This window comes from Trachurus trachurus (genome assembly GCF_905171665.1).
Source record: "Trachurus trachurus genome assembly, chromosome: 17".
In the NCBI taxonomy this organism is placed as follows: domain Eukaryota; kingdom Metazoa; phylum Chordata; class Actinopteri; order Carangiformes; family Carangidae; genus Trachurus; species Trachurus trachurus.
In genome coordinates, this window is record NC_139900.1 from 11615973 (window position 1) to 11904330 (window position 288358).

General features: G+C 42.1%; 11 protein-coding genes across 15 annotated transcripts; 6 read left to right on the forward strand and 5 right to left on the reverse strand.

Annotated features, from left to right (window-relative positions):
* Positions 1-4437: 4437 nt before the first annotated feature.
* On the reverse strand, positions 4438-20927 carry acss2l (acyl-CoA synthetase short chain family member 2 like). The gene is made up of 18 exons (XM_083991435.1): positions 20625-20927; positions 20273-20468; positions 17435-17526; positions 16415-16518; positions 14432-14504; positions 14159-14234; positions 12984-13068; positions 11949-12086; positions 11144-11314; positions 10059-10192; positions 9158-9290; positions 7808-7864; positions 7286-7366; positions 6687-6795; positions 6401-6469; positions 6024-6200; positions 5081-5155; positions 4438-4991 (listed from the first exon to the last, which is right to left on the reverse strand). Exons 1-18 carry the CDS (start codon positions 20746-20748, stop codon positions 4864-4866), a joined length of 2022 nt encoding a protein of 673 aa, XP_083847561.1. The 5' UTR covers positions 20749-20927; the 3' UTR covers positions 4438-4863.
* A 1352-nt stretch (positions 20928-22279) lies between these two features.
* Positions 22280-30646, forward strand: ndufv2 (NADH:ubiquinone oxidoreductase core subunit V2). The gene is made up of 8 exons (XM_083991119.1): positions 22280-22437; positions 23360-23422; positions 26457-26519; positions 27975-28091; positions 28257-28425; positions 28813-28922; positions 30273-30349; positions 30448-30646. The coding sequence occupies exons 1-8, from the start codon at positions 22396-22398 to the stop codon at positions 30539-30541; spliced, it is 735 nt and encodes a 244-aa protein (XP_083847245.1). The 5' UTR covers positions 22280-22395; the 3' UTR covers positions 30542-30646.
* A 1989-nt stretch (positions 30647-32635) lies between these two features.
* Positions 32636-74111, forward strand: ankrd12 (ankyrin repeat domain 12). 4 transcript variants are annotated; one of them, XM_083991817.1, is made up of 12 exons: positions 32636-32804; positions 55289-55402; positions 58307-58457; positions 60495-60635; positions 63154-63357; positions 63716-63858; positions 64269-64416; positions 64951-69503; positions 71128-71226; positions 71410-71562; positions 71656-71751; positions 72736-74111. In XM_083991817.1, exons 2-12 carry the CDS (start codon positions 55343-55345, stop codon positions 72919-72921), a joined length of 5934 nt encoding a protein of 1977 aa, XP_083847943.1. In that variant the 5' UTR covers positions 32636-32804; positions 55289-55342; the 3' UTR covers positions 72922-74111. The 4 variants fall into 4 exon arrangements, with proteins under 4 accessions (XP_083847943.1, XP_083847946.1, XP_083847944.1 ...); XM_083991820.1 differs by having other exon boundaries at positions 71410-71553; XM_083991818.1 differs by lacking the exon at positions 32636-32804 and adding an exon at positions 32840-32859.
* A 2264-nt stretch (positions 74112-76375) lies between these two features.
* Positions 76376-92618, forward strand: twsg1a (twisted gastrulation BMP signaling modulator 1a). The gene is made up of 5 exons (XM_083990794.1): positions 76376-76506; positions 77494-77739; positions 86720-86819; positions 90414-90674; positions 92364-92618. The coding sequence occupies exons 2-5, from the start codon at positions 77527-77529 to the stop codon at positions 92543-92545; spliced, it is 756 nt and encodes a 251-aa protein (XP_083846920.1). The 5' UTR covers positions 76376-76506; positions 77494-77526; the 3' UTR covers positions 92546-92618.
* A 2712-nt stretch (positions 92619-95330) lies between these two features.
* Positions 95331-112041, forward strand: ralbp1 (ralA binding protein 1). Its single transcript, XM_083991032.1, has 10 exons — positions 95331-95376; positions 98214-98519; positions 103706-104137; positions 104569-104918; positions 105465-105626; positions 106728-106859; positions 108016-108126; positions 108246-108367; positions 108475-108595; positions 110101-112041. The coding sequence occupies exons 2-10, from the start codon at positions 98270-98272 to the stop codon at positions 110482-110484; spliced, it is 2064 nt and encodes a 687-aa protein (XP_083847158.1). The 5' UTR covers positions 95331-95376; positions 98214-98269; the 3' UTR covers positions 110485-112041.
* A 1352-nt stretch (positions 112042-113393) lies between these two features.
* rab31 (RAB31, member RAS oncogene family) lies at positions 113394-123985 on the forward strand. The gene is made up of 7 exons (XM_083990777.1): positions 113394-113555; positions 115739-115818; positions 117269-117350; positions 118423-118494; positions 119644-119750; positions 120767-120876; positions 121922-123985. The coding sequence occupies exons 1-7, from the start codon at positions 113520-113522 to the stop codon at positions 122017-122019; spliced, it is 585 nt and encodes a 194-aa protein (XP_083846903.1). The 5' UTR covers positions 113394-113519; the 3' UTR covers positions 122020-123985.
* A 2729-nt stretch (positions 123986-126714) lies between these two features.
* On the forward strand, positions 126715-143365 carry LOC311001162 (vesicle-associated membrane protein-associated protein A-like). The gene is made up of 6 exons (XM_083992167.1): positions 126715-126904; positions 133590-133742; positions 135298-135401; positions 137533-137613; positions 140341-140520; positions 142328-143365. The coding sequence occupies exons 1-6, from the start codon at positions 126847-126849 to the stop codon at positions 142484-142486; spliced, it is 735 nt and encodes a 244-aa protein (XP_083848293.1). The 5' UTR covers positions 126715-126846; the 3' UTR covers positions 142487-143365.
* Positions 143366-147211: 3846 nt separating this feature from the next.
* Positions 147212-167928, reverse strand: LOC311000143 (protein APCDD1; the record flags this gene model as incomplete). The annotated part of the gene is made up of 5 exons (XM_083990776.1): positions 147212-147678; positions 150281-150602; positions 159423-159948; positions 161377-161557; positions 167880-167928. 5 exons carry the CDS (start codon positions 167926-167928, stop codon positions 147212-147214), a joined length of 1545 nt encoding a protein of 514 aa, XP_083846902.1.
* Positions 167929-220202: 52274 nt separating this feature from the next.
* On the reverse strand, positions 220203-223100 carry LOC311000746 (zinc finger and BTB domain-containing protein 14-like). Its single transcript, XM_083991568.1, has 2 exons — positions 222996-223100; positions 220203-222258 (listed from the first exon to the last, which is right to left on the reverse strand). The coding sequence occupies exon 2, from the start codon at positions 222233-222235 to the stop codon at positions 221063-221065; it is 1173 nt and encodes a 390-aa protein (XP_083847694.1). The 5' UTR covers positions 222236-222258; positions 222996-223100; the 3' UTR covers positions 220203-221062.
* A 4114-nt stretch (positions 223101-227214) lies between these two features.
* Positions 227215-273717, reverse strand: LOC311001119 (protein 4.1-like). Of its 2 annotated transcripts, XM_083992095.1 has the most exons (26): positions 273543-273717; positions 264832-265019; positions 260380-260523; positions 253142-253246; positions 252834-252876; positions 252629-252704; positions 251694-251912; positions 250449-250536; positions 248540-248692; positions 247774-247871; positions 246478-246653; positions 245134-245345; positions 244026-244613; positions 242599-242652; positions 240213-240248; positions 239618-239683; positions 238740-238931; positions 237966-238028; positions 236183-236902; positions 235270-235302; positions 234969-235082; positions 233397-233480; positions 232276-232374; positions 231638-231718; positions 231143-231258; positions 227215-228503 (listed from the first exon to the last, which is right to left on the reverse strand). In XM_083992095.1, the coding sequence occupies exons 2-25, from the start codon at positions 265006-265008 to the stop codon at positions 231148-231150; spliced, it is 3732 nt and encodes a 1243-aa protein (XP_083848221.1). In that variant the 5' UTR covers positions 265009-265019; positions 273543-273717; the 3' UTR covers positions 227215-228503; positions 231143-231147. The 2 variants fall into 2 exon arrangements, with proteins under 2 accessions (XP_083848221.1, XP_083848220.1); XM_083992094.1 differs by lacking the exons at positions 240213-240248; positions 242599-242652; positions 244026-244613 and having other exon boundaries at positions 232276-232377.
* Positions 273718-286328: 12611 nt separating this feature from the next.
* Positions 286329-287891, reverse strand: tmem200cb (transmembrane protein 200C-b; the record flags this gene model as incomplete). Its single annotated transcript, XM_083991175.1, has 1 exon — positions 286329-287891. One exon carries the CDS (start codon positions 287889-287891, stop codon positions 286329-286331), a length of 1563 nt encoding a protein of 520 aa, XP_083847301.1.
* Positions 287892-288358: the final 467 nt, after the last annotated feature.

Sequence of the window (288358 nt, forward strand, 5' to 3'; positions counted from 1 at the left end):
AGAAATTATTGCATCCAACACTGCCGGCATGATTCTGCTAAATGTTGGCTGCGAAATGCCGCATATGTCTCCTATCTCACGTTGAAATGTTCCGGTGGCCAAAAATCCCAAGGTGGACAGGAGCTGGATGTGCACTGGAATGGCTTTGGTGTGGTTTGTCTCTCCCTCCAACAGGGGTTGTAAGTTGCGGCATAAATCCAATAAAATGTTTTTAGGGAAGCGGTACCTGCTAAGAAGCCATTCTGTGGTCTCACTGAACAGATCAGCACGGTCTTTGAAAACGCGCTCCCTGCGAAGCATACGGTTCTCCACGTCCTCCAACAGCGCAATATAAGCCATGCTTGTATTTGTAGCTAATTGTAAGACTTCTTTTGAGGTTGTCCTGTCATAGCTGTCTTTTATAGCTTGTCACACTGATTATTCAAAATGTCTGCTAATTGATACATTTTATTAATTAGAGGCAACGGGGAACATGTGTGAAGTTTGAGATTGCTGAACACTGTGACTCCTCTACTGGGTTTTATTTTTAGTTTCACTGTTCTACCACTAGATTTTGTATACGCATGGTCAGAGTTGTGCTTAAATTTACGCACGGCACGTTCCTAAGCACAAGTACAAGTTAATAAATTCCATACTTTGCGTGGGAATGTTCTTACGCACTCATTACGCACAGATCGGTGCGTACGTACGGTTGATAAATGAGGACCCAGGTCACAACTTGTCCACCAGAGCGTTTTGGAGTTGTTGGATTGTGTATTTGATGAGGGAAACCAAGAAATCCCATTAGCCTCCGTAGCGTAGCTGTGAGCAGCTAGCAGCTCTGCTCCGCCTTTATAAAAATAGCTTGCACCGACAATTAAAGGTAACGAACCTACTAAATGTTGAACTATCCCTTTAACAGACATTCAGACTTATCCATGTGTTGCTTCTACATACATGTTTTATTTGTACATTTGCATTTTCAATATTCTTTGCATGCTAAGTTCACATGCTAATCAGTTAAAGCAGAAGTAAGCGATATTTTTGTGTTAATATAAGTCTTAAATAGTTATATATTCCGACAGCAATCACTTACATAGAGTGTTTGGACCGAAACACGGGTCTGTCACTCTGCTCTGCTCTGAGCCGAGGAGAAAACTTTTCTCGTATCCTACAAGTTTTATCCAATGAGGAGAGAGAACGGCATGAAGGGCTGTGTGTGCAGCCAAGGGATGCGCCTGAATGTGGTGACGTAGGGACGAGGACCAATAGATCCATGACGAGGGCGGGGGCTGCTAACTCCATCGGCTGACAAGAAGTTATGGTGCGTTCAAGGCAGCCCGTAACTCGTGTTTTTCCGACCTGTGAAGTCGTACCAGTTCGATCTGGTACAAGTTCACGGGTCGGAAGTTACGAGTGGCCGTTATAGTGACTTTCACAGGTAAAACAGGTCAGAAAAACACGAGTGGGTTGCCTGGAACGCTACAAAGTCGTAAGTCGTGACTTGAAGCTGCCTGGAACGCAGCATTAGCGAAAACGACCGGATCGCTTACTTCTGCTTTAATGGGACAACGAGGAGTTTTGGAAAAGCGAAGCGTTTTCACACTACATTTATGAGCCTCCGCGCACCGTGAAATTCTTTGACCGGCGCAAGACGGACTCATGTTTTCATTCATCAAGAATTAAAGTCAGAGGTTCAAAGACGATCACATACCGTCGTAGTTCCGATCATAAACGGCAATTCGGCGGCGTTATTCTCATAACTCGCCGCGAAACCGAAAGTAAAGAAACGCTGGTCGGCTCGACCAGCATTTCCGCCACCACTAATAATAACAAAATAACGATAGAGACAAAACGATATATTTATCGAAAATGGGCCCATTAACAAGTGTGGGTAGCGTAGATTCATCCACATTAACGTGAGACTTTTTTATAACCAAATGGAAACTCCTCGTTGTCCCTTTAACTGTGGCCCAGTTGATCAGTCTCATCTGATACCAAGTCACAGTTTGTGTCTTGTTTGCTCTGAAGTAGTTTGGAAGTCGCTACTATTATGGTAACATATTATCATATTTTAGTCTCAGGGCAGATGAAGCCTGATATTGACAGAAAACACATTAATTATATAATCAAACAAATTCAAATACATCCTTAGCAACAAAAAAAACCGGGGGGGGGGGGGGGTAAATATCACAGTATCACAGAAAGCAATTTATTGATGTTTGGCTTTCAAATATTAGCCTCAGATATCAGTTTTACAGAGCTGGTGGTTTTGTGTTTGTAACTGAATCAGGGAGATTGAATTTCACAAACTCTGACTTTAAAATCGTTGGTGGCTGGAAGACGGAGCTGATCGCTGCTGACAGAGCAGCCTGACAAAGTGACAGTCAGCTGGATAGATATCGGCCGGCAGCTGATCAGACTCCAAACAACAAGACACTGAATTATTAATAAACTGCACCAGAAACATAAAGACAAACCAGAAAGAAAAAAAACTTTGAGAGTGCCTCAGGGGGCGCTGCTGCCTCAGGGGGCGATGTGATTTCTGTCAAAACGGGAATCAAACCTAAAGCCTTTATGTCAGGAGTAAATAGTAAAAATGGAGGAAATATGTCTTTTAACCATTGTTAGAAAAATAAATAAGTAAAAGAAAAGAAAGATGCACTTCTGAAATCATCTCAAAGTTTTGTATTGGAGTAAAAGGGCAGGACTGGCCTCACTCAGACAATTAGTTTCTCAAATACTTTTCACATCTGTTCATTATAATAAAGAAAGCTCTCCTTTTGAAAATGTTGTTGGCCAATGCAACAAGTAAAATATATGTGGGATTCAAACCCACAGCCTCCCAATTCAAAGCCACTGCTGGTATAACCCACTTAGATGTGTTGACCTCTCTTTTTGCTGTACCTTTTTATTATCTAACATTACACTTCCTGATTACACATGTTAATAATGTCTGTCACATAACGGAAACGTTGTGCTACCGATTACAGCAAATAGGCCGTGTCTAATGACCAAACTAGGAGTGTGAAGTGTGATATATGTTGGCAATTTCCCTGTAAGGGCTTTGTAGATAAACACCGAGACAAACCTTGAAATTACACTAATGACCAAAGCTTCCTTGGCTCTGAAGTAGTAAACCCACTGGCCTTATTCCTTCTCTCTTAGTTATATTTGTCCAGATGCATCACCCAGTTTCTGGTGAGCAGCCACACTGGCCTCCTTCTGGTTCCCTGCTTTTGCTAGTTTATTTTGTCTATTTTTTTTAAAAATATTATTATACCAGATCATATATATTTTATATCGATCTTAATTGTTATCTGTCTGTCCAGGGACTACAGGTGGAAATTAGCAAATGTTGCTACAACCTGGCTCAAGGCATCTTCTCTTGTCTCACAAGATTAACGTTTTTGTGCATTGTCCCTGTTTTAAATAAATAAATTCCTAATTCCTAATTCAAACCTTTATTTCTTACTTATTATTTTTTTTATTATTATTTCCTACTTATTTTTTACCTCGCTGAGCACCTGTGTCTCTTTATTTTAAGTTAAATTGAATTGAACCAGCTTTAAGTGAACTGGACTCCTCCAGGAAGCAGTTGTTGATGTCGACGTCATCAGTTGAAAAAACTTTAAAGGTCTTTAGATACAAATATATTTTATAGCTGAAACATTTTTATTTATTTCATGGTCGGCAACGTCTGATTACAAAACATCTGCAGACTGCTGTTGTGACCGGAGGAAGATGGAAGAGGAGGAGGAGGAGGAGGAGGAGATGGAGGGTAGGGGTGGTGGAGGGGTTGTCATGGTAACCACTCCTCTGCTGTTGGGGTTGATGATGTAACACGCTGCCCATTGCTGTGTTTCTGGGCTCTTTTCTCCTCCTCATCCTCCCCACCTACACACACACACACACACACACACACACACCGCTGCATGCATGTGGCGTGCAGTGTGTTGTGGTGGAGACCGAGAGGCAGGAACAAAGGAAGCCCACTGACTTTACATGACCCAGCATTAACAGTGTGATAAGAGTCACAGTCCCGCAACGTGCTGCTATAAGCTCTCTTTTAAAAAAAAAAAGAAAAAACAGATTATAACTGCCTTTGTTTCCCCTGTTCAAGATCATTGCCGTTTGTAATTTCAAAAGAATCCAGTGCACTTAAGATAAAACAACCCGCGTTTCTCTTGTCTGCGATAATTGCTGCTCCCTGCTGCACTGATCACATCATCAAAGCCGTGTGTGTTTGTGCTCCGTGCATCATTAGATGACAAAAGGCGGAAAGCCTCTGCAGGAGAGTTAGAGAAAAAAAGAAAAAAAAAAAAAAAGAGGCTTTTATACAGTAAACAGTGAAGGCATCAGATGGCAGCCGCAGAGCTCGATTCCTGCCACATGAGGGCGTCCAATGGCTGCTCTGCGTCAAGGTGCAAGGACACACATTTAAAAAAAGCAACAAAACAGATTAAACACTTTTTATTTTAAGGTCATAGAAATGTGTCACAGATTGAAAATATACATCAGTCGTCAGTCAAAAACAAAGCTGCATGTGCAAAGCTGACTCACTATTTCAAGAGAGATTTACAACCCGGTCCAATGATAAGAGACATAAAAAGATTTTTCTTAAGAAAATATAAAAGATAATTCTGTGTTTTATTTTTAGTTTTTTGGCCCAAACAGCCCCATACTGTATCACTACATCTACATGATGAAACCATTTACTATTTTATTTCTTAACAGTTTTAAAAGAGTCTTGTCAATCGTTTTTCTTTACCGATTCACTCTGATGCTGATCCAGGACCAGCAGTTTGTCTCCATCTGTACCGTTATTGCATTGTTAGAGGAAGAGGAAAAGAAGTGGTATGTTTTTTTGTTTTGTTTTTTTGTTCAGGCTGCAGCTTCACACCTCTGGCTGAACAGCACCTCCACCACCTTCGGGTCGGCCAGGGTGGAAAGGTCGCCGAGGTCCTTCTCGTTGCGGGCGATCTGCCGGAGGATTCGCCTCATGATCTTCCCTAGAGACGGAAGAAGAGGGGATGGATGAAGAGGATAAGGAGGAGGAGGAGGAGGAGATGTTGTTGTCCGGAGGTGTTGAACTACTTACCAGAACGAGTTTTTGGGAGAGCTGGAGCATTTTGAATGAAGTCTGGCGTGGCGATTGGACCGATTTTCTCTCGCACTGATAAAAAGAGAAAGAAGAACTCAGACTTCGGCCAGAAACTAAACTCCACTGTGGGTTTCTCTTCCCCAGGAGCTTTAACCTGGCTGCCTCCACTCAGAGGTGCCTGGATGAGCCAGTTTGTGAACAATGAAGCAGCTGCTGCATCATCTACTCAAACTGCACTGAAGCAACCACAACCTCCTCTACACAGGATTTATTTTTCTGTTTGTTGGTACAAGATGAGACGTCTAGAAAGAAGCTGTTTCTTTGACTAAAACCTGATTTATATTTGAGGGTTAAAATATGTATTTTTCTTTTTGTTTCTTCCCTTATTTTAAGATTTTCTGATGTTATTTCCCTTTTTTCTCACTGTATTTTCATTTTTTTCTTGCTGTTTGCTCTTTAATTTGTTAAGGACTGTATTATTTTCAACATCAGGCTCTGATCCTCTTCTGATTGGCTGATTATATTCTCATTCATCAAATAAAAATAAAGAAGATTTCAGGTTTCAACACATCCTGCAAGTGTTGGATGGTGGGTCCAGGTGGGCGGGGCTTAGTGACTGCTGTGCTGTGACATCACAAAATCACAGCAGCTCATTTTAAGGCTCAGTTTCTGAATACACGCTGTTTATTTCTCTGTGGTGTGAGCACTTTGATCCTTTCACAGTATAAAAATGTAACCTTGACCTGACCTACAATCACAAAAAAACACAGGAGAAACTCACTTTATATAAAATGGGACCTTTAAATTCAGACACAAACACATCTATAGAACCCGGATCTGATCTATAATAATCAAACGAGACATGTAAATCTCAAAATTGAACCTTTTAAATGCAAAAACTGAGCAGATTTTTCTTCAACTCTCGGAGTTTGAGTCTCACCCAGTCTCTTGAGCTCCTCCACCGTTGTGTGGTTGAACTCCTTGCTGTCTTTGAGGGTGACGAAGCAGTAGAGACACTCGCCCTTCACCGTGTGCGGCCGGCTGACCGCTGCAGCCTCCGCCACGGCCGGGTGCTCGGTCAGAGCCGCCTCCACCTCCGCTGTGCTCATCAGGTGTCCTGAAAACATACACACACACACACGTACGAGTCAGGGGTTTCATCGCTGTTAATTCATGGATGTATAAAAGATGAATTCAACAAAGGGGTTTTGAGGAAAGGCTGCCAGTTGTAATATTACATAACAGAGTAAAAATAACTCAGCCAAGTTATTTTTGAAGCAGCTGCATTATCAGACATTATTAGTGCAGCGCCAGTACCTGACACATTCAGCATGTCGTCCATTCTCCCTGTGATCCAGTAATAGCCGTCTTTATCCCGCCTGCAGCCTGACAGAAGAGAAGACAAGTTGCATAACCCCTACAAGAGTTGTTCTAGCTCATTTCTTCTCTCCCTCCCTGTGGTATTTCAGTGAGAGATCAAGAAGATGCACATTTTTGGTGCTCAGACTGTCGCTTAATCCAGAGTGACATACAATCTGCGTGATAACAGGGTGATCAAGTGTGTGTGTGTGTGTGTGTGTGTGTGTCTGTCTGTCTGTCTTACCATCACCGGTCACATAAAAGCCTGGGAATTTCTTGAAGTAGGTGTTTTCAAAGCGTTCGTGGTTTCGGTACAGAGTGCGCATTATTCCTGGCCAGGGTCTCCTGAATACCTGCAACAACAACAACACACAGAGTGTAAGAGAACTTCTGCTGCTGCTGCTGCTGCTCCGATATGAAACTTAATAATGAACTTTATTTACACAGCACCTTTCCACACAAAAGCTAGACGTGACAGTTATCATGATGAGATCCATTCAGAAACATAATTAATTTGACTTTTCATTGAGCTAAAGTAAATAAAAGTGCTGATAATGAAAGGAATCTAATAAAATAAACCACAAAATACAAAAAAAAAACAAGAAATGAAAACAAACAAGATAAACTAATGCCGATAAGACAAAAAGCAAATAACATTATATGTAGTTTAGAAAGCAAAAATGTGATGAAATTATTTAAACAAATATATTTATTACTTATTTCACACAGAGCTCTTTCAGATTATGGGTTCTGAATGTTTTCAGTTTCATAAATAAGTGTGATGTGTGATCTACTGTATTGTTGTATGAGCTGCTTCATACTTCAGACGATACTGAAACTTACCAGATACCCCTCAGCTTCACCCTCCAGCTCCTCTCCATGTTCGTTGAGGATGGTCGGCTCCACCCCGAAGAAAGGAAAGGTCTGAAATAAGACGAGACCATTTAATAACAACGTTTACTCCACATCGCAACCTGAATCCTCTCATGTTTCTCCGGTTTCTCACGTACGGTGGTGAAACTGGTCCTGACCAGCACGACTAGTCCAGTTATGTTTAAAAGCAACACATATTATGTTTTCACTTACAGCAGAGGCTTGGAATATGTGTTTTTCTTTTTGTTTCTTCCCTTATTTTAAGATTTTCTGATTTTATTTTCCTTTTTTTCTCACTGTATTTTCAGTTTTTTCTTGGTGTTTGTGCTTTAATCTGTTATGGGCTGTATTATTTTCAACATCAGGCTCTGATCCTCTTCTGATTGGCTGATTATATTCTCATTCATCAAATAAAAATAAAGAAGATTTCAGGTTTGAATCTTCAAAAGAATGAAGTCGACAGTGTTGAGGGAGATTTTTTTTTTCACTTACAGCAGAGCCGGGTTTCAGCGGCGTGGCGGCGGGCAGAGGCGTCAGAACGTGACCTCCCTATGGAGAGACAAAGACCGACATTATAGGAACTGATGAGCGTTTGACTGGGCAGTCATATGTAGACATGCTTTACTTTCTGTAACCACTGAGCGATCACAGGATTCATCCAGTTAATAGTTAATAATTTTTCTTGCAATGATCAACAAAACATGTAATATACTGTATAACATTGTTCTGTGGTAAACAGGTGTTCAAAAACCTGATGAGTGGTTTTAAACTTTAGACTCTAATGGGGTCAAACTGATCCTGAGTGGAGGAGTGTGAAACCAACGCTGAGTTAACAAACAGGTGGAGGGAGGAAACTACCCGAAGACTCTTCTCTATCATAAATGTTACATACTAAAGTAGACAATTAAATATGAACACAGTTTAATCAGTACATGTTTAATCAGATGTGAAAATTATTGGTTATATGTGTATATATTATACATTATTATATATATATTGCTATTTTATAACTAAGTAAGTATATATTGAATTAACATAGAGAGAATAGGTGGGATTTAATAAGCTTTGGCTTCTTCCCACTCTTTTTGAACATAAATAATTGTTAAAGCAGATATCAGCTTCACGGCCGTTTCGGCTAATGCTGCGTTCAAGGCAGGCTTTTGAAACCGTAAGTTACAGCTTCAAGTCACAACTACGACTTGGTAGCGTTCCAGGTAACCCGTAGCTCGTGTTTTTACCATCCTGTTGTCTGTGAAAGTTCCCTATAACGGCCACTCGTAACTTCCGACCCGTGAACTCGTACCAGATCGAACTGGTATGACTTCACAGGAAGGAAAAACACAAAGTACGAGTTTCTTTGAACGCACCATGAGTTAGCAGCCCCCGCCCTTGTCAGGCATCAATTGGTCCTCGTGCTACGTCACCACATTCACGCGCATCCCTTGGCTGCACACACAGCCCTTCATGCCGTTCTCTCTCCTCATTGGATAACACTTGTATCCCACAAGGAAAATTTTCTCCTCGGGTTACAGCAGAGCAGAGTGACGGAGAGACTCGTGTTTAGGCTGAAATACTTCATGTAAGTGATTGCTGACGGAAAATAGGACTATTTAGGACTTATATTAACAAAAACATTCCACTGATATCTGCTTTAAGTCTTGTTGTTTCATTTTGTGTTGTCTTTTTATTTTATTCTTCTTTTATTCTGTGCTCAAATAAACTTTCATTCATCATCATACATCGTACAAACCCTAAACTGCTAGAATTGGTTTCTGAGTCTCTGTAGAAGAAGTCAATCTGAGTAACAACAACAATACATTTATTATTGTGTGTGTTCTTTACCGTCTCTGTCTGCCAGAACGTGTCGACCACGGGACATCTGCCCTGACCGACCGCCTCGTGGTACCAGTGCCATGCCTCGGGGTTGATCGGCTCGCCCACCGTACCCAGAATCCTCAGGCAGGAGAGGTCGTACCTGAAGACGGAGATTCATCAGTGTTCCTGTGATGTTTTATAGCCCACTGTGGTTCACTTCCCTCACTGAGAGTTGGACTATCATGACTTTGCGATACAGGAATTATCTCAGTTTAGCATAAAGGTTTGGAGGAAAGGGAAATAAAATCGCCGGGCTCGCTCTGCCCACTGTTTCCAGTTTTATGTTCAGGTAACTTTTTGTTTTGTTTTGTTTTGTTTTTTGCCACAATGTTACACATTGACAGGCTGATGTAACTGCAGCCTCTCGGAAACTGTCAGTCAAGGGATAACGTCCTCTCTGTTTCCACTGTGAAGCTTACACGATGAGGTTCAAACGGTTTCTACCTCTGAGTTACAGGTGACACACTTTGTAGTCAGTGCTGACGTTTAAAAAAAAACAAAAAAAACCTGAAGTTCCTGCATCTGCTTTTGACAGATAACCCTATTCTGTAGCAGGAGAATTACTGCAAATTCACCATAAGAAATGCATATTCACACGGTTCCAGTCATATCATTACTCTTACAATTTGGTTTCTTTGCTGCTGAGCAGAAAACGTTACATAAGAGGCGAGTTCTTTGAAAATCTGAGGTGAAATTTCCATATGAAAGCTGGGAAACCCAGATGCAAAAAAATACACTAGAGACAGCTCTCAGGTGGAGCTGAGCTTTGAAAGTCAGACTCCTGACTCCTGTAGCTGTTGGAGAAACCTCTTTAAAGAATGAAGGACTTTTCTGTGCTGCTGTGATTCCAGCAGCTGCAGCTTCTTACTTCTGCAGCGGTTCTCGTCCGTACTTCATCAGGAGGCGGATGGCAGTCGGCGCCGTGTAGAACTTGGTCACTTTGTACTTCTCTATAATCTCCCAGAAGCGGCCCACATGAGGATGTACGGGAATACCTTCAAACTGTAAAAAAAAAAAAAACACTTGTGTCTCTAAGAGGAGTTGATATTGGGGCGTCTTTGTGGTGTTTTTTAAGGCGAGACACTACAGGCAAAAAATTTTTTTCATGCACTGATCAATTTGGGGATTTTGGGCTATTTTGCCTCCTTAGCATGTCTTCTTTAAGAATAGTGGAAATAAATGGTAGAAAATCCACATTAAGGTGGTTATTTTACTTCATTTTGTCTCTTTCGTCTGTAAATTTCTCCTAAATTCACCAAAAGTTAACATGCTACTGTGGCAAACGGTGCCCTGCATGTTGTCTGAACCATGTCATGGCAGGTATCATTGTAAAGCTCTCGCTCCCCTGCACAATAATGTAGGCTCCAAAAAACTGTAATTTCCTCCGTATCAGCGTATGTATGAATTACATTAACAATCTATGGAATTTTACAGTACAAGTCTTTAAAGGCCATTCTTCAAAATTAGCTTTTTCTCATACACCGAGCAATAATCTCCACTTCAGCAGCACTGACAGACACCAAACCTTCCAGTTTTATTCCTGTCTATATTCTGAAGGTTTTTACAGAGGGGTTTGTTGACATATCATTCACAGCCTGATTTATACAACATTTTATTCCTTAAAAACATGGTGAAATGTAATTTTTGGGGGGCTGGTGACAGTATTTTCTTATTTACAGAGTGATATAAAGAGATATTCAAAATATCCTCTGTAAAAACGTCTGGCTCAAGAATAAAATAAGAATTTTGAAAGTGGCTATATCCATTGTTCAGATTTCAGTTCTGGAAATGTATGCAAATTAGCGCATATTTCATTAGATATTGCCTCATATAAACATACAATTTGACAAAAAATTTGGGAAGTTTCATGGTGATATCTGTTAAATTTCACCTGTAGTGTCTCGCCTTAATCAGAATATAGGAAACTATAAGTTATTTTTTTCCCCCACTCACGAGAACTCCTGTGGCGCCGTTCGCAAGGGGCCCGTAGGTGATGTAGGAGTGGCCGGTGATCCAGCCGATGTCGGCCGTGCACCAGTACACGTCGTCGTGGTGATGGTCGAAAACATACTTGAAGGTCAGTGATGTGTAGAGCAGATACCCGCCAACAGTGTGGAGGACACCCTGTACCATACACGGAGACAGGAACATGAACAAGGAGATAATTGGTCAACACACAAAGACAGAAGACAGGCTCTAAATGCTGGAAAGTGTGTGTGTGTGTGTGTGTGTTAACACAGGCACATTGTGGGGACTGTGGGTAAAAAAAAAGAATAGAAAAAAGTCCCCATAAGTTAAAACATTACATTTTTGGGCTTAAAACCTATGTATGTGTATCTGTGTGAGGAAAAAAAGAAACTATTTCATATAATTTGATGTGCTCAGTGTTTTGTTTTTGTTAAATAATAACATATAATTCATAAAAATAGAGTAATATACAAAACACCAATGCAGATGTGGTGTTTTCAGAGAGCAGATAACTTTCTAAGGATTGTATTTATTTATGCCTCTTAGCATGAGAAAAAATACAAATTCTCTCTAAAGACAGCAGATTATGTCAAAGCCAGCATGGTTAACATCATTACAGGCTTATCAGAGTAGAAAATAGATGCTGTGATTTGTTTGTAAAAGACGTGGTTTCAGGGAGAATTTTGAAAGCATGAAAAAAACGAACAGCATGTAATTTTACTATAAGCCAGAAGAATTGTGTGTTTTTCTGCCATGAATCTGGTTTCTAACCTGCAGCCCGCAGTCTTACTTTGGGTTTGCCCGTGGAGCCGCTGGTGTAGAGGATAAACAGTGGGTCCTCAGCGTCCAGCCACTCGGGTTCACACTCTTCGGGGGAGTCTCTCATCGCCTCGTCCCACCACACATCGCACTCTGAGTCCCAGGGGGTCTGAAGGCACCAGAGCAACAGGGAACGAATCCAAACGCATGAAACCACTCGTTACATCTGCTCACATCGTGTGCCAGAAGCACAGGCAGCTACACGCCATGTCAGTGTCACTGACTGTAATCTACTGTGTCCCTTGAAGGCAAATTCTGTTTCCAAAATATGAAAGAACCCATGTTTTTTTGGGGTTATATTTGTTTTTGTTTTAGCCTCGCATGATGGATTATAATATGATCCTTTGTGGGCTGAGGACTTTTTATGTTCAATCTATGGTTGAGGGCTTAAGGACGCCTTCAACCTTCAACATCTTAAATACTAAAAAGCTCAAATGTAGGTTTGTTTGTTTCTTTTAGTCTGTGGAAAAGTGGGAGATACAAGGTGTCACATAACTATGACAAGGGATAAATCTCCCTTCAGCTGGTGTTTCCAGTTTCTCTTAAATATACAAATGCATACATAAATAAAATAATGCAGTTCTGCCCTGTGACACTGATCTCAAGCAGACAGTCTGGTGGGGTTTTAACTGCTATGTACTTTAAAAAGACGCAGAATTGGAAATGATTAAATAAGGAGTTATATGGTCTTCATGCGCACAGTGTGCATTTAAATTGTTGCATCTTTATTCTTATTTAACATTACATAGCATTATTTGTCAAATGTATGGATGATTTTAAAATACCTAAATTAAAACAAAACAAAGAGAAAAGTGAAATACCAGATTTCAGTCTTTTAATAATTTTGTTCTATTGGCAGGATGGAGATTCTTTATGTAGGACAGCATTGAAATGAAATTCACCTTTTACATTATATTATATTAATTTAGGCAGGACAACAGTTCTACATTAAACACAATACAGGTGTAAACAATAATTTTTGAGTTGCTAGTTTGGCAGTTCTTACCTGTAGTTTGTTGCATGCAGCTCCATTTTTTGTCCTCAGCGCATGATGCTTGACCACGAGGCATTTAGTGACACTAGATGACACTCTGTTAGGAAAAGAAAGACAAAAAAAACATGGTGAGCAGCGATGAAAGGCATAAAAACCTCATGTCATGGCTACAGAGCGGTTGTGTTGCCCCACTTTCGAAGATTTTGTGAAAAATCTGGATCATGTGAGCCCATGGGGCGTGTGCTGGTTCTCACATGGGATAAAATTATACTTTTATTTATTTTATTTATAGGATGCAGTATATGGTATGAGTATGCACCCTTCCTCTAATATCAAAAAAATATGTTGTGATGTCTCAGATAAGACTTGTAACTTAGATTTACAGGCAGAAAAAGAAACACTGAGCCACACGTTTGAATTTAAGTTAAAGGGATAGTTCAACATTTTGGCAAATTGGCCCATTGCCATAATCCCTATAGTTTTGGGAGTAGGTTCGTTACCTTTAATTGTCAGTGCAAGCTATTTTTAGAACGGCGGAGCAGAGCCGCGAGCTGCTCAGAGCTACGCTATGGAGGCTCATGGGATTTCTTGATTTCTTGGAGTTGTTTTCGAGGCAAATGCAGAGACTGGTGAATGTGCAGGTCACAACTTGTCCACCAGAGCGTTTTGGAGTTGTTGGATTGTGTATTTGATGAGTTTGATGAGGGAAACCAAGAAATCCCATCAGCCTCCGTAGCGTAGCTCTGAGCAGCTCATGGCTCTGCTCCGCCGTTCTAAAAATAGCTTATTTCACATAATGTAAAACATAGATAAACAGATAAGGTACGGTAAATGAAAACATACATGTATATTGTTTATGTTGAAATTATACCCCATAAACATGTCTACGTTCATACTTATTCCCAGCATGCTTTGTTTTCCAGCTCTCATCCCACCCAGGCTCATGTTGCCATGGGAGACAAGCAGCTTGGGCCTCCCTGGTGAATCTGAGTGTTGCCCAGCAACCTTGTACCGTGGAAACTGGTTTCCTCAATGTACCTGATAACAGCTGATAGCGCTTTGCTTTGCAGCGTGTGTGTGTGTGTCCAGTGACTCGTACGCTAGGGGTTGATCCCATTACCAGCAGCAACCAGAGTAAACAAGGGGAGATTTGCTGAGAAAAGGGAAACTGTACTTATAGGACCTACTTTTCCCTGCACTTCTCCAGAGCCTCGTCCGCAATCTGCTTCAGGTTGATCAGCTTCTCCCCTCTGTAAACACCATCTGTGTATTACAAAAGGAGAGAGGGGAGAGGGAGAGAGAGAGCGACAGACAGATGATAAATAGATGGTGAGGTGTGTCGACCAGCAGCGGGCAAAGAACTGGTGTTTAAACACTGAGTCACTTTTTACAACTCGGGCATCATCTTTACAGCCACTGAAGCTCGACTACGACACATCACATCCTGGTGCTGCACCTACCTGCTGTCACCAGGACGGTGCTCTGGGCATCCATGATCCTCTCGCACAGAGAGTCAGAGGAGAAACCAGCAAACTGTGAACGTAAGAGGGAGAGAGAGGCAGAGTAAGAGTTAAAGGAGGAGGATGTTGGAGCTTACGGCATAAAGAGTTTCTCACAGCCTCTGTCTTGTTTTCATGGCTTTAAATCACTTGTTTTGCGGCCACAAAGAGTTATAAAATTATGTAAAAGAAGAGCAAAAAGACACAAAATAACCACAAAGATCAACAAAATACTCAAAGTAGAAACAAGAGAAATGCAAAGAGACAAAAAATAACCAGAAACAGACACAAAACTCATAACAACATAACAAAATGCTCCACGACAACTCAGCAGTGCAGCCCCGTATTGGTAAAAACCAAAGGAGGAACATAGGCCTATTACAAACTATGTTTTTGTTATTGTTATTGTTAATGTTATTGATAATACCTCATGCACAGGAAAAGCTGTAAATGATCACTGATGTTCAAGTTTGAGTAATAATGTCTTCTTTTTTTTTATCTTCCAAATAATGTAAAGCTAACCAGGTTTAGCAGGCAACTAGCTCACCTAGAGGTTGTCTATCACTTTGCTAATCCACATTATTTATTCAGTTCGATATTAAGATTTATAGGTCAACATCTGTGTAGCTTAGTTCATATTTTTCTAAGTTTAAAATAACAAAATAAAAAGAGCTAATTTAGACTTGTTGATGTGGCAACAAAGTTAGCACCAGGGCTAACACTACCTTAAAACAATGCATGTATCAGCACAGGTTTCCTTTAAAGTTCAGACCCGGTGATAATTCAAGCGGCTCCCTCTCATCACCATGTGTGGAGAGGTCACTTTGCTCAATATTACATAATGAACCAGACATTTATAATTGCTCTTTTATGTGATTGTCATTCTGCATCTCCTGCCAGACAGGCTCTGGCCAAGGATAACAGTTCACAGAGTGTAAAGTTTCAGCCTTTATGAATCAGGTCACTGAGGACTCTGGACTCAGCAAAATGTCACTGCATTGGCACAGCGCTGTTTGGCTATCACTGTATGAACTCAACGCCAAGCTAATTTATGATTAATATAGTTGCACGAGAAACTAAAAAAAAAACACCCCAGCAATTGTTATGGTGCTAAGTGGTGTTCATAATGAATTAGCCTATTATTCTAAAAAAAAAAAGGGGGGAAAATACAGGGAAATATACAACAATGACCGAGCAGAGACAAGGTCATTTACCCTCAAGTCTGCCAAAAACTGGCCTCAGCGAGCTATAAAAGTGAACCCACCTTGGAGCAGCCTGGTGATATTTTTAACGAGGCTCTCAGCCTATGCATAGATGGGAAAGGCTCAATGGCTAATTTAGTGCTGGCTTTCATGCAAAACCGCACAGACTCTCATGGCAAGCTGGATACAGCCAGTAAATGTGTGACCCATATATTGAGTGCAGGTGTTGGTGTGTTCCCACCGACGACAGCTGATAACGTCTGGACTAAACAGAGGCAGGAGCTCAGGTTGAGCAGATGTTTTCCCAGAGAAAAAAAAGGGTCAGAGCAACAAAACGCAGCTAACAAACATGTTGATTGACTGAATTTAGACTGCTTACAAGACAAGACGCATGGGATGAAGCAAACTTGATTGATCTGCTGCTTCAAGTAGTTGAAAACAAACAAAACTAAACCAATACAGTTCTTTAGTTTGACTCATAAAGCCTTAATTCTGTATTGAGAAACTTTTACTTATTTGTTTCACAAGGATGCACCGGTTTTCATTCTGAATGCAGGTAAAAATGCACTTTTCTTCTAAGTTTGCCGCCAGGCCTTGAAAAACCAAAGAAAATTCTTTGCATATTGAAAACCTAATGAAGCAATAAACCTGATTCTGGTTCTGATTCTTCCAAATGAATGTAATAAATCTGATTCTGTGAAACGAGTGACATGCGTGCTGCTTCATCAGACCAGTGACTCACCACAATAGAGTGAACAGCACCGATCCTGGCGCAGGCTAGCATAGCGTAGACCAGCTCTGGGATCATGGGAAGGTAGATAGACACCCTGTCCCCCTTCTTCACACCTGGACCAAGGACAAAAGGACAGCTGCTTTAGGATGAGTTTCAACACGTTTAGTAAGTCCAGTATGTTCGATATACGCGACAGGTGCATTGGACACGACTGAATGGTGCCAGAACTCGTAGCGTGTGGCATGTTGGTTGGGATCCAGATAACAATGCCAGTGCTGTATCATGCCGTGTCAGGAAATTGGATCCATATACTCAAAATATAGACTGACGAGAATGAAACACTAATAATAATGCTATTTTAATAATCAAGGTCACGGAGGCGCTCTTCACTGTTGGCACTTCATCCCTTGTACAAGCTGCAAAAGACACATTAAAAGATTCCTCTAACTTTATTTTAACTTTAACTTTATTAAAGGTCCAGTGCGTAAAATGGGGGTTAAACCGTGATATCTAGTGTTCAGATTCTAGTTTGCAGCGCTCACTCGCTCGCTCGCACTCACCCCTCCCGTCGGCAAAGTGACGGTGGCCTTCAAGGACAAAAAACTTGTTTACCACGACTGGGACAACTGGGAACAGGAGCATGGAGCGATGAGGTGAAGATATAAACCATTTTACAATATGTCTGCCGTTTCTTCGTTGGTTTAATTATGAACACGTAACTCTTGAATCGTGCTCTCTGGTTGGCTGGATTTTCCATTCAGGCTGCCGTACAAACATGGCGGCGTAAGATGGAGACACTCTCTAAAACAAGACCCTTGCTCAAATAAAAGAAGAATTTTAAGGCTACAAAAACCAAACACATTTTATTTTATAGCAATTATACACTTATACTACTATATTCATCATGGGTAGTATATTCAGATTTTGCCGATAAACCTTGCCAATTATTATGCACTGGACCTTTAACGCTGTTTATCAACTCATCTCATCTCTTCAGGTGCTAAAGAAGAAGCCTCCGCAGGTTCTCACCCATTTGCTTGAGGACATTAGCACAGCGGCACACCTGGCTCAACAGCTGGCCGTAGGTGATGGTCATGTGGTGGTCGGGTGAGTTTCCCTCCCTAAAATAAAAGAGAAAAGAGAAAAAACAAAACAAAATCTGTCATTATTCATGTCAAAACATCTGTCAGGCTGCACGGGGCTCCCTCTGTATGTGTTGCTTTTTTTAATATGCACTGCTTCACCCGACAGACAGCACCTTTTTCAAATACCATGCAGTTCATTGCAGAGATAACCTGTTCCTGTGTCTATATTGGGTTTGGATGTCTGACAGGACTTATGTGTCACAATGTCTCACAGGGCAGCAGACAGCATTGTAGCAAGCTTCTAGTGTCAGACTGAAGCTGAAACACTGCAACAACCTGGCAACAACCTTATCACAAAGCAGGCATGGTGAAATAAATGATTGCTCTGATGAAACTAATTTCCTATCTAGATTTTGATTTTGGTCCCAGAGTACATCAGCAAGACTGCTCTTATCAGGTTTTGCTCTTGTTGACTGTCAAAATTAAAGTCCTCGTTTTATTATTGCTAAGTGATGTTGAGCAGTGTTTTGTACAGATTAAAAAAAAAAAACGACCTGAACCGATCTGACCTGGTTTGATCTGAACTGGGTTAAGGATTACCTCAGACAAACTAAAATTACCTGGGAAATTCCCCAACAGGTCAAGCCTTGCTTGGACTTCTTTTATTTAACTACAGCTACACGCTCCCAGTGTCTCTATGTTGCTGATGACGCTTACAAACAAATGTATGGCCCCATAAACTGCCTGAATAAATGCACTGTAAATTGATCTACATTTATATACGAAAAAAATGTTTGTTTTAATTATGGGGGCTAAAGTAAAAGACTGAAAGTAAATGATCATCATTATTCTCTCCTGCTGAAAACTGAAACTTAAGTCTTGGTTTAGCCATGAAATATAATCTACATATTAACAGTCATGTTGGAGAAATATCAAAGTAACCCTTTACTACCTTAAAATATAGCATGAATTAGTGAATTGACGTACAAACAAGCTTTAGTAAACCTAATCCAAGCCTTTTTCTCAAGTAGGCCGGACCTCTATAATAGGATTTCTTTAGGTCCGTCTAAAAAAAAAACCTTCTCTTTGACAGCTGCTGCTCATTCATAATGCTGCTGCTTAAGAACAAAGACCGGTGAGGCTGAGTATATTACATTTACGTGTTTTTGAGGTCATGTGCCATTACATCCAAACATGGTGAAGCTGCTTTTAACTACTGTGCTGCAGATGTTTGAACAAAGTCCAGAATACCTCAGACATAATATCAAACGTAATATCAAATCTGGAGATGTAATGTATTTGTCATTGCTTTAATACAACTTCATGTTCTTTCTTTCTTTGTCTTGCTTTACGATTAATGTTATCTCATTCATTCACTTTTAGTCCAGATGAATTATGTTTTATCTTCTGTATACACTGATTATTATTGCCCTAACTTTTCTTGCCTAAGAGAGAAAACTGAAGTTTGGACTGGTGATTGATGCATGATGTGTCTCTTTTTGCTGTACTTTCTCACCCACTGAAACAGAACAAATCTGGTTGAGCATATTTGACATTTAAACCATTTGTTGCTACTACTTTATAGCATTTGTAAACCAGATATAATCATCATCTCCAGGATTAAAAACAATGGATATCATTTAAAACAAAAGCAACAGTTGTTTAGAGAAGCTTTGTGAAAGGGATTGCTTTTTGATGTCTTTTAATTGGTGGTTTGATTTGCATAATCCCTTTGATTTGATGCTTTAGTCACAATACAAAGTGAAAACATTTTTTTTTAAGAAGCTCATGTCTAATTTCTATTTGTGGCGCTTTTAGAAATATATTGTTTTCATAGTATCAGCCTGTTTTATCAAGCTGCAAGTAACAACCACTGTCAGCTGCTGTTGTAGCCTAAAGTCAACTATTGAACTTTTATTTTCAGTCTGTGTGTGTATAATTTTTCACAGTGTTACATCATTTCAGATGCTATTTGTTTATAACAGTCATAAAAAAGTATTCAACAGGCCAAACCCAACCATCTGGTCCGTGACAATGGTTGTATAAATACAGAATCAACACAGCTGACACCCTCCTGTATATCCTCATCACATTGTGTGCTGCTGAAACAGATATGTTGAACACTTAAACAGATATATTGCATAAGTTCTTTGATGTAGTGCAAACAGTGTGAAGACACCGTGACATGTGGGCGATGGTGAGTCCTCCAGACTGTGCCCGGTTCCATTGAACCCCTATTACCGCTGAGTTTGCAGAACAACTACGTCCTGTTTGCTAAGATTCTTCATTTGACACGACAGATACACTTTGTACTCTAGAATAAAGTCAGAAAACATAAAGCAGAGTGTTTAAGGTGATCTGCTGAGGATGTGAGATTCCTTTGGTCATAAATAAACAAAAATCAAACATGCAACTGCAGAGTCTGTAAACAAGACAGGCTTTGCATTTAAACAAAACACCCAAACTTTGCTTTATGAGTCTTGCAGGAGTTTTACAATCTGCTGTATTCCCAGAATGAGAAACGGGTTCCACCCAAATCGTGAATTCTGGGAAAATTTCACAACAAGTCTAGTTAAACGCTGTCTTTTTTTTTCTTCTTTTTTACCTGGCAGCAGAAAGACCCAAACACTGACATTGTGTTGCACTGACTGTGGTTTGTTTTGGTGCACCGGAGTTGCAACTGGGGACACAGCAGTTGTTATTGACTGGAATACCTGGCATAACTCCAGGCAGAATTTCCCATCAAAGCCATCATTCACTCGGGACACGCGCTGTTGCTTACCAGTAATAGGCAACCTTTTCACCGAGGTTCCCCTCCCTCACATGCCTGTCCAGGACATTATAGCACATGTTGGTTTTGGCCCCTTCCATGCATTTGACATATATGTTCCCCTTTGTCACATCAAAGTTGTACTGCAGCACTGGCCCCGTTGGCGGCTTTTTCCAAAAGAACTCATCAGCAACCTCTTTCCAAAAAGCTGAAATTAAAGTGAGAGCAGTGTTAAGAAGCTGCAAGACAGGGCAGATAAACACTGCTGCTACTCCAGACAGACAGGCTCTGGGGTAGATGAAATGCAACACTGCGAGGAAACACTGCAAGTATTGCGCTAAAAATACAGATGTGTTTGACCTACCTTCTGGATTCTCAAGAGACTTCCTGTACAGAGCCAGATAAGAGTTAAAATCAGGCACATGAGCATCCCTCTGCAGGTCATCAGAAGGGTGGTACATTTTGTCCTGAGATTCAGGAACAACCATTGTGGAAGGACAAATGCAGACAGGCCTATAACATCTGAGGTCGAGTTAAAAAAAATGGGTTAATCTGGAGTCACTGCTGATCTGTCTGGATCCTCCTGGGTAAGGTAAGAGCAGTATAAGGCCTTCTGCAGAGAGGCAACACAATTCAGCATGCACATAAAGATCCACCTCTAATCCCTGCGCTGGAGGCTCTCCCCAGTCTGCTTAGTGCCAGGGCAGCCAATCGGCTTGCAGGTTGCGGCACTCCCACTTTTTCATTGGATCAGCCCTCCCTGGCCTGTTGATAGCATTATTTTTCCAAGCAAGGAGGTGGAGGAGGATTGGGGAGAGGAGGTGTGCAGTCTGATGAATGCTTGGGCTGCAGGCAGAAACAGAGTGGTTTGATTTGACAGAGGAGGGCGATGGGTGTTCTCAGAAAGAAGAGGTCACATCTAGCAAACAAAGTCCACCATACTCTTTTTTTTCTTTTTCTTTTTTTCTGCATAGACTGCAGTTTGTTCATCATATGACCATATTGCTTTATATTAAACAGGCCTTTAACCATTTATAACCATTGTTTAACTTTTACCGTCTGACTCTGCCAACATCTGGATTTTTTGTTTTGTCATACAACATTTCACTAGTTTACACATTAGGCTACATAATTTACATTACAAAAAACCAATAACTATTCAAAAAAGAAATAACAAACAAATATGTCACTGTCAAACATTTGTTATTAATTATTTTTACAAAGCTTTTTTCAGTGTCACTTTTTTGTTTTGTCTTATAATATTTCACTAGTTTACACATTACATAAATAAGACTGAAATGTATTGCTACTGGCAAAGATCCAATAACTATTTAAAAAAAAAAAACACACACAAATATATGATTGTCACAAATTTGTTATTAATTCTTTTTGCAAAGCTTTCTTCAGTGTCACATTTTAGTTTTGTCTCATTGTATTTCACTAGTTTACACATTACATAAATTAGACTGACATTTATTGTTACAACAATTGTTGCAACAATTCAATAGCTATTTTAAAAAAGAAATATAAGAAGGAAGTCATTATTTTATCTAATAATACCCAAACCTTTGAAGAAGAGGTTGTATTTTTACTCTGTACAATTCAATAACAACCTGTAGATAAAGGACTATCTTTGGATATTTTCATTGGTCAATCACATTCCTTTTTCTAAAACAATGCAATCTATTGTGATAATGTGAAGCACATCTAATTTTATCTCATTATTTGGACTCAATCCTATACCGATAAGCACTTTGTAGCTTTGATTTTAAATGCTAAACAAAAGTTCATATTTTTGAATTTCATTGTTGTGATATGTAAGAGAATATTATAAAAACAAATATTTGCTCTATTGAAACTATGGATCATCTGTCCCCAGCGGGTGAACATGCAACGTGAACTATGATTTAGGTTACGTAACATAGCGAGGAAACGTCCAAATGGCTGTTGGCATCATTTTTGTTTTCCAATCGATTCCAAGCCCTATCTGGGATCGATTGAGTGACGCAGCGACTGAGGCGACGTGACGTCAGACCAGACTAATCGAGCGCCGATCACGTTGATGTGTTGATGTCCGCTGCTGCTGCTGTCCCGTCCATTTCTTGACAAACCGGGACCAAACTTCGAGCCCCAAGATGTTTCTGTCTGCTGCTGTTCGCTCTGCAGTATCGCAGACGGTATGTTTGTGTTATTCCTTACTAATCTGGGTAAAAGTTTAAATGCTGTGTTTGGTTATTTGGAGAGAAATCGCTTTGACTTCTCACAAGGACAAGCAGCGGAGCAGGCCGCTAACTTACCATGCTAACAGGTTAGCTTCACGCTGCCAACCGCTCACAAGGTGATTAATGGACAAATGAACGATACTAAAGCGTCTCTCTGGGTTTAAACATTCATATATTGGAGGTAACTTCACTTCACTGACACTGACTTTGACTTTGATAAGAGATATGGCCGTTAAAAGTATAAATTATATGTTCAAACGTAGCTTACTTAATGCAGCTGTTGACATGACTGAAAAGTCACCTGCACTATTACATACCTGCGTTATACATACAGTATTTGTGCAAAATTTAGGGTTACCGTATTTCTCTATTGCAAACTGTGACAGTAGCAATTTCAATGCCAACTTTATTTTTATTGTACATTTCACATGAGTGACATAAACTCAATATGCTTCAGGATAAAAGCAAGATGGCAATACATGCAAAGTGCATATTAAAACAAAAGCCAATTATGTAAAAATAACTAAAAACTAAAATAAATAAACAAACAAAATACTATTTAAAAGCTTGCGAGAAAATATATGTATTAAGTTTGCATTTAAAGTAAGATATTGATGGAGATTAAAGGAGTTCAACAGGCAAACAGACAAACAGGTCCTGAGCTGATTTTGAATATGTGCGTGGTTGTATATAGGTGTCTGTCCAGTGTATACTATCATCTTTTATTCTTTCTAGTTAATTTATCTATCTATTTGCTCGTCCTTTCAGGTAGTTTCATGTCGTAAACACACTGCTAAAGTCTGCCTCTTACATAGTTCAGGTTATTATTATTCACACACTACCAGGTAACTCATGTCTTCTCTCTCTGTGTTTTCAGGCCAGGCAGATCAGGGGTCTGCATCGGTCAGCTGCACGCGCTGGAGCCGGTGGCATCTTTGTGGTGAGTTACAGTGTCTGTGTGCAAAGTGTGCACCAGAGATGTGTTACATTAGGCTTACTTGTTTAATGTCTGTTGAACAAACACCTCACACAGAGTTGAACTGGACATTGAAGGTTACAATGGATGAGCAGCTAATAAAATAGAATAGAAAAATACTTAATTCATCCCCCTAGAGGGAAATTCAAGTTGTCCAGCAGCTTACAAAAACACATGACAAAAAAGATAAGACTCTATCTGCACACACACAGAGCAATAAATAACCTATAATGATATAAATGCAATGAAAGCAAAAGTGCATGGCCTAACAAATGGCGTTGTGCATTACGATGGCAGCGGGAATAAAAGATTTCCTGAATCTTCCCGTTCTGCAGGTCAGGGAGATGAGCCTGTGTTACTATTAATGAGGAAAACTTTAAGCTGTTGAAGTTGTTGTATTCTTTATTGTCATTTGTCGATTTCAGCCAGCATTTGTTAAATATAAGTGGTCCTAAATTTTCTTTTTCAATTCTGTTTGACAGATTTCATTATGGTTCTGAAATCACAGGCTACTTTTGCATACAAGAGTAGTGAACCCACTGAACTACAAGGTAGAAATAAATTAGCGCCAAAAGTCTCCTGTGAATTTTTTTTAGCACGGCTTAATACATTCACAATAATAATATACAGTTGTCAACATCTGTATCACCGCTAATTGTCCTGACTATTGACTTGAGCAGTCTGTTAGACAGCTGGTGTAGATAAAATTACATTAATTTCTCCATATTTTGGGAACTGAGATGTTGATTGTTCATCTGACTTAGTTATTTGGTATGAAATAGGGCATTTTTACTCCAGTGTCAACACACAATACTGTCATAAACAACATAATACAAATATTTTACCAACACAATGTGAAAGTCATAACATAAAAAAAAAAAAAAAAAAAGTTTTCACCTCTTTTTCACCTGTGATCAAAACAAATTAGCCTGTAAATTTACAGGGTATCCGCGGGGTCTTAAAAAGTCTAAAAAAGTCTAAAATTTGAAAATCTAAATTTTAGGCCTTAAAATGTCTTAAATTTGTTGAATTATTGTGTTCAAGTCTTAAATAATTTTAGACAGGTCTTTTCTTTTGCCCACCATGGGCGAGCATGGGCGAGCATTTTTAAATAAAAAGATGTACCGTAATTTCCGGACTATACGCCGCTACTTTTTTCTCATGCTTTGAACCCTGCGGCCTGTACAACGATACGGCTAATTTATAGATTTTTACTGGCTAACGGCCTCCGGGAGGCGCTCTAGCAGGAAGCGCTAGTGAGACAGACATGTGGGGAAGGATTATGCGCCGAAGAAGACACTAATTTTGCGTTTTGGTGCAGTGTTTTATTTTCTAACCAGTCATGTTACTGTCTGTTGGTGCTGTGTTGATGCCGTGTTGGTGCCTCCGGAGTAATTGTGATGGTTTTGCGCTACATGACTTGTTACGAGTGAGAACGGAGGCTCTCTGTCTTCACCTGGCGTCTCACGGCTGAAAACCTGGTCGCTGGTGTCCCAGCTCTCGTCTCTGCTGCACCGCAACACAAACGCGCTCCGTAACCCATAATCTTTTGTTCATGACGGTACTACACAAACACACACGCGTATGTTATGTAACGTTATCCACCGCTCCATTTATTGATTTTTCGCCGGCTTCGTTGTCAACAAATGCACATGGCTAGGAGCGTAACCAAAACAGCGGAAAAGCGAGCGGACTTGTATAGTTCCACACATCTTCCGTGTACTGTCTTTCTGTGTCTCATGTTACAACATGAAAAACCTGCGGCTTATATTCAGGTGCGGCCTATATATGTACAAAATCTATTTACTTTTAAAATTTAGCTGGTGCGCTTAATAGTCCGGAATTTACGGTAGTTCACATTTATTCAAGCATTATTTAATACCATAATATATAGGGCTGACCAAAAGCCAATTTATTTAGGCTACTTCATGTGTCAAATATTGTGCTGGTCATAATACAGAACAGGTGGTGGCTCGTGTCTGTTGATCAAAGAAGTTGAAATATTTCCATGTTTGTCTATTCTGGGTCACATTTAGAAGTCATCACATTTCAGGCCAAAGGGGAAGTGTTGGTGTTTTTACTGTTCTCCAATGTAAAAAGGGGTCACGTGTGACCCTTAACATTATTCAAGGCTTAAAGCCATCTGCCTGCTGGTTGCCAGTGAATTAAATAAATAATGTGTTACATAAACATTTTTAATTTCACTCCCCAATTTCTTTTTGTGCCCCCAAATAGTTTACTTTAGATGCTCCTGCGACACTTCATTGTGCTTTATTGAATGTATTTTTTTCAACTACAAACAAGCCTAACACGCAACTTATATATTGCAATCAATTTCTAGTTTTGTGACTCCGCATTTCTTTTGTACGTTTTTTATTTGTCATGATAGGCCTTAAATTTCATCCATAATGGTCTTAAAAAGGTCTTAAAAAGTCTTAAATTTGAGCTGGTGAAACCTGCAGAGACCCTGATTTAACTATATTTCCATTCTTCCTTAAGTAATCCCAAAGGTATCCATTTTCCGAGCCGCCGTTACAGCCAGTTAGGTCCGTGCATTGCAACAAAAACATCACATGTGATATTGTCGTCTAACGGAAACGCACCATGGTTTCATACTCTCTGGGTAATAAAGATGTTTTTGATCTGTGCTTGGACAAAAAAATATTTGCTGTTCACAAGGGGGCAGTGTGTACAGAAATGTAATCTGTGTGTGTTTGAGTCTTCTCAGTGGTCTAAATGAAGCACCAGTTTCCCCTTTGGGCTCACATGATGAGTTATTCATATTTAAACAGATACTATTAGATGCTGCTCAGAAGCCGGTTACTCACACACGAAAGTGGTAATTGTGTAACAAATAGTCTCTAAAAGCATCGTCACATTTTTGATGAACTAATTGACTGATACATGTTATTCAAAGATAACTAAGAATAATTAAACATCTGGTGTAAATAATATGAACTAACCTCCTTTAACACCAAGATGTTTCTTTGTGTTTTAGCACAGAGATACTCCCGACAACAACCCTGATATTCCTTTTGAGTTCACCGAGGAGAACAAAAAGGTAAGACATCTCCCCTGAATGGTGAGGGGTGTGTTTTTATGCTCTCGTGCTATTGGGGTTTTTGTGTTATCCCTCTGCCTGTCAATGCAATAACACACATTGCTGCAGTGTACTGGCTATCTGCTGCAGCAAGGCTCTGTGGTGGAAAAACGATACCTGTCAACAGTGTGTTATTACTCGGGATCAGCAAAGGTTGTAAAGATATCCAAAGGAAACAATATGTTGGATTCTCTTTTAAGAGGCCTGGTTGTCTCGTTCGTGGTGTTTTAGTGCCGCAAACAAGCACGACTGAGTTGTGTCTGGAAAGACAAGTGGTATGTGTGACTATTTAAATGTGCCCTGCTGTCGTCTAATGAAGTCTAATAGTGTTGTAGTGTAACACCAGAGGCACGGTTTACTTCCATGTTTAGTCACAAAGTAGAATAACATGTAAAAACAGCGGGGCTGCACCGTACAGTTGTTTTCATTATAGATGAATTCCCCCCCAGCTGTGGTCAGGCCGGCGGCGGCGTGTTTACAAGTTTTCCAACTGTTAGTCCAATTCCTGTGAACATAATATCTCATTAACAGCTTGAGGCAATTTCTTAAAATTTGATTTAAACTTCCACTTGGAGTCGGTGATGAACTGATTGATTTTTGTGGTCAAAGGTCAAGATGACTGTGACCTCTCAAACCGTGTTTTGGGCCTTGTGACCTTATGAATGGGAGTGCCCTGAGGGAATCCCCACAAATCTGGCACAAACATGGCCCTGAAATTAAGAAAGAACTGATTAGTATTTGGATGTCAAAGATCAGTGTGACCCTGAAAAATAAGTTTTTTGACCCTGTGGATTCAGCGTCTCAGGAACCCCCATGAGGCGATCTCGACAAATTTGGCACAGACATTAAACTTGGACCTAGAGATGAACAGATTTGATTTTTGATAATCAAAGGTCAAGGTCACTGAGAGCACTCGAAACACGTTTTTGGCCATAACTCGAGGATTCACATGCTAATTAACTGCAACTGCACTGGTTGGCAGAGGCAAACAGCCTTCAGGCACTAATTCAAATTTATTTCCAGTAATTCCCTCTTGAATTTGCCGAGTCCAAATATGCATTTTTGTAGAGGTGCCTGATACAGATTTCAGATGCACCTTTTTTGTTTTCTCTAAATGGTACCAATAATAATAATAATAATAATAATAGTGTTTTTTTGTTTCGTTTTCAAGACAGTTTCACTACTACGAGCTAGATTTCATTCTTTTTTGTCTGACAAACATTATACTGGGGCTGAATATTAATATTTTGTTAACATGAGGCCCTCAACATTGTCACTAGTATGCAACAAGAATGATATTGTGTTCAAGTTCATGTTATTGTTGAAGCTGATTTATCTATAGTAAATATAGATGGTAAATAAATATAATAAAATGTATAGTAATTTATTTAAATCTCTTCTTTATTTCCCCTGTAGAGGATCGAGGCGATTATTTCGATGTACCCTGAAGGACACAAGCAGGCAGCCACCATCCCCGTGCTGGATTTAGCCCAGAGGCAACATGGATGGCTCCCCATCAACGTTATGAACAAGGTTCGCAGAGGATTCTTCTGGAATTTGTTTCACAGCTGTGTGATGAAAACTTTCCTTTAGAAAAACCAGTTACATAACAGATTTATGAAGGACCAATACAACATCAGGTCTTTTTGTGTCACACTAGAGGAACCTCACTGAACGTTTGTACTCGTTCTCTTTCAGGTCGCCGAGGTGCTGGAAGTCCCTCCGATGAGAGTGTATGAAGTAGCGACGTTCTATACGATGTTCCTGCGTCAGCCCGTGGGAAAATACTTCATTCAGATCTGCACAACAACACCCTGCATGCTCTGCAACTCCGACAGCATCCTGGAGGCCATCCAAAACAAACTGGGTGAGAGAGACATTTTCCATTTTTACAGCGGAACACCAATGAAGAGATGACAATGCAGTTTTTTTTTTTTTTTCATTTTTTAATTGTTTATATTTGAGATAAACAAAGATGGGAACAAACATGTAAATATACAGTTGACAGTGTTATCCAAACAACAGCAAGCTGTAGCAGACTGAGGCTACAAGCTGCAAGACTGAAACCGAGCCAGACATACGCTTCAATGTGTGTGGCATATTCTCATTTGTTAGTTCTTTCAACTCGTGAGGTTTTATACACATATAGTGTTACAGCTGTGTATTATCAGTGAGTAATGCTGGAGTTCAGTTTATTTGCTGTTTTATCAGGAGCTGAGCTACATACATAATGCCTTCATTTGTTTCTCTACAGGTATCAAGGTCGGAGAGACGACTCCTGACAAGATGTTCTCACTAATAGAAGTCGAATGCCTAGGTGCCTGTGTGAATGCTCCAATGGTCCAGATCAACGACAACTATTATGTGAGTGCAAATGGCGTTCTTACTGAACATTATAACTAAATTAGCAAAATTAGGTTAAAGCCTGAAATGAGTTTTTGCAAAGAATGTCCGCAAAGAATTTATCTTTCAGCGCCGTTTCTGGAATCCAAACTTTTTTTTTTCCCCCTTCCCTTAATGTGGAAGTTAATGTAGGTGTGGTACACTCAACAAATGCACAGGCTTAAAATAAATGAACAGCAGGAAATGGAAACCATGACCGAACAATAATCCATCTTAAATTAATAATAATATGGCTGGGATAACAATGTTGTCTCATCCATGACCTCGGTTTGAAAATGGATTAACTTTATGAGTCAGATGTGATCTTAAAAAGCTTGGTTTATAGATTTGTGGTTGAACATTATCTGAAACTAATTCTGCACTTAATAGCCATGGGAAATTCACTTATTGCAAGTTGAGCATAAGTGAATGACCCAATTAAAGTAAATGTGACTGAGAAGGGCAAAATTTTCTCTTAACTCTGCAAATTGCTGAGGTATTATCATTACAAGCAGAAAAGGTAAAAATGTCTTAACAGCAAAAAGTGAGGCATTACCGGGTTAAGCATTTTATATGAATAGTTCCCACTCAGAAGTATTTGCCATCTTCGATTATTAGATGAATATGGTTAATTTTATATAAGAAGACACAGCGCAGCAACAAGGTACTTGCAACATGTGTCAGATTGTTAATGTCTTCCACATATGTGTTGTTAGATAAGAATTCACATTAATAATTTAATAACTACATAGTATGAATTATGTTAAGTGAGAAATATTAATTCAGAATTATCCATAAGGAAGACATACTTTGGTTGTGTAGCTTAAAAACTAATTTGTCTGTTAATTTACTCATGAGATGAGCAAGCCTGTTTAATTATCTTTAGTACGGAGCACAGAGGTAACACGTAATTCACAAATAACTAATAAGAAGCTAACAATAAATATGAAAGTGAAAACAACTACCAATGCACCTATGTAAAGCAACAATAGTAAATGATCTATTTCAGCAAAAAAGAAAAAAAAGGATTGTGAAGCCTTTGGTGACCTATTATCCCTAAGGTTAAATTTAACTTCTGCTATTTTAAAAACACTGACAGTCAAAATGACCGTGGTTAAATAATAGGCTGGAAGCATCTTAAATGCCTTTTTAATTGTTGGAGAGGTGACATTTAAAATATAACCTTTCTAAATTACCCCCTCTGTCTATAGGATTTAATTTAATAGTAATAACAAGGCTTCAACTAAATCAGAGGATGTAAAATAAAGAATCTTAATACTAGTAACGAAAAGCTGCTTTTCTTCATGTATCCTGCTTTCCTCTTGTTTTCAGGAGGACCTTGCACCTAAGGACATCGAGCATATTATCGATGAACTCAAAGCAGGCAGAATCCCTCCACCAGGACCCAGGTACAGATAATTAATTAATATATTTTCTATCTCATCGACGCAGTTATATCGACACTGGCTGCACATTAAGACATATCTTCTTTTCCTTTTCTCTACAGGAACGGCCGCTTCTCCTGTGAGCCTGCAGGAGGCTTGACTTCTCTGACAGAGCCTCCTACAGGACCAGGCTTCGGTGTAAGAGCGGACCTGTAGACGTTTTTCGGCTATTATTTGCTTTTCTTCGAGGCAAATCGTCCCTGAAGCAGATATTATATTTGACGCAAACATATTGTGTAAATAAATTGTTCATGTACCTGTGCTCTAGGTGTCAGTGTGTCACTTAACAGGGATTATAACATGGAGAAGGTACTGTTGCTTCACACTGATGTAATGGTTTATTTATTAATATTTTGTTCTACGACATTAACTACAGGATCTATCAGGCAGGCTGGATAATAGAATTTATAATCTGGTATGTTTCAGAGGAAGTGTTATTCTTTTGTCTTTCCATTGTGAGTCTGTTTTTTATCTGGGACTAGTGTAGCTGACCAAACATAGTCTTCAAAATACTGCAACATAACGTGATTAAGGGAAACTATATTTTTATTTAGTTAAATATAATCAAGCTTTTACACATGGTGCTATAGAAAGGAAAAGGGTTATGTCACAGTTTCCATTGTCAATGCCACATTAGTAAGAGCCTTCCTTGGCAAGCAATGATGGCACCATGTGCCCAAATAGACATTTAAGAGTTATTTTTAACAATGCGATCAGTCAGAATTATTCAATATCAGCTCACACACAAAAAAGCAAGTAATAATTCAAGATTTGGCCAAATATATTTTTCTATTTCTTTCTGTCTTGTGCAACTCTGGCTCACGTGAAACCCATGAAATCTTGGTCAAACAAAGGGTATTCAGTTACATGTTCAGTTGTCAGAATTGCTACACATTACATCAAACCATTATACCATACAGGGCCACAGTAAAAGTTTTCTTTCTTTTTAAAAACCCACTGATTAATTGGTGAAAATAACATTTGTAATTGCTTGAAGCCTACGATGATAATGCAGAACACAAAAATATTCGGTATACACTCAGATATGACAAAGAAAGGCTGTAAATATTCTCATAAGTTTGTATAACAATGTTTATAATTTTTGCTCATGATCAATGAATAGTAATTCTTGCAGCTCTATCCATATATTAGCTAGACTCTGAGCTGAAATCATACACATTACTGTTACCAATGAATATCGTAGTTGTAGATTTCCATAACCAAAACATGCTCCCTGTTGTAAATTCCTCCTAATCAGAACTAAACTGGACAAATCTATAATGTGTGCTTCAGCCACTTTTGATTTAAATGAAGTTATTTACACCTCAACATTAAATTGTGGCTTTCATTAAACTGAGGCCACCACAACTTAATGTCAAAAGTATCTCCAATCTTTGTTAAATCAAAATCTATACATTGAATCAATGCATTGAGTGTTTCTTTAAGGGCTGCAGATACGTTTACAGTTAATCCGCTCAGGCCTTTATATGATAAACCCTCTTGCAGTGCATTCAACAACGCAGCTCCCTTCCTACAACAGCCTCTGTCATTTCCATCCCGCCCCGGTGGCGTTTTCGTGTCTCGCCGGTGCCCCTCCCCCACGCCGGTTTCCTCTTGCGACTTTCAAGCCTGCTCTGCAACATATAACATTATGCACCATGACGCATGCGCGTAGTAACCATCCACCATGATGCAAATGTCACTGCGCAACCGATTCAAAGCAGGGCCTACACAAGGAATTGGCGGGTTTAAAAAAGGATGAACCAAAACTAAAAAAAAATTTAAAGTGCAACTGTGGCCTCTCGGTATGACCTTAGAAATAAGGCAACCGCCATTTCACCCATAATCTCCAAGCCATTGATCTTCGAGAAAGTTCGCACTGACCGCAACAACACAGCAACGGAAAAGATGACGTCAAGTGCCCATTACTGCTCTCCCTCTCCTCTCCTGTCCCTTTCTTTCAGGCTAAAAAAAACCCCACACACACTAAAAACGCCATCTGCACGTTACACACGCCGCTAAGCTGACAAAAATATGACAGCACAGAGAATATCCTCAACATTAGAACCTCGAGTTTTACTCATAGCACTGCAAAAAAGAGAGTTAAATCGTTTAACACATACCCATCTACAAGTCTATCCAGCAGACGGAGACCTTATAAGCTCGGTGGGGCTCAGGCGGGTCACGTGACTCCTCTCGGCCAATCAGAGCGAAGCTTGCATGTTTTGCTGGGTTCTTCTCGGAGAGGACGGGCGAGCGACGAACGGCTGGGATGTTTTCAAACCAGCGATGAACGTCACACAGCCGTAGGCTACGGTTAACGTCCAATAATTTAGGAAATAACTGTTTATATTGCGCAATATTTTATATATAGCTTAACCCGAATGAGTCGGCGGGAACGTGTAGCCCCCGTTTAAAGGTAAGTGCAATTGCAAAGGTTTTGTTGTTGTTAAACTGCGTCGGATCATGAGGTGGTAAGAAAAAATTAACGTTAGCCATCTGGCTACAGCGCGAGCAGGCTAACGTTCGGCTAACTTGACGTAAACTGCGTTCGAAAATGGAATGTTATGTGTTTGCGTGGGTTCGGTATAGTTGCCCGCCACGTGCGTTGTTACACACATTGAGTAGTTTCTCTGCGCCAACTGATTTTTTTATTTCATTTTATTTGACCAATACTTGCTTTTATAAAATAAATAGCTGCCGTTTAGGAAACGAGAGTAGAGCGAGAGCCGATAGGAAAATGTCGGGGCGAAGCAGAGCGAGCTGTTTTAGCCTCAGTAGTCTGACTGCCAGCAGTGGTGTAGTCAATGTGATACTCGGGTACACTCAGTATACCCACTGAAAATGCATTAATATTTCAGTATGCCCACTACAACAAAACTATCCAACTATAGTCTATGTGATACAGGTATGAGCAGTGTAGCCACCTAAAAAGCAGCATACCCACTACAACACAGCCTGTCTGCCACCCAGCCAGCCAGCGAGGCTGTGTAGGGCTGGGAGCGAGCTAGCTAGCTATTAGGCGCTGGGGAGGGGGGACGATGTGAGGGCAGCGGAGGGGCTGCAGTGGGCTTTTGTCTCAGCCTGTATGGTGCTCTTGCGTTGAATATTGCCATTAAAACATAAAACGTGAACCTGGTTTGTTCCCACATTGTGGCACCAAATGTAATACCTACTCAGGGAACCCGGTCCAGAACATGAAATAAATGAAATCCTAATGTTTACTACCCGTAGCTAAGTTGGAAATTTTTAGCGCTCAACAACATATTGCTGCCTGTGTATTGAAGGCAAACACGAGCGACATTACCGTGAGGTGGGTGGTGTTGTCTGCAATGATCTAGCCAGCGCAGCACAGTTTATTTACACCTCGCACAGTTTTTTAGCCACAATAGCAAATCAAATTTAGTCGAAAATATATCGTTTTGATTGCGAATACATACAAGGAACTAGCATAGCTCGAATAACCAGGAGCTTTTGCGCCTCCCAGCCAGTGGCTGTGACATCTTGGGGGTGTGTTGCCTGATACAAAAGCTGCCTGTTTTTAGATGGCTGTCCGTGCAACGACCGATCTGAACCAACAAAACGTCAGCCTAAAATTTAATCAACCTCAGTTTAAAGTGCTGGTTTGTACAGACAACTTGCATTCACACTTATATGAAACTGGATACCATCATTACAGCACAAAAAAACGCACAATTGGTGTATTATTACCAGTATATTAAGAGCTATTCTGGCCTTAGGTACACATTTATGAATATGTTTGAATAGGAAAACAGTGCTGCACCGTGCAACTGATTGTACATGCATATGTCAGTGTATAGACACTTAATTCACCCAGCATAGGTTGTTAAATAAATGAAAGAGGCTCTCTAAGGAAAAGGCAAGAAGAGCCTAAAATGTACATGCTGGCATTTGCAGGAAGAGGAAGGAAGCACATTTTATATGTGTTCTTCTATTTACATTAAACAGTGCTGTGGATTTGTCAACATTTATTATTTTTCCTTTTGTGACTACAAGAAAACATTTCACCATTTTCAGTAATGATTACTGTTTGTGATTACAAAATAATTGTGCTAAAGATGATCAGTTTTGTGTTACTGTGTGGAAAAACATGCCATAATTTGTCAATTAGTATTTCATTAACTCAATATCAAGTAAACAAGCTTGTTATACTGACACCACAAATACAACAGATCGCCTAAATACGTTCAAAGGAAAACTGTGAATTGGCTTCTGAAAATTTACATTCACAAGCACAAACCAACATATGGCCATTTGCTGCTGCTTTTGAATGACAACCTGTACACTTGAGACGTAATGTTTTGATATTCAGGCACAGGACTTATCATATAGTACATTATGCGTTACGTGCAATTATTACAAACTGCTTAAGAATTTATTAACATATACTACTATCCCTTGCTGTGCAAGAAGGATATCTGATTTGTATCATCGTATGTCATGCTACACCTGCGGTAATGGATCTTCATTTTATAGTGGCGTATTAAAACGAAACCTATCTCCATCCAGACAAGTGTTTTAGCTACATGTCAGAAAGAATGACCATACTGTTTGCTTTACTCCGGAAAAGAGTCATGTGATAGGAGCGTGACGAATCAGGGAAGGATATGTCGTGACTGATAAGCCCCCCATTAGGAATAAAATATGGGTGTTTGTCATAATTTCTCAAAGTCTCATTTTCTACTCGTAAAGACTTAAACACAATCCCGGAGTCTTCAAAATAAAACAGACCGAGCAGCATTTGCTAAAGGTTTCCATTTTAGGGGTTAGAAGATGCTGGAGTAATATGGACGCCAACATAAATATAGCAAAAGTGATGGTTTCAAAACTAAAGTACATTAGTGTGGATATAGGCTTATCCTTTCCTATTAGCGTAATGGTGTTCAGGTGTAAGCATGGTGTGTGCTGCCAGGGTTGATTGTCTGCACCGCCAGTTTGTAGTTAATTGTATGAGGTGAGATTAGTGGGCTTTTCGTTGATGTGCCAGTGTAATCAGATTCACTCACTTTGTCGAACATGTTTTATGGGTCGCCTAAGGTGGGTGGTGTTTTATGTCCTGTGATAGGTTGTGCTTATATCTTAATATTGACAATAGCCAAATAAAGACAACTTGAAGATGGATGAAGGGCCTATTCGTGTAAGTAGCAACCAAGGCATCAGATCCCACAGGTCTACAAAGCTTCACACCAAACTAGGTAGAGGGCTGGGCCAGTACTATTGGGCAGTTTGGTGCAGATTCAGACAGTAATCCAGATCTAGTGACAGAAACTGGTGAATCTACATTACACATTCAATATATGAATTATTAACTGTCAGCAAGCTATACTTGAGAATAAGAGACGCATCGTATTGTCAGCCCGTTGGCAGAGTGTGTGCTCTGAATGACATTATAGTTGATAGTTGACAGTTGCATTATAACAGTAGACATTTTCTTGCAATTTGTTATGGATATCCTGGCATCGGTACCGCAGTTCATTTTCTGTTGTGTCACTGAGACGCTTTGCTCTCTGGTGTTAAAGCTCTTGTGCCAGTTTATGGATGTGTGACATTGAAATGACTGTGTTTGTGTTGCCTTGAGCGTAGAAAAGGTAACATTTCATCATGTGAGTCTCTGCTGAACTGAAAGATCTCAAAGTACAGTGTATAAATTATATGTTGTTTTTGCACTAATATACACATTATTGCAGTGTATTTATCAGTTAAGTTAAAAGAAAACCTGTTAATGAACTGTTATTGGACAATGAAGGCGCATTTATAGATTTAATTTCTACCAAGAGTCTATAACCCAAATAACCAAAAGTATTTGTATTGCATTTGTAGTAACAATGACCATAATTGTTTAGAGGAGCTTGTGTCAAATGTAGTCTAGCCGATTTTGTCACTTTTGGCACCGGAGCACTGTAATCATGAACATAAACATGTCACGTTGTCAGTATTTCCCGCCACCCCACTAAATAACGATGAACTTTTGATCTTGAAAAGAGTCTCAATTGGTGAAGGTTCATATAGTCTTCCATATTGTCGTTCTGATCTTGCATTGCTCTGTCTACAGCCGACCCAAAAGGCTCAACTCGGGAGGTGATGGATCTGATGATTTGAATTATTAGTGTTCAGGTGTCAGCCCTGCTTATTACCGTTTCTTAAATGTCATTCCTTTTTCAGACGAGGACTATATTTATCAAGGGATTGAATCGGTGGATTTTGGTAACCTATGCACATCCTATTTAATACTAGAGCACATTACCGCTGCAGCTAACAACTATTTTCATTGTTTATTTTCTAGAGTGAGTTGATCACAGCACATTACTAATAGTAAATATAATACTGATCACATTTAACTGAGGCCTACAGTCAAATTGCATGTTTTCATAGACCAACGCTCAGATCTAAAAATACAGTTTAATATTCAATAGGACAATGAACACCATTAAGAATTCACAACTGAGAAGCTGGAAATAGAAAACGTGCCACTTCTGCAAAAACTTATGAATGATTCTTTTGATCAAAATAGTTAGCAATTAGTTTCCTGTTGACTGACTAATAGGCTAATTGTTTCAGCTCTAGGATCCACAGCTCACACATAGCCAGATGGAAGCTGTTCCCAGACACGAGGCTTTATCCATTTAATCTGGGAGGCTAATACTATATGTCATAATAGATGATATTTATTCGGTCAAACTACAAAAGGTAACTCTCTCAAAACAGCAGCTATGGTCTGGCAGCCTTGATAGCTTCATCATATTGTATTTTAAAGTGATGTTATTCAAGGAAAATGACCAATGCCAGCTTAAAAACCTCACGTACACCACACATGAGTATAACAGCCTGTGTCTAAATTGATTGACGCTGACTGAAGACCGTCCCACAAGTGCAACCTTATGTGCAGTTGTATCTAAGTTTGATGTTGGATAAGTTAATTTCCTCCTCAGCGTTTCCTTGGCTGAGTCATTTTGAAGGTATTTGTTGCTCCTTCAAAGCTTTTTCTTTCATTATTACCCATCAACTATTTCTCCCAAATTGTACCCACAATGCCTGTGCAACAGTTTTGTGATTTGTTTTGTGCAAATTGGAGAAAGATTTTGAGCATTTGATTTGATGGAAGGATTTTTTTCCACTAGCACAGATGCTCTGCAATTGTCTTGTACGAGCTGCAGAATGAAAATTGAGATTTTAAAACTAAAGGGAAATTAATCAGCTACTCAATATATTACACGTTTCCTCCAAAATGTGGTTGGCAGGAATTCCTCTTCATATTTAACTTGGTTTTACGATGTACTATGCTATAATCCATGGTGCACTGCAGATAAAACTAATTCAATAATTTGTTAGTTGATCGGGTTAAAAAGAAAAATATTTCCCTGCTGCTGCTTCAATTAAACTAAGAGCCTTTTTTTCTTTTTGCTACATGACATTTGGTTTGCTTGCTAATCAATGTCATTTCATATTGTGGTAAAAGTTTTGCCCAGTAATTAATCAATAGCAGAACACGATAAATGAAATTATAATGTAAATACTGATGGATAATTGTTTGTGCTTGTGTGGTGCTGATCAGAAGCAAATCAAAACGTTCAGGCAGGGATTTGGTCGGTTATTATCTTCTCGTGTTTCTCTTGGCAACATTACTGCCAACGTTCACCCTGCGATGATGCTTGCATATATTGAGTGACAGGTCTGAGTGCAAAAAAATCAGATTCTCCTTTAAATCCTTCCAGATCATGAAATTCAGATGAGGGAGGGTCTGCAGTCACATCAATTTTACACGTGCAGTCAACTCAGATGTTCATAAAGCAGAGTGGGGGGCAAAACAAAAGAAATACAACCTCATGGATAATGGACAGTTTGATTTGAATCATTTAATGTACCATTGATACAGTCTTCACAACCTCATGTGTACTCACACATTTAAAAACAAAGGTTTCCTTGCTAGATAAACAGGAGAAATGAGCGAACCTACAGTATGTGTAACTAGAAAACCATACCATGGCTGCCGTAGCCTTTAAGCCTCTTAGAGAATAGGATATTGACCAAGGTGCTGAACAGCAGGAACAATTATGTAAGGACATAGTATTCCCAGAAATGTCCATCTTGAGATTTATTTTTCTTAATGTGTCAGGAGGAATGTAGATGCATTGTGTTGCCATCTTATTTTTACGACATAAATTTGCAATATGGATCCCAACAAAAAACAGCTTTCATAATTGATCATACCTTAACACAGCGATGAATATGACCCTGTTGAAAGTTGTATACGTCATGCTTTTGTTTTGTTTTCAAGGCATGTACCATTAACTGAAGAAAAGTCAACCAAAAAGTGGCAAAGAAGGAAGATCACAACGGGGTATTAATGCAGATCAGTGCAATGGAAGAGAAAACGATTAAGCAGTTATTATTCTGTATGAAAAGATACAAGTGCTTGTGAACATCACATGTTATGTTATGTTCTGTAATGATGAACTACAGCCTGTGAGGTTCACTACAGCTCATCGGCTGATTTTTACATGAACCATAAGAGCAGTCGGTCCAGGTGGTGCCCTTTGTGTATGAGACTCATCTCCTGAGAGGCTTAGCCCAGCTGGCTGTGAGATGTTTGGAGTCTTGTCTCTGACGTCCAGTTTTTATGTCACCAGTAACGCTGAGATGTTATTAAGTCCGGCTCAAGTGAAGTTATGAAATTACTGCAAGCATATTTGCCTTTTACTCAAACCCTATGAATGCAGTTCCTCTTTTTTTTGTTTTGAGTGATCACACCGGGGCTGTATCTTTAGGGAAACCCCCCAAAACGGTCAGTTTTCATTTTACTCTTCTAAGCACACTGGCAAAGTGCAGACCAGTGCCCTTTGTGCGCTCTCAGTTTGCTGCTATTGACCATTAATGGTTGTTAAAGAATCATTCTGTCATGATCATATTGAAGGTAAATTGGCCCAGAAGGTCGAGAGAAACTTGGGAAGGTTTTATTAAATGGAAAAATCCCAAACACAGAGAGCCAAAGGCGAAATTCTTCTACTTCCACTCTTCCAGACGGCTTAACAATCTGCTTTGTATCACTTTCACTTCAAGTTGTCACCCACATTTATTGTGTTGGAGTTCAAACAAGACTGTGAAAAAAGCACTGGTGCCGTTTATGATATGAGGTGCTTGTACGTGGGCCCGAGCCTGATCTGTAGTTGGCTCCGTCGGCGGAGTATCTGTGTCTTCGAGAGGCCCAGCAAGCGTGTGTTAGTGCATGTGTGTGTATTTGTGTGTGAAGAGGGTGGAGCCTCCTGATTACACAACATGTGCTAGCCTTTGCCAGCAGCTGAATGTGTGCAGAGCGTTGTTTTTGTTTGGTACGTTGAGTGCAGTATCTGTCTGTGTGTAACGGCTGATGGCGTTGATAATCCAACATGTGCTTTTTTTTTTAAAAAAGAAGAAAAAAAAGAAACTGTCAATTTGAGCTTCCTGTGACCTTTCTGCAGGAATTTGAATACAGCATGACAAGGCAGAAGTAGGAAGAAAAAAGGGCCTGGTTGTAAAACGACAACATTTAGGGTTTTTAATGAAATACGAGCAGTTTGAGTTTCCCTTTATGAATGAGCAGTCGGAGAGATAACAGTGTCTGTTGATAGAGAAGACAATTTGACAATGGGCGTATGGGTTGCATTCTTTATTGCTGGTATACTTTCATTTTACCAATGCCAAAGAAAGCGGTCATATCCTGTTTACTTTGGCTCTGTCGGTGACCATGGTTTCTGAGGCCGGAGGATCCTCCAGTAAAATAGGTGAACGAGGAATTTCATGAACCAAAGACCGTTTCTTCATTTGTCTTTTGATTGGTTTTTGCTGCAGCTCCATTTTTGTGTGGAATTAAACACACTATTACCCCTTAACCCTGAACTCTGAATGTGGTCAAATTTGGTTAATCATCGACAGTGGTATGGTTTAGTGTTGATGCTGCTTCAGTGTTATACATGCCTGTGCTTGCTTGTTTCCGTTTGCATAGGTTCAGAGCTAAGCTAAAAACAACACGACCACATCTATGAATAGTTCATTTGCGTATACTATTTAAGTGACATGTAGTTTACTCAAACAAAGGGACTGCCTAAATGAAACTTGTTTGGGGAGTAGATTGGTCTGGGCTTAATGTCTCATCATTTAATACAGGAGCAAACATGTTTTCACTTGGACTAGTTCAGCCGTGTGAATTAGTTCTGTATATATCCTGCACAACGTTGACAGATCTCAGCCGCAGCTTCAGAGTATTTTCTTAAATCGTTGTTTATATTGTCGTTCCAGTGCACAAGGCATTGGTGCTCCACTATTAGATGATATCAGCATTGATGTAACCATGAAACGGTATTTAGCACTGCTGAGAACGATTCTGTCATGATGTAGGAGTGCTTGTTTCACAACTGGTATTACATGGTCTCGTATCCCAGGGCCGGAAACTCATTTATTAAAATCGGGGGGGAATTCCCCCACTCATGTGCTTCACATACAGGGGGGTTGCACACTTTTTGAAAGGTGGGAGTCCCACTCGTGAGTTCACCTGTAGTTCTTAGCTTGTCCTGTTCTTACTCAAGATTGTAGTTTAACCTTCCTCCAATTTAAGTGATTCCCTGAAGTACAGTCGTGTATATTGGTGTTTACCATAAACCTACTGCTGTGGTGTGCCACCGAGGCTTAACAGCTGCTGCTGCTGCTGCAGCTGCAGCGTCATCAAGTTGCACTTGCACTACTTAACCAGCTAACATTAAGTCAGATGGATTTTTATTACTTAATATTTACTCTGACAGCCAGCATCCTGCATTCAACGTCAGAAAGGCCACCACGCACACAGACAAATAAAAACAGATCTTCAGTCTCACTCATGAGCACGCTGCCCTTTTTTTTTCTCCAATTGAAGAAATGTGATCCATGTCAGGTCATGATATTCAAATGTTGTATCTCAGCACTTGAAAATCTAATCGTCATTAAAGCATGTAGTATTTAATGGAACCCAGCCAATGAAAAGAGATGTATTGATTGGTTCACAAAAAGCAAAGCGAAAAACATTCTGTCTTAAAAGTTGCTGTCACAAGCTGCCGGTAGCCTTTAAGCAGCACAGTGAAGTAAATTATTTTTTCCACCTAGCTATCGTTAATTAGTACAGATAAAAGGCAGTGAAAGATGAAAAGGCAAGCATGCTTCTGACGGTTTCTTTATTTGTGATGCATTTGCAAAGAAGCATTACAAAGGCAGCCTATTAAACTTGGGACAGCTCGTGCTGCTGCATCCACAGTGCTGCTGGAAATGAAAGCTTGCTCGTAATATTCTCCGTATGATGAAACTATTCATACTGTCAGTGTAACATTTGATCGCGTGGTCAGTCATGGTTGACTTATACATGTGTGTAAACGTATATGTGCACTTGTCGTAGCTGCATCAGTGTCTTCAGTCATGTCTTTTGGTGGCTTCCTCTTGTATCCATGCGTTTTTCTTCGTCTCCTCTCTTCATCTCTTTCCTCTTAATGACATCTTTGGTAATGAAAAAGTTAAAATTGCTGTTGAAAAGGGCCAAGCTTGTACATTTTTATTAAAAAAAGAAACTCAAGCAGCTCATTTCACCATCGCTAAATCTGATCCACAGATACAGTCTGAGCCACTTGGCATGGACCTCGTCTGTGAACTGCCGCTTCACCTTAGTAACATTACTCTTTCCTATCGGAGGATCCTGGGGATTAATGTTGACCCCGCTGGCCCTGATGTTTTTGCTAGTCCTTTTCAGGTGTCCTTTTTTTTCTCCTACCATAATATGTAGATTACGTTTCTACCCAACTGCTCATGTTTGCATTCAAGTTCGTATCATTGACACTGAAACAATGGGTACGTTTACATGGACAGTTTCAATCGGTTTCAGAGAGGTTTGGTTTGAATCAATCTCTTTGAAGATTTCAGTTTGAGCGTATACATGGGTTACAAAGTAAACTGGTTGGGTGTTTACATGCGCAGACGAAACAAATGCTTCGAATGTGCCCGCAGCCGTGAGTGATTGCGTTACTATGGTTACAACAGTATTGATTACGGAAGTGCTACAGCTGTGTGGCCGAAATACATCGTTTGTTGAGCGCAGTCTTTGCTGTTATAATATTTCTCTGTATTAAACAGCAGCGTGGCATGTTCCTACTTTTAGCAGGAAAAGAAGAGAGAACGTCTTTCCACTTGTTGTCCGAAAATGCATGCGGAGGAGGAGGAGGAGGAGGAGGAAGCGGTGCGCTGCCGGTGTTGTGCCGAAAAGAGACTACCTGTAGAAAAACGACTGCCCTGGCAGATAGTCTCTTTTCGGCACAACACCGGCGGCGCACCGCTTCCTCCTCCTCCTCCTCCTCCTGTCTCTGCATGAATTTTCGGACACCAAGTGGAAACAGAACTTCCGTATGACCCGCCAGTTCTTGCTCGACATTTTCCCATATTACGCGGACATTTTCACGTGAGTGACAGCCAGGCAGGCACGGCTCGTACGTGCTCAAGCGTGCATGCGTGCGTACGTACGTCAGGTCCCGAACGAACGCAGCCAGGGATCAACCCGTTTCAAGTGTATACATGACAGACAGATCTCTTTAGAAAAGGTTTAAACCACCCCCTTCAATCTGGTTGGAATTTCAACCGGTTTGGGGTAATTGGAACGGTTTGAGGTGTTTACATGAAGTATTTTCAATCGGTTTGGTCTCCCAAACCTTTCTGAAACCGATTGAAACTGTCCATGTAAACGTACCCATTGTTCATAGCCTTTTAAAGAGTTTCATTGAAGGTGGAAGAAGGTCCGTTGGTAGTCAGTTGTTCAGCTTTCTCTTTCTAACCAGCTCGTTGACCTAAAGGTACTATTGAAAAGCATATAACTCCTCTAGCACTTTGTGACTCTGTTTACTTATCAATTTGATACGTCTCGGGCCTGCAGCTGCTTCATAGCAAAAACGGTCTTGTGTTGCCAACAGTTCCTGTGTCATGCATTTAGAGGTTCAGTCTAAAATCACAAAGTAGGATATTGCTTTTCTGTAAATCCTCTGTGCACGCAGGTGTTGATGGGAGGTCGGTATCAGCTGTCTGTAGTCTGCAGTGTGAAGTTTATCAATAGCAGCTGGGATAAATAACGCTCAAACTGTCCTGTTGCAAAATGCAAGTGCTTTAAAATAGTAACAAGAAGACAAAAGGCTGATGGTCCGGATACAGCAGTGACTCGTGTCATGTCCTTTAGCCCCCGCACAGATTTTTTAAATGCAGCACTCAAGAATACCAGTCAGTGTGGAGAAAGTGATATGACTGTTCTCCTTGTGAATCAGCACTTACTATAGAAATACATGAACTTGAAAATGTTTGCATGGCTGGAAATGATTGCTGTGAATGAGTCGTGACCTCTAGGCAAAGGCTGTATTTTCACTTTTGCTGTGCATTCAAGACCAGTTTCAAATAAAAGACATGATTAGAGCTGTAACTCATACTTACTTGAAATGACTGGATGATTAATCAGTTTGTTGGGTTGACATCCTTTTATCATTGTCTCTTTTTTATTTAAATTGGAAACGATCTGAACAGAAAGTGCAAAAGTGGCGTTGCGTTCTCACTTTTATTCCGCGTTTTGACAAGCGTTTTATGGGGGGAAATCTGCGTGCATAATGGTGATGCAAGTTTGTCGAATCCGACATGTTTGTTGTTATATTCCTGTACTGGCGCATGCCTGTGACATAAACATGTACGCGGCGTGAGCAGATCGGAGCAGAGCAGCGTTTTCACCCTTTAGACGGGAATGCGACAGTGGAGTGTTTTTAAGATTTCCACTCTGAAGGGTGGTTTCACGTTTTTTTTTTTTGCGTGTTTAAGCCCGAAAAACACTGTCGCCGTCCAAACGAAAGGCACATCCAATAAAATATTTTGTCGTTTTCACCCGCAAGCGTTGTCGTGTAAACAGGACCTCTGTCTTTCATGGCCATAAATTGACTTGGGCAAGTCGCAGGACAAAACAGGCTGTGTAAATATGACACCTTGGGATTTGGAAAAGTGAATAACTTGAATTGTAGTGTGGTAAATATAACAATCATCAGTTACAGTCCTAACTATTTATTAATTTTAGTAAATCTTAAACCATGCAGTAAGGGGTGGTGTTGTGTTTTTCACCAGCTTTCTTGCCTTTTGTTTTCCTCCCTCAGTAGTGTGAGCATAATCATTTTGGTCAGTGTACCATTGTGCAACAAGCGCACACAGGGTAAGGTTTTTTTTTTTGTATTATTAATGTGCACAATAAGGAAGTAGTTGTTAACCTGCTGAGGGTTTTTCTGCAGACAGTAGGACTTGTTTATCTGCACCATCTTTAAGCCTCTGTGGCGAATACCCCTAAAGGAAACTGCTGCTTCTCTTCATGCTGCACGGTCGATAATCAAAAGCCCGACTTCACACAGTCGGGTCCACACACACAGTCCTCCCGGTGCGCGGAGACGACGGAGATGCTGTGTCAACCTTTACACACCGACTGTTGGCCCTATCTATCTATCGTCCGACGCTTTTCTCTGGCGCCGCAAAGCTGTGGTTTTGGCACCAGCTCGGGCAGCCATGTGTCGGGCTTGTGTGATCGGATCGACGTCTCGTCAGGCCTAATAGGACGTGGCAGGTGTAGATGGAGTCATGTCTTGAATGACATAATGAAGAGTGACACAACATTTCCCTCATTGTTTATTTTTCAGACGGAGGCCTGCTCGTTGCTCATATGGAGCGCGGTTGGACGTGGGTTTTTTTTCTTGTGCTTGTGTGACACCTTGTTAGCAGCTGATGTTTTATGTTATTGTCATCTAGGGGGCTTTTCTGCCTCCAGGAGCTTCAAACACTTCCTTGCTGTTGTCCTCTGTTGAAAGGAAAGTGGGCCGGGTGTTGTGTTACGGCGGGAGGTAAATGGGTCTAGAGATGACAAAGCAGTTTTTATTAATAGGCTGTATCATTTATCATGTCATTTGCAGCTCACTATAGTCGGTGTCTGATTGAATATTTCACCGATTCTGCTTTTTGAATCCTCACGTTTCCTTGAAAGTCGAACAGTTGTCCAGTGTTTTGTCCGGTCATGTGAGCTTGACGCTGCGGTGGAAATAAGAACAAGATCCACGCCTAGGTCCTAACCTTTGCTCTAATCCCTCCCTCCCTCCCTCACCCCCCCCCTCTCCCCTCCCTCCCCTTTTTAACCCATAATCGGCAGTAAAGGCTTCATTGTTCTTGTCCGCTGCTTGGGTATCTGATCATTAACCTACATACAGAGCGGTGGCGGTAGGCTTCTTAAGGCTCTCAGACTCTCAGACCAGTTTAATGGGCGTGTTGGAGTGAGCCCTGAGCCGAGCCGAGCTGTACTCTCCTGCCAGTAAAGTTAACCCTATTGACGCCTCTTGCATACAAACATTGGGGCTATTTTATGAGGCTTTTGATTTGTGTGCGAGTGAGCCATGCCCCGAGCCTCTCCCTTGTAAAAATTTAGGGCTATTCCTGTTTTTTTTATGGAAGCTTTTAAGTGATGGATGAGGCCGTGGAAGAGTTCAGCACTCAATCTTACATAAGAATACATATTTAGGACACATAGAGTACATTATGTCTGGGTCTTACAACAGCTTAATGCTTGGATTATTATGAATTAAGCTAGACATTTTTTTGCATCCTGTCAGTATCTGGGATAAAATATAGGAATGTGTATCACAGTGTGCATAAAATTAACTTTTTCATCTATTACTATAACAGGTAGTGCCCCCCTTAAAAATAACAACATGGACAGGTTTACTGGCCAGTTTAATTTGGAGCAAGAAAAAGTAAGATTTAACCTGTGAGAGAAGCTGGCACCTTGATAAAAAATGTGTCAGCCTTTATAAAAAACATTGGCAGCAATTCACCGGTGTCTGTTTTACTCACCTTTACTGGCAATAGCCTAGCAGTTTTTCCCATGTGGAAGCGGATGAACCAAATCTTTGACCGACGCGTTTATGCAACCCAACGACAACAACAACAACTGTAACGAAGGCCAGACACTCTGGTTTGGAGGAGGCATGTTTTGTCTGTCTGGGGTTAGGGTAGAGAGAGGTGAACCGACGCCTTGAGGGATCCAGTGTCACTTGCTGTTTGTTTGTCCATGTCGAAATATGCCTTCAGTTCAGACAGACCAGTGACGGGAGGAGGGAGGAAGGAGGAAGGAGGGAGGAAGTGCACTTTATTTTGTGCTGGAAATTTTCATGCCTTTTGAATTTGGTTTCACAGTTAGGTTAGAGATGGATTGCATGAATGCAGCCAAAGAGCACAACTAGATAAGGCCTGTTTGTTTTATTTTTTATTACATATATTTTTAGAAGTATTTTGCAGCCGCGTATGTATTATGGGCACTTGTCATATGGCATTTCACACTAGTAATCAGTCTGTACTACACACACCAAAACAACAACAAGAACCGACTTGGCTCGCTATTTATTAACCCTTTGTTACTTTCATTTGCTCAATGAAATATAACAACCAAAACACAAGTCACCAGATGACTATAATGGTATTTAAATATGGCCTGCTGTCTCCCCTGTGTTTAATATGTGAAGACATTCATATAAATAAACTCAAGTAGCATATATTTATTTTTAACAAATGTAATAAATCAAATGAATAATTCAACAATCAGCAATGGGACTGATCAATGTTACATAATTTTACAACAATTTATACAATAATAATACAATATTTTGGGTTTCTGATATGTTGGAGAAATAGGGGTTTCCTTTTGTCTACAGGAAATAAATAATCGGACCAGACATTTCTAGGGCACAAAACACATTTGGGGAAACAAAGCGTAGGGCATTTATTTTGTTTGCTGGCATGTAAATAGGTGCGTAATAATATAAACATGTTAAACTGTTTGCCTGCGTGTGTGTATGTGTGTGATCACACTGGCTCCTCGCTGGTTATTGTTGCCTCTTCTGCCCCTCTTCTGTAGTCTCTGTAATCGGGCCTTTGCGCCGGGCTTTGTCCTGCTCCTCATTAGGGAGGAGGAGGAGGAGGAGGAGACGGAGAGTGGATGCGCAGCTGAGAGAGACCTCCCCCATCATTTAGCCTGACGCCATGCAGGACCACAACCACGTGACCGGCTGTTTACTGTCGCAGCAAGTGTAGCGCGTCTCTTTTGAGCGCATTAATACACGATATCTGTCGAGGAAGGGGGAAGATGGGTAGAGGTGGGGGGAGGGACTGACTGACTCCAGCTTTTATTGTGGATTTCAGATGCTCTTCTTGTTAATAATTCACAACCGGTAATTATTTGTCTCTTCTGCACCTTTTTTTTTTTTTGAAACAGAGAAATAATGCTCAGAGCTTGTTTTTCAGTAGCCTCCTTTGTGTGTGTATGTGTGTGTGCGTGTGTGTGTGCAGTCGTAAGTGCAGCCACATGGGAGACCAGGGGGAAAATCACATGTATTTTCCACATGGTGTGTCTGAGAGCTCACAGCAGGCAGTGCTCCGACTCTGGAAGCTGGAGTAAAACGCTGCTGCTGCTGCTGTTGGTGGAGGTGACGTTGGCGGTGGCGGTGGCGGTGGCGGCGGCGGCGGCGTACTCTGTGTGTCAGGCTCAGTTCTATTCTTAGCCCTCTTCCCTCCCTGTCCCATCCTGCAGTCAGTGGATCAGGTTACCGTACTGTGTGTGCTTTTCATCCATTTCAGATACACACATACTGCACCCCCAGCCAGCCAGCCAGCCAGCCCCCACCCAACCAAACCCCACCCCACTCCACCTCGCTCCTCAAACCCCCAAACTGCTTCACTCACGCACACACACACACACACGCACAGGGGCAGACAGTGAAGCTGCAGCCGCTCTGCTCGGCTCTGCTCGGCTGTCAGGGCCAACACGGTCCAGCACTACAGGGAAATGGTTGTTATTGTTGTTAGTCAGGAACCAGTGGAGTTAAAGTGCAGGAACACCAGGTTATAAATAAATACAGGGACATCTGCTTCTCAGAAGGACCAGCAGCAGCAACGACGCAGCAGCAGCCAGATCTCACTTTAACTTATCAGTTAGCGCAGGTGAAATACATATATTTTTTTAAGAGGATAATAATTTATAGTCTGTCATTGATAGGTTTGACCTCCAACCCCCTGATAACCACCATGTTTTCATCATCCACTAAAACTGTCACAATAATGTGTGGCCACAACATGGTTTCAGTCACTCAGATTGATTTTAGCCCTAAAATATATATAAATATATACCAAGCTTCTGTCTGTTAATTAAGGCTTTAACCAGTGGTTATTTTAATCATCATTTGATCTAATGATAGCTAACTCATATTGTCCCATAACCTGGCAGCACAGTGTCATTTTAATTTCGATTTTTGAAGAGTCATAACTGTTCTTGCTTTTGTTGAGATTACAGTAGTGATGACAGTTATATTATTTAGAGCAACAATGTTAAATTCATATTTACTCACTATAACGTAGCCTTTCTTAACGGTGTGTCTCTAAACTATTAAAATGTTATCAGTTACCAGCATCAACATCAGTTATGAGAAGCAGGAACTTATCGATTATTGTGCGTCCTTAATAAATGTTGAAATATGCTGCTGTCCCTCATCTTAAATTGGTGAACTTACTGTACATGTATTTTCCCTTCAGGGGTGTTTAATTGTGACTTTTTTTTTTGGATCCGAATTGTCTTGTTTTGTCCAACAAACAATTTAATTTTGAACTCAGATTTTAAACTATAGGTAAAGGCAGAGAGTAAAAACAACTGAGAGTTGGATGTGAGGAGTAATAGTTTACTTATGTGTTCATACCTGCCTGCTGATACATTGATGCTGTCTCAAGAAAAACTCGGAAGTGAGAATTTGCTGCTTCATGTCATAGAATATGTACAAAAACAAGACATGTGAAGAAAGATGCCACCTCGGGCCCTTGTACATTATAACGGACACATTTTCAATATTTTCTCATGTTTTGTAGAAAAAATGTTTATTGTCTCAGTTGAAGAAAGAATTGGCAGTTGATTCGATAATGAAAATAATCATTAGTGGGCAGTCCTACCAGTATATTTAGTGTTTTTCTCTCTAGTGTCTTCACCACGGCTGCTGAATTATTTACCACATTGCTGATGTTTAGACTGAGGGAAGCAGCCAGTGTCACTAATGTGGGGTTCCTCTCTCTCTCTCACTATGTCACCGTCAGTGTCTCTAGTGTCACATCTCTCTCTGTAGCACATCTCTAAACCTTTTTTTTTTTTTTACAGTCGTGATTCTGCAGTTCGATGGTCTCCTTCATCGGTGTTAAGTGGGTTAGATAATTGTTGCTATCACTCAGTTTTTTACATTGTACAGGAGAGGAGGATCCCATGCCAAACTAATCCGGGCTTTAGTCTCTGTGAACTCCAGTAGTCATCAAGGCGCAGGGGGTTTGAGCTCGACTTGAAACAGCCCAAGGTTAATGGCAGAGCTCGCAGAGGCTTATGCAGCCCTGAGCTGCTCATGAAACGCAGCGAATGTGAATGCCTGAACTGGCGAGTGCCCAAATACCTCTGTAATTATAGTCACACCCTCCTCGCCTCGTCTCCGGGCCAGATTGGAGTCCTGTCAGCGTTTGTTTTCTGGTCTGGTCCCGGGCTGTCCATACCGCTTTAATACCCCCGATACACTCGCCCCCTTTACACCGCCGTGCTCACTGTGGGCTGCTCAATTCTCCCCTTTCAGCTGGCTGAATGACAATGCTGCTGCATGCTGGCGATCTGCTGACTAATGACGGACCTCTCACTGGCCTCAGCTGTGCAGCAGTGTTGGAAAAACGATACCTGTCAACACTGTGCCATTACTTGGGATCAGCAGAGGTTGTGAAGGTATCCGAAGAAAGAAAGAAAGAAACAAAACGTTGGGTTTCCTTTTTTAAGAGCTGGTCGTCTCGTTCATTTGTGATTTAGAGCTGAAAACAAGTAACGAGTCGACTGACCGAGCTCTGTCTGGAAATACAAGTGGTATGTGTGATTTAAATGTGCCCTGCTGTCTAATGAAGTTTCAATAATTTAATAGTAAGGTAGTGTTTATGTATGTTTGAATCCCCAAAGGCACGATTAACTGCATGTTTAGTCACAAAGTGAATTAGCATGAAACACAGCAGGGGTACACCTTACAGTTGTTTTCATTATAGATTAATTAGCTGATTTTTCCCCCCTTTGATTTGTTGTTATGTCAACTAATTATCTAAAAAAAAGGCATTTAAATTTCTTAATGCTCAAGGTAACAACCAACTACCACTTTAAATCCCTATGATATTTAATTAATATTGGCGATGAATAGAGAAGAGCAGAAATTCATCATCATTAAGAAACTGAAACCAATGAAAGTTAAGTGACAGTTCATCAATAATTACAATATCCAATCATCTCCATCTGAAAGGCTATACAGGGTCACAAGGAAGCTGTGACGCTACATTGAGACTCGTTGGAGGCCGCTGCAATTAACAAACTTACTTATACACAAGGATGAACTGAGAGGTCAAGGTCACTGTGTCCTCCACAGGCCACGTAATCGTCCCACATGAAAGTGATGAATATGAAATGCTGGACCGTGCCCGCTGTCAGGTCGACGTCTGGTTAATTGAAGGCTTACAGTTTGTCATGATCCATTTAGCCGCAGCAGCGGTGGTGGTGGTGGTGGTTTGTTTTCAGTTTTGCGTCATGCATTGATTGTGAATCGTCGATTGAGTTGAAATTGTTGAAGTTGAAATTGAAAGGAAGCCGTTCACATTTGTGTGTTTTTTTTTGTGCTAAACCCACTTCCACATCCCTGGTTGGTCCACATACCAAACCTCTTGCTAACTCTGCATGTGCTGCACACAAGGTAGTATGGTGTGTAGCTTAACTGCACAGGATTATGGCTTTGTAGCCGCACAAAGACCTAAATGACAGGACGGCTGCCTGCATGGACACAAACGCAGCTTGTGAATGATGCACACTCTTGTCTGGAAACAAGCCACTGATGTGTTTTAAACAAGTCAGTGTGTTATGTTCCAAGCAAAAATGTCAAACATTTGACAAAATGATAAATGTTCATCCACAATAACTATCAGTAAGGATAATTATCGGCCTGATATTGGCCAAAATACACAGATAGCATCACTAGCGCCAATTATAATGAGCCAACACTGCCTAGATTTTGCCCATTCTCAGTCCGTTTGCCCTCTGAGTTGATTTGAAACAATAATAAATGTCGAATTTTGAAGAGTCATAACTGTTCTTTCTTTAGTTGAGATTACAGTAGCTCTGAGAGCAGCGCATTTATGCTGCGGCTGCCTCGGAGGAGAAAACTTTTTTTCTTTTTTTAAAATCATTAGCGGTGCTTATTTATTAGTCCACACTACATTTTGGTGCCTTCAGTCCTCTCTGCCTCGCATCGTTTCAGGAAATAACTGGGAAGGTTTCAGAATGTTTGTAAAGTGAAAGCCTATTTTCTAACAGACTTGATGACACCTGTCGTCTTCCTCCCGGCGGTTTACGCCGAGGGAACCACCACAGATTATTGTAAAAGGTTTGAATGTGCGAGGCGCGATCCAAAAACGCTTTTACACAGCAGAAAATCACGTTGCTTGATCCGAAACTGTTTAACACTACAAAAAGCCGAACCATGGCATGATAATGTAGTGATAACGTTTTTTTAATCCTCGGTTAACCGGGTAATAAATTCATAACCGGATAGTAGATTGCCTACTCGGGTAACCGTGCACATCCCTAGTAATGATGACGGTTATATTGACAGTTATGTTATTTTGTTAAGTCAGAGGCAGAGCAACAATGTTAAATTCATATTTACTCACTATAACGTAGCCTTTCTTAACGGTGTTTCTATAAACTATTAAAAATGTTATCAGCATCAGTATCGGTTATGAGAAGCAGGAACTTATCGATTATTGTGCATCCTTAATAAATGTTGGAATAAGCTGCTGTCCCTCATCCTAAATTAGTGAACATATGTATTTTCCCTTCAGTGGTGTTTTATTGTGACTTTTTTATATCTGAATGGTAAAGGTCGACACCGCTATTATATACATCCATATGTACTGCAACTTCAAGCATTGATTTAGTAGTTTCTATAAAATGTAAAGAGTATGTGCTTGCTTTGCCCAACCTACCGTCCAAGGTCAAAAGATATTTCATTTATCATCGTAGCAGATAAGAAAATATTATCATTTGAGAAGCCTCTGTTCGTCAACAAATCGAGATCCAAGGATGGAAACTCTCAGAACATGTGTTGGATCGAGTGCTGGGTATCGCTACTGATTTCCTGAATCGATTCGATTCCGATTCACAAGGTCCTGATTCGAGTAATTTCAGTTTTAGTATCATGTTTTGCATGGTTATTAAAGAGATCCACAGAACGCTAATGCTGCAAATTGTACAAGGAATGATCTCTCTTACCTGGTGCATTATTGATAATATGAATGTTTAGGCTACATTAAAAGTTGACCCAAAAACAGTTACATTATGCACATTTATCTAACATGAACCACTCCTGAAGTTTAACAGTGCAACTCTTAAGTACAGTTTCATATTTAATTTCATATTCATAAATAATCTAACTAACTCACAGGAAATGGCAAACATAAAAATATCAATCTGAGGATTTATAGTAGTATTTAGACTAGTTGGATCTCTTTATGCGTAGCAGACTGATACAATCCAGTTACATTCATAAAATTCCAGCAAAGGGGCATCTTGTTATCCTCGGCAGCAAAAATAATATCTGTTAAAAATCAGTTTGTCAAACCGGTCCTCGTGTCTGCTGAAGGAAACAACCTGCAGATTGGAAGAAATTCCCAGAAATGTTCAGGAAAATTTGAGCCGCAAGGTGGTTCAGCATACTAGGTAGAAGTGAACAGGACTTCTTGGTAGTTTGAACATTTACTATTATTATAAATTGTAGTTAAGGTGGTATATTGAATGCATGATTGTGAGTAATGGGGCCGTCCCATTCATTTTGGTGGCAGGCAACATGACACCTTATCAGTGGCTCTCAGATCTCTTAATAGTAAGTGAACTCGGGGACTTTCATCGGCCAGAGAGAGAGAGAGAGAGAGAGAGAGAAGCTGTTTCTGTTGAACCGGAGCACAGAAACTTCTCTGGAAGAGGGTCTTATGACTGAAAATCTTCATGTGACGAGATAACTGAGTGACACATGCCATGATGTCGGCTTCAGCAACGAGAGCACGTTTTTTTTTTTTCAGCTGAGCGTTACTTTTCTCGGCTCCACTGCACTGCAGGCATCCGTCCGTCCACACACACAGTGCCCCCGTCGACGCTGCCGCCGCATGTGTTACTACACTGACTCGAACCACATCAGAGGGAAGCCTGGTTACACTGATGAGTAGGCCAGAGTGACAACATGCAGGAGGGGTGAGGAGGGAAGGGGAGGGGGGGGCGTTTTCCTCCCAGAAACTTTTGAAGAGTCCCTAAAGCTGTGATTCATGCTGCCTTGTGTAGTTGTTTCCTGCCTGTTTTTTTTTTTTTTTTTTTTTGGTTTAAAAGGTCGCGCTCAAGAAGTGGAATGGAAATTTCATTAAAAAAAATCCCTGATTACTGAGTTCCACTTTGTTAGTAAGTTCGTACTGTTTCAGACACCGTGACTCCTCTCTGGGGAGCCGAGAGGTGACTTTCTTCTAAACACGCTGTGTGTGCACTCACTGTAGCTCTGGTTTCCTCCGTGATGCAGAGTGTAGACATTGACGTTCGCCAAAAACTCCCGGCCTATAAACACTAGCGTCTATGAAGGATTGTCATTTTCATCGTTTCACCTGTATTTAAAAAAAAAAAAAGTCCTCCCCAGTCCCCAGTGCCTCCACGCCACCTGTTTACACCAAGTCTGAAGAAACGCCAGGCTGCTGCTGCCGGTGCTTCACCCAGACTGTGATGTGGCACAGTTCAGTGCTTCCTCTGGGATTTTTTAAAAAACACACACACGTACACACCAGAGCAGTAAGAAAACACCTTGATGAAACGTCGGATATTTTATTTATTCATTTTCAAAATATCAAGGTACATAACAGCCCAAACAATTGCCCCCTCCTTCCCACCCCCAGAGCAGGTTGGGGAGAAAAAAAAATGGTGAAAGCTGTACTCTATAACAACAGTTTCTATGGCCATCCGTGACTGTGATAAAATTATACTTAAGACAAATAAATATTCAAACATAATCAGGATATCGAGGTGTCATGAGCGTCCTCTCCACTGTGTGATAAGATCAAGAAATGGTTGCTATATCTGATGGAAGCTGTCTGTTGTCCCTGACAACTCAAATCATTTTTTTCCCCACATATAGGGGTATTTGAGAGTCCTGTGAGCCAGGCTTCAAAACTTGGGGATATATCTTTTATTCTAGACTTTAAGAATAATTTTCTTAGCAGTAACCATCCCATACATATCCATAAACCTCAGACTAGAAGTGGAAAACGTTGCGAAACGTCGGATAATTCAACATGCAGCGTCAGTCGGCACCGTCACATGGTATTGTCAACAGGCCAGCGTGTAGTGAGAATGTCAGCGCTGAAGAAAAGAGATTTATGAACAGAAACTACCATGTGGTGTTAAACTTATGGGCTATAATAATAATAATAATAATCACCTTGTTGACGTTGTGTATTGGTGAACCAAGCGCCGTCCAGTGGATCGAGACACTTGAGGAAGTTTAGAAAGAAACGGTAACCGGTAGATTATTATTGTGCATCTGATCTGACCCGATTATGAAGTTACTAAGGATCTGAGGGCAGAGGATGTTGTTATGATGCCATGTAAATTCCTTTGAGACAAACTGTTTGTAAAATGTCACAGCTTGGGGGACGCCACAAAAAAAAAAAAAAAAAAAGCCCTTCTCATTGGTCTTGTTGTCTTGTCTCCTCCAGGTGCATGATGACCGTACTGTGCTGTAGCTGTCGCAGCTAGTCAGGTGCCGCACCATGGCCAAACCTGGGAGCGACAGAGATGGAGCCATGGTGGATAAGCAGGCGGGGAAGAAGGTACGAGAGCAAAAACAAAACACATCAACTTGAAGTGCTTCAGCTCACGTGTTTCCTCCATCCTATTTTAACTTGTCATGGTTGGACACTTAGATATTTGGTACAGATTGAGATCCAAAGGTCATCCTTGTTGTTGTCTGTAGTGTGGTGTTTTTCTGTCGACACAAACACTGCTTTTAATTTGTAAAATTTAAAACACCGCAGTAAAACGGTGTCTTACTCAGATATAGAACGACTCTGATGACAAGATGACGTCTGCTATTCCAGCAGCTGTTTTTTAAGAAAAGGACTATCTGACGGAAGCACTTCCTCCCTCCTGCTCATTCAATCAAGCCTTTTTTTTCTCTCTGGTATGAGTGAAACATGAAATACAGTAATATGCAAACCCCACATTAGTGCAACTTGTCTTATCAGTCACAGACTCCCGCTTTCTCTCCTGTCAGACTGTTGAAGCGGTCGACATCATCTCCTCTGACGGTGAGCGTTTTTCAGACCGTCTCAGATCTGTCTCAGCTGTAATTCTTGGTGGTTTGACAGATTTTATCCCGGGTTCATTTTTGCAGTAGAGACGTCAGAGATGCTGTGAGGTTATTTTCACTTTTTTTTTTAATATATAATTTCCTCCGTGGCTGCAAAAAACAACCGAACAGCAGCAGCCATCTGAAACTCCTGCAGCAGGTGATGCTGGGCAAACCAAACTGACTTGAGTCTGAAACAGGCTTGAAAGACACAGTGGTCGAGCAGCATTCACACTACAAGCGACCCATAATGCAACACTCTCTGTAGAAGTGTTGTCCTAATACTGTCACCGTTTTAAAAAGACAAGTTTAAGATGCTTTTTTTTTTTCTCTAAACATCATCTCCAGGGAAAAACCACATCCCTTCACTCTGGAGACAGATAAAAATGTTTGAAGCTGTATTCGAGGACATGTTCAAAGTTTTCACAAGTTCAAGAGTTCATGCGCAGTTTTGAAACCATGACGATTCCCTGTCACCCTCCATTTAGAAACTGTTTGGTCCGCATTAGCGTGATCGTTAATTTTCGACTTTGAAAACAGCAGGTGGTAGGACAGTCTCCCTTTGAGGCTCTGGATCCCAAACCATCGCACATGTGACTTACATTTGAGTGCTTCAGTCATCAAGTGCGAGCAATACTAATGAGTAAATGTACCAGTATCCTTCAGAGACAGCGTCATGTGATCATTTCAGCAGTTTTGATTATTCACTCTTTATGTTTTTTTTTTTTTTTTTTGTCTGTACATCCTTCAGTGAAAAAATAGCTGATTTTGTCAGTGTGTTTTTTTGTCTTTGCGTATTTCTGCACCTGGTCACTTATTTGCTTCGTCATAGTGACAAATCTTTTCTTGCACAAACATTTGCATAGGAGTTTTTTCAGATACAATCACTCGGGCGCTTTCAGTCTGAGAGGCATGTTGCTGACAAACAACTGCGATTTGATCAGATAATTTAAGAGTATTAATCTGCACGGGGTGGAGCAGAAGTTGACTCGTGCTTATTGCCTGTCCTTTTTTTTTTTTTTGATGCAACGAGCAAACTAACCGAGGAGGACCGTTCATTAAATATTGACTTTTTTCATGCGCTGTCCTGGCTTGACATAAAACAAGCGAGTTTGTTTTAATCCCCCCACCCCCAGACACTGCTTGACTATCTTTATCTCTATAAATGAGAGAGACAATCTACATCTGCTTTTATTTTTAAGGCCGAAGTGCCTCTCATCCTAACTCTCCTCCACTTTCAACACCGCCAGACACTCCAGCTTTGCACAGCTGGCACATTGCTTCACCGAGATCAAAGCAGCGCCACACTGCAGACATTTTTCCTCTTGCCAGAAATGTATTTTCCTACACTAAAGTGCAGCTCACTAAAAAAAGTAATGGTACTGTAAAAAGCTTTGTATGCAGATCAGGGTGCGAGAGCTCAATAAGTGGAACTGTAAGACACTGTGGTCGAACAGATAGACCGGTGTTGCTTTGATGCAAATTCAAGCACTGGAGTATTCCCCTCCTCACTCACCACTGCTGCTGCTGCCATCATTTCAGGATTTTCTGTTGAATCCAGATAACCTCCTCCATGCACATGCAAAACTAATTTGAAATGTTGCCATGAAAATAAGTTGTATTCATGAAAGGAAACTGCAGCTGCAAGAGGGAGAAACCAAAATGTAACATCCTCTGTGTTTTCTGAAGTGGGACTGTTTTCATCTTAATTATAAGACCCAGGCTTTGGTCAGCAAAAGAAATGGAGCAAACCTTAATGTGGCCGCACTTGGTGTTGTCATTAATCATTTTCAGGCCTTTTTTATTTAATCTAATCAACCGTTACGTGAGAGTCTTGAGTGCTCAGACCTGCAGTTTTGTATTTTGTTTTTACTTCTACAGCTGAGGATCTGAAGTCTTGTTTTGTATTTTAACATCTACGTGTGATAATTGTCACACCGCAGCAGTCGACTTCTTTCTCTCACATGTTTTTATCTCTGTGTTTAAGCAGAGAAAGTCGCTGCTGATCTTTTACTCTTCACTGGGCAGAGACCGTGCCTAGGGACTAGGATTTTAGTGAGTCATCCCAGCAAAAACCTGCTGCCTGCAGGACCCAGACAATATGTTGCAGGGACACAACGCAGCCTGTAATGTAGTCGTGTGCACTTTATGTTAGTGTCGTGTTTTTTTTGTTTTTTTTGTTTTTTTTTTAGCGAGCTGAAATAACTGCCCACATGCTAAACTTGACCGATTTGCTCTCGTGCACACAGCTGCCTCTTTTGTGACTGTCTTGTTTACACACACACACACACCCCTCACAATATGGCCACACCTTTTGCTTTTTTTTTTTTTTTGCATGTCATGTCTAATTGTTGTCGTGTCTTATTGTCGTCTCTCTCTCCGACAGAGCAAAGACAAGTTGTCCCCTTTCACCAAAACTCCGAAGCTGGACCGGAGTGAGTTGCTGGGGAAGGAAGGGAAAGCCAAGTCTTCCATGAAGCGCAAGCTCTCCTTCACCACCAGTCCGCCCCGGACAGAGGAGCGAGACTCAGACACCGGTAAGGACTGTCAGCGACGCTCCTCCCTCCTCCTCCTCCTCCTCCTCCTCCTCCTTCAACAGCCATGCTGCTGGCTCGCTGCCATGTCCTCGCAGTGCCCCCTGGTGGCCTGATGTTGAGCCTTGTCCTATACGCAGCAGCGTCCATAGGGTCAATGGGTTTAGATCTGTTTGGCAGCCTGATCGTTCTGATGAAGTTGTGGCCCGTTTTGTGGAATAAGAAGGAATAAATATTTAGTTTTATTTTTATTTTTTTTACTTGAACTTCCAAATCATTTAGGTTTGTGATATTTAAATCCAAATGAATACAATGAATTGATCCATACAGACTCGTAGTATTTGTGCAATCAAAGCCTGGCACATCTTATTCCTTTAGTGCTATTGTCGTCCAGAAACACATTAGTGAGCTGAAATGACACGTCCCTTTATTACAATGCATAAAACATAATTTATGTCCAATTCCTCTTAGACCGTCCTGATGCTGTAAATACCCTCTCGTCCACCGATGCAAAATTATTGACCTCAGTAAATTCAAACAGCAAAAACACAGTACATTTAAATAAGGATTGTTGGTCAGGGGATTCTCTGTGGGGAAATACTGAGAAATATTTTTGGTTTTGATCTTTTTTAATGGAATTTCTGGACAGAAGTAAAACTTGAATACAATGTCCTTCTCCTTTTTAATGCCTGATAGTGTCCATTCAGTTGATATCCGACGTGCTATAATAACAGCTCTGTGTGAGATTAACTGCTTCTCTTAAGTGCTCAGCTCCACGTCGGGGACGTCGTGCCTTCGTCTGACCTCTTTTATTTATATAAATAGACTTTTTTTGTTTGTTGCTTTCATCATCTAGTTGGATGTTTCTCTGTATGTTTACATCGGATCTGAGACCTGAAAATAGTTAATTTGGTCGTGCAGACGTAATTACAGTATATGAAACACAGTAATGCGTTCCACAGGCTGCATGTTTGCCTTCATCTCCCTCTGCAGAGAAAGAAGCTCAACGTAATGATTTTCATTGTGTGGTCCTCCTGCGTCATTTTAACAGACAGGAACCATCAATTTCCAATTCACCGAGTATAATTTATGTCGCACACAGGTTGTAAACCTTAAACTAGCATGGAGGGTGGTTTTTGCAGCTTTTTTTTTTGTCCCATAGTGCCTCTGGGGTCCTGTCTGTGTGTAGGGAAGTAACGAGTCCGCTGACTGACCACCTCAGACTGGATCTTCTCTCTCCGTCTCTTGTTGTGTTGCCATGACTCATAATCTGTGCGTGGAGTGAGAGTCTTCTGCCTTTGTGCCTGTCTGTATTTTCAGTACATGCGAGATGCGGAGGGTGAGAGAGAGAGAGAGAGCGAGAGAGAGAGTGAGCGTTAATGCAGTGCTTTCCCACCCTTCCACTCCCTCCTCCTCCTCCTCCTCCCCCCTCCTCTCCCCCTCCTCTCTGCTTTGCACTGTAGATGACTCAGACCCAGGCCAGTCGAGTGAGACCTGGGGAGAGAGATTAGTGCCTCCCTGCAGGATATACGCAGGTAATCGCTGCAGCCCGATCCCCGCGCCCCCCTCCCCCGCCCCCTCCCCCGTGTCCTCTTCAAGTCTCATCACCCACTTTTTTTTTTTCGCCGCTGTAAACACACACACACACATACACACATGCACGTGTGTGTGGTGTTGTTTTTTTCTTCTTCTGCATCTGCCCCTGTTACAGCTCACGCATGTCTGTGTTTGGTAACAACTGACCGACGGAGACTGTAGGGGGCATGGGGAGGGGAGGTGGCGTCTGCACTTGGCTGGCTTAAGAGAATGCTGTCTCTCTCTCCTTCTTTTTAAAAAAATATTTTATTCTTTTTTTTGTCTCTCTTTCGAACCTCATGCTTGTCATCTGTTTCTTCACGAGCTCAACAGATACAAGGGGAGGAGGAAAAATGTGGCTGTGCCGATCAAACTGCTGCTAGAAATGTCTTTTCTTTCTTTCCTTCTTTCTTTCTTTGGACCCTTTTCTAAACAAAAATGTATCTTCCTTGGTTTTTCTTGCAGATAAAGATGGACCAGACAAGAAGAAGGTGAAAAAGGAGGCTGGGGGCAAGAAGTCCCAGGCTCCCAACCTTTTGTTTGGGTATCCTCTGTCAGAGCGCAAACAGATGGCTCTCCTAATGCAGATGACTGCCAACAGTCCAGGTTTGTGTGTGTGCATCTGCCCTCTCACCTCGACCACATCCTCAACATGGCTCAGGGAATATTTACTGTCGGATGAGTCATGCTCCCGAATGTTTTCAACAAGCTTACGCTGTAATATTTCAAGGTTGAGAATAGGGCAATGTCTAATATTTAATGTAGCGGCTCATCTACAGAGAAAAGCTGCTGCTGCTATTTTTAAAATCTTTTTTACAGTTACTGCGTTGTTGCTTTCCAATATCAAACCAGGCTTAATGACTCAGGTTATTTACTTTTCTTTTAAATGAGATGTTCTCAGTAGTTGTAAGTCGGTGATTAATAGCTGCTGGAAATAAACGGGCACGAGTTCGCACATGTTATTAGGTTTCTAGTAAAACCTGTCTTGGAGCTGTTGCTCAATCTCGTGCCATGCTTGTTAAAGGAACAGTTTGAGACAACTGTAGACTTTGGCTTCCTGTAGACTCAGTATTTTGGGATGGTGAAGTTCCCCTTTTTAAATGGAGGGCAAGGTTTGTTGTGTTTCCTGTTGGCAGCGGCGCAGGTTTCCTGCACATCATGAAACATGATACTTCTCTCAGCTGTTTTATCGAGCTCCAGAAAGTCTGAGACATTTCCAAGTTACTAATTGTTTGACCTTTCAGCACTGCAGCTTCTTTGTCTTCCCCTCTGCTTATTGGCTGCACGTGTGTCAGCTCTGTTACCGTGACTTTTTCCACGAGTACCACTGGTGCTTTTAGGAGCGCCAGGACAAAATTTATAAGCGTGAAACAGTGTGCTGCACAAACATATTCGTAGTTCTCCCATCATGACTGTATTACTGATTTTATTTTAAATGAGAGTTTTTAGGCAAGCAGTCTCTGCATTTACCTCTAAAACAACTCCATCTCACAACGTTCTGTTATTATCTCACAGCGTGGTGAATGTGCAGGTCACAACTTGTCCACCAGAGCATTTTAGAGTTGTTGGATTGTGTATTTGATGAGTTAAATGAGGGAAACCAAGTAATCCCATGAGCCTCCATAGCGTAGCTCTGAGCAGCTCACGGCTCTGCTCCGCCGTTCTCAAAATAGCTTGCACCGACAATTAAAGGTAACAAACCTACTCCTATGGCAATGGGCCAATTTGCCAAAATGCTGAACTATCCCTTTAAAGAGCAGATATATTTTTAGTTAAACTGTGTTTTTTAGGCATGGCAGCTTTATTTATATAGTGCATTTCATACCAAGGGGCAACTCAATGTGCTTTACATAAAAACAACATTTAACAGTAAGAATTGGAGACAGGAAAAAAAAACAAGACACAAGAAAACTAGAGACACCAAATAATAACTTATCTAATCTAAGCACAAGATATGGGGTCAGTGCATTGTTGTAAACAAGGGACTCCATATGTGCCTATGCTTCCTCTCAGTGCTGCTAGGACTGTCGGCCACCTCTGGAGGCCGGTCTCTGTAGTCGGGCCTCTTACCCCGACTGAACCACATCTGCACAACCTCCTTGTCATCAAACTCCTCCAAGCTCGTTCCCTCTTGACTCCTTCTAATCAGGTCGTCCACCGAGTCCACATGTAGGGACCATCTGACATCAGATTTAATCCTCCTCTGTGTACGAGAAAGAGTAGGAAAATAATATTTCAGCTTTGAACTCATGGAGAAAACATAATTTATGATGAAACACAGCGAGGACCTGGGTTGTGCTTTGTAATCAGAGCAGCAGGGGTCGGCGATTAGCGTCATCTCCCCGTCCACATCTTCATGGACCGATGCTCCTCTTGAGTCACATCGGTGTCACACCCAGTTCTGAAAGCACCGAGGCATAAGATGACTAATCAATTTAAATGTTTTTACTGTATAATCAAGTTGGGGGTGTGTGTGTGTGTGGAAAAGCGCCTGTTGGTCTTCCACCAAATCATGATTTAATCTGTCAGTAAGCTTGTTAACACAGTGGAGAAGTGAAGAAATCCAGCTCCCTGGTGCAGTAGTCTTATTAAGTAGTCTCTCTAAACCAAATAAATAGATAAATAAATGAATGAACGATAATGTATTTTATATTTACAGTGATACACCTTCAGCATGATGATACGTTATAGTTTTTCATTCCCTTCACTTTTATTAAATCTTTGTCTCTAGTGCATGATGATTTTTAAAAGATAAATAGATCTTAAAAAAGTGGAAGAACATTTGCACGTCGCGCTGGTGCTCCTAGTTATTAAAATTCAAAGCACTGTCTCCAAAAATCTTCTTAAATTATCACTAACTGGTCGCAGTCTGAGCTCTGTACGTGACTCTGGAGATCATCAACACATTTGGTATAAAGATACTCGTCTAACTCCTCACTAGCACCTTTTTTAATGTATCGAAAGCACTTTCAGTTTCCCAGAAAAATGAGTTTCAGTGTGATTGCTCAATTCAATCTGACGGTTTTTGCCCGTGCAGGTTCTCTCAGCATGCGGCAGACTTTTAGCTCTAAGCATCAATTAAGTCCTTCTCTCTCTCTGTCTCTCTTTCTCTGCCTGTGCACAGACTCCACGCCCAGTCACCCCTCTCAAACAACCCCCGTGCAGAAGAAAGTCCCCAGCAGCGCCTCATCCCGGCAGAAGGACAAGGTCAACAAGAGGAACGAGCGAGGGGAGACGCCCCTGCACATGGCAGCCATCCGGGGAGACGCCAAGCAAGTTAAAGAGCTCATTAGCTTGGGAGCCGATGTAAACGTCAAAGACTTTGCAGGTACGACGCCCCGGGAGGTGATATTCAAACGGCTTTCATCGCGTCTGTGTGGCAGCTATTAATGACATGAAGCTGACGAGCTAATGATTCACCGTTAATATCTCATGATGGGATTACAGTATCAAAAACAGACTGCAAATTATTACCCTCCGTGCACATGTTGTGGTTTTTTAGCATCGTTTAACTGTCACGATTTATTTTTTCCATTTTGTCTTCATCTGCCTGATTTCCTCACACAGATCGCTGCTGCTAACACGTGAATTTTTAAAAAGTGACTGTGACCTATCGAAGAAAAATTAAAAAGTCCTATGAATTTTTCAAGCCTCTCAAGTTGTTTCTGTTTTTCCGCCCTCGCCAGGCTGGACCCCGCTCCACGAAGCCTGTAATCTGGGTTACTACGACGTGGCCAAGGTCTTAATATCAGCGGGGGCGGAGGTGAACACGCAGGGCCTGGATGACGACACGCCGCTCCACGATGCTTCCAGCAGCGGGCATAAAGATGTAAGAGCTAAGCCTGAAGGTTGTCCTGCCATAATAATGTAGGACTTGAAAGATTATTTACGCTCACGATCTGTATTCAAGGTCTTTTGCACAAGTTTTATACATGTGTTGAATACATTTAGAAAGCAGAGCAAAGTTACAAAGCAGAGAAGGGGAAGAAATTCTGCCCCAGTTTGCAGATATAGACATAAACTTAGTCATGTACCAGTGTAATCAGCAGCTCCATCAAGAATATTGTTGATTCCCCAGTATTTAATTGATCCAGATAGGTTGTTATATTAGTTACCTGGATAAAAAGCAGCAGTTGTCACAACAAATCAATGATGAACTGTGATTTAATGAGTTTTTCCTACAAACACACTAAATAATTTCATAATGATAATATTTTTTTTTCATGATGTTTTGTGTAGATTGTGAAGCTGCTACTACGTCACGGTGGAAACGCCTTCCAGGCCAACAAGCGCGGGGAGCGCCCAGTGGACGTGGCCGACTCCCAGGAGCTGGAGCAGCTGCTGAAGGGAGAAGTGCCACTGTCGGACCAAGACGACAGTTCTTCAGGTGTGTAGGCAACGCTGCTGTGCTTCGATGAACTTTTTAGTTTTTTAGTCACACATCAACATCCTCATTTGTATCACTGGACTTTCTCTTGCATTACACTTCACAGCTCAATGTGTACATGTAATTGTTCTATAGATGGTCCACATAGGGTTTAAAAGTTAAATGTCAGCAGTCTATCAAGGACTATATACAGTCATGTTATTGGCAGTTCTATATTCACTGAAGATTTTATAATCACTCTGATAGATATTTTTCTTCAGAGTTGAAAGAAGTTTAACTTGAAATAGAACATTTGAAATTTTTATATTTATCATGTAATCTTTTAATAACATTTATTTGTAAAGCACTTCTCACAGGGAGAAACTCACAAAGTGCTTTACAGGATTAGAAGTACAGAACAATGAATACAAACATACAATTGCACAAAAATAAAACGGCAGCAGCCGTTGCAGGATTAAATCAATTTCTGTTTTTGTGTAAGAAAGAATAAAGGCTGTTTTCCCAGTGTTAATATTATTCTTCTCCTCTCCACAGAGTCTGAAGACCCACCGTCTGTTAATCCATCCAGCGTGGATGACAACATGGAAGACTCTGACACGGAAAAGGACTCGGATGGCAAACCGACCACAAAAGCGTCGTCGTCCATGCCAGGGCTGGATGAGTACGAGTTCAAGGACGAGGAAGAGGAGGAGGATCTCAGTAAAGCCCTGAACGACAGACACATCCTCCGGAGGGAGCTGCGGCAGCGGGAGAAAGAGGAGAAAGATAGGAATCATGTGGCAGGAAAGCAGAGCGGCAAGGGGGATTCTTCCTCCAAGTCGAAAAAGCAGAAGACTCCTCGCGTCCACTGCAGCTCGGACACCTCCAGCGATGAAATGGAGAGCCTGTCGGAGAAAAGGAACTCGCCCACCTGCTCCCAGAGCTCAGACAGCCTCAAGGCGGACACGAGGTCTAAAAAGGACAATGCTGAGCAGAAGGACAAGGGCAAAGTCAAGAGGAAGAGCAAGAGTCAGAATAAAAACAAGGAAAACCAGGAGGACGGGAAAGAGAACAGCAAAACCTTGGTCCTCTCTCTGGCAACTGTGTCCGAGAGCACAGAGAAAGGTCGGGAGGAGGACTCTTTCAAGATGTCCTTCAGCCCTAAAGACGACTCATCCGTCCACCTCTTTCATTTGTCATCCATCAAATCCCCTAAACTGAACCACAGCCTGACAGATAAACAAACACCACTCAAACAAGAAAATACTAAGATGTGCGTTTCCATCAGCGACAGCTCGTGTCCGGTGGACGGTGTCAAATACAACCACTACACGGACGCAGACTACTGCACCGAAGGCTCCAGCACCAAGGGATGCAAGCACAAGGAAAAGAGCAAACATCAACAGAAAGACTCGAGCGTGGACGGCGACGACGGCCGCTCCAGCCCGTACAAAGACGGCAGCATAGGAAACAGCGTGGACAGCGCGGAAGGTGCCTTACGGAAGACCGACTTAGACGGCAAAGTCGTGAAGAAGCATAAACTCAAACACAAGGAGAAAGACAAACACAGGAGGGAATACGAGGCAGAACGGAGCCGCCACAGGCAGAAAGAGGCCAGGAAAGACGGCCACAGGAATTTGGAGTTCGACAGAGAGTTCTGGAAAGAAAATTTTTTCAAAAGTGATGAGACGGATGAACCTCTGCCAGTGAAAAAGGAAGGTGAAGACACGAGCGCGCTCCAGAAGACCTCGGATTCCTCTCCCGTCAAAGATGAGAGAAACGCAAAGGAGAAACACTCGAGCAGTAAGGAGAAGAGGCCGAGGGAGGAGCGGGAGAAAGACAAGGCCATGAAAAAGGAGCGGAAGGAGGCCGCCGGTAAAGAGGAGAAGGTAAAGGATTCGAAGCCGAGTGAGCGTGAGGAGAGGGTGGACTGCCACAGCTCAGGGCGGATTCCTGAGGAGTCGCTGCAGAGCAACAGCATGAAAGAAGAGACAGAGGAGAAACCCATAAGTGGGATCACAGCTGATCAAGAACAGCTGGAGCCCTCTGAAAAGGGCTCACGCGAAAAAACTGACAAGAGGCTCCCAGGAAAGGAGAAGGATTCCGAAAAAATGGAAAAAAGGCATCCTGACAAGGAAAAAAAGATTAAAACTGAGCACTCTGACAAAGCTGAACCGCAGAATTCAGTGGATCGTTGGAAGGAAAAAGAGAGAGCGGGAGCCATTTCTTCCCACTCGCCTGGAGATAAAAACTACAAAGAGAATGAAAAACTGAAATCTTTATCCACAACAAAAAAGCACGACGACAGCAGGAAAAATAAAGATAAGTTCGACAAGCGGTCCGACAGGGAGAAGCAGGACAGAGAGTATAGCGTCGGGGATCACAGAGAGAAGGATCGCACGACCTCTGATAAGAAAGGAAAACCTCTGGAGAAGACGGCGGATCACAGTAAATCTGATCGCTCCAAAGAACGGGACTGTGACAGGAAGAAGAGAGATAAAGTAAAAGATGGGACTCTTTCCTCGAGCTCCAATCTGAAATTACTTTTGGAGGAGAAGAAGAGCTATCTGTCCGAGAGCAGCAAGTCCTTATCCGCAAAATCAAAGGACGAGGTCGTGAGGACGCCGGAGAAGGACCGCGACCGGAGAGACCGCGACAGAGACTCGGACAGACACAAGGACAAGGACAAAGACAGGCACAAAGACCGCTCTCAGCAGGCCAAGATCAGCAAAGTGAAATCCAGCGAGGCGGACGCGGACAAGGCCAAGTCGAAAGCCTCGCCAGCGCCGCGGGACGCCAAGCCGAAAGAGAAGAGGCTCGTGAACGACGACCTGATGCAGACCAGCTTCGAGCGCATGCTCAGCCTGAAGGACCAGGAGATCGAGCAGTGGCACCGGAAACATCTGGAAAAGATCAAGCAGAAGGAGCGCGAGAGGCTCAAACAGCGACCGCTGGCCGACCCCGCCGCCAAGCAGCGGCCCAAAGACCGGACCAAGCCGACGGAGCCGTGTCTGAGCAAGGAGCTGATGCGCTCGAAAAGCTCCGAGGCCTCCGACGCCCACGGCAGAGACAAACCGCTGAAGGACGGCGCCAGCCCCCGGACGATGTCTCTGGACGGGAAGACGCTGCCCTCCATCAGCGCCAAGGTCATGTCGGCCGTGGAGAACTGTCTCAACAGGTCGCCGAGGCCAGAGAGCGACCGCTGCGGCCTCATGTCCCGGTCCGTGTCGTTGGTCTCCGTCGCCAGCTCGGAGGACTCGTGTCAGGCCACGACCTTGACGCCGAGACACGTCGAGTACGACTCGGACATGAACCTGGAAGCCTCCGACTCTCAGCCCGCATTCCTCCAGTCTTCCCTCGTCATCCAGGCCACGCGCTCGCCGTCTGTCCACGACAAAGAGTGCAACAGTCTTCCAGATGCGCCGCAGAGCAACCGGACGCTTCCCGCGGCCGCCCGACACGAGTCTCCCTACCTCAGGGCCATTCTCGACGAGGACGCCAACTCGTCGACGGAAGGCAAAGCTGTTGAGAATCCGCCAAAGCCCAGCTTGCCGAGCGGCGAGGACCTGAGGGCGAAGGAGACCCCGGCGGCGGAAGCGGAGGAGAGCGTCGGCGGTCAGCAATGCGTGAATTCAGCGGCGGATTCGCTGGCGGAGAGAGAAGGGAGCGCTGCCGGCTGCCCGACGCCGCAGATGTCAAACAAAGATCCTCAGAATAGAAACCTGAACCCACAGTCGAGCCTCTCGCAGGGCAGCGGCGCAACGGAGCAGAAAGCGCCTCCCTCCTCCGAACCTCCTGTTGTCAAGGACGTCCAGTGTCCGGCGACGGAAATCGCACAGGCAGAATGTAGCAACAAGGATCCGGATCAGCCGGCGCCGGTGCCGACAGCTTCTCCTGTATCTGCTGAACCGTCTGCGCCCGCAAACACAAAAACCCTCCAGCAGAAAGAAGCGCTTCTTCCTCCTCCACCGCCGCCGCCGCCGCCGCCGCCCTCCTCGGCCGTGGAGCAGCAGCAGCAGCAGCAGACGGAGACGGGAACGCCGCAGGTTTCCGAGCACAAAGAGAAACTTCCTGAGAACGCCGACGGACCAGAGGCAGAGAGCACGGAGGCCGACTCCGAAGGCTTCAGACCGGAGGGGATGGGAAGTCCCGTACCGTCCACCAGCTCGCACATTCCCAGCTCCACCGCCGTGGAGTCTCTGCTGGGTCTCGACAAAACTAACGCCGAGTCCAGATGTTCTCCGGACATGGACACGAGTTACTACGACTGCAAGAAATCAAAACCTTCCAGCGACGCCAACGCCACGGCGGCGGCGGCAGCAGCAGCTCCGTGTCTGGACGTGCAGACGGAGCAGAAGGACGCCGCGCCCTGCGTGAGCCCCGAGGACACGGCCGAGGAGACGGCCGACGTCCCGCCGAGCTCCGAGAGCAGCAGCGGCGCCGCTGTTCCCGCCGCCACGGATACTTTGTCCACTGAAGCCGGCGTGGCCACCGAGGGCTCGTCCGACTCTAAACCGGAGTCGTCCTCCTCCTTCTCCTCCTATTCCTCTTCCTCCTCCTCTTCCTCCTCCGAGCCGATGGAGGTGACGCCCTACGACGAGAAACCAGAGTCGTCTTCCGGCGGCGAGGAGCCGAGCCAAAGCTCCGTCCAGCCGGCGGCTCAGAGCGACGTCAGCGGCAACTCCTCGGGCAGCTCCTCGCCGCAGTCCGGAGACCGGGACTCGGACTCGTCGGGCGCCAGGGTCAAGGTCCGCTCCGCCGACGAGGACGTGGACATGCACGTCCCGCATCCGCGCAAGAGGAAGATGCCCAAAGTGTCGAGCTCCCAGCCGTGCTCCGCCGCCGGCGCCCCGCAGGACAAGGAGCGCGGCCAGCAGTCGTTGGCCGCCATCGTGGACTCGGTGAAGCTGGAGGAGATCGAGCCGTACCAGACGGAGCGCGCCAACCCGTACTACGAGTACCTGCACATCAGGAAGAAGATCGAGGAGAAGCGCAAAGTGCTGTGCAGCGTCACGCCCCAACCGCCGCAGTATTACGACGAATACGTGACCTTCAACGGATCCTACCTCCTCGACGGGAACCCGCTCAGCAAGCTGTGCATCCCAACAGTGAGTCCCGCCTCGTCTTTGTCGAGTCCGGCGCCACAGAGCCGACGGCCCCTCATTGTGCAGCGTAGTTTCATGTCTACTTGTGGTTTTTCATGCAAAACTTACAGTCGGGATGATGTCACCATGGTCTGTGACGTCCGATCCAGATGTTGCATCTTAGTTTAGTTTAACTTTATTAACCACCTTTGGCTGCCCCACATAAAATTACAGTGCACACAGACAATCCATACAAGTGGACAAGAAATAACAACAAACAAGTAACAGCACCAACAGGTTAAAAAAAAAAAAAGTTTAAATCTACTTATAGTTCAGTTCAATATATAAAGCTCATTTCGTGCACAAGGCAACTCAGTGTGCTTCACAACAAGTAATTACAATACAGTTACAATAAATTATCAATGCAAAGCACAAGTGCAAGTAAACAATCACATGTATTGAGCCATCTTCTCCACACACACACTGAAACACGCACATATGAACACACCCAACTCAACACAACACTGTCGGAAAAAGATTTGTTTTTAATCTGTTTTTTAAAATGTCTAACAGTCTCAACTTTGGAGTTGGACTCAACAACACACGGAGCTTCTCTCAGCCACACACACACCAGAGTGTAAACCACAGGAGGTCGGGTTTCAGGATTTAGAAAGTATTAATAAATGTACTTTTAGTGGAAACCGTTACAGATTGGCGGCCGATCGATCAGGGCATCCCTATCATATAGATCTGTGCTGAAGTACTTAGATTAAAAAATGACTGGTTAGTCAGTATTAGAGGGAGCGTTCTGGTTATTTATTTTCTCCTATACGTGGTGCGTTACTGCAGTAGGTTCAGATCTGCTTCCTCCCAGTTTATCCCCAAACACCGTGTTTTTGCCACTGATACGGTTTAATTTCTGTGAGGAGTTTGCTTCATCTTTAACTTTATCACGTCTTCATCTTGCCGTTAAACAGCCTTTTCATTTGAAACGACAATTTCTCAACCGTTAAAAACCACACACAAGCTAATCTGTGGCGTAATACACTGCTGTGTGTCCATACACGTGCATAAAGAAGTGTTAGGTGTGTTAGGTATTAGATATCCTGCTGTGATATTTATTTGAACTCATATTACTAAAGAATCCAACACCACCCACACACAGCAGAGACTCATCTCTAGAGAAATTGCAAATCATGATGAAACTGGTTTTATAAGAAACTCCCAGTTAAACCTTTATGCACATCGTATCAGTATTTAACGTAAACATTAACAGTCCTGAACCAGGATCTGCAGCATTTGGATCAAAGTTTGTGAAAGTCTGCAGCTGCTGTTTCGTGAACTCTATTTAATCAACATTTCTTATCTGATGCTATTTTCAGGCTGACAACTGCTCAAAACTTAAGTTGCGATTTTAAAAAGTCATCTAAAAAGTTTAAATTACTTGCAAATATTGAAAGTTGAATATCATTAATAAAGCCTCTCGTGTTGTCAGGTCTGTAGTTGAGCTTCACTATGAGTCATGAGCGGTTTATTTGATGTCGTGCTAATGTGCCGTTATAGAAAAGTAAACAAAACTCTGATACGGTCTGATAACCCGCAGGTTGGTGAAGTGTTTTGAGCTGTTTGTGTCTCCGTTGTCATGCAGATAACTCCGCCTCCGTCGTTACCTGAGCAGCTGAAGGAGATGTTCAAACAGCAAGAGGTCGTCCGCATGAAGCTGAGACTGCAACACAGCATCGAAAGGGTACGAAGCTTTTCTCTTTGGCCTCTGGAAGGACGTCTGTGCTGAGGCTGCATCTTTATAGATGCTCGGCAATGCTTTTTTTTTTTATTGCTCCACTTCCAGTTACACACACACACACATACACATACTCGAAGATTGGATTTACAGTATTGATTTTTGACTTTTATCTTCTTCATCTCTCAGGAAAAGCTGATTGTTTCAAACGAGCAGGAAGTCCTACGAGTCCATTACCGGGCGGCGAGAACACTAGCCAATCAGACTCTGCCCTTCAGTGCCTGCACGGTTTTACTGGACGCCGAAGTGTACAACATGCCTCAGGACGTCCAGGTGAGTGGGGTGTGTGTTGACCTGCCAAGCTTCATTTCTTCACTCAGTTTCCGATACTTTTATGTTAGTGTGTGGTTAAATTATTGTGTGTTTGGTTCGCAGAGTGACGATGGCAAAACGTCAGTCAGAGACCGATTCAACGCTCGGCAGTTTATGTCCTGGTTACAAGATGTCGACGACAAGTTTGATAAACTGAAGGTAAGATGATCGCTGCGGTCGGTTTTCCACTGCATCTGTTTAACATATTTTTATTAATTAATGTCAAAGAAAATGTTTTTAGTTTGAGTCCGAAGCCCGAGTCGATTAACGGATGAGTCAGTTAATAAATTACTTTAGGTTTTGAGGCGTTGGTTGACATCATCTAGACTAGAAGAAGAAGAAATTAGAGCTGCCATAACTTCACTATTTACTATTAAAAAACAATTAGTTATTAAATGTTTGGATTCATCAAAAACATTCATTTCTCCCACTAAAGTCAAAAATTATGAATCTGTAGCAGAGCCAGACCTCGTTTTTTGTTGTTGAGAATTTATATATTTCACAGAAGGAAAAAGTGAAAACAAACATAGTATCTACCAACCGTCCTTTACTGCCCTCGTATTGATCGAGAACAAAATGCGACAGTGTCCTTGTTTTGTAGTGAAGGTGACTCTTCCTCTTCTGTCAGAACATAACATAGTTACCTTTTTTTGTTTTGTTTTTTACCCGTTTTTAGTTATTGCCTTTCTTTCTTTCTTTATATTTATTTATAACCTTTATTTAAACTCAGAAGTATATTGAGGAGCAACCTCATTTGCAATATAGCCGAGACAAAACACAAAACATTTGAGGACAAGACACAACACAAAATGCTTGAAGCATACAAGCATATCTGAAATCCGAAATACCAAAAAGTGAAGTGACAAAGATAAATTGAAAACAGAGAAGTTTAGTTAAAAACAGGAGCAGTTGGAGGTGAAATAAGATGCAGTTATGTTTAATTTAAATTGTCCTAATGATAGAAGTAACCCAGTAGGTGTTGCTTTTTCACGTTCACTGGTTTCTCCGTATACTCGACCAAATCTTTCTTGTAACTATGTTTCCTTGATCTAAACGAGAACATCTGGCTGGATTAAAATAACAATATGTGTTTTCCTCTCCTCTCCTCTCCTCTCCTCTCCTCTCCTCTCCTCTCCTCTGCAGACGTGCCTCCTGATGCGGCAGCAGCACGAGGCGGCGGCCCTGAACGCCGTGCAGCGTCTGGAGTGGCAGCTCAAACTGCAGGAGCTGGACCCGGCCACCTACAAGTCCACCAGCATCTTCGAGATCCCTGAGTTCTACATCCCGCTCGTGGAGGTCAACGACGACTTTGACCTCACCCCGATATGATGAACCGAACTGTATGGGACAGACAACGCTTCTTCTTTCTTTTTTTCTTCTTTTTTTTTTTTTTGCCAATGCAGCGGCCATATCACACACGAGCGGACGGACGACGTGGACGAAGCCCCCCGGCAACATTCGAGAAGGGGAAAGAGGGGGAACAGAAAGAAGAAAAAAAAACGTTGAAGCACTTAGATTGTGTCGGTCACACAGAGGAGCACTTAGAAACAGAGACGCTTTAACTCCAGAGCTCTTACAAAGTCCAAACGGGCAACGGCCGTCACCACGACGAGGATGACAGCGGCGGCGGGGGATCGTGGGCCGACCAGGAAGAGGAGATGAAGCCCAGATGAAGAGCAGAGACCAAACGCTGGGCCAGGAGCTGCAGCAGAGAAGCGGCGGCGGCGGTGGCGGCTCCTCATCGCGCAGCCGAAAGATTTCAATTGTTTTCAAAAGTTGCGTGTTCATACATTGTGTACAGATTGTGCTCTTAATTTTTTAACTTATTTTATACATAAAAAAAAATTGTGCATTTGTAAATAGCCATGTAATTATTGTTTCAAACTTGTAAAAACAAAAAATAATAGATATTTTGATTGTAAACTCGTTCTGTCTCATGTTTTAATGGACCAAAGTTGGTTTTTATATCGAGTGTCCTCTCTCTCTCTCTCTCTCTGTCTGTGATGTTCTTGTTGTTGTTGGCTTAAAATCTTAAGCATGTGTTGGCTTCTGTTGTGTTTTTTGTTTTATACCGTTTCTTCTTCTTCTTCCTCATCTGGAGCTCCACGCCACAGCTGGTGTTTTTTGACTTTTGGCAATTAAATGCTGTGCATGCGTTGCGTTGTTTGTACTTTTTTCCTGAAGAGCTGTACTGTGGACTTAATCGTGAGGTTTACTGAAGTGTTCCAGCTTCTCTCCTGTTGTGTTTTTTTTTTTTTTTTTTTTCCTCCCTCTCATTTTCTTTTTCTCTTTTTTTTTTGCGCCATTGTGTTATGTCCTTTTTGCGGCTTCACTCCTCATGTGTTGTCCATTGTGTCTTGCGCACATTAAAAGTCTGTTGTGGCTTCCAAGGAAAATAAAAAAAACAACATACTTTTACAGTTTCAATGTGAGATCACAACAAATCCTATTTTTTCAACATAATGCCTTTTGAACGATAGTTCTAAAAAATGTCTATTTTAATATTTACTTGTTACATGACTTGTACATATTTGTAATATATAATTGAATAAATTTTATTTGTTGTGAAATTACAAATCTTGCTTTTGGTGTAATTTACTTTAACACTCCAAAAGAGCGACAGCTAAAATAACAAGTTGATTAATTAATTAGTCAGTTTTGTAATTCATTTTAGTGTTTGGACACAGCACAATCACAGTTTTCCAATTTTATGAACTGAAGTGAGTCAAACCATCGAAACACATCAATAGATTAATCTACAAAATATAAAAATGTATCAATTGTGTGAGATAATTAAGGACGTTTTCACAGTTTTCTAACAATAAACTACATGATGGATGAGGGCTGAACTGTATTTCAGGTTTGTCCTGTGCAGTTCTGCCCTCCTCCAGTAGATGTCGCTTGATGCAGCGCTGCACAAACAGCAGCTCAACGGTGAAGTGACTGATGTGATGATGGTTTTTAATGCACCGGTGTCAGGTGGTGAGTCTGTTTAATGATGCACAGATGCACTAGTGGTAAATATTGTTTTCACAGTGAGACAAAAGAATAAGAACAAATCAAACCTGAACCTGGAGAACAGCATCGGTTCTTATCAGACGCCTCCTGAGTCAGATTCAGATTCAGATGCTTTAATTTTCCCAGAAGGGCAATTCAGTTCTTACAGTCACTGACTTAACAAGACAAACATTTATACACATCTACATTCTCAGACAAGGGAGCACAGTGTACAGCAAGTATGGAATAAAAAATGTAAATATGCAAATAAGCTAGAGTAAAAAACAATTTAAAGGAAAATAAAACAGTCAGGTATATAAGTAAAGTGCCTCAGTGTATTGCACAAGTATGAATATAAACATTTACATATCAGACACTAATTGGTTTGTACAACACTCTATGTAGCTACACTATGAAACATTCACAGCATCCAGTGCATTTTCAACAATATTAAGTATTTCATTTAGATTAAACCACCATTTTTTGAATAAAATCAATTGTGTTTTTAACATATTGAATTATTTTTTACCCCTGTTAATCAAAATACTAAATATTAGACACAAGACAAAGCTTCCAAATGATCATATAGTTGGATCAATGACATCCCCATCACAAACTGAATTATGAATTATAACCTTCATGACTGCACTTTATTTAAACTGGGTGTCCTTAATAAACTGACACCTGGGTGTATTTTTAAGAGGATAAACACATTTTTCTCTTTCTGTGAACTCCTGATGATGTCAGAAAACACCACCAGACTTCACCATAACTGCATTTATACAGATAAACCAAGATAAATCAAGTTTATGACTCATTTGTCTTAAGGCTATCTTGAACATAATGACTTTCATGATAATAATTATTTGAATATGATAATTAACTCCACATGTGCGTGCTGCATATATAGGCTGTGCATGTTGAAATCACGTGACAGTCGCTTCCTTTGATAAAAACCCAATCACTTCCTGATCGTGATAACCATTAAAATGTCCTCTCCCCGGCTGAAGGCCTGTGTGTGTGTGTGTGTGTGTGTGTGTGTGTGTGTGTGTGTGTGTGTCTGTGTCTGTGTCTGTGTGTCCCCCTCCGACCTTCCTGCCCTCTGGGGGGCAACAACAGGCGGCTCTGACTGATGTCGCTGCTTTGATGATGAGCATCTTATGAAAACACGTGTAAAAACACCTGTGGAGCTAAACAGAAAAGGAAAAAACAAAACAAAAACGACCCATCAGAGCGTTTGTGTGGACGGCGGAGCTGCTGCTGCTGCTACAAATGAGCGCCGGGAGGAGGTGAGGGGAGGGCGGCCGCGGCTCAGCGGGAAGTCCGCGCTGCTCCACGGCTTCCGAACCGGCCTTTTCTCACCTAATGAGGCCGCTGATAAGGCTGCAGACAAAGGAGGGTGTTTAATGGAGTGAGAGGAGGGAGGAGGAGGGAGGGGGGGTTGGATGTGCAGGAGCTGGAGCAGCAGCCTTGCAGACCTCACATGGGTCGGATACCAACAACAGGCCGAACGGATCCTTGGCTGCTTTTGGATTTTACGCACAAGACTGTTGTTTTACGCACAGATCCAAGCGGCTGCAGCTTCGTCAATAATTCACCTTTTTTTTTGTTTTTAAGGAGCTGGATTGTTCATGCCCGCGGTGCCGTGCAGCAGATATCACGCCGGTGTGTGTGTGTGTGTGTGTGTGACCTGAGGCCCGGTGTTTTCCTCCTCCACAGAGGTTTGGGTAGAAAATGGAGTGTGTGCCTTTAAGGCGCCCGACTGCCTGTCGCTTTGTGCTGCGGAGAGACTGACGCCCTCTGGACACAGTGGACACTTGAGCGGCGGCAGAACACCATCCTGGAGAAGTTCAAAGAGAAAACAGCCTCAGCCCCGTCCACAAAAAGAAAAGTCGTGAACTTGTTCTCAGCGCTGAGGTAAGTTACAGCCTCGCTTTATCTTCCGCATGTTTGTTTTTTCTCTCTCTGTGTGTTAAAGTGTTTTGTTTTTGCGCTCGGTCCTGCGGTTCAGGCTGCGTTCGACTGAAACTAAGTTTTTTTTTTTTTTTTTTTTTTTTTTGAGTTGGCGATGAGTTTAAAAAAAAAAGAAAAAGAAGTGGGGGGAGAAAGGAGGTGAAGAAACGCGTTCATGAGTGAGGGAGCTAATGTTCCTCACATGTTCTCACTCCGTCATGTGAAGTGAAGCAACGTGCAGCAGCGACTGAAACATCCAGATCCACATCAGGACGGTTTGTTGAAGCAGTGGAGGAGAAAAACTAGGTGAAGGAAGCTGATGTTGCCAGATGTGTATGTGTGTGCATGTATGTATGTGTGTGTGTGTGCATGTATGTATGTGTGTGTGTGTGTGTGTTGTACAGAGAGCAGCTGCTGTTGAATGAAATGTGACACATAATAATGTTTACAAAAGTTTTTCTTTTGCACATTTTCATTTGCTGCTGCAGCCAAGGTGTATATGTTTGTGTGTGTGTGTGTGTGTGTGTGTGTGTGTGTGTGTGTGTGTGTGTGTGTGTGTGTGTGTGTGTGTGTGTGTGTGTGTGTGTGTGTGTGTGTGTGTGTGTGTGTGTGTGTGTGTGTGTTTCACGTCACACTGACACTAAGGCCGACACATGATGCTGCTGGTGTTGCAACACACACACACACACAGTGAAAAAGCTTTTAATAAAATATTGATGATGCTTAAAACCAAAGAGGAAATCTGCACAAGTCTTAAGTTTTTTTTCCATCTTCTTTTTCTTTTTCTTCTTCCTCTTCTTGGTGGAAACTCTCTGCTCTGTTGCACCTCTTCAGAGTGATGATGTCACCTCCCTCAGCTCCTCCTGCTCCGTCTCCTCTTCTTGTGGAGCTTCACAGACGAGGTTTTGGTTTATTTGCCTCTGATCTTCTCTTGTGTTGTTGTTGTTGTAGGTGTTTCCAGTGTCGTGCTGGTGAGCCGTCAGGATGAGGCCTGGTCAGCTGATCCGCCCCTCCACCTCCACCTCCTCTTCCTCCACCACCTCCTCCTCCTCATCCACATCCACCTCCACCTCCACCTCCTCCATCTCTGCCTTCGCCGCCGCCGGCGCTCTCCTCTTCCTCCTGTCAGGACTGTCTCTGACGTCCGGCTGCAACAAAGCGCTCTGCGCCAGCGACGTCAGCAAGTGTCTCATACAGGTGAGAGGCCTCAAACTCACTTTCTCTGAGAGCTGGAGGCTGAAACTACACAACTCTTGCACCACAAACAAACACAAACCATATAAATGATCTCATTTCTTATCTTTCTGCTCCAAAACCGAACCCACTGCTCCAAAACTCCAAAAGACTTTTCATCCCTTCAGTTGTTTTCAAACTTCATAAAACTTTGGTTTTCACCTTCAGAACTCTGTGTTTTCTATTCCGCCTGCATACGGCTTCACCTTCACTCTGTGTTTGCAGACAGATAATCTGTGCAGAGAGCTGGACACGGTCCATGAGCGTGTGTGATGTTCTCTGTTAAGATTAAAGCTGCAAGATCTCTACGTGAATCGCATCCAAGTTCAGGCTCCTCATCCGACAGCGTTACAGCTGTTTTAGTGTAAACACAGACTGGAAGAGTCACGAATGAAATGTTGTCTGCAGCTGAAGTCTACCTCGAGTTAAGAGTTGGGTTTTTTTTAGTTTTTGTTAACTTTTTTTTTTTATATCTTGTGCGTCTTTAACCCGGCTGCTCCTTCTTCATCTTCTTCTTTTTAAACCTCGGTGCCAGCTTCGTACGAATACTTGACATTAAAACAATTGTTCGGCAGGAGCCAAAGTGGAGTTAAAATCTTCCAGAGTTCAGAACACGATGGATTTTTGGAGCCAGAACAAAGATTGAATCTGTTGTGAAGAATGCAGATACATTCCTCCGATAAGCCAAGAAACGTCTGGAAGGAAGGTTTTTTTTTTTCTCCCCAGAGCAAGCGGCAGAGGAGCCGAGACGTGGATTCATCCTTAGCGAGTGTCCTGCTTTTTACACACACATTACATTACATTACACTACATGACACACACTGTTCTACCTGTCCTGGTCGCTCTCTCTCCTGCAGCGTTGCGTCGTCGTAGTTCTCTGATTTATTTTCACGTCGACTCAAAAATCCTCAGACTGATTTTAATTTCTTTGACTTTCTAACATCACTTCCTCTGTGTCACATTTTCCCTCCCGGTGGGCGAAGAGCTGAGGGGCCGAGGGGGCCGAGGAGGGTGCTGCCCTCTGAGTTAACACACACTCTGTCATGTATACTCGTGTTATTTTGAGGAAAAGCTGAAAAAAAAAGGTGTTGGCCTGTCTTTCCCCCACCTGTCAAGTTAAATCTGAGCTGCTGCTTGTCCTCTATGTGTATGTGTATGTGTGTGTGTGTGTGTGTGTGTTCAGCGGCCCCACCTCTCTCATTAACATCTTTTAAAACACTGTATTTAACCTCGGTGGCCGTTTCACCTGTGCGACCTCGCTCGGTGTTTTGCAGGTAGTCGGGGTCGGCGAGCTTTAAGTAGGTCAGAGGCTCCACACAGGAAGCTGCGCTCTTAATGTGAAGGAGCATTGAGATGTGATAAAAAAGTTTTAGTGGATGGACAGAAAATTTGTCTTCTGCTTTCCTTTGTGTGATTTAATGGTGAATTTTATATATTTAAGATGGACTGCACCAACATGGTTTCACTTTTAGTTGTGAAACTTGAAGTTGAAACTTAGTTTTTTAGAGTTAAGAAGAGTCTAGAATTAAATGTATTTCTGTGACTCCAGGTTCCTGTCCATGTTTAAGCTGTTAATGTTGAGCTTTTATTGTGGCGGTTTGGTTAAAAGCTGCTTCATGTTGTCATACAGGGCACTGATCAGCTGTTACAGTAAACACGTGACTGGTTTTTAATGTTGTGGCTGATCTGCGGTCTGTTTTTAAGAGTTCACTCAGTCTGAATTTGACTTTTGAATCTGTATTTTTTATTATTTTCTGCAGCCTCATATACAGAAACATTAACACTGCAGGATACAGACTGGATTCGGGCCTTCATGCTCTGGCTAACCCTCCTGGAGACACTTACCTACATTTTCCCAGTCGGTACGGCAGCAGCCTTGTTCTGAGGGAAACTGTCTGAACTGAACTGTGTATCGCTTTAAGAGAGACTGGCCTCGCAGCTGCAGCAGCCATTGACGACGACGTTACAACATCAGGCTGCTGCACATAAATTAACTTTAATTATTACAGTCAGGAGCCCAGACAGACGATAAATCAATACATGAAAAGAGCAAAACTTGGGGTTGCAACATCAGACAATGTAACAACCGGAGTTACAGGAGAATCTGTTGTATCTGTGGCTTTTTTTATTTTATTTTATTTTGTCTTCAGGGTAAAAATCTAAATCTCAGGTGCTCTGATTTTTGACGGACCATAATGCACCTGGGTTCAGCTCTGCTTCAGATGTGACCTGCAAAAAATCCTGGAGCTGCAGCCAATGATCGTGTTATTACTGATTCATCTGCTCAAGTTTTTAATTGTTTTATATCATGTGTAATGCACAGTGATTTTAGAAAAGCCAAAAGCAAGAAGTGTGTTTTTTTTTCTAGTCAAAATAATTAGTGGATTATCAAAAATAGTTGCCGTTTACTTCAGCTTATATCTATATTCTCAGTTTCTTTTTTCCCCCCTAAAGTTATTCCTCCCAAATGATCAACATCTGCTCCTCCTGGCCTCAATTATTTCTGCGAAGATTAAAACATCCTGTTATCAACAGAACACTTTTTCCTCCTCCTCCTCCTCCTCCTCCTCCTCCTCCTCCTCCTCCTCCTCCTCCTCCTTTACTTCCAGGTGGCTTATTTCTCCTGATGTGAATCATTGCTCAGGACAACTTAGCTCTGTAGCTCCTGCGACCTCGCCGACACCAACTCGCTAGCTGTCAGGGCCGAGAGCGATGGTGCGTGTGCCGTGAAGGAGAAAACTTTTCCGCCTTTCTGGAAGCTCCATGTTGCTTGTGATTAGTGGGATCTGCTGTCCGACGCTCGCTCGCCTTCTTTTTTTTTTTTTTTTTACGCTCTGCTGCCATCTCAAGTCATTTGTCCGAATTCCCCAAAACCCATGAGGGTGGGAGAACATGAGAGGAGGGAGGGAGGGGAGGAGAAGGATGAGGGAGGGAGGGGAGGCTAAGGTCAGGAGGAGGTGTGTGTGTGCGTGTGTGTGTGTCTGTGTGTATATAATGTGTGTGTCTGTGGGGGGAGGATGGCTGAGGAGGAAATATACAGTTGGGAACCTGTGAAGTGTGCATTGCAAAAACTCAAAATCTTACCAAGAATATTTGTCTTAGTCAAAACAGATCTCATTATACTTAAAATATGACTCATCACATTAAAAGGCAGCTTGTTTCTAGACACTTTTTACTTCTTTCAAGCATATTTTCACTTGAAATAAGTAGAAAAATCTGATGGTGGATCAAGTTTTTCTTTCTTATTACAAGCACAAAAACCCTGCTTTCACTGGCAGATTTTTCTACTTATTTCAAGTGACAATATGCTTGAAAGAAGTAAAAAGTGTCTAAAAACAAGTTCCTTTTTTTAGGTGATGAGTCTTATTTTAAGTGAAAAGAGTTAAGTTTTGACTAGAAATTAGACATTTTGACAAGAAATAAGACAAATATTCTTGGAAAGATTTTGAGTTTTTGCAGTGTGTGTGTGTGTGTGTGTGTGTGTGTGTGTGTGTGCAGAGATTCACATTCACAAGCCACAAGCTGTGTCCATGTTCGAGCTGCAGGGTGGGGCAGCAGATTTCAACAATGAACACACAACTTTATCTATACACACTCCTACACACACATATTCATACATACAGCAGCAGCAGCAGCAGCAGTAGTGTTGGTGGTGGTGGTGGCGGCAGCAGCAGCGGTTGCTCGGCACATGTTCACTTTCTCCCTCCAGAGTCCTTTTGTCTGGCTGCAGCTGGGTTTTTGACTGATTACAGCGGTTTCCTCTCTGCAGCACAGGGAGCCTAATAGGAGCTGTTGAAGTGGTCGCGAAGATAACCTCATCCATCTCGCTGACGACACGGTTGTTAGCGAGGTTGCAGCTTAAAGATGATTACAATTAGTCTGTCGATTAGTTGGATGTCAGAAAAAGGGCCCTGTCACAAGTTTGAAAATCACAAAAAAACCAAAAATATGCTCAACTTGCAGTCATTTGAGGTGAAGTAAAGCCATAAATGTTCACATCTCAGACGATGGATGTGGTGAATATTGGATTTTTTGGTTTATAATTAGTCAAAGCTGCTGCTGCTGATCCAGCCATAGTTTTCAGTCATTTGCAGGCCGAAGCGGTTTTGGTCCCTGATCTTGTGACTCAGAGTTTTGGCTCCTCCGCTGTTTTTGTTTATTCGATTGATTTAGTTTTAGTTGGATTTTGTGGAATCTCCTCCAGGGCTCTGACGGTCGAGAACAAATATCTACAAAGTTCACAGGAGAGTTTCCCTCTCAAAGTACTTTATATCAAGTCAGGGTCAAAGTAGTTTGTCATTGCTACAAGAGCAACGAGACATACAAAACAAGACAGTGGAGAAATACAGGAAGCAACCAGCCTGGCTCTATCCTAAATTTAAGAAAGGAACATACTAACACGTCTAAATTTGACACCAAGAGTGGATCATTAGACATTGACTGGGCCCCTGGGCACAGACATGTCGAGGCCCCTTCACCACTTCTACATAAGACCAAAACCAACAACAGAGTCAAAGTGACAGATATGTGGTTAGTTTTACATCGTTGTGTTTGTTTGTGTCTCAGATCATTGAGTGTCTTCATGTCCTTGATGGATGTCTCTTCTTCACCTTTTGGTGTATGGGCCCCTGCACAAGAGCCCAGGCAGCCTGTTCAGTAGTCATAGTGACTTAATGTAGCCTACTGGTACTATTTATTTAATTAGCCTACTACATAATGGACGAAGCCAGAGCAGCTGTCTTTCCCCGTTTCTATAGGCTAATAGCTAAGATAAAAAAGGTGCTGGTAACAGTTAGCATAGCCTAGCACAGTGTTTTTCAACCTTGGGGTCGGGACCGCACGTGGGGTCGCCTGAAAACAACTGTATTCTATACTTTCATTTTCTTGAATATAAATCGAGTTCAAATAAAATGCAACATATAAAAATATCATGTGACTCCACGTGATTGCGGGGTCGCCAGAAATGTGTGATGTCAAAATGGGGTCACGAGCCAAAAAAGGTTGGGAACCACTGGCCTAGCAGGTGAAAGTGGCACCAACAACCTCACACAGCTCCATGTTTCATGATGAAACAAATTTTGTTTCCATGAGATGAGACTTTTTTTTTTTAACTGTTTTTTCTCTCCCTGATTTGTGAAATCTTAACTGTCCATTGTTTAGCTCCAAGTTTTAAAACAGTTAGCTTAGCTTACCCCAGTGTGTGAAAATAATAGCTAACCGCCTCACAGCTCCATCTCCATGTCTGATAAATCAGTTTATCTCCTTGACAGTTTTTTTTAAGTACGTTTATGTGAAATATGAGCTATAATATATTTATTTACAATCTGATTCTAGCTTTTAGAGGTATAATGCTAAGCTAAGCTAAAATAAAGGCTAACAGTCTCCAGCTGTGTGTGTTTCCATGAGAGGGGACTGTTTAGAAAATACTTTTTTTTTTTTTTTTTTTTTTTTTTTTTACAATAAGCTGCCTGTTTATCCCCTGTGCAGCTGTTTATTTTCTTACAATGCTAAACTAAGCTAAAACACAAGCCCTCGTTATGTTTTTTAAAAACAGTTAGCCTAGCCTGATCGTTTTAAAACAGCTAACAGGCTCACTCACGGCTCCAGCTCCATGTCTGATAAAACAAATTGTGTTTCCACGATCGAGACTGTTTAAAAAAGTACTCTTTTTTTTTTTTTTTTCTGATTTGTGAAATACGAGCTGCCTGTTTTTTCCCCCTGGGCAGCTGTTTAGTTTCTTATAATTCCACCTTTGAGAGTCATAATTACTCATGGGATCAGATCTTGATCAGAGGTTTGGGGATTGAGAGGCTGGTGATTAAGTGAGCTGTGTGTGGTTTTGCAATCCCTCACTGGTGAGTCACTGGAGAGTCTTTTATCATCGCTGGGACTGTTTACGTGTGGGAGACGACTTGTGCAAAGATATAATAGAGGAGCGGGGGAAGAGGAAATTTAAAAGGGAGAGAGTATAAAAGACAGGGAGGAGGAGGAGGAGGAGAAAGACTGGACGGAGGGAAGGGGGGAAAACAAGGGAGAAAGGGAGGGGGAAAGTGTGTGGTTGGAGGAGGTGGTGGTGGTGGTGGGGGGGTCGTGTTCTGTTCTCCAGGTGTTTTCTTCTCCCTCCTCCCTCCTCCTGTTTCTCCCCCGGCCGCCTCCCCCCATCGCAGTGACCTTGACTTGGAGGAATGTGCTCCCTGTTCAGAGGGGGAGAGAGAAAGAAAGAAAGAAAGAAAGAAAGAAAGAAAGAAAGAGAGAAAGAGGAACTCCTCTGGCAGTCTCACCCACTTTTCAATCCCACCTACACGTTTCAGTTTTGCCTCCTTATTCGCTCTCGTCTCTGTCCCCCCGTCCCCCCCTCAAGAGAGAAAGACGAGCGGCGACCGAGGCCGAGGAATGAGGCCGTCGTTCTTCTCCGTGGTGTTTGTAGAAGAGTCGTGGGATCGGCAGAGGGGTTGTGTTTTTGGATGTTTGCAGAAGCCCTTGTAATAATAATACCTTCCTTCCATAAAAAGCAACATGAGATGTGTGTGTGTGTGTTGTGTAGTGTGTAGTGTGTGTGCACGAAGGAAAGTTGAACCCAGTGAACCAGATTATTATCACAAATGTTTCTCATAAATCCACTAAAATGAAACTACATTTTTATGTCTCTGCGCCGGCGACAGGCAGCCAAGGGCCTGAAGCTTTATGTTTTCCATTCGTCCCAGTCTCGTGAACACGATATCTCAGGAACGCCTGCAGGGAACGTCTTTGGATTTGGCTCAAACTTTCACTTGGACTTAAGGATGAGCTGATTAGATTTTTCTGTGGTCAAAGGTCAAAGGTGAAGGTCACGGAGACAAGAATTAATACGCTAAAAAGGATTTAATTTCACACACAAATGCCAAAGATTCTCTGGCACTTCTCCTCTCACATAACAGAGAAAACCATAAACATATTGTTCATGGAAATAACTTTTTTCTGTCCGTCTAATAATTGCAATAGTTTTAAATCACTCCACATGTTTGTCACTACTTTTGTTTATGGCTCAATTACCATACATATCATGCATCCCCAGACTTTTATGAATTGCACATGTGATTTAACTTTGCATCAGTGAAGTTTAATCCACTCTGATATAGGTCTTCTGTGGCGTCTATTAATTAAATCATTCATTTGACTCAACAGAGAAAACCTTGATCAAGCTCGTGCATTGATCCATTGGCAGGACTGAAATTATTTCCATTATAAATGTCTGTCGGATATTTTCTCTTAATCGATCGATTGTTTCAGTGTCTAAAAAAATGATCTCTCAAAAGTGCATCATTATTCAATGAGGCTCAATTTAATGATTAACGAGATGCAGTCCAAACAAAAGTCAAAGTTTGCAATCAACAAAACCTGAGAAAAAAAATTACCTGTGTAATATATTTAAAAGGCCGTTACCTGTGATTATTTGCAAAATAAATAATTGAATGAGTTTGTCAGTTCTTGTCAATATATTGTTTGGCAATGGACTAATTAATTTAATGAACTAATCATTTTAGATCTAGAGAAGTGGTTGAGTCTGTGGGGCCCAATAACAAATGTTGCCCCGGGGCCCCTGAGCATGTTAACCTGGCCATGGTTGGCAGATGAGATTATAGAGATTATATTTGAAACATCACATTTATGTTTTACTTACTAGACTTTGCATTGACCCTTAAAATAATGTACCAATAATAGATAAACACAGTGGCAGTGGACAGGCCTGTTATAGCTGCACAGCTCGAACATGTTGTTATTAGGTGTCTGCATGTAAAAACACTATTCACATAGTTATGAATGGAAGACATTCAAACAACCTGTCATTTTAATAGTTTGCATTCAACCTGAAAAACCAACATCTTACACCCTGTTGACATCCGTCGGCTCAGATTCTGCTGCACTGTAAAACCATTCAAAAAATACACTAAAATGGTTTAAACTCTTAACGTGTCTGAACGCGCTCCGTTCGTGAATAGAAGTATAGTTTTGTGGATGCGATGACGCACTTGGAGAGAAATACCACCGCCGTCACGTGCAGTGTACGGTTGCTTCGTCTTGTAACGGCTTGTGTGTATAATAGTTACTGTACGTGAAGCAAACCTGCTGTTGTTCTCTCTGCTCTTGTGTTAATGGTACGTCTGCTGTTTGTACAGTACGTCGACATGTTGCTCTCTGCCTGCTGTGTGATATGTTTTTACTACTGCACCTTTCACAACTGGGTCTTTTTTTATTGTTGAAAATATTATTTGTATAAAATGCAGGATGAAAATGACATAATAGAAATCTTAAAGGTCGCATTACACTGTTCTGGTGTTGGTATTGTTTTAAGATGCAAAAACCATCTCAGGGAAGTTTTACATCTCCTTTCTCAGGCTTCTCTCTGGAGCAGGTCCATCAGCCAATTAGAGGAGAGGAGGCTCTCAGTCTCTCTTCTGATTGGCTGACCATTTTCTAAGTGATCCAGTCAAAAATAGTGTAGATCCCAGAGAAACCACATACTGCAAGTGTGGTGGGTACAGGTGTTCGGAGCTTGATGCTTGGATGAGAGTGACTGTACAGTTGTGACATCACAAAGTTACAGAAATCCTGATGGCTTGTCTGTACTCTACCAGAGTTCATTCAGTTCGTTCAAACAGGAATCACCACTTCTATGATTCTTTAGATTGGGATTAAATACATTTATAAGAAATTAAAAGATTTCAAGGAAAAACAAATTTTGCAAGGAGACAAGGGGATCTGTGGCCATTTTCAACAAAATGCAAAAAACGATGACATCTGCCTCTACATGTTTTTGTGTTTTTTATATCAGAAATTCAAAACAGTGATGAAGTGACACAAACATACTTATCAGGCTGCTGTACGTTATTGTATCTATTGATAACAGAAGTGTTGAGGATCAGTGGAGATGATCTGTTTGCTGATGCACCTTTGTGTCCTGCAGGAGCTGTGCCAGTGTCGTCCGTCCGACGGGAACTGCTCCTGCTGTAAGGAGTGCATGCTGTGTCTGGGGAACCTCTGGGAGGAGTGCTGCGACTGCGTGGGTGAGTGCACGACTCATTCTGCTTGTAACTGACGGTGGTAAAGAGGTCAGCATAATTTTTGCTCTCTGAAAAACCTCACATGCTCATGTCCACGCTGACGTTCAGTGACTGAGCAGGATCGACCAGGACACAACACGGCTGCAGGCTGCAGAGCCGAGCAGCTGTGAAAGACATTAGTGCCTAAAATACATTTAGATTGAAGAAGCCAGAATGTGTCAGACTTGTATTGGACTGTTGCTTTTTCATTGAGTATTTGTTCATATTTAAACTTTAAATAATCCAGTATATCCAGCTCTAACATTAGATTTGCTTTGCACTAAATTGTAAGTAATATTGTTTGCAAACCAGAGCTGATCAGAAATGATTTAGGTTTTTACAGATAACTTTATAAGAATGTACTAATTTATTGACCTTTTAAACAGAAATCTAAATTATCTGGGAACTCATTCTTTATTATGCCAACACTTCTTTTTATTTAAACACATTGTAAGCCTTTTGTGGACAGGGCTGGTCCTATAATCATGAATCCCCAAGACTCACTGACTGACTGAGTGACTGAGTGAGTGATAGAGTTTAGTGCTCATACTGTAGTTCCACCGTTGGTCAGTGAAATAGTTGGACTGTCCCCATTGGTTGTTGCTCTTTCAATAAGAAGCGTTAAGTCTCTATTAGCAGCTCGTTTATAGCCAGTAATGACACCAACATGGTGCAAGGAGCCACAAAACGTCCTAGTGACAAATTTAGAGACAAACCTTCTTAGAAGAGACAGAGTCCCTGATGAGGACGGCAAGCTGAAATGCATCAGTCTAATAAAGTTCTTCTGTTTGCTGCAAGTGTTGCTCAACTTTTGATCTCTTGTTTAACTGCAACTACACACTCCAACAAATTAAAGAAGCTAAATAAAAACACAGAAGAACAGAATCATTTTGGATCTAATCTCTCTCCGTACGTTCTGCTGATCTCTCACGGCCGAGCTCGTTCTCTGTGGAGGAAAAAAAAAGAAAAAAGCCTGTGAAACATGAGGCTGTGGCTTTAATGCACTTGGCGGGTGATAAGTGCACAGGTTTAAAAGAGGACTCGGGTTCGTTGCGAGTGTTTGCTGCTCTGATACGAGATGAGTGTGAGGTGAGCGAAGCCAGATACCGAGCGGTGACGGCGCGGAGGTTGATGTGAAACAGGAGGCGCCGGATCCCGAGGAAATTAAAGGAATCAAGTCCCCGCTAAAGCGACACCTACACACATGTACAGCCGCTCTCAGGGTTTTATAGGAGATCAAAGGATGAAGGAGTCGGGGGGTGGTCCTGGGTGGAGTGAGGAGGGGGGGTTGTAAGTAACCCCTCTGAAATGAACTTTGACTTTCAGCCTCTTCCCAGGGTGCAGTGGGGGTGTAAATACCCAGCAGATCCAAAACAACTGGATTTGTGAAACAGGAAAACTCTTGGCTGGTGAACTCCTCAGCGACGTAGACTCGAGGATGAACTCATTTGACTTTGTCAGTCAAAGATCAAAGGTCACTGTGACCTCATAAAACATCTGCATGTGTATCTCTTTATTTCAAATCTTATACAAAAAGAGAGGTTTTACTTTTTACATTTTGCATCAGTTTGTTTTGGTTTTTGTTGGTTTGTGTCTTTTTTAGTTGGTTTGTGTCAATTTAAGTTGGTTTCTCTCAGTTTTTGAGTTGGTTGAAGTTGAATTTTTGGTTTTTCTGTGCACAATTATCTGGTCATTTTTATGTTTCTTCATCATCTGCTACAGCTACTTTTAGTTTACACACATCACGTGAAATGTGCTGTGTTTTGCATTTAACATTTTGCCTCTGTCTTTTGTCGTTTTTTTGTTTGTGTTTGTGTTTGCAGTCATCTGTGGTTGTTTAATGTCTCTTTGTGGTGGTTTTGTGGTCGTTGTAGATTTGCGTATGTTCTTTGTGCAGCTTGTTGTTCACCTCTCTCTTTGTTATTTTGCGTTTCTACGTCGTTGCTTTAAGTCATCCAACTAACTTCATCCAAACAGAGACTCTGGTCCTGTTCCCTGTTTGACCCACTGATCCCCAACAAGCCAAATACCTGTCAGCCTCTGACTCTGGTAGTTTTAAGGGGCTGTGGGGGCTGTGGGGGCCGGGGCGGCCCCACCCAGCCCCAGCCCCTCTGGCCCTGCCCCTGCAAATCAACAGGCTCTCAGATCAGCTTTGACAGACAGATATTTCCCTACGTGCCGACAGGGCGGCTTTATTAAAGCTCTTTCATGTGAAACATCTGACTCTGAGTGCTGAACTCGCTGCTGCTGCTGCTGCTGCTGCTGCTGCTGCTGCTGCTGCTGCACATGTTGTGTTAGAGGGAGGGGTTTTCCTCCTGGTCACAACACACCGGACTGAAGACAAACCTGTATCTTGCAGCCTTACGACTTATAAAGAACTTCCCTCTCTCAGCCAAACGCCGGCTGCTTTTGGAGTGTGTGTGTGTGTTTGTGAGCGGTTACAGCGACTCGGTGGAGAGTAGAGTAGAGTGGAGCAGAGGAGGGGAGAGGACAGTTTGTATTTTAGAGGAAGGAGGGAGGACACGGAGGGAGGACCCATGTGTGTGCTTTATCTAAAACAGCTGCTCTGGCTCTGCCGTTCGCACTGGTTTGTAATCCAATTCCTCTGTCAAACTCCGCTCCCCATTAAATGATTTACCCATTAGCTGTAATTCACTTTGACTCGTTTAAAGGGTTAGAAAGATCATATCTGAGGATGTGGGGACTGTGTCATGTGATTACTACTGTATTTGGAAATTAAATGAAGTGTTAAAAAGGCCCTGATTGAGACGAGATGCTCTGACAGCGCTGCGGTTCGACTGAGCTGCTCTGTGTGAAACTATTTCACTGTCTAAACCTGTGGGTTTGCAGCGCAGCTACGATTTTCAAAATAAACTCCCTCGCACCAAATTACTAAATAAGGAGAGGCGAGGGCAGGAGTGAGCACTGAGGAGACCAGGATCCATGTTTAAATTCATACATGTTGTGTTTTTAAAACCTGATTCTGACAATTTTCAGAATAAATGTCTCAAAAAATGAAACATTGAAATGTAATGTTCAGCTGAAGACAAACCTGCAGTGTAGAGAGCACCATCATGTAGTGAAAGTAACAATGGACAGTTAAATTAATAAATAAATGTAAAAAAAAAAAAAGGGAAAAAAAGTGTATTTATCTTTAAATTTATGGTTTAGTTGGTAATTGATAGCCTCAGTATTTCAAACTACTCGCTGCAGACCTGACCTCAGTGCAGTGGGAGTAAATGGAATTTGTTTTTTTAGTGCTCTATGCAATAAGATTTATTTATTTCAGTGTTTTTATTGGGCCTATTGTCTCTTATTTGGAAAAACTTCTGCTTTGAAACGGAGTAATAGTGACAGTGTTCCTGGGAATGGGTGTTTCATATTTTAAAATGCAATTTTTTCAGTGTTGTGAGCAACACAAACCAATTTTTTGTTTATTTTGTTACATATATGGTTTATTTTATCATATATTATCACTTTTATGTGTATTTATTTGATTATATTTGAGCAGGAGTGTTGATATTGATCTCTCTGTCTTCCTCCACCTCTCCGTGTCAGGGATGTGTAACCCCAAGAACTACAGCGACTCCCCGGCGACGTCGAAGAGCACCGTGGAGGAGCTCCACCGCCCCATCCCCTCGCTGTTCCGCGCCCTCACAGAAGGCGACGCGCCGATCAACATGATGGTCGTGTCCTTCCCCGTCGCAGAGGAGCTCTCGCATCACGAGAACCTGGTGTCCTTCCTGGAGTCGCTCGACAGCCAGCAGCAGAACGTGTCCGTGCCCGGCAACAGCATCCACGCCAGCTACGACACTCAAGGTAACGATGCTCAGGCTAATCAATGGGTTTTTGTTTTGTTTTGTTTTTTCAGTCCACAGATAATTAACCAACAGCAGGTTCTGGCTTCAGCTAGAAAATCATTACATTCAAATCTGTTTTAAATCATCGGTTCAACCACACAACCGGCCCACTTTATTTTTTAATGTAACATTATCTATTCTTATTTATGTTTTGTTTTACTTAAAGGTATAATATGTAGGATTCTCCCCCCATCTAGCGGTGCGGTTGCATATCGGAACGTATTCTTGATGTTGCATTCACGTGAATTCGGGCAGACGTCAGACAGACAACAGACGCTGCATGCAACAGGATAAACAAGCGTCTATGTAAACAAGTGGTCCGCCAGCACGAGTCAAAACAATACAGGCGTGACAATATGTTGTCATGGTGATGTCGTATTGTTTACCTGACCCACGTTTTACCGTCTTTCTCTCATCGAGTAAAATTACATCCAGTTGGTTTGCCGACGGCCGTCTGCCTGACTGCACCTGAATGCAACATTAGTGCCTCCGTCCTTCCTCACACTACACAGTGGTGGCGATGCAACATGGCCGCCTCGGTTCGGTGCGTCGCCCACTTATGTATTTGTAACGACTTGTAACAACTCATTCTAAGGAACGAGAAAGCTTTCATTTGTATGCGGGTGTGATTCGACTATAGTGAAATACGTATTTATGAAAGCAACATTTGATTTTTGCTCATAAAAAGCCAAATAAGTTACATATTGGGGCACAAAACTACTGCTGTATCTTCTTTAGAATTATTGTTTTGTTTTGAATGTGTCTCCATTTTGCAAACAACATGAGGAGGAGAACAGCTTCTCGCTCCCATGTTAAACAAAGGTTTTTCATGAAAGTGACAATAAATTGAATTGAATTGAACAAGTATTTGAAGAGGTTACCATGGAGACCTGAGGTATTTTCATGGACATTTTTCAACATTTTATGAAATAAACTTTTAACAAGGGAGAGTGGTTTGTCGCTTCCCATGTGATGATGTGCTGCCTCACTTTGGTTTGGAGCCCTTGCATCACTGCTCGCGTCAAATCCACATGACTAATAAAGTTTTTGAATGAGTTACACTACATGAGAACATCCAGGCTTTTTTTTTTTTACTCAACACTTCTCGTTATTACATAGTTTTCTGGTCCTGTCAGGTCGAGTCAGAGTTTTCATTTGCATCAGTGCCCACACCATGCTAATAAAACCAGGCTGAAGTGGACTACAAAGTCTTCATGGGACCGGTTTGGGTTGGGTCAGACTTCTCATGGTTTCAGCTGAGCTGGACTGCGCTGCCAGAAAGTCTCCAGTTTGGAGAAATGTTAACTGGGTTGAAAGTGTTGTTCCGCTGCCATTTTTTTTTCTCATTTGTGGCTGTTTTGGCTCGCTTTCTCCTGAAACCAGGGCTATTTGCTATAAAGACACGCTCATAATAGAAGCGTTTCCCACAGAGCTGAGCAGTTAACTCATTAAGCTCACCAAAACATATGGTCGTACTTAGCTGCAGCAAATTCATTTCATCCCTGAAGTTAAAACAGAAAAAGGCAGGAACAGCGAGGGTTAAAAGTAATTACTTTAAAATGTTGCTTGTTTTCAAAAACCACATTTACTGGATTTGTGACTCACGTCTTCTTCTTCTTTTTTTTCCTTTCCTTTTTGTATTCTTCAGAAAACATGTGCACAGTGGTTTACTTCGACGACTGCGTGTCCATCCGTCAGTGTAAACTTTACTGCGAGTCAATGGGAGGATCCAAGTACCGCTGGTTTCACAACGCCTGCTGCCAGTGCATCGGGCCCGAGTGCGTGGACTACGGCAGCAAGGCTGTGAAATGCATGAACTGTCTCTTCTGAAGCCGGCGGGACATGTTGGTACCAAATGTCTGGGCTGTACCAGAGGACTGAGGGCAGAGGAAACGATGGCTGTTATGTGTTAGCATTCCTCGGTTACCTTGTAAAATACACCCCCCCACCCCCACCCCAACCACCGCCTCCTGTCCTGCCCCACACCCCCTGCAAATTGTTTTTATTCTGCTGTTATATTTCACTGTATATTTTTAGATATGTTTTCAATAGTGTTTTTTACTAGAGGTGTATATGAATAATGTATTTTTACAATTACGGATCTGCTAAATCCCAGTCTCATGCCAAATAAAGAAAATGTTTGGTGACGTGGGCTTTTGCTTTGTCTCGCAGCAGGGAGACTCTGGTTTTCAAATATCTTTCTCCCTTCCTTTTGCCATATTTTGTTAAAAAATAAGAGTAAAAGACGCACAGCATGGAGTGGAATAGTAAATGTTTGTCCTCTCTCCGTCGCCGGTCTCCTGCTCTAATCTTAGCCCAGTGTTGCCTGACTCAGGAAACACATCATTTCCTGGGGAAACAAAGTTGTTATTATACCATTCTGGTCCACAGGTGTTCCAGTGCTCACTGACCGTCTCATGCGAGCAGAGGGGGAAAGGGAACGTTTGCTGATGCCAATCTCTCACCACCACCACACAAATGCTCTTTGTTATGCCAGTGCATTTTCAAAAGGCAGCGGGATGCCCTATCACTGATTCTGTTCCCAATTGGCATGCAACAGCAGTTTGCACAGACTAATGTACCAGACACACAATGAGACCTTGTTTGTCTTTCTTTTTTCTTTCTTTTTTATGATATTGAGTCACAACCTCATTTTGCTACTGCAGCTGTGGGTTTGGAGCAAACTGTGCCAACAAAGATCAGAGGAGCAGTGGTGGAAAAATAAAACATTCAAATCCTTTTCATCAAGTAAAAGTACTAATTCAGTGATGCCAAAAACACCACACAATACACAAACAGGTTCTGCATGAAATAACCCATTTAATGCACTTTTAATATCAAAGTAAACATATTTGTGGCTGCTCAAGCTGAGATGTGATCTCATATACACATATTATAATGATATTTTAATATTAATTTATTTTTTTACATACCACAAAAAAAAGGTTAAGTGCTTTGACATAAAAGCAGACACAGTAACAAATGTAGCAGAACGCAACAACAATGACATAAAACTCATAAGACTTCAAGCAATGATGTGAACAATTAGGTGAGATAGAAATAATAAGACGAGGTCATAACGCTAAAACAACATGAAGCATAGAATGACATAAAAATAATAATAAACAAGTAAAGGCTTCCAAAATGAAAGCAGTAAGAAACAGCATGATACAATACAATCCATTTTTATTTATAGAAGTTGACCAAAGTGCTTTACACAGACATAAAAATAAAAGAACACACCAAATAAAAGCAATTAAAAGAGTAAACAATAAAAACATAAAAGCTGAAGTGTTTGGGTCTTAAACTGTGTTAAAAGCCAAGGAATCAAAGTATATTTTAATTATGATGAAATAATAATAACAGATAAGAGAAGTTGGGGAAGTGTAGCCTACTTGCTTTTACTTTCTTTATTTAAAAATTAAATAAAATAAGCTGTAAAAGCATAAATGTAAAGGTGCATATTCAAGTAAGGTGTAAGTACTCTATACTTAGGTACCTGTGAGCCAGCTGTTGCACCACTGTAGAGGACTAATGTGTTTCATATGTTGGGATGATGACCACCGGTCCTCTGGGTGCAACCGACCACAGCGTTTTCAGAAAGTACACATGATCCAGAATAACAAGTGGTTTCACCAAATTTAGATTATAGTTGCTTTTCACAACACTGTTTGACAGTTTCTCGTGTCTTCGTGTAACATTGAACTTGTGGTTAAGAATAAAACGACTCCGCAGCCTAAACATCGCTCATTAACTCCAGATCAGGCCAAAAAAAACCTTCACACTGCAGCTACATCCTACATGCGTGCTGACAGGCCTGTTAGCCGTTGAACATTTGTTTGAAACTATAACTGGTATAAAGCTTGAACAAAAAACAAAAGATTTAATTCTTAAATATGATGAGAAAAGGCTTAAGGGCAAGGATTTTTTTTACAGGAAATACTAGGCTTCATTCACATATGTAAATTGTCCTCAAAAAAGGCCAAGGATTCAGGAATTTAAAATAGAAATCCGCCACCACATTCAAACACTACATGGTATGAAAGATGGAAAATGTATAAAAACATGAGACATTTTCAAGTCACTAAAAAGCTCTGTATGATTATTTAAAAAGATAGCCCCTATTTTTAATTTAACTGTGTAAATAAATGTATACGTTGTTTGTTTTGGTTTTGGTTATGGTTACATTTTTTTGGTTTCTTTGCCTCTGTATATAATATTAGTAGGCCTAGCTACTCCAGACTGCTCCTAAATGGGGGCATTTTGCCCCTAAAATTTGAGACAGTGCAAGTAAAATTGTCATCTCCTTGTGCATGTGCAACCAGTAAATTTGCTGTTTGTTGTTCATTTGTTTATTCACACTGGTAAATTGTGGAAGGGGCGACTCAAAGGATCTCAGGCCAATGTGTGTGAGGATCATGAATGAAAAGGAAATGTCCCCTAAATTAGCTGTTTGCACTCCTAAAATGTTAAATTACTGGCCACTGTCCTCCTTTTTTCTTTTTTAAGTTAGTCTTGGGCCCTGAAAATAAATAAATAAAAGCCTGAACTACATCCCCCAGAGTGCCCCGCTGCTGCCGCGCATGCGCAGACGCGTTTATTTGGAATACAGACAGCCGGAAGCTCCACTCTGAAACTGACCGGACGGGGATAGTGCGGGGGTAAAGTTTCTTGTCTTTTGTGTTTTGCTCGTTCCGCGACAGTACAGCGCTCGCAAAATAGAGCCCGGAACCTGTAGCTAGCTGTGTTTCTCGTGTTGGTTTCGTTTGCACGACCTGGCGCTGTTAAACGTGACGGATAGAGGAGGCTAATCGGCTAGCTTAGCGGCTAGCTGCAGTAACGCTAGCATATGGGCCCGTCCATTCAGAGAGCAGCTGCTGCTTTATGACAGGTTTTTAGTCTAAATATGATCAAATTCAATACCACACAGACCAAACGGAGTATTTTAACAGTAGGTGGATAAAATGTGATGGGTTGTATTTGGGTAGTTTTCCCCCGGAAAGAGGACAGAGCGAGAAAATGGTGAGGATAATCTGCCCACAGCGAAGGAAGATTAAGATATCACAGAGACAAAGAGACTTTATTTACACTTTATTTTAAAATTATTAATATTAATACTATTTGGAGTTAAGTAAAATACAGTGTAAGTGAGTGTATTGTTGTTGTTATTGTTGTTTTGCACCAGCTACCACCACACCCATCTTCTTTGCAGTCAGCCCAGTTCATCATGGCCACTTCAACTTAAAGAGTTGTTGTTTCTAGTATCAATAAGGAGAAGGAGATCTGCAGCCAGCTGTCACTCACACAGACACTTTGCAGTCAACAGGAGAAGTTAAAGTTTATCCTTGTTGTCAACCCGGTCACAAACTTGTGATGGCATGACTCCATCTACTTCCTAAAACATGGAGGCTGCAGCACCACAGCTATACAGTTCCGTTTTGCTTCATTTAACTTTGAAAAACACGCAATACCGAAGCAATATCGATAAATAAACCATAATATATATTCAGACGTCAACTGAATATCTGGATGCCACGCCCACAGATCACTATTACGGTATAAAATTTTATCGATTGTCTCTTAAATTGTAACTTTCTCTGTGTATAAAACATAACAAACTGATGCAGTGGACTGAAATAGAAACTCAGTTAAAGCTGGGTTAATCCAATGAACTGAAAAGAAAGGCAATAATACATTACATATGTGCAATAACACATGTAATCTTAGATTTATTTATGATATACAGTAGCCTATGTTCTTGGATTTCCTTCGAAACATAGACTCATTTAAATATGTTAATGGGCAGATGTTGTGCAAATGTGTGAAGACTTACCATTTATGTTTTCTTTCCCAAGTCAGACTCGTACTTTTTTAAAAATATAATTATATAACTAATATAATATAACATAATTGATACACTCCAACTGATCAGATGTGTTAATATCTGCGTATGTACACTCATCAGAGCTGATTCAGCCTGATTGTGATCAGTCAGTTTTGAGGTGAACTGTAGTTTTGTTGGTGCTGACTGTGGGTGTCAGTAGCAGGAAGATGAGGTTGTTGATATGGCAGAGCCCCATCTGGTGGGTGGACTTTATCGCTGCAGTTGTTGTGTTTGTGCAGTCATCATTGACATACAGGAATCAGGAGAGCATTTTTTTTTATCTTATTGATTTATCATTTCAGCACTGTTGAAAAAAACAAAAACAAAACAAAACAATGTTACTTTATGGACCAGGATGAAAACATTTGGCAAGATAGCAATGAGTCTGATAATAATGATTTCCTAAGAGGCGATATAATAAAATAGCCAGCTGTATTATTAAATGTGTTGTCAGTGAAGCAGAGTGCTGACATTTACTGTTAAAAAATTATATAAATTATTAATTTGAGGGAAGTAATTGACAAAATTTCACTCAGTAAACCTTAGATCTACGAGCAGCAAAGGACCACAGAGCTCATTTTGTTTTGCTTTGTTTAGACTGGATATGGTTTGTTTTGCAGAGATGATCACAGCTTCTCTGCAGAGATAATATCAACATATGTCACATTATCTTTAAACCTAAAACGACTCATTCTTCAAATTGTTTAACAGCTTGTTTTACTTTTTCCTCTTGGTCTTGGCTGAGCAATGCAGCCCCCAGTATTTAATATTTATTAGCAGCAGTATATAAAACAGTGTAATGAACTGCAACACACTGTAAAGTAAAGACATGGACATTTTTAGGTGTTTATTAATCTTAAGTATTTGCCAATAATTGCAAACTCTCCCGTGAAGTCACATCTCATACTCATACTATTTGTACTTTATGATGTTTGACAGCAGCCTCCTATTACAGGCATCATAAGGAAGAGTTACAGTTATTTACAAATAACTGCATTGCAGTGTGTCATACAGCATTTATAACATGTTTATATACTGCTCATAAATGCTTGACAGGGGAACTGAAAGTGTTGTCTCATCTCTAAAGTCAAAACTGTTCATGTTGTGATAGATTTTCATCTGGTGGTGAATACTCTGTGGAGGAAATGAGTATAATGTGCATTATATAAACGCTATTAGTCCACACAAAAGTAAAACTAAAACCATTGAGAAGCTCAGAGACCTGGATAATAACTGAAAAGATGTCGACCTGTTGTGACCTATAACTCCCTGATAACTCCCTGCCTGGTATTGCATCAGTATCTTAAGTTTAAGTTTCATTTGCACAATTGTAGAATCAACAAAATAAATGAAAAAAAAAACAAAAAAAAAAAACATGTGCGGGTGAGGTAGAAACCCACTCTGGGCTTATCTTTAAACCACCTATAAAAAGTAATTACACAAATAACAAAGCAAAACAAACTAACAAAAAGCTTGAATAGCAGTACAAACACAAATAATACAAAATAGAATAAAATAAAGGAAACAACAATTAATTTTAAGTTAAAAATTGAAAACAAAGAAAGAAAAAAGACCAAATTACAAGGCTCTCATATTCCTGCTCCCTCCCTGCAGGTGTGATGGAGACGTGATGTGCCCGCAGCCAGACGAGTGAACAGGCCAGAGCAGCCATGACCGAGTGCTTCCTGCCCCCCAGCAGCAGCCCCTCGGAGCAGCGCCGGGCCGAGCACCCGGGGGGCGTGGCCCGCACCCCCAGCTCCGAGGAGATCAGTCCCACCAAGTTCCCCGGGTTGTACCGCACCGGAGAGCCGTCGCCCCCTCACGATGGCCATCATCACGAGGCGCCGGACGCCTACGTCTCGGATGACGACAAAGAGCACAGCAAGAAGAAGAACAAGTTCAAGAAGAAGGAGAAAAGGAGTAAGAAACCAATCCTGTAATAATTTGACCTTGAATGTTTAAAGGGATAGTTCAACATTTAGGCAAATTGGCCCATTGTCATAATCTGTATAGTTTTAGAAGTAGGTTTGTTACCTTTAATTGTCGGTGCAAGCTATTTTTAGAACGGCGGAGCAGAGTCGCGAGCTGCTCAGAGCTACGCTACGGAGGCTCGTGGGATTTCTTGGTTTCCCCATAGACTGTAAAAAGAATGGACGTAGCGTCCGTGACGTCACCCATTGGTTTTGGGGAGTCGTTTTTGTGACTCAAATATGGCGGCCTGGACAGCGCCATGTTGGATTGCCCGGCCGAGAACCGCCGAGAACCCGCCCACTGGCCTCGAAGCAGCTGTCCACGGAGCTGCTCGGGCCTGTCACTCAACATTTCCGCGCCCTAATTGGCCAGAGTTTTAACCTAATAACAGTAAAACGGTAGAGTTTAAAAAAAATTCACCCCCCTCAGAGTGTGTGCGGGGGTAGAAACTATCGATTGAGAAAAAAAAACGTTCTGACACCAGGCTTTTAACATGTTTACTGAGGATGTAAAATCGGCGATTTTAACATGGGGGTCTATGGGGAATGCTCCCTTCTGACACCAGCCCCCAGAGGAAGCCGGGGGGATTGCAGTTTTTTGAACGCGGAAGTGAGCTTCACTTCTCAGATCCACAACTGCCCCCTTGGGTTTCCCTCATCAAACTCATCAAATACACAATCCAACAACTCCACAACGCTCTGGTGGACAAGTTGTGACCAGGGGTCCGTTTCACAAAGCAGGTTTAGTGAAAACTCTGAATCTGTTAACCCTGAAATGAGGGAAACTCTGGGTTTTCCGTTTCAGAAAGGGAGGTAACTCAAACCAGGGAAAGAGGAGTAACTCCAGCCCGTTTCACAAAGAGAGGTAACTGAAGCTCAGAGTCAGTTACTATGGCAACACACTCCGTGAACATAACCTGGTCGGGAGCAGGTTTTCTCCAACTAACCCTGAGTTTCTCCTTTTTATCTGAAGCTGCAGACTGAAAGCAGCGGCTGACAGGACGTGTAAACTCCGTCAGGAGGATTATTAGACCTCGACTGGATGTTTTATTCTCCATGAGGATTTGTTTGATCGTTCCCGTTGTTCTGCACCGTCAGCATTCATACGTCACTCCCTCCACCGTGAGAAGTGGGAGGGGCGATGCTTTTTTTTGCTGGTTGCCATGGTGAATCATGTTATCTTTTGGCGCATTTCCACTAGCACGGTTCGGCTCGGTACGGCACGGCTCGGCGCGCTATTGCGTGTTTCCACTAGCACGCAGTACCTGCAACCGGGTACATTTTTGGTATCACCTCAGCCCTGGTTCCAAGCGAGCCGAAGCGTTACTAAAACGTGACGTCAGCCGACTGCCTTCCACTGATTGGCCGATGAGTGTCGTCACTGGAAGCGACGACCGACAACAGAAATGTTCCTGCTGAAGCCTGAAGCAGAGAATTTCTAATATTGAGAGAATTTATATTGAGACTGGCTCTGTTATTACGTGACTTTATTAAGTTTTAATATTTTTTCATGCGAGAAAGTAACTGTTTAGATCCCCATGTGCGGTTAGTTTATCCAAACGACGGCTGTTTAGAAGTTTGCCCCGATGTTTTTCGGAGAAGTGAAGCTCCAGGTCCGAGCAGCGACCGCGACATCACAGAGGCAGCAGCCCGGCTCCTGACGTGCTCCGCCGGCCAGCCTACCACCGTCACCCCGAGGAGAAAACGACCGCTAATTAACTTACCCGATGGCTTTTAGAGGTTTACCACCGGCTGGTTAAACTCTTAAATGTTGGTCTCATTGATGAAATCTAACAATTGTGGCTGTAGCAGCAGTTTGTTTGTGGTTAGAAAGAAGAGCAGCACTGCCTTGGGGTCTGAACGCACAGAAAACACCACATTTACATCAATAAATAAATGTTTTACAATGAACTCAGAGCTGGCAAGACTCTCCGGTAAGGCATATTGAACGGTTAAATGCCGTTAACGGGACGAGAGCATAGGAGTCAAAACGGCGGTTTAAAGCTAGCTACAGCGAGGGTAGGTTCACTTCCTGTTTACAAAGTAAAAGCACCAATTCTATCGTAATGGCTTTCCTTATGATAAAAGGCAACGGGTATTTTATTTTGTGAAAATAACCGGAAGTGCGTTGCTCACTACGGCTAGCTTTAGTAACGCCGACTTCGTTGAAACAAAATTGTAAACAGCTGGTATTTTGTCAGATTTTCAACATGTTGGGGATCTAAACGACTACTTTCTCGCCTGAAAATGATTCAAATGTTGCTAAAGTTATATATTTACAGAGTTTAGAGCGTTGCTCGGCGCCGTGTAAATGACGTCACGGCGGCACTAGTGATACTCAGTTGTAATGGAAACACAACCAAACCGAGCCGAGCCGTGCCGAGCCGTGCCGTACCGAGCCGAACCGTGCTAGTGGAAATGCGCCATTTGTTCCATTGATGAGGGCTTTTCATCTCCCCGTAGCTCAGAGTCAAGTTACCTCAGAGTTGAATGAACCAACTGTTATCACCTGTTCTGAAACCCAAAACTCTGAGTTTCCTATCTCAGAGTAGATCAACTCAGAGTTCAGGGTTAGACTCAGAGTTTGTTGAACCTGTTTTATGAAACGGACCCCTGCACATTCACCACGTTATGAGATAATAACAGAACGTTACCAGACAGAGTTGTTTTAGAGGTAAATTCATGCAAAACCACTGATGCGCCTTCCTGTCGGGGGCAGTTTTTCAGCTAGCAGTCTCTGCATTTGCCTCAAAAACAACTCTTGTCTCATAACATTAAATTATTATCTCATAGCGTGGTGAATGTGCAGGTCACAACTTGTCTACGAGAGCGTTTTGGAGTTGTTGGATTGTGTAGGCTATTTGATGAGTTTGATGAGGGAAACCAAGAAATCCCATGAGCCTCTGTAGTGTAGCTCTGAGCAGCTCTGCTCCGCCGCTCTAAAAATAGCTTGCACCGACAATTAAAGGTAACGAACCAACTCCTAAAACTATAGGGATTATAGCAATGGGTCAATTTGCGAAAATGTTTAACTATCCCTTTAAAGGTTAGGTTCAAAACCTAATGGACATTTAGTCTTGACATTTTCCATATTGCTCTAATTTTTGTAGAAAAAAGTGGGTTTTTAGTCTGTTTTTAAAGGTACATTGTGTAAGAATTACTCCCATCTAGTGGTGCGGTCGTATTTTTCATGTTGCATTCACGTGAAATCGGGCTTAAGGCAGACGGACAACAGCCGCTGTACGTAACGGCATAAACAAGCGTCTATTTAAACAAGTGGCCGTCAGGACGAAGCAAAACAATACACCTGACAGTATGTTGTCATGGCGATGTCGTATTGTTTACCTGATCCACGTTTTACCGTCTTTCTCTCGACTTCTGTGACTAAAATGACATCTGGTTTGTTACCAACGGCCGTCTGCCCGACTGCACCTGAATGCAGCATTCACGTGCAGTCCTCACTCCTCACAGTCCTCACTGCGTTACCGCGGTGACTTTTCACAGACGCCACCTTGGAGGAGAAAAAACTAAACGAAAACAATCGAAGCAAGGTGCTTTTTTTTTTATTACCGTGGCGTTACCTGTTCACGTGCCCGTGTTTGTGTGTGTGTGCGCCAGGGCGCGAGAGAGAGACGGCCGCCACAGACTCGTTAATTAATGCAAACACTTGCTCGTTGATAAGTTTCGTTTTTACCGCGCACCTCTCTCTCTCTCTCTCTCTCTCTCTCTCTCTCTCTCTCTCTCTCTCTCTCTCTCTCTCTCTCTCTCTCTCTCTGTGTGAACACCATGGATGTATTATGGTGAACACAGCGAAAGAGCGCTATGCGGAGATGAATTAACGGAACGATATATCGCGTTGGTGGAAAAATGAAAAAAAAAAAGTTTTACTGATTATTTACTGATGCATATATTGAGATTTTCTATAAAAATAATTAAAATAACATTTTGGTACAGGTACCAAAATGTTGGTATCGTAATAGCATAATGTGACCATGTAGATACTTTATACACTCATACTGTCTTGTAGTTCTGCTTGAATTTCCTCTCAAAATGCATCAGATTGATGCTTTCAAATATGAAATATTCTAAATTTTCCCCTAGAGGGGTCATATCCTTCTCACCTTTTCGACCCATGACCCGTTTTCATGTCTGACTTCAGTTTGTTGATGGGGGGGATTATTGATGAATGAAAAACTTACGTTTGAACGAAATAATCGATTTTCGTGAATAGATAACAGGAGAACTTACACAAAGTACCTTTAAGTAAAGCTCCATGTTTTGGTTTTAAAGGGTGTCCAAGCAAATTTCCGTTAAATATTATTGAATGGCCCCATCACTAAACGTATGTATTGTGTAATGGCTAGGCTGTACAGTGGGGGAATTTAAAAGGTTGAATTTAATTTATACAAACTGTCACTACATTACTATTTATTACTATTTATCGTACCGACGGAAATTAGCTTGGACACACTTCATTAATGAGGGATTTATGATGACACTCAGCAGTGGAAGAGCCTGCCATGTGTCCATCCTGTTTTCTGTTGTCGCCCTGTTAGCAGTGAGAAAATGTTTTTCACTTTGAGTACTCATCAGCCCCTTTTGTCCACGTTGTATCAGGATTTTTCCGTGTCTGTATTTAGCTCCCACACCAGCGTACGGTGGGAGAGAGGGAGAGAGGAAGAGACGTGGTTTGAGGGCACACCCAGGGAGCTCAGTGAAGGTGTGTCTGTGGAACCAGTGCTGTGATACACAGTGGCTGTTCTGGGGGGAAACCCAGAGTAAGAGATAACGCGAGGAGAAAAAAAACAGCAAAGAGGCCATTAACTGTCTTTGACACGGCGCTGCAGCTGTTTGCTCTGAGGAAAAATATTTAAATGGAGCCGGTTCTGGAGAGGAGAGGCGTAAGGTGCAGTGGGAGCGATGCTAAATCGGTGGCTGACCTCTTTTCCAAGTCCCCGTTCTCCCCCTCCTCTGCTATCTTCTCTCTCTCACACATCTCTCTTCCTGTTACTATTTCACTGCTATCATAGTTCTGTCGTAAGAGGAGGAGAAGAAAAACAGGGGTTGTTTTTTCTCCTCTCATCTACTCACCTAACCACGTCTCCACCTCTTCTCTCTTCTTCTGTACGCTCACAGCGGAGGGCTACGCCGCCTTCCAGGAGGACAGTTCAGCAGATGAAGCCGAGAGCCCGTCCAAGATGAAGCGCTCCAAAGGAATCCATGTGTTCAAGAAGCCGAGCTTCTCCAAGAAAAAGGAAAAGGACTTCAAGGTGAAGGAGAAGGGCCCCAAGGAGGACAAGGCCAAGGACAAGAAATCGAAGGACCTGACGGCCGCAGACGTGGTGAAGCAGTGGAAGGAGAAGAAGAAGAAGAAGAAACCGACAATGGAAGCGGAGCCGGTCCCGGTGGAGACCCCCACCTTCAGGCCGATCTTCGGAGCTCCTCTGGCTGAAGCTGTCAAGAGGACGAGTCTGTACGACTGCATCCAGCTGCCGGCCGTCTTCAGGGAGTGTGTGGACTACATCGAAAATTACGGCATGAAGTGTGAGGGCATCTACCGGGTCTCAGGTAGAGAAACTTTTAATGTTGTTAGAATAGAATAGAAAATACTTTATTAATCCCTGGGAGGGAAATTCAGATCGTCCAGCAGCTTACATGACAATGATATAATACAAATGATATAAAAAGTAAACAGAAATGTAATTTTATGTAGAAAAAAAAGTTTTTGGTATATACAAAATCAATCAATCAAGATTTATTTGTATATCCCTTTAAAACAGTCCATAGGGTGACCAAAGTGTTTTGCAATAAAATAACAAATAAGTTAAAAGATGAATAGCAAGACTTATTATAGAAACAACAGTAAAAACAACAATAAACAACCACAGAATAAACATGGCACAACCGTTTTACATGTTAAAAACCATTTTTCTTGAAGGTCAAAAGGTTAAAACAAGTATTTAAATGTGTGTATTTATTTGTCTGTGTGATTGATCAAGGTATGAAGTCCAAGGTGGATGAGCTGAAGGCGGCGTACGACCGCGAGGAGTGCCCCTGCCTGGAGGAGTACGACCCCCACACGGTGGCCAGCCTGCTGAAGCAGTACCTCCGCGAGCTGCCCGAGAACCTGCTGGGCCGAGAGCTGGCGCAGCGCTTCGAGGACGCCTGCGGTCGGCAGGTGGAGGCCGAGAAGGTGACGGAGTTCCAGAGGCTGCTGACCGAGGTGCCGTCGGACAGCCGACTCCTCCTCTCCTGGCTCGTCACGCACATGGACCACGTCATCGCCCGGGAGGCCGACACCAAGATGAACATCCAGAACATCTCCATCGTCCTCAACCCGACCATACAGGTCAGAGACGGAGCACGAGTAAAAAAAAAAATAACAAAGAAGGTGATGAAATGTTGCACAGAGAGCAGTAATTCAGCAGCAACAGGCAAACTCAACATCAAATAGAAAAATGGAAATTTGGCTGAGGCTCAACTGCACCTTAGAGATAAAAAAATAAAACAACAACAATCCCTTAGCAACAAACCGAGAGAGTTTTTATTGGATCAAACCGTCAGTTCATCTCAAATACCCTGCCCCAGTTTAGTGAAGCTAATTTATTCCCACAGGGTAAAATCTCTGTAGCTGCTCCACTTATTATGAAGCAGCAACCGACAGCAGCAGCAGCAGCAGCCAGAGCCACAGCGCCGTTAGATAAACACTTCCTTCAATAAACGAGTGGGGTCCAGACTGAGTTTAATCAGCCGGGGTGAATATGCAGGAATTCACTCTGCGATCTGACACACACATCATAACAAAAACTACTTCACGTGCTCTGTGAGTGTAGTTTTTACGGTGCTCTGTATCTGTGTTGCTCTGCCTTCACTCATGTTCTCGCCTTGTGTTTAGATCGGGAACCGTGTTCTTTACATGTTCTTCACACACGTGAGGGAGCTGTTCGGAGACGTGCTGCTGAAGCCGGTGGTGCGGCCGCTGCGCTGGTCCAACATGGCCACGATGCCGGCGCTGCCCGAGACCCAGGAGAGCATCAAGGAGGAAATCAGACGACAGGTGAGGCCAGTTGTAAAAAAGCTGTGAATATAGTTCCTCATTTTATTTCTTGCCAAGAGAAATAAACTCTCTCATGTGTGTTTTAATGTGAAACAGAACCAGAGATTTAAAAAAAAAAGAAAAAGAAATAGCCCCTGCACAAAACCCGCTGTAAAACCACAATTTGTCGATTTTACACTTTGTTTGTTGTACAGATTAAACAAACCAGATATAACATGTTGATCTAAATGATTTGAGGCAGCTAGGAGGCATGTTTTGTTTTGTTTTTTCATTCTGGACCTTGGATACAAGCAGCTCCAGTTTGTATTGAACAGACAGATATGGGAGGGATATGAAATTATACCTTTAAATTAAGTTTCGTAAGTGTCTCAGTTAACCTACAGCTAGAATTGCTACACATTTATTATCAAATGTCACAAATTAATTATTCTTTTTCTGTTTTTATATAATTATAAATTCAATTATTTTTGTCTTTCAATCTGTTTTTTGAGCTATTTACACCTATTTAGAACTTGTTTTCAGTCTATTTTAGACTTATTAATCTTATAAATGATCCATGACAGTGAGTGTAATCTCTCTTAAATCCAGTCTCGAACAAGACGCTCAATTAATATGTTCATTGGCTCTTACATCTTGAGAGAGATGTGATGATTTCTTTCCTCTTTTCACTTTCAAAGTTTTGAAAACATTTGCGTATCTTATTTATAAGTAGGTAGATGATTTGAAGCAGCGATTCAAGTGCAACAGGGTGGAAACATAGAAATGCGACAGGAATTTAGCCAAGTGAGATTATTTTGTTTGTAGTACATCGTCTTGTCAGCAGCACAAATCTTTATCTTTGCCTCAGTTTCTCGACGTGCCGGGACTTGATACTTTGTCACCAGTCGTTCCAGGATTTGATGCTGTTTTAGTTTGTTTATTTACACCAGCTCATGTTTGACACTGCAATAAAAACAAACATTGACTCAACGTTATCTTAATCCAAAAACATACTTACTTTTATGGGGGGGGGTTGAAAATTATGTGATTACAGCATTCAAATTGTAACATAAGCGTGTCTGTCTGTGTGTGTGTGTGTGTGTGTGTGTGTGTGTGTGTTAGGAGTTCCTGTTGAACTGCCTGCACCGGGACCTGCAGGCCGGGGTGAAGGATTTGTCCAAGGAGGAGCGACTGTGGGAGGTTCAGCGAATCCTGACGGCTCTGAAGCGCAAACTGAGGGAGGCCAAACGCCAGGTGAGTCGTGTCTGGATGTTGTCTACTAATGTGTGTGTGTGTACATGAGCAGCTGCCTGTTCAGTTACATGACTAATATTAACTTCAGGTGCTGGTTCTGCATGTGAGACAAGCTGAGCAAATAAAAGTAGTGCTCGGTGATGCTTATTTTGGAGGAGTCCTGCAGCACTGTGGAAAATCTTTGCTGGAAACAGAGCACTAGAAAATTTGACCTAGTGAAGCTGAAAAAAGACAAAAATAACTATTTAACCTAAAGAGGAAAAGTAATGAGGTTTATTTCTATAGCACCTTTCACAGATAAACCGCTTTACAATAAAATAAAATACAACAGTAAAAACATAAAAAGCCAGCTTAAAGGGATACTTCACCCATAATCAATAATTCACCAATTTTCTACTCACCGTCATGCCAAGGAAGAGTTCACTTCGGAGAACTTTCAGAGTCATCAAAGCGCTTTTGGAGTTCCAGGGGGGGTCCGGCGGCTGGCAACGGATTTTCATATAATGGCGGCGGATAGAGTTCACTTTTGAATCGTCCAAAACACACACTATGAAACATCCAGATACCTCCATACTGCTCGTCCGTACTGACCCAAGTGTCCTGAAGCCGCCACATGAAAAAGTTGTTTGCAAAAATGTAAGGGGCTGCTTGACCATGTAAGGCTCTAAGAGTAAGGACCCAAAATTTAAAATTGATTGTAAAATGGACTGGTAACCAATGCAGGGAAGCTAAAACAGGGGTGATGTGTGCTCTTAGTTAAAAGCGGTGCAGCTGCATTCTGTGCAGTCTTGACTCTGGCAGGCAGGCTGACTTACGGCAGGTAAAAAAAGCTATTACAGTAGTCTAGACGAGAAGAAATAAAAGCATGAATGACCATCTCAGGTTCAGCTTTTGACATCATATCACTTAATTTTGCAATGTTCCTCAGGTGGAAAAAGCAGTTTCTAGTTAATTGTCTGGAGTGCTGCTGTAGCGACTTTGCAGAATCAAGAATGACACCGAAGTTTCTGAGGCTTGACTGAACAGATGAGGCTAAAACATCACCAGTGGCGCAATAATCGATGTTTCTGTTTTATCAGAATTAAGCTTCAAGTAGTTGTCAAAGACAGTTTCTAATGTTGTTATCTTTCTATGTGTTTCCTCGGCTGGCCTTCAGGAGTGTGAGAGCAAAATAGCTCAGGAGATAGCAAGCCTGTCGAAGGAAGATGTTTCAAAAGAGGAAATGACCGAGAACGAGGAGGAAGTTATCAACCTCCTCTTGACACAGGTGAGTGAGTCATTCACATGAACACAGCAGAGCAGAGCGTATTCATAAGGAGTGCCTCTCAGAGAAACCTGGCCTGAAAGCGCTGTGAGACTGAATAATGTTTTTTGCTCTGTATCCAGGAAAACGAGATCCTGACGGAGCAGGAGGAGCTGATCTCTCTGGAGCAGGTGCTTCGTCGACAAATAGCTACTGAGAAAGAAGAAATCGAGAGACTGCGAGCTGAGATCGCAGATATACAGAGGTGAGAGAAGACCGGGATCCTTTTACAGTGTAAAATGTGCTGTAATGTGACTCACAGTGGACACAGCATACCCTGTCTGACTGTTCTCCATCATTGTTTTTCCTCAGTCGGCAGCAGGGTCGCAGCGAGACAGAGGAATATTCATCAGATAGTGAAAGTGAGAGTGAAGATGAGGAAGAGCTGCAGATGATTTTGGAGGATCTGCAGAAGCAAAACGAGGAACTGGAGGTGAGAGAAACATCCAGAAGTCACTGGTCATTAAGTATCAAGCTCTGAAACTGAAAACTACTAGAAACTACGCCAATGACACACATGTAGAATATAATTATTATGGAATAAAATTGTTCACATATTCTCAGTCCTCTACACATGCAGCCTTTGTAGACGCCACACATCTTTAACCTGTATAAATAACTGAACTGACCATATGTACGTGTTTAGTGGTTATTCAGGTTTATAACACTTGAGAGAAAGTGAGCACAACCTGAAATCTCAACTTCACTCAACAAACTGTCCTGTTTTATACATTATACAGCATCATTTCTGATACAATTTCATGATAACATCTCATTTGCAAAATAAGGATGAATTATTTTTCAACTAGACCCAACATTGTAAGTAGCATAAAGAAGCATGATGCAATCGATTATGCATGGAAAGTAGCATAATAAAACTCCTATTAACCCTGAAGGCACATTGTTAACAGAGGGAGAAATGTCAAAGGAGCTATTTGTGAGTTTCGTTATTGCTACATACAGTACATTAACTTTAACACCAGGGTAATAATCATAACATTTACAATACAGGAGGTAGTAATTATTGTACAGAGCAGACTGGACCTGCAGTGACTCCATATGGGAGAGTAACTAACTGTTTAATTTAAACTCCAATTGAAGAAAAGAAGCTATACTGTAGAAATAGACAGAAAACAAAAGGATTGATTTACACAGCTGTTTGGTAAAGTTTGATCCTTAACTTGAAGTAATAGTCCTCTGGACTGGGAACAGCTGTTAATGTTAAGTTTGGCTCCGGAGCAATAACAAAATGTACAAATACCTCATTTAAAAAATAGACTGGATAAAATATTGAACTATTCAAATGCTTCAGTTTAATGTACAAGACATAAAAAAAAATAGAAATGGGGGCGCCGCTCATATGCAGAGGATATAATAGTCCTCGCCACAGTGGCGGTTCGATTCCACCGGTGGCCCCTTCCTGCATGTCAGTCCCTCTCTATCTGTCTCTCTACAGCTGTCCCATCAATTAAAGGGTAACACTTTATAATAAGTACACACTGTTTAGCATTAATAAATACTGAATTCTTCATTTATAACGCATTAATACTAGTATGTAGTTTATAAACACAGTTAGTGCTTATCAATGATGAGTAAAACATTTTGAACTGTTTATAAACTACATACTAATGAGTATTCATGTGTTATAAAATATATTTCATGCTTAACTAATGCTTAATAGTGTGTACTTATTATTAAGTGTTACCATTAAAGACATAAAAGCATTAAAAAAAAATACTTAAACACATAAAAAGAAATGTACAAACTTTCAGATTAAAATGTAAGTTACTAAAAGTCTTAATTCCAGACTCTTTGGGGGCCCTCTCAAGTTTCACCCTGCACCTCATCGTCCCTCCCGTCCCTGTTTATTCTCTTTATGAAAATGAAAAGCTGTCTGAGTAGCTGTCCTGAGCGCTCCCTCTGTCTGTTGCCCTGCAGAACAAAAACACGCACCTGAACCAGGCCATCCACGAGGAGCAGGAAGCCATCCTGGAGCTGCGCGTCCAGCTCCGCCTCCTGCAGAGCCACAAGCTGCAGCAGGAACTGACTGTCCAGCCGCCGGCCGAGCAGGCCCCGCCCCCGCAGCCCAGCCCCGAGGCGCGCAGCGATGAGCAAACCAAGCGCTCCGTTGTCACCACAGTGACAGCTGCCACCGCCGCCGCCTCTGCCTCTGCTGCTGCTTCTACCGCCACCGCCGGTGTTGCCGTTGCCGCCTCCGCCACCGCCGCCGCTACCGACACAGCTGCCTCGGCCAATGGGAAGGCAGCTAAGGATCCTTCGAAGCCGTCACCAAACAAGGACAGGAGAGACACCAACATGTGAGAGCGTTTGGCGGCTGTGTGTGTGCGGCCGCCGGTCAGTTGTCCTGTAGTGTCACTCGTTATCCACTGGAGATTCTCGTTGTTGGATCTGTGAGTTTGTTAGTGAATGTGTCCACCAAGTGGCAGCCGTGTAAAAAAAACAAAAAACAAGAAATCTCATATCTTATGTCTTTGGCGTCCCGACTCTTGTCATCACAAATCAAATACATCATTTCCCACACTCTTCATACAAAACACAAACAGAACAGATGTAGAAACAGACAGACAAGCTGCTGTAGTGGACAACTGGCTCCTAGTGAGAGAGATGAGGAGGGACCATATCTTCAAATCCACAGTGCCAAGCCTGTAAGAGGGACGAGGAGGAGGGGGAACGAGGCATGAAGGGGTTTATAGAGCGAGGGGGGATAGATTACAGAAAGTTTATTTTTCACAGGTTTTAGGACTGGAGAAATAATCATTAGATATAATCTCAGTCCTTGCAACTTGTTTTTTTTTCGTCCTCTTCTACCTTAGATGCAAATTTTTTCATGTTAGGCTCGAGACCACTGTGCCAATACCCAACGATGCCAGACTGGACAAGTCTCCCCAGAGAACCACTATTACAACAAAAAAAAAAGCTCTTTGAAAAATGAAGAATTTATGATTGGTCTATCTATATATTATATATTTAAGTAGTATTCTGAAGAATACAAAAGCCTATTCAAGAAATACATTGATTTTAAATTACACCTTTTTTTTTTTTTTTTTTTTTAGTAATATATGAATATATGTATAAATATATTGTAGATGCTTTCTTTTCTTTGAACAGCAGGGGTGTTGTACGTTGCAGCTGACCAGTGGTTGAAAACAAACATGGCAGATAAAAGTATCATCATCATCATCATCATCAACTGGAGGCGTCTTCCTGTGTCGTGCAATCGTCCTCCCTGTTATCTCTGCCTCCCGCACAAACAAGGAAACACGGGAAATGACATTTCTCCCCGTGTTTCGTGACGGCATAACAAATCTACAGTGATGACTTTTGTCTCCAGAGCGTGTGCAGAGACACGCGGGAGGAGGCTCATTTAGTTTTGTTGTGTTTGATCTTGTTTGTTTCTTTGTTTTTTAACTCTCGGTGTGTGGAGTTGTAATTCATGGAATCAGTTGGCAGTAAGTGAACGCAACATTCGTCAATCATTTCATTACACAACTGATCCATGACTATTGCGAAAGTGCTGTCAGTAGCATGGCCTGACTTAACTTACCATGTCTGTATATTATTGTAAAATTGCAAACATACTGTATTTTCAGCCTCATATGTTTTGTCATATGTTTTTTTTTTTGTGTGTGTGTTTGTTTTTTTTCTATTAATGACCAGTATGAACTATGCTAGTGTGACTGCGTCTGCTTTGGTCACGGGTAAATCGAAGCAATCTCATCTGGACTCATGATTCAATGTGTTTATTAATCCTGTGACTGAAACAGATAAATGCTAGATTGGGCTCAGAAGCTTCTCATAAGGTTATTTTCATATGGTTCCAAGCTTTTGTAGCTTCGTGTTGCAGACAGAATAATGCTGTGAAGAATAAAGTGTCAATCCAAATAATTCCTCTGAATCTCTCGCTCTCTTTATTTGACACAAAGCCCAGCGTTTACCTTTTTACTCAACTATGTTTAACTGGAAGTGGAGCCCATATTTAGTGTGCTTCCCATTTTCCATGACACATTCTTTGAATACTTTTGTCTCTCGCATCCTACTGAGGCCGAGAATAAAACCTTTGCATCCATTTTGATGAAGTGAGCTGTGTCATCATGGGTGAGATCACACTCAGAGTCAAGGTTTCAGTGTTTAAGAGATAGTGGAACCACCCGACTTTTTTTGTGTCACTGATTTTACTGGTTTCCGATTTGGAAATTGAACACGTCAAGTGGGAAAAAATCAGCCAGAGAGAGAACGGATATCAGTAAATCTTTCAAAATTAAAGCACACGTTTAATGACATGTCAAATAACTTCTAACATTACTAGTGTTCAAATGACTTGGTGTTTTTTTCCTCCTTCATATCTTCAGTGGCTATTGGCTAAATATATTTTTGAACATTAACAAATACTTCAGCAGTATCATAATGTTACTTTTAGGCTACTCTACTGCTTTTCAGGAGGAAGTGTTGCACTTTTTACTGCAAACAATTTATTTTACAATTACAGTTACCAGATATGTGGGGGTATAATGTGTTTTTGCATGACGGAATTAACTGAATATCAACTAAACATAACTTTTATCTAGTAACTGCTCTGCTGAAGACATAAGACTGCTTGTTTGTTGTCCCACACCGGAAATTTGGTTGTTACAGTAGCATTGTAGCATACAAGATGAAAAAAAGAAAGAAAGGGAAAGAAAAGTAGACAAAAATGCAAATATAGAAATATAAAACAATACAAAACAAACAATTATAAATATAAAAACACAAAGAGAGAGATACACTCTGTACAGTTAGGTGCCAATTTATTTCAATAGTAGGCTACATACGGTCATTTACAAGAATAGAATAAAAACCATACACAGTGTTGATAGTTAGGCAGAAAAGAAACAGTTGCACAAATGGGATGGTGTATGGGAGTGTACAGGATTATAAGGTGTGCAATTTGTAAACAAAAACTGGAATAGATAGATAGATAGATAGATAGATAGATAGATAGATAGATAGATAGATAGATAGATAGATAGATAGATAGATAGATAGACTTTATTGATCCCAAGCTGGGAAATTACAGATAGATCTTTATTTTCCAAAAACAAATGAAGTAGCATGTAAAGTACAATGTCCATGCGAATTCGACTTTTATTTTGAAAGTCGTCGCCGGATGTTGTGTTTTTCCAGTGAAAGCGTTTGACTGGCGTTTAGAAAAGATGGTCAGTGTGTCCGTTTGAGGGGCTGGGTTTGGTTTCTCCTCTATCCAAGAAGAGAGGGGAGGAAAAAAAATCAGAGTTTCAAGCATGACGAGACAAAGACACTGACTGAATCATTGACAAATAATGATTTAAAAAAAACTCACCATGGCTATAAGGGAGCTCAAAGTTTGTCTTTTAGGGGTAAGTTGCGGATGTTTTTACTGTTGATCCATTTTGGGGTAAAATTCCTTTAGTCTGTTGCTGCTGCGAGTGTAACCAATTAACCGATAACATTTTGACGTTAGTAGAAGTTAACGTCTCTAACCGACGCTGTCAACGTCACGTATGTTTCAGTCAAGCCTTTTAACGTTACTTCACCGTGTTGTTTGTTGTTGGAAAACTTGGAAATGTTAACTAAAATGTTGATGTGCTAGTTTGTTGGCTGAAAACTCAACAGCGACCCGGTGGGCGCAGCAGCAGCAGCAGCAGTCGGTTTAAGCTTTGTTTTTCTCATCGTCTGCGTCTAATGTGTCCACCTTTAAAACCGACTGACCCTTTGGTTTTTGTTGTGTGTGTTGTGTTGTGTTGTTGTTGTTTTTCTCCCTGAATTCATTTTAACGGTTGTAACATTCTATCATCTATTACGTCATCGTCAGACCAACCGCTGCAAGTCAGCCGTTAGTTTCCTGCTGCGTTAGCAAAACACGGTCGGTCTCTTCTGTGTTTAGACGGTGACAAGAGACGTCTACGTTGCAGTTAACTGGCACTTTTATTAATAAATGACAGTGAAGCGGAACTGGCAACTTGGAAAAAAAGCCTTTTGGTTACGTTTTACCAGGCCTGTGCACTGCTGACATGCTCACCAACACATATTAACAGCCCATGTTACTGTCTAAAACCCATCTTTTGTTACTCATCTCTCAATCTGTGTGTAAATGTATGCTTGTACTGGCCTGAGCCATAATAATAACTTAATTTATATAGTGTATTGGCTATTTGTCCTCGGTGTCAATAATCAAAAAACTTAAAAATATCAAAACTATAATGAAACTAAATCAAATCAAACGGCCACTGAGACACCTAGGGAGTGAATTTACGCAGGATAAACAAAGTCCATTGTCCAGGCAAAAAATGAAAGTTTCTTGGGTTTATTCTCCATTGGCAAACAAACAAACAAAGAACAATAGCCCTTTGCCGCCTCTCTTGCCCTGGTAAAAAACCATCTGCCCTCCCAGGTGCCTAGCTCACCTGCGTCTGCCAACCCCTATATGTAAACTCACCCGGTGCGCTCCAGCTACCCAGTACCTTCAAAATAAAAGCAGCATGGTTAAGTACCAAAATAAACTTAATCAATACTAAATATCATAAACAACTAAAGGTGTATTTCCCAAAACTAAACCACAAAAAATAACTAAATAATAAGTGATTAAATAATACAAAAGTAACAAATAGCTCCGACATATAGCATCTTTCATACAAAAAAAAGCATCTCAAAGCACTTGAACAAAACAATATAAAACAATATTTATCAAGAATGATCAAAAGGCAATGAAAGAGAGTGATAGGCAATAAAACAAAAGCAATTATACAAGTAAAAGTTAGCCTGATTTAAAGCCAAAGAAAGGATAGATTTTTTATTGTGTTGACATTCTCAGATCCCTAACTCCTATGCTTTATCAAAAAGGAATGAGAGCTGTCATTCATTCCTGGATCATATGATCATGCTGCAAACATAAAGTGAAGGTGAAACAATATAAGGTTACCGGTACAATAATAGTCCAGGGCCCAATGTATATGGTACTAACTTTAAATAGTAACTTCAAAGAGCAACAGGACACATTTATCCAGTGAATTATTCGTACTGACAAGTGAGAGTGTTGACATCACATACAGTACACAGTTTATTCATTCAGAGGCGTGTTATTCTACAAGCACATGAATCCAGAATTTAAAAAAACTGACTGAGATATTGTCAGAGTTCTGTTGATAGATTAGGTATAATCAATAATAAGGAACTATTGCATTTTGGACTGTGCTGATAATGAAAATGCCCATGTCAGTGATTGTCATGTGTCATGTATTGTATGTGTGTTATCTCAGGACAAACCCAAACTGATCAAAAAATAAAAAGGCCGTGGCTGTTAACCTGTTTTAGTTGATTAACTTGTTTTGTCAGTGATTGATATACTATGTTGTCTTGAACAAATAGATTATATCCACTATGAATACTATGGGTTAGTTGCAGGATTCATGGACTAGCTGGAACCTATCTGATGAGGAAGGCATGTGACCAGATAATCAGGAGTGTTCAATGGTGAGCACTGGCTCTGTTAAAGTGTTTGTTTTAGAGTGCTGTGAATGATGTGTAACCCTTTTGTTTTCAGGACACTGGGGTTGGAAAATCCAGTATTGTCTGCCGGTTCGTTCAGGATCATTTTGACCACAACATTAGTCCCACAATAGGGTAAGAACATCGCAGTACCAAACCATGAAAGACCAAGCCAGCAGGGAATTAACTATATTTGTTCAAGACTTTTTAAAGCACCACAATTAGACAATAAGCAAGGTCTGATATCAAAGAAGAGAGTAGGTTTGATCTCAACGTTGGCAGGGACAAAACATCCAAACCCTCCCAAACAAAGAGGACAGTTTAATGCTGTCAGCCAATTGTTTATAGAAAATGTGTTTACATCACAGATATTAACAAGGAAATTACTTGTTAATGGAAAAGACTAACAAACTTTGGAGTCTGACATCAACAATTTTGGTTTCAGTGGGCCTACCAGTGTTACGGCCATCGATGCCCAGGGCTGAGGATTTCATCAAATAGCACTGATTTGATGCCCATAAAGAAATTACTTCATTTTCTGATTAGAAAAACAAAAACAAAAAAATAACATAAATGACATGAGAATTAAATCAAAGTATTCTCTTTTCTGATAAACATGAAATGTCTCTGACGTGTAGATCTCTGTGAGGACGCATTCAAATCATCTGATGTCTTCATTTCAAAATAATGTGAATAAGTTCAGTCAGATATTAGCAGGGACATGTCCTTACTGTCCATATGTAAAAAAAAAAAAAAAAAAAAACTACTCATGATATCAAGAAACGGCTGAAATCAGAATCTGCCAGTGAACTTTTGTGTCAGATTAAATTATATATTATACCAGTGAAGTCAGGGATACTGCTAGACCTACCACGACTGATTATAGCCATTTGATAAATCTGTCTGTCAGACTTAAACGCCACATTGAGAGCCTTTAATCAATTTATCGGTTTGCTTCATGGAGAGAAGTATATTAAGTCAAATGTCAGAAAAAATCCCCTCAATTGACTGGAGAGAAAAAAGAATATGTGTTAGTTTAATTTAGCCCAAACCATTGCATATTTTTCAATAGAATCGTATCTAAGTATTTTTTTTCTCTCTCTCTTTAATTATAATAGTGACCTTTACAATGAGTGAAATCCTACACTTTTCTCTTTAACGTCCTCTGGGTCAATACTGTACAAGCAAGACTCCAGTACCTGGCCTGTAGGGAGCAGTGTTATACAAAACGTAGACATGTAGTAAAACACACATGAGTTTACTGCACAAGCTTGAAAATTCAAAGGATGTTCGTTTGAGTGACAAAATGTGAAACATACCTGCAAACAGATTCCTCAGAGATAATGTGACATAATGCAGCAGAGACTGAAGATGAATACAAATGTGACGCCTTCAGTCTTAAGTTTTAATGGTCAGTGACGTGTGTTTGAGTCCACGTGCAGTGCAGCAGGATTGAACCTCTTTGTTCTCAGGGTTACAGGTCTCCTGCTGACCTGCACAGACTTGTTTCCTGTGCCATTGAAAGAAAAACATGCTTACAGACAAAAAAAACCAAACTGAAATGCATTACGTATATCATCCACAGAGCGTCGTTCCTGACCAAGACAGTGCCGTGTGGAAATGAATTACACAAATTTCTGATCTGGGATACAGCCGGACAGGAACGGGTGAGTGACAGTGACTCTTCGTTTACTTACTACGGAGCTTTAAGTTTACGCACGTGACTCTCTGAATCACGTTTCTTAAAAGTTTTTTAAAAAGTTAATTTTCCGTTGCATTTTGCATCAGGAAGCTCGCAGTGACACAATCGCTTCACTGTCAGGGGGTCCTCATGACAAGGAGTTATTATTAGGCGTGAAACAGGATGAATCACATGGGTTCAAAGGTCATGGGACTGGTGTCTTCATAGTGATTCATTGGAAGGAGGGGGTTGGTTGGTTGGTGTATGTGTGTGTGTGTGTGTGGTTGAGGCTTGCCAGACTTGCTTACTGCATGGAAAAAACTGGTGCAAGTATTTCCTGCCTGTGTGTGAAAATAATACCTTGAAACCTCCGTTACCAGCGTTCGATGTTGTCTTTATCTGTCGGGTATATTTTAAGGAATGATGTCACAGCTGGTCATTAACAAAGATGATGTTATTATGATCTCTGACAGGATGCAGAGTAAAGGAGCTGTGTAGGTTTTGACCGCTGGTAGCGCCCTCTGGTGGGAAAACTCTGTAACAGGGGCACAGTTCTCCAAACTAGTCATGTCTTAACTAACATATTCATTTATGTGTCTGGTTTAACGGACTTAACCACAGTTTGTTTTCAGAGTCAGTATCTGATTTATTGTCAACTACCTTTTTCATATAAAGGGGATTTGTTCAGGTGCAAAAGAGTCTAAATATACAGAGTAGTGAAAATACAGGTCATAATCATAGAAATTACATTTATGATAAAATTATGTTAGAGGAACAGGAAGAGTTCATACAATTTTTATGTTAGTATTTATATGCACTGACCATGGGACAGGATAAATCTGTGGAGCAACCTGCAGAGTGACTTTAAGATGTTTAGTGACTAATGTATGGGCACAGTATACTCAAAGTACAAAACTGTTTTGAGTCAGTTTCACATGTTGGAGTGGTTTATTTATAAAGGTTTTGAATTGTTGTATCTGGGCCGATGCTGCTGTGTGACATGACTCTGCCATGGAAGTGAGATGTGGTGTTAAAATGTGCTCTCTCTCTTTTTTCAGTTTCACTCATTAGCTCCTATGTACTACAGAGGATCGGCTGCTGCTGTCATTGTCTATGACATAACTAAACTGGTAAGAATAACACCACCAGTCATCATCTGTCATCATCTTGATTAAAGGGATAGTTCAACATTTTGGAAAATTGGCCCATTGCCATAATCCCTATAGTTTTAGGAGTAGGTTCGTTACCTTTAATTGTCGGTGCAAGCTATTTTTAGAACGGCGGAGCAGAGCCGTGAGCTGCTCAGAACTACACTACCGAGGCTAATGGGATTTCTTGGTTTCCCTCATCAAACTCATCAAATACACAATCCCAATTCCCAGTGAGTTAAATCTGAAGCACAGCTGTGGACTTGTACACAGGCTCTTATCTGTATCATCAAATACACAACCCAACAACTCCAAAACGCTCTCGTGGACAAGTTGTGACCTGCACATTCACCACACTATGAGATAATAACGGAACATTACGAGATGGAGTTGTTTTAGAGGTAAATGCAGAGACTGCTTGCCGAAAAACTGCCCCCGACGGGAACGCGCATCAGCGTTTTGCATGAATTTACCTCTAAAACAACTCTGTCTGGTAACGTTCTGTTATTATCTCATAGCGTGGTGAATGTGCAGGTCACAACTTGTCCACCAGAGCGTTGTGGAGTTGTTGGATTGTGTATTTGATGAGTTTGATGAGGGAAACCAAGAAATCCCATTAGCCTCCGTAGCGTAGCTCTGAGCAGCTCGCGGCTCTGCTCCGCCGTTCTAAAAATAGCTTGCACCAACAATTAAAGGTAACAAACCTACTCCTAAAACTATAGGGATTATTGCAATGGGCCAATTTGCCAAAATGTTGAACCATTCCTTTAAAGTCCACAAGGCCCCTTCACTGCCGACTGCACCAGTGGAGCCACTGATGTGTTCACCAACTTCCTGATGTGTTAGAAATGTGTGTGTAACTGAAGAAGCCGGTTTGACACAAAGAGCTTGATGTAAAATTCAATTACTTTTCCATCAGTCCAGGACGCTTTGCTTCCATGACTACAAATGTCATTCTTTCCTGGTCGGTTAATGGAAACTTGGCTAAAAAAAAAAAAAAACCTCCCATCTAATGAAATGAATATGTGACACCACTCGAAGAAAATGTGGGGCACATTCCCACAAAGTACCTCTCCCACAGTTGACCATGATGTGTGTGTGTGTGTGTGTGTGTGTGTTCTTGCTGTTCAGGACTCTTTCCAGACACTGAAGAAGTGGGTGAAGGAGCTGAAGGAGCACGGTCCAGAGGACATTGTTGTAGCCATAGCAGGAAACAAGAATGATTTAGGAGACATCAGGTGGGTTGCTTTCTTTCTCAGGCTGGCGACACTAAAGGGGGAAATTTAACACTAAATACAGTAGACTCAAACAACACAACACACACCCCACCTACTGCATCACCTGCTTTAAGGCGCCCCAGGCAACACACAAACACATTTAGGTTTAGTGAATGAAGCGCCTGTGTGTTTGTTCATAACAAAGGCTCACTGTTGTGAACAAAACAATGAAGCCTCCTTCTTGCTATACCTGTTATGTAGCTCATGAATGAGACCATAGGAAGACCACGGGAACAGACTAATGCTGTGCACTGTAACAGTCTTTAGCAGTGATTTATCCTGTACACACTACTACTGTACTGAAAATTAGTTTTTTGTTTATTTTTACTCAATATCGATAAAACATGTTAAAAAACCGGGTCAGAACAAACAAAACTGGAACTGTTAAATTATACGACATGCAAAAACATGCATAATTTTATATTATATATCATATTGTTTTTTTTTATTTTAAGCCACATTTCTTTTTAGTTCTGTTGCAAACTCTTGACTCCAGCACATCGTATCTAATTTAACACTGATAAAAGTCATGCACCTCACTGTTTTCCTCTATCTTTTTTTAAAAAAAGTATAATTTCTTCCTTTGCAATATTTGACTATTGTCCCTCCTGGCCTCCGTAAATTCCCAGTGAGTTCAATCTGAAGCACTGCTGTGGATTTGTACACAGGCTCTTATTTGTATCTTTCATGACATATGACACTAATATCAAAGACAGGAGAGTGTAACGATAACGTCAAGACGCTTCATGAATTGCCATGCAGTGGCAGGAGTAGCACTATTTTTTGTTTCATCTATTCAGAAACACCTTGACTCCTCCTCTTCTTCCTCCTCCTTCTTCTTCTTTCTCCTCCAGCATTCGTCCAGAGTAAACTAGTTAGAGATAGACGAAGCGAAAGTCATTGATGAGAATTCAGATTTTCCACAGGACCTTTAGCTGTGGACTCCACACTAACGTTGGTGTCCTTCTCTTCCACAGGGAAGTTCCTATGAAGGAAGCCAAGGAGTTTGCTGAATCAATTGCAGCTATTTTCATCGAGACTAGTGCCAGGAATGCTGTCAACGTCGAGGAGCTCTTTCAGAAAATCAGTAGGTTTCATGCTTTTACGTTGTGCCTATATATAATTTGTGTCAGTGAGCGTATTGATTGAGAGAAAAGAGAGAAGTCTGTGCTACTGGAGGAACGGGCATGTTTACTCTCAAGAGTGGCTAGAGTGGCAATTTTTAAATAAGTAATAAACTGACTTTTATGATATGGGGGAACCTTTAGAGACAGATTAAAAAAAGATTAGCATACGATGCAGAAACATGTCCTCACTTCTGCTTCTACTTAGGGTCAAGCCCTAAAAGTGCTGGATCCCACTTTTCCCCTAATGCAACTCAGCAGTGTGTTTCCTCTCCTCCTTAGTGTCAGCTCCACTCACAGTTTGTAATGCAGGGCCACTATTGAAAGTGCTCCCCTCTACACATGTTTTAGGATATGCAAATGAGCTCTGTCTGGATTAATCATTGAGGTTTTTTCAACATAAAAGTTAAATGACTTTGTGATATTGATTCCCTTTGATCACATAACACTGTACACAATTTAAGCCCCCAGTTGAGTGGAGGCGGAGAGTTTTAGTGTGTCAAGCCATGTTGTAGTTAGAAAATCAGGATTTTAGCAGCAGCAGCTTGTAAATTAACAGGTTTCTTTAAGAGCTGTGCTTTGGTCTCTGTTTGAATCTTGTTCTGGTGTCTGACAAAAGAAACAGGGAAACATAAAAATGAGCTTAATTGCAAATCCGGCTGTTTAAAAAATAAGTGCACGTGTGAGCACAGAGAGCAGGAGAGAGGCAAACGTATTAAAAAAGAAATAAATCTGAAAGTGGTTAACACCAGGAAGGATTCAAATAGGACACAGTGACATCAGTTGTTTTGTTTTTTTACCACTTCCCCACTTTAACACATTCACTATAAATGGTCCAGCAGCTCTTTACTAGGCTTTGAGCTAGTCTTATTTTGTTTTCTGGATGATTGTATTGGTTGTCATGGCGATGCACTGCCAAATAACTAAGGGATAGAATAAATCCTTTTACCAATTACTATTAGCTGCTTTGTAAACGACCCTGTGCTGTGTGTGTCTGCGTGTGTTTAGGTAAACAGATCCCGCCCCTTGAAAATCCCGAGGTCGACAGCAACGAGTCCTTTAAACTGACCCGGCAGCCGCCTCTGACCACCAGGAGATGCTGCTAGTACCAACGGAGGCAGATGAGATGACTTCCTCCAGCAGCAGGGACCCGACCAGCACAGCACACAGTCCACAATGCACACAGTGTCTTCCTGCAGGGAAAGACAAGACAGTGGACAGACAGATGTCAGCTTGCACATGTGGTTTACCTGCAACATGAAACAGACAAAAAAAAACTGCCAACAATATTATATGGGTCAGTGGACGCTCCTTTCATTTAATTGTAGCAGTTTGAAAAGGCAGTTTCCTCCCACTATCTAAAGTAACTTTGAAATCAAGCACAAATTAATAAGAAATTTGGATCTAGATGCAATTACATTTTCACTGTTAAGAGTCGCCTGCTCTGTAGATTTTCATTGCACTGCTGCGGCTCTTCAGGTTTTTTTTAATAATCATATTTATCAAGAGTACCCTTTTCCCTCTGGAGCTTTTGTGTTCACGTACACGTCACTATTGAATTTCTTGAATATTTGAAAGAAAGGTTGTTAAGATCGCAGCTTAGACAAGCATTCAGTTGTACAGTAGAGCTGCAGCTTTACATTCCACTGCGTCATGTGTTTTCGCACACACGTTTGCTGCATAAGGCAAAAGGGTTTAACTGTAATGCTGCAGAACCAACAGCTAAGAGGCCTAAAATTATAATTACGGTATAATAACCTCCCCCCTGTTGAAACACTGTGACCAATACTAGAGTTGTTTACATAGTGATTTGTTGAAGATGTTTTCTACATGCTGAAATGTATTGTCTGAGATTTCACTACAGGGAATGGCTGTATATGATATGACTGCCAAACATGAGAGGTATTTTTTTTTTTACCTGAGAGAGTTTCATTCATAACTATTAGAAGAGAAAAGACCTGCATGTATTTCACTCTGAACATGTCTCCAGCTGTTACATTTCTAAAAACCGTACTGACCGAGCTCTAAGCTGCATGGTCCTCAGCCCAGTTGTGTAAAATGAGATTATGAATTGAGTTTGCTGCTGATTCTTTGGCAGCAGTACACATGGAATTGACCACTTACGACATTTGGTAACAGCACTTTGAACACAGTATTAGTTATGAGTGACTTTTTAAATGTCAAAAAAAAAAAATCCGTACAGTACAAAAACAGACATGAAAGTTAACTTCAGTAGTGAGACAACATGGTTTCTATATTAACGGTATTCTAGTTCCACATTTCAATTGTGTAAAAAAAAAACAAGACGAAAAAACATGTTTACACTTGTTCTTCCGTGGTTAAATAATGTACAGTTTTATCCACGTCTGTGGGTTAATGAAGCGTATTTTACAATGCAATTATAGTCTAATTTTGTTGATAGGTACTGGTCTCTGTAAGGAAAGTCACACCAGACTCCATTAAAGACAAAAAAAAAACATACAGTAGATTTCTCCCAGACTGTGATGTAAACCAACTTTATTTTTAATCCTGTGGTTGTCCTGTGGCACACATACTGTACCACCATATGACTGCAATCTTCTGCCAGACTGCGGGGCAGTGATTAACTTAAACTGAATTAGGAGGTGCACAGTGAGCCAAATGTACAGCACAGCATATCAAATTTTAGAGAGATGCCCATAAAAAAACAACAACAACAAAAAACAGATCTTTCAATGGAGTCTGGCCTGACACTGCCTCCATGCAAGAGACAATGACGTACTGAGAAAGTCAATTTTATTAGAGGTTTCATGTTGCCATTGCCGATAAGTATTACGTGTCACCAGAGAAGAGCCTTTTTTCTATGTTTTTCTAAACCAATGTATGACATGGCTAAAAAGTGCATACTGTTAGAATAATGCATGAATTACTAGTCTAAATCTGTACAGATTAACTGTACGCATAACAATCAACTTTGAAACTACCAGTTACCTGCAGCAAACTTTATACTGTATGCCTTAGTCATGCTTCCCTGTATACTCTGTAGACCAGATTAACTTTTGTATATTAATCCATGTAATAAAGTAGTAATTATTCCAATTTGTGCCTTAGTATTGTGTTACCTTCCCCACAGGAAAGATAAAAAATATATGTTTTTATACTTTTAGATTTGTTTACAGAGACAAGAGAGATGAGTGAAAACAGAGGGTTCCTCTCAACAGCCAAACATCAAGACTTGATGCATTTCCACTTACACACCTTCACACCTCAGAAACCCAAACAGTGGAAAGTGACACAAACTGGTTGCATGGTGTAACGGGAGCCTTCACTTCCACGCACCGCAAACCACATTATGTGAAAAAGAAAGCCCTGCTTTATTCACCACACCCAAAACAGCCTCAATTTTAAACTTTCCTTACCTCACTCGTGTCATTCTCCCACTACCTTTTAGCTTCATTCCCAAAATAGAAAACACTTAACACGATAGTCTCAAATTCAATGAAATTGAATCAAGTGTTATTTTTTGCACATTCAGTATCAGCCATAAGTCTGGACTAATCTATGACTGATACTGTATGTGCACCATGATGACCCCAAATAGCACATATTACTTACAGAACAGTCTTTTCCACATGGTGCCTCTCACAACACTGCAGTGGATTACACCTTCAGCAGCTTACAGAGGGGAAGTCTACACTTGTCACGAAGATGGATTTAACAACATCAGTGTCCAAGACAGTAAAGTGGGATATAAATAGTTCAAACTGAGAAAACACACATCAGGATTCCTCTTCATAAACAGTTGACAAGCTCTTTTTTTTCTTCTGTTTTTCTCGTAAAGGTGACAACTTATATCATCAGCATCATAAAACTGGTTTTTACAGCCAGCCGCTATAGTGCTCATTTGAGGAATTGTATCTTGTGGCATCTAGATGAATCTGAAACTGATCCTATAGTTTGACCTGCTCAGCTGTGGTAATGTAAACACAGTGTACTTGTTTGCAACTCCTTAAAGTTACAAATGATATATGTTTTCGGGTATTATCCGGCTCTGCCAAGTACACAGAGAGTTGATCATTTAAGTATTTGCTGGTGGGTCCAACATAATGTGTGCCTTTGAAGAGTGAATGTGTTGAATGTTGGCGGAACTGATTGACAACATGTCTCTTGCTCTTCTCAGAGGGGTAAACTGAGATAATAATAGTAAAGTGTGGGAGAGAAGAATAGAAACCATGTTTACCTAATGTGGCAAATCGTGCTCATGGCTCTTTAAATTCATGTCAAGTAAATGAATGTAAACACATGTAGCCTATTTCATCCTTTGATGGTGGGTTATGCCAGAAATCAACCTTTGACTAATCATTGCAGCTCTGTATGAATATGTCCTAATGAATATGAATTGAATTAATTATAATTGTTGGTTAAATCTGTACATTGACAACCCCTATAAATTGTCCTTAGATCAACTTACAGCGTTATAGTGTGTTATAAACTGTTAATTAAGGGTTTATATGGGGGTTTTATGTAGTTAACAAGGGACTTACAGTGAAGTGTTAACAATATAGGATAATTTACAGTTATTGACAGCATGTGATTTAAAGTGAAAATGAAAGGAGATAATAAGTCCCACGTGTTAGCTTGTGTATAAAATAGCTTCATAGTTGCTATTTAAACAACAAACACAGACCAGAGCCGGTTTACCAACTGGCCCTGGACCAACAGAGGCCCCCGATGCCTCAGCTTGACTATCGAGCCAGTCAACAAAAATTTGATTCATGACAAATTTAATTAAACCTGCTGACCCGAATTATATAGAGAAAACTTTTGGGTCCCTTGGGGCCCTTGAGGATGTGAGGCCCCCCAGCAGTAACACACTTTGCCCTATTCGGTAATCCAGCCATCATACTTGAACTAAGCATGCTCGGATTAACCTCTTGGTCCTATAGCAACCCCCCACTGTAGACGGATGCCTCATTATTTCCCCAGACACACCAGTACTCTAGAGCTGAACTGATAAGTTGATTGATCAATACACAAAGAGTTGATTAGTTTCCCCCCCCCCTTTTTTATGGGTGGTAAACTCATAGTTTGAGTGGTTGTTGACAGTTACTCAGACAAAATTAAAATATTTGAATAGTTAACTTGAGTGCCAAGGAATAATTGATGAGCATTTACTATTGTTGCCAGTTAATAATTAAACAATTGATTATTACAGAGCTTTTGTCAGAGCTGTTGGTAAAGCAGATAATTGCTGGTTGTAGCAATTATCTAGCCTTTATAAGGTTGAAACAATTCAACCTAGTGTTGATTTATTTGACTCTGAGGAAAAAGAAATGGAGGCAATTTAATAAAACACAATTTTACAACAAACAAAATCAATATTGAAACAATTTCTAAACTAGTTCTTCATGCTGAGTTTCTTTGTAAGATTAGGATGGATTACCCAGAGTTTATATTCTAAGAAATTGGTTAAATTGTTTATAATAACAAATGACTAATTACTTATCTAATGACTCAAATCGTCCAGACCTACATTTATATTGATCTGAGTTTTTGTGGGCCACCTGAGATAAAAAAAAAATTTGAAAATAAACATCAGTAGGCTGTATTGCTTGTTGATACTTGAAAAAAGAACCATTAAAAATAAAAAATTTAAAATAATAATCTGCAGTCGCGTCATTTCATAAAGTGTTTTTTCTCCCCCTCTTACGTGTTTCAGACTCCTACATGATGTGTAATTAGTTTACTGTACTATAATCACATCTGAGCCACGAGGGCGCGCAACAGGGCTGTGCACCCGCGCGTTCAAGTATTTGTACCCACATGCTCGTTCGCAGCAGAGCTCAGTCAGCATTTGACTCAGTGGTGGCAGCAGGGGATCCAGGATTCCACTTGTCAGTTTACTCCCCGATACCGACATCATCAAGTGCATCCCCCTCCCCTCATCTTAGAAAATGTCAAAGTTGGAACAGATCCTTGTCCTTGACCCTGCCTTCGACCTCAAATTTAAAGGTAGGTGGATTGGAAAAAAAACAACCTCTTGAATGAAGTTCGGGAGTAAACGATTTCACACTCCCTCAAGCGAATTTCGTTGCTAACTAGCCAGCTAGCATTCACCGCCATTTTAAGTTAGCCAGAGACGAGATGGGCCGCTGTTAGCCTGGCGCTGTAGTGACGTGGATAAGCCGGCGTGGCGTGCAGCTGGACGGTCTCCCGTTTTATGACAACACCTAGCAAAGCAAAGTGGTGGAAGAATGTGGGGGCAGCTGCCTGTGGGCGTAAAACGGAAAAATTATAATAAAAAAGTGATCACCAATAACGTCACTTGAACTGCAGCAGGAGCTAATGCTGTTGCTGTTTTAACTGTTTAGCAGCAGCAGCAGCAAACTGTTGTTGTTGTTTTCTTGGAAGCTCTCTCTCTGGCTGTTCCTTGAGAAAATGCCCACTGACTGCTCATCATATAACCTAACCCGGACGTTAAAAATGGAAGGAAATTATTATTTTTTTTAGCGACAAATGAAGCGTATAACTTGACACACCTCCACCACACACACACTTTGTCATGTCAAACTGTTGTAGTGACTGACATGACAAGCAAAGGGATGACAAACTTGGCCAACCAGCGTAAAACGTTGTAATGTTAACGAGCCACAGTCCCAACGTTTGGCAAACTGTCAGATATAAAACGTGTAACGTTATGTTTAACCGTCAGATATTGGAACGTTTGGGTTACTGTCAGATATCAGAATGTTTATGTTTAAACGTCAGATATTGGAACGTTCATTGTTTAACCGTCAGATATCGGAACGTTTATAGATGTAGCCTATGTTGCTAACGTTTGGTTAGCTGTGTAAATACTCAACAAAATATGTAAACGTTGTCTTTGGAGACGATGTTGTGGTGGTTGTTGTTGTTTTCTGTATGTATAGGAAGCCAAAGTGATTCAAAAATATTCGAGGGCAGCTGATAGCTGATAGCCTGGAAGTGATAAAACGGTGTTCAGCGATGTGTCATTCCTTCGTTGGCCAACTGTAGCTAGGCTAGCCTTGCTAATGCTAATGCAAAAGTTGAGGTCTTAACTAGCTACATTTCTGGTTACTCTCCATCAACAAACTGTCTTTTTTTGCACGTTACAGACCTATTATCCACCTATCATCCACCGTAGAAATACACAGATTAAGTTACTTAAAGTTTGTCACATTTATATGCTCCCAACTGTTGCTGTTGTTATTAGCTTCCCTGACCATTTCAAGTGATTGGGGGAAGGCTAACACTAAATTATGCTGATGTATGTAATCTACAAGTTCTAGTGTAGCTAGTAGCATTAAAAAAAATGCAGCTGGTCTGTTTGTGATAACCATTATTCGTTTTGACCTAGAATTCCTATTATCCACGTATCAGGACAGTAGAAACTCACAGATGAAGTTACTTTAAGTTTGTGACATTAATTTTGTAAACTCCTAACTGTTGCTGTTGTCGTCGTCGTCGTTAACTAACTGACCACTTCAAGTAATTGGGGGAAGGCTAAAACTAAATTATGCTGATGTATGTTGTCTACAAGTTTCAGTGTAGCTAGTAGCCTAAGTAGTATTTTTTTAAACAGACTATCCCAGCAGCTGGTCTATTTGTGACAGCCATTATTCATTTTGACCCAGAATTCCTCTCAGCATTTTTTTTTAATTTGTCCCAGTTAGTAATCTATGTCTGTGCTGCAGACATTATTGCCTGAAGGCACTGTTTTGTTTTTGCTGAATGTACCACTGTCTTACTTAGAAGCAGGAGTCTTACAGCCTATTGTCTTGCTGACTCTGAGAGGCTGATTGTTAGTAACCACTAGGTATGGGTGGGTACGGGACGGGCTGTAGCCTATAGCCTACTTGACAGGATTGTTACAAAGGTCACTAGTACAAATACCTGGCCCGCAGGATAGTTTCGGGTGGGGTATAGTCATTGTCATGTTTTGGTGATGAAGTGTACTCTGTGAAACTGATCTGTCACACCTTAACACACCGTTGCCCATTATGGATCCTAAACTTGGCCACAGGCTAAGAAGCAAAATAGAGTCTAAATAGGAAAAGTGTTTTTTTTTTAATCCTGACTTGAATAAACTGGTCAGGTTGGCTTGAATCAGGAGAAATGTTTAGTTCTGCCTCTGTTATTTCTCTGGCTGCATAAGATGTCAGATTTTGGGTGATGAATAGATGCGTTCTATTTGAACAGGAACGTCAGACTTTCCATGTTCCCAGTGGGAAACTTTAACTGGAATATCTCCTGAGGTCAGATTTGTGACTTGTCAAGTCTAAAGAGCCTCACCAACCTTGTCCTTACCATCCAATATGGCTGCTCTGTGCATCAATAGAAGTGAAAGCTGTCGCAATACACTGTTAGCACTTTTGTCTTATTAAAATCAGTTGCACGCAGATTCCTGTTCATCTTGAATATCTGTGTGACAAGATGCTGCAGTCACATACCTCCTAGTTCGTTATCAACCGTCGTAGCCAACATTAAGGAAGCAACACCAAGAATAATCCACAAACTTGTCCGACTGGATCATGGTCAGTGCAGGTGTGACGTCATTCTAACATCAGACCTGTGACGTAAGTGGAGTGAAAGGTGTTTGACATGCAGGCGCTAACTGAAATTGATGGTGAAAATACATGAAACCGACCGCAAACATCTGATCAAGCTCGCCTTTAGCTTGTGGAACAGGTTGCTTGAATTTTTTTAGAGGCCGCCTCAATCAGTTTGTATTGGATACATAAAGATTTTAAAGGGAGGGGTCAAGAGTTTAACCACCATATCGCATAAAAGAATGTTTGTCCTTTAACTGAACCTCAAATTGGTATTGACAGTCTGATGGCAGAGACATGGTTCATCATAATCTGATCATGAACCTCCTCATTTTACGTGATTGAAGAAATTTCTGATTACCGATCAGTCACACGGTTTACATTTTCCCTCATCATCAGATTAAACTTTTAGCCTGTTGTGTACTGGATTGGATGCAAGGCTAAATTGCAAAGTTATGACAAAGTTAATGTTAATGCTGATACACATTAATAAACCACCCCTATTGCACCGTCATCAGAAAATGTATGATATAATGTTCAAGGAATAGGAATGGCTGCCTTTTTAGAGACAACAACAGGTCAATATGTAAATCAGAATGCAAAACAGTTGCAAATATATTGGTATTTCTACTTAGTAGGAGGATAACTTTCAACTTATCCTACCAATCTCCAGAACAATTTGAATTCTCCTGGTTTTAACCACTTGTGTTTGCAGGCTTTAGTGTGAATGCAGCATGTTATGCGAAGACTTTGGTGTTTGCCCTTTTGGCTCAGACTTATTGTTTACCCGCGGTATGATCCGGCATGAAATGAAATGTGAGAGTAATCAAATCTAATCCAAACCGCTAAATTGAAAGAGAGCGGATCGTGGCGTTTGGACAGGAACACGGAGGAAAATGAAATGGTTCCTGTGTGGTCTTTCGAGAGGCAATATGAGGAGAAGGAAGAGATGACCACCGCTCCTTTACTGTCACAGAGACGGAGCTAAATCGGTCTGCATGTATCTGAGAGCTGGTCTGTTTTAGAGCCTCTGCTGGGATTCCTCCAGCAAGCTAGAGGGGGCAGCCCTCCTTTCCTTGGCTGGTATTTTTAGCGCAGGACTGGCCTGGGGGACCCTAACTCAGCACACATGCAACAAGATGAGAGAAACTGTACTAACGCTGCCTGAGCAAAGGTGGCATCTCGGAGTTAGGCAATGGATGCAGGCAATGTGGGCGTACATCCGATGCGCACAACTGCTCTTCAGTGTTTTATCTGCCTCAGTCTTGGTTTTTAGTAACGCACACAGCGTGTAAAATACACACAGAGAAGAAATCCATCTCAGTCAACCTGATTTTTGTAGTAGCATATCACAGTAAGGCTTTTTAGTCTGTGTGTCTTTGTAGAGTGTGTGTAACAGAGGAAGGTCTGATGAGTAAGCACAGTCAGTATTTTTATCTCATTAGTCTCATTTCTGGAGCAGGTGATGCTGGTATGTGTGGTGTGTTATCTAAAAAGCCCTGTTTCCTCTTTGAGGCATGTTGCATAGGTCAGGAGAAACAGCTGATAACCAACACAATACCTAATCAATGATATGGATATTGATTTCCTATGCATCAGAGCTGCTGTTAACATTATCTTCCATTTATGTTTACTAGATAAAGGATGACAATGGATAAAACGGTGCATCCTGAACAAAATCAATTACCGGTATTGTAAAGACAAAGTTCACCACCTCATAAATACTGTACAAACACACTTAAGGTATTTGGTACAGAGGTTGCTGATAAATGTGAGAGATGTGGCAAATGCAGTACCACCAGTGACGAGGTTTTTCAGGTTTCCAGGAATGTTTTGGTGACGCACCTGTGCTGAAAACAACGCCCCAGTCATCACCGTAAAGCTACATGTACATGTTAGCTTTAGCTGGGTGGAGCCGCTCCAATCTGGTCATGCACTGCTTCTTATCTCTCTGAGCACTGGTTGTTGAAGCAAGGCTGAATGTAGTGCTTTGTGAACTCCAGAGCTTAAACCAAACCAAGCTGGAAATGGTATAGAAGGTAGAAAATGTTTGAATAGTAACTCCTTTGGGCAAATCTCCACCATATAGTGTTGAATGAATAACTAAATACACTGTCTGTGTTATGGATTAAGATTTTTGTACTACTCCCAAAGGCCAGGACACAAGAGACACCTGATCATGATTTAGTACGAAAGCATTCATTTTGAAGTATCATGAAATGAGATTAAATGCGAAAAGGAATTGGAGCCTTGCTAGTTGGAGCGACCTGACCTTTTAATATTTTATAGTTGTTTTGCACAAAATTTATGATTTGGCTAACAATGGAACAAATCATTTTCCATTCATAAAAAACTTAAAATACATCTAGGGTGTTTTCCAAGGTAGAAAGGCCAGAGTATAACCTCATATCTTTTTATTAAATTTATTTATATCAGGGACCATGTACGAAATATTAATCTCAGAAGGAGGAAAAGAGGCTTTGTACTAGATTTAGCTACCAGCTAATTTACATGTCTCAGTACAAAATCAAAACCAAACTTTATTAAACTCAACCAATCCACTTCAATGCCACATAATCCAAGAATGTGCATGATGCAAATGAAAAAACGATTATTTTCTTCCAAGAGTTTGTATCGGATACATCCCATAAGAGTGTGATCCGGAAATGAGGCATAACCATAACTCACCCCCTGAAATCAGATCATCGTATCAGTGTCCAAAGGATCCATGAAACTCACGTTTTACTTATAATTTTTCCATCAAGCATTTATTTGAATCTTACAGATGGTGATGCCGGTAACATCAGTAGACCTCACCTATAGCATGGTGTGATGTGGGATCACCATGCATCATGGGACATGTTTTTTTTTTTTTTTTTTTCCAGGCTCCCAGGCTAATTGTGCTGATCAAATTTAGGGTACCTCTGACTTGGCGTCCACTTGTGTTTTCGACATGTCATGGCTCATCAAAGCTGGATGGTGCTGACCATGGTTAAGGACCTAATTTGAAGCCAGCTCTGTCACAAGATGGAGACCCAGCTATTGATCTCCTGATATATGACCTGACTGGGACAGGACCCTAATTTCCAATATGAACATGGGACATCTATATGAAATTAGCCGTCTGGGGGAAAATCTTAATTCATTCAGGTGGTTTGGCCCGATCCTCCTGGAGGACGATGCACATGTTGGGGGGGGGAAGCTTCATAGATACCAATTCTCATGAACATCTCATCATTGATAGATGAAGCCCTTGCGTCGCAGTGAATGATATGTTTAACATCCATTTTTAATATTGCAAAAGGCAACGCTTTTTAAGCACAGCTATCTCTTTTGCTCTTGACACTATGCACAGTTAGTCTTACAAATGGAAATAACTGGAATATCTGAAAAGTGCTGCTTGAGAGATAATCTTAGGCATGCTTTTTTAAACACTAGGAAAATGAATCAATTGTATAGCAGTAGATAGTAACATATCAATGTCAATGTCTAATTTCCCTTTGGGGATTAATAAATTAATTCCTATTCGTATGTTGGGGAATTCATATATGCCAATTTTAGAATATTTACAATAAAACTGGAATCCAGCTTCAAGCCAGGGAACTCACTATTCGATTAAGCTTCTTAATTATGTGGGCCTAATTGAGTTACAGCCCGACAGTATTTTTTAACTCAATCTTTCCAGCCTTCTTTTTGAACTGTGGCACCACAACACTGTAGGCCTATCTGTCTTCCAGGTGTAGCATGATGAAACATGAAATTCTTTCATTTCTGCAATCTCACTCTAGACACTAGACATGGGCCAACATTGTCTGCTCTTCTAAATGCACCCAATTCACTGAAAAATTGTGTTAAACTTGCAGATCTTTGCTGCGGCATAAAACTTTCAGCCCGGTTGTGGTGCAACTAGCCCAAGATGTTTCCTTAAATGCTAATTCAGTGCTTAATCATAGTCGAGACATACCAGTTAAAGTGAAGGACTGAACTGCTTTGTGTTTTCTTAAAGAGAAATTTGGCTTCAAGATTATTTTTTGCTGCTTTCATATTTTTATTTTCATTTTTTGGTGCAGCCAGGGACAGAGTGTTCTTGAAAACAGAAATAATAATCCACTTTGTTTTGTCCTCAGGTCCTTTCACAGATGTAGTCACCACCAACCTCAAACTGAAGAACCCTTCTGACAGGAAAGTGTGTTTCAAAGTGAAGACGACGGCGCCACGCAGGTACTGTGTACGGCCAAACAGTGGCATCATCGACCCCGGCGCAGCTGTCATCATCTCTGGTAAGTTTTTAACAACACTTTATCACTGTCCATATCTGTAAAGTTGGTGAACAAACTTTGCCTTGGTCCACAAAATTTGGCAGAAAACCTGAGAAGCAAACTGGGTCAGGGAGATGCCGCTCAATTTTGTCACAATTCAACACAACCATGTGCGAAGTCGAAGCCTCTGAATATGAAAGACCAGCAGTTCACAATCCAATGTGTCCACTGAGTTGAAACTGAGGTGTGAAAGACCCAAGCTGTGATCTGTGGAAGCAGTTTTCACCGTCCCTGTGTCGTAGTGTACATATTGAATGTGAGCTAACCTCTCCAACAGTAGGCTGTAACTGTCAACATTGGTTTTACATTATTTACAGAAGAGACATATAGACTCTGTAAAGACAAGGCTACTCAGCAAAGACGGTTATTGTAGGATTTTGCATTTTTACAATAATTAGAATAGACTTCAGAGGAAAAATCATGAATGTCAGAGACAAAACGGCTGAGAAATATATTTTGAAAGGTTATTTTCTGTATTTTATATGTACAGCAGTAATCAAGCTGTACCGTCATAAAGGCATCAGGCAAGTAAAGTAGTAGTAGTAAACAAACTTGGCTTGTCTTCTCCTTTTCCTTACTCAGGTAAGGAATTTGAGTTGAGTTAGTTTTATGTTTTCAGGTCGTCTTACCAATTCTCAAGAGTGCAATATCTCGGTAACAAAATGTCTTTTTAATTTTGGATAAAGGTTAACTTGGACTCGGGGCTAGATCAAGTATATTATTTTGGTGGTCAAAGGTGGAGGTCACATTAATCCTACAAAACATGTTTTTGGCTCTGAGAAGACATGATTGCAGGAATGGCCGGAGGAAAGTTTTCTTCGGATTTGGCACAAACATTCACTTGGACTGGAAGATGAAGTGATTAGATTTCGATAGTGAAAAGGTCAGGGTCACGACATGTTTTTTGGCCACGAGTCTTAATTAAACACAACTGCACTTGGTTGGTGGAGGCATTCAACCACGAGGTGCTAATTCTAGCTGCAGCAGTCACACAAACGCGACCACAAGGTCCTAACACATGACGTCACAGAAGTATTGGATTTAAGGTTAAATGCAGCAACACTGTACAACGGGACTGTCAATGGAGTAGCCCTTCAAGTACCCAGGGAAAATGTCTTAATTGGAGCACTGCCTTCCCCTGATTAGTGGAGATTATTTGATTGTTTGCATGTAAATATAGCTGCTGGCAAATTAGGTTTTCATTCAGCTTTTTAAGGTCAAATTAACCCCAATTCTAGCTACTGTAACTTGGTTTATGGTTCATAATGGACTCTTATTCAGGACAGTTGTCCTGCAAATTGTGTGAAGGTACTGAGCTTAAACGATTCCTTTGTTTAGAATTAGGTTCCCTCTGCAAGTTGGAGAGGATAGGAGTGGACAGGCTTTGATTTATACAGATGTAACTTTTTACATGGAGTGGGTTGAGTCGAAAAGTTTTCATTAATTCTAAATCCATGTTTGTGTATCTTTGCCTTTGCTTCAGTCTCCTAACATCATTTTTATCTTTCATTCACAGTCATGCTGCAGCCCTTTGACTATGACCCCAATGAGAAAAGTAAACACAAATTTATGGTGCAGACAATTTTTGCCCCATCAAATGTCCCTGACATGGATGCACTGGTAAGTGTTTTTTTTAATTAACTCCATGAAACTGTCTTCAACGATCATACTCTGCGTGTCAGTCATCATTGTACATTATTTGTGGTGAAAAATGAGATAACCCACAACAGCATGCATGCATATATTAGTCCATGCATAAGGCTCATTGATTTATTTTATAGCCAAAAGTTTCTTTTTACTTCTGCAAAAAGACACAGTTCATGTACAACTTGACGCTTTCAGATCAAATTTAAAATAAATAGGAAGAGGATTTAAATGGACATATCATATTCCAAATGCATCATGCGTTTGCCACTATGTTGCTGTTCACTGCTCAAAGTTCAGATTGTCTAGAATTAGAGCAAAAGCTAGATGTGACAGATGCAAGCAAACCACAGCAAGCATATTACATATGTTCTGGACATGTCCATCACTACTACATGTCTATCAGCCCTGGCAGTACATTTTTAATACTCTTTTTAAAATACTAAAGGATCCACCGCTCTCATTCCTTTTCTTGTGTTGCACCACAGGGTGCACGTCTGAGCAGTGCAACATGCCGGCCCTCTGCACTTTGTCAGCCCGGCAGCTCATACTGTTGAGAAGGAGTGACCCTTTCTCCCTCATATGTTTTCTCATTGGATCAAACAGGTTATGCAATATCTTAGGTTAGATATGATAAGATATTTCCTCCAACGGTCTGCTACTCTGAGAGTCTGTGCAATTAGGCAGCTGAATGGAGGCAGGGAGTGGTAACCCCATTATATTTGTTTCTGCCTCTTTGGCAATCATGCTAAACAACTGACTTAAATTCAGTGTGTGGGTCTGATGTGTGGGTGTTTGGGTAGTTGGCATTAGACTGAATGGAGTGTTGTATTGTTGTATTTAATACATCGTGAAAATCTTCAATAAATAAACCTTGATTAAAAAACACTGGACGCACCTACAGCGAACTACACACTGTTGTAGCATGAGCTGCTCAGTGTGTTTGAGTGAGGAGCAAAGAATATAATACATTTTCAACAGGATTTGGTATCATGCTTACATTACATACCTTTTGGTTGATTAAAATGGGCATGATCAAATGTTAATCCCATATTTGACAATACAAGTGCTCTATTAATTATATTCTAAATACAGATCAATGAAAAACAGATGTTAGAAGTTGATCTGTGACTTTGATGGGAATATTGGCATTCAATTCTTAATTCTTGTACAGATCTTTCTTGTTTTTATCTATTTAATGCACCGTCCAGGAGTTGCAATTACGTCATGCACCTGTATGATGACAATAAAGTGTTTAAATTGAATTGAATGGGCTTTATGCACAGCTCCACTACTTCCTGAAATAAGCCAGCTCCTTTATTTCCTGTGTTACATTATTGGACCAACTGATTAATCCAGGTGTGTCTGACCTCCATTCAATTCAGCTGAGGTATTTAACCAATCTGAGCCCTTGCAGAGAGCAGTTGTGGCAGAGTGTTTAATAAATTGAGATGCATTCTCCTGTCGACCACTGGAGGACAGCAAAGACTCAGTCAGGCAATAAAACACACACACTCAGACACACACAAACACATACCCTGCAGTCCTGTTCATGAACTGGCTTGTCTTGAATGAGAAGTAAAATCCAGGAAGTGTGGAAGAACAAAGGTCTGACTGGCCCTGATAAGTGAGCAGGAATCCAGCAAGGTCACTGATCTGAGTCAGATAAATTCCTTCCTTAGCGCTGCTGTACGCTTTGTGTTGTACTTTTCCTCGGCCATTAAGCAATTCTGTGCTTTTATGAGCACTTTTTATTACAAACACATTTGTCACAGTGTGTATAAAATCACATGTCTCAGAGTCAGGGAGCTGACTTTATGGAAATTTGTCATTTTAAAAATGCAGACCTAAAACCAAAAGGGGGGGGGGGGGGAAGTACACTTCAGTCAGTCTGTGGCGATTCTTTTGTAGGAAAATGTGTCTGAGGTTATAACTGCATTTAAATGAAGCTGTGCATGTTTTATGTTCATGTAATTTCTGTAGATTCAAAGCTGCATTGCGTATGAACAGTATGGAGTAGGTTGAAGTCTGTGTATGTGTGTGGATAGATTCCAGCTGTTAGCAGTTTGACTTGATGAATAACATGCCCATTTTTCATCTCCACCAGTGGAAAGATGCAAAACCCGATGATCTCATGGATTCCAAGCTGAGATGTGTCTTCGAGCTGCCTTCTGAAAACGATAAAGTGGTAAGAGGCGCCGCTGAACGTCGAAAAACGGCTCATTTCCACATAACTTTAATCGTAAACCTGAGGTTTCATTTTGTTGAATAAAATAGCATGGCTTTTCATAGAAACAAAAAACATTAGAAAACACATTCACATTCACAGCCATAATGTGAAATTAGTAGAAAGCGCCCAATTCGTCATGTGGTGTGGAGAGAAAAAAGGATATAAAAACAGAAGCTTAATCATTTTTTTTCTTTATTTTGTGCATTTCTTTGCTATTGCACTCTCTTCAATATTCTTCCTCTATCGAAAATACTTTACTGTGTCTCATATACAACTTCCTAAGAGTGAAATAATGGTGAAGTGTTTTGTATTAAGTGTTTCCAAGACAACACTTAGAATAACGTAGCCTCAAAATGACCATACAGCTGAATAAATACCTGCATATGTTAATTACATTATAAGCCTCACAAACATGGGCTTTATTACAGGGCTATTATGTTTGATGGCATTAGGTTTTAAGTCGGCTGTGGACACGGGGGCCACTGTATGAACGGGGCCCTCGCTGTAATCAGGATTTAGGATAAGCAGGGCCTCACAGTTCAGGTGAAAGTGGCACCAGGACCGGACAGATTTAGCTTCCACTCGGCAGCCACAGGGCGGATCTGTGGACCGCTGAGTCCGCGCGGTGTCTGCTCTCTGCTGTGGCACGTGTAGCATGCACGTAATCGTAATGCGCAACCGTGTAAACTGAAGCAGTTGTAATATTATATTGCTGAAATGCAGGTTGAGGTGCAAGATTTTTGTAGTGTTAAAGGAGACATGTTATGCCCCCTTCCCACAAATTAAAATAGTTCCCAGGTGTCTTAAAGACATGTCAAATCAACCACTGCTTGCCCCGCCCCACCCCTTCTTCTGGTACCAGGTAGGAGTGGTATTATGCAAATTCAAATCCTAGTTACATCACTGGAAGACAACTGAGGTAACAGCTCGTAAAACCATGTGGATTTCAACCTAGAAAGCCTGCACATTACAGATTTTTTTGGTCAATTCTCACATTTTGGGAGCCAGAAGGCAAGACAAACACCAGAGCCTTCAAAAAGGGATATTTCCATAATATGTCACCTAAAGTTTGTGTCATAGCTCTAGTATCACAAACTGTCGCACCCGCAGCCGGAAGCAGAGAAAGTGCATCAGGTGCATCAAACAAACTCACCCACTCGTCTATCAGGCAGAAAAGAAAACTGTTGAATGTGTCTGGTATAGGGTTGCACGGTATACCGGTACTAGATTGGTACCGGGGTACTAACGCATTTAAAACGGTACCATACTGCGCTTAGATGGGACCGGTACTTTCATTCTGCGCCGCGGGCAGCGGTGACGTCGCCGCGTGAAGTCGCCGCATTGTAATTTGAGCCGCGAGGAGCGAGAGAGCGAGTCACAAACGAAGCAAGGTGCTTTTTATCATTACCGTTACAGCGCCACCTGTCCATGTGCCTGTGTTTGTGTGTGTGTCTGTGTGTGTGCGCCGCGCGCGAGAGAGAGACGGCCGCCACAGCCTCGTTAATAAGTTTTGTTTTTACCGCGGATCACCACTGGCTGCATGCTCTCTCTGTCTCTCTCTCTCTCTCTCTCTCTCTCTCTGTCTCTGTCTCTCTCTCTCTCTCTCTCTCTCTCTCTCTCTCTCTCTCTCTCTCTCTCTCTCTCTCTCTCTCTCTCTCTCTCTCTCTCTCTCTCTCTCTCTGTCTCTCTCTCTCTCTCTCTCTCTGTCTCTCTCTGTGAGTGAGCACGGCGAAGCAGCGCTACGCAGAGATGAATTAACGGAACGATATTGCGTTGATGGGGGTGGGGGGAACAGAATCAATTTGGTCTACATATGGGAAACAATAGGTGTATGTTTGAGTAACATGAACATTTGTGTTTCATTCTATAAACTACTGATAACAATTTCTCCCAAAAATTACAACTGGTCAGAATAACAAAAAAAGATGCAGTGTTTTCAGACCTCAAATAATGCAAAGAAAACAAGTTGATATTCATTTTTAAACAGACCTTTTTTAATTTAGGAAGAGTTCAGATTAATATAGATGGAATGTTAATCCTGCAGCAGCAGTAACTGTTTACTGATTTCCTGTTTTATGGTCCAAAATTGTTCTATTAAAATAAAGCCAATAATGACATTTTTTGTGTTCTCTTTTTATGTGGAAAAGTACCGAAAAGTATCGAAAAGTATCGAAAAACATGTTGGTACCGATACCGGTACCAAAATGTTGGTATCGTGACAACACTAGTCTGGTACACACAGTCCTGTTCATTTATGATTGAACATCCTGACGTGTGCCTGCCTGCCTATATACTGTATAGAGTCATTTAGTCATTAAAATCACATGTATTTATAAGTTCCTTCCTCCGTTCAAGGCACAAAGGGGAAAGTATCTTTACACACCGTCTGCGTGCCGATTGTCGTCCTGCATCAACAGTACAGTTGTTGTATTTTTATTACAAAGCCCCCTGGTTCCCTCGTGCCGTCACGTTGTCTGCCCCACAGAACAAAGCCACATCAAACACGACTTCTGGAGGGATGCATTTCCTCCCTGGTCTCTTTGATCTGCCACTGTGAGCCTCTGGGCCTCGGGACAACGCTGCCTTTCTTTTGGCACCGGCTCCCGTCTCGAGGCTAACCTCCCTACTTAGCTCGGGCCACGCTGGATTTCACTTCAGCGGTTCTCTCTCTCTTTGTTGGGGCAGAATGACGTGGAGGCGACCAAAGCGGCCCCGGTGATTACCTCTGCAAAGTCCGACCCAGCAGCGGCCATGGTGCCCGCCGCCGCCTCGCTGGACGACACGGAGATGAAGAAGGTGCAGGAGAAGTGCAAGAGGCTGCAGGCCGAGATGAACAAGCTGGCCGAGGAAAACCGGCAACTAAAGGTGAGACGTGCTGAAAACTAACATTTATAATGCCCCGTACTTTACATTCAAATACTTTTTATACAAAATCAAATTAACCAGGAAACCACTTTGTTTATTTTGTTTATTTAGATCCCCATTAGTCGTCACTTTGGTGAGGACGATTCTTCCTGGGGTCCGTTTAAAGAAAACAAAAAAGTCAAAATAGTCGAACAATTAAGTCAAACAATCCCTTATAATTAGTATAACAAATAGGATGAAAGCCTTTAAAATAGCCTAGCTTATTAAAAGCGAGTAAGAAGTTGCTCAAAATATGATTTCTTTAAGCATGACATCTTTCTTGAGTCTCTTTTTGAATCTTGATTTATCATCAATACCAATAAGATAAAGAGGGAGTTGTACAGCTCAGTGAAGAGGAAGCTGATCTTTGTGGTGTGACATCACCAAACGGGCGTGTATGTGTGCAAGAGATGTATACGATGTGTTGAAGTTTTAATGACACAGAATATCACTGGTATGCAGTGAGGATGGGATGCGTCCTCTAAACTTTTTGACCCCGTTTACATACGATGATGTGACGTTATCCACAATATCTAGGAAAGCAGCAGTTTAAAAATAATAGGTGTCAACACAGTAATTATATTCAGTTCAATTTGTGCTTAATTGGATCTCAGTCTGCTAACGAGGTTGGCACAGCAGCCGGTCTGAGGTCAAAGGCTGTCGGGTTGAAAAACTGTTACTGAAGAACCAGAGTGAAGCGAAGGAGGAAAGTCATGTGAGGGGACAGACGTGGCCCGTGGCGCCCGCAGGCTTCCTGACTCGAGCTGCATTACTCATACTACAGGAAGTCTAAACTCAGATTATGAATGAACTGAAACAAAATAGACCCCACGCCACATCATATGACCACAGCCAGAAGCCAGAGTATGAATCCCTGTTCCACAGACACACAGAAGTCTGCTGTCATAGAGAGATGATCCACGATGAATAAAAAGTGATGAAAGAAATTGATTTAAAAAGTGTCTGAGAGAGAAGTTACTTTTCCACTTTCGTACAGCTGACCTGTCGCCAGGCGGAGATGTCAACAAGTCTGATTGAATTCAGATTGAAAAGCCTGAAACCCACTCACACAAACCAAGACAAGACACCTGAAATGATCGCAGCGCCTTATGAGAAGACTCACACCTGCCGTGTTGTTGTCTTTACCCAGATACAGATCACACGTTAAAGGAATAGTTCAACATTTTGGCAAATTAGCCCATTACCATAATCCCTATAGTTGTAGCAGTAGGTTCGTTACCTTTAATTGTCGGTGCAAGCAATTTTTATAACGGCGGAGCAGAGCCGCGAGCTGCTCAGAGCTACGCTACTGAGGCTCATGGGAACGTTCTGTTATTATCTCATAGCGTGGTGAATGTGCAGGTCACAATTCGTCCACGAGAGTGTTTTGGAGTTGTTGGATTGTGTATTTGAGTTTGATGAGGGAAACCAAGAAATCCCATGAGCCTCCGTAGCGTAGCTCTGAGCAGCTCACGGCTCTGCTCTGCCGTTCTTAAAACAGCTTGCAGCGATAATTAAAGGTAACAAACCTACTGCTATGACTATAGGGATTATTGCAATGGGCCAATTTGCCAAAATGTTGAACTATCCCTTTAACAGCAGGTGTAAATAGGGTCTATATGTGTCTTTGTGTCTGTGATCTATTTCATCCTAGTGTTGGATCTCCGTTCCCTCATCTAAGCATTAACATGCTTGCGACTTCACTGCATTGATCTTTTTTTCCCCCTCCCCGCTCCTCAGTCTTCATGCCCTTTCATGTGTGTTTCAGGAGGATGGCGTCAGAATGAGAAAGGTACCCCGCTCGGACCACATGACATCAAACTCAACCAGCCTCCTCGGCCGAGAAGCCACCACCTCCCTGCCCTCCCTCGTCGTTGTCATAGCAGCCATCTTCATCGGTTTCTTCCTAGGGAAGTTCATCTTGTAGACTGGGAGATGCATGCCAGCCGTATCACCCGCCCCAGCTCCGGAATAGTAAAAAAGGCCTGGAAAAAACCAACAAGTCTTTCTGTTGACTTTGCCATATCATTGGTAGTGTGGCCTACAGTGAACACATCTGTACAGCATCATTCGAAGGCGTCGCCTTTTTACAATCTCACACGGTTAGTACACACACAGATGAGAAAAGAACGGCGACAAACAAAATGATTGCTCCTCCCCTCTCCCTCTTTTTTTTGTTTTTTTTGTTCATTTTCAGTTTTTTTTTTTTGTTTTGTTTTGTTTTTTTTCCGATGGCTGGATGATACAGGTAATGTGGCGGGACAATGAAAGATGTATACTATCAGTCGACATGGAAAGGTGCGCCTAGAACGAATTGTGGGGCAAAACGAAGCAGTCAAAAAGATTAGATTTTTTTCTCTCTCTGTTGTTTTTAATAGGAATTGAATGGAACGTTAGGTGTCTTGTAAATGTTGTTTTAAATCCTTTTAAACAAAGAAAGGAAACAAACTTCCATCAAAATGACATTGCTACCTGTTGCTGGATTTCCTCTGAAGTAAATTTTGTTCGGTTTGTAATTTCTACTTCTCGTCTTGGATTGTTCCGAATGGTCAGGTCCAGCTGGGGATAAAGGTGCCTCCTCCTTGTACATTTCTATCTTTTCCTTTTCCTCACGACACCAATGCAGACTTTATATTATTATTATTATTAATATTATTACTTTATGGTTTATATTAATATTATTATTATTATTATTATACAAATCATATATTCCTTCTGAGGCAAATATTGACTGAAATAAGGTCTCCATTCTTAAAATCCTGTCCCATGGTATTAAGCATTGAAGAAATAAAAATGAAAAAATGTGGTTTTGATAGCCGTCTTTTCCTGTGTCTCTCTTCAATGATACACCTCAAAAATTAATTTCATCGTGCCATAAATTGAGCGCACATTGATTCTGTGCCACAACGACCCCCCAATCCCCCACCTTCCCTCCCTCCCTCCCTCCCTCCCCAATCAGCGTGGCGGCCAGGATCTGTAGAGGATAGCATTTGACTTTTTCGGTTGTTATTACGATTATTTGGTTTTTCAGTTATAAGTTGCCAAGAGTCACAAAAGAGAAAGGAGAAGGAAAAAAAGTGCATCTGAACGTCAGACATCTGTTTTTTTATGAGCTTGAAATGAAGTTTGTTCAGTGAACAGTTGTTTTTAATGCAGATGAATCAAGGTGGACGTTTTGATATAGTTTGGCTGGTGATACTTAATTAAATTTAGTTAAAAGTTTAGAAGGAATGCGTGTCGGTGATTTGAGCCGACACTGAGTTTTTGAGCTTGGCTGCTCTTAAAGGTAATTTCATACAGTTTTTTTTTGATGATGGCGTTCTGGTTGGAGAAAATACGCTGTGGTCATTTGGCCCTAAACATAACTCATTTCATCCTGATGAGTCAAATACAAAAAACGGGTTAAATTTTCCTTAAAAGTGAAGCCTACAATCATTTTATCAAAGCGTAAAGTTATATGATTTATACGGACTCCTTTGAGAGGGAGACGGGGGCGGGGGGCTGTTATTGATCTTTCATTTAATTGCCTTTTGGATATTTTCATGTGAATAACTGCCCCGACTTTTGGCTTACCCTAAAATCCTCACTATACTATACTGTTCAAGTACAAAACTGCTTCCAAGGTTAAAACTCAACACACTTCACTGTTTTACAGCGACACATAAAGACAGTGTTTGGGCTGTTGGAGGTCCAGCAGGTCAGCAGATGAATCATTTGTAAAAAATAAAGAGAAAAAAAACAGTGCAATTTTGGATGTAATGATAAAAAAAAAGAAAAGAAATCAAAATATAAAGTATAAATGATTTAAAACAAAAATGATCTGTTTTTCTTTCTTGTTTTAAGGCCTATCACTGTGACGATGAACTTTTATGCCGGGACACATCAAAACTCATTCATATCAGTCTGGTATCACACAACAACATCACAGTAAAAGGAGTATGAGCTGGTTACCAACATGAAAGAGTGGAGCTTTTTCAGTTTAGTCCTAAATGTTCAGTCAACTCCTTTAAAATTAAAATTGCTCCGAAGATGTATTCATTAGCCTCGTTGTTGTGGGGTCGGGTGTGAGCTGGAAACCACTGTTAAAACATTTATTCTGCAGTGTCTCTGTCATATTACAACAGTGTGATCACCCCACATGCTGGAAAAAAGCAATTTAATATTTTGTCACAGTAATTTCCTCACAGCTGCAGGAGATAAAGATGGTAAATATTAGAAAAAATATTATGTTTTTAGATTTTCTAATGCTGTATGCCACCACTATGGAGCAGAAATCCTGAAATCCCACTCTCCCTAACTGCCTCCACTCGAGCTTTTGTTTGCTTCCAAACAGATTTATTTTAATTCATTTAGCTATTTCTACTCTTTCTGTTTATTTCCCATCGAGGAGGAAGCTGATCAGCCCACCTGGGGTTCTGTCTCCTCCTGCACAGCTGTTTTTTTTTTCTTTCTTCTGTTTTTTAATATTCTCCTCCAATTTTCCTTTTTGATATTCTCTGGTGTTAATAATCAGAGCGAGCAGATCCACCAGCAGTGAACTCAGCAGGATGTCGGATCAAATAAAAGTGATACATTGGTGAGTGAAGTAGCTGTGGCAGCCTGAGAAGAGAGAAAGCAAACCCAGCAGACTGATGCTATGGTGCTATGTGGAAGGTGTTGGCAGCGTGAAGACCGGTGTTGTCTTCAGCTGCTCCCGTCGAGCTGCTCGGTGGCCTCCGACCGGCGCAGGGGGATGATTGTTCTTGGCAGCTTCCACCTGCTGCAACTCCCTCAAACATCTACTCCCTTAATCTATTAAAAAAAAACAAAAAAAAATGCTCTAAATGCTCCATTGGGTGCCATAAAATCTCATAAAGGGATTAACAGGAAAATATAGTTTTCTGGTGAACGCTGCTAAGCATTTACAGTAGGAACAGGGACAGGTTATAATAGTGTTTTTAATCCTCTACATGTCTCCAGTTACAAAGACACGTTTTACAGGATTAGAGGATGTTGTGGTGAAAGTTTTTTGTGAGCGAGAAGTTCCCAAACAGGTGACAAACATGTTCAGACTGAGGGACATCCCCGCCTGTGACCTCTGTGTGAGTGTTGATCCTCTTCCTCTTCCTCCTTCTTCCCACTGGAGGTATTTTTGAATTTATTTCCTCGGATTCAGAAACCACCTGGAGGAGCAAAGAGCACTAAATCTGTTCTTATTTCCTGTCACTGTAACACTGTGGGATTCATTGAGGCCACACATCTGGACATCTGGACAGGTAATACTGCATGCGGCCGACCGTATACTTCATTACCAGACTGTTTTGATACCGATTCAATCCAGAATTTGTGGAGGAAATGATTCAGTTTTTTGAGACGTCTGAAGGTTTCCCCCTTTCAACCAGAGGGTCACAAAGACACAATCTCAATAGGCTGTCTGTGGAGACACATGTGGTGACGTGAGGTAACTGCAGGCTTGTCCCTGAACCACTTAAAAAAAAAAAAAGCATTACAAAAAGAAAGCGCTGTTTTCCTGGTAAGATTAACTGCTGAAAATATTCTGCATGCAAACAAACAATTAAACAGATATTGGTTTGATTCGGTGGTCGGTCATTTATAAGAAATAAATGATTGTATATCAATATAAATGAGGAAAAACAAATTGCTACATTTAAAACTGATTTATTTTTTCAGAATTTATGAAAACAAAACTTCACTGTCATAATAGTTGAACCACGTACCAGTTATGGACATAAAGCACCGAATGATTCAATATTCTGGACTCATATTGTAGGATATGTGAATGTAAATCAATTGTACTTTAAAACTTTGATTATTTCATGTGGTTTTGAACCCATTTATCACAGATTTATTACCATGTTATTGGCCAGTCATAATTATAGGTAAAATATTGTTTTAATTGTCAAAACTTTCAGGCCTTCAGTTGTGGAAACTACAGATTAAAAGCCAATTTTCCACGTTCAGTTTCCTGATCTGAGCAGGACGTGATTTGGAAGCAGCTGCAGTGGAAACAGGTCAGGTGTGGAAGCGGAGAAGATGCAGCTCTGAGCCAGAGATGAACGAGTTTTTATTGTGTCCAGAGTAACAGCACGAGCTTTATGTGGAACAGACGACAGAAAACTTCTGTTCAGTTCAGGCTATATTTAAACAAACTGCTTTAACATATGTACGGTGGTTCCTTTTTCTTTTTTTTTTATACTGTAAACAGTGACTCACAAGCATATCTCCTCCAGACAAGGAGCTTATTGTCAAAGAGTTCAATGTAGAAAACGTTTCCACGCATCGAATAGGTCTTTTCTGTCGTAGTACCAAACCGAAGAGACGACGTGACTGCAGGTAAATACGCGGTATAAAACATTAGGTCTGTGGATATATAGACATCTTTGTATATTTGTGGAAAAACACAGTCAGTCTTTGGTTCCACTGTAAAGTGCAGTTTCTGTGGTGCAGCAGTGTCGGGAGTCTTTGGTAGCTGGGGAGGAGTTCAGAGGAGCAGGGGCACCAGTCTTCATCCTCCTCCTCCTCATCAAAGAGGGACAGTTAAAAGTTGACATATGTTGTTGTTTTTTTAAGCAGTCTCCCAGTCTGCTCTTGTAATCCACACTCTTGTTTCGTGTCTTTTTTTTGTGTGTAGAACGAGCTCAAACTGCTTCTTCTAGCTCTGCCAGAAAACCAGCGCAGACGTGACGAGCGCAGCCAAAGCCACAGTGACGTGTTTCTCCTCGCTGCCTCTGTGCCACCCTGTGCAGTCGTTGTGGTGCGGCAGAGGCCTGAAGCCGTCGTCCCTCTGGCCGTAGTCGGGCGTCTGGCTGCTCGCCGAGCACTGGACCAGCGGCATCTGGTAGGACGTGGCCCGCTTCTCCGGCCGGTCCGGGCTGGAGCCGTCGCTGGGCCGCTGGCCGTTGTAGAGCAGGTAGCGTCCGTGGGCGTCCTGCTCCATGCGGAACAGCTCGTACTCCGTGTGCGGGAGGCGGATGCCCAGCGCCACGCAGCCGTTGGTGATGGTGACGTCCTGCTCCACCCCGACCTGCCAGGATCCCTGCGCTCCGCACTCGTTGCCGTTGAAGACGTTGAGGAGGGACGTGGTGGCCAAGTCCATGGGCGTCACCCTCATGTGGTTCACTAGAGGAAGGAGGACACAAGAAGACATGAAGACGCAGGAACATCAAACTTCAAATCATCAAACATGAGAAGTCAACGAAATGATGAAGAAGACCTGATTATGACAACATTGTACTCATTAAGTCATTTTCAGAGATTTGGATACAGTCTAATAGACAAGAAAGTGAAGTGGTCAAACACAGTTTAAGACACTTCTCTGTAGCTGTTATGGACATAGTACCTTTGTTTTCTCTAGAGGTTTGTTTAAAACTCATCTGACCACTGGAGTTCCTTCGTTTTTTAATAGCCTAACAATTAGTGATAGTGGTGTCATAAAAATGAATTGCCACAATCCCTATACTTTTAGGAGTAGGTTCATTACCTTTAATTGTCGGTGCAAGCTATTTTTAGAACGGCGGAGCAGAGCCGCGAGCTGCTCAGAGCTACACTACGGAGGCCCATGGGATTTCTTGGTTTCCCTCATCAAACTCATCAAATACACAATCCAACAACTCCAAAACGCTCTGGTGGACAAGTTTCACCACGCTATGAGATAATAATGGAACGTTACGAGACAGAGTTGTTTTAGAGGTAAATGCAGAGACTGCTTGATGAAAAACTGTCCCTGACAGGAACGAGCATCAGCGGTTTTGCATGAATGTACCTCTAAAACAACTCTGTCTGGTAACGTTCTGTTATTACCTCATAGCGTGGTGAATGTGCAGGTCACAACTTGTCCACCAGAGCGTTTTGGAGTTGTTGGATTGTGTATTTGATGAGTTTGATGAGGGAAACCAAGAAATCCCATTAGCCTCCGTAGCATAGCTCTGAGCAGCTCGCCGCTCTGCTCCACCGTTATAAAAACAGCATGCACCGACAATTAAAGGTAATGAACCTACTGCTAAAACTATAGGGATTATGGCAATGGGCCAATTTGCCAAAATGTCAAAACATACAAGTGTCTAAATAAATTAGAATATCAAAGAAAAGTTTATTTATGCCAGTAATTCAATTCAAAAGGTGAAACTAGTACTTTATATAGATCCATTACACACATTTCATGTCTAATTTCTTTTAATTGTAATGATTATGGCTCACATTTAATGAAGACCTAAAATTCAGAATCTCAAAAAATTTGAATATTACAAAAGACCAATTTAAAAAAGTTTTATTTTTAATATGGAAATATTGGCCTTCTGAAAAGTCTGTCCATCTATTATGCACTCAATACTTGGTTGGGGCGTTTTGACTTGAACTACTGGAAACTGACTTTTCCATGATATTCTGATTTATTGAGACGCACCTGTAGGTCGACACTGACAGAGAAGTGTAGATTCAGCTGTATGCCGATGTACGAGGAGTTGTTGGATTGTGTATTTGATGAGGGAAACCAAGTGAGGTTGTGCTCAGTGCTCATAACCAGCTGTTTTCCTGACTCATCATCATACCAGTTAAAGCAATTGATCAATATGAACCATCATGTACAACCAGGAGATGGCTGACTTTGTTAAATCATGAAGACTGTAAAACAAGGAAACAGCTGAACCAGCAGCTGTGGCGGTTTAACTTTTTAACGGGATATATCTTGATTGTTTAATTCAGATTTGATCATCTGCAGATTCAGTTATCTGGGAACTGCCTCCAGTCTTTATGATGAGCTCGGACCTCGTGGACCTTCTCTTTTCTGTTTCCTCAGATTTACTGTGCAGAAAGTGGTATCAGCAGAAACAGCTTGTTATGAGCACAGGTGATAAAAAGTGACAATAGAATAGGTGAGGTAATGACACAGCTGCTGCATCCTGAGTGGGAAATAACTGATGGTGCATTTGGGTTTCATTGTAGATTATTACCCGAGTTGTTATTGTTATTAAACTTAAGAAAACAGAGAAGCACAAATCTTTAAATGTTCCAGTTAAAGGGATAGTTCACTCAAAATTGAAATTTCACTCATTATCTACTCACCCTCATGTCGACTAAGGGCTGGGAGAAGTTTCAGAGTCCTCCGTGGCTTCTCTGAGTTACAGCGGGGCCCCGTGCAGCACTGCATTGCCATATGACGGTAGCAAACGGGGCTCACTTTTCTTCGTCCAAAAAGACACACCAAAAAACATCCAAATACCTCCATAGTGCTCGTCTGTAATGTCCCTCTTGTATTGAAGCCCCCCAACATGAAATTGTTCAGAAAAAAATTAAATAAGTCTATATTTTAAGCTTGTTTGTAGCGGAAGCTCCCAGTGTCTCAGTTCAGTGCTCTGTCTGTGTCAGTGCAAATTGCGCGAGATTTTTTCGGAACAATTTCTCATGTTTGGGCTTCAATACAAGAGGGACATTACAGACGAGCACTATGGAGGTATTTGGATGTTTTTTGGTGTGTCTTTTTGGACGAAGAAAAGTGACCCCCCGTTCGCAACCGTCATATGGACATGCAGTGCTGCACGGAGCCCCACTGTACCTCAGAGAAGCCACGGAGGACTCTGAAACTTCTCCCAGCCCTTAGTCGACATGAGGGTGAGTAGATAACGAGCAAAATTTGAATTTTGAGTGAACTATCCCTTTAATAGAAATGTGATGTCTGTATTTGTTTCCAACTAATAGAAAAACAACCTCAGTGTCTCTCAGTTACCTTTGAAGACAAAGTCCGTCCCGCCCATGACTCGTGTGGAGTGAAGCCCCCGGCTGTAGCGTCCGCGGGCGTAGATGGTGAAGGTGGGGTGTTTGCAGACGGGGTCGGAGTAGTGGTAGTAGTGACCCTCCCACGTGTGGTTGTTGTCATGGAAGACGAAGTGGCGGGTGAGGAAGAGGACCTCGGGGCGGACCTCGCAGCGCTGACTCACCCACTGGCCGTACAACCCCACGGTGAGGTCGGCCCGCGGCGGCAGGATGGGAGGGTGCAGCTCGTCGGAGCGGTAGATGATGCGACAGGCGATGCAGCCGTGGTCGTGGTTCTGGAGGTAAAGAGAGAGGGGAAGGTGTTAAAATGCAAAACAGAGGAGTTTGAACAGGTTTTATCATATTTTTGAGACTAAAAACATTGATAGTCTATAATGTGAAAGCAGAGCATTAAAGCCGCTGTGTGGCGAATTTGAACATCTCCAGCTTTGGCGCCCCCTTGTGGTGGCATCAATTAAATGCAGAAAAACAAATCAAAGAGTTAAAAATGAATGAAAACAAACCACTATGGTGAAAAAATAAGAAACAAACAGGAGTTAATAAGTCAAAAAACTGAGACTGAATTAAAAAGGAAATTTATCAACTCAATTGTTAAAGGGGAACTATGCAAGTTCGGTCGCTTTTTTAGGTGTTTTGCTAACCCTCCTCCCGGCCATGTGCATTTATATATCATATATGTCTTATAAGGTGAATATTTGTGTAGTCTTATTTATCATAAACAAGAAATTATGGATTACAGGGACACGTTTGTATCATGGTGCTGTCGAGTTGAGATCTGCGACACACCAGGTCTGAGGCTCTGATCTTGCAAGATTGGTTTCTGGCAAAGAGACGCTTCGTGGAAGTCAGAGAGCCTCTACTGTCTCTCGTAACAAGTCATCAAACCATCACAATTAAGCTGTTTAATTAAGGTACTGTAAAAATCTTGTAGCCTATAGTTTTAACTAAAACTATCAATGCAATGTGACTAGCAGGAGATTATAAGAGATTAGAGTTGCTATGTGTAGAAAATATGTTGAAAAAAGTTCATATAGCGTCTTTACAACTATTAAATGTTGTGCTATCAGATTACCAACAATTTTAGGGTGATTTTTCTAAAGCACTAAGCTTAACCAAATCTGTTATAACAATACAACTTAATCAATATATTAACATATTATAATATACAGTAAGAATATGCAATAAACTAGATTATACTGTGAAAAATAAACTTCCAGAATAAGTTACCAATAAAATTACAATGTAAACAGTCATTTGTTTTAATGTACCTTAGGGAATATTTTTTAAAGGTGTAATAATGGACAAATATACTGCTTTAAATGTAACTTTACTTGACATCAACCATAAATATTGCCCCTAAAAACCCTAAAATCTACCACAACATGTTATTTGCATCATTAACGCGTCATTATCACATGAACCTTGACATCCTCAACACATATATAATATCTCCATTCGGCTTGAATGGAGAAGAGAAGTCAGTTCATAAAACCTGAGGGACCTGAGGTTTAGAGATGAACCCACATCAGTGTGTGTGTGTGTGTGTGTCAGTCTGTCCAGCGTGTTCAGTGAAACCTGTCGGCGCTGGACGTCCTCTCCATCCATCATCACTATATTGTGTCATGAAACTCACATAAAGGTCGGCTGGCGTCGGTTCAGAGGTGAAGGAGGAAAAACTATTTCCCTGAGTCTGAACCTTATGGGGCGTTGGAAGCCAGACAAGGTTCCAGCATTTTCTCAGAGTGATCACATCATCTTACAGTAAAAGACAGATGTCTCCTCGAACAAAAGCCATGACACAGGAAACAGCCTGTCCAGCTTTCATGCTCCTTACAAACAACACTGAGAATCCTTTATTCACCCGGTTACTGACAAAACCAGGGCTTTTCAAATCCACCGACGTCTATTAATCATATTCACTTCACATCGTTTCTGGTTTTAAGCGGAGCCTCGGAGCCTCGGTGCAGCAGCAGCAGCAGCAGCATGTGATCACAGGATCCACAGACGGGACAGCTGTGGTGTCTCTGGCTGCAGAAAAGACTCGAGGGTCCTGGTGGATTCGGAGCTGGAAGGCTTCACACTGTAATCCACAAAACGTCTTCCAAAAAGGCCAAACTCCAGGGAGGCGGTGGAGTTTTTGTTATTTGAGGGTGGTCAAAATTTAAGACCTAACCTCCCCGACCCAATCACTCTTTTCCCAGACAACATTATGCCTGCAGGAGATTTATAGAGTTTGAAAAAGAGGAAGGGAAAAAAAGAAAAGAAAAGAAAAGAAAAAAGACGGGACAGGAGTATCACTACATCCTACAGATGAGATAATCCCAGTGCAGTGCTTCAAACCCTCAGAGTGAGAGGTTAATGGGACGACTGGAGGAGAGGCCAGACCCTGAGAGAGTGTGTAGAGCATTTCTACACACTGGTGTGCATCTCAGTGTTTATTTGAATGAGCAGGAAATGTATTATATAGAGGGAGAAAACACATTTTTGCACATGCAGGTGTTTAAACTGACTTAATTTGCCATCAAAACAACTGGAAGTTTTAAGAACAAGGAATCACAGAAGCTTCCTGTTGAATTAAAGTTTTTTTTTTTTTCTGACTACTCATTATTCTTCCTTTATGAGAGAAAACAAATATTGATCAGAAAGTTCATCCCAACACTGCTGCTTTAATCTCACTCCTCTGATAATAACACACAGCACAACTTCCTGCACTACCGAGTTGTTCTAATAAAGCATCAGGGTGCGTAGTAAACTCACTGTCTTTGTACAAACAGTTTGTACTTATTGTTTGTATCAACTTTCAAGATCTCTGGGAACCATTTAGCTACTTCATCCATGAAATTTACATGTTTTTTCACTTTTTGGTGACCTGAACTTTTTTTTTTCTCAGAGAGTTTCTGGAAACATTTGCAGGAACTCTGGTCCCATAAAACACAGACAGTTTGTCTGAGCTGAGGACATGATCGTAGTTGGACCATGTCCTTGTTGTATGGATGATGATGATCATCTCAAGCTATGAATAGTATGTGTGAGGTCTTTTTCTAAGGGCTACATCCATATTTACAACATCAATATGTATTTTTATCTCACTACACAAAGTGCTGCAATAACAACTACGAAAGAAAACATGGTCTTCATTATTAAGGAAACACATTGAATAAATATGTTTTTCTTTTGTCTTTTTGTTTTTAACTGCAAAGCTAAATGCTGAAACTAACTCTAATGCTAAAACACCTGAAGTCTCTGCTGGACACAAACTTAGCAGACTGAGGACGTACAGACCAAACCAACACTTAGGAGATATTAATTGAGCAGTGAGAATAGAGTTAATTTATCTAAAAGGCAAACTCTAAACTCTCTGAACAAATACTGAGCTTTGTCATTAAAAGAGAGCCACCAGACTCTAGACTAGTTTAAATACATCTTCAGTCAATCTGAATGAAAGTAAAACTAAAAGATCTTAAAAGAAAGACAACAAACTTCTCTTTAAATGTAAATCCAACACATTTTTTCAAGGGATTGAGTCTGAACAGAAGTGATTACACACATTTTTTCTGTCTAAATTTTACATATTTTTTCACTTTATGTTTTTGTTTTGTATTTAACAAGCACATGAAGGTGGTTTTCATCGTCTGGTCTCACTCTCAGCAGGGAGGCCTTTGAGCGAATTCCCCCAAAATGTCTAATTATATCTTAAAGGTTTCAGACGGGTGTGTTATAGCCTTGGTTAAAAAGTCTTATGCTTCAACTTTTGGCCACAGTGGTTGCAATTTCCTTGCATCATCTCGGCTCCATCTTGAAGCTCAAATATGTTTTTTTTAGTTTTTTTTTTATGATGGACTGAACTCTAGGCTTGCAATCAGTTTCACATTAAGTACAACATTTTTCCTTCAGTGGCCAGTGATGTAAAATAAGTGCAAAGTGCAAAGCAATTACTACAATATTTCATATTAATGATTAGTCTGCGAAGTATTCCTTTGAATAATCAATTGTTCAGTTTACAGGCCAGAAAATTGTGAAAATTTTCCATTAAAAACTATGCAATTTACTATTAATTAAGACAAAGAAAATTAACCAAAGCTGCCAAACGTATTCATTTGTGAACTGATCATCGGTTGTTTTATCATTTCATGGCTACAAAAAGGATAAACAAACAAACTTTTGACTGGATTCAAACACGTACACGTTCATAGTTGTATTATAAATGAACAAACTATGGTTCACAAACTTAATATTTAATCAGAAAATCATAAGTCACACCGACAGTGTCAAACTTGCACAAGCTGTTGTTGCTGTAACTCGTTGGACTCAGTTTTTTTGCCGGGAGAAAAGCGCTTCATAATCTTACTGGAAGTGAAGAAACATGGAGGATATGAGGGAGGATATTACTGCGTTTGCTTCATATAAATTACATTCATTCATTTCATTTTTTACTACATCGGGCAGAGGCTTTTGTCTGAATGAGGTACTATCCAAACCGCAGCAGATCAAGGAGAATTACAAGTTAATTTCACTTTGTTTGGCAGCCATGTTTCATTTGGACATTTTGGGGATTACTGCCTATAAGTCCCAAAGCCAACTTTTTACGAGGACCAGAAACCACGTCAGGCTTTGCAGTGTTTCTTTAGAGGCCTGTCGCTGATAGCATAAACACTACGCCCATGTTTTTCTAAGTGGGTATCCTTAAAAAGCTGGACGAAGCATCTCTCCTGGAAGATGACCCCACAGGAATCCATAATAAGAGTCTTATCTAGGACTCACTGGCTTTATTGCTTTAGGTTAAAATGTATTTCTGCGGCTTACGGGGTCACAAAGATGCAAAAGAAAAACATAACACACACAGACCAGACTCAGGGGAGCTTGATGCATCTCTACATGTGGGATATGCGTAAAAAAAAAACATGTCAAACACTGACACACTTTAACAACAGCAGTATAAAAACACAGAACAAGGGTCATTATCACGTGGTGATTACTCTGCCTCGGTGACGCAGCAGCAGCTAAAAAAAAAAAAAAAAAAAAAAGACCCAGAAAAACTTAAAAAACAAAGTTTAGTGCTGCCTTGCTCTTGCATCACCACTGAGGTCTGCCCAATAACCACAAATTGCTGACACCGGCAAATGTTCTGGACCGGGACCAGAGCGGGGTACACATTGTAAGATTAATGGATTGGGATAGTCACCATGGCAATAAAAAAATATTTAAAAAATCCCTGGAAAGAAACCATTACAACCTCAAGCAATGGTCAAGTTTTCAGCGCTGTGTTTCGGAGGAGGCGAGGTATTTTCTCTTGATGTTCACCAGAAAAATATAGATTTTAAAACCTAATTCACAGTATGTGATGAGTTGATGACCGACTGGGCCCAAAACTGACCAAAACTATAAAACTACTCAACATTTAGGATGTTAAAAAATGTCTATAATTCAGGCTTGGATTATCATAGAAGCATATTTTACCACGCTTAAAGGGTTAGTGCAACCAAATTACAGTTCAAAACATTTCTTCACTGATCACTGCTGTGATTTAATGTGCTGAGGCTATCTATGTCAGAAATGTCTTTTTCCATTTAAATACAATGGAGGCTTATATATTAAATTTAGTTACTCACAGCATTTAACAAAGCATATTTAATGTATATTATCATTTCTACCACCTGGGGGCAGCACAACGAGCTGTAAGTGACACGATGCATCACCTTGTAAAGTTTAACAGTCAAACACAGCTTAGTTACTGAGACACAAAGTTACCATTTATATGTTTACTGTAGGTCATCTAAGTCCTTTAACCACAATTTTCACTTTCTATTTGCTCCATTTTTGGTCTCCACCACCAACTCCTGAGGCAAAAATCAAGCTCTTTAGCCAATACGTGCTACTTTTTACTGGGTACATAGCAGCAATTATGCCACAGAATAGTTCCCTGATACTTTCTGCATAATGAGGTTGATGAAACTGAACAGAAACATTAAAGCTGTGGTGTTATAAAACAAGACAAAGAGCTGAAAGAAGCTAAAAGGCTCCATTGAGCTGAGAGGAACTGTAGAGTTGGCTCAAAATGATGTGAATTTGTCACAGCACAAAAACCTTATTTGAGCCTTTGTTTATATAAAAATATTGATAAAGGCAGCTTTGCAGGGGAAATAAAAAAATCAAAAAAAAAATCAATAGCAGCATCTCCCTCCAGAAACAACATCCCAGTTACTGTTGATAGAAAAAAAAACACACTGAACAGTTTAGACTGGAAGTACTACGACTGCTCTGGGCCAAAGTAATTGTCCAATGAAAACTGTTAACAACATGCTCGTCAGATTATCCACAACGAGGGGGACGCTGTTCCTGGAAAAGAGACGTTGCTGTTGTTGGTTAAAAAAAAAAGAAGTAGTTTTGAAAACATTGTGAGAAACACAAGGGGAATTTCATTCACACATATATACGTTTCATAAATTAATCCGGAACCACCTACACTTACATTATTAGTGAGTGAGTAAAAAGGCAGAAAAGGGTACAATAATGAGTGTCATCATGTAATACACTGATCAGCTGTTACATTAAACAGTTGATTGTTTCTAGTCTTGTGACTGGTTGGTGTATCAGAGGTCTGTTTTGAAAATTAAATCAGAATCATTAGATTTTTGTAACTTCATTTGTTATTTCATTTATTTTCTGCAGGTTTATGACTTGACCCAGGCAAGACTGGAATATATTGGATTATTACTGACACTTTTATGATCACATGGTCACATTTTGCTTTGTTGAATTTTTGTTATAGTCGTTTGAATATGAATGAATGAACCCGTTTTTTTTATTTTTTATTTGTGATCTGCAGTGTAATATGTGATGCAGCTAGTGCCATTTTATAAATATGGTTAGGTTATAAGTGCAATATTTCTGCATGAAATGCAGTGGAGTAAAAGTGGAAAATGGAAATACTAAGTCAAGCATTTACTTGAATAAAGAGTAGAAGAGGAGATTGTGTCTAATTTGGGTGAACTGACTCCTTCAGTCATGTGTGAGTGTGTTTTAACTTCAGCTCCGCCGACACCTCGTCTTCCTCTTTATTCAGAAAAGATGGAGGAAGAGAAAGAAGGAGAGCACATGCAACACTTTTGACTTGAGCCTCAGGCATGCATGAAATCAGACCTGGTATGCGCTCGCTGGAATAATTCATATGGCCGCATGAATCCAAATTCTAGGAATACCACACGTTGATCGCTCCCAGAGATAGGCCACGGTTTCACATTGCGCCTCTGCGGGCCAGAGGGGCTTAAAGAGAGAAGCTGTGGTCATTACAGCGCCACGGGGGAGCTCGTCTGATCACAGCTCCTCACTCCACACTCTGTTTACATTCTGATCAGCAACACCAAGCCCCGTCATCCCTGTACAAATGGATGTTTATTTAGACAGCAGACCCGAACAGGATTTCATTGTAATCTCTGTGGAGGGTGACAGTGAAAACATCACTCTAGGGTTTCAGCCAGCGAGGAAACTGCTGCTCAGCAGAGTAAATACAGAAATTACACACCGTAAGCACAGAGGAGGGAAGAAAGAGCTCTTTCTACTAAGATGAGATTTGGGAGATGAAATGTGCGCGTGCATAGTTTCTGGTTTCTATAAGTGCAAATGTTTAGTGTATGAGGGTTTAAGGGCGTAATTCTTGTCATCTACACTGATCCTACAATCAGATTTCCATCGGAGCGTAGTTAAAAGTTTTGTGTGTTTTAATCTTCTCCGTGCAACAAGTTGTTGGAGATTACAGATCTCAAATTTTCAATTATCCAAGAAGATTATAATAAATTGACACTGGAGCCGTCTACACTTGTTGGGAATTAATGATTTCTGAGACTTCCTTTCAAATATTTTTTCACCCCAGCTGTCCTACTTAAGATAAACTCCCATAAAAAATGTTTTCAGGCTCAGTTTAAGCCCCTTTCTGGTGTGTGTGGTCTCTCTGCAGCGTGGAGGGCTCAGCACAGTGCACAGTGGGAGTGAAGTTCAACAGGTTACTCACTGAGCCGCACACATATAGGACAGAATACAGAGGTCTGTCTCCGGCCCCGGTCATGTGCTCCAACAAACACAGAAGACAGTTTGAGGGCGCAGAGGACCCTCATCCTGCTCGTAGACTTGTTGCACTATATATACACACTCTTCTACAGCCAAAACAAACTTGACTCTCAGGTCAAGAATTTACTCTGATTGCATTGATTGTCATGTGCAGCTGTTTTAATTTGCAAAAAAAAAACAATTTACCTTGATTTAGTGAAAGTTCTCTGCCTCAAAAATAATCACAAACTCTGCAGTCTCTGAAACTTAAAGGTGCCCTGTGGAGTTTTTGACCACTAGGAGCGCTATAGCCTAGAGCAATGGTTTCAGGAGTGCATCCCTGATGGTTTGTAATTTGGACATGACTATTGGGATATCAAAACTGTACCAAATAACAAAGACAGAGAGGAAAAAAGACTGCAAGTAAAAAAAAATGGATTGAGAAATGAGAAAAATAGATTTACAATTCTTCTATAAATTAGGAAATTCATTGATCACATGTGTAAGACTTTGAGGATACACACTGGATGTTATTATAACGTTGTTTGTGTCACAGGGCAACTTGAAGTGTCAGTAAATCCTGTATTTGCCGCCCTCGTACCATTTTGTTTGGATGGTTTATTATTTGTTTGAATGAGTGAAATTCTTCAATATTAAAGTAAAGAGTGAAGAAAAGTCTGGAAAAAATTGCCAGATTTGTGCTGCAGAATTTCATTTTCTCCAGTAATCATGATCATCTCATTCGTCTTGCAGGATGGAAACCAAGGATCTACACAAGGTCAGTAGCTCTAAATACCACAATCTACCACATGATCTCAGAAATGCTCCGACGTTGTGCTCCTTCAAAGCCTTTGTCTTTGTGTGTACAGTATTAACTTCTGTGTGTCTTAGTATCTATTGCTGTTTACTTTTTTAATATGTTGTCCTAGCACTCTGAACTGCTTCTGCATGATATGGTGCTATATAAATAAATTTGAATTGAATTAAATAAACAGTAGTTTTTGTCCTACAAAAGAGAAAAACACAGAGATGACATGGAGGAAGGGGCTGACCTTAGCGTTCTGCAGGGCGGTCTGGTAGCTGGACGGTTTGTAGTAGAGCCTCTGCGACGGCTCGGTGTGGATGTCTCCCAGGAACAGCTCCTCCACCAGGTGGTCCAGGTTGTGATGCAGGTACTGCTTCTCCGCCCTGAGCAGCTGCAGCTCGTGCATGGCAAAGTTAAGCTCCCTGGAGCAGTCGTAGCCCCCTCCCTCGCTCCACAGCTCGTAGATCACGTTGGGCTCCCAGGGGCCCTTCGCCGCCCCCCGGCAGCTGTGGTTGAGCCTCTGGCCGAGCTCTTTGGCCACGGTGGCTGTGTGACAAACCAGCTGCACCCGGTGGTAGTGGTACTCTGCCTCCGTGCCCCCGCGGATGATCCAGGAGGCCTGGCGTAGGCGCAGACGACCGCGGATGACCAGCGTGTAGGTGGGTTTGGTGCAGTGGTTGTCCTCGTAGTAGAACTGGTGAGCCTGGAAGGTGTTGTTGGGGTAGAAGCTGTAGGAGCGCGTCAGAAACTCTGGGCCCGGTCTCACCTCACAGCTGCAACCGCAAACAGAAACAGTTTTAGTTTAGTCTTTATTGAAGGGATAGTTCAACATTTTGGCAAATTGGCCCATTGCCATAATCCCTATAGTCATAGCAGTAGGTTCATTACCTTTAATTGTCGGTGCAAGCTATTTTTAGAACGGCGGAGCAGAGCCGCGAGCTGCTCAGAGCTACGCTACGGAGGCTCATGGGATTTCTTGGTTTCCCTCATCAAACTCATCAAATACACAATCCAACAACTCCACAACGCTCTGGTGGACAAGTTGTGACCTGCACATTCACCACGCTGTGAGATAATAACAGAACGTTACCAGACAGAGTTGTTTTAGAGGGAAATTCATGCAAAACCTCTGATGCGCGTTGCCTTCAGGGACAGTTTTTCATCAAGCAGTCTCTGAATTTACCTCGAAAACAACTCTGTCTGGTAACGTTCTGTTATTATCTCATAGCGTGGTGAATGTGCAGGTCACAACTTGTCCACCAGAGCGTTTTGGAGTTGTTGGATTGTGTATTTGATGAGTTTGATGAGAGAAACCAAGAAATCCCATTAGCCTCCGTAGCGTAGCTCTGAGCAGCTTGCGGCTGCGCTCCACCGTTCTAAAAATAGCCGACAAATAAAGGTAACGAACCTACTGCTATGGCAATTATCATGGCAATGGGCCAATTTGCCAAAATGTTGAACTATCCCTTTAAGTATCTTGCCACGCTTTGTGGCAGTTTGTATGTTTTCGCCTGTTGACTTGACACATCGCACTTCCCATTAATTAGAGCAAATCATTAGATTTATGAGTGTGGTTTTGTTTTTACCTTCCAGACAGCCTCTTTTATTTTTTTTTATATCTCCTTCTTCTTACACAGGAGGAAAATCACTTTGCAGAGAATTAAAACCTTCTCAGAGATCACTGTAATCTACTGCATGTCTCTGTGTTAGTATCACAGTCTTTCCTGTTGCCAGCAGGGGCCAGTCTGAAATATGCCGCTCTGTGGTGCATTCAAAGGACCTCAGATATTCAAGATTTAATGCTTAGCTTAAGCAAAGCACTAGGTTTACAAGTTATGGCTTTTATGGGGGAAAAAAGAACTAAAATTACCTCCATCACTCATTACAATCCCTGTTCATCATTTAAAATACTAATGATTTGTGCAAATATTACAGCTTTAAGGTTTTCTGTAGTTACAGCAACCTTGGCTTTTGAAATGAATTGTATTTGAAAAGAAAGAAAGTTTGTTATGATGACCCTGAACATGCACAAATACCAGGATATTTATGAGATACAGAGGGCCCAAACTATCTCAGGATACAAACCATATTTTAATGCTCTAGTCTAAACATATCGGAACAGTTGCATTAGATTGTGTATAATGTAAATTAATGTGAAAACTCCTTTGGGGCAGGGAAAAAATTAATCCATAGTCGTTTACCTGGTGGACACCCAGTGCCCCTCTACGTTTGGAGGCATCTGCACCGTGATTCTGGCTCCGTTGTGAAGGTGCTTCAGCATGTGATGGCACTGGGAGTCTTTGACCAAGCGGCCGAAGGTTTTCTCCAGGGAGAGACGACTGGAGCGGCCGTCTGAGTAGTGCCCAGTCATTTGTGCCCAGCCTGTGGGAACAACAGTGATGAGAAAAGGATGGTGTCACTCAGTGGACTGGAGATCTTTCATTTTCATGTTCTTTTTTTAGAAAAAGGGATGATTGCTGATTTCAGCCATGAGACTTTTTGGTTTCATGGGAAAATTTCAGGCTTCAAAGACAGTGAGAAACTCTCAGTGAGAAAGCATGAGAGATGGCGAAACCACAAACATGGCGTCGTGCCATTCGGGTTCAATGTTTCAACCTCAGCTGTTTTTTTTCCAGGTTGAAATCTTAAACAACTAAAGAATTGGTTTTAGTTTTTTTTTTTCCTGAGCTTTTTCTGTCAGATCTCAACATCCCATTAAATGAAGCTCAACTTGTTTCAAAGCAGCTAATAAAGAAAGTTAATTGCACTTAGATCAAGGAGAAAAAGCAGCAGCTTTTCAGTTTGAAGTCAGCTCTCTCTGAAGTGTTTAGAGGGTTTAATTAAATCATTTTCACATATCACCCTGGGATTACACAGCTTTATCAGTGACCTCCAGCAGCTGGCATGAGTGGACTCTTCATGAGTTAATACGAGCTGATCATGTGATGAAAAGACCAATCTTTGATGCCAAAAGTTGAGGAACTAACAGGTGACTTTCTGCTCTTGCATCAGACACCACAACAAACTCTGACATCTGTTCTGTAAACAAAGTTAAAAGGGACGTGAGCAGCCTGGAGATTCAAAGGCTCTCAGCTCAGCTCAGGTCATTCCTATCTGCACATATACCCCTCGATGCACCACATGAAACAACAATACCTTCAACAATGAGCCGAGCTTACGGGGGGATAAAATATCGGAAATGAAAGCATTTTCAAAGCCCGGAGCCAAAGAAAAGCCTTGAAGCTCACATTCCTGGGAGGATTTATTCCATGTAATACTCTAATATCATCAAAATCTACCTTGAAATATGAAGACTTTGCATTAAATTCCTCCCTATCAGACCTGACTGGCCTGGCAATATCATTTAACGCCAGAGGAATGCCGCTGCGGTCGCCTGCGCGCCTTTAATTTGAGACTAATAAACGTCCGACGGAGGAACACAAACATCTGATTAAGAGAAGCCAAAAGCTCCGAGGAGAGCAGAGATTTATCCAGCTGTTTTACACCCAGCGAAGCAGCTCCTACGAGTGTTAGCCCAGGCTTGTGTGCAAATCACCACATCACAGCGCTGCTCAGTGGAAACACTGGACAGTTGATCCCCCGACTCAGCTGGTGGCATTAGTAACGCTGCTCTGTTAGAAATCAAAGAAAAGGCCTCAGAGTTTGCTGCATGTTAAATGTGTGTGTGTGTGTGTGTGTGTGTGTGTGTGTGTGTGTGTGTGTGTGTGTGTGTGTGTGTGTGTGTGTGTGTGTGTGTGTGTGTGTGTGTGTGTGTGTGTGTGTGTGTGTGTGTGTGGGTCTGTGTGTGTGCGTGCATGTGTGTTTTGCACCTGCAGTCGGCTCGGACCACGGGGGGAAAAGATCCTGAGCGGCTGCCAACAGCTTGTTTTCACAATGAGGAGAGCAGAAACTACCAGCGTGTGTGTGTGAGTTTAAAAAGGAAACCTGGTGAGATGTGCAATACAAACACACTTTAAAACATCACTGACGTTTCCGCCGCTCAAATACCACCACAGGTTTAATGGCAGGTGAAGCTCAGGGCAACACAAACACACACAATACACAAAACGATGTAGCTGTATGAATGGAATAGATGCACTTTCCTCAAATGTGATGGACAAAAATTAAAAAACTAGGGCTGGATACTATGTAAAAATGATCAAATTACCAATATTATGAATCGATTAACATCATATGTTCATACTGCACTTCAAAACAATGTTTTTGACAGCAATTTCAATAATTTAGTCATTTTCTTAATCAGGAACACCAGAAAATCAACTTGTCTCTGCTTCTCAAATATGAATATCTGCTGCTCAAAGTTTATTATTAATGTCTGTTTAGTATTTTCAGTCAGACCTTAGAAGAGGTCGCTGTGGGTTTTCTGGTCAATTCTCACTATTAACAGATGTTTTACTACCTTATAGTCATCAATTGATTGGAGAAATCAATAATTAAAATAACTGTAAGCAACATCTGCGGTCTTTTTTCAGCAGCTGTCTAATAACTGATGGAGTCACCTTCATGTGATCTGAGTTTGGAGCTTCAGGCACATGACGACAGGAGGACGTATCTACGGGGGAGGTGGAGGTTGCTGACGTCAGTTTAAAACATTTTAATGTCATTATAGAGCTAAATCAGATTTTTGATACAATTTTGATATATTTGCGGTCACATCAGCTGTGCGGACAGCTAAACTCTGAATAAAGTCAATTAAACACAGATTCTTTTGATATTTGATTTTTCAGTTTGGGAAATATTTGACATTTTGTTTCAATGAACTGTGAGGAATCGGATTTTGGTCTAAATGTGAATAAGAGGAGCTAGAAAGCCAAAGATGAAGCAGGTAACTCTGCAAACAATCCAGAAAAGTGAGGTTTTCTTCACAACAGAAGTTTTAGGATGTTGAATTATCAGATGTTTCACTGCAGCTTCCTCTAGATCCTGAGTAATGCAGATAACAGAGATAGCCTACTGTGAAAAGCTGAAGGATTTTGGAGAGGCCCTCGCTCATGCTGCTCAGTAAAGTCTGACTCTGAAAAGATCCAGAAAAGCTGAAATCCAATATTTCATTAAATCCTTTCCCAGCATTCAAGCTGCAGACTCCTTCTTTCTTCACTTCACTTAAAAAGACATTGAAAAAGCTGAAAAAAACATCATTATCATCATGATTTATCTGTTTTTGATAGAAAACCAATGATACTGTGTATAGCAGCGAATGAACTGATCCAGAGTCAGCAGCAGCAGCGGCGGCATCGTCGGACCGAGCACTTGTTTAAGAATCACTTGTGGCTTGGTAAAAAATATCTGAATCATAATGAAACATGAGCTTTATTTAGAACGGTTTTAAACACAGTTACAAATCTTTTTTTTTTCACTAAGGAGTTACACGAGATCAAAGCCAAGAGGGCGAACCAGCTCGAAATGGGAAACAGGCTTACAGGGAAATAAATGGGAAAATGATTAAAAGGAGGTTGTGTGTAGTCTTGTTTGTAAAATTACTTTTTAAGAGGAAGCGTCATACATCTCTTTGTGTCGACACTTTAACGAGAGTTGAATGTGTGAGCGGTGGGAGTTTCTTCCATGAGCCTTAATTCTCTCTCTCTGTACAAAAAAAAAAAACCTCCTCCCTCATTAGGGCGATCATCAGAAAGGCTGGACTCGAACCTCCTGGTCCCTCGCTGCTGCTGCTGCTGCTGCTGCTCCTACTCCTACTGACTGCTGCTTTCCCAAACTGCTGCTCTCTATCTGAATCAAAGCGCCCACAAAACTCCCAGAGCCCAAAACCACCGAGAACATTTCCAGTTGGCCTGATCCCACGGGTGAGGTAACAGCACTGGGACCCCTGACAAGCAGAGAGACTCCACATCGTTTATGGGAAGAAGAGGAGGAGGAAGAAGAAGAAGAAGAAGAAGAAGAAGAAGAGGAGGAGGAGGAAAGAAAAAAAACAGAAGTGCCAGAGCAGCAGAGACCAGACAAAGGACTGTTCTTTGTGTTATCTCAGAGTTTTGGCAGTGACCGTTGCTGCAAGACCAAATGAAAGGGGGTAAAGAAAATAACACAACACGTCCAAATGACTGAATCCAGAGGTGGGAAACGACTGTAGTGCAGCAGAGCAGCTGTAAAGATGGTGCTGGTTTTTTAGGGGGGTATTTTTTTTTTTTTTTTTTTACTCTTTGTCTCTAAAATATTATTGTACTTTTTGTTCCACATGCATCCGACAGCTGCAGCTGTGAGTCAGTTTGTCCAGATTAGGATTTTAAAGGTCATAAAATGCTGCTTTAGCTATGCTAGCTCCTCTGAGAGGCTAAATGTTATAGTCCAAACAAGCTAACATGTCCACGATAACGTTGTTAATCTTTAAAATTTGACACAATCGGGTCTCTACAACCAAGAGAGGTTGAGATATTTCACTAAAACGCCCAAAACAGGCGACCTCAGGCTATCACACAGCCCATCTGAGCAGACGACGTCGCCACGGTAGCGTAGCGTGCCCTCGCTGCTCATGAAGTCTGGAAATAACTCCTGTTTTGAGCTTCATGACACAGTTTTGATTGATTCAGAGTCAAACACACTCACATAGGCCACATGTTCACGGAGCAACGATTTCACGCACGCTCCGAAGCTTTCAAACAAAAAAAAGAAAGAAATTAAAGAAATAAGTGGAAATATGAACATCTGTATCTCCATGACGACGGGTCAACTCCATCTACTGATGGAGGACAGTTAATACAAGGAGCTTGAGGTGTGATTGAGCGACAAGCTCTCAGCTCAGCTGCATCTGCCTCTGCTCTGTTTGGGTTTATTTCTGACATCACTGTGAATTAGTCTCGTTTGACTTGACGTTAAATGACTTTGCCAGTTTCTCACTGATGCCTCTCTAATCACAGCTCTGATTATTTGGCCTGGTCGGTTGGAGCTGGGGCTTTGTTTGTTCGATTTCCAGTCAACTCTAACAGCTGATTGATGGATTGATGATGGTAACTGGAATTCAATGTGGAAAAATAACTTAAAAACATGCAACAATGTTTGTGATCGAGCCTGAACAAGGAGTTAGTTTAATCTCTTTTTGTTGAGATGCATTTATGAGCAGTCTGTTTCTGCGTCTTGTTTGTTAACTGTACACACACACACACACACGCAACCCAATAATACATACATGTATGCAACAGTTTAAATAACCACCAGTGGACGAATGCAGTGCATTTAATGTGTATTTGTACACATATTCCTCTCAATCCGGGTTTAAAATATTCTTTACCAGCATTAAAATTATAATGTAATACTTTGTATATGGTGCAATAATTTCTGGTGAAGATGCCTTATTTGATGTTTCTGTCACATCTTAGAGTAAAGTTTTGCTATTTAACTGTTAAACATCCTGCCTTAGTCTTCACACTTTTTAAAATGGGAGTACACTTTGCTCAAAATGTCTTGTTCTGTTTGTTGTTCGATAAAAAAAACGGACTTCCCCCCAATTTAGCTCTCAAACATCAGGACCTGTTTTGGCCTCAGAGATGACATATCCGTCGAGTTCCTGCTTGTTATTGTGTTTGAAGTGGTTGAAAACCTTGTCTATGAGGTGTTTTTCCTCTTTTTGCTGCCACAGTCCGGCGGTTTGTATATTTTCTGGGCTGTAATGAGCAAACTTTGACTCTAAAAACGCTTCATTTTTCCAACTCTGCCACCAAAAGGAAGGAAAAGAAGAAAAAAAAACATCAACAAGCTGAACACAGAAAGAAAACAGTTAAATACTTTTCATAAAAATAGCTGAATAAACAATGAAACTAAAAGGTTGTATTGAGAGGCAGCAGAAGATCTCTGAGTCCACTTCTGAGTCTTTCTCAAACTTTTGCTGTTTCACTCTCCACAATGAGACTCAATGAAGTTTCCCCCCTCCTCATGTGGATTTACAGCACACACTAATCTCAGCTGACAGTGCGTTTCCATTGCCACTATGAAAGGCTGCAACACACACACACACACACACACCACTTAATTGAACGTTACATTCACTTAAACACACTTAAGGATAAGTGGAAAGACGAAATACTGCAGCCTATCGTTTTATCTCAACCCCGTCATTTGAAGTTGCAGCCAAATGTTCCCTGCCACTGTCACTGGCAGCAGATGGATCGGGTCAGAAACTGCAGTCCCTTAATCCTCTGCTTCTCTCTGACAGGGTTTTTCATCAAGAATGGGGTGTTTTAAGTGGCTCTTAACTCTCCCAGTTGCTTTCATCTGCCCACTTACCCCCGGGGGGAGGAAGCTTTTTATTGGGCTCTATCTATAGCCTTCAAACATTTACCTCACAGTGGCATAAGGAAATATTATTATGATGAGTGCTCACAGACACAAACACACAGCCATGATGGTTAACAGGTGTGCAGAGGTGAAGGGGGGGCTTTACCTGACACATGCAGGCTGCAGGAGGAAGTGAACACATAAAAGCCCACAGGAGTTTCTACATAACATTTACTGATCTCTTCTTTTTTTTTTTTTTCATATCAAAAGCAACAAAGGTGCTTTCAGGGGCTGTTTGTACATTCGGGTTTTCCATTCACACGTGGAGTGAAACATGCTCCAGTTGGACGCTTCAACTCCGACAATCCTCCACACTTGTTGCGCCGCCACACACTGAATGAGCATCACATTCACAACAACAATCCATCCTGCAAAACATGGGGGAAAAAAAGTTTCTTACCCAGAGCAGCGATGAGCAGCAGCAGCAGCAGCGCAGATGACGGCCCCATTCCGGACTCTTTGAGCTGGGGAGGGAGTGAAGGGGGGACTGAAACGAGCTTCACCGGTCACACTGAGGTGGAGGTTGTTTTGTCTTCCCTTTTACGCAGCGTCCTTGTTAATTCCGACACAAATCCTCACATTATGGATCCAAAGCGTGGAGCAGCACACACTCCCGTGATGTCTGCGCATCCTAAGAAACACACCTCCGCTTGGTTGGTTGGTTGGATAGAAAGAAACTGAGAGAAAGAGAGAGGCAAGAAGAAAAATCCCGCGGAATCTGAGCTTCAAAACAAAGAATCACCAAAACGCAAAGTCCAAACTTAAAAAAATAAAATCTGATTAAACTTTGTTTGTATCGCTGCAGCGTGGAAATGCTGCAGCTCGGTCGTTTCTTCGTGCGTCCTCCGTGCGTCCTGCGCCTCGGAGGAGTGTTTGTACGTGTGTTCAGACACCAGACTGGATTGAACACCCCCCGTCTCCCTCCTCCTCCTACCCTCCGTAGCCTACAGACTTTGTGGGCGTGGAGTGTGTGTGTGTGTGTGTGTATGTGTGTGTGTTGTGTTGAAGTTTTCTCCCGTTAGGTGCACTGACTGCACACTGCACAAAACGCCCATGTGCACAAGGTGTGTTAGTCAGATGCAGAACCTGGAGATGCTTTTTTAATCTGGAGATAAATTCAAATAACTTTTCTGTCAGCTACTGCAATGCTGCAAATCTCCCTCTCCATATGTTTTCATTTGTTTTTTAATCAATCTTTTACATTAATCATGTTGTTTTTAAGCAAACTGATCCTGGTTTCTTCCAAAAGACACATTTTGGGGGTTATATCATTAAAAAAACAACAGAATTAGTTTAATTATTAACAAAATTGAGGCACAAACAAGGTAAAATGAAGGATTTTTGTTCTTTCTTGTTGCAAAATAAGCAGCAACACTGAGTTAAAGTGGTTTACAGATTGCAGAAGACATCAGATTAACCTAAACATGTGGGTTTTGGGGGAGGGGGATTAACAGGTGGTTAATTTGTGGTGAGACCAAACAGAGCGACCATTTCTTGTTTCCAACATCCACCTTGTTATCACTGATGATGGATGCTGGACATTTTTCCTCGACCGTGGCCTCTCAAATTATCCACCCTCTCATCATCGTAGTCTGTGTGCCTGGAGGGAAGAACAACAGAGGCTCAGCGACACCTGTTGTGTGTGTGTGTGTGTGTGTGTGTGTGTGTGTGTGTGTGTGTGTGTGTGTGTGTGTGTGTGTGTGTGTGTGTGTGTGTGTGTGTGTGTGTGTGTGTGTGTGTGTGTGTGTGTGAGAGAGAGAGAGAGAAAGAGACCTTGGCCTTGAGTTTCTGCCTCCATTCAACTTATGTGTCTTTGCTCTTTTCTCTCTGATCTTTTGACCCTCAGGCGACTCTGACTGCAGCTCCTCCTCTTTCATCCAGACGAAGCCTTTGAACACTGATTCTCCTCTAAAGCCTCATAATATTCATATTTTCTGTCAATTTTCGACCGACTTTCACAGATTTAAATAGTGGGGAAAAAAACACGACAAAAAAAAAAACCAACATAATGTTTGCGTTGTGGGTTACTCCTCTTGTTTTAATGAATTCAGAATAAGATCCTGTTCACGCTTCAGTGCAACTTGACCACTGACACTTTGGTTTTGGAGAGTTGGGCGTGTAATGTAAATCGAGGCCATTGTGTAGTGTCAGAGTGCTGGATCGCAGCAGAGATGAGGAGCATGCAGGCCACAGAGGTCTGGCAAACCTCTGCTTCTTCTTCCTTCTTCTACTTCTTTTTAACGCCACACCCTCAGACTTGTTTCATTTTTAAACTTGCAGCTTTTCCGCCCCTCAAGTGACTCAAGTGACATCATTTATACAACTGTTTTTTTTTTTTTACATACTCAGTAGCAGCAGCTCTTGTTAACAGATAAATAAACTCCTAGCTCTGTGTAGAGAGGTCAACATCTCCACTGATATGAAACATTACAGAGAGAGTCTGGATGGATGAAGCGGTGCTGCCAACTTACACACAGGCTGCATATTGAGTATTGACTCATCTGGGAATCACCTGATTGATTGATTAATTAGTCTATAAAATGGTGGAAAATTCCCACCACAAGCTCCCAGAGTACGAAGCGATGCCGTGACCCTGTGATATTCGATATGACACATGGAAACGCAGTGAAATTTTACAGTGAAAAAGTTGGAGCCGATTCATATTTGGAGGTTTTTACTTGATAATCGACGTGGTTTTCTGTCGGTCGACTACTTGTCCGTTGAATATTATCAGTCAGTGTGGAACAAAAATGATTTTTTTTCTCAACCTTTAAAGAGAGAGAGAGAGAGAAAAAAAAGGAGGGAAACTTAGTTGGAAACAGGATTACAGACTTAAACTTTAAGTGTTCAGCTCTGATTTACGGCCAGCTTCAAACTGGCCGGGCGTCAAGTGAGCATATGTTTTAAAATCCTCCTGTGCTTCCTTGCAGCGTAAAAAAGTTTGCATCCATGCTTTCACACACATGGAAAGAGGTGATAGTGAGGGAGGCCCCACCACACACACACACACACACAAAAAAACACTATTTCATGCGCTTATCCAATAATCCTTCAATCCTTAATCAGCAGAGCAATGCTCCACAGAGGGAGCTCTAATTAATTTCTATTGTTTGTGGTCTTAACCCTCGCTGCTGCCTCCCTCTGTACTCCTCCGTGGAATTTGCTCTTTTCCACCTAATCCTGGATCCACGATGTGCGAGAGTGACTCTGTCTCTCTCCCTCGACTCAATTCCTTCTTTCTTTCTTTCTTTCTTTCTCTCAGGATCCGGAAAAAGCCGCAGAGCGAGATCCGGACAAACAGACTGATGGGATTTGGAAGAAGAAGCCCCCGGAAGGCTTATTATTATTAAGGGTGGCTGTATAGAGAGAGAGAGAGAGAGAGAGGGAAAAGGGTATAGAGGGGGGTAGAGAGGCTGGAGGCAAGGAGGTGAAACTGGGAGGGCTTGTTCTGGGGTGTTGACCCCTGTGTTGTGTCCTGTGTGGCTAATCAAAGCACCAGTGCACTTTCTTTGTGTCTCGGCAGGAATGTGAAATAAGGCTGCTTCGATTGTCAAAAGGCTCAGTGAGACAGTAAAAACCAGTGAAAACGTGCGTCTGAGTTATTTTTGCTCTTGTGTTTCCTGTTGGACGTGGTGATATTATTCTATAAAAATCCATCACTGTGCGACACAATGATGATTTTTTTTTTTTTTGCCTGTAAACACTGAAAAACTCCTGGTCCTCTCTTTTTCTCCTCGCTTTCTTTCCTCTCTTTCTTTTCTTTCTGACATGTTTTTTGCGTTAAGCCTTTATCATCTGTGTCCCTAAACATGTCAGAGCAGATGAATGTGAGTGGGGACATTTCAAAGTGGCTGTCTGCCTGGTCCTGATTAAAGCCGTGTACTGAAGATCTGGATGACTGCTCTGTTTTTCTGTTTGCCTCCCTTCTTCCCTCCCTCCCTCCCTCCTCCGAGTCTCCCCGTAGACGTTTGTGTCATTTCTACAGGGTGCTGTAAAAAAGTCAAGACTGACTGAGCGAGGAGGGAGTGGTGCACAATGAAACACAAACCTCACACTGAGTTATGGGATGTTAATTGTTCAACTGTTGATTGTTTGTTACTGTACATCAGGCCAGAGAGGAGTCACTGACTTATAGATTACTGACAGCAACTTACAACGATGTGTTGAACTTCCAGATCGATGCTGTGCAGCCAAACTTTACTCAACAGCAACAGAGTTTTATTTTAAATAACTGCAAAATATACCAAATAAATCAATCAGGCTGCATGACTTCTGGGGAAATTCATATCTTTAAATATTTAATTAAGTGTAACCGTCTCATACTGTGGGTTTGATGAGGAGCTGAAACTTTGGACTTTTTTCTTCAGAGTTGCTGAAGAGGTTTTCAACATCACAGGAAGGTGTGATGCAGTTTTATTGGGATTGAGAGCATCCTCACAGAAACACCTCAGCACAAACTTACAGGCCTGACTGAAATCCAGTAAGATTAAAGAGACTCTGAGGAGTTTGCTTTTGGTTATAAAAGAGTCTTGTATTAATGTGGATGAATCTACGTTACCCACACTTGTTAATGGGTCCATTTTCGATAAATATATCGTTTTGTCTTTATAGTTATTTTGATATTATTATTTAGTGGTCGACCCGCCCAGCATTTCCTAGTTTCAGTTTCCCAGACGCTGCCCGGCGGGTCATGGGAATAACGCAGCCGGATCACTATGTTGGCATCGTTTAGGTTGGAACTACAACGGTATCTTATCGTCCTCGAACCTCCGACTTTTCGTTCTTGATGAATGAAAACATTCTTGGCAAATGCTTTCGCTTTCGTCCGTCGCAACAACACTTCGCTTTCCGAAACTCCTCATAGTCCCTTAAAAACAGCTTGGATTTATACAGAGCTTTTCATGATACCCAAAGTGCTTGGGCTGCTAATATGGTCACCAAACAAACGGTCCCTCAAACCACCACCAAACATTCATACGTGGCAAAATAGGGTAGGAAGTCTTGACAAAGGACATGACAAACACCATCCCTCTGGTTACTGGCCGACCAACTCTACCTCCTACGCCACTGACAAGCTGCTTCGTGGCTCCTCTCTGACTCTGTCCATGTTATCATTAGTAAACAGTGTAAACGAGAAGCAGATAGGAAGCAGATTCTTTACTCTGCTGTTGATTAGTTTCTCAGCAAACAGCCGCAGTGTTAAAAATGCAGAATTGAAGTCTGCTGAGCTGCTAGAGAAAGAAACAAGGTCAGTAATACTTGTAATTTGTTATACAAGTTGCTTTCCCCACTGGTTCTGCAAGACTGATAAAACCAAATCATCATTGTTTTTAAGGGTCTCTTGACTTCAATGCAACCCCCAGAGTTTGCAAACTAAAACAGGGTCAGCGATGTTTCCAAATGTAGTTGTGCCATCAAAAGAGATGAGTTTTAAAATGAAAACATGGCAGTGTGGTTGTTGTTGTTGCCTCAGTCTGCTTATCGCTCCCATCTTCCTTCTTCTTTCCTTTGAGAAGACTGAACAGCAGCAGCACTTACCCCGAGGTTTGAGCCCTTAATTCCTAAATCACTGGTGCTCTGTTGTCATTTCTGTTCATAAGACAGTGTAAGAGCAATTGCACAATGGTATACATGACATGTTGGCTAGTTGTGGTACTAAAAACATCCCAACGGAAACACTTGTCTTAACTTTTTACTCGGACTTCTTCTTTTCTTTCTTTTTTGTTTTTTGTCCTGTGTGTGATGTTTTATTTTCTATTTTTTTCTATCACACACAGTTCTGTTCAGAGACTAAAATCTGTGCAGCAGAAGCTGAGATATCCTGACATTTGGCCCCTGGTCTGAGTTAAGCTTCTAAAAAACAGCGGCCTCCTACAGCAAAGCGTTCGACCTCACCTGCGCTGCTCAGTGTTAGCTCGCTGTGAGCCCACAAATATTTACAGTAAAACTTTGAAACCCTCCACACTGACACGACCCCGACGACATGTTATTTTGTCGGACTGCAGAAAACTCGTTAAACTGTTTTCATCGGCCGTCATCACAAGTAAAACGATCTTGTGCGATATAACGTGTAAAAAAAAAATACAGTATTTGCAAACACTGCTGCGCTAACACTGACTCCAAATGCAGAACGATGATCCTGCACCACCTCCGCTCCGTTTCCCTCCCTCCGGCCAAACAATGAGTCAAACATGTGAGGCAGCAGCCCTGAGCCCGGGCGAGAAGGCGCCGCACCAAGTTGGGTTTTCAGTATGGCCGACATCTGCTGCTGCTGCCGCTGCTGCTGCTGCTGCTGCTGCTGCTGCACAGACAGTTGAAACGGTACAGTTAAATCAATCCAGACTGAGAGCGGGAAACAGAGACATAGAGAGAGGAAGAAAAAAAAGGGAGGAGAGGAAAAGAGGAAGGAGGGGAGGTCTTTTCATCTACATTGCGTTGGTAAATACTCCCATGTGCAATGAGATGAGAGGTCCCATTGTGGAGGAGGGCCAGAGGGTCAAGGTGAAATTGTCCCTTCGCTAACTAACAAAAAAGAAAAAGTCCAAGGAGCCACAGGACAATAATGAGGATGAAAATGGTGTCTTCACTTTCAAACATCAACATTCATATCACCAGATTTTCATGTTCGACCTGCAGCTTGAAATAAATCATCACTGTTACAGTAACATTAGAGAAACAAGAAGCTTCAGACCCGCAGGTCTTCTTCCTGTGGGTGTGAGGTGATTGACAGCGAGCAGAGCGTAATCTAATGCAGCGCTGATAGGGAAACCCCCTCCGCCCCGGCTCTGAGGAATAACGATAAAGCGGAAACACTGACAGAACCCATAAGCTGTCGTGTTTTCGGTGATGGATTGTTTACATTGGGCGATTTTCAGGACTCGCTGAGGTTGATTTTTTTTTTTCTCAGCGGATGAGAACGAGCTGCAGCAAATGACTCCAGCTCAGGAGAAACAACAAAAGTGAGGACAATAGGGAGCAGGAGAGAGAGAGAGGGGGTGGTAATCACAGGCAGACACCAAATCAAAGATGAAAACCTTTGAAAAGGAACAGAAAAAGCATGATGCAGCGTGTTCCTGTCTCCTTCTAGCTTTGCCCCTAAAAGAGAGAGGCCTGAGCTGCTGCTCCGTCGTGCCAGACTCAGGATTCTTGTGGTTTTTGTGGACTCTGGCCTCCTCTGACAGGCCCCTGTTTGTCCTCAACGGTGCCAGCTGCTCGGTGAACACACAGGCTGACTCGGCACCGTCCTGTCCTGTCTGAAGCGGCCAGAGGAAGCAGATCGAGGTCCTCGGCCTCAGCTGGAGCTGCGCTGATTTATATGCAAACAGCGCGACCACGACCGCAGAATATACATGACGGACCAGGACTCTGAAAATGTAACATACGTACAAGATTTTAAAAAAGAAGCTGTGAGTGAACAGCTTCGGGAACTCCCCCTCCTCCCACCAGATTTCCAACACTGGTTAAAGGTCCGACAGTTTCTGCAACTCTCTGAAACCAGCGACTCGACATTCACATCCATATCACGCTGTGCAGAAGTGAGACTCTCCAGCTCTTTTCTCATTTGCAAAACGGATTTCCACACAATCGGCTAAATGCTAATCAATGTGCATTTCCATCCACTATTGCATCAAGAAACTAGCCTGGCTATTGAGATGAGGTCTGGGAACGACCCGTTCATTTTTTCTTATTTGTGGCGTGGTTTATGAAAGCCCAGAGCTGTTAATTGGTGCTACGAATGTCTATCAGTACGTAGCTTAGCCAATCGCATCAATCATACCCGATGACATATGTAGAGTGACAGAAATCCGCTCTCTAAACGTTGCTCTTTTTTCAAAATAAACTTGCGGCCTAAACTACTTAAAACACTTTATAACGCTGCATCGAAAGGTAAAGCGTCTGCCACCATGTTGGATCGACAAGCTATCAACAAAGTCGCTTCGGTGTGTCGTCATCGTCTTGCTGCCCCCTCCCCTGTTCTGTGATTGGCTCCCTAAAATCGCGTGCAAGGCAGCATGGGTATACGCAGGCTATCAAGGAACAGCAGCGTTGCTAACTCTTCACTCATGTGCTGTTAAATCTCGACAGAAGATCGACGACCATGTCATTCAAACAAAACGCGAGGAAGGTTAAAGCCAATCTGATGTACAGTTGCTTCAAAAGTCACATACTCCATCTTTAATTAATCCACCAATGATTGCGTCATATTTCGACTTTTTCCCACCATTTCTGGTGTTTCCGCTTTATGTACAACATGAAAACGTTGAACGTCTTCAAGGTGTCACTGACGAGGATAGTTTGCATCAACAGGTCAAACAGCTACGGTGGCCCTGAGAGCTCACCACACTGAGTGAACTAAGAAAACACATGCAGGCAATGACACAAACAAGCTGCAAATTCAGAGAAAAAAAACCATCCTCATAAAAATGACAACACATGTGGTGCAAAAAGAAAAGAACAACACAACACATGGAAACTGCCAGTTCAGTCCCATAATAACACAACAGAAGTGTTTCCAGGGGACAAAAGAAAATGGTGATGAACATGAATGTGACTTGTTGGGACTTTTGAAGTTAAAAGCACTAAATAGGAAGTGCCTAGGACTCTTTTCTTTTCTTTTTAAGTTATAATTTCTTAAAATATGTAGGGGCAGGGCAAAAGAGGAAGAGGATGATATATAACAAAGTGTCCCAGGTTGAATTCAGGACGTATTTGCATGTGATTACTCAATAGAAAAACAATGCGAGTGGTGGTAAAACGTGTATAAGTTGTGTGAAATGAAAAACCTGATAAAGGTAAATAAGAAAAAAACAGCAGATGTCTTGCTGCTGAAAGACGCGACGTAAACCTTTCACTCTCTGATGCATATTTGGAATCAATCACTAAGACCTCTCCAGATGATTGATGAGGATTTTAAAGTACCAAACGCTGCATGTGCTCAGGTCGACCAGGACAGAGACAGGGTTAAAATCTGAGGTCAAAACAGTTTAAATACGGAGTTCATTTGCGCTGAAACGATTTCTTCATGTGTCTGACTAATGGAGGCAAAGTTGATTATTGTCTTATTTGATTTCGCTTCAATATTTTTGGTAACATTTGATGTAGCGGACATGTTCTATTGATTCCCGACAGAATTTTCCCATTTTCCACGAAGACTGTGTTGGATTACTTCAAGTCGTAGCACGCCGATTTAGAGTCGACTTTGTGTCCAAGGGCTTTTTTTTTTTTTTTTTTAAGACTGGGACAAAATGTTCACATTGTTACAAACATCTGTTTTGATAGTAGTTCCTGTCCCCAGCTTCATCTCGCTCCTACTTAATCACACATTGATGGCATTTCCCCCAAAGTACCAATGTTTTGCAGGGCAGAGCGGCACCAGTTGGCGACTTGTGAACAAAACAAAAGTGAAAAGAAAAGGAGAAAAGAAAAAGCAACAATAATGAACAGTTCTATTGAAGAGTTGCCACAAACTCAGATATAGAGATTGAATTTTATTTCTGTCCGAGTGGTTTTCCCCTGGGTGTGACAGGCAGCTGCACGCACCAAACGCTCTGGCGTGAGACCGAGGAGGAGGAGGAGGAGGAGGAGGAGGAGGAGAAGGAGGAGGAACCGTAAGCTGTGAAACACTTCCTGGCCGTCTGCTCACAGGTGGCAGCAGGAAGATGACTGCAGAGCAGCAAGAGGACGACAACAGTGACGCTCGGAGCTGAGGCCAAGAATGAATCCGTCATCGCCTTTTCAAGTCGAGCCAATGAGCCGTCACTTTAAAGTTCATAGAAGTTTTATTTAAAGCTCTTCTTTTTTAAACCAGACAAGTTGATGACATTACTGCTGATGATGGAAGTTTTTAAAGTCATGAAAAGAGCTTTTCATATGAGTTAAAGCTTGTTTATGAAGGTTTTAGCATTTGCACAACAGATGCAGAAACACACACAGTTACAGTGTGTTATCGAAACAGCTTATCGCCAGTGTTTAGCAGCTTTTTTGGTCAAATCACGCAAACCTTCTCATCATCATGTTCAGATAAAGACTTTAAGAGATTCTTGGTTCACACAGTTGAGACTGGACCTTAAAAGGGAACTATGCAATGCCGGTCAATTTTCTGCTGTTTTTCTAACCCTCCTCCTGGCCATGTGCATTTTTTTTACAACGATGCCAAAGAGAAATCAATCAATAGAGCGGTGGATGACGTTATATATCATATACGATTTTGCAATGTGTATATTTGTGTAGTCTTATCTGTCATAAACAAGAGGTGACGGGTTACGGGGCGCGTTTGTGTTGTGGTGTTGAAGAGACGAGAGCTGGGACACCGGGTCGGAGGCTCTGATTTTACAAGGTTGGTTTTCAGCCAAGAGACGCTAGGTGGAAAGCATAGAGCCTCCATTCTCCCTGGAACTAGTTACAAGTCATTTATTTAACCATCACAATTACTCTGAAGCTGTTTAATTAAGGTAAATAATCCTGCATAGTTCCTCTTTAACTCCTTTTTGTTGAAAGTTCAGAGTCTCAAAACTGAATCTGACCGATTATCACTTTAAAGGTCATAGATAGAGTTTAATACTTCCACAGAGTGACCTAACCGATAATAAGAAAATAATATGGTTAGAGCTGGACTTAAAAGGAGCTGATAAATCATCAGTTATTAGTGATGTTGCTGAATATATATAATCTGTTTGATGTCTATATGGGGCTATTTGTTGCCTCATGACTGACTGACTGGAGGTTTAATGACGGACGGTGCAACCACAGAAATGTTGTATGTTGTGCTCCGGGGAACCTAAAGAGCAGCTGCTGCATGATATGTGATGCTCATGTGATTCTCAGCGAAGCTTTAAACAAGTGTCTACTCAGCCTAAAGATGTCAAATTAACATGTAGATGGTGAGTATGTTACCTTTTATGAAGTGATGTGAGCTTTTATTTTGGTATTAATCAGGCGTGTCCTGTGTCTTCTGAGCTTCATCCCCTCCGTCTGAGACCCGACAGGTGGATTTGACCTCTGCACTCAGAGCCGCTCTCTCTCGCTCTCTCGCTTCCCCTCCGGGGGGGTTCAGGAGGGATCGTGACCTTTCATTGGCTTTTTCAGAGCGATGAAGTCACTCTGTGCTGATGCTCGGTGGCCGGTGTATTTATTTCACACCACAGCTCTGCAGCTGCAAGAGAAGAAACAGTCTGTGTTTTCATCACGTTCTGCTGCAACACTGTTTAAAAGTCACAGAGTTCAGACCTCGTGTTGTTGGAGGTTGTGTAAAAGGGAACAGGAAGAAGCCCAAAAACACCTCATCTCACCAACCAGAAAAACACTTAATATCAAAGACATATTACAATGTAACTGGGCCAGAAACAGCCAAAATAACAATTGTTCAAATGATAATGAAACACTTAAAGAATGAAAAACTCTCTGAATGATCAATAACAGATCATTTCACATTATCCTTCACTTTCATTGCAACTGTGTCTACTTGCTCATTCTCATACACTATGTTTATATATGGTGTACATATTTTCTACAGTATAACTTCACTTATCTTGTCTCTTATTTATATTTAGTTGTTTTTGTACTTGTCTTGTTTGTTGCACAAATTCACCGTGTCAAATTCCTTTAAAGTTTAATAACTACTTGGCAATAAAAGCGGATTCTGAATCGATTCTGACGAACTATAAATTATTCGACAGCATATTTCAAAAGCCTCTAAATATGAGAATCCAGCATCACTGCAACCACGATTTAAATTAAAAAAAAAAAAAAAAAAAAAACAGATTAAAAAGGAAAGTGACATTGATTTGACCACATTTTCTTGAGACTAAACTCCAAGTTACTAATCAGAAGAGACGAGGCGGCTTCAGGGATTGAAGGTTTGTTATTTCTGGACTTGCGCACAAAATGGTGAGAGATTATTAAATGACTGAAATACATGAGATCTGTGTCGCTCTGATAACCGATAACGTTTTTTCCACCACTGGCCAGGTCTCTAGCCTGCCCTGCACTGAGCGACTCCTCCGCCCCGCTGGCCCACACCACCTTCATCTGGTGCTAATATAACTGCCTCCGAGCAGCGACTAAATGCAATTTAACGGTAATTCATTACCGCTCACATCACTTGTCAAAACAAGTCTGTGCAGAGTGAAAATTGCTCTTTGAGGTCTCGGCTGTCAGTCAGACACACAGACACACACACACACACACACACACACACACACACACACACACACACACACACACACACACACACACACACACACACACATAGAGAGCGACAGGAAGCGGCAGGTACACTCATGTTTGTGTTTTGGTGCCTTTGAGTGAGGCGCAAATCACTGGAAGGTCACATTTCAAAACCTCACCGTCACACCCCCTCAACATTTGATCTTCTTTGGTGCATGTGTGTGTGTGTGTGTGTGTGTGTGTGTGTGTCTGAGTGTGTGTGTGTGTACATGTCCCAGCCTGAAGAAAGGAAAAAAGCATCAAGAGGATTTTTGATCAATCACCGCTGTCATTTCTCACAAACGCCGCTTTGTTTGTTCTGGGCTTGATCTCCAAGTCTCCAGCCATCACGGCCTCATTGATGTAAATGATGCAACACTAATACAACAACACAACTTAAAAAAAGAAATAAAATTAAAAAAATAATAAAAAACCTTCTTTAAGGCTCTCAAGCAGGGTGAGGATGAGCGTGGGAGCCACAGTCAGACTGATCTGTGCAAGTGAAGTGGCCGGGACGCGGAGATTGATGGATCCTGAACACAACACAACTGATGCGCTGCAATTTTTCCATGAGCAGAGACAGATTTGTGGTGTGTGTGTGTGTGTGTGTGTGTGTGTGTGTGTGTGTGTGTGTGTGTGTGTGTGTGTGTGTGTGTGTGTGTGTGTGTGTGTGTGTGTGTGTGAAACAGAATTTGTCCCAGATTTCCTCTCTTCTCTTCTTCTTCTTCTTCTTTTTCTCCTTCTCCTTTTTCTTCTTCCTCCCTCTTTGCTCTCCTCTCTTTTTTGCGGGCTGGATGGAGCGAGCTTTGATGTGGCGCTCTCTCAGTGTTGTGACCGCAGGCCCAAGAGGAACCAGATGCTCTTTGGACTGGCTTGTGGTGGAGAGGCACATATATGTATATAAATAAAAGAGAGAGAGAGAAAGAGACGGGGAAGATGGGCACAGGGCTGGAGGAGGAAGAGGAGGAAGAGAGGAGGAGGGAGGGCTGCGTGCGTCTGTGCCAGATGAGTTTACTGTAAAGTTTGTCTCTGCACCAACACAGACAGACAGAGAGGAGTGTGTGTGTGTGTGTGTGTGTGTGTGTACAGACACAGTGACACTGTCTGTGGAGACGAACTGAAGCAACAACAATGGTGACTGATCACGTCAGGGGGTGTGAAGCAGGAAAACATCAAGTCATCCTCAGAGTATTTTGGGCTCAAGCCCCAAAGAGGAGCAGCAGCAGCAGCAGCAGCAGCAGCATTAGACTGTGAACATAGTGGCCACATTCATATTGACACAGTCACATGATGCATTCAAGGCCAGACAGACATTTCTGTTCCCCAGGCACGTCACTAGAAAAAAAAAAAGCTTTGAACTTACTCCAACTCTCCATCCATCTATCTATCTATCTATCTATCTATCTATCTATCTATCTATCTATCTATCTATCTATCTATCTATCTATCTATCTATCTATCTATCTATCTATCTATCATCCATCCATCCATCCATCCATCCATCCATCCATCCATCATCCATGTATCCATCATCCATCTATCCATCATCCATCTATCCACCCATCCATGATCCATCCATCCATGATCCATCCATCCATGATCCATCCATCCATCCATGATCCATCCATCAATCCGTCCATCCATCCATCCATCCATCCATCCATGTATCCATCATCCATCTATCCATCCGTCATCCATCATCCATCTATCAATCTATCCACCCATCCATGATCCATCCATCCATAATCCATCCATGATCCATCCATCCATCCATCCATCCATCCATCCATCCATCCATCCATCCATCCATCCATCCATCCATCTCTTGACTTTTCTCTGTGGAAATAGAAAATGTGCTGTATTTACTGTAAGAGGAAATCAATTGATTGACATATTAAATAATGATCAACTGCATTACTGCCAAACGTTTATCACCATTTATTGCTCAAAATGTGCCTTAAATTACATTTTAAACGTGTTTAATCATCCAAAATATAACTTATTATACATTCACCAGTTGTTTTTTGAATGGAAAGATGTTCTTCATGGGTGATGGTCATGCAAAGTTGCACTAAATGAAGATGTGATGTGAAAATGTGTTTCCAGCCGTTAATTTCTTTGTTCGCAAAAAACTCTGAGCCAGAAACTCTTTAGCCGCTCGTTGGCTTCGCTGCATTAGGACACACGAGCACTGCTAATAAAATTTAATGTGATTGTAGTATTTATTTGGTGCTTAACGCAGCTGCGGTCAAAACAAATTTGACTAATATTGACAGTGCAGGACACGACTTGCTGATGTAACTTTTTTTTTTCTTTGTCAAATGAAATTTCTGGATATGACTTAAGAGCTGACAATAAAAAGCAGATAGTGTCTCTCACCACAAAAACAAATGAATCAGATTCATGGAGTCGTGAGTCATATTCATCAGTCGGACTCAGAGACACAAAGAGGTTTTTATTGAGGAAAACTGTTGTGTTTAATATCCAGCACTGTGATTTAATGAGGAAGGTAACGTCCAGCTCCAAATCACCAGACTGTGACCAAGACATTTACATCGTTGACTGTTGTGTTTTACGTACTTCTCCCCCTATTACCATTAATCCTTTTAACTTTTTATTTTTTTTATTTTTACTTCAGTTAGTGGTTTCCTACATTTCCCAGAATGACTTGTTGTGACGACGCTCTCTGGTGAACATGCCTGAACTTGCTTCTTTCAGCTGTGTAGGTGGAGGGAGTGGTGGCTGCAGTAAAAGCCGAGACGGCGAGTGAGTTATTCTGGTCAAAAAACTAAACTGCTGCACTTTTAAAGCATGTTTAGTTGTTTTGTTGTGGCTTCGCTGCACAAACGGACTGTCTCTAAGTACATGGAGATCAGAGGAGCAGGAAGCACTCTGATCTTTTACTTAAACAAAAGTGGAAATACCACATGTAAAATGTTAAAGTCTGTCGTTAAAACTTTACTTTCACTCTATTTCACCATATAAACAAATTATATTGGATGTATTGGCTTTTTGAAGGCTTTTTGATGTACATTTAATTTGAAATACATTGCACATTATTTCCCATCAATCTGCTCTCAAAACAAAGTGATTTTTTTTAAATCAAAGACCAAATACTTAAATATCTCATATACAAAAGTATTAAAACTCTTTGCTTTATGTGCTCAGTCACCCTCTGTGCTTTAATGGTTTTGATGCATTTACACAATTTGAGTTCACCTGTGGGAAACTGAATTGATTGGATAATTTACAGGGATGTAAAGTTACACCTTTGTACAGTATGTAAAGGCCCAAATCAAAACACAGTAGCCTCAGTAATTAACAAATGGGGGAAATGTGGAACCACTGCTCCGACTACAGTTGGTTATTTTAAGGGTCAAGCTAATAAGCCAATAGCATCTCAATCAACAGATGGGAGGAAGGTGGGGGGCTTCTCAGTGACAGCGACATGGAGGCCGGTGAGACTGAACAGAGCCAAATACAGAGGGGAGGAGGTCCTTGAAGAAAAGCTGCGGCCTGAGACCGGGTCGACCAAAGAGCACAAAGCCGAGACCACGGTGGAGCAGCTTCAGGACAAATCTTTGTCCTCGAGTGTCCGAGCCAAAGCCGAGACTTAAAAAAAACCTCACACAGAACATCTGTGGAGAGACCTGGAGATTCAGTTCACAGACGCTTCCCATCCAGTGTGACGGAGCCGGAGAGGATTTGGCAGGAAGAGTGGGATGAACTGCTCAAATCCAGGTGTGCAAAGCTTTAAGTGTAGATACAGTAGAGCCTTAGTGGGAGTGAAGCTGTAGCTCGTTTGGATTATCGAGTGTAGAGTAATGGACAAAAATCACAAAATTAAATCTACTACACTTTTAAAAGTGAAGGTGTAGCCACTGTATACACTTTTATTATCTGTAAGTAAGAATTAATGCAGAATATAATATGTATTTGTTGTTATTCTTGGCACTTTATTTTGCAAACAGCATTTCAAAGTCAGTGTAGTTTTAAATATTTTCTATATTTCTGGTAGTTCGTCTTAGTATAAATAGATTTAGTGGCATAGAAAGCCGAATCTTTCTCTCACAAGGGGCGTGTAAAGCTGCGTACAGTGGATTCGCTGCAGTCTGTGGAGGCAGTTGCGTCTCATTACGTCATTCAGTGAATCACTGGAAGGAAACCGAAGCCTGGAGTTTACAAATTTAGAACGAAAGATAATTGGGAATAATTCTAGTATCAAACTTCATCATTAGCTGGAAAATATGGAAACAACATGATCTTATATGTACATTTGCCCAACAAGTAGCCCGCACTAGTACAAAACAATTAAAGTTTGGGTTAGTCAATCAGCAGAGTGCATTTTCCCATGCTGACTTTTTTTCCTTTGAGTGCACTACAGCAGTCTGAGTGTTTTGCTGATGCAGCAGGATTTCAACACAGCTTTGACGGACAGTCTGTCTGACCACCGGGCCACCGACAACCACACCAGCATCAGCAGCAGCAGCAGCAGAAGCAGCAGAAGCAGCACAAGCTCAATCAAAAACCTGCCTCTTCCACGACTGCCCGTACCGTACCATTACGCAAAAAACCTCACAATAGTTTTGATTTATGACCCCCATGTGACACCGTATAGAGTCTGGCAGCAGGGAGGCCGACGGACGAAGCTGCACCGCAAGAAACATAAAGACGTGCATTAAGAGCTTCCCCTGGGTCGCCGCCGGTCACCGAGGAGGACGATAATGTAGCTGCGAGGACTTGAAAAGAAATGAAAGCTATACAGACAGAAAGATTAATCTGACCTCTTTATAATGACGTTTTCCCATTTCAGTCTGCTCGGAGAGGAAGGAAGGATTATACTGTAGCAGAGAAAAACTCACTCTTTCCATCATCCCACTCTCCCTCTGCTTCCTCTTCTTTCTGATCCGGTGTTTCTCCGTGTGTGTGTTTGTGTGTGTGTGTGTGTGTGTGAGGCAAACACGACATGAAGTGTTTGTCTTACATGTCAGATAACTGTTTATGCAGAAAACCAAAGAAGGCCGATACAATGGCAGGGTAATGGATGTGACATGTTAGGAAGCACAATGGAGTGAGCCGAGTGTTTTGATTGGGAGGCAATCGGAGCCGGCGAACAAAAACAACAGTTGAGTTGATTTTGTTTATTAGAGATGAAGACAAATAGTGAGAGCGTTTCCGTGAGTGACAGTGTTTGAGTCTGCTGCTGCTGAGGTTGTTTCACCGAGCTGCAGGATCAGAGTCGCTTTAATCGTCAAGAACAACAAACAGAGCAGAGTTTGTCTTTGTGATGTCGGAGCGGAGGTGAATTTACATCCGATAAATCTACAATAGAAGCTGGAGGACAACAGGACGTCGGCTGTGTTGTAGTTCAGAGGCCCGTCGGGGAACGTCTGTAGCTGCCGAGCCCGTCGTTACTGGTTGCAAAGCGAACTTCCTGCTCCCAAGAGACTTTTGGCCCTTACCTGGCCTGACTCGATTGAGTAGTTCATAGTACCTCCTCAACGTTGTCACTGCACGGCTGCCTCAGTCTTGCTCTTTTTTCGATCCTCTCATCAGCCGCCAAACACACTCGTCTGCACCTCGTCGACGGACTATGGTGTGGCTTTTGTAGTGTATTTACAAGATATCCCTATGGTACACTGCCCTCTTGTGGTTAGCTAGGGCCATGACCCGGTCTGTAACGTGTGTGTTTACGTGCTGTGGATGTTCAGTAAAAGTCCCCCTCTTCACGCTCAGTCCGGTCTCCGTTTGTGTTATTCCCCACAACAATATATTACAGTTTGGCGACGAGGATGGGATGCTAAAAGAAAAAAAAAAGCATCCCGGAAGACGAGAGACATAAAGTTATGAACGGCAGATCACAAGAAAAGACAATTGTAGCACCAACGTGAGTGGCTAACAAACGAGCTAACAAGCTAACGTGACTGCAAGTTATTAGCAAAGGGACGGACTGCAGCAATGGCCCTAATCGGCAGTATATCGGAATACAAAGAGGGTAAGGAAGATTTTGAATCTTACCTGGAGAGACTGGAACAGTGGATGGTCGCGAACACTGTGGCAGATGAAAAGAAAGTCAGTGTTTTCCTGTCGATAATCGGAGCGGATGCCTACAAACTTTTGAAAAGTATACTCCTGCCAGATAAGCCAAGTACGAAAAGTTATGCGCAACTCACCAAAGCACTCAGCGACCATTACAAGCCGAAGCCACTGGTCATCATGGAGAGGTTTCGATTTCAGAAGAGAAATCAACAAGAGAGTGAATCAGTGAGTGACTTTATAGTAGCTCTGAAACAGTTGTCTACTAACTGTGATTTTGGTGCTCACCTCGATGATGCCCTCCGTGATAGGTTTGTGAGTGGACTGAGATCAGAGGCAATACAGAGGAAATTACTGGCAGAGACTAACGTAACTTTTAAAAGTGCATGTGACACGGCACTGTCCATGGAGATGGCTTCACGCAACACGTTGGAATTCTCTGGGAGAATAAAAGAGAGTTAATCGAGTGTACAACCAAAATAAAAAGAGAGATGACAAACGGAAATCAAGTAACACAAGCTACGGCAAGAGTACACCCTGGCAAAGGAGCAGCGTGGATGACAAGCAGCAACAGCTACCTCAGCCCTGCTACAGATGTGGAGGTAAGCACCCAGCCACTGTGTGCAGATTTAAACAAGAAAAATGTCACCATTGCACAAAAGTGGGACACATTGCACGCATGTGTAGGAATAAAAAGACACAGCAGAAAACTCATTATGTCGAACAGGAAGCTGAAACAAGCCTGGCAGATGAGGATAATGAAAATTCATTTGGACTGTACACAGTATACACAACTTCAGATGGAAATAATGGCTATGTGGTTGACATGAACATTGAAGGCAGGAACATACCGATGCAGTTGGACACAGGAGCATGTGTGTCTCTTGTGTCAGAGATCATCTACGAGAGATCCCTCGCTCACTTGCCACTTTGCCCATGTAAAATACCGCTGTCTACATTTTCTGGAGAACCCATCCCAGTTTTAGGGAAGGTGATGGTGAATGTAAAATATGAACAACAAGCAGCTCGAGTACCATTGGTTGTGGTGAAAGGCGACCGACCAGCACTACTGGGCAGAAATTGGCTCAAGAACTTTAAACTCAACTGGAAGAAAATACTCCAAGTCAAGGCAGCAGGAGATGTGACTGACCCAGAAGTGGCAGCAATTCTACAGAGGCACAAGGCGGTGTTTGGGGAAGGCCCCAGCACCATTCGTGAGTTCAAGGCTTCAATCAAGATGAGGCCAGGTGCACAGCCAATATTTAGGAAAGCAAACCAAGTGCCATATGCTCTAAAAGAGGCTGTGGAAAAAGAACTCGACAGATTAGAGGCTATGGGAATCATATCAAAAACAGACAAAAGTGAATGGGCTGCACCTATAGTGACTGTGCCGAAGGCTGACAAATCAATACGGATTTGTGGAAATTACAAAGTGAACATAAATCAGTGTGTGGAAGAGGAAACTTATCCATTGCCCAATACTGAAGATCTTTTTGCAACGCTGGCGGGAGGCAAACTGTTCACTAAACTGGACTTATCACATGCCTATCAGCAGTTGGAGTTGGATAAGGATTCAGAGAAATACCTTACAGTCAACACACATCGAGGACTCTACATTTACCATCGACTGTCATATGGAGTCTCAAGTGCCCCGTCCATCTTCCAAGCAGTGATGGATCAAATCCTACAGGGAATTGAGAATGTGACCTGTTTCCTGGACGACATCTTAATCACAGCTGGTTCAAGAGAGGAACATCTGCGCAAACTGGAGGAAGTGTTGAGTCGTCTGGAAAGGTATAATGTGAAGGTCAAGAAATCAAAATGTAAGTTCATGACAGACACAGTGGAATATTTAGGTCACATTGTTGATAGTGAAGGTCTCCATCCCACAGAAGAGAAAGTGAAAGCCATTGTGAACGCACCGAGTCCCACCAACATCACAGAGTTACGTTCCTTCCTGGGACTACTAAACTACTATGGCAGGTTTATGCAAAATCTGTCCACGCAGCTATGACCTTTGCATGAGCTACTGAAACGAGAATGTGTGTGGGAGTGGACATCGGAATGTGAGGCTGCGTTCAAAAGTGCAAAAGAGCAACTACTGCAGAGTACCCTAGTGGTTCATTATGACACCAGAAAGCCTTTGAAACTAGCCTGTGATGCTTCGCCTTATGGTGTCGGCGCTGTTATCTCCCACGTGATGGAGAATGGAGAAGAAAAGCCCATAGCATTTGCATCTCGTACATTATCCGAGGCAGAAAGCAAATATGCTCAAATAGAGAAGGAAGCCCTCTCTATAATTTTTGGAGTGAAGAAGTTTCACAAATACCTCTATGGGAGGAAGTTTACTCTCATTACGGACCATAAACCGCTCTTGGCAATCCTTGGGCCGAAGTCAGCTATCCCCACACTGGCCGCTTTGAGAATGCAGAGGTGGGCGCTCATATTGATGGCCTATAACTATGTAATAGAGTATCGCCAGTCTGCAGATCATGCAAATGCAGACGCACTCTCACGGTTGCCAAGCAGAGTCAGAGATAGCACTGCAGAGGAAGGAAAAATCTTCTATTTCTCTATTATGGAGGATTTACCTGTGAAAGCCAGCGACATCGCACAAAGCACAAGCAAGGATCCGGTGCTCAGCCGAGTGAGGGAGCTCACTCTAAATGGATGGCCAGGTCATGCAAAGGAGGAGACACTCAAACCATTCTTTATGAGAAAAACCGAACTATCAGTGGAACAAGGATGTGTCCTCTGGGGAATGAGGGTTATAGTCCCTCCAGCTCTCAGACCCAAGCTGCTACATGATCTTCACCAGGGTCATCCTGGAATGTGTCGCATGAAAGCTTTGGCAAGAAGCTATATGTGGTGGCCTTGTCTGGATAAGGACATTGAAAAAACGGTGCAAGAGTGCAGTGCATGTCAGACAGTGAGACAACTACCAGCAGTGGCCCCACTGCATTGTTGGAAATGGCCAACTCGGGTGTGGCAACGGATACACATAGATTTTTGTGAGAAAGATAAACAGCATTTTTTAGTCCTTGTTGACAGTCACTCAAAATGGTTGGAGGTGGTTCCCATGGCAACCACAACATCAGCTAAGACTATTGAAGTTCTGCGCAGCATTTTTGCATCTTACGGACTGCCTGAGGAAGTGGTTTCGGACAATGGGCCGCAATTCACATCCAGTGAATTTAAGCAGTTTTTGAGAGGTAATGGCATCAAACAAACCCTGGTCCCGGCGTATCATCCAGCTTCTAATGGGGCAGCTGAAAGGTCAGTACAAACCGTCAAATCCTCACTGATGAAGCAAGTGTTGGCAGATAAGGGGTCTGTTACTTTGCAGCATAGACTGGCAAATTTCTTGCTGATGTACAGAAGCACACCACACACAGTAACAGGTGTTTCACCAGCTGAGTTGTTTCTTAAGCGTCAGCTGAGAACCAGGTTTAGTCTTCTAAAACCAAGTCTCGCTGTGACTGTTGAGGAGAAACAACGCACTCAGAAGAGATACCATGACAAGGGACAAAACAAGTTGAGGATGTTGTCTGAGGGTGATCAGGTGCGTGTGAGAAACTTTCGTGAAGGAAAGGAGAAATGGATCAGAGGAACAGTTGTAAAAAGACTAGGACCTGTTTCTTACCTGATAAATGATGGAGTGAGAGAGCGCACAGTTCACATTGATCACCTGTTACTCTCGCATGAAGAAATTGTAGATTGCAGCAGCTCAAGTGATGATGCTCACCTGACACCACATCTGGATTCAACACAAAGCAACAGCATCCCGGAGGCAGAAGGAAGGATTGCTACTCCGGCAGTACCAGCTTGCTCTCCAGTGAAACCTGCAACTCTTCCTGCAAGACTCAGCACTGCATCCCGTCCACACTCTCCAGCACATCATGGAGATACACCAGTGAAACCAGCGGAGCCCGTGGCTGTCTCAGCCGCTACACAACAACCTGGACGTCGCTTTCCAGATCGCTTACGGGTTCCACCCAAAAGACTGAACCTTTGAAAAGCAAGGAAACCATATATTTTTTGGATCAAGTGTTCTGATTATCCCAGTTTCGGAATAGTTAATTATTGGTAACAAGTTGAAGATAATTGTTTGTTTATAAGCGGTTGGAGTGAAAAAAAAAACAAACGCAGTTAAAATTTACAGAAGAAGACTCTTTGAGTTTATACAAAGTAAATGGTTGTTACAGTATAGCTAAGTTAATTGCAGTATTTTGAATTTTGGGGGTTAATGTTTAAAGGGGAGGAGTGTAGTGTATTTACAAGATATCCCTATGGTACACTGCCCTCTTGTGGTTAGCTAGGGCCATGACCCGGTCTGTAACGTGTGTGTTTACGTGCTGTGGATGTTCAGTAAAAGTCCCCCTCTTCACGCTCAGTCCGGTCTCCGTTTGTGTTATTCCCCACAACAATATATTACAGCTTTCCTCACAAGAGCCATTAGAATAACAGAATAACATAGCGGGTTTGATTCTCCTGTACTCTTCCAGTGATGATGCTCTAGCCAATAGTTCGCTGGCAGTCAGTTGACGTTACGTTTTAGGATTGGCTCAGCTCGCTTGGAACCTCGGCTCAGGCGTTACCAAAAATAAATACCAGGTACCAGGTACTATGGAAAAGCAGAAAAGAAGTCGAGCCAAGTAGGCTAGCGCTGGTGGAAAAGGGCCATTTGTCAATACGAAACTTTTTCCTGCAGTATCTCAATGGGCTTTACTGTATGCACAGCTCCACTACTTCCTGAACTTAAGGCAGCTCTTTTATTTCCTGTCTTACATTATTGGACAAACTGATTAATCCAGGTGTGTCTGAGTAGCCACAATAGTCAGACACACCTGGATTAATCAGTTGGTCCAATAATGTAAGACAGGAAATAAAGGAGCTGCCTTAAGTTCAGGAGGTAGTGGAGCTGTGCATAGAGCCTATTCAGGGGCAGTTTCCTCTATTTGAAGCGACCATGGACGTCCAATTTCTAAGGCTCAAGGCTTCAAATGTGGCTGAGAAACACAGCCTTCACCTCCCGAATGTGAAGGATCTAAACCTCACCGAAGCTATATCCCACAACGCATTTCGACCGCTTCCATTTGTTGTGCGGAGATAGCGGTGGAGAAAATGTAAACTGAAGGATTCGTCTCAATTTGTGTGGTTTGTAAATGTGATGCTCTAGTCTGGAGGAAGCTTCCCAGTGATAATGAGCTGAATGAGCTGCAGCTGTTCAGGTTGCTATAGAGAACGGGAGCTGGAAACACAGCATCGCTCCTCTGTTGACTGGACCATCTCATTTACCAGTCATCTGTTCTGGTCCACGTAGTCTACGATTTGATGTGAACTGTTTTGGTCTAATGAGGACAAAGCCTTCACAGACCACACAGACCACATCCTCCTGAACTGAGACCCAGCTAATAATAACTTGAGGTTTTAAGGCTCATGGTTTTTAAAGGTTGCAGTGGTGGTGGTAGTTGAACTGAGCTGAAACACATTAAAAGTGTCTCTCTGCTGGTGTTTGCTTTTCTGTCACCAATGAATCTTGGGTAAGTTAAAAAGATCCTGTAGTGGTCAGGAGGAAAAGGAGGACACATTTAAAGGAAATGGGACAGTCTAGTCGCACTGTTGTGATGCAGCGCGGCTTTGATGTGCAGGCCTCAGAGGATGCAGCCTCTGAATGGGGACGGACACAGCGAGCGTTGGTCCAATCTGAAGTGTGTAAGATTAACTGTGACACTGTATAATACAACATGGAAGCAGCAGTGCTCTGCAGGTACAGGTCGTCTGAATGGGTGAGATGAAACCACAGCAGGAGTTATGGAGAAAGAGATGAATTACTTTGTTCCCTTGCATGCCTCTTTACCTGATCCCTTTATACAATCTGGTCTCCCTGGTCAGTGGCAGCAGGACATAACTGCTTTGTCGACAGTAGAGGAGCAGATGGCGGCACCACAACATCAAGGTGTATCCAAAAATCTGTTTCTGCAGCCCTTATTGCAAACTAAATGCTTTTTTTCCTCAGTGTTTTTAAAAGGCTCTATTTCTTCCACTATTTATGCCAAATATATGTGAATGGTGTCAATCCTATCATAGCTTAAATTGTGTTAGACCAGTGGTTCCCAACCTTTTTTGGCTCGTGACTCCACAGATTTCTGGCGACCCTCAATCACGTGTAGTCATGTGATCGTGGCGGTCAATCATGCGTCAGCTCAGATATTTTTATATGCTGCATTTTATGTGAACTCGATTTATATTCGAGAAAGTGAAATTATAGAATACAGTTGTTTAAGAGATTGTGTGTGGTGTTTTCAATCATAATTTTAAAAAGAATAATAATTAGTTAAAACAATATTTTTATCAGTAATTTTTTTTAATTACTAGACATTTCAGGTGACCCCATTTGACTTCCAGGCGACCCCACGTAGGGTCCCGACCCCAAGGTTGAAAAACACTGTGTTAGACAATGAGAATAATGCAGCCTGTAGCTACATTAATCTACACCTGTGCAGAGAAGGATGTAGTTAAAGGGACAACGAGGAGTTTTGGAAAAGCGAAGCGTTTTCACACTACATTTATGAGCCTCCGCGCGCACCGTACATTTCTTTGACCGGCGCAAGACAGACTCATGTTTTCATTCATCAAAAATTAAAGTCAGATGTTCAAAGAGGTTCACATACCATCGTAGTTCCGACCATAAACGGCGATTCTGCGGCGTTATTCTCATAACTCGCCATGAAGGAAACGCTGGTCGGCTCGACCAGCATTTCCGCCACCACTAATAATAACAAAATAACGATAGAGACAGATCGATATATTTAGCGAAAATGGAGCCATTAACAAGTGTGGGTAGCGGAGATTCATCCACATTAACGTGAGACTTTTTTATAACCGAATAGAAACTCCTCGTTGTCCCTTTAATCAATATCCAGTTTCCTATGGCTCTTCTTCAACCTAGTCAGGTAAGTAACATGTCCAACTAGAAAGTGTCTCTTCGACATTCAGGCCTTGTCCTCGTGTGCATGGGGCATCTGTGCATTTTGACCGGTTTGTCCACATGTAAACTGCAGCTGAGGTCAATGAAACCAAAAACTCATCCAGGAAGAAGATGTTGAGAAACTCTGTTCTCAGTGTTGACATGTAGATCAGAGGTTTTTGGCTTGTGTGACAGTAAATCTAACATATTTACACATAAATGTACAGTTTGTGTTGAGGTACAAAGGCGTCAGAATCAGAATGAGCTGCTGAGTTCGCTGCTACACCCGACTCTGAAAATGGCAAGAGGAATTTTGTTTGTGAAGGGTGTTGCTGCCAGTTGTTTGTCATCCTCTTGACAGCTATTGTTTAAGCGTTTTCATGTGGACGGATATTTTTTAGAAACAGAGTTTATGTGGACGGGAAGAAATCCCCCCCTTCCCTCCCACTTTTTTAATTAATACCCATATACATGTGGACAAGGCCTCAAACAAATCATTGTGTTTCTAAATCTACAAAGTAAAGTGCTGGTTAAAGAAGTTTAAAAATGCAGATTTCTCCTGCGAACATCAAGTCGGAGACGAAAGTCGTTGAGTGAAAAGCTCCTAAACTATGCCAGTGGCTTGTTTTATGTGGAAAAGTGGTGCCAATTTAAGGATCCTCTTTGGTTTCCCTCTTAAAGATCAAAGCATCTCGGGGTAATCTGTTTGACTGGGGCCTGCTGTCTCCACGACAACAAGATCACAGACAGGAAGCCCGTCCTTCCTTCACGGGCCCTTGTCATCAACAATGCGACCACTCAGCAGTGTCCGACTCTCACACAAGCCAGTGTGTGTACGTGTACGCGCAAAAGCTTGTTTGGATTTGTGTGTAATTCAACTCCGCAAAACAAGAAACCTTTTCTCATTTTTCTCCCGTGTGCATGACGGCACATCGGTAGAAATCTACTCGTTGCAGAGCGACACACGATCTCTGCAGCCCCTTCTTTTTATCCTCAGGTGTGTGTGTGTGTGAAGTGAGAGTGTTGAGTTCGGCTTCAGTGACCCAAAAAACATTTTATAATGCTGCGTTCTTAGGTCACTGCAGAGCCCCCCATGTTTGCCCAACACAGGATTAGAAACTAAGACTGAGCCTTTTTTTCTTTGGCTCAGAGACGGGACGAGGATTTATCACGTCATCAATATCTTCTTGTGGAAAAGTCTGACTCTGTCTGTGATGCTGCTCTAACAAAACCTTACCGATGATTTTTTTATGCATAGATGAGAAGGTTTTTGACTTTCGAATGATGAAAATAACACCAAACAAAATGGTTCAGCATGTTTCTAACTAACAGGTTTGTTATTAAAACTTCTCAAAGAAAAAATGGCCACTCAAAACTTTTTTTTTTTACACTTTTCTGAGGTGGAAAAGTTTGCACACTAAAGAAAACAATGCAAAAGTCATGGTGGGAGACAAAACATTCAAAGGAACAAAGGAAAGGAATACACGCAACACATTTTCTACATCGTTTTCATTCATTAAAGACTTGAATTGCCCTTATAATCATGTCATCTCACCATTATCTCAACACACCCAGCTCCTAATATGCACTTGAAGAGGAACTATGCAAGATTTTTTAGCTCAACTATGCTACATTGTTACCTTAATTAAAAAGCTTCAGAGTAATTGTGATGATTTAAAAAAAGACTTGTTACGGAGAGAATGAAGTCTCTCTGACGTGACGTAGCATCTGTTGGCCGAAAGGAAGAGGTTCAGAGAAGGACCTGACGGTGTATCGTTTTGAAATTTCGGACAAAGTCGTGGACTTGACTTTCACTTTCATCAACGTACCAACAGTAGCTTTAATTCTCGGCCTAAAACTCGGCCAGACTCTGCCAAAAAAAAAAAAAAATTTGTACACCTGATCGGATTAGATAATATCACATGTAAACAGTTAACCCGAAAGACTCATTCGCAATTAATTCAATCAGAAAGAGGAAAAAGTGTCCATGTAAACCCACCACCCATCCTCTCCGTGGATCGCTTTCTTGCCAGCCTCATTGAAAAACATATGCACATGGCCTGGAGGAAAGTGATTGGACTTGCACAGTTCCCCTTTTAACAATTTTTTTTTTGCAGGTTATACAGAAGTTGGATTCAAATTTGCATCATATTCATATGGAGATGTGACTATAGTGGTTGTTCTGATGAGAATAAGGCTGCAAGTTTTCAAAGAGTTCAAGGTGTGGCACATGGTTGCCTTTAAAAGTGATGGAAGTGGTTATGTTAAGGATGAAAAATGAAAGTTCAAGGTTCAAACCCGTGTACCGGTATATACGTATATATATATAAAATAAAATCTCAGGCACAATCCTCCCAGGGGTGGGGTACAGTGTTCAGAAGCTGTTTGATAATCCAACAAGCTCTTCGTTTGAAATATAGTGACAGTTTAAAGGATAGCTTCAATTTTTTTTTCCAAGTCCATCTAAATGTAATACTCACATACCACATGGTCTGAGTCACTGCTATCATTCATCTTCTCCACACCAGCCATAAAGAGCGCCCATCTGCCTCGACTACACTGTAAAAAGTGTCGGGGAACAAACTCCACTCACCCCAAGGAAACCAAAACCAGAGCAACTGGTCAAAGCCCTACACTGCAAAAATATTTTTATGTCTTATTTCTTGTCAAAACTGTCTAATTTCTAGTCAAAACTAAATTCTTTTCACTTAAAATAAGAATTATCACCTAAAAATGAACTTGTTTTTAGATAATTTTCACTTGTTTCAAACAAATTTTCGCTTGAAATAAGTAGAAAAATCTGCCAGTGAAAGCACGTTTTTTGTGCTTGTAATAAGAAAGAAAAACCTGATCCACTATCAGATTTTTCCACTTATATCAAGTGAAAATCTGCTTGAAAGAAGTAAAAATTGTCTTAAAAACAAGCTACTTTTGAATGTGACGAGTCTTATTTTAAGTATGAGACTTGTTTTGACTAGAAATTACATTTTTGACTAGAAATAAGACAAATATTCTTGGTAAGATTTTGAGTTTTTGCAGTGTAGTCGTTGTGGTTGTACAACTACCAGTTTATTTTCCTTTTGCTGTGGGTCAAAGGAAACAAGAAGACTCTGTCTGGGGGAGGCAGATTTAGGGAATTTGTAAAATACTCTCTAAATTTGGACAGGCAGGCGATCACTCACTCTCTCTCTCTCAGGTAACCAACAGACTAAATTGGATGGAAAGCCTCGTGAGCAATCTCATCTAAAGTTTCCAGTAGATCTAACTTAATTTCCTCGGGGTACATTTCCGACCAGAGATCACAACCTACAACGTCCCTGTCCATCTCCTTTTGTGCTCCTTAAAGGTTTCACAGTCACCAGTGGAGCTTGTGAGCTGCAATCTGCAGATCATCGCCTCGCGCTCCTCCCGGCCATGGCCTGATGAGAACAGTGTGTGGATGTGAATATTTGTGTGTGTGTGTGTGTGTGTGTGTGTGTGTACTGTATGTGTGTGTGTGTGTGTGTGTGTGTGTCACAGGCTTCTTGTCATCTTCATTTCAGTTTCAAGCCAAATGTGAACAATATGATTTGGATGCCCGTAAGGCCTTCGCGGACTCGGGGAATGCGGAGTCTGTATCCCATTAAGAATCTGTTATAATCTTATGATTGAAAGATGGAATGAGGCCGTGAAAGCTGCGGGGATCAGCTGCAGCACATTAGGACTTAAAACCTGACAGATCTCGCTCTTCTCGCTTGAAGAAACAGATTTCATCGTGTCCAAACTAACCGGATTTTTCCCCTCTCCACTCCATCTTGTTTGTGTAACATCAAGAGCTGGGTAAATTGAAAAGATAATAATACCCATTCTTTTAATACTTTGCTGTGGGGTATGTGGTACTCTGGGCCCCTGAACACTGAATGTGAAGCAGAAACAGTCGGTGTCTATAGGCGACATCAAATATGAACCTCATTTGTGAGCTTGATCAAATTGACTCCACAAATTCTTTTGTTTTTTATGCTTCTTTTAACTTTTTTTGTAGGTGCAAGGTTTTGATTTCACCATATTTAGTGCCACTTTTAGTCATTTTTATTTAGTGTAATGGCTTTAATATGATGATTAGATGACCAAATTACAACATTTGGGATACGTATATAGGCTATATAAAATCTAAATAGGTTAAATCCATTGTCTTTTTTCCCTTTTAGCATTAATGCTAGCAAGTGCTTTTTGTTGTGCCCCTGAGAATATTTCACTTAGTGCCACTTTGACATATTTTTTAGGTTTGTAAATCAGATTTAACATGGTTAGCAACACTGTACTGATAATGACAACATCAAAATCGAAAACATCCCTTTGCTTTTCCATCCTAGCTAGTGCTTTCATTCATCCTGGTGAAACCACAGTTATTATTGAATGACCTATATTGATATCTATAATAACCACACACTTAATTGCTTATCATAACACGAGAGACTCATGGCCTTTCATTAATGACTTGACTACTTTATAAATATTAAGCCACCGTGACAAATTGGTCAAAGACCTTGCTAAAACCACTGAAGAGTTAGCTAAAGCAGCTAAAGCAGATGCTAGTGGAGCAGTCAGAGCAGAAAAAGCAGAAACAACAATTGAAACATAGCCTAAGCCTTGATTTTCTGACAACACTCTCAAATAAGTTAAATACTTTTAATGCAAATGAAGCACATCCCTGTGACTGCTGCTGTGCTTTTTGCATTAAAAAATTATGTATTTAACTTATTTGAGAGTGCTGTCAGTTTTCTACTACACGACTATTTTCAGTTCAGTTCAGTTCAGTAAACTTTATTGTCAATCACACAATGTAACTGACAGTTACACAGGGGATCAAAATTACGTTTCCCCAAACTCCAAATGTGCAACTTAAAAACATTAAAACATTTTCAACAATTTCAACATCCATTTACCATACATACATAACATTTTTTGGACTGGCACCCGGAGATTTCCTGAGTTTGGAGTGAGCACGCCAAGCCTGTTGAGCCTTGATTTTCTAACAGTGACTCCTGTATTGACTGATGAAGATAAGGTAGGTTACTACTACTACTACTATTCTGCTAAAGTTTATTTGGAAAAGCAGAATAAAAACCAGCTCAGTGGGTTGAGCAGGCGCCCCATATGCAGAAAATATAGTCCTCACCGCCATGGCCCAGGTTCAACTTGATGCATTCTTCCTCTCTCCTTCTCCCCATTTCCTGTATTTCTACAGCTGTCCTATCAATTAAAGGCCTAAAACCCCCAAAATACTTATACCAACAACAACAAAAATAATCATGGATTATCATGAAAAATGTATCATGATAGTCATTCAATGAAATTAAACTATTTTAGACAATGTTGCAAGGTATCACAGATCTTTGACAGAATAATCACTGGAGTTGGATAAAAGTTGAAGTTATCTGTCATTATTTGTTAAACTTGTTTATAGAAATATAATGATATGTCATCAACCCTAAGACAAGAGGGAAACCTAACTGGTGTAAACTGGAACAAAAAGTACAGTCCAACAACATTTAACTGCAGAAAATCATCCAATCTTTCACCATGACCACGATCTTTCTTTAACTTTAACTTGACTCAACTGTCAGAACATTTCACCAGAGTTTTCAAGTCCCATTGAGACAGTTTTCACCACAGGCCGTTTACTATGTTGAAAAATCTGCTGGTGCAAACCAAAAGCACAAACACACCAGAGAAGCAAACTGGAACATGAAGTAGTAACGTGGACAAAAGACCGAATAACCAGGAACTGGAGCGTCATCACTGATCAGCTCAGAGTCGATCACTGAACAGATCTGTGTCCATGTGGTATTAAATGGACCCGTTTCATTCCCTAATAAAAAACATGAGATTCTGCTGGAAATCAGTAAGTGGACCACTGAGCTCAGATATCTTTGTTACCCAACCAAACATTATATGTTTTAAATATTAAAAGGTATAATGTGTAGGAATTGAACGTATTCTTGATGTTGCATTCACGTGAAATTGGGCAGACGTCAGACAGACAACAGACGCTGCATGTAACAGGATAAACAAGCGTCTATGTAAACAAGTGGTCCGCCAGCACGAGGCAAAACAATACAGGCGCCTGACTGCACCCGAATGCAACATTAGTGCCTCCGTCCTTCCTCACACTACACAGTGGTGACAGTTTTAACAGGCACTACCTGGAAAACGTTCTCCCCGAGCCGACAGCTCCGCTGAGTGTCCGTGGTTACCTACGGTCACGCTGCCACTGAACGTAAAAAATGGCGATGCAACATGGCCGCCTCGGTTCGGTGCGCCCCTCCTTGTATATTTGTAACGACTTGTAACAACTCATTCTAAGGTACGAGAAAGCTTTCATTTGTATGCGGGTGTGATTCAACTTCAGTGAAATACGTATTTATGAAAGCAATATTTGATTTTTGCTAATAAAAAGCCAAATAAGTTACATATTGGGGCTTTAAAAAGCTTATTAATAATAAATATGAAGCCATAAAAATCACTAATTCAAAAATAGTACTAGTCACTGAGCTCAGACTTTGTCTAAACTCTCAGTTGTTGTTGGAAATGGAAATACAGTATATATCTGACAACAGCGTTTCATCCAGGGCGGGAATCTGTCCACCCACCAGAGAGTCCAGATGTGATTCTCTCTATGTCACCGTCTAAAGTGAAGTATTGCGTACAGTCATGCCGTCACATTGGAAGTTACTGATTATGAAAAGTGTCTCTGAGCTTCAGAGTTTATTAATGGTCCGACCAAAGTGTTGTCTGACTCTTTGAGCCATTAGAAACCTGCAGAGGATTTGTCACCGGGCCTGAAACCGCCTCATTCCTCCCCCCTCCTCCTCCTCCTCCTCCTCCTCCTCCTCCTCCTCCTCCTCTCCAACCCGCACTGTTTCAAACACTTCATTACTGATGAGTTGCGAGGCAATGGATTTTCAAACATTTCACTGACTCCATCTCTTGGCAAGGGGCTGTTTCTTTTTCTTTCTTTCTTTTTTTTTTGTCTGGTCCCTGCAGCAGGTTGGAAACAGATGGAGGAGCGACCGAGGAAAATGTCATACAATATCTAAACTATCTCGAACACTTGCCTCATAATCTGTCAGAGCGCCTGCGATCTGCAATCTGTAAAGAAATCTCAACAACTGCAGCTGCAGATCTGAGTAAACACAACGTACTCCTGATAGTCGGCGTCTTTTCAGAGCTTTTTAAAAAGTTTGTCCTCTGCAGATCTAAATGAGGAAATCTCTGTTTTTGCAGCAAAACTATGTGAATTTTGGGGTTTAAAATAAGTAAACAGAATTAGATTAATAACATCTCAGCCCAGCTAAACCACATAATCATTACTGTAAAGCAAAAACAATCCCCTCACAATTTTTCTATTTACTGCTTTTTAAAGAGAGTGAAAGAGAGAGAGAGAGTTCCTCAGAAGAAGTGGGCACCATCAGAAAATTCCCTTTGGCTGCTTTGAATGGACACAGTCATGTTTCCATCAAGTTTTATGGAGAACTGGTGTTATTATTTTCATGTGGCTTTCCATCATTATCCCTCACTTTTTTTGCCCTTTAATTTACAAAGCTTATCCAGTGCCATGCAGATAAAGACGCAACTGTTTAGTGTTAAATACGCTTTCTTTTTTTCTCTCTCTCTCCCTCACATGCTGTTTGTTGCACAACACAGGAGAAGGGAACGCGTTTATCCAATTCTGCGACACATATGCGAGTGACCGAAGCCAAGTAATTCATCATTTACACACATTTGGTTTCCATTTAATAAATGCATATCAGATTGATGTAAAGCACAAATGAGTCCCCCCCCCTGTCATTGTCAGTCTCCCTCCAAAGGCTTTGTGAATCAAGAACACAATGCAGTTCATTTCCAAGCAGTTCTGTTCACTAGACATGCTCCTTCATGTTTATTTGCAGACATTTATTCTTACTATTTAAAATTTCTTCAGTGTTTATTATACTCTTCTACACCCAGTTTATCTCCTTGACTGATGCAACACTGGAAAACTTCAGGTGCAGGATAAAGTGGATATACTAAAAATGCAGATTATATCTGGGCCTATGTGTATTATTTTGAGGATGGTCTGACGGGTTTTACATTATTTAACAACTGTTTGAGCTGGAGAGACTTTTTCAAAGAGTTTGGCAGGATAAAAAAACTTTTTTTGTCAGTTTTCTCTGCTGCTGAATGTGGTTTTGTGTCGGAAGTGGGACGTGTTGGTGATTCTCACTTGACAGGAGCTTTGAACGTTGTTGTTTTTTATAATAAAAGAGGTGATAATGCGTCCTCCGAGATGAGTGAGTCACTACCAGCTCGCCCAAGCTGGGCTGAGGCCGGGCCTCGCATGCTTCAGTAGAAGAAAACATGTGAATAAGACAAGAGTTAAAGGGATAGTTCAACATTTTGGCAAATTGGCCCATTGCCATAATCCCAATAGTTTTAGGAGTAGGTTCGTTACCTTTAATTGTCGGTGCAAGCTATTTTTAGAACGGCGGAGCAGAGCCGCGAGCTGCTCAGAGCTACGCTAAAGAGGCTAATGGGATTTCTTGGTTTCCCTCATCAAACTCATCAAATACACAATCCAACAACTCCAAAACGCTCTGGTGGACAAGTTGTGACCTGCACATTCACCACGCTATGAGATAATAACGGAATTATGTTACAAGACAGAGTTGTAATCGAGGCAAATGCAGAGACTGCTTGCCGAAAAACTGCCTCTGACGGGAACGTGCATCAGCGGTTTTGCATGAATTTACCTCTAAAACAACTCTGTCTCGTAACGTTCTGTCATTATGTCATAGCGTGGTGAATGTGCAGGTCACAACTTGTCCACCAGAGCGTTTTGGAGTTGTTGGATTGTGTATTTGATGAGTTTGATGGGGGAAACCAAGAAATCCCATGAGCATCCGTAGCGTAGCTCTGAGCAGCTCGCAGCTCTGCTCCGCCGTTCTAAAAATAGCTTGCACCGACAATTAAAGGCAACGAACCTACTCCTAAAACTATAGGGATTATGGCAACGGGCCAATTTGCCGACATGTTGAACTATCCGTTTAACACTGGCAAGTCTGATGCTCATCTCCCTACGTTTCTTCTAGGTTGGTGAGTAACAACTGAAGGCTGGGTAATCAGAGCTGAAAACAAACCCCTAATTCTTTAACTTATTCTCCTGTGTGTTCGCTTCAGTGTGTATCCATCACTTTACATCAATGCCAACCAATGACGACATGTTCATCTCTGCCATGGTGCCATTGAGCAAGGCACTGCACCTACCACCTGCCGTCAGACCCTCATCTCACCTCCGCCTGTGTAAACAAAAGCTGCAGGAGGAACTGGCAGCGAGTGATCGGCTTAAGAAGAGTTTTATGTTCTGAGATTGTTAAAAAAGAAAACTCATTATTAGCATATAAGTACGTTCATATTTTATAGCAGTTGTAAAGATTTTATCACGGCCCTGAGTTTCCTGAGGCGTTCACTTGATTCAGGTAAACTCGGTGCTTTCCACCCACGGCTGCTCTGTTTGATGCTGCGTTTATGTGATCAAGGGATTTTATTTTGACATCTGGGATGCAATGTGAAAGTCACAAGCTCAGCTACGTAGGCTACACCCTGTGCTACTGCTTCCCACTACTGACATACATCATTCAGTATTTTTCAGTTTTGCAATGTTCATTTAAGGATACTGTAATGGCCTTCTTCCCTAAAACATGTCAAATACTAAACACCACAATAAAGGTTCAAATGGCTCCTACAGATACATAGGTTTACATTATATTTAATCATTAAAAATATGTCAGAGCTCAAACAGAGATGTGTTTAATTGCCTGATCACACAGTCAGTCACCCCCTTCAGTTTCTCCATCAGTAAGGAGGCAGTTCGTTCTTTCTGGGGTCCAATTATAAACTTTAATGTGTAAAACTAGAGGAGCTCCACTTTAAGCGCTTGTGTGTGACACAGTCTAAACTAAAGGCTGCTTTTTCAGCCACCCAGCGCTGCGAACACGCCCTGACTCCAGCATGAGTTCACATACTGGAACAGACGCTGGAACAGCTTCAAACCTGTCATCATACTTTATTTCTGGGGCGATTGTCATCAACATGTGTTGATTTCCCTGGTGCAGTAACAGCAGTGGCAGGTGAAACGATTCAAGTGGGGGTGTGAAAGGCATGTGGTGTCATTTCAGGCCTGCAGAAACATACATGCAAATCACTGAAATTCCTGCATCAGTATCTCAAAAAAATGTTTTCCACACAATACCATTATTATTATGGACATGCAAATAAAGAGATACTATACAAAGTTTAGAAAACTTGATTTCAGTCACGTATTTTAGACTAAAATGTCAATTATTTCCCCTATGTATTAACATTTTGTTAAATCATCACCATTTAATAGTCACTTATAATAAGAAATGTGTCAAAAAAAAGAAAGAAAAATGTATCGAATGTCTCTTTTTTTCTCCAAAATCTTCACTTTGACCTCCTTTTTTCACAAACAACACTAAAACAAGTTAGAGGACAGTGAGGCAAAAAGCACTCTGGTCCACTATGAATATAAACAGGTTATTTTATAGATGTATTTTTGCACAGCTTGAGGGTTCAACACTTACGATTGCAGGTGGCGAGGTTTAGGCTTTAGGGGCCAAATCAGATACAGAGCGACACAGCAATCTGCATGAGCTCAAAGGCAAACTCTCAGCATTCCTCTTTCTGGGGCGGACCACCCAAAAAGACCACCATACCACCATCCCCACCTCCCCCTTCCCCGCATCTCGGCTCACCCAAACCCTCCCCTGCGTCTCGGGTTACAAGGCATCGCTGGTCTCCAAAAGAAAATGTCACAAAAAAGGAACTTGAACTTCAAAAGGCGACTAATCTGAAGTAGCCCGAGTTAATCGTGTGCATCTGTTCCACAGCTCTAAAGGCTTCTGACCTGCAGGAGTCCCGCGCTGCTCGCTGCCTCAACAGTAACCCAAACACTGTTAAAATGATTGCTCCTCGGTGTTTGGACGAAGACGCGCTGGTGAATTTTGTTGACAGACCCACATGCAGAGATAAAGTGTCACTTGGAGGTTGTGGAGACTGATTCCTTCCAAATAATCTGATTTTACGAGACTCTTGTCAGGCAAATGTCAGAGGAGTATTTCATTTTAAACCAGAAGCACTACCTCATTTTACAGTTCAACCCAAGAGGTCATCAAGTAATATTTCACTTATTATTTTTTGCCAAAGTTGATGTGAAGTAACCTCCATTGCTTATACAATATAATACAATTATTCATTTATTGGTTTATTTTATGTTTAGTTTGTCATGTTTCAAATTACAGCTCTCTCACTTGAACATAAACAGAAATTATTCCTCATTTCCAGCCTGAAGGAGTGTTTGTTTGTCAGCAGCACAATGAGGAGTAAGTGTAACCCTGACATATTATCACCTCATAAAGTTGATACAGTGAACGTTTTTGCAAACTGTTGCCAATTATAACATCCAGTGAACACCAAATAACAATAGCATTCATTTGGATATGTGTTTGTCTGGCCTCCAAACAAAGCTGCTAAATGCTTCACTAAGTTGTTGAGGAGGTGGGCAGTGGGTTTTCTTTTCCCTTTTTTTCTGTTTTAGATGGGTTGTTTCTTTGTTGTTGCTGGAAGCAGCTGTGCACAAATGTTTTAAGTTGCAAAAAAAAAAAAACGAAACGATGAGCTGAAAGATGCTAAAAAAGCGAGTATATCTCTGATCTGATTTGTTGCAGAGCGACTTTATGTTTTAACAAAAACTACTGCAAAACTACATCCAATGCCTCATTTTCACACACATTTAAATTGTGCAACAAAACTCACACTACAAAGTCAAAATATCAGGTGAAGAGTTCAGAGCCTTTGTTCAAACACAACCACACAAACTTTGAAGTCCTACGCCTGAAAAAATGCCTCAATAACCTAATTCCTTAATCTGGATAAACAAAACAGAGACGCAGTCAAAAGTTTGCATAAAACCAGGCTGCAAAATGTTCAACATCTGGATCAGTGTCAGTGATGATGAGAAGTGCCCTGACAAAGCTCTACAGGCAGATGCTGAACAACGGAGCCCAGATGTTCATCCTCACACGGCACAGAGCAGGTATTGGGCTTTTTAATGAGACAGAGCTGAAGCTGTTCAGATCCACTGACACCAGCAATTAAACATGAAGGATATTAACTGGCACTGTAGTTTCACTTTCCAACTTTCCAAATTTCACATGGTGTTCATCTGTGGGTTAAAATGTGCTCAGTCTGTTGATATGTAAGCTCAGTAGCCGCCGATATCTATATATATTTTTTTCATTCACTGATGAAGACTGATTGATGTGCTGAAACCTTTAAGCCAGCACATAATATTATTATCAACTCAGACGCAGACCCATCTCCATGACAACTGGACAAACTGTACCGGCTGATGAAAACCATGTGATAGCCTACAATTACAAGGTCTGATGAAAAGCTTGCATGTGGACCTTGAGTTGGGATTGTTTTGTCAAAGTTCAATCAATAATATAGTAGGTTTAGAAATATATTATGTAAACAGCAGTGGACAAAACATTTAGTGGCTGATGCATCATCATTGTCAAGTCAAACAGCAAACAGGACACACACTCAAAACCAAAGAACAGTCGGCCTACTTCTCTACTATCTCAACATTTGGCCTTAAACAGTCAGCAACTCAAAAACAAAACTTGGTATTTACCTTGACACAGTGCAGCCACAGGGTTTATGTTGTGTAGCTACCAAGCGTGTGGTTTGATTGGAAAACTTCCCAAAAACACCTGTAGCATCACAGCTGCTAGTCTGGAGCAAATCTGGAGCAAAATGCATTCTGGGAAATGGAAGATATGCATTCTGGGAAATGTAGGATATCCATTCAGGGAAATGTATTTGGTCTGAGGTCAAAAAGAAAAGAAAGAAAGCATCACATATTTAAACAGATGACCTCACAATGAATATGAATAATGTCATGTTTGTGATATATAATAACACAAAGGCAAACTTACCATGGGACAGTTACTTTATGTTAAATAAAAATGTACTAAAATGGGTGCTGAACTGATTTTACTCCCTTTATTTTGAAACAATATGATTATTATTTTTCTAAATTGAAAATGAATATCAAAACAATGCCTGTGCTGACAACAAGATATTTGGCTTCAGTTTATGTATCTGAATGTTTTAATTATTTTCTTCTACCAATTAAGCTCCTGTTGTGTGAGTGTGTATCATTAAAACCCAGAGAAACCGTACAGTTGTTTTTTCCAATTCTGCCCTAAATCGACCTGTCTGTGATCATAGGACATGACACACGGGAGCCAGACATCGCTGACATCAGTTGGGGCAACATTAGATTCCTCTCCGTTTGGAAGTAATGACATATCTCCAACCGAACCGTCTGCATTCCTCACTGTGGGACAGCGGCAGAAAAAAGGAGCTGCTATCACATTTCATCTGCTGCACCACCTTTGCCAAGCAGATAGCAACTCCAGTAACATGTGGCCTGCCCTTGAAGGCTACCCGAAACCACATGTGTGAATCCCCCACCCCCTCGCGCACGCACGCACACACACACACACACACACACACACACACACACACACACACACACACACACACACACACACACACACACACACACACACACACACACACACACACACACACGCAAGGCAACCTGGTGTTGTTGGAGTGTGGTGATTAGGGGGAAGCCAAAATCAAAGGTACAAATCTTGAAAATTAAAGGACTTGCAGACCGGCCATCTTTTCCTCTTTCTCAGGCAGGAATGCTTCTCATTAGACGCCCGCCTGAATGCGAACCAGCAGCCCACAGATGCAGATTGGAGTGGGCGTTCGCTCGCTTTTTTCGAAGCCTCTTCAGAAAAGTGAAACAAAAAAGAAAAAGGGGGCTCAAACACTTAATGTTTTCAGTGTGTCTGAATGGGCTCAACTCTGGATGTAACAGGATGTGTTGCAGGGGGGTTTGCACAATGAGGCAAGTTACAGATAAATTAAATCAATCCACAAAAGGGTCAGTTTTTACAAATCACTGGAAAACATATTTTGCTCAACAAGAGAGGTCGATCTTGTCTAGAAATAGTTTCGATTGTATCCTCAAAGGATATGAGATTGTTCTCAAACTAATGCAGCAATTCTAATACAATGAAAGCGAATTGAAATTGAGCACAACAAAAAGAAAAAAGAAAGTGAAAACAGAAACAATGTCGAAGCTAAGGCACAGAGCACTGAACTAAATTTAGCCGCCCAAGGCAAAGGATTACAGAACAATGTTGTGAAATCTTGGATTGTCACTGCAAAACATTATTCCAAGATTGCACTGCATTTCTGAAGAATATATTATGAAACAAAAATGCACAAGCCTTTTAGCCAAAGCAAATGTTTGTTTTATTGCACTTTCAGAGTAGAGCAGATGGCTGACATGAGTCTTTTTATAGCAGTGTGATCACCGTTATACCTCAAAAGTTTTATCTCCCTCAGACAGATAGTGATCAAGATTTTATTATGCCCATTTGACAGCATATGTGCACAGCTATTTGATAAAGGTTGCATCGCATCTTTCATGAATCAGATTAGACAGACATATAAAACCACTTGGTGAGTAACAATGAAATTACATTCACTAAAGTACAACCTGACCAGCCGGGAAAAAAACAGTATCGCCAGTAAAAGACGGACAGTGAGTTTCTATATGAAGTCCAACACTGTCATTAATCTACTAAATGTACACAAAGAGTCCATCGACGTATAAAAAAAAAACCTACAACTGTAAATGAAAACTGCTGCTGCTAATGGGCAGTGATGGATGACGGTGGGTTAAAGAAGTAACACAATAATAATTAATGATATTTATCCATTAACTAGCTCGCTTTCAGTTACAATGACCAGCCGTTCCTCGTGACAGCGAACTAATCTGTTGGTGTCAAAGTCAGAGAGATTAATCGCTCTGATCTCTGGGAAAGTCATTTTCTTTCAACCCCTATACCTTGGAAGAAAAAAAAGAAAAAAACAATAGTTTAACATCTGAAATGGTGAAGGTGTGGAGAGTCGTAAAGGGCTTGTCAATAAATCACATCCCTTCCTCCGCCCTCCGCTCTCGCCTGCATGATAGGAAACACTTGAGATCACGTGTTTATGTTTAAAGTATGTCAGATATCAGACACCGTTGCCCAACACCTATGCACATGTTTAGCTTATGTGTGTGCGTGTGTGTATGAGGTCGTTGTTGATGGGTGAGCAGGAAGTTCACATTCAAAGTTTATCCAGTTTTTTTCCCCCCTCCTCCTCCTCCTCCCTTAAGTTTCGGGCCCTTAACTCGCATCAACTTTTATCGAGCTGGTGAATTATTCACAGAAGGAGCCTTTTAATCAATGTTGCTCCGCCTGACAGCCAACAGGTCCGTGTCATAGGTGTGTGTACACTGGAGGGAAAGGCATGCGCTAAGTGAGTGTGTGTATAGAATTAGAGTCAGTGCCGTATCCTGTTTACATTCACACGCTCCACTCCCATAAGCCGCCCGGTTTGCAGTCCGGTATAAGTCAACGCTAACGTCCACAGTGGTTTTGTTGCTCTTAAAGCAATAGTTCAACATTTTGGCAAATTGGCCCATTGCCATAATCTCTATAGTCATAGCAGTAGGTTCGTTACCTTTAATTGTCGGTGCAAGCTATTTTTAGAACGGCGGAGCAGAGCCGTGAGCTGCTCAGAGCTACGCTACGGAGGCTAATGGGATTTCTTGGTTTCCCTCATCAAACTCATCAAATACACAATCCAACGACTCCAAAACACTCTGGTGGACAAGTTGTGACCTGCACATTCACCAACGTTATGAGAGTTGTATTCGAGGTAAATTCAGAGACTGCATGCCGAAAAACTGTCCCTGAAGGCAACGCGCAATAGCAGTTTTGCATGAATTTACCTCTAAAACAACTCTGTCTCGTAATGTTCTGTTATTATCTCATAGCGTGATGAATGTGCAGGTCACAACTTGTCCACCAGAGCGTTTTGGAGTTGTTGGATTGTGTATTTGCTGAGATTGATGAGGGAAACTAAGAAATCCCATGAGCCTCCATAGCGTAGCTCTGAGCAGCTCGCGGCTCTGCTCCGCCGTTCTAAAAATAGCTTGCACCGGCAAATAAAGGTAACGAACCTACTGCTAAAACTATAGGGATTATTGCAATGGGCCAATTTGCCAAAATGTTGAACTATCCCTTTAAGTGACATTATCTTCAACCGACAGTCTCGCAGATGTGTAGAAAAATAGGTCACTACTATTGAGCACATGACCCCCCAACACCCCACCCCCCCATGCCTCGCTGACTTTTCGCCTCCTGTAAAGGCATCGTCACCGTCCCTCCACCTGTTCCCTGAACAGTGTTTCCATTTTGTGCCAAAACAGCAACTGCTGGGCTGGAGGGGGATTGAAGTCGCTCTGAAAGCAGCCCGCCGACCTTCTGCCTACGAGGTGTTTATGGCAGCAGGTTGGATTTTAGGCACTTGAGCTATGTGACCCCCCCTCCCTCCGCCTGATCCCATCCTCAATTGTGAAACAGCGGCTTCATTCCTCGGCTGGAGGCCCTATACCATCGCTAAGCCCTCGGTTTGAAATCTTAGATTGTGGGAATATGTTGAAGAAATGTCCACTTTTCATCTCCAGTTGAGCCTGTAAGTGTTAAGAACTTAAAGGCACTTTCTTCTTTGATGTAGATAAATGCGGCTTCAGATGATTTCCTAGGAAGTATGTGCAAACTGCTCGTATCTCTCCACTATACTATCTTTCAATCGTTCAGTGGTCTGGCAATGAACCACCTTTAAAAATGAGGAGATTTCCTTTGAAAACATCAGTCCCCACTCTACCGCCAACATTACATGATGTCAGGCGCTGGTTGCCAGATAGAGAGTTCAGAACCTTTGGCTGCGGTGCCGTTGACCACTTGTGATGGTTTTGGAGACAAGGCCTCCACTGTTCACGGAGCATGCAGCGCTCTGCGTGGATCGCGGCCGACTGGAGGAGGCCACAGCTGCTGATAACGCCGGCCTCGCTCTGATTTGAGTCATGTGTGAGAGGATGAAAGCAGACCCACCGAGGGTGAGGTTTAAAGTGGTAATCTCCTGGTTTCGCATTGCTTCAATTTTTGTGACATCTGTGGCGTTACATGGTCATAGCTGTGGTGCTTTTTTTTTTTTCTTTTTTTTTTTTTTACTAGCCTACACTTCCAACTGTTAACTTTATTTCCTGTAGGAATTAAATGTTTTAATGTACAAAAACTAGGAAAAAAACAAACAATTTCTAAATAATTAAGATTTGTACACGAGCCAAGATCATTAACAACACATTTGGAGTTATGTTACGTAACAGGTGCACATTAGGTGTAGGCCTATTTTACAAAGTTATAATCATCTTTTAAAGCTGCACTAAATCAATATTTTTATATTAAGAGAATCAATAACCACATTTACCTTACCCAAAAGGTGTTTAAGCCATAACAAATCCTTTAGCTATGTTCCTCCACAGAGCTTTTCCTCTCACTGTTTTAGCTGTAGCAGATGCTACTATTAGCAAAGTTATAGCATCTTGCTAGCTAACGAGGATGTAGCAGAGTGAGCCAGATATTTCCCTCAGGGGTTAATGTAAAGCAAATCAGAGATAAAAGACACAAATATATTTATTTGTGTCAGATGGATATTCAAAAACAAAACAATTTTAGCTAAAGTTAATGGCAGTTGTTTGTTAGCAGTTTTCAGCTACTTTCAGTCAGTTTGTATAGCCAAAGCTTAAAGTTGACTATCACAGTAAAAGATTCATAAATTACATTTCTAAATGTGAAGGTGACTTGTTTTGGAGGTTATGACTCAATTTTTTTACGACAAGGTAGTGAAGCCAGTGCCGCTAGCTGTGTCTTTTCCTTCTGAACATTTTGTATTTCCTTAGATGATCCGGTCGTTGGCTGTTCACCTCTAAAACAAGGAATAAATGAGGGAGGAAAGAAAAATAATTTCTTTCCTGGAAAGAGCATTGAAACTGATTCCAGAGTTTGAATCAAATCACTTGTTTTTATGCGAACATCCGATAAAGAGTGTCCAAAATGGAAATGTATGGAATGAATGAAAATGACATTGAGTTTTTCTTTGAACTCCTTGACTTTCCTGCTTAGATTTTTTTTTTTTTAAATGAACCAGTGGTCCAAAGCCGTGCTGTGACAGACTCTGTAATAAGGGGAAAAACAGCAGCACTTCTAAAGCTAACCGGGCAAAAGCTGCCATTTTATTTCCTCAGAGGTGAGAAGGTCAAATAGAAAGGAAAACGGGTTTGTAGCTCTTTTACCTTTGATCTGAACAATGATCAATGAGCTCTCATCCCATCTCCATCCAACTATATTTTTGGTTTCTGAAATAATCTAACAACACATCAGGTGGAGCAGAATCCTTAGGGATATGGTTCCTTTTTGCATAACCTGATAGATGGAGGCGCATATTAAAGAATAATTGATGTTTGGCCATTGACCCATTTTTTTTGACATCATGTCCAAAATATTTTTAAAGGAGATTTCATTTTGGAAAAAAAATGCTTATGCCTTATTGCAGAGATTGATACAACCTGTTAAAGCTATTAAAATAGACATGTTAGCTTAGTATAAAGAGCCAATGCAGGCGGAAACAGTACTTTAAATTTTCTATTCTCTTCCATTGAAAGAAACATGTAAATCCTATGTCAAACACAAGTTTTTGTGATGGTCAATATTATTTGCAAGGACTCCCTGTGACCTTGTGCGTTGCCCAGTGAGGGTCCTGTGGTCTGGGCGTCTGGCAGGAGAAAACAGAGGCCCCTCTCATGAACCCAGACTCACATCAAAGTTTCCCCTTCATGCTTCAGACACAGACAAGACACAGAGCGGCCAAGCGGAAAAAAGATCGAAGCGATACCTTTAATCATTTATTTTCTCTCAGTGGGGACGTCCTCAGATTAAACATCAAAACAAAAAGCAGTCCTGGAGACTCGGACCGAGGAAACAGCCGCTGATAATTGATATTTGAACACCTGCTGAGCGGAGGACACGGCAGCGAGGCTCCAGACTTCAGGCCAACTCACATACAAGCGATGTTTTAACACGGCTATTGTTCTCTGAGGAGGATGCACTTAATATTCAGCTGAGTGTGATGTTTGCTTCACCCATGTCTCCGCTCTGACAGACCGTTATGATAATATTGTCCAGGTTGACGTGCACCTTCAAAACAGAGACACACATCTGAATCATAAATAGGGGGCTTCAGTGTAAATGCAGGGGCCCAGAATAACACACAGGTTGATTTCACCTTAAAGACCGGGGCCTGTTCTCCTCAGGGGGAAAAAAAACAGCAAAAAAAATCACAGGATAATTTATTATGGCCAAGTTATTATCTAGGAGGTGGAAGAAGACAAGAGAGTGTGAGCTCCTTTCCCCTGGGTTTCGTCTGGCAGTGATTACAAAGCTGATTTGGAAATGGATCTGACATTTTCAAAAGGCTTTTAAGTGAAATGCTATTTGTATAATTTCTTATGTCATGCGAATAAATCAAGGTTGTCTGCACCGTCGTTCACAGCAGACTGCAGAGTGAGGTCGCGGGAGCAATATCGCTCAAATCCCATCACTGGTAAAACTCACTGTGTTTATGGTTCAGGTTAAACACGATTCATCTTTGATTCTTTCTCAGTTTCACCTAAAATAGTTTTGACACTGATATTCTCCTTTGGCTAAAACCTACAAGCTGTGAAGAATGACTTGTGGATACCTTTATTTCTAAGATGTGCAAGAACATAATTACTGTATAAGGTCAAACAGGGCGTTGATGAGATTAAATTTGCAAAAGTACATTTAGATATCTGATTTTGTCTTATGGAGGATCTGATAGCATCGTTTCAACACCATTTTCAGAAATGAATGTACAGAGTCTGTGATTAGATCTACATGGGTTTCTAAATATACGGGCTCAACTCTCTTGAAAAAGATTTTAATCTCATGTTTTTTTATCTAGGTAAATGAGGGAGAATTAAATAAATAAACCATGTTTTATTCTGTAGCACAGACCTTTTCTCAGCAAAAAGCAAAGATTATCTCTGCTGTAATTTGTGAAGCCTATAATTTTTGCACTAACTTTCTTAAGGACCAGATGTAATTCTTTTTTTAATCATGAATTAGGATGTTTATCATGTTATGCACTGTAGCTGTCACTGTAATGAATGTAATTTAAAACTCTTAGCGAAACGGTGAATATTTTGTCTATCTCTTTATTATACCACCTCCAGTCAAATTTTTTTTTACATAAATAAAACTCTCTGTGTAGGCTATCATGTGTAACTTGTTTTAAATTGCTGAACATGCCAAGTTTGCTGGAGCTCAAGAAAAAGACACAGAGGACATGACCTCAGAGTCCACAAATGTATCGCAATCGTCTAAATGTTTTCGTCTGAGCAACAGATTCCAGATCGGGACAGATTACAGGTAACATTTTTTCATCATCATCTGATTACAGCTGTTTTTCCTTTTCATGCCCTCAGCTACTCCCCAGATGTGTTCTCCCACAACAAGCACTGCCTTTAGATCCGTCACTGTGATCAGCGGGGGAATTTCATTAGAGTGAGACCTCCCTGGATGAGACTGATAAGAGCAGAGGAGGCGAAGGAGGAGGAAGGAGGGAGGAGGAGGGAGGGAGGAGAACAGCGCACACTGTGTTTGACCAAAGACAGCCCTCAGTTGTTATCTCTGCTGGAGGGAGAGGAGGAGAGGAGGCAAGGTGAGGGCGGAGAGGAGGGGAGGATGAGATTAAAAAATGAGGAGATGGATGGTGGCTAGATGAAAATAAAGAGGGGGGAAAGAGATGATGTGAGGGGGGAGGAGGGAAAAATGGATGACAGGAAAGGAAAGGAAAGGAAAGGAAAGGAATGGAGAGGAGAAGAGAGGAAAGGAAAGGAAAAGAGAGGAGAGGAGAGGAAAGGAAAGGAAAGGAAAGGAAAGGAACGGATAGGAAAGGAATGGAAAGGAAAGGAAAGGAAAGGAATGGAAAGGTAAGGAAAGGAAAGGAATGGAAAGGTAAGGAAAGGAAAGGAACGAAAGGAAAGGAAAGGAAAGGAAAGGAAAGGAAAGGAAAGGTAAGGAAAGGAAAGGAAAGGAAAGGAAAGGAAACGAACGAAAAGGAATGGAAAGGTAAGGTAAGGAAGGAAAGGAAAGGTTAGAAGGAAAGAAAGATGGGAGAATCGTGAAGGAAGAAGAGGAGGTGACAGGTGAGGTGGAAGAAGGAGGAAGGACAAAGGGAGGGGTGGGAGAAAAAAGGAGGGAGGAGAGAAAGATAGAGATGGGAGATGATGAGGAAGGCAAGGAGAGAGGACAAAGATGTCATGGAAACAGGGCAGGTGGGGAAGGTGGAGAGATAAGAGGAGAGGAGGAGCAGACAGGTAAAATAGACACAAGACAAGAGGGGGAGAGAAGGAGGGAGGAGGGAGGAGGAGGAGGAGGAGTGAGATACAGTGACATGATGGGGAGAGGCTGAGCGCTGAGGAGTGATATGATTGTAATCTCTCAGCTGGAACATCTGGCCCAGACCAGAATAATGAGAGCTGCGGGCCGATCGCAGCGATCCGGCCCGGCTCTGCTGGACCTGTGGAGATGGTGTGATAACCCACTACACCTCCTCCTCCTCCTCCTCCTCCTCCTCCACCTCCACCAGTCCGACTCCACAGGTCAGCGCCGCACACGTCAACAAAGACAGACCTTGTGTGCGTGGACACACACACACTGGGTCACAGTTAAAGGGATAGTTCACCCAAAATTAAAATTTCACTCATTATCTACTCACCCTCATGTCGACTAAGAGCTGGGAGAAGTTTCAGAGTCCTCCGTGCCTTCTCTGAGTAAGAAAAGTGGTATCCATTGACAACCATTATATGGACAAATACTGCTGCGCGGACCCCCCCTGTAGCCTTGCAGGGGGGGTCCGCGCAGCAGTATTTGTCCATATAATGGTTGTCAATGGATACCACTTTTCTTCGTCCAAAAAGACACACCAAAAAACATCCAAATACCTCCATACTGCTTGTCTGTAATGTCCCTCTTGTATTGAAGCCCCAACATGAGAAATGTTGGGGCACAGAAAGAGCAGTGAACTGAGACACTGGGAGCTTCCGCTACAAACAAGCTTAAAATATAGACAATTTAATTTTTTTCGGAACAATTTCTCATGTCGGGGCTTCAATACAAGAGGGACATTACAGACGAGCAGTATGGAGGAATTTGGATGTTTTTTGGTGTGTCTTTTTGGACGAAGAAAAGTGAGCACCATTCACAACCATTATATGGACAAATACTGCTGCGCGGATCCCCCCCGTAACTCCGAGAAGGCACGGAGGACTCTGAAACTTCTCACAGCTCTTAGTCGACATGAGGGTGAGTAGATAATGAGTGAAATTTGAATTTTGGGTGAACTATCCCTTTAATAAACCTGCCTCTATGTGGCCCGATGGGAGAGGAGGAAGCCGGTCAGATAGGAGCCCCTGTGTTTAAGGTGGTGAGTGACCCCTACCCACCCACCACCTCCACCCCCACATAGACATTCCTTAGAGATCATCTCTACATTAATTAATGTGACGATCGCTCCGATGATGAGCCCTTAATCGAGTGTTATTTAACTGTAGTGTCATATTTTAAGTGCTGCCTCACAAATCAGTTTAATAGCCTGAGTGTGTGTTTATACAGTAACTGGAAATATTCACATGGATGGTTTACTTAATGAGCCCATCAGGCACAGGCCCACAGGCCCAACAGATGGGCCGGGCCGCGAAGAAGAGACGCCAAACTGAAACAAACTGAAACAAAATCCCAACAAAGAGACACAAGACGACTACGAATAGACACACAATTAGCTAAATACAGACAGAACTATGAGAAAAGATGGACAAAATCTGGCTACAGAATTCAGAGACACAAAATGACCCCACAGATCTACAACAAAACAAGATGACCACAAAGAAATAGGACGGCAAGATGACCAGAAAGACATAAAAGAAGATGCACGAGAGACACGAAGATACCAAACAACCATAAAGACAAAGATGATGACTATAAAAAGACATAAAACAACCACAAGAAGACACAAAACTATGACAAGGAGACACTGAGAAGAGACAAAAAAAATACAAAGGTTAAACAAGGAGACGTGGAACAACTACAAAGAGAGAAAAAAACAACACAAAATGACCACAAGGAAACATGAGAGTATTGCACAGAGACACAAATCAAACACACAGAGACCTGAACATATACAAAAAAAGATATAAACAACTATAAAAGATGCCAAACGAGACACAAATGACTAAAGACATTAAAAAAACCATAAGAAGACACAAGATGACAAAAGACGGCAAAAGACACATAGATCTACAGCAAAGAGACACAAAATAATACAAAATGACCAAAAAGAAATATAAAGACATTACACAGAGACACAATAAAACCAGAAAGATACCTGAAACTACGAGAAAGACACAAAACAAGACGCAAAAAGAGACAGAAATGACCAAAATGATACAAAAAAACTATAAACACAAACACGATAATGACGAAAAGACACAAAACTATGACATGAGGACACAAAAAGACACAAAACACAACGGCTACACAATGAGACATATACAGTGAAATAAAAGTCTGAGTGTGTTTCTGTGCCAGAGAGTCGGGGGCCTGGTACAGTACATGCATCTGCCCAGGGGCCCCAATGTCTCCTTTAATGTGTCCATATATATGTAGATGATTTGTGCCTTTTGTTAGCTTTACGACGCCTTGGAGATCAAATGGAGGACATAAAAAGACAGCGGAGCGCAGAGAGACACCATGATCACGAGGTCCTTAAGTGGAGGACGACATCACAGGAGACGGTTCGGCTCGTCGATGTCAACAACTCTGATTAAAAGCCGTTCCACTGAGAGAGAGGGAGAAAAAAACTGCTGGCTTCGCCTTTCATGCCCATTTATCACATGGAATTGTTTGTATACAGTTGTTTTATTCTCCCCGAGTGTGTGTGTGTGTGTGTGTGTCTATGCGTGTGTGTGTGAGAGAGAGAGATGAGATGAATGTAATTAAAGTTTTTTAATTAGACGCTGTTCTTTTCTGGGAAGCCTGTGGCAGCGCTGGGTGGAGCCAGAGTGGAGACAGGAGGTTTGTGGTCTGGCTGAGGGAACCACGCCGGCCGGGGTAATGGAAACCGGGTGTTCACTGTACACATATACACATACATGCAAACACACACACGCACAGGCACACACACATGTACACGCTCATACACATGCACCCGCGCCCACACACACACACACACACACACACACACACACACACACACACACACACACACACACACACACACACACACAAACCAAAGCTGAAGAGGGGAATATACAGAGAGAGAGGGCCACATAAACTTATGCAGACATGAATGTGAATGCACAGCCCCCACTATACTAATACAACCTTCTACCCACACACACACACACTCTCACTCTCTCACTCACACACACACACACACACTCTCTCACTCACACACACACACACACACACACACACACACACACACACTCACACACACACACACACACACACACACACACACACACACACTCACACACACACACACACACACACACACACACACACACACACACACACACACACACACACACACACACACACACACACACTCTCACTCTCACTCTCTCACACACTCTAACATATTATATTCAAATGCATTCATGTGACTACCTGCATTATAGAATTCAGCCTGCTGACACGTAAATTCCCTAAATAGTGATGATGTGTGCATTTGCATGCACATGCATGCGTGCAAGCTCATGCATACATAAAACAAATAAGCACTAGCACACACACACACACACACACCTCGTCCTCCATACTGATACACAATCCACACGCACAGGCACGGATGAGTACACGCAGAGCAGCACATGCATGATTGCACTCTCGCTCGCCGCCTGTCACTCACACACGGATGTGCGTGCGCAAACACAGAGCTCATTGTACATGCATACACATACACTGCTCGTATGCACACAAACATACAAACACTCTCCTATGCACGCACACACACGCATGAGTACCCACTCTCCCCCTCCACACCCACCCTCCACACACCGCCCCCTCCTGCTCCCAGTCATTACACATGCATACACACGCACACATGCATGCACACACATATAAATGCGCTTAGGCACATGCTTGAGCACACACACACACGCACACACACAATAAGCCCTCATCACTCAAATCCCACAGCACACACACATTACATTTCAAACCTTCTTCACAATCTCTCTCTCACACACCCAGCCCCAGTCAATCCAACAGTGTGATAAAAACCCATATCCTGCATCATTCACTGAGTGTAATGCGCACATACACACACACATACACACTCACACACACACGCATACAGTGCAGCAGGGCCAGGAAATGCAGAAAACAGATCTCAGGCATCTACTGACATCAGTGAGACGAGGGTCCGCCTTTTCCATTAGACACTGACGTCACTTTTCCACAAAACTGTTTCACCCCAAATTACAGCAGATCAAACTCTTCCTCTGTGTGGACAGCAGCGGAGACGACGGCCCCGTCCCTCCGCGCTGTGTGGTCAAACCGTCTTCAGAGGTATATATGACACACACACACATACACACTGTCAACACACACACACACACACTGTGGGGACTGTGATCCTCCACACTGGCTTCACTCCAACCACTTGGAGTCAGATGTACATAAACATATGTAAAACACCAAGGTGTGAGAGCGCATACATTTAACTCAGCCACGCCACATGTAGCTCTTCAGTGAGTCTTCGCCTTCTGCACATAAAAAAAAAAAAAAAAAACCTCCAGTAACTTCTTCTTCTTCCATACTGGTTCCACTGGTGTCATCAGAGCTTCCTCCTCCTCCTCCTCCTCCTCCTCCCTGTCCCGGGTCGTCAGCGTGAGGCTGAGGCAGGTCAGATTGGGCAGCAACAGGTCAGTCACTATGAACAGGGCACCATCTAGTGTTGCAGGCAGAGTATGGGAGAGCTGCTGCTGCTGGAAAGTTGGAACCAGCATGAAGCAGCAGGCAACAGCCATGTTGGGCGGATCTGTGTGTGTGTGCAATGTGTAATGCGTTGTGTATGCGTGTGTTTCAGAGGTCGCTGAGAGGTGAGTTTTTTTTTATCAGAGTCAAAGGAAAGAGGTGTAGACAGACTTAAAGGTGCAGAAGTGGACGGACACCAAGGGTTGGGAGGAGGGGGAGGGGCACAGGGAGGGAGGGAGTTGTGATTGTTTGTCTAGATCAGGCTCATAAACAAACCACAGCCTCTGTTAACATCTGTGGCCGGAGGGAAAAGTTTCAGCTGTAACCGAAGAGTCCACAACCAGCTTATCGTTTCAGTACCTTTTGTTATTAAGATTATTATGAAAAGAGCTGCAGTGATTGGTTGATTGATAAATGTGTCTTTTCTTTTTCTTTAAATCATCAGTTATTGCCAGTCTCCTCTGTTGCTCACCCTGAGGTTTCTCCAGTTTTTCCCTGTTAAAAAGGTTTTCCCGGGAGTTTTTCCGCAGTTAATGTGAGGGTCTAAGAGCAGAGGATGTTGTTATGATGCCATGTGAAGCCTTTTGAGACCAAATGTTTGTAAAAAAAAAAAAAAAAAAGGGCTATACACATAAAATTGTCTTGGCTTAGTTGCCAGTTTTTGCATTTGCTTTTTAAATTAAATCTCTCCAGGATTAGGATGAGACATTTTTCTCACCATAATATTTATCTAAGAAACATAATTTTCTGTCAGTCGAAAAGAATCATTAGATCATCAACTTCGGCTCCGTCCTCAGCAGATGTTTGATGTCATGTGGAGAAAAAACAGCAGGTTTAAGATTCTCTGTAGTTTTACTTTTTCCAACACTTTGACGTTTACAAAACGGCTCAAATAAAGAGCGGGTCGGTGGAACACGTGTAGCTCTCTGACCTGTGGCCTCACCGTTTGACCGGTAACAGGCCGACAGCGTCAACAACAGTGAGAAAAAAGTTCACTTTGTTTCAACTGCAGCGTTACTCTCATGTAATTGCCAAACCAGACACATCGAGTGTCACATCTAGATAATTTAGTACATAAATTAAGGTCAATGAGCCGTTTCACTGCGACCACAACAAACCAACCACATCAACGCTGTGGCACCTGCAGCGCACGCACACACACACACACACACACAGACCTCAAATCTCAACATAACCACTGATATTTTAACAGGAAATTTGCTTTTTACTAATTACAGAGAAATATCCGAGATGTGAAACCGCCACACACTCTGAGGGGTTTAAAGGCCGATTATGTTCGGATGCCTTGCATACGCACACACGCACACGCAATGAACAAAAACCAAACTTTGCAAAAAAAGCAATAAAACACAGCAAATGGTGTTTATTGTCAAAGTGTAGGAGTAGGACAATGTTATATGTGCATAATTCATATTGTGTACTCTAATTGTGCAACAAACTAAGCTACAGTATATACAGACATCTATCATTGACTGTTGATAGCTGGATGACAGTTATACTGTATAACAGTAAATCTAGTTGGCCGGTTGCTTGGGCAGGACCGTCTTCTGACAAAGACAATCCGTCACAAGGCCCAAGACTTTGGTATCATCTGCGTTCAAATGCAAAATGGTGACTCTTACTCTTACAGTGTAATATCAATCAATACAACTAAACACATCCATTAAAAACATCCACATGAATATACTCAATGCAACAAATGTTATGCAGAAAAATCTTTTTTCTCCCCGCCCCCTCCCCCTTTTACGCTCGACTCTGCTTCTTTCTCTCTTTAATCTCCATAAAATCCAGTAAAGGTTAAACAAACATTTAAATGTTACATATTTCATAAAAGTAAAAGAGGATAATGTTATGAGAACCCCCCGTCTAGATAGCAACGATGCTTTTGTGAAAAATATATGTATAGTAGAGTGAACTAAACATTTACATGATTTTACAGGTGAAAAGAAAACATTGTTTTGACATAACTTTTTTTTTTTTTTTAGAATAATAATAATACAGCCCCACAGTCTTATGAACATGCTATGGTCTCTCGTTACTCACTCCGATCACCGTCCGTGTGACGTCGGGCCGTCACAGGGTCGTGGTTGTGTCAGTGTGTTTACATGTTTTAGGTGTGCATGTCAGTGTCAGTTATGTGTGTGAGTGTTGTGTTTTGTTTTGTGTGTCGTGTGTTTTGTGTTTTGTGTTTTGTGTGTGTGTTTGGGCTCAACAGTCCCCAGAGTTGTGCGAGTGTGGCCCGGTCTCCATTTTCCAGTCTCTCTGGTCGGCGGCCTCTGCCTGGCCGTGCTGGGAGGCGGCGGGGGACAGGGACATCTGTCTGCGGGGGTTTCCGCTGTGCATGGTGTTCCAGTGGCGCTTCAGATCCGACGCTTTGATGAAGGCTTTGTCGCAGGAGCCGCAGTTGAACGGCCGCTCGCCCCGGTGCTGCCGTTCGTGGTCTTTCAGGTGGGACTTGTGCTTGAACGCCTTTTCGCACATCTGGCAGGCGAAGGGCCGCTCGTTGCTGTGAACCCTCTCGTGCCTCTTCAGGTCGGGCCCCCGGATGAAGGCCTTGCCGCAGACGACGCAGCGGTGGGGCTTGAAGCCGGAGTGGATCTTCAGGTGCTCCTTGAGGTGCGCGGCGGTGGTGAAGGCTTTGGGGCAGTGCTCGCAGCCGTACGGGCGGTTGGCCGTCAGCAGCCGCTCCTTTTTGGCGTTGTGGTCCATGGGCTTGGCTCCCGTGCTCTGGCAGGAGCCGTGGTCGCGGTGGCCGTACAGCAGGTACTCCAGCTTCATGTCGCTGGAGGAGGAGGACCCCCAGCCGTGGCTGTGAGGGTCCTTCCCCATGTTGGTGTTGTAGTTGTGCGGCTGGGACACGTGCGAGCCGCCGGGTCCCATGCCGTCCATCCCCTGGTCGTAGAAGCTGTTCTTCCTCACCTCCTCCATGGCCAGCTCCTTCAGGATGGCGTCCTGAGCCCTCATCCCGTGGTCGCCCGGCGCCTGGTTCTCCCGCGTCTTCATGTTGGTCAGCTCCCGTTTCTGGGTGCACAGGTTGTCCAGGAAGTTGATGCCCAAGATCTGCCCGGACGACATCATCATGTTGATGTCCTTCTTCCTGACGGCGAGCCGGGCCGTGTACATGTAGTTGAGCACCTCCTCGAAGATGTCGGAGCGGATGAAGTCCAGCTCCACGATGGAGTTGTCTTCGTCGCTCTGTTTCTTGAAGAGCTTTTTGAAGTAGTTGCTGCAGGCGGCCAAGACACAGCGGTGAGCCCTGAACTCTATGTTCTCCACCACCACCACCACGTCACAGTGCTCACCTTCCATCCTCTGCTGGTTGAGCATCTTCAGGAAGGTGGCTTTGTGGTCATAGTCGATATATCTCAGTAAATCAGACATGTTGCAGGTCAAAAAGGAGCAACCTGCAAAGGGATGAGAAAAACAAACAGCCAGCGGTCAAATCTCTGGATTCCCCCACAATAAATAAAACACGGGCATGTTTAGTGCAAAGCAGAGAGGGTGGAGCTCTGTCTATTTGCATGCATCATATGATAATGAACACAGGTAAGACTCTGCAGCACACATGCACTAACACTTTTAGGAGTAAGCTTGCAGCACAAAATCGCAATTCTCACGTTGTGTTTTTATTTTTTTTCCCCCCTACCTACAGATCCGAGTGGCGCAAAATGTATAAGAGTAAAACAAAAAGTGGCCAAATCAATCATGCAGAAAGCCTTAGGAAAAAAAAAAAAAAAAAAAAAAGATACAGCCGGGCCCCGACAGACAGCGATACGAGGAGCCGCAGCAACGTGAATAATAAAAATCCAAACAGCAGCGCAAACAACAAACAACTACTTCACCAGCGCGTTTTCGCCGCCGCGTTCGCGTGACAGTCGCGTTGCGTTGCGTGCAGAGAGAGGATAACCTTAGCAAGAACATTTCACATTTCACTGCGCCCAGCCATTTTGGTCAGCAAGCCTCCATTGGCATGTTTCTTGGTGCCTTTAAAAAAGCAGTTCGCAAACAGCGGAGAAGAAGACGACGACGACGACGAGCAGCGAGCGAGCGAGGCGGAACCTGCGACGCCGCCGCCGACGAACGCTGCGTCGTTTTTCTGCGCGGTCCGCGGCGACAAAGAGAAAATAAAAAATGTTAATACCCGAAGCCTGAACGCGATCCCTGGTGTTGTCACGCAAGGCAGCAGTCGACGACGGATCCAGAGAGCTGTCGTTTTTCCTCTTCCTCTTCTTGTTGTGACTGTTGGTTGCTCCACAGGAAATGCCGCATTGTTCTGCTGCCACCTACAGCACCGGAGCGGGTTCGACACCCCCCAGATCCTCTGTGGACGCGAGGAGGAGTCACTCTGCTGCAAATCAAAACCCTCAAAACCCCAGTGATTAGATTAGATTAGATTAGATTAGATTAGATAGATAGATAGATAGATAGATAGATAGATAGATAGATAGATAGATAGATAGATAGATAGATAGATAGATAGATAGATAGATAGATAGATAGATAGAGGCACAAATGCAGTTTCCTTATTATCCTTATTTAATATGTCAGTTGATTTCCTCTTAAACACACCACGTTTTATATTTCCATTTATATTACTTTTTAAAAAAAATAGTTTTATATTATTTGGATAGATGGGCGGCAGTGGCTCAGGTGGTAGAGCGGCTCGTCCAATGATCAGAGGGTTGGCGGTTCGAATCCCGCCCTGTCCCGGTTGCTGCCGTAGTGTCCTTGGGCAAGACACCTTACCCACCTTGCTCCTGATGGGTCGTGGTTAGCGCCTTGCATGGCAGCTTCCGCCATCAGTGTGTGAATGTGTGTGTGAATGGGTGAATGTGATGTGTACTGTAAAGCGCTTTGGGTATCGTTCAGGTATAGTAAAGTGCTATATAAATACAGACCATTTAGATGGAAGAATAGATAGATAGATAGATAGATAGTAGGCTAATAATAATAAACTTTATTTCTATAGCACCTTTCAAAACCAGGGTTACAAGGTGCTTCACAAAATACAATATCATTGAGAAAATAAAGCAATCAAAAAATGAAGAAAACATCATACAGAAAACAGTAAACGGGCATAAGATAAAATAATGGAAATAGATAAGACAATAGAAACAAAGCACAAAATATGTAACAAAAAACAAAACAAAAACAAAACCAAAAACAAACAAACATTAAAATTATTGCACAAATGCCAGTCACCACATGTGGGTTTTCAAAAGCTTTTTACATAAAATGATACACAGACTCAGCTGATCTGATGCTGCACGATTTCCCTTTGTCCTGAGCTTAGATGGTGGGACAACTAACAGCATCTGATTTGAGGAATCTCGGTGCAGAATAGGGGGTTAAAAGTTCTGAAATGTACAGTGGAGCTAGACCATGAAGATATTTGTAAGTGATTAAGAGGATTTCAAACTGAATTCTGTAACGGACATAGATAGATAGATAGATAGATAGATAGATAGATAGATAGATAGATAGATAGATAGATAGATAGATAGATAGATAGATAGATAGATAGATAGATAGATAGATAGATAGATAGATAGATGTTAAAGCAGATATCAGCTTCACGGCCGTTTCGGCTAATGCTGCGTTCAAGGCAGGCTTTTGAAACCGTAAGTTACAGCTTCAAGTCACAACTACGACTTGGTAGCGTTCCAGGTAACCCGTAGCTCGTGTTTTTACCATCCTGTTGTCTGTGAAAGTTCCCTATAACGGCCACTCGTAACTTCCGACCCGTGAACTCGTACCAGATCGAACTGGTATGACTTCACAGGAAGGAAAAACACAAAGTACGAGTTTCTTTGAACGCACCATGAGTTAGCAGCCCCCGCCCTTGTCAGGCATCAATTGGTCCTCGTGCTACGTCACCACATTCACGCGCATCCCTTGGCTGCACACACAGCCCTTCATGCCGTTCTCTCTCCTCATTGGATAACACTTGTATCCCACAAGGAAAATTTTCTCCTCGGGTTACAGCAGAGCAGAGTGACGGAGAGACTCGTGTTTAGGCTGAAATACTTCATGTAAGTGATTGCTGACGGAAAATAGGACTATTTAGGACTTATATTAACAAAAACATTCCACTGATATCTGCTTTAATTGTTTATTGCAGTAAATGGCCAAAAACATCATATATTCTGTCATTGTGTTTCCGGTGAATTGGCTGGTTCACTCCCCTTTTCCAACTCGAGGCCCATTGTAAATTCTTAACAAAAGCTGAAGGTGTGAGGTGTTGTGTGCTGCAGTAGGTAGAGTTGGCGACCTGACCCATATATATAAAGGTCAGGTCCTCACTGCAGTCGGCCCCGGTTCAAATCCCACATTGGGCAGCCCTAACCCTTTACTGCATGTCATTGCCCCTATCTCACCTGTACTGTCAAATAAGGGCAACAAATCCCCCAAAAAAGTACTTAAACAAAGCTGGAGGTCCACATCTGACCCCATAATAGCATGGAGACCAAATAATGTCTCAAAGTTCCTTAAAGATATCAAACATTCAGGGCTGATCTGAAAGCAGCAGAAGATCAGTTTTCTTCTCTGTTGACTAAATCACTTGTTGATTCAAAATCTTTTTCTTCCCTTTTACTTCTTCCTGTTGCCAACCAGCTTTCCATTTTGTTAGGCCTACATTGAAAAAAGAGAGAGACTTCAAAAACATTATTCGATTCAGTTTGAAAACATTTAAAAACATCCTTACACCACAATTATAATGTGTCATACCTTCGCTGACCACCAGTTTGGGAAACACTGATGGACTTCAGTTGAAAGTAAATTATTCTCATTTTTAATTGGAACCCCAGCCATTTTATTCGTAAGCAAAAATACCAAATATTAAATGATAGCAGTTTTTTTTTCTCCAGATATTAATGTTTCCCAATGTTTTATGACATGTTGTGGTGGTCAGACAAAAGCAACTAAAAAAAGGTTCAGGGAGAAATGTTTTCACTACTTCCTGAATGTCTGTGAAGGTTCAATTATCCAGGTCATTGTAGTCATTATGTTGTTAAAGGTGTTGTTACCACTTACGATTAAATACCGGGGGTTTCTCACATTGGTCTTCAGAATTGAAGAAGCCTCTCGGATGAAACGGAAACATCTTCAAGAATCAAACAAAGTCCAGTTGCCTTCAACTTCAGCACTGACCGGCGACCTTCTGAACAATGAGCCGATTATTGGAGACAATGGTCTAATTGTCATTGTGACAAATGGTTGCAGCCGTAGATCTGCAGTGACGGAGCTTTGTCTGTGAGTTATTTTATGTTGATCTTTTCATATAGACCCACAGTTTATGTATTTGACACAGAAATAGGGAAGCAAACTAATAAAACCAGAGTTTGACATGGAGTATCAGTGATTTCTCAGGGTGAGAAAAAAAACCTAATATTAAAAATATTGTTTTCTTTTACAAATTTGAATTTACCTGTGTAAAATGTGATTATTTCTAATGCCAGAGCCTAATTATTCCCCATTTTTGTTCACACTGTAAAAACAAACATATGTAACAGCCCATGGGACATAGTTCAGTACCTTGTCCTTTTTAAAGATGTATTTCTATCATTGTTGTTTTTTCTTCTTCTAATTTTGTATTTAAAACATTCACATCAAATACAGAACAAATATTCATCATAACAGTTAGCTACTGTTAAATACAAGAATAAGCTTAAAAGGCTATAAAAAACGACAACAACGTGTTTGATCCCAAGCTGAGCCGCTCCCTTCTCTACGCCCAGCAACAGGGACAGAGTGAGACGTCTCTTCTTTTCTCTCCCATCTCTGAGTTGCACGCACACATTTCCAGCGGGGGGCGGGGCTTCCCGGGCCTCGGTGTATTCCCCATAATTACCAGCTGCAGTAAAGATCCTGCCTTAATTACCCACGGGTACTCCTATTAACAGATCAATTAAGAGTTTAGGGCGTTTGGTTTAATGAATAATTGATCAGCTACAGTTACAGATCCAATTCACACCCATTGATACATCTATTTATCTTTATAACCAGTGTTGGAGCATTAAGCATTTCATAATCACTGCTTGTTCCTGAGGGCACCAGATGCGTTTTCTCTCACAGCTCAGGTGCATCGAGTTTTACATAATGGCTGATTATAAATCTTAATTAATCTTTCAATTAAGACTGAACAAATTAAACTGAATTCAGCAAATTAAAATTGAACATGACATCCTTATCTATGAATGAGAAGTTCAGATTGTCACACACCAGATTTTTATGATTCAAACCTCAGGATAATTAATGTTATATAATTATTATTCATAGGAAGTAATTGTAAACTCAGTTATTTTTTCCCAAACCCAGTTCAACAACACTCAATCAAGTTTCATTACTGTGGTCGACATTTTATTATTAGAGAAGAAAACAGCAAATTAAAAACAAATGCATTTGCCATTTTTATTCCACCATTTTTCATTTTAGGGAAAACATGGCTGTACATGAACAATAGTTAGTTATTCAGATACAGTTAAAACAGATGAGGGAGGCAAACAGCTGACATGATCAGGAGGAGGGGGAGGGGTGAGGGGTGGGGTGGGGTGGGGCAGGCGTGTGAGTGAGGTGGTGGTGGTGGTGGTGGTGGTGAGGGGGGGTCAACAGATCTCTTTTGGCTTTGCATCAGTCGGAGCCCTTTCGGCCTCACAGTCACAGCGACCTGGGACTTGTGCTGCAGCCGATCATCTTACCCTGGGAAACATTCAAAGCCTGCACAGGCACATTAAAATCTATTTCTTGCACAGAAATCAGGATTCCTTGGCGTTTTTGTTTTCTTTTTTTTTCTTTTTTAAAATTTTCTTTTTAATAAACCTCCTCCAGAAAAACAAAAAAACGATGTTGCAAGTGGTGGAATCAGTTGATGAGAAACAATAAAATACTGAAATGATCATAAAAAGGAAAAAAACAAAAAACAAAAAAACAATTCAAGTAGACATGACGATAAATCAACTGTGAAAGATAATTTGCTATTTTCCTAAGGAAGCTTTGATATGTACAGTTTCTGGGCTGTAGTGATTTCTTCACCTCACGGAAAATCATGGGCTCTGTTTGAGTGAGTGAGTGAGTGAGTGAGTGAGTGACGAGTGAATGAATGAATGAGTGAGTGAGGTGATGCTTGCTGGCAAAAATGAGGTTGGCACTTCTACAGCAAGGTTAAATAGTGTAATGCTCTCTAACATATACAGCCTAGGCCGGGCGATTTAAAGTTTCTGGAGTGATGGCTTTATTTCATAAATAAAACGTTTTGCTACAATAATTATTCTCAATAATCATAAAAATGCATCAAAGTCATAAGGCAGTGAAAGCAAAAAACGGTTTTGCTTGCTGCACACAGGGATTCGGCGTGCAGATGGGATCGAGAACCATTTTTTAAAATCGTACGGTTTTTCAGTATAATCTTTGCCATTTGTTTGATAATGCAACATTTGCGTCCTTTCTCATGCAAAATGCTTTTATTTATTTTGCAGGTGATGGTTTTTTGCGACTAGCGGCGAGCTGCAGCATTTGGAGAGTAAGGAGCCTTTCTAGTCTTCTGAGAGTCCCCGGCGTTAACATGAGGAGGAGGAAGAGGAGGAGGAGGAGGAGTTCTGGATGTTGGATTTGTGGGAGGTTGAACACAAACAGCCCCTCAGTGTTACTCCTGCAAGAGCAGAGGGAGGGAAGAGCAGTTAGAGCATCCTGTCACATACTGGACCTGTGAGTGGTAAAATAATAATAATAAAAAGACTGAAAATGAGCCTGATGTAACAGTTATGGCAGCTTTTTATCTCCATAAAAAGATGCACTGAAGGACTTTGCTGATGCAAAATACACAACATAGATACACACAGGCTTTGTGAGCACTTGGCTTTAACTTTAACACATCATCCAATCTGCATCCATGTGGTTTTAAATAAAAAACTCCCCTCCAGTACACCACAGTTTACACACTATGCCTTCATCACACACACACACAGAGAGAGAGAGAGAGGGGGAAGATCTGGAGAACCTGCTCCTTTAAGACGGAGCCACTCTCAGTTTCTAAATTGGGCACTTTAAGCTCCCCCAAGGGTTCAATGAGGAATTAAGACTTGAAGCCATTTTTTTTTGCAGAGTCTCCTGAATTATAGCCAAGCTCAAATAACAGGAACAATTGGAAATTTAGTCCACGGATGAATGTGTTGAGGTCAAACACAGATGGGCTGTGAAATGAGTTTGGCTTATTCATAAATGTTAAGTGATGGAAGGAATTAGATTATTAGACTGTGTTATGAAATATTAAAATCTGAATAATAAGGTTGAAAGGATCCGTTTGGTGCCTTCGACTGAAGAGCGGATATCAAACCTTTTATTACTCAGCGATAAAAGACAGTAGATGTAAAGGTAATACGCTTAAGACAGGGATGTTGCCCTGTAATCAGAGACTTGTAATAGATAAAAGCTGAAGAGAGCTCATACAGAAGACATGGTGGAGAATAAAGCATGGTGCACTGGAGAAGAGTTTTAAATGTGGACAAAGCAACTTGATTTCCCCAGATTTTGATCAACAACTGTGTGTGTGTGTATCTACGGTGGCGAGAGACGAGCATCCAAAAGACCCACAGAGAAAAACATTTAGTATCGTGTTAACAGTGCTACTCAGAAGCAAGAGACATTCTTAGACAGGTATTAAGACGGCATTCGCACACGCACGTACACACACGTACATACATACACACATAGTACTGACTGAGGGCAAGGCTGCAGAAACAAAAGCCAAGCATTCCCATCTGGTGAGTCCCACAAGTACACACATGCACGCTACGCTCGCTCATCCCCACGCCCTGCGCCCTGGGATCGCTCAATGAAACGAGGAACTTCAGAGCCGAGAGGTGAATTAGACAAAGCATCGTTTCCAGAGACAAATAAAAAAGAAGACGCTGCTTCTTTTTTTTTTTTTTTTTTTTTTTTTTTAAGTGAGAGGTGTTGAGTTAAAGTGGTACATGCTGTGGTACGATGAGATGAAGAGGAGGCTCCACACCTGACGCACGCAGCCCCGACATTACTGACGCCCGACAAGTTTCAACACAAATGGCTGCATTTGTGAAGTTCGTTCGAGAAGCTGCCCCGAGGACCGCTGACCTATTTACCCCCCCGTCCACCTCCACCCCCACCTCATACAAACACACATACACTGACAGGAAGAGTGCAACTGAGAAGGAGCAAACATAAGCGTCCCAGAAACACAGATTTAACATTTCACTGATGCAAAAATCTTCAACTTATAGAAGAAAAAAATGCTTTTGAAGGTTTCCTTTTCTTTTTTTTACTATTCACATTCATTTTTTATTGTATAAATCTGATGCTACGTTTGTTTTTCACACCAACAAAACCATTTTCTGCACAAATAATTCATTTTTTTTAACACACTATACTTGCATAAAATGAGCCATAAAGTTAAACTACATCATTGTTCGCGTGTGAACAGAGTAGAAAATGGAGTGGAGCACATCTGTGTATGCTGGAGATCAGATTTCAGTCTGTACGGGTAACGCTCGGAGCACAGACTGAGCACTCTTGAGGAGCAGAAGCCGGTCGAGCCGGTATTTAATCGCTCATCACTGCCAGTGTCCTTTGTGAGATTTCATAATGTAGACACAACAATGCATGGAAATGCTTTTACAGAACATCGCATGGCATGAAAGGCTGAGCTGTTTCAGCAGCTTGTGTTGGTTCTGTGCTTTAGTAGAAGAGAAAAACATCTCGTTTCTACTTTGAATTTTATGAACAGGAAAGTTTTAACATGTTGGAAACTTTCCAAGAGCATAGCTGCAAGGATTTGTTTTTGTATCCGTGTTACTTAGGGTGCAAATAGCAGCTATCTCTAATGAAAAAGGGGGTTTGTGTGCCTCTCTCCAGCAGGGGGGGGTGGTGCAGCAGCCAAATTACACGAGATTGCATGAGACGGCCAGCAGAGCTACTGCAGAGGGTTTTAAGCCTTGTCATTACGAGCTGAGACCATAATATCCGTTCTGGGTGCACACACGCACCAGCCGACCTTTTCCCTGGTGGTGGTGGTGGGGGGGGCGGGGGGTGGTGGTGGTGGTGGGCTAGTGGAGCTGGGATGACAACAGCATGATGCATTAGCTGTAAGTGCTACAGAAGCAGGGTGCTGTCTGTGGCAGTGAGAAGAAGTGCTGATGGGAAAGCAGCATGCCCGAGTATATGGAGACCAGTTCCAAACTAAATTTACAAAAAACCAGACCAGACTAAACCGGACAGTACCGGTTGGAAACCAGGACTGGGCCCTCGTTGTCTTACCTGGGTCAGTCCTCCCCCTCCTCTGGCGTGATCTCTGTCTCTTTATGTACCACTACTTTGGTCACTGACATGTCAGGGTGCTGTTCTTTTGCCTCCTTTATGGCCTGAGCCAGAGCCTATGTACGGGAGTGCAGTGCCGGGAGGGATCACCAGGGGGAGACAGAGAACGGGGAAGGGCGGGGAGGGGAGCGGGGATGTTGCAGTGTCAGTCAGTGTTGCCAACAGGGAAGTCACTTTCAGTTACACTTTTGTCATATTTTTCAGTATTTGTTAAAGGTCACATCACGAGTTAATGCTGTTTAAAATGTCACATGCTTTAGACCACGGTGTGTCATCTGTCTGAACAAAGGTCCCGCCGGGGGGATCGCTAAGGTCACAGCTTTACTTATCTGTGGTCCAATTCAATCAGTGACTTTAAAGCCAAAGAAAAAACCAACCAACCAAACAACAACAAAACTGAACAACAGAATGAAAAGATAAAAAACTTTAAGAGACCTGATCGTGGTCGATGTCTGCGTCTCCTGTGATGACGATCCTCTTCTCGATTCTTGTCTCTGATATTCCTCCTTTCACGGTCTGAGTTCATATGAAAACATGCAGCAACAAACTAGTTAATTAAGTTTAATTCAACATATTATTGATGTTTATTATAAAACATGTAGGAACCAGTTAAAGATCAGCCTAAATCCTCACATTTAGTGAACTTAAATTGAAATACAGAGCTGATTAAATACTGTATCTTAAATATCTTGTGTAATTAATCTTTATCTAAAGTCCTGAGGAGATTAATCAATGGGATGATTGACAGAACATTAGTCAAGTATTCTTATAATGGATTAATCACTTGTGTTTTTCAGGAGATTAATTGAGAATTAAAATAATTTTCAAGATAACATGCTGTATCAGTGAAAACTATTTTTTTAAAATCATTTTTCATTTAACTAATCAGAGTGTGATAAGAATATATAAATATACACATAATTCAATAACATCATTTCACGTTGACTGGTTAGACTACACAATAAAAACCTTTAAATGTGAGAAGGGAGAAAGAAAGAGCGAGAGAAAGAGAAAGATGGACGTCTAACACTTGAAGTGTGAAGAGGCCAACGGGAAAATAGATGGACGCTGACCTTTGTGATGTGTGTTGTTGTCATGGTGCTGGTGGTTTCCGAGGTGATGGTCTGGGCACTCAGCAACACCCCGGGGTCTGCGTCACCATTAGTGTCGACCTGCTGATAAGAAAAAGGCACATTTATGGGATGACGTTTAATGTTTTGCGCTGTTTAAATAATAAAAAGTGATCGCTACAGTCGATTAAACAAATCTTTATCAAACATTACAGATGCAGGAATAGATCTTATCGACCACCGGGGGGCAGACGAGCTCAACATCTGACATATGGATGCTGTATTGCTGTTGCAGCTTAAGTATTAGGTAACAGCATTAGCATTGATTTAAAGATGTGTTTGTGTCCACCTGCTAAATTCAACTCCTTTATCTCTCCTGAGGGGAAATATCTGTCTCTTTAACTGCAACACTTTCTGCACCAGCTACTGAAGATATTGTGAAGAGCTTTTTTCCACTGGTTATACCTGACTGTTGTGGGCTAGTGGCTAACTTGCAGCTTTCAAATTCCCCAAAACAAGCTACAAAAAGGCACTGAAAAAAAAAAAAAAAAAAAATTACAGTGTATTTCTGCTCTGTTTAGGTTTTATTACTTGCACCTGGACCATCATTGTTTTCACCAACTTTATTTCCAAAAAACAATCAGCAAATAATCTCAGAAACCAGAAACTAGCATGTAAAGACCACCGCATTTCCACAGCAGAAGTTGGCGGCGACCTAAAAACAGAGCTAAAAGGAGAGTGAACATCAGACTGCTGTTATGTACACTGCCCCCCACCACATACTGTGGTCATGGAGATGTTAATCTGTTTCAGAAGGGTCAAATTATTGGCATCAAGCAAATAAAACATCTAAGGAGATTGCTAAAACTGGATTAAGAACTGTCCAGCACATTATTAAAAACTGGAAAGATAGTGAGGAACCATCATCTTCAAGAAAGAAACGTGGTCCAATGTGAGTCCAGACCTGAACCCCAATGAGAATCTTTGAAAAATCAATGCAACTATGGATGGAAATAAATGTTTTGACATTACAACCTGTGTTTATTTCTGCTGCCCCCTGCTGGTCTAAAAAGACACTGCTGTTGTTTGGTCATATACTAGTATTAAACTGTATTCACTTTTACCTCTGCAGCCTCGTAGGTGATGGTTTTTGTCTCTGTGTGGACCACGGGCATCTCTTTGGTTCCCACTTCACTGACCTCGAGGGTCTGGAGGGCAAAACAAGAAACAGGCAACAACAGATAATAAATATATGTAGGTGGGTGGGGGCTGCTCTTAAGTTAATTAGATGTCATGACAGAAACAAGCTGCTGTAGGTGTTCACCGTTAACTGTGCGTCTTTGTTCTTAAAACGGCACCGCAACGTCGTACACGGAATTGAATTAACACAATTTTGCTAATAGACTAAACCAAAAAAAAAGACACTCATTGAAGGGGCTTAAATGTATCAACGAGCATGCAGTCATGCATTAAGAGTCCCTAATCCAGTGAGAGGGAGAAGATACCGGAGAATGCAAATCACAAGGTTTGGATCAAGTGTGTGCAGCACCACATCATATTATTACAGGTCCCCTGATCTGCTCCGTGACAAACTGTTTAGTTAGCACTCGGGAGATGCACGCCCATGCTTTTGGGCGGAGGTTTTTTTGCCCCCTTGATTATTAGCAGCAGATTGTGTCAGCAGGAGTGAGGAGGAGGAGGAGGGTGGTGGTGGTGTCGGGCCTCCGCGGGGTTACCTCCGACTGGGAGAGGGAGCTGGCCGAGGGAGATTGAGTCACGTCGTCACATGGGCTGCACTTCAAATCTTCTGATGCAACGACATCACAACAATTATTCTCTCTCTTCTTCTTCTTCTTCTTCTTCTTTTTCTTCTTCTTCTTCTTCTCCGTCTCCTCGGAGCTCTCCATCTGTTCATGGTGGTACTTCTCTTTTTCAAAGGGCAAAGGTTTCCTGGCGTTCTGTCCGTCGTCTTCCTCTTCGTCCATCTCTTCATCCACCTCCTCGATGATGCCACCTTCTAACTCTCTGGGAATCTCTTCTTCCTGGAAGAACTCCACCTGATCGGAGAACTGGACTCTCTTGCCGTCCGTTTCTTTCCGCTTTCCCTCCCTTGCAGGTTTTAACCCTGTCAGTTCATCCTCCAGAGCCTCCAAACATCTCTCTACTTCTGCTTCCTGTGCTGCCGACTGCTCCTCTTCCCTGTCACTGCCCCCGACGAACGCAGGATTTACAGTGAAACTGAAAACACCGCTTTCGTTTCTCGACACCGGCGCCGCCTCCCCCCCGACACCTGCATCGTCTCCCTCCTCGTCTATTTCTTCCCCACTTCCCTTTGAGTTCAACCCTGCAGACTCTGGTGGCGAAGAGCTGCTGCTGCCGCCGTCAGACAGACTCTCATTAAACCCCAGAGTCGTTTCTGCTGCCGGCTGCACTTCTGCTTTCACGGACGCACGCTGCTGCTGCTGCTGAACTTGCTCTAAAGCTAAAGATGGTGTCGAGCCAGGGCTGACAGAGTTTTCACGATTAACAGAGTCAGCTGGTGGATCTCCTGCGCTATTGTCACCGATATCCCCGTGTAACACTACTACGCGGTCTGGCCTCCCCTCCGCCGGCTCTGCTGACATCGTTTTGACTGCGAGCTCCGCTGTAGCGTGCACTGGCTCGGCCTTTGCAGCCTCTGCCGTCTGGATATTCACCGTTGGCCCTGTGGACTCGGCCGGCGCCGGCTCTGGCTCTGGCTCTGGCTCGGGCTCTGGCTCTGCCTCCGTCTCCGTGGCAACCACCGCTTTCTCCTCTGGCTCAGCCGGTGTCTGTGAATGATAATTGTACCATTAAAATTGGATTTTTTTTGTATTATTATGATCACATAACAACAGGGAAGTTTCACATCAAACCTGATAAGAGAAAAAAAATACATTGGTTAGCGTTTCCTGACTAAAACATCAACAGGGTAAAACACTACAAGCGAATTCATGAGGACCAGAGAGGAGCGGTCACCTTGTGAGAGGAGGAAACCCATCCCAGCGTAGACTTGATGGGACAGAAGGATGGACGGACACGAGAACAGAAGGAGAAAGGACAAGAGAGGAAAGTCAAAAGTCACAGTGAACACAAGAAGACACAGAGCGAAGGGAGAGAGGGAGGGAAAATGAAAAGGTCTGAAGAAGAAATATTATATTGAATGTATGGAATACCGTTAGAAATCTCATTAAATCGGACGAATCTCATCCTAAAAACCTCAAAAGTGAAAAAATCGGTTTGTTTTTGTCTGCTTGTGGAAACTTTTCCCTCAGAGCAGTGAAATCTCTTTTCCAGGTAGACCCATACATTTGTTTTTCCTCTTGACTCATTACTTGAAGCAGGTTTTTTTTTTTTTTTTCGGGTGGGGAGGGATGAGGGGTGGTGGGGGGGAGGGAAGCTGCAGCGATGGCACGGAGCCTATGAAGTCGCTATGACGTTCAGAAAACTGATACCAGAGCTGAAAGAAATAATGGTGCAGCTGAGCAAAACAAAAAACAAACATTTCCTCCTTATCAGCTGAGCGAGGCAGCCGTTAAGGTCGGTGTTAAGTCGTGTTAACAACAAACTGAAAAACAAATCGGATACAGTAGTTGAATTAAAAAAAAGAAAAGAAAAAGAAAAAGAAGCTGCGGGTTTGATTGCAACACAAAATCAGTGGTTTGGCGAGTGTGAGAGTAAACGCTGGGTGTTAAGGGGCCGTTAGCCATGCACAGCGCTCCGTTACACTGGTTAGACCGGTTTGGCCGCTGCTCAGGGGGGGGAGGGGGCGATGGGAGTAGGCTGCGGGTGGCGGCGGCGGCGGTGGTGGTAGTGGTGGTGGTGGAGATATGGAGGGAGGCGGCCAACACCAAGTTGTTGCTTTTTTTTTTTTTTAGTTTTCATACAGTACCACTGCTAAGGTCGAGGTTGAAGATTCAGAGAGCGTGATCTGAGTCAGGCTGGACTTGGACCGTTTGCTCTGGTCTTCTTCAAAGGTGAAGAGACCGCCGTCCGTCTTCATCTCTCGGACCTCCTTCACGGACACGCCGACGACCTCCGACGCCTCGGGCTTCGCCTCCTCGGAGATCCACGATGCCATGGCCTTTTTAGGCGAGCCGATGCCTTTGATCTGAGGCCCGTCGTCGGTTTTTATCCCGATCTTCGGACTCAGAGTCTTGGCTACTTCTATACCAACAGCGGCGTCGCCGTCTTTGAGAGTTTCTTTCTCTCTGGGAGCAGACAGCAATTCATCCTCCTCAGCGTCAGCCTCCATCGGCTCCTCTTGTTCACCCTCGACGCTCGTCTCTTTGCCCTCACTGTCCACTTTATCCTCTGAATCCTTCAGGATAATGAGTGTCCCCTTCTTGTCAATGATGGCCTGGGACACTTCCTCTCTGACGGTTCCGGGGCTGACCTTCTGCATCGACCTCTCCGACACCTCGTCGTGGGATTCGGGCGTCTTCTCCACCTCCTCCTCCTCCTCCTCCTCCTCCGCCACCTCTCTGAGGGTCCCGTCCATGAAGACGTCGTCGTCCATAGTGGTCGACAGACTAATGCCGTGAGGCCCCGAGGAGGAGGCCGCATCGGTTACCATACTATCCATCACGTATTTCACCAGATATCCTTTGGCCTGGGGAGACACTTGGCTTATTGGAAATGGATCGTTCAAGTTAATAAATAAATACAGGGAATCACACAGGAGCACCGTTGGGAAATCGTTCGGTTTTAAACCACAAGCACAGACATGGCAGCATCATCATTTACATAACTGTTTAAGTGAAGACTGATGTTGAATTTATGCCAGATATTTGTCTGAAGTTGCTTTAATGTTAAAGGGATAGTTCAACATTTTGGCAAATTGGCCCATTGCCATAATCCCTATAGTTTTAGCAGTAGGTTCGTTACCTTTAGATGTCGGTGCAAGCTATTTTTAGAACGGCGGAGCAGAGCCGCAAACTGCTCAGAGCTACGCTACGGAGGCTAATGCAGAGACTTCTTTGCCCGAAAAACTGCCTTCGACAGGAATTAGCGGTTTTGGGTGAATTTTCCTCGAAAACAACTCCGTCTCTTAACGTTCTGTTATTATCTCATAGCGTGGTGAATGTGCAGCTCACAACTTGACGTTTTGGAGTTGTTGGCTTGTGTATTTGATGAGTTTGATGAGGGAAACCTAGAAATAGCTTGCACCGACAATTAAAGGTAACGAACCTACTGCTAAGACTATAGGGATTACGGCAATGGGCCAATTTGCCAAAATATTGAACTATCCCTTTAATATCAGTGCTATGATGAAAATGGTAGATTACTGCATATAGTGGGGAAAAAAAGTATTTGACCCCCTGCTGATTTTGTACGTTTGCCCCCCCACAAAGAAATGGACGGTCTATTGTTTTTATGGTGAATCTATTTTAACAGAGAGAGACAGAATATCAACAAAAATATCCAGAAATAATATCATCATACAAAGGTTATAAATGAATTTGAATTTGAATTTGATCAAGAGAAATGAGGGCAAAAACCAGCAGGGGATCAAATACTTATTTTCCCCACTGTGTCTGTATGTGCAGTAAGAAGAGCAAAAATATCACACACTGTTCTTGCGTCTGGAGCCAATTCAACACAAACAGCAACAAACACACACACACACACACCTTTTCTACAAATGTGACAAATTAACTGGAAGTAACATTTACCTCAGTGGCTTTTGGTTCCCCTTCGTCCTTTGTCTCACCTCCTGCAGGCTGCTCATCTGTAGTCTGCAAGAGAAACAAGAATTGAAATGTCACCAACAGAGAGAGACAGACACAAGAGAGGCGACATGACGGGCGCGACTTCACTGCACATTCAAAAAAAACAAGGCGACGAGATCAGGGTCCCGCAGCCGCCGCCGCTCGCTCCGCAGAAACAACAGCCTCCTTTCATTTTCACTCAGTCAGACGCGTTTGATGTCAGTGATTAGTCTTCAGGGACTTCGCTTAGCGCCGCTCGGTCCTGCCTGAGTTCACCACATCGTGTTACAACCACAACCACAGAGGTGGGATGGAGAGAAAGAAACCTCACGGTGAACAACAGTGATGTCAACCGAGCGCAGTAACCACATTATTGATTAATGACTTCATCCATTACAGAGACAGATTAATATGTTAATGAGCTGCTGATGAGAAACACACACACACTGGATTAAATGTGACACTTTATTGACGCACTAACTTTGAATGACTTTATGAACTAATTCCCTTTTCCCCACATTATCCTGTAATAAATATACAGCACCGGACTCATCCTCATGTTAAAAGACTTGACTCTTGCCCCATTATGAATATTGAATTTACTGCACTGTGACTCGTTAGCCAATAACTCCTCAAGATTGATGTCTCTGTTTATATAAAAACAACCTCCTGGGTGATGTCATCATGCCCTCACACATGCACACGCCGTCACTCAGTCAGCCGTGAGCTGCAGCTTACATCCTCCAGCTCCAGAGGCACTATCATTGGCGCTTCGTCGGCTCTGGGCGAGCGCGCGGGGGACGAGGACAGCCTCTTCTCCCACTCTGTCAGGCCCGGCGTGCTGCCGCCGCCGCCGGTCTCGAGGAAGGAGCGCTTCAGTTCGCTGATGTTCGTTTGATGCTTGACCATCTCCGCCGGAGTCTCGGTGTCCTGCAGTAGAGCCGGTCAACCATGACACAGAGAGATGATGAGGGGCCGGGTGCAACTCGGGAGGGAGGGGACGAAGGCCATGCTTTATGGAAAACGGCAACGGTAGCTTGCATATCCAGCGAATTGCCACCCAAACCCAAAATAAAGTGGCATAAAAATGCAGCTCTGAAAAAGGTCTGCCGGAAAATGCAAAAAGCTACAGACCAAAATCAGTTGCATTTATGCACATGATTTCCCGTCCAAAAATAACAGCAAACCAACATGGCAGCTGCAACCAAGAGAGGAGCAGCTTGCACTTAAATGCTACGGGAGCATTTAGGACCAGCTTTAATTCAATGGAAAATTAAACAAAACAAAAAACATGGCGTCATGCATTTATTTTCACAGATTTAGTTCTGCAGGTTTAATTAAGAACAACACTCCCAAATCTCATTAGAAGTTAAGTTAAGAAGATCTCTTCATTCAGTTTAATTTCTGTTGCTTTAATTCTCACAAAATAAAACAATTGATGCTCACTGCAAAAAACTTTGTTAGACTAAAGTGTCATAATAATTCCCATTCACACAGGAACTCCAGAAAACACTGGCAGGTTAGAGATTATTGTTATAAATCCTGTCACTCCCTCACGATATAAAAGCACCTGCATGCACATTTCAGTCATGCATTTTCTTTTTTATCTTACCAACCTCTAGCATCAGATTACTATGCCTGATAAAAACGTTTTCCCCTTTTGCTCGTCTTATGAAACTATACTGTAAAGAAAAAAAAAAACAGAGGGAAGAGGAGCTGGAGTTAAGGTTGCTATTGGCGTAATGTTAAATTTAGACTCTTGTTAGAAGAGAAAGAGATGGAGAGAGCTGGGAGCTTTGGCTTCTTAAGACACAGCTGTGGATGACATGAAGATGGCAAAAGTCACAGGAATAGAAAAAACGGTGAAATCTGAGGATGCAGCAGCAGCAGCAGCAGGAACAGAAATATGTGAACATGATGCCACCGTTTACAAACAAAAGCACTTGAGAGATGAGCTGTGGTGGTGTGTTTGGAGGCAGCAACAGTCTGTGGGTCTGTGTGTTCAGGCGAGACTGAATGGTCAGTCTGCTGTGTGGTGTGTGATAGTGAGTGTGTCAACAGCAGCAGCAGCAGCAGCAGCAGCAGCAGGCAAAGCCGAGACGGAGGGCGAAGGACACAAAGTGAATGATGGTTTGAGGCTCAGTGCATCTGGTGGTGGCGGTGATGATGGTGTGATGCACTGAGCGGGGCCATGAAGCGAGCCCAGTGTACCTGAGTCCGCATCTCAGAGTCCTCATCTGCTTCCGACTGACGGCAAGTAAAGAGGGAAGAGGACAGACAGAGAGCAGGTGAGACAAGGAAGGAGGAGAGGAGCCGTTAAAGAGACGAGACGAGGCGCAGGGAGAGGGGGGGGGGGGGGACAAGTCAAGCCAAGGGGGAAGAAAATGGAGTGACAAACGGCAAGCAGACAGACAGATGGACGACAGATAGAGAGAGAGAGAGCGAAACCGACTGTTTGCTAAACCCTCTTTGTCCAGTCGCACTGTAGCTTAGCAACCATAAACTGGACACAGCAGCAGCAGCAGGGCCGTGACAGGATGTGGATGTGTGTCCCTCTCCACATTATGTTGACATTGTGCAGATGTAAACGCTGTGTGAGACATGAGCTGCAGACAGTAACACGTCCAGCTAAACAGCTTTTTTATTTATTTGTGTAACGCCCCTGAGGTCAGCGGGGAAACACCAAACGTTTTTACTCGGGCAAACAATTTTCATTGGAGCGAACAGCTGCCTCCTTTTGAGTCCACTATGCTCCTGTGCTGCGTTCAGGGGTCACTGGTTTTGTTTGGGAGTAAAAAAAAGAAGAAAAAAAGCAGCTATTTTCACAGCCAGCACGTCCACTGTGACTGTGTCAAAGCTGCTCCTGGACGCTGTCAGGGTTTAGCCGACTGTTATCGGCTCTGTCCTGCTTTTTAGGATAACGCTAATCCATTGGCCACAGACACTGGTTAGGTTAGCCCTCATCCTGAAAACACTTTACATTGTGTTTTTCCTTTCACTACATAGATGCATTTTTCAATTCTTGTGCTAAAGTCGACTCAGGCATCAGTGCTCATGTTCTAACACCTTATGGAGAAACATTTAGCTAGCGAATTAGCTTAATTAGCTGCTCTATTAGCACCGTTAGCTACAGATGATAACTCTGCAACTTAACACATTCAGTTCTGTCCCTAGAGAGGAGAAACCTGAATATTTCTGCCAGTGTTTGAAATCAGGAGCAGCACGGTGTTGCAGTGGTCACATAGCAAGAAGGCTCTCTCTGCCTTTCTGTTTGGACTTGGCATGTTTTCTCTGCCTGGACACAATCTCTAAATTTACGGTGCCTGTGAGGGTGTGAGGTTGTTCGTCTCTATATGCAAAAACTCAAAATCTTTCCAAGAATATTTGTCTTATTTCTTGGCAAAATGTCTCATTTCTAGTCAAAACTAATCTCTTTCCACTTAAAATAAGACTCATCACCTAAAAATGTACTTGTTTTTAGATTTGTTTGAAACATCTGCCAGTGAAAGCCGTTTTCTGTGCTTGTAATAAGAAAGAAAAACTTGCTTATATCTGATACTTACTATCAGATTTTTCTACTTATTTCAAGTGAAAATATACTTTAAGTAAAAAATTTTTTTTTACTAAAAACAAGATACTTTTTTATGTGATGAGTCTTATTTTGGGTATTATGAGATTTCTTTTAAATAGACAGACCTACAAACTCTGGAGTAGTGAAAAAGATGACGACATACAAAACTAAAACCCTCTTCATTCACTTCCACTACCCTGGTTGACATAAATAAGGTGACTGTAGCCAAAAGGTGACCAGTTTGCAAGTGTGCTAGAAATAAGACAAATATTCTTGGTAAGATTTTGAGTTTCTGCAGTGTATGTCAGCTGTGTGACGGACTGGTGACCTGTCCAGGTGTAGCCCACCCTCGCCCTATGTCCAAATTTCCTCACAACCCTGAATAGATAAAATAGCCGATAGATGGATGGATGTTTGACATCCAAAACCTGCTGTTTCATATTCTATTACTAGCAATGCTGTAGGCGGTGGGTGGGGCGGGGTGTCTTTGTGTTTCATGTACTGTATATTTTATGTATTTTTGTGATTTATTGTTGTTATGTTTTATGTCTTTGTGCCATGTACTGTATTTCATTCATCCGCTAACATTTTAAATTTCCCCTCGGGGATTAATAAAGTAATCTATCTTTCTTTCATCTACCTATTTTGAGACATAAATATGCCAATGCAACTATTTTTAATTTGTATTATGAGTCATGCAAGTATGAGAACCTTGACAGGGGGGCGGGGCTTAGCAAACAGTCAGAAATGTTTCCAGTGGAGGAGATACCGTTATGGAGGAAAAGGCAGATTGTGATCATTTAAAGTGCGTTAACAATATATTAGGAAAAAAACAAAAAACAGAGACACGATAAGAACTGACAGGATGCAGCACAGACACAACATGCAGATCTTCAAGTGCACAAAATCCTCTGAATGCTTTTCATTCCACCTCTGATCCTTCATCATCGTCTTCCTCCTCACAAACACTACTACACGTCTTTTCATTCATGCCTTAAACGTGACACCGCTCCCTGATGTACAAACCTCTGTGGCCGTCATCTCTCCGTCAAAGGCAAAGTCAGTTTGTTCGCTGTCGGTCTGTTTTTTTCGCACACAGACCGAAACCGTTCCGAGAGGCGAGCAAAGAAAGTGAAACAAAGAACCCAACTTGTAAAAAAAAACAAACCCCGTGAAACAAAGCATCACTCAACAACAACAACAACAGCAACAACAACATTGACAGAGAAATTCTTCATCACCACAAATGGAACGAATGGAAAATGCACTGGTTTTTTGTTTCTGTGGGCTTCACGTTTGACAGTATCAGACAACGCTACGGAGAAGGTTAGCAGAAGGAGAACAAAAAAGAAAAATTAAATCAATAAAAAGCAAATGCAAAAGTAAGCAAGCAAAACAGACTCAGAGGAAGTTGAAACCTTCGGTCAGTCACTTTGACGTTTGAGGAAAATTATCATTCAAATTTGCCTTCTGCTTTGAATTGCTTGATCTAATGACACTGAAAACTCAGTCCAGGTAGATAAATGTTTCACTGTGCAAAAAAACCCAAAAAACACATGTAATAATTTGGTTTTGACGAGTTTGTTTCCGAACAGTAACCTGACTTTCAGGCACCTCCCCCTCCTCTCCATGCATGTCGACACTGGATGCGTTTTAAGTGTCACAGTCTCTCTGCGTCACGGCGTACAACGTGTTATGGATTTATGTTCTGGAGGGGAAAAAGATCACACTCTAGAAAGCTTTTCTCAGCAGAGGATCTGTTTAAATGATTCATTTAAAACCTCTGCTGCTTTGCTTGAGTCACGCGGCGCCGCAGAGAGACTATGAGAGCTTAAGATGAGTTATGGAAGTGTTTCCATGCAGCTGGTGTTGATCTTGTAACACTCACTTTTCTACACTACGGAGACATGAATGTGGATGGATGATATCACTGAGATGGGTTAGGCACAAAGCTGTGTTTTCAAAAATGAAGGGATTAGTGGCTAAATGAAGACAGGTCCTCATTATCTCTCATGAACACGTTTAGTCAAATATTTGAATATTTGCAAGATGAAACTTTTGTGAAATATTGTGATAATTTGTTAGTGACACACAGATGTGGTAAAACATCTCCAGTGGAGCTCAGTGTTTGTGTCTAACCCTCTCGTTAAAAAGGTGAAGTACATACGAGCCAATCAAATATGAAATGGTTGAAACTTGCAGGTTCATCTCTGTGCACTGTTGATGTAGATGGAGATGTGGTCTACAGGATGAGAGTGAGACTGGGCAGAGATGAGGCTCTGAAAGTAGGAGAACTGACAGACACTGGGACAAGACACAGTCTCCAGGTCGGCTCTGGACTGGTGGAACAGCAGAGCGAGATACAGGACAGGATAAGAGGGGTTAACCGTCATACTGAACTGTCGTTTCTAAAGCCAGAGGCCGGGGGGACTGGAACATAAAGGCACACACACCTCCTCTTCCTCTGAACTGTCATGGTCATGGTAGCCCTGGGCTATGGAGGCGGTCAGCGAGGCTGCCTTGGGCTCCAGGTAGCAGAGGCACAGCGCCAGGGGGAAGGAGAGGGTGAGGGCGTACGGGACGGAGAAGGAGGTGGTGAGCAGGAAGAAGAAGATGAAGAGGAAGCAGGGGATGAGCGAGGGCGACTTAATGGGGAGAAAGTTGTGCGCGCACTCGGGGAGGAAGCGCATCTCGGACAGGTCGGGGAACGTGATGTAGCCGTCGTCGTCCAGGAAGGAGGACAGGTCGGGCAGGTGCAGGGAGAAGGAGAAGAGCGTGCCGCCGCGGCCCTTGCCCCCTTGCTCCAGCCGCTGCTTGCGGGCCGAGAGCAGCAGCGCCTGCTCCTCCAGCAGCGCGGCTTTGCGGTCGGCGTGGGCCTGGCGGCGGCGGCACCCGGCGCTGCTCTTGGCCGGGCTGACGGACGAGGCCCGTTTGCGCGCGTTCTCCCTGCGCCGCCGCCGCACTTTGGTGGATGAGACGGGAGATGAGGGGAGTGAGAGCTCGGAGCGGAGGGGGTCGGTCGTGTATACAAGAGGGGAGTTCTGATGGAGGAGGCGTGTCAAACGAAAAGGGGATGAGAGGTGTGTGTGTGTGAATGGAGAGGAGGCGAAGGGGGAGGAGGAGGAGGAGGAGGGAGGAGGAGGAAGGGGAGGAGGCAAATACGCATGAACACACACACACACACGAGTATAGTGTGGGGTCAAAGGAAGGACAAGAAAAGAAACGCTAATTAGTAAAGCGCACACAAGATGAAAGCACTCAGGCCTAGTCTAATGCAGAGGGTTAAGCTGAAAGCAACTGGGAAATTCTCATCAGCCATTAAGAAGTTATTGAGAAAGAAACTTCATCAGGAAAGAAAACAAACTCAAATCTAAAAAAAAAAAAGGACTAAAAAGACAACGACGGAGCAGAAAACATCCATTTCTTTGAAAACCCAGTGGCGTGTTTAAACGTACGACCTCTCTTTGAACCAAACATAAAAAACAAACAAACATCAAAGCTTCTTTTTTTATCCAAATTAAAAACGCAGGTGCGACTCGTCTACAGTCGGGCTTTCTTTACCTTTGTGTCTTGTCTGAGCGGCGTCGTGGCGTCGGTGGGCTCCGGCGTCTCCGCCGCGGCGTTCGTCTGAGCGGCGTCCCGCTCCGCCTTCTCTTCCTCCGCTTTCTTCTCCGTCGTCACCGTGGGGATGATGTCTCCCTTGGCGATGACTTTGGCCGCGCCGTCCGCTGAGCTGTCCTTCATCAGAGTCTCGTGGTTCTCCATGATGGGAGCTGAGGAGGAGGAGGAGGACAAAGACAGACGTGAGGTGACGGGAGTCTGGGTTGTTTTTTTTCTTTTTACACTGTGAACAACTAAAATTAAAGGTTTGTCTTGCTCCTGCACATTTTTGTATCCACTGTGGCTTTGTCACTGCACTGGCGTTATGTGCCAGACACTTTAGCTTTGCCAGCTTTCACATACTGCAGCAAATGCATTTTTTTTTTCTTTTGAAAGAAACAGGGACAAAAGTTCGATTTACACTTCTAACAAAAGACATTTCCTGTCGTTAAAAGCAGCAGTAGCACTGGTCAGCTTTTTCTTTTTTTTTTTGTCTTATTTAGTAATAGTGGTTTATTTCAGTCATATGCACTTTCATACAGTATAGTAAAAATCAACAATCAGTCAAACAATCATCATCAATCTTCCTTCAGCCTATATGTATATACACTACTCACAAAAAGTTAGGGATGTTTGGCTTTTGGATTAAATTTCAGAATGCATCTAAAATGCACTATAACCTTTACAGGTGAACTTTATCTTCTCTAAACTTTTGAATGCACATGTCCAATTGATCAATGTTTCAGTCCTTATTGAATTACATGCTGTTTGTATCTTGTAATGTGTCCACTCCTCATGCTCTTTTAAGAAACTACATGTATAGATTCATGTGTCGACTTAACCAGGCAAGTAATAGCATCATAGCGGCACTAGCTACACACAGTGATAAGAAATACTTGTCAGGTCTTTGGAAGACACTGGAATAAGTGCCTGTAACTGTTTTAAAACTAAGATGGCGTTTTTTTAAAATCTTTTATTGTATGTGTCTTTGTGTTGTCTTCTTTTATTTATAATGGACACATTGTTTGAGATAAATAAATTACCATTGTATCCTTCTACTTAAAAGGTCTGCTTTCATGATAGAATATCACTGTAGCATGAACTTGTTATAGGGATATCCCTAACTTTTTGTGAGCAGTGTATAACTTATGAGTCCATAATTATGGCATATTTAAAATGAGGCATGTATAAAAGGAGAAAATAGTGCATGATGTAAACTGGTTAATAAACACAAGAGAAACAGGGGTAAACAGCACTTCGACTCGGTGGCGGCCATTTGTCACAACCCCAACGCTGCTCTCTCACCTCCGTCTAAGCTGCGGGACATGTTGTAGCGTTTGCTGGCGGAGCGCTCAAACAAGGGAGCGGGTCTGATGATCTGGGAGCTGGCCCTGCGGGTCTGAGCCTGCGTTCTGCCGCTGTAGCGAAACTTGGAGCCGAGGCTCAGGAACTTCTTCGGCGGCGCCTCGGGGGATACCAGCCTGTCGCAAGTCACACAAGCTCGCATTAATCACAGCACAAACGCAAAACACAGGCTTAAGCTTTGCACTGTAAAAAAAAAAAAAAGAGAAAAAGAAAATGAGAACGCCGACTCATTTGATTAGTCTCTGGAGAGCCCTCGGGCCTGGCTCGCTGCGCCGGAGAACCCAGGAGAACGTGTTTTTTTATGCTCACAAGGGGACTTTGCATGTTTTCCAAATGGGAACACAAACTAAACCGTCTGCAAACACTGTTTCACTTCAATGAAATCATTGGAAGTGATTATCAGTAAACTCAACTGTGTTCAATTATAATCAGAGTAGCTTGTGTTTGGAGAGGACAAAACGCCCTCCCTGTGTGTTACAAACACTGATTTTCAATCATCACTCATTGTTTGGAGCAAAGACAAAATCACTCTCTGTGGTTTTTGCTCTTTAGATTTAGATTTTGTTACAAATTACAAGGCATACAGCTAATTAAAACCCCACTTCCTGAACACTTTTACACATGTTGTATGAATGTGAAAAGACACAAAACCTATGGGAAAATAATAATATTATTCATTTACAAAGTATTCTGGATAGATTTATCTCAGATGTATTTTGGGTATAATAACAGAGGGAGTAGAGTCATCACTCCAGCAAACTCTATGGTGTAGATTGGCCCTTACTACTGGGTGTAGGATTGCTCTAAGACACTGGAAAACAAAAACATATTATACAATTTAATGAATGGCTGGAAATTAATAAAATAGCCAGTTACGAACAACTGATTTTCAGACTGAACAATAAGGAGGAGCTATTCATGAAACTATGGGGTCCCTACAGATGGATGATTAGAGGGGCAGTGGGGATGAATTTCTATGTGGATGGGAGAGTCAGGAGAAACGCTGGAGGTGTTAACCCTGTGTATGTCGATATATGTCATTATTTGTATGTCTGGATTAGTTTACTTTATGTAAGTATTTCTTGGTGAGCAATGTTTGTTTTTTGTTATGTTCTTGACATTGTTCACATTCATATATGTTGGTCTTTTTGTTGTACCGTTAAAAAGCAATAAAAAGTGAATTACAAAAACCCACTTCCTGTCACAGTTATAAAGCTCCTCTCTTATAAAACTCACCTGAAGAAGGTGTGGTGTTCAACGCAGACTTTCCACAGCCGTTTGGCAGCACGGTGATTTGGGAGCTTGAAACCGATCGTGCTTTCAAACTGCTCAAACTGTAACACAGACAAAACAGATGTGGTCAGATTCACTATAAAAGGTAAATTAACCTCGGTGTATCACTCATTTCCAACCCTGTTTTTTATTAATGTACATTGTGTTGTTAATTGCTTATAATTTCCCTGATGTTTACATGTAAATTTGTTGAAAATGTTAAGAAAATGAAATTTAATCATCTCCTGATTCCACACCCCAAACCAATATTCATATTTTCCCTACATGCAGCTTCACACTCCAGTTTACAAAAAGATGTTTGACAGCTCTACAAAACAGAAACACTGCTGCACTACAGTTTCCCCTTGATGTCATGTCAGTGAAGAGAGGGGTATCAGTGCAGATATGTGGGGTTGGGATGTTTTAGACAGGAGTAGGACGACTGCTCTTCATCTCCACAAAGTTCTGAACTTTCAGTCACAACTTTAAACCAACAGCAGCACTTTGCAGCTCGTGGTGCGGCGGCTGTGAAATGTTGCTGAAACCGAGGGAATCTGACAGCTGCTGTGTCGAGAGCACGGTGTGTAACGGGGGAACAAAAAAAAGGGGATGAGAGATGGAGCTGAGGTTTTTTTACGGAAAACTGACCCAGCAGATCGGCTCTGCACAGCAGCCCTATAAATAAATCTATAATCATTCATCTTTTTTTTCTTCTATATTTATCACCCACCTCGCCGGGCCGGATTTTGATGTAGAAGTTGTTCCTCTTGTAGGAGATCTTGAGGATTTTGGGCCAGGCGAACCTGTTGATCCGCAACCTGTCCCTGTAGATGAGGAGGCCACTTGCGCAAACTCCCAACATGATCTCCACGCCCTCGGAGTCCTGGGAACATCACACACACACACACACACACACACACACACACACACACACACACAAATATATCAAGAAACGACAAAGAAAAAAACACAAAATAAGAAACTTTCTTAAAACGAAACTCATGAAATCTCTTGTGTCACTTTGGCAGAGCAACACAGAAACCCTGACAATGCCAAAAGTAGAAGCTGCTAAGCGCTTCCTCTTCTGCAAAAAAAACAAAACAACAACTCTGTAAAGTCTACGGGAGCCAGTGCACAGCAGGGTAAAGTAGACTAAAAGGTGTGTGGTAATAACAGGGTAGAAGCAGGCAGGTGGAGAGTGGAGTCAGGCAAACTGTAATCGTGTGTGTACGCAGCAGGCTGTTGTCGATGTGGAACGATGACGCGATAAAAAGAGGGGATACGATAAGGTGAATGAGAGTGGGAGAAGCCACAGTGAAGTCTCGGAGGAAGAGGGGGGGGGGGTTAAAAAATGGTGGATGAAGCACGAGACGATGCTCTTCACTGCTGGACTGCACAAAGCACGAGATGAGCAGGTGGAAAGAAACCAATGATGGCGATAATGATGACGTTCGGAGAGGGGGAAGCGCTGGTCCGAAGCAGGAACAGCCAGGTGTAAACAACAATAAACGTATGATGATGATGTGTGATGTAATGTAACCATGCACGACTACAAACCACACACACACTCAGGTAAGCACATGTGATGCAGCCTCTTACCTCTCCCTCAGCTGGAGCCAAGCATTCATAGAGACTCCCTACCAACTTTGCATTTAATGAGAGAGGAGAGAAGACAAAAAGAGGGATGCTGGTCTGATATGTACATATGAAACTATGACTCACAGAACCAACACGGAGCAATTGATGTCTGCTCGGTTTGATCAAGGCCGCTTCCTCATCTCTGTCATCTCCTCTATTCTGATCTAAATCCGCAAAGGCAATATCCTCCCCATCACTCGCATCCTATCCAGACCCCATTTTGACTTTCAAAGCGCTTTTGATAACTGGATTCATATCGGGACTGATGACTGTTAATTTTTTTGTTTTTACGACGACAGCCGTCCCTGCTGTCGTACGTACTCCAGCTCTTTCTTCGCTCTAATGATGCGTTTGATCCCATCTGGCCTCGTAGATAACAAAAAAAGAAAGATACATCATTCAAAGTAAAGCTGGGCTGCAGACCCACACACCCCACCTCCCACCACACACACACACACACACCCTCCTACCCACCCTGCCCATCCTGTCTCATCATTCCCTGCTCCCACTTGGGCCCTACATCCACGGAGGCAGCGGTGATATAATGTCAAGTCAGCGGTGCAGCAGAGGCGTTTCTGTGGCAGCCATGATGTTTCTGAAGCAGCGGTGTCGTGGTGGCAAGCATCACTATTTGACTGCATGATTGGCATGTGGTAGGTAGGTTTGGATTGTAAAACATTATATTTAACCCTTGAACGCTTCCTACTTCATCATGGAGACACCCACCGTTACTGGAGACACAGGCAAAACGATTAATATTTAGAGTTTGAGAACAGTTTGATGCACCTTCTTGAGAGTTAAGAGTTAGAAAATGTGCAGTAAATATAAAAGCTACACACATTAGTTTGTTAGCTTAGCTCAGCACACAGGCAGGAAACTGAACTAAACTATATTTGTGCAAGGAGACGACGATCACAGCAATACAAAGCTAACAAAACACTGACTACTGCAGACAGGATGAGACGACTCGAGGAGTTACAGGTGACGCTGTGACTTGTTACCTTGGCGTGGTGGAGGTCCACGCCGTACATGGACAGCTTCTTGGCGTTTTCCAGGAAGTGCATCTCGGCCTCGGCTGGTGTAATCCCCCTGTTAGGGACGACACGGCTCAGATATAAACAGGGTCGACGAGTTCGAGTAAAAAGCAGAAGACTGAAGATCTGATGCTTTCAGACCAATGTGAATATGCAAAGACCTCAGAGATAATTCACAGATTTATTGCATTAAAAGCTTTTTGGGGGAAATGGTTGTTTTTATGGCTGCTTTTAACCGAGGAGCCACGGAGTAGCATGAGTGCATCCATTTTTAGCATAGCTGCCTGGCCTTCAAAGAGACCCTTATCCTGGCAATGTCATTGCCTCGCTCCACCCACTGGGCGAGGCAGCATCGCATCAAATTACACACAAATCACCGAGATACAGAGTGAACAGAGGGGCTCAGACAAAAGCACAGACAGCCAGAGCCATTTATAGGCAACACACGTCCAATGGATATGATGAGCACTCAGGTAGCCTGACTCACTGACGGATGAAAACCTCCTCAGCTTCACACTATGCTCAGTAAAAACATGTTATGGTTGTGCTGTCATCATGACGTTTTAGGTTATGAATGTTTACTGGTGAATGTTTGAGAGAATGACTTACAATTGAAATCATAATGATGATTTCCTAAAGCTTTAAAAGAAAGGTTGCACAGCCATAACAGAAACGACAATATAATTACACAGATAAATCTAAATATGTCACCAATGGTCAGATCCTAATGTTAAAGCAGTGTGTGCTGTCACCTGACAAAAATTAAACACAAAGACTGAGCTGAGATTTCGGCTGTGTTGACACTTGGAGACAAATTTTTGAGTTAGACGATGATTTTTTCTTTTTGTAAATACATTTGTTTAGGCTTTAACCATTATGTCAGCCGTAGTGAGAAAGTGAGAGTGAGAGGATGTCCTGCAGAAAAATGACTCAAAAGCAGTTTATTTGCCATAATTGGGATGAGGCTCAGTGTACTGGAAGTACTCCTTTACTTCCCTACAATTTCAGAGCAGTTGGGAAACTGGAACAGTTTGGGAACTGCAGCTCGACACTTGGCTGGAAGTGCTGGAAATATCAGTGATATTTGTGACTATGCCCCTCCTGTGTTGTGGTGAAACCAAAAATCTCAAACTCCTGGTCTGAATAAAAACCTGAGCTCTGAATCTCAACCTCAGTGTGAAAATGGAGATTATAAATCAAGTGCAGACTGACTTGTACGTCTTGTGGAGCTCCATGACCTTCTCCTCTAGCTCTTTGGTCTGGTTGGGTGCGAAGCGAAGTTCGCTGATGTAGTCGCTGCCCAGTTCCTCTGGGTCGTAGTCTCCCAGTTCAGACTGCACCGTGTAGGACCCCAGCACCGTGTGGGTGGCGAAGGAGCAGGGCAGACGACCCGAAACCACGTCATCTCTGAGCTGCAGGCACAGGTAGTACCTGAGAGACGGAGAGGAGACGGCGTCCAATCATTTCATCTGGAATTTCTCTATTTCTAAGGGATAGTTCAACCTTTTGGCAAATTGGCCCATTGCCATAATCCCTATAGTCATAGCAGTAGGTTTGTTACCTTTAATTGTTGGTGCAAGCTATTTTTAGAACGGTGGGGCAGAGTTCCACCTTATACTTCATGGCTGCTCAGAGCTACGCTACGGAGGCTCATGGGATTTCTTGGTTTCCCTCATCAAACCTCATGTTTTAGACGCAAACTCATGCAAAACCTTGCCTTCAGGGACAGTTTTTCATCAAGCAGTCTCTGCATTTACCTCTAAAACAACTCAGTCTCGTAACGTTCTGTTATTATCTCATAGCGTGGTGAATGTGCAGGTCACAACTTGTCCACCAGAGCGTTGTGGAGTTGTTGCATTGTGTATTTGATGAGTTTGATGAGGGAAACCAAGAAATCCCATTAGCCTCCGTAGCGTAGCTCTGAGCAGCTCGCGGCTCTGCTCCGCCATTCTAAAAATAGCTTGCACCTACAATTAAAGGTAACAAACCTACTGCTATGACTATAGGGATTATGGCAATGGGCCAATTGGCCAAAATGTTGAACTATCCCTTTAATGTAATTTCATAAACATGCATTTAACTACATTTTGAAGCATTCAGCTGATAATAAAGACGGAAGAACAGCAAACCAATCATTGCAAACTCACCTCGTGATGTCCTCGGTCAGCTGGGAGGGGTCTGGGGGGTAAAACTTTACGTTGAATGCAAAGTTCCAGGGACCGGCTGAGACGCAGAAAAAACATTTTGTCATTAAAAAGCAGCACTTTTCACTTGAACACACCTCATTTTAGCCTTTTATAAAATGAGGACAAAAGAAATACTCGATTCGCTCCGTTGGGATGTGGGACTTACTCCTAATCTGCTTCTTGAGCTCCTTGGACGGGTCCAGCCAATTCTGCATCAAACAACCACACATGAAAAGAATTAATCATCACCGATTTGTAACAAGCACACAGCTCCTAAAGCAGAACATCTCCGTGTCCGAGGACAGAAAATCCAAGAAATGAATTTGTCATTGTGAAGATGTTTAGCAGGAGCCATGTTTAGCAGAATCATCTTGCAATGAAAATCTTACGTAACGACCACTGGACATTTTAAATATGACAAGTAAGACGCTTATTGGCACATGATTCATACTGTAGTTGTTTTTTAAAGATTACCTTCTGGTTCTCTACATCTCTGTATGTGATGCCGAAGTAATCCTTCTCCAGCAGATTGAGGTGGTCACACACTTTATCAAAGAGCACGTGTCCTCTGGCTCGTTTCTGTGAGAACAAGAAAAAAACAAAACAAAGAAGAAAAAAAAACAAGAATTCAGTGAGTTGGAAAGTGAAAGTGTTATTTAAGAAATTCCTGAATTGAATGAAGTCCTTGTTTCGCATGAGAAACAGAGTTTAATTGTGTCTTGTGCTTTTTCTTTTGGATAATTTCATGTCAAGATCGAGGACTGTTAAATCTTAAATTGACTGTGAGAACTTGCAGAGAAAGATTCAAGAGTCGTAATGTGTGAGTTCAACATTAAAATAAATTACATTAAAAAAAGAAGAGAAATTACACAAGTAAAAAGATATTAGAAATCTCAGGCTCCTGAATTTGCTGGTGCAACATATTTCTCATTCATCTTGAGGTAATTAAGTGAAAATGAACTCCAAACTCATTTTCTCTAGAGCAGCAAAGTGCCATTTTTTAATTACAACAACAGCATGATGACACAGCACATTACACACTGCTCCGTGATGATGGCGCCTCTTCCTGCACTCGCGGACAAACTAAACCCTCCACATGCTGGAGCTGGTGTTCGATGAAACTCTTGAATCGATTCCCTCTGAAGCTTTATAGATAGACCTCAAATACGTGAGCTCAAGGTGAACATCAGCTACGTGAGGGCTCGACGCCGCCGATCGATTGCACATCCTTAACCGAGTGTCGGGTGTCAACATCTGGGGCTCCGTCATCCACTCACACACCCACCCTTCGGACTCATTTGGCCCCGGCTCACATGGGATATTTTAAGGCCCTAGTTGACACAACACAGAGGCCGGCTCCTCCTCCTCCTCCTCTTCATCCTCCTACCTCCTCCTCCTCCAGCCTCAACAGAGCCAGAGCTCCTGCTCCTCATGTCTGGATATACAGCGGGGAAATATATTTCTAATAGAACTATTGACATGAAATTTTCACCAGATGTCCGCAACAACCCAAGTAATGCACACATACAAAGAAATCCAAACATTTATGTCCATAAATTAAGTAAGACACAGGGAATAAGTATTGAACACATGAAGAAAAGGAGGTGGTGTGAAAAGCCAATAATATCATATACATCATATATATAATAAAAGGTTTCTCATCACCAAGGTGTCACACAAGAGGCGTCTCATGATGGGGAAAAGCAAAGAGCTTCTCAATACTTTCAGAAACTGATGTTGCAGAGCAAACTGATGCATCGGTTGCAGACATGTCTGAATGCACCGTTTTATCCGTTAGCGGCGTTATCCTGAACTAAAAAGAAGTCAAAAGAAAACTAAGAAGAGTTGTCCAAGAGCCAAGGAGACTGACAGAGAGCTTTAGAGAGTCCTGCAAAAAAACAATGAGTAATGCATTTAACCGCCATGGCCTCTATGCATGCTCACCATGCAAGTCTATTGACACGTTCAATACTTATTTTCCCCGCTGTATACGCTGAGAGCCACTGCCATATTACAGCAGCAGGAGTCACAACACTGTGCATCTGTCGGGATTCACATACAGGCCGGGTATCGCCCACATACTCTATCAGATGAAGGCCCACATGGATATAAACACACATCTGGCAGGTGCGTGAAACAAGATGTAGCGATACAGAGTTCACACACATAGAGTAAACACACGAATGGAGCGCACACATCCTGTTTATGAGGAAAAACACCAGTGTTGGTGCGTGATTTTTTTAAACTCGAGCCATGAAGCTGCAGGCGGCAGAGAGTTAATCCCATCAGAGGATCTCAGGGGGAATTAGCAGAGTCATGTCAGACTGTTGGAGCCGCGCTGTGACAAGTGTCTTCTCGATGCAACACTTAACCCCTGGCTTTCCTGACAGAGCCCTGCGCTGACAGAGCCCTGCGCGCACACAGATTATGATCTACGAGCCTCTGTTCAGGGCTTCGGTCCCATAACGATCCAACAGATATGAGTGGTGGTGTGGAAACCGGAGCAAATAGTGTGTCAGTGGTGCAGCAGATGCAGCTTGACTGATCTGGCATGTGCTCTTGCCCTCTGAGGGGCAGTTACAGAGAAACGGGAAGGAAAGCAGAGATCAGTTTCATAATGATTTTATGAGCAATGTGGAACTTACATCATCAAAGGATGTATTAAAAGTTGGTCTACAGCAAACAATAAGTTTTATTGCTGATTCACTTTAATCTTGATCGTTCTTTTGGTTTATAAAATAAAATAAAAAAAGTGAAAAATGCGTTTTAATTTCCTTGTTAAGTCCTTTATGAATCCAGATGTTATGTTTTACTCAACCAATAATACAAAAACTGAAAGAAATTAACTGTACAATCAAATAAAAATCACACTGGAGGAGCTGCACACAGTCGTTTTCCCATAAAACCCGAACACGACAACTCTAAAAAGACTTATTTTTAACATGCACTGTCATGTAGGATTTTCAAAAGCGTGGCTGTGATTCATAACAACAACAAAAGTGAAATGTGGGACAAGCCCGCCCCCCCACCCCACCCTCTCCACTGAGACATAACACCCTGTGAAGTGAGGTGGAGGAGGTTCAGCGGCTCCGCGCAACAGAAAATGATAGGAAACGATTAGTGCAGACATTTCTCCCCAGAGGAGAAAATTGAGTTGAGCCGGAAAACTACAAGGTCAGGAGGATAAAAATGTCAAATCTTGACATTCTGGTTTTTTAAAATGGGATTGTGTGTGTGGGAGGAAGAGAGGAGGGGGAGTTGGGGAGGGGGAGGAGGCTGATGAGGACTCTGGCAATTATCTGAGGATCCTCTGACCTCCATTGCATCACTGTGTCAAACACCCTGAGCCGACCTGTCGTGTAGCTCATGTCAACACTCGCTCACAATTTTCATACACATTTTTCTTTTTTTACTTCAGCTACTTGTTGCTATGACAACTCCTCTGGGAGGAAGGAGCAACTAAACAGTGTGTATTATTGTGATGGATGTTTCTTTAATGAACCCCCTTTCAGTAAGTATCAGAAAATATTGTATAAAAACATTCTGGTGACAGGCAGCAGTTGTGTAACTAACTCACACAAACAGCTGACGAGTCCTCAGATGTTCGGCACTGAACTGTAACGTTCATGTTCAGCTCAATTACGATGTTTGGTTTTGTTTCGTTATTTGGCAAAATGAACCAAGTCGAAGCCTTTTTCATATTATTGCATAATATTATGAAACCTGATGCAACGTTCATTTTCATCATTTTCGTTCATTTAATCTTCATTGCTGCTGCCTACCCTGGGTCTCAATGAGATTTTACCTGTATAAATAAAGGTTGATAAAAAAACTAAAAATAACTTTTTATATCCATGTTTTCTTTCGTATTCAAGTTTTGTATATCAAACTGTATACTTTTTTTTTCAAACATATTTTGTTTCCTATAGTTTTATACTTTTGTTATTGTACCAATTCCCTGTTCTTTCCCATTAACCTCTATACCTGAGCTGCTGTTAGTTTTTAATTTCCCACTTTTCTTATAAAACAAATTAATAAGCAACTATCTTGATGATAAAAATAATAATAAAATGAATTGATCAGCAACTATCTTGATAACAATAATAATAAAAAGTAGGTGTTTGTCATGTTTGCTTGATGAAGTGGGGGTGTATTTATAGCTCTTAATTGACATGTTAGTGTTGTTGGCCAGACAAACTGTTTCTCTGCCAGTACCTTTGGCTCCCGCTCTAATCCCACGTCAGCTCTAAGTGTTCCTCGTCTAATGGGTGTAGGTGTCTGGACACGGTGACGTCAAGTTGGGGTGGGGGTTGGGGGGGTGGGGGGGACCCAGGGCGTCCTGGCAGGGGGTGAGGGCTGGAGATTACAGGATAGTGACCAGATGGCACCGGGCGATTCAACACCTCAGACACACACAGCGTACACACCGGCGATGTTCAGATTTCCTCTCTGTGTGTTTTTGTAACACTCACACATTACCAGAGATTAATCAGATTTATTATATAAAGGATAAACCCCCAGAGAGGTATAATCTGGCTTCCAGGGAGGGGGGGAGGGTTTCAATAGATTAACTAATAATTAGAAAGGCTGTTATGGAAACTGTAAAAACTCAACTGTAGTGTATATAATGTAATGAAATGACATTTACACTTTTTATCCACAGGATAATTAATCGGCTTTCTTTCTGCGAAGTACGTTTTCCTAGAAAATCAACTGACTATAGGCGACCAAAAGGCTAATTATTGATTTTCCGTTTCAACCATACTAGAGCATAACCACAGGGATAATTGAAGAAACCCACTTCCTACATGGAAATTAAGTGTTCGATTATAATAACACAGGCCTGAGAGAACAGTTTTCACTCATATTCTGTTTATTTATTTTGGTGTTTTCCCATCACATCTCATCAATATATACCAATACAACTACTCAGCCTTTTGTGTTGTGAGAGTTATTTCATCTTTGGCTCCGTATCTTTTTTCCACACTAAACAAAAACGAGGTAATTAAGAGGAAAAAGTCGTTGACATACTGTTGTGAATGTCTTTTTCCCACACTGTTAGATACCTCTATATGTCATTTCATTGGAAAACCTAAATAAAAAGATTTCGAAAAAAAAAGAGGAAAAAGCTGTCAGCATGAAATAATATTTTTGTGAAATGTCTAAAGGACGAAGGGGCGTCTAGTGAAAATACACCTCCACAGTGCATTGTGGGTAGAAAAGTAGGAGCTTGACTGGAAAATAAAGTTATGAATGTACATTACTTTTTGCTGCATTAATTTTGACAATTCTTTAAAATAAAAACAAAGAAAAAAAACAGTATCTTGCAGCTTTACTGAAAAACGGAGAGTGTTGCAAAGTTTTTGGTTGCGACTACACTTAGTCAGATAAAAGTCTAATACCTTAAATTAAAGGAAACACTCAGTCTTCTGCTGTGTGTTGAGTCTGTCAGAGGATGAGCTCCACTTCTAAAAAAACAAAAAAATCGCCAGCACCACAGAAACTCTCTCAGTCTGTCTCCTGGGTCCAGACTGACGCCCTAATACTTCCACATCACCGTCCTTCTGAATCCTCCTTCGCCCACAGCGGGACGTCCAGTAATCATGGCCACGCACAGAGTCAATGACACTGATTCCCTCCAACAAATGCTCCCATTTCACGGTCAGAGCCCCTTCACCTCTCCACCACCACCACCCAAACACTCGGCTAATCCCTCTGTCCAAACCCCTGGTGTGGAGGAATCTGCTCAGAGGAGATTTGCGGGAGAAAAAAAAAAAAATAAGGGGGCTCTGGTTCTTTTTTTTTCTCTCCCCTCCCCTCCAGCCCGCACACATTTTGGGGAAAAAGTACAAAGAAGAAAGTCTTATAAGTTTGAGAAAAAGGCTCAACTTTGTTTTATTAGGGAGGGAAATATGCGAGGGGGGGGGGGGGGGGGGGGGTGAAATGTCAGGTAGGTTCACTGGTCCGATTCAAATTCATAATGTTGGAAGAAAAGAGAGACTGTCTGAAGGCAGAAAGCAGCTATTATCGCCGGCTTATTTGTGAATACAGGAAACACACACACACACAAAAAAAAAAAAACGGAATAATACTTCTTGTCAAAAGCTGCTTTGGGAAAGAAACAACCTTACACAGCACATCTGACACAACACAGACTAAATGTAAATGTGGAGTGAAATCCATCACAACCATACAAGACTCAGGACACGGAGCTTTGTCCCGACTAAGTCCTGGTCAATTGAAAATTTTACCTTTACGCTACATTGTCTAATGTCCAGAAAATAATGATTCCATCCAACACCCCGCCCCCCCCTCTCCCCCGTCTCACTCTAACCCATCATAATTAAAAACCCACTCATGCTCTAGTTCTCCTCCTCCTCCTCCTCCTTCTCACCAAACACCCCACCTCCATATTTAATTTTTCCACATGATGATTAAAAAGTCAAACTGCTGGAAATGAAGCGGCTTCACCAGCTTTACAACACAAAAGACACATGTTTTTCACTGATGGTTGTTCTCTCTGCTCCCCCCTCCCTCCCTCCCCCCCGGTGGGGTTTATTTCTGAGCTTTGAAGTCAGATGTAAACATTTAAAAAGTGTTATGTGAATTACTTCTTTCTCTTATGACTACAGAGAGAGAAGAAGCTTTGGATGGGTGGAGGGGAGGGGAGAAGAAAAAAAACAAATCCCCCAAAGCAATTTAACACAATGCAAATGTAAATGCACAGTGAAACCCATGAAATCCCTATTTCTAAGAAGGTTTGCCAGAATAGCACATTTTTTAAAATTCTATTTTATGACAGCAGGCCGTGTTTCACAAGACTCAAACACAGAGAAATCCACGGCACAAACTCTCAACACTTCCAGCCCCTAATAATAAAGTCTTTGTGCAACGTACTTTTATATTTAAATATTAACACACACACACACACATAGAGAAGTCGTCGTCCTCTGTGGACCTTCATTTTAACGTTTCGGACCACAGGCTTGAATGGAGCCACATGTTGTGCAGTAGTTGTTTATTGAACTGAAGATAACTTTTCCATGAACCCTGCTGCTCCCCTATTTTTTGGCAAAGAAAAATGCCTATGGCTTCAGTCTGCCATTGTAAATACAACAGCACACATCAGACCTCATTGTAGGTTGTTTAATCTGTACTGTAGTAAAAACTCTTTGTATTTGAGTTTGAAAAGCCAAAACCAAAGGCACTTAAGGGACATAAAACGACGCCCTACTATATACATTGAATGTGTTGCATTCTTCCTTTGCATGTCATAACCTGTTCAAACACACAAACAAAACCTAAGGCATAAAGAGGATCCTATAGAGATGCTGCCAAGACAAAACAAGTCACTTTAAAATCTGTAGATCAAGTAAAAAAAAAAGTTTTTCTAGAGATTTCAGCCTTAATTCAGTTATAACCATTACAAACTGATATAATGCAAATATCATTAGAGCTGCTGCTCCGCTGCGGGGCAATAGAAAAGGCAGAGCGACACAGCAGTGGCAGTTTAATTCAACTACCTGTTCATGATGAAATAGCACTAATTAACCTTTAACAATACATTTTTCTTCTAAATGCTTTGCACCGTTTCATCTCCCTCTGACTAACGTGCTGCTGTAACACGACAGGTGGTGAAGAAGAGAGAAGCTGCTGGAAACTCATGTTAGCTGAAAATTGGTGTTGTGTTAAAGCGCTGCGTGAATCCTCACCTCCACGTTGAGCGTGTAGTCGGAGCCGTCCAGCAGGGTGATTTTACACTGCATGATCTTCACCTTCTTCACTCCTCTCAGAGGCGACCGGGACAGACGACTGGTGGACGACCGGTGGGAGACCTGGTCCTCTTCCTGCTGCTCCTGTAACCACAACAAAACAAAAACAACCGTGAATTTCTATCTGTGGCGAGACCTGATGGAGTGAGACGTTGTTAGGGACGATTAAAGGGATAGTTCAACATGTTGGCAAATTGGCCCATTGCCATAATCCCTATAGTCATAGCAGTAGGTTCGTTACCTTTATTTGTCGGTGTAAGCTATTTTTAGAACGGCAGAGCAGAGCCGCGAGCTGTTCAGAGCTATGCCATGGAGGCTAAGGGAATTTCTTGGTTTCCCTCATCAAACTCATCAAATACAAAATCCCAAAACTCCAAAACGCTTTCGTGGACAAGTTGTGAGCTGCACATTCACCACGTTATGGTAGATAATAACAGAACGTTACGAGACAGAGTTGTTTTAGAGGTAAATTCATGCAAAACCGCTGATGCGTGTTCCTGTCAAGGGCAGTTTTTTCATCAAGCAGTCTCTGTATTTCCCTCGAAAACAACTCCGTCTCCTAACGTTCCATTATTATTTCATAGCGTGGTGAATGTGCAGGTCACAACTTGTCCACCAGAGCGTTTTGGAGTTGTTGGATTGTGTATTTGATGAGTTTGATGAGGGAAACCAAGAAATCCCATTAGCCTCCGTAGCGTAGCTCTGAACAGCTCACGGCTCTGCTCCGCCGTTCTAAAAACATCTTGCACCGACAATTAAAGGTAATGAACCTACTGCTAAAACTATAAGGATTATGGCAATGGGCCAATTTGCCAAAATGTTGAACTATGCCTTTAAGAATTCAGTGTGAAATGATAAAACACCTTCTCTGTGCATCGTTTCCTTACCTAACTGCCCCAGACTGCCCCTGAATGTTACTTACTTAACGTGGTCGTCTTTTGACTGAACCACCAGTTCTGACACATGTCTGAAACCTAAAAATAAAGACCGGGACCGTGAGTGAATGTAATCAAGTCCCACTGAGAAGACCTAGAGGTGTACCGCCATTTTGTCTTAAACAGAGAAAATCCAATTTTCCACTTGGCTGAAAACAAAGCCTTCCTGACTGACTTCATGGCTCTGAGACATTTTTCCTACTAACTCACTCACCAAATGGGTTTAATGCCCCTTTTTTCATTCCTATATTGAAAATTCTCATCTTGTTCTTCAGGCTAAACGCTTCACACACTGGGACAAAATCCCCTTCTCCTCCTCCCCGTCCTTGGACCCAATCAGGCGCAACCAGACGAGAAAATATGGAATGTAAAGTGACACCATAATTTAGATTTAATTTACTTTCCAAACATTTATGGGTGATTTGTGAATGATAGAGTACAAATGTATAAAACACACAGCAGGGGGAAACTGGAACAGAGGCCTCTTCATTCATTCATATGGACGTTGTTATGTCAGAGAGCTGTGACTTCTCTCAGCCATGTTTCTGCTAATTCACACCGGTCTGACAATGGCGGAGCCTCATCCATCACCCTCACAGTGACATGAGGGCGGCGGCGCGGCCCTGACGAATGGATTATAGTAGGAAGTAAACTAGTGTCACTGGTATGGCTGGAAAAAGTCTATGGAGGGTCAGTGTGTCAGTGTGTTGTTCAATCCCGACGGGAGTATCTCTATTATTGGATGGACTGCAAAGAAATGTGCATAGATAATTGTAAGGTCCAAGATGATGAACTTTTTTTATAACTTAGACGATCATCAGGTTAAATTTCCTTTGACAAAGCCAATAATATTCCCATCAGCCTCAACTGTGCTTTACATTGAGTGCCAATTAGCAAATGTTAGCATGGTTATATGCTAACAAATCAACATGGTGAATATGGGAAGCCAACCTGCCTAGAGCTGAGTGATAAATCGGTTTTTATCAATTCATTCCAATTATTATTTAAAAATTGGATGGGCCCAAAAATCAATTAAAATCATAGACTGGAGGTCGGGTGAAAAAAAAAATCATTCATCATCATCATCATCAGGCCGTATCACCCTCCTCCTCACATCCACATTTCAGCATCGTCACTGTGAGTCTCACAGAGCCGTTAGCATGGTCTTGTTTTTATTAACACTCATAATAAATGTGCATCAAGGAGAAACCTGAGCTCTTTGGCTGCTGTTGTTCTGCACAAGACTCAGCAAAACTGTTAAATGATAGGAGTAATTTTATAGTGCAATGTTGTTACATCTTGATATGGAACATTTTCTTGGAAAATCGATTGAAAATGGAGAGAAAATCGTTATATCAGACCATGCAGTGGTCATTTATCCTGTAGTTACTTCAGTGTACTCACATCATCAGGGCAGAAACTGATTGAATCTCAAGTAGCAACATCACCATCATCACGAGGCCAGGTCCGGGTCATGCAAGTGTAGCTTTAACAATCAAAATATTAAATGTTGTAATGTTTTTTTTTTTTGCAACACTGGCCTGTCTAGGACAAAATGAACCCATCCCATCATCACCTCTGCTCTGCTGCGCTCTCATCACAGCTCATTATCATTCACGTCTAAACCTCATGCTCTACTTCTTCTCTCCATCAAAACGGCTCATTTCAACACCTCCCGTTTTTTCCACATCATGTGACATCAGCAGCCTCACTTCCTGGTCCTGAACGACTGCAGCGCATCTGGCCGGCCGTGATAACTTGTGACCTTTTGACCTCTTCTTAGTATTGGCTTCTTGTAAACGACAGACATCCACGAGCTTAGAGTTTAATCCAGTGTTGGAGTCAGATAACACAATCGGTTACATGCCCGCAATGTCACGTCAAAGCAAAAATAATAAGAGAGGACAGCTCGGAGCTAATCCCCTGCTCTGAGGCGGTCTGAGAATTTACACACACACACACCGAACATCGATCAAAGCTCTTACGACCTTTTCTCGTTTAGATTTTGAAAATGTTTTCTCTGCTCCAACTTTTAAAAAACCTTGTGCAGTGTGTAAACACATCCTGCAAGTAAGTAAACTTGTTTTATTTCACAAGGGGGTTCTTGAATGCAACACATCAGGGAGATACTTCAAGTCTGGAGTGCTGCGGGCGACTCAGACTTCAATTGTAAGTGATTTATTTCAGATGAAGCGGTGCCTTCTTCTCCATCAGAAACAAATTTGTGACTGCAGAGGCGGCAACCCCCCCCCACCCACCGAACAGAGAAGACTGAATCTGTTTGCAAAGCAGAGCAGGCCAAAACGTTTTTTTTCCCCCTTTCAAGTAGTAAATTAGGGAAGAGGCAGGAATCTGTCTGAGACTGCAGCAGCATTGGAAATTCAATCTATGAAATCGACTGGATGGGGAGCCCGGGAGGTTGTTTCAGGCCAGAATCTGCAGACAAGCACTTAGTGTTCAGATAACATCGAAGGCTACCTGGGCCGTGTGAGTCTGTCTATAACATGGACACGCCACAGGCTGCACTTTTATTCATAACAGAGAGGAAACACACAGGTTTGAAAAACACCGAGCTTTGTTTTTCCATCTTTTCTGCACCAGAATATAAAAATAACTGACAAAGCCTGATGGAAGGGGATGTTTTATTTATTTTTTTGCTCATTAAATTTAAGCAGCAGATAATCACCTCAACATTGCGAATATCGTTTATGTGGTGAGATATATGGGAATTTTAAGATCCGCTATCTTAAAATAAAAATGAGCCATTTACAACCTGTGATCCGATTTGGAAACGACAGATGTTCTATAAAAAGGTTTGTTTTGTTCCATCGTGGATTCTTCTTCCGTTTCGCTGCCGTCGTCAAATCGATTAGAGCCGAAAAGAGGTTTCCTCTTTCAATCAACCGCTGCTGCTGGTTGGTTTACGCGTCGTCCCCACAGCTGTGTGAAGTCATGCTAATCACTATAATCAGCTGACGTGACCACGGCGATGAAAACATCCACGCTTTGCTGCTGTGGTTTCACCCCCACTAAAATACATTTCCAAAATAAAAGCACAGAGCGCTGATAGGAGCTAGTCCTGTTTGTCAATAGATGGATTTGTTGCGGGCTCGTAACCGCCATTGAAGACACAGAGGCCATGTGGTCTCTGCCCTACAAATGTTCATTTCCATTTTTCACACAATGATACAATTCATTGAGGAGGGGGGATGAATGCTGTGTATTGTTTTTGTTTTTGTTCGTTTTTTTCCAGTGTTTACACCCTGATAATTCGACCCCGAATCAAAATACTACAGAGGATCTTATAAATATGCTAAAACATGTGGAGAGATGTTAAAGAGATCATTATGCCGGATGGATATTTTGTTAAATTCCAGATGTCCGTGACGATCGTCTGGATGTTTTCAAGGCCCATAATGAGACGGAGGTGAGTGAGTGCGGCTGTGAAGAGGCTGACCTGTTCTTTCCGGGCCGGGGTGCTGTGACCGGCGGCGGCGGGAAGCTGCTCCGGGCTCTGAGGGAAGCTGGGTTCGGCGGCGGCCGCCTGGTTGGGCTGCGACGCTGCTTTGGCTTTCCCCTCTTTGTTCTCCTGCGGCTGCTTGGCCTCCGAGTCTGCGCCCGATTCAGTCGTCATGGTAAATCACACTGGAGAGGAGAGGAAGAGGAGAGGAGAAAGAGATGAGTCATCTGACTTGCTCGCATGAATTGATGTATGGCTGCTCCTGAGGCCTCGGTGCTCTGAGGAGTTCCTCCCTAACACAGACACTAGAGGTGTGTGTGTGAGTGTGTGTGTGTGTGTGTGTGTGTGTGTGTGTGTGTGTGTGTGGATGAGGTCTGACAGCAGAATAAAAACACAAATGAAGGTTTAAGAGGTTTAGGTGCACACTCTAGTCCCTTCTTCACTCACTTATTCTAAGACACAAATCCTGAAAGATGGATTCATCTGGTTCAAAACAACTTGATCCAGAGGAACGTTTTTTCATTACTGGTTATTCTGTTGACATTCCTGAGCTCTGGTCTCCCCCTCTGGTTAAAAACCCTGTTCAAGGAGTTCAATGGTACCATTAAAAAAACAGATACTGCAGAAACTATGAGCTCATTAATTCATCAATTAGATTAAACCGATTTCATGAAAAAGAGGAAATTAACTGACAGAATGAGATCGCTTTTTTTTATTCTTTTCAAAGTAATTTTCCAAATGAAAAAACGCGAAGATCCGTAACAGAAGATCTGACCACATATAGAGAGACTCAACACTTTATGGCTGCTACTACTGATTATTTAACTTTTGATTATTCTTATAGCTTTTTTGGGGGATTATTTGATTATTTATTTATCTATAATATATAAAGGAAATAGTGAAAATGTCACTTCTTGTTCTTGATCAGGCGTCTCGATCTGTCTGACCAACTGTCTAAAACTAAATATGTTTATAGAGAGAAAAAAAAAGCATCAAATCGTCACAAAGAATGTTTTTGCTTTTGAAAATGTAACAAACAATAATCGGTGACACGACGCGGTGAAACGAATGTAAATAACCAGAGTGGCGTGTTGTTGCTCGGTGGTTCCCCCGGTTACTCTGTGGAGTATTTACACACAAGCATTCGAAGTATCTGCGTCTTTGATAGCATGACCTTCTCCCTCGGTGGATTGCAGCATACCAACAGACGGAGGTCCCAGGGGCCGAAAACTGGGTAATGAGAGGAAACATCTAATGGCCGGCTCTGCCAAACAAAGATGACAGATAGGACAGATCACACCGGGGGGGCGCATGCTGGCCCTGGTTTTTTGGAGGGCGTTTTTTTTCTTTCTTTTTTTTTTTTAATGCGGGGTTGGCGCACTGGGCCTTTGCCGAGAGAAAGAGAGAGTGTGTGGTGTGTAGTACGGATGCCTGTCATTCTGCTGTTGGCTTGCCTCTCCCCTGAGCTCTATTTATAGGGCCGTGTTTACTCCGGGCTGCTGGGATGATCTGCGGCTGGGGACAGCAGCAGCAGCAGCCTCCAGATCAACAAAAAGCCAACGCTGCGGGCCGAGGTGATCCCCCAAAAAACTTTGAAACAGGCACAACGCAGAGCTGTGGCTCCGGCAGACTAATGCATAGAAGGGGAAACACCAGGGATTGATTATCGGTAAACGCCACAAGGCTTCTGAAGAGGAGGGAGGGGAGGGGGGGTCGACATAGTTTACAATCTGGAATAAGAGATGTGTCTCAAGTCAGAAAGCTTAAATTGACGGAGGCCTTTTCAAGAACTAAATCTGGCCCACATGCTCCGTGTGTCCCGCTGCGAGCTGCAGCACAGAGCCACGTTATGAACAGCTGGAGCCCATGCCCTCCTTGTTTTGTTCATCTTGCACCTTGTGACAGACACATTACTTTAAAAAAACACTGAATGATGCAATTACTACTGTGCAGAAACAAACAATAAAAAAAGAAGAAGAAGAGAAAAAAAAAACCTCCTGATTCGACATCATTAGGTATTACCACTTACTGTAATAATAAGGAGGGGAATAGCTTTCCTGAATGCCAAAGGGTAATTCATCTCTGCTAATGAGCAGTGGGTTTGAATTCACATGGAAGTACTTAAAAAGGAATTACAACATAAAAGTCAAATCAGGCTTTGCCAAGTCACAAAAAAATAAACCTTAAATGGGTCAGAGTGATGTTAAAAGTCTGGACTGAACAGTTGGAAGTCTTTAAAGTTTTTTTTTCTCTCTCTCTCTGCATCTCACGTTCAAAGACGTCAGGTCAGGACAGGAGCGTCGGTTTGAAGCGTGACGTGCCGGTCGAACCTTCACCTCCACCAACTTTAAGTGCAATAAAAAAAAAGGCTATAAAGATGACTAAACCCAGATTACAGGCCTGAGTCACAGCAGTGTGAATAAAGTAATGTGTTCACAAGATCATAAGTCCGAACCTGGCTTTAAAAAAAAAGAAAAAACAACACGCACGACCTAGTTCAACCCAGAGTCTGATCAAAACGTCTCTTGTGACTCTTCCTGCGCCGTGTGGGGAAGCTGAGGAGTGGCTCAGTGATCAGCTGACAGACAATGGCTGCACAGCACAGCTAACCTTTGCTTCTCTTTAACCACCCCCCACCACCGCCGCCCTCTATGAAACAGGAACTATAGTAGGGAGGGGGAAGAAGAAGAAGAAGAAGAAGAAGAGAGGAACATCTTAGCACCATAGAAATGGAGGAAGAATACGTTCAGTCACTGGTGACAGGCACTCTTCACAGGCCCACACAACAGCCCACACAGTAGCCTTGTGTGTGACCCTCACCATTGGACTGGCACATACATTATGCATTCAGAAAGCTGTATTCACAACTCACTTAACAGCCCTGGATTACTCCTCATATACAGGAGGCGGCGGCTCACGATTGCACCAGCGTAGCCTTATCGTATCGTATCGTAGCGTAGAGTATGAGATTTCACTGGAGTCGTTTCTTTTTAATCTAATCATCTGCGATACCTTCAAATAAATAAATGCTTTGCCGCTCCGTTGCTGATTAGTCTTACGTAACAGGGATTCATTCAGTGTCCCGGGGTCATGATGGCTTTTACACGTGGAGTCGTAAACGTTGGTGTTTGGCAACGTCCTTTATCAGGAAAGTCCTCAGGAAATAGGAACAGTTTTTTTTTATCAAATCCACAATCCTGCCGAGTCCCACGGTGATAATTATAATAATAAAAATGGTACAAATTGTAACATTTGTAATTAACTAAAGGCCAAAAAAAAAAAAAACCCACGCAGCTCTCACATCTTTTGTTGGCAGAAAAAACACAATTTTTAACAAGCAGGCGTATTAATGTCCAAATGTAAAAAAAAAAAAAAAAAAACTGACAAGCTGTTGCCTTCATGTTTCCAGCGAATAAAAAAAAAACACACAGGAGTGAGTTTAATAAGAGATTCATCAGCGTCTGAGCTTAATGAATCTGGCTATTTTCTTGGCTCCAAAGTGGTATCCTTCAATCAAACCTCATCTCTAATGAAGTTATGCGTATGGCTTCCTGCATCGGTGAATCTGAGGAATGAATAAAAAAATAAAAAAAAGGGGGCAGGAAGTGAGCAGCTACGACTGAACAGACTGATGAAGAGAAAGCTGACGGAAAGAAAGAAAGAAAGAAAGAAAGAAAGAAAGAAAGAAAGAAAGAAAGAAAGAAACGTCAAACAGCGAGCACCAGGTGTCGGCGATGTCATCAAAAGGCAGCTCCTCACATTACCACCCAGGAGATCGGATTGTAAGTCAACTGTGGCCTGATGGGGAGCAGCACGCGTTCCTCTGTTATTTGCAGATATTCTCAGTAATGTGGCGGCTAAGTAGAGACAAGTAGACACCATCCATCCATCCATCCATCCATCCCTCCATCCCTCCCTCCACTGGCCTCCCTCCAGAAGCAAAACCTACTAATTAAATCAGGAGACAAATCACATTCAGGCATGAAGCAGCAGAGAGTCGACCCCATCGCAGTGCGGATGGTTCACGTCCGTGCTAAAAGCTCGGAGGCTTATCAGTATGTAGCTACATTACATAATTGATCACTGACACTAAATGCTCTGCTGATGCCCCCTGTGGAGGCAAATCTCCCATTTTAAGGTCCATTTGTGATTGTAAGGCACACTGTTGGAAAGTCACACACACTCACACACACACACACACACAGGAGGAGGAGGATGAGGCCTGCCATCTGTGCCGAGTGCTATTAGCCAGAGTACACCACAGCTGGGCCCGTCCCCCTGCCACCCCCCACCCCACACACACCCATTACCCTCCCCGGGGGCTTGTGGAGGTTACATGGAGGGGAATGGTTGGCGTTTTTCTGACACGTCGAGGCCCGTCCTGGGCGAGCCAGCTGTATATGATGCGACCCTCGTCTTCTGCACGGCTGCAGGGCTGACAGCTGTCACACAGAAAAACCCAAGCCACTGTAACGGGATACCACGGAGCTGGTCCGGCCACTCAGCCCAGACACCTCCGCTCGCCGTGTGGGGCTTCACAGATCCCCCCAAAAGTGTTTTTATCTGTCCTGACTCCAGCACAACAAACACAATTATTGATACGTGTCGTCATGACTGTGACCTCACCTCTCAGGGGGGAAAAATATATATAATATATCCTTCATTTTTTACTTTCATTCAGCGTTTACAGTCTTATCAAGCTGCTCATTTACAACTGTTAACTGCAGTGACTTATAATAGATGCAACATTATATTCTGCTCTGCATGCACAGAGCGCCACCATAAATGGAAACCACCAGTTAGAAGCTGCACTGTCACAATAACAGAAGGAGAGAAAACACATTTGATGCTGAATTTCTCAGAGCTGAAGTGACGAATTGAAAAAACAATGAATCAGAAACGGTTACAACAACTCAACAAAGCAAGGATGTCGTTGTTTCCAGCTTTTCCAATGTGAGGAATAAGTGGAATAATGGTTGAATTTATCTTTTGGGGGTTTTAGATCGTTGATCAAATAAAATAATCCGTAATAGCTTAAGTCACTTATCACAATATTGTGATATCCATAAGCTAAATGACTGAAACAAACCTCCAGATGAAACGGAAACGCCCTGTGATTTCATAAACTTTCAACACTTCTGTCAAACATGTTTTCCCGCTGCTTCTCCAAAGAAACAAAGTCTTTTGAAAAACAAGAAAGACTGGAAGGACAGAGCTGAAACTACACTGTGCCCCACAGCAGAACGAATGGCTTCGACACTGGTGTGTGTGTGTGTGTGTGTGTGTGTGTACGTGTGTTTACCTGATTGTCCATCCACCCAAACTAAACTGGTGTAACAAGCAGCACGAGGAACCACTCTGACTGTTTACCTGGCTCTGGTGGTGACACTCTCACCTTGTAAACAACAAGGAGCAGCAACAAATGTCCACCACATCTAAAATGTGACACGAGGCATCTGCAAAATGTTTCTCAACAACATGTCGCATTTCGCAGCAGCAGCAGCAGCGAGTCCTGTCCTGGACGAGTCAAGAATTCAAACAACTCGGGTCTGTTTTCTAGCCAATGACGTTCTCCAGCTCTGATGGGGAAATAAACTAAACATGGACTGTTACATCAGTGACTCTGCAAAAAAAAAAAAAAACATCTCAGGGCCAATGACTGGTGGCATTTGTGGCATAAACACTCAGCTGACAATTTATTACAAACATCAAAGCTTGAACTAATGCAGTGCTGCTACTCAACAGATCATTATGGAGGATGTTGTTGAACTCAGAGTTGTAGCACTGACATGTGTTTTAGGTTATTTTGTCCACCATGTTGACATCTAATGGACTAATAACAGTAATATCTCTCTGTAGCATGCATTAGCGTTAGCACAGTGTCGCTAATAAACTGGAAAACTAAGCTACATGAGATTTCTATGTAAACAGTTTCATAACAAACTGAAAGCTGAAACTAAAAAGTCTTTAACCTGCCATTACTGAGGCATTTCGTTCACTACTAATATCAATTTCATTTTCATAATGGACCAAACTGAACTGGACACACTCCACCATGCAACAGCAGAATGAGAGGAAGAAGGGCTGGTCACACCAAGGTGACTCTGAGCTGAGAGCTTTCTTTTTTTTTTTTTTTTTTTGCTGAGGAGGCCATAAATCCTGTCAGCCTGCTGCGTTTACATTCTTAGCATGACTGTCTCTAGCAGAGAGACACTTCAGGGATCCAGCAGACGCACCAGAGAACTTACTACTATCGCCTCTGCGTACGACACTATCAGCGTGTCTTCAAATGACACCGACGTGGCTGGGAAAGAAAAGCGACTCCTAATATAGACGTTTGTGTGGCGTTGAGAGCTCAATCCTGCTGCACTGCTCTGCTCCTTCGACAAAGGGAAAATCCCCTATTAATGGAAAAGATTAGACCCAAATCTCGGGAGCTTGATGAGAAGCTAATAACGTCTTATACAGAAACTGTGACTGGCCAGTGGGGATTAAGCATTTCATGAGATTAGCTACAGGTAATCAGCAAATCAGATGTAACTTCATTAGCAATAACGTCGTCGGCTGTCGAGCGGAAAACAAGGGTCAAAAGAAATGTGTGATATGTTTTAGTGGAAGCTCAGAGACAAATCTAAATGTGACGTCTGTGGGAGCCTCGCCTCTTCTGACCAATCAGAGCGATCGGGAGCTTCTGGTCGACGACGACTACCCCCCCTCGACCACTGTGAGGCTTTAAGCTAACGTCAGCCGCAGGGAGGGAAACAGTGACTACAGTATGTCTGACTCATATGGCTAGCAAGATCTTAATTTCCTCCATTAACTAGGACAGTGAATGCAGCGTGGATGTAGGTGAAGGGCTGGGTGGAGGGGGAGCAGCAGCAGCAGAGTGCTTTGCCTTTGAGCTAGATTTCCACATTGTGCATATTGTAGCTTTAAAACCAACCTTCTGGTTTGCTGGCATCACTGGAAAATACTTTAGCCCGAGCCATAATTTCATTAAAATACATATATTCACTTAAATTAGATTATGTGATTTTCAGTTGGAGACTATTCGTCCATGGAAAGAGCAGTTATATCTTAGTAGATGTTACATTGCATTGTGAAAATATACTGTAGGACAGAACGAATCAAAACAGGTTGTTGCTATTTGCTTTTATAAAAACCCACTTGAGATACCTCTACTCTTTAGTTTTCCCTTATTCCAATCAGGGCTCTAATTATTCTTCTTCGATTAATCTGATGAAGATGTTCTCAGCTAATAGTTCGACCTTAAGTACGCTCTGGAAAATACAGCTCATTCATACGCCAAGGTCATCAAGTTGATGCCATAAAGTTGCACATCTTATTCAAGCCAAACATATTCAGTTTTACAATGATACAGGAAGTTAAAAAGCAGCAAATGCTCCCATTAGAGAAGCTGGAGAACTCTAAACACATGATATAGTTTTCTACTGGGGCCTGTGTTAGTTCAGTTTTGGATGATACACTGTTTTGTTTTCCTTTTTATAGCATTTTAAGCTAAAAATACACATAGCCTACATCACCCTGGTTGACCTTATGCAGATAAAGAAGCTGTTGCTGCTGTGTGAGACTCCTGATGACCCAGTTGTGTCTCTGCAAAGTTTACACTGAACTAATCACACATTTCAGGGCGTTTCCTTAAGATATTAAGTCCTGCTGATGGATGGTCCCTAATGCATATTAAAGATGTCAGCAGTCTTTATGTATAATGATGGAATAGAGAGGTTAAACAAGTTGACATTAAGTACCGGTTGCACTCCCCCCACTCAGTCACTAAACCTATGGAGCAAGGGAAGGCCCACCACCACACTGCTGCTGCTGCACCAACAGCTTACTGTGCATCTTAATTAAATTGTCAAGTCAGACCCCGGCCATTGCATTGCATTGCATTGCATACCGAGCCTTGCCTTGCCTATATGGGGATGTGAGGATGATGCTAAAACTAGGGAGATCCAGATCCGTGTCATCCAGCTGCCTGTAAACCACGCCCACCGCACTGCAGATCAAAAACACCAAAAAGTATGTCGTCTCAAGACGGCGGCGACAATGTAACGATTTCTAATCCGCCGATCGCTCCACGAACACCGGTGACTCAGCGCTGCCCTTCACCGCTGTAGAAAAAAAAACCCCCCACAGCTGGATTCAGCTATAAAAGCGCCGCTTTTCTATTTCACCCACTTTCTGCCTCGAAGCCCGGAGCATGTTAGCTCCCTGTATCGAGAAAGCTGGGAGTTCCTTTGAAATATTTGTGTCCAACCTTTTGGCTTGTAGCTGCAGGACAAACACCACCAACACCTCCTCCTCCTCCACATCCACATCCACCGCTGCAGGAAGCTCATTCAGCAAAAACAACATTAACCTATACACAACGCTACAACACAGGGGGTTGAACACGGTTAGCCACGTCCACCCGACTTTTCCCTCCCCGACGAGCGGCTGCAACATTAGTGTGTTAGCTCCATACATTTCCAAATGTGTTAATTATCTGTCATGGAGCCGCGGGTGTTGTAGTCCGAGGAGGCGAGTATGTAAAAAAAAAAAAAAAAAAACAGAGAGAGAAGACACGAGACAGAGAGGGAGGACAACACAACACAAACAGAGCCGAGTGCATCTTCCTCTACATGAAGCCTGCGCGCTCAATAAACAGAGAAAAGAGGGATTTTGGTTTTGTTATTTTTTTTTTTTACCAGGTATGAACCGTCCTCGTTCAGCTGCCTGTAGCCTACGACTCGCATTCGTGGTGGGCTTCTTGTGTTTCCTGACAGCGGTGCTCCTCCACTCTGCTGCTGCTGCTGCTGCGCTGCTGCTGCTGCTGCTGCAGTTCCCCTCTCCACCAGCCTAGCAAACTCCACTATGCAGCTGAGAGCAGGATTGTGGGATATCAGGGACAGCCGGGGCATTATTTTAACAGCGCACCCTCCCCTTACCCCATCACTTACACACACACACACACACACACACATACAAATACACAAGCACAAGCGCGCGCGCACACACACACAGCATGGCAATTAGTGACACAAGGTTTGTTGTTGTACTGAGAAAAGCCACCGCGACTGAAGTCTGTGTGAGAGAAATGTGATTAAATGAAAGAGAATCAGCGGAGGAATGTAACTAAGAACATTTACTTCAATTCTGCGCCTAAGTTTAACATAGGAGACAAACTTCTACAGTAGCCTATTAGCTAGGTGTACTTTGATTAATCAGCATCATGCATGGAGCTGTGTTCAGCCCACTTATGTAGCTATAACTGTTAACTTTAGTATGTATTCAAACGATTTACTTTTTGTGTATTGTAGTTATACACTGTCCATCACTGTAAGATAGAGCATCACTTGTGCTGTCATAGCTACTTTTTTTTTTTTTTTTTTAAATCTGCACTTATCTGTAAATAAAACTATTTTTGCACTTCTGGTTGGTTAGACACTAATTGCATTTCATTGGCTTTGTACAAGGTAGTTAATTGATTCAAATATGCAATTGTAATTGGTGTCTGTAGTTAATCGTGATTAATCAGAAATTGATTGCACGTTTAGGGTTATTAGTGTTCAAAATATGTTTGTTTTGTAACTTAATTGCACATTAACCAACCATTAACAGTGACAAATATTGTCAAGAAAACCCCAAAAGGCTTCACCGCATTAGGATTAAAGATAACAGGCTCAAATAAAAACATGATGGTGTCGTTCAAGTGGTAACTGTCTCTCCATCCATGCTAACATACTAACTTAAAGATTATGTTCAGGTTTAGAGACATCACTGTTGGATCAAAAACAATACTACAAAATATAGTTTGTAACAACATAAAGCAAAATATGATGCAATGTCGTATATTTAGTATAGTTAAAATTAGCCTGATCACAGTCTAAACATGTGTTAAAGTGACAATAACAACAATCCAGTGATGTAATCCAACACTGTCACGAGCCATTATGCTCTGTAATGAGCACTTTTACTTCTCATTCATTCAGTGCATGTTGCTCCTGATGCTTCTGAGATAAAGAGCGTTTACTTTGTTATTCTGCGTCGTCATGTTGCTACTTCTGCTTCACTAAAAGATCTTAATACGAACTTCTTCCATCGCTGTCCTGAATGCAAAACAGCCGAATTTCAACCAGACTTCCTGAGAGTACTTTATGATATGCTCCATATTGGAAAACATAATCCAGGACATATTAAAAATGGCTCACACACGCACACACAAACATTTGTCGTCCTCCTATAGGCACTTATACAGTATGTATAGTATGTGCACAGATACAAGTTTTTAATTACTGTCTGGGTTGTGTTCCCTCTGGGGGATTTGAGGGTTTTGCCTCCTCCCAGTGGGAACTTGACCCAACTCGGTCACCCATTTGACTTTTATTTCATCTAATTGCTCTCATGCTCTGTGTCGTACACCACACGCCAGCACTTTACCGTACACTACGCAAACATACAGAAACAAAACAACCAAAACACACAGCTATGCACTTTACATGTTCAGAGAATTTCCGGCTGCAGTTGCACACGGATTCCCTAAATAGTGACGGAGACATGGCGGGCATGCTTTGCAGACAGTGGAGGGTAAATATAATAACACACACATACACACACACACAGTAACACACACACACACACACACACAGTGCAGCTCTTATGTACGGCAGCCAGACAGCTGGCTTCTCATTCAGCCGTTAGCTAATTGTAGCGCAGCTCGTAAAACAAGCTCAATGACAACAACAATGAATGTTTTACATGGAAGACGTGTAATTCACATTAGAATAAATGGCGATTCGGTGGCTTTATGTGCAAGTTTAAATTCCTACACACCAACCTCACACACAACCAGCAATAAGGAGCGAGGGTGTTTGTTGGAGCTACAGTGGGCTGACAATAGATGTAACAGAATATTCCTGTAACCTTCAGCGCTGGGAGGACAAATAAAAGCTGAGGGAGGCCGTTAAAAGGACACTTTCTACGTCGTGATCTCCTGCACTGTGATAACTTATCGAGCCGTCAACTTCGGCCTTAATGTGAAACCACCATTAACCATGAAAAACCATTAAAAAAAACTCCAAGGATGTGCAGCATTTTTCGCAGTTGCTAACATTAATGATTCACTGCTGTGTGTAGCTTTGTAATGCGACTGTAATTCTTTCATTTCTCCAGATTTATCTTTCACTTCCTCCTTAATTTCTTGTTTTTTTAAAGCACGACTATTATTGGAATCGTCAACCACATACGTCATGACAAGGAGGAGGAGGCTCAGTGAGAAGAAATGCTATAGAGAGAAGCAGCAACGAGTAACTGGGATGTCTGTTCTCTCTGCTCAGCCAAACAATAGTAATCTACATTTAGAGCAGGTGGAGTCTGGCACAGCGGAGTCATCGTCCGACTGATCGTCTCAGACATTGCTCATCAGGGCTCTGTCTGGCCAGTGGGCATTGACTACGCTCCTGTAATGCAGTAAACAATCCTAAATTAGAAGTCAGGGGGTTTACATAGTAGCCCGTCTGCAGAGGAAGCATCAGTCTATAAATGCATGCATTGTTATGATGAGCAAATATTTGCACTGTTTTGACCCCCTGCAGCCTAGACTGCACATCGGGACAGTTTCATCTTAAAAGCACGTTTCAGGGAGCTTTAAAGAGCCCCTAGGAGTTTGCTTATGGTTATAAAAGAGTCTCATATTAATGTGGATGAATCTACATTACCCACAATAATGGGTACATTTTTCGATCAATATCGTTTTGTCTTTATAGTTATTTTGATATTATTATTTAGTGGTAGACTTGCCCAGTATTTCCTAGTTTCGGTTTCCCTGACGCTGCCCGGCGGCTCATGGGAATAACGCCGCCGAATCGCTAGTTGGCATCGTTTATGGTCGGAACTACGACGGTATCTGATCGTCTTCGAACCTCCGACTTTCGGAAACTTCACTTTCCGAAACTCCTCGTAGTCCCTTTGAAAGGCACGTTTCAGGGAGCTTTAATGTGCTGTTCCTGATTTTAATATAAACTGAATGCAACAGTGTGAGGCAGGAAAACCAAAGCACATGACTAAAAAAGCAGCATGAACCTCCAGGCCTGCCTCACCAATCTGACAGAGTCGAGTGCATTTGATACCATCAACCTTTATCCCCCATCTGAGGATAAGATCTAACTCCAAAGAGGTGAAGAGGGACATTACAAGTCCACACAGACTCAGATTTTAAACTGTTTGCAGATACAGGTTCTTTCAAACCATGACAAACTTCATGGACACGTGGATGTCCTTAACCTTAAGGTGGATTTTTTTTCCCTTTAAAGCTGCAGGAAGTCAGTCCTGGCCACTAGAGGGGCGAAAGACTCACAAACAAGCTCTGAGCTAAGAGGCTCATTTTGCAGCATGTATTTGGATTGTTAAAGCCATCATTGTGTTATAAATAAAATAAAAAAAATAAAAAAGCACATGAGTTTTTAAGCCTTTCAGGTTTTCAATTGCGTTTACGGGCTAAAAACAGAACAACACGGGCTTCTGCTGAGAGTCTTTATTGTTCACCTGTTACATTTATAGGTCTAATATTCACTCTTGTTTTTTAGGTTTCATCGTGAGAAAATTATCTCAACTTAGTTCTACTGTTTTTGGTTTTGCCAGAGCTTTCACACAAACCAAGACGCATTTGACTTCATGTTACTAAAACATATGATTCATTATCACAGGGGGAGACTGCATGAAAAGTAAGCTGAGGTTACACTTTCAATTCTTATTTTGAGTCATCATGTAGTTCAGAAAAGGAATTAAAACTTTGTATTTCACCATAACTAGTGAAATATGGAAGTTATGGCAGAAAACACATTAAAGTGAATAACAAACTAAAAAAGGGAAAAAGGTATTAAACAACCTGTTTTTATGAATATATATAATATTTTATTCCCAGCAGGTTACATTTAGGCCACATCGTCTCCCACTGGGCTTGACTTACAGATGACCAAGTGGGAGTTCAGTTAAGTATTACTAATGCTGTATAACCTGAGTTTCTACTGACTACGAGTTTTAAAGATAAGTGTGAGTGCAGACGTATGACTCCTCACAGCGTCCAGAGCAGCAGTTGGTCGACTCGGCAGAATGATTAAAACCACCCGAGACAAACAACATGTGATCTCTGGACTCTGCTTAGCTTATGTGGCTGCTTAAGTCTTCACTTTTTTCTGCTGTGCACGGACTCTTACTTCCTGTGTAGCTCATCTGCTGCGGAGCCTTAACCTTGAACTTCATTAACCTTCAATCCAAACGCCTTTTACCCATAATTTTCACAAGCATTAGCATAAATTGGGAACATAAGGTGGCGTTCTGCTTCTCACACACAGCATGAACTGCTGTGATTGATTTTAAAACTTTGCACAGGTAGGACTGATTTACTTTTAATTCAATGAATTCATTTCAGAAATAGTATTTATTTAAAAAGATTATCATGCTGCTGCTGACAGTTGTGGGAAAGAAACAAGTCGGGGGTTGTAAACAGCTAAACCTGGTATAAGTGTGTATGAATATGTGGATTTGCCAAGTCTCTAAAACCGGTAACCTTATGTACCTCATCAGAGCAATCCAATTTACAGGGCTGCAGTCAGAACAAGCAAGCTGGCACTTCATCAATACATAATTACATTGCAGCATGTCCCTTACAATACATGGCAAACCACCCATGTGATCCAATTAACCAAAAAAAAAAAAGTCTTGACCAGTTTTCAGCAGCAGCCTCTGCTTTGCCCTGGGTCTGATGGGGGGAGGGGGGGGGGAGTAATTGCTGATATAAAAAAAAACAGACTCATATTTTCATTTTGTCTCCAGGCTTCCCCCCCCCACACACACACATACATAATCACAGAGTTTACACCACTGCGCTGCATTTTATGCTCATTTACATAAAATGATTTCCAGTTGAAGCACTTTCAGGTTTTTAATCTAAAACAATTGAGTCTTTATGGTTATTACTGCGAGCTTATCGCAGAGCATGGGGCTCTTATTCTGTAATTCTGTTCTTCACCTCTCTCTCTCTCTGTGAGGAACCAAAGCCACTATTCCTCCCTCTGCTATCCAGCTCCACTCAGCCGTGAATACCTTCACTCCCAGAGGCGCTGCAGGTCAGCGAGCATACAAACCAAATTACTGTCTGATTCTGACACTCTAAAAACTGGGCCGAACCGGCACCGTTACCTTGTGCACAACTTTCATCTCACTGTAAGAAAACCTTTGTATCAGAGTGATGAGAACCACTCCCATCTTTTTTTTTGAAGCACATCTTATCTCCAAGACTCATAAATGCCATTTGTAATTCCTAACCTTTGGAAAGTGACAGGCTAATGATCGTGTCCTTTAAGTTACTGCAGACGAGGACTATTTTTTTCTTCTTCTTGAGAGACAAGGAACATGTGGTTGAAAAGAAAACACTGCAGCAGCGTTTAGAGTCACTCTTCCCTTTTTTTTTTTTTTTTTACAGTTTTCTTTGGATATCAATATTTCAGCTTAGGGAGAACAATTAAAGCTGACTGATGGCCGAGCAGTGACGTCACCTCATCGATTTCACTTTGTCATCATGTCTCTATCTCTGCAGAATGCATCTTAACACAAGACAAAGAGACAGTAAAAGATAATCCAGATATATCTGCTGTATGCAAGTCTTAGTAACAATCGAAATGCGAGGGGACACATGGTATTTCGAGGACAGTTAAGTGTCTGAGCCATCACAGCAACAACAACACACTGAGGGAATAAACTGGAAGCAGCACAACACGGTATTTGGCAGCGACACCAAACGCTCCTGCGACACAATGGTGCATTTGAAGAAGAGGACTTCAGATGGAGCCCACGCAGTGTGAGACTAACCCCGGACTCTCCACTATAAATATACCATGTGACCGTCAAGGTGCCATCCCATCAGGAGCCGCAGCAGCAGCAGCAGCAGCAGCTTTATAAGGCAAAGGCAGCCCCACACACCGCTCTCAAGTGATCAGGAATCGCTGGGAGATAACAAGGCTCCCAACAAGCTTATCTCTTCCACTCAACAAGATTGAGTCATACGTGTTATCTCCTCCAGCCCCCGAAGGCTTTGGTGATCACAAGCGGCAGCACCGCTCACGTGTCGGCTTCGGCTCGCGTCAACCGACTGAACCATAGAGTAACAAAAGAAAAAAAAAAAAATCTGTTGAGGCCTCAGGCTGAAGCTCCTAAATGTTGAAGGTCGTCGTTGTTGTGTGTATTCAAATGATTTCCTGTTCAGAAAGTCTCACTGTGGCAGCAGCTGCCAATCATCTTTATTATTGATTAACCCTACAATCACGTGGCGATTATTAGTTCAACTGCTGAGTGTGGGAAATGTCAAAACTCAAATGTGCATCGCAAAAGCCTGAGGCTCAAGTTGTTCAACTTATGACCCAACATGACAAAGAAGAGCAGATGATTCTAGCAGCAAATTATGGATCTGCAATTATTTTTGATCAATTTTGGACTAATTTCCTCTGTTTAATCAAATCTAACTAAACTAATTAGTTCCAGTTATTAGGATGGAAGTGTGTAGCCTAGGTCGTCTAACAGGAAGTCGAATAACACAGTACTGTTAATAAAAACTGTTGTTGTAGCTACAGTACTATTGATCTTAGAGCTGGTTAAAGAAGACAATTAGGAGAAAACCAACCAGTGACTATTATGATAATCAATATATTTATTTTACTTTTCAAGAAGAAAAGGCAAAGTTCACTCTCTTGGATCAGGGGATTTGATGCTTTTATTTGTTGTATGGAAATAGATCGATAGATAAAACAACATATTTGAATACATTTACTTAGGATATTGGGAATTTTTTTGGAACATTTTATGGACAAAATGCTAAATATTCTGTTTAACATGATGCAAAATAATGTTGTTTCCTATGAAATTAATTAAATGTGATTCAAATGTAAAAAATAATTTGAAGAAAATACTAAGTTTGAGGAAACTTTGGAGCCGAATCTTCTCAACTGAGCGGTTAAAAAAGTAATATTTTATTCCTCCCTCTTGCCGACAGTCTGTGGGAAATCTGTGGGTGTAATGTAATAACTCAAACACTTGGCTCAGCCATTTTTATTTCAAAGAATGTCCACAGATATTACTTTACTCCAACCTTTGCATGCCTTATCACTGAATCACGATAAAGGCAGAGAGAGATCTGCAGACTTTTTTAACCTTTAACCTCTTATTTCTGACTCACTCATGGTCGCATACGCTCCACCTCGCCCTCCTGCAGCACAGTCGCCATGCAGTGCCGTTGATGATGAACTAAACATTGATTTGAATTCCTGAGATTTAACAGTGGGAGATAATAGTCTTTATCACACCGAACAGAGTGAAGGGTCTCCTCTGCAGAGCCCCTCACATGTCTGCAGCAGGAGCAGAAGCAACAGTTGTGAGCAAGTATGACTTAGAAATTAAGATTTAGTCTTGTTACGTCATCGAGGAATGTAAAAAAAAAAGAAACGCACACACACTAGGATGATTTCTCGCGGTAGATCCGTTTTCTCCCCCAGAGCAAAGGTCACTGGAGGTCACAAGACGAGCAGATACCTAAACCACCTCGTCCAGGCTCCTACACCTGATGAGACTTACAGTTTTTCGTACATAACGCTGCATTCCAGTCAACGTCTGAATTTGGAAATTCCCCTTCTGCTCGCCCATAATTACAACCTTCCTGTGCTCCAGTGGCCTCGCTTGGAAAAACCAGGCAAAGAAACAAGGTCACCCACAAAATTTAAATACACTTTCCCTCTCATATTTTACAGCACACACACACACACACTGTACTGTACAGACAATGTTTACTAGCTCCTCTGGAAGTGCAGCTTCCCCTTATTGAGTTTTAAGTCGTGTTTTTTATGACATTCGAGCAGCAGCTTTCTGGTTTATGTGCTGTGAGACATCATCTTGGAAACCTCTTGTTTGGAAATGATGCCCGAGTTTCCTGAATGGAATTCCGCTTTAGACGGTGCTGAACATTTTTTCCTTTTCTCCCCCCCCTTGCTCAGCTTCTGACTATGAGTGAAAGGATCGGACATGATTCATGTTTGGCTTCTTTTTTTTCTTTTTTTTTTACTTCGCTGCACTGGTTCAGCAGCGACCTGCAAATGGCACTTACTCACAGATAGTAACAGGCATTTAGCAGCTAAAGAGCCAGACGTTTTCCCCTCCGAGGCCACGAAACTCAACTCCGAGTGAGTGATTGACTGACAATTTTGATACATAACTGTTGGATGTGTAAATAAGCAACTGTTATATCAACTTGAGAGGTGATGATAAATCAGTGTGGTGAGCTTTCTTACTGCACAAAACAATCAGTCATTCAGGATTTAAGTTCAGGTGTCGGATGTATTGCTGCAGAAAGCAGCACACGAGCTTTCTTTGTTTATTTTGTGGCTTTGATTTCTTTTTAACTACACTGCAGTTCGTCTGCAAGGAGTAATCCGACACTTTGCTTTCTGGGAATCCGCAGCCTCTGGTCTGGTCTCGGCTCCCAACAGGCAACAGGCAACGGTGAATTACATAAGCCAGCTATGGGATGATGACATAACACTTATCTGTCTCCCCTACACATGCACCGGTGTGGCATATCTCAGCAAAACTCCCTGATCAGAAGAACTTCCGATTGTGCATGAATGAATGAATGAATGAATGAACGAACAAGCTCAGGGAAAACGTGCAGGACTGTACACGTCACCATCGGCCAATGAACATGACCAGTAACCAACAGACTTTGCCCGGCCCTTATCTCCCCGGTCTTGTACGTTCACCTTCATCTTTTCACCCCCATAAACCAGGTAAAACTACGGCTATAGTCCATCTTAAAAGAATATGTCTGGCACACTAAATATCCAATGTAAATTAAATTGAATCTCATTAAGTCTTAAATGTGCACTTCAGGGTCCATGAAAGAGAGTGGAACAACAACAAAGAGCTCTTCCTTCTTTGATTCATTCACGTTTCTATTCTGGGGAGAACCTAAACGGAAACACATGCTGCGAGAACTTCCCATTTCCGAACTGCCTGTCTGTGCCCAAGCAAAAAAAAAACTAAAAAAACTTTTGATCAGGTGTGTGTGTCTGTGTGTGTGTGTCAGGGTCAGGGAAAACAAGCTGTGCTGGCTCAGCGGTTATGAGAAGAACCGAGTGAAGACACAGCCAGAGGAAAATGCTGATGAGGAGGTCTGAGGGTATGTCAGGAGTATGACAGAGAGAGAGAGGACAGTCAGCACGTTCAGAGGCCTAAGAGCAAAGTGTGACACAGAAAATATTGCGGCTCAGACACCAGACATGTGAAAGGAAATAAGAAGTTCTGCTTCTACACCACACAGAGCTGTGATCACCCCTACCTCCTCTTACTGTAACCTTTAGTGACCTCTTGGCTTTGTGTTTGACCCCCTGCAGCCTGAGTTAGTCAAGTAAAAAACCTGACATCTCTTCATATCTGTCACATGAGATGTGTTCAAGTCTATTGTGTGTTAAGTTTCATGTGTCTTACTTCCCCCTTTTGTCAATGAGCGCTCTTTAAAGGTAGTAAAGTACTCACCATTTCACATTTCACGAGTTGGCAGGTCACAGACAGTTGCGTCGAGGCGGGGGGGGAAACCCGGTTGGTTTGCAGTTGCACACACATAGACACACATAGACACACATACATAGAGACAAATGAAAAATGAAACAAAGACATGAATAATCGTTCAGAGTGAAAACACATTGTGTCACATTGTAGAAACGACTCTGCCAGATGTTATTAAGCTCTGACTGGAGGTAACTCAAGCCGAACTGTGCAGAAAACACACTACTTCGCACACTGTTTTTGTGTGTTGGAGTTGAACTCCGCACGCAGCAGAAACAAGGCAGCACACTTTACCTGAGGCGCACGAGCGGGGGCAGACACTTCCTCAACACCGGCTCCGACCCGTGTGTGTGTGTCTCTGTGTGTGTGTGACACCGGGCAGCAGGAATCCCGACGCGGGGGGCTCGTCCGCAGTGTAAAAAGGACCGGACACCTGTAAGCGCCTGCTTTGGCAAACCCTCGCAGAGCTGCTGTCCCCGCACTGTTGTTAACCCCGCCCCTCCCTCCGCCTACTACTCCCAAAAAAAAAAAAAAAAAAACGGCCCCCACATTGTCCTCGTTAAACGGACACGCCCACGAGGACAGGTCGGTCAACCCAACCGGCATTAACCCAGCGCCCCCTGCCGGCAGCCTGCGGTGCGTGTGGTGGTGATAATGATCTGTGCGTCGTCATGTGACCACTAGATGGCCACGTTAGATGCTGTTATGATAAATGTGCAAACCTCTTTTGTATACAGTCTATGGTGCAAACCAGCAGGACAACGACCATAAAAGGGGATGTTTTAAAGTGAGCTTGTAAAAATGCTGCATGGTTGTTGCTGTATTACTGAGTGATATAAATGTGAAAACAAAGGAACATTCAGATCCTGTAAAGAAAAGTTGAGATATAATAATATAAAGTTAGACCAGAACAAGATCTGCACATCTCTGTGAAAAGCATGTAAGTGTGGAGAAAACTTAAAAACACCAGGGGCAAACATCTTCATTATGCAGCAGAATGATCCCTGTGAGTGTGATATTATTTTCTATCATCTTTATTGATGTATGAGCAGCATTTTAATATTATAGAATTACCACGGTGGAGTCATTTCCAGCTATTTATAGGCTATATGATAGTTTAAGTCTATAAAACTCCTCATATACTTTAAGATGATATCATCTCATAAACTTTTTTTTTTTTTTGTTACACCGTGATAGAATTAGCCTGCAATAAACCCCCCCCTCCCCTCCCCTACCTCCATGAAAATAAGGTTATAATGTTCAGTTTTTCATTAAACCGTATCGGGGGAGTTGATTCAGTTTTATGATCATTACAGAGGCAGAAGTTTGTCGGTGCTGTCGAGCTGGATTGCGTAACAACGACAGGGTGTTGCTATTACTCTGTTAGACCCATTTACATCAGTGAGTGTCTGCTGAATAAATAACAAAAGACAACTCTGTGTGTTACGCAATACAATTCAACCGCAACACAAAACTGTTGGTAAATTTTGCATGTCAAATCTTAACCCTTGAAATAACTAGTAAACTAACTACAGCTGCCAAATAATTAGGAAGTTAAAGAGTCAAAAGTACAACATTGTCTTCTGAAATGTTGTTGTACTGCAGATTTTGCACCTGTCAAAGATCCTTGATGGTTCAAATGACCACTCTGTGAGGTAGAAAGCTATGGAGCTGTGGCAAGTATTCAATCAAAACATTCATAAAGTAATGTAATAAACACATACAGAACATGTGTTTATTAAACTACAGGAAGTAAATGAGCATCCAGACTCTTCCCCTCAGGTATTGGAGTCGCTGAATGGGTTGATGGTAATGAAAACAACCTTTGAACACCATTGGGAGCCTTTTGGTTTCCCACCAACATCATCATCAACACAGCACATAATGAGATACTTTCTGTGAAGAAGAAGAAAATAAAAAAGGCACTTTTCATATTGGTATTTCTTTTCCCATTTATCAACCATCGAAATCAGCAGATAGGTCGCTGCTAATTTCCTCCTTAATGGCAAAGCCAGTTATTAAAAAAGACTGTTGCAAAGGTCACTTATAGGTTATTGGTCTCAGTTCAGTTAACACAGATAAAGCACCATCAATACCACTGCAGTCCTGCTTGTTAATGAGAAACGCTGCTAACTAACGTGCATGAAAACTGAATCTATATGTACAGGGTTAGGGTTAGGATTTCCCAACATTTTTTCTTACAACCTAACGCCACACAAGGACCCAGCAGAAGGTGTTACAGTCAAGTTTATTCAACCATGAATGTTTCATATAAACAAGTGTGCACATAGGGAAGGACCTTGTCCTCAAGGTCCAGATCCTAAACCAAACGTCTACCTGAGATTCAATTCAGCTCATCTATTCACGTGGTATTCACACAACAATGTAGAGAAATAAATCTAGACTATTTTTCTGTTTTCTGTGGCATGTATGAATGCTACAGTACGACATGTCCGACAGTAGTTCTCAGTGACGGTTTTGGCAAATTCTACAAGCTACAATGTTTTGTCCTACAAAAGAAAAGTTAAAACTCTTCAGATCTGATTCTCTTTGCTTTTTTTTCCCTTTTTCTTTTGTACAAATCTTTACTAAATCTTCTTACAAGTCTTTAGTATTGCTCTTGCTACATTGAAAAAAATAGAAAAATTACATCTGAATATTAAGCTTGTGGATGTGGTATTTATAAAGACTCTTGCTCTTGAGTGTTCATGGCTATGTTTCTATAGTCCTTAGCTGCTCGCGCTCCAACGAGCACGACGTCGCCTCTCGTCTGTAACGGCCAGCTTCACATCAGCAGTCGGAGAAAACGGTACGAAACAGAGAACAAGACATCAAAGAGTTTTAAGAGGCTCATCAGCAAAAAAAAAAAAAAAAGGAGAAATAAAAGTCTAGTATTCTGCAGAGGTGCTGGGTGTCACCAGGTCGTCCTCTCCCTGAGCTTCTTCTTCCTCCGCCGCCGCCGCTGATGCTGCTGCTGCTGCTGCTGCTGCTGCGTCCATTGCTACTTCCTGTCCGGTGGCCACTAAAGAAGCGTCTGTGTCGGGGGCTTCGAAGGACTCGCCCGCGAGATCAGTCAGTTTGATGTAGCCCTTACTGTTGGTGCGCTCCAGACGGGGGCAGCTGAAGCGCCTCGCTCTGTCGCCTTGACTACACACAGACACGGACAGGCTGCAGCGCCGCGCAGACCTGGGCTGATCCGTGAGGGAGTTGAGCGACAGCCGTGACCCCATCACCCTGGCAACAGGTGATGGAGGAAACAGCTGGGTCCACTGTGGCTGAGGCTGCGGCTGCGGCTGCATCGCCCCCTCTCGGTCAGCAGCCGTGTCTGTGGTTATGTCCTCATCATGGCTCTGACGGGGCGGGGAGGGGTCTGTCGTCAGGATGTCTATCTCCATGGCCTCGGTCTCGTCCGTCCGGCCGCCGGCCTCGATGACGACCCCTTCCCCCGAGCGCCCCTCCATCGCCGCCGCCGCCGCCTCCGCCCTCTCCGACTCGTCCACCTCACAGTTGTTCAGTTTGATCACGGGGAGGGTGAAGGCGTTGACGGAGGAGGTGACGATGGAGGTGGTCTCCCACTGCCGGGGCTGCGGCGCCTGCTTGCTGCTATTGCTGTAGTCTTTGTAGATGCTGTAGACAGTGTCTGTGAAGGTCTGGACGTCTCTGGACCAGCTACGCGGCCTGCCGGACAGAGACGGGTGTCTGAACACCTCGTCGCCGCCCAGCTCGCCCTGGAAACCGAGTCCGGTGGACGGCCAGGAGCTGCGGCTGAGCATCCCGCTGGCGGGGAAGGAGCCGGACGGGCCCTCGGCGCTCCTCGCCTGAGTGTAGTTCACCAGACCATTGAGAGGCGAGTACTCCTTGGAGCGGATGCTGTGCAGGTCGATCACCGTGGAGTAGATGTCCCGCAGGTTGATGATCTTCGTCTTCTTGTCTCGGTTTTCGTGCAGCACCGCGTTGGCGCAGATGAAGAGGAAAATGCCGATCCCCATCACCAGCGGTCCGAAGACTTTCAGATTGTCCGAGTACAGGTAATTATCCAGGAAGTCACAGAGGAAGCCACAGTGAGGGGAGGGGTTGGGGGCGCTGCCGTTAGCATGGCTCTGGTTGAATACGTGCTTGTCGTGGGTGGCGTTGGAGGGAACGGGCGGGGAACTCTTTGAGAAGCTCACCCTGTTGTATCCTCCGGTCCGGCGGCGCTCCTGGTACTGCTGCTGGCTCTGGCTGGGCCAGTAGCCGAGCACCGCCATGGAGATCCCCACCATGAGCACGACGACTCCGACGCCGGCCACCAAACCGGCCGGGGAGCACAGGTTGAGCTTCCCCTTCACCACCACCACGTCGTTCTTCTTCTTCTTCTTGGATTTCCGCTTCCTTTTGTTTTCCGCCCGGTTCTTGGAGCGGAGGGAATCCTGGCGCCGGTTCATGCGCAGCAGGCCCCCGGTGGCGATCATGGCGGTGATGGGACAGCAGGCTCGTCACTCAACCTGGCAGGACACAAAGCGGAGAACAGAGAGCGAGCATTAGGTTAACGATACACATGAGAAGCAGAAGGTTTCGGCGCACGGAGACGACCACAGACGAAATATGTTCATTCTATGAGAGATTACACATGTAATCCAGATTAAAGCAGAAGTAAGCGGAATGTTTGTGTTAATATAAGTCTTAAATAGTTATATCTTCCGACGGCAATCACTTATATAGAGTCTTTGGTCTGAAACACGGGTCTGTCAGTCACTCTGCTCTGCTGTAAGCCGAGGAGAAAACTTTCCTTGTATCCTACAACCTTTATCCAATGAGGAGAGAGAACGGCATAAAGGGGCGGTCCTCTCTGTGTGTGCAGCCAAGGGATGCGCGTGAATGTGGTGACGTAGGGACGAGGGCGGGGACTGCTAACTCCATCGGCTGACAAGAAGTTAGC

Coding starts and splice junctions, on each gene's coding strand:
- ndufv2 (XM_083991119.1), top strand. CDS start 22,396: ATGTTTCTGTCTGCTGCTGTTCGCTCTGCAGTATCGCAGACG. Junction 22,438..23,359: donor GCTCTGCAGTATCGCAGACG/GTATGTTTGTGT, acceptor CTGTGTTTTCAG/GCCAGGCAGATCAGGGGTCT. Junction 28,092..28,256: donor CCATCAACGTTATGAACAAG/GTTCGCAGAGGA, acceptor GTTCTCTTTCAG/GTCGCCGAGGTGCTGGAAGT.
- LOC311000746 (XM_083991568.1), bottom strand. CDS start 222,235: ATGTCTGATTTACTGAGATATATCGACTATGACCACAAAGCCACCTTC.
- acss2l (XM_083991435.1), bottom strand. CDS start 20,748: ATGGTTGTTCCTGAATCTCAGGACAAAATGTACCACCCTTCTGATGAC. Junction 11,315..11,948: donor GCTCCACGGGCAAACCCAAA/GTAAGACTGCGG, acceptor TGTATGGTACAG/GGTGTCCTCCACACTGTTGG. Junction 10,193..11,143: donor ACGGCGCCACAGGAGTTCTC/GTGAGTGGGGGA, acceptor TTTTTTTTACAG/TTTGAAGGTATTCCCGTACA.
- rab31 (XM_083990777.1), top strand. CDS start 113,520: ATGGCTATAAGGGAGCTCAAAGTTTGTCTTTTAGGG. Junction 113,556..115,738: donor TCAAAGTTTGTCTTTTAGGG/GTAAGTTGCGGA, acceptor TTTTGTTTTCAG/GACACTGGGGTTGGAAAATC. Junction 119,751..120,766: donor AATGATTTAGGAGACATCAG/GTGGGTTGCTTT, acceptor TCTCTTCCACAG/GGAAGTTCCTATGAAGGAAG.
- twsg1a (XM_083990794.1), top strand. CDS start 77,527: ATGAGGCCTGGTCAGCTGATCCGCCCCTCCACCTCCACCTCCTCTTCC. Junction 86,820..90,413: donor GGAGTGCTGCGACTGCGTGG/GTGAGTGCACGA, acceptor TCTCCGTGTCAG/GGATGTGTAACCCCAAGAAC. Junction 90,675..92,363: donor CGCCAGCTACGACACTCAAG/GTAACGATGCTC, acceptor TGTATTCTTCAG/AAAACATGTGCACAGTGGTT.
- ankrd12 (XM_083991817.1), top strand. CDS start 55,343: ATGGCCAAACCTGGGAGCGACAGAGATGGAGCCATGGTGGATAAGCAG. Junction 58,458..60,494: donor GGAGCGAGACTCAGACACCG/GTAAGGACTGTC, acceptor TTTTTCTTGCAG/ATAAAGATGGACCAGACAAG. Junction 69,504..71,127: donor GCAAGCTGTGCATCCCAACA/GTGAGTCCCGCC, acceptor GTTGTCATGCAG/ATAACTCCGCCTCCGTCGTT.
- LOC311001162 (XM_083992167.1), top strand. CDS start 126,847: ATGTCAAAGTTGGAACAGATCCTTGTCCTTGACCCTGCCTTCGACCTC. Junction 137,614..140,340: donor CTTCTGAAAACGATAAAGTG/GTAAGAGGCGCC, acceptor TTGTTGGGGCAG/AATGACGTGGAGGCGACCAA. Junction 140,521..142,327: donor AGGAAAACCGGCAACTAAAG/GTGAGACGTGCT, acceptor TGTGTGTTTCAG/GAGGATGGCGTCAGAATGAG.
- ralbp1 (XM_083991032.1), top strand. CDS start 98,270: ATGACCGAGTGCTTCCTGCCCCCCAGCAGCAGCCCCTCGGAGCAGCGC. Junction 98,520..103,705: donor CAAGAAGAAGGAGAAAAGGA/GTAAGAAACCAA, acceptor GTACGCTCACAG/CGGAGGGCTACGCCGCCTTC. Junction 108,127..108,245: donor TCAACCTCCTCTTGACACAG/GTGAGTGAGTCA, acceptor CTCTGTATCCAG/GAAAACGAGATCCTGACGGA.
- LOC311001119 (XM_083992095.1), bottom strand. CDS start 265,008: ATGACGACTGAATCGGGCGCAGACTCGGAGGCCAAGCAGCCGCAGGAG. Junction 250,537..251,693: donor GAGCTCCACAAGACGTACAA/GTCAGTCTGCAC, acceptor CGTCCCTAACAG/GGGGATTACACCAGCCGAGG. Junction 247,872..248,539: donor TCAAAATCCGGCCCGGCGAG/GTGGGTGATAAA, acceptor TCTGTGTTACAG/TTTGAGCAGTTTGAAAGCAC.